Below are 288,358 nucleotides of genomic sequence, written 5' to 3'. Positions count from 1 at the left end.
CTTATGGACAATGAACTGTCAATTTCAAGTGTCATGAAATATTATTCACTATAGATTTTCAACCATTAAAAAATGTAAAACTATTCTTACGCTGGAAGCGGTACAAAAATTCTACAGGGGCTTGCCCATCCCTGACTTAAGAGAAAAATGAGATACTTAATGAGTAGTTTAAAAGCTAGTGTTTATTTTTGCAGTCTAAAGTGCAGCTTAAAGCCCTTAAGGGATTTAAAAGTCAGGATTTACAATAAGCTTAGCACAACACTGGTCTATTTCTAATAGCTCAAATGGCTGACTGAGACAAAAACATTTAGAAATCTCAATAGAAGATTCAAGGGAAACACCATCTTCCATTTCTATCCAGTCACATATTAAACCTGCAATAAGAGAATGCCAATGTCTTCTTCAGCCATCACCATATAAGTCACCTTCATGGGATTTCATCCTTCCTCGGGATTCTCCTCCCTTCTTGCTTATGGTCATTATTTAACCACCTGCAATTTAACCCCAACTTCCCTTAATTCTACCGAAAGCAGCTACTTCACTTAACCTCATTTCATCCTTAAAATGGCTTTTAAAAGTCCTCTGAACAATGGACTATAGTTAATAGTACAATTACGAAAATATTCTTTCATGATTTTAAACAAATGTACCACACTAACGTGAGGTGCTAAGATAGTACATGGGAACTCTATATTTTATGCATTTTTCTGTAAACTTAAAACTTATTTAATTAAAAAAAAAATCCTCAATCCATGATTTTACAGGTATATGGAAAAGTCCAAGCTGTATACTTTAAGATTTGCACACTTGACTACTTGCTTTGCCTTAATAAAAAAGTTGTTTTAAAAGCCATCACCCAATTTGGAACACCCAATGAAATGTTATGCCCCATTTGAAAGCTAGGAGACAGATTTATCAATATAGAAAGCTGTCTATAATACTATCTTGACTTAGCAAAGGGGAGAAAGATAGGTTTGTAAACTAGCATGCAAGCAAAGTATATTCACATGTACATAGAAAAATGTTTGGAAGGATGGTCTTGGAATTTCCAGTTTTTTTTTTTCGCATTCTTATACTTCACTTTTTTTAAATGAACATGTAATACTTTTATAATCAAGAAAAACAGTATAGGTATTTCTGTTTGAAGGAAAAGAGGTCACCACCAAAACTTACAAGAAAATTTCTTTTAAACAAGTTCAACAGTCCTTCCATATTGTGGTTGTTTAAAAAAGAAAAGAAATTTAAAATATTGAGTGGGATATAGCTGAAAAAAAATTGGCTATGATTTGATTAATTGGTTGAGTGATGAATTCATGGAAATTTATAATATTCACTCTAGTTTTATAAATTTGAAATAATAAACTGAATGAGGAAATATTCAAGTCTTTCCTTAATTGTCATCCATTCGACCTCCTAGCACTCTCTTCTTTCCCTCAATGCACAGCTCCCATAATTGTGGCCATTAGTCTTCTCCAAATGGCCCTCCTTGGAAATCTCACTTCTTGCTGTTTCAAACTTTTAATTCTTCTGTCAGTCTCTTTCCAGAGTTCTAGACCTACCCTGCTCACCTGATACCTGAAAACTGAACAGGTACAGAATCAAATGCAGTACCATCTCTACCCTGCACCAAGCTTCTCTTCTTGCCGACTCCTACTTGTCTATGAATGGCACCATCGCACAATTCTGTAAAATGCATCTTACCAGAGTTCTTGTTCTCCTTAACTTAGTTACCAACTATGTCTCAAAAATGTACCTCTCAAAATTCATCCCCTCTTTCCATTTCTGCTACAACCACCCTAACTGAAAATCATTACGCTATAGCTACATTTTACAATCACTAACTTGTGCCCCTACCTTCAGTTTCCCCTGACTCCCAATTGTTTCTTATTCATTTCTTTATCTTCAGTGCCTGGTACAATGCTTGGTATACAGTAGGTGTTCAATAAATGTTTGGGGCATGAAAACCTCATAGCACTTATTTCACCCTTGCAGATAGTTGTGAACTAGTGTACCCTCCTCACTTGCTCTTTCATGCCCTTGAGAGCAGACACAATTTTACTTGTTTGGCATTCTGTTTCAGCTAGTTATGTAAGTCTGTTTTTGATCTTGGTAATTTAAGCAGCAGATTTAAATGCGATTATGTATGTACATATAGGAGTTGTCTAAAACCAACCAACTCTAGGAATCCCTAGAGTATATAATGATAGTGGCTAAATGTACAAATTTTTAAAATGTTTTTGCATGAGGAAGAACAAAGAAATGCCATTACTGCAGGGTGTTGAAAATAGATGGTAATTAATATTTTAAAATTTTAACTTATGTGTGAGACTAAAGCAAAAAAATCTTTATTTGGTACAAAATTTATATTTTGACCAGTGCATTTCCTAATATAACTTATGCAGACAGCTTAACTGAACACTGTAAGTACATGGAACCTTGAGTAGGACATGAGATTTTGTTGGTTTATCCAAAGCAATGCCCCGATAAATTCCAGAATGATTTGAACAGTGAATAAAAAAGTATTTGCAAAGTCCCCTTCGGGCAATGGTGAGAAAGGGAGAAAATTCAACTTCCCCAAGTTGAATTCTTGATATTCTCGCAAGCAGTGGGGACAACCAAAGCTATAGGCTGAGCCCCTAATCTTGGGGTTTGTTCATATGAAACATAACCCCACAAAGGATAGGTCAAGCCTACTTAAAATTAGGCCTGAGAGTCACCCCCAAGAGAACCTTTTTTGTTGCTCAGATGTGGCCTCTCTCTCAGCCAACACAACAAGCAACTCACAAACCTCCCCCTGTCTATGTGGGACATGACTCCCAGGAGTGTGGACCTTCCTGGCAACATGGGACAGAAATCCTAGAATGAGATGAGACTCAGCATCAAGGGATTGAGAAAATCTTCTCGACCAAAAGGGGGAAGAGTGAAATGAGACAAAATAAAGTGTCAATGGCTGAGAGATTCCAAACAGAGTCGAGAGGTTATCCTGGAGGTTATGCTTACGCATTAAATAGATATCACCTTGTTAGTCAAGAGGTAATGGAGAGGCTAGGGGGAACTGCCTGAAAATGTACAGCTGTGCTCCAGTAGCCATGTTTCTTGAAGATGACTGTATAATGATATTGCTTTCACAATGTGACTGTGATTGTGAAAACCTTGTGTCTGATGCTCCTTTTATCTACCTATCAACAGACAAAACATATGGAATAAAAACAGGTAATAGGAGAAACAAATGTTAAAATAAATTTAGATTGATATGCTAGTGATCAATGAAAGGGAGGGGTAAGGGGTATGGTATGTATGAATTTTTTTCTGTTATCTTTTTACTTCTTTTTCTGAATTAATGCAAATGTTCTAAGAAATGATGATGATAAATATGCAACTAACTATGTGATGATATTGTGAATTACTGATTATATATGTAGGACGGAATGATCAAAAGTTAAGAATGTTTATGTTTGGTGTTATATATTTTTAAAAATTTAAAAATTAAAAATAAATTAAAACAAACAAACAAAAACAACCAACCCTCCTTTCCCACCCCAATGGTACAACACCAAATACGTCACCCAATAATTACCTTTTGGATAGATGGTGTTACTACACCACCTGCCATCTTCTAGGCATCAACTTAAAAGTCATTTTTATTCTCATTGTACCCATATCTATGCTCACAGAACTTCTAAAATCTGCCATGACATATTTATATATGTGATTATTCTATATAAACACAGCCTCCCACCCCACCCCCAGATTCATCAGGGCAAGACTGCTGGAGTTCTTCTCTAGGGGGAAGCCACATGAAGAGAATCTGGAGGAAAAATAGAAAGGATGAATTGAGTCGCTACACTACATCGAATAAGGGGTAAATCTCCACCCACAGAGGACTAAATCTAAGAATCATGGGTTAACAACCATCCATTAAATAAACCTATCTGGCGATTTAAGTATACTTCTAATTTTTACTTCTTAAAAAGGAAAGGGGGCAGGGGGCATTTGTGGTAAGGGATCAGTCTTTTAGAAAACATTACTGGTGTTAAAACCTTTCTGAAACTGATTTTACTAACAATTCCTTACATGGCTTTAGACATCTAAATTTCAACCTAATATTAATTCTGTTCCTGACAGTGCAATCTGAATTGGCCATACAAAGAAGTCACTCAGACCTAGAACTTAAACTTTATCTAACAGCTGTTTTCCAATATCATGGGACTTTTAAAGTAAAACGGCATTTCTGTGTTTTATTAATTCTCTCAAGAAGTGAACCCATTTACTCAGTTCTTTAATCACAACACCTCCAAGTCTACCCCAGCAAAAGCTTTGATATGCAGTGCTAATACTGCCCTGCTAGAAAAGAACAGGCAGGAAAGAGAAAGGCACTAAGATGGGAATACAGTCAGAGAAAGGCTAGCTACCACATAGCACAACCTCAAGACTTCCCAAAATGACCACTCTACCCACTTTTAAACTTTATTTCACCTGTTTTGGGAAGGTACACAATTTGATCTATTCCCACAGATAGCCAGTCCAGGATACTAGTTATATAACTCAGTCAGCCTTCAGCTAATTTACCAGCCAGAGCACCCAAATATGTTTATGTAGCTGACTTTCATGTCAGATGACTTTCAGAAAATTAAAGCAGTCTCTCACCCATAAAAAGTCAATGATCCTACAGTATTTCATTTTCTGCTTCTTCATACAAACAAATGGAACAATACCTAATTTCAGTTCAAACTCGTTTCCCTTTTATTAAGGTCCAAGTTACCATGACATGGTTTGGTTCTCAATAAAGGAAAACTTGTTTGAATAAGGTAATATGTTATCAATAATATTTCCAGGCGACAGTTTACAATCAAGTAGCAACACCAATAAATCCTTGGCAAGCCCATCTGTAAGAGAAAACATAAAGAATTAGCCAGGGAGGAATAAAGAAAAGGCAGAAATCTTACTATGAATAACCTCCTTTAGAGCTACAGTCCAGGATAGAGAAAAATCACTGCCCCTTAGCAGACTTTTTTGTTCTTACTTAATCCTTCCTACAGTCAACACACAGGGGCCTAGCTCTGTAGTTTTTTTTAAACATTTAGACTTATTAAGGTAGTCTTTACCAATCAGAAAAGCATTGGGAAACTGAAGCTGCACCCACCACCCACCACCACCATCCTTTTTAAAAAAAGAAATAGAATGTTACTGCAGCTAGAATATATCCTCTTTATCAGAGACGGTTTGGACCCCTTGGAATAATACTTGCCAGAATTAAAACTAAGCCCAAAAGTATAGATGACCTCTTAAGTGCCCATTATGTACCACAGGCAAGAGCTTCAAAAACATAACTAGGAAATTCTGCATTCTGAACACCAAGTTTTGTCCAAGTACTCACAGAAAACTTTAATAATACATGCAGAAAAAAACCTCTCCATTTATTACAAAGGTAAGGTGACTGCAGTAAGGTGATAGTGGTGGGGTGGACAAAGACAAAATGAAAAAAACTGCTCCACAGCAAGCTTTAAAAATTTAAGGCATTTTCTGCTGTTTGTCTAACACAATTAGACAATGCAGGGATTCTTTGAGTTCTGAGGTTTTTAAAAATAAATGTATAACAGACTACTGAGTCGTTGCAAGAAGGAATGAAGTTGTGAGGCATGCATCTAGGTAAATGAACTTTAAGGGCAGTATGCTGAATAAAATATCAGAAACAAAAAGACAAATATTATCATACCTTCTAACTATAATATACAAACAGAGAACTGAAGTTGAGAGCATGGGTTATCAGGTTGGGGCCTACTATAAAGTTCCTAGACTGTAAGCTCTTATAGCAGTCACATATAGTTAGGAGTTGTAACAGTTATTTCTAAATTCTGAGATACTGAGCTATTTGTATAGAACCTGGTTTTCCCTGACACTTCGGGCATTTATGTGATACCTGAAACTCAGTCAGAGCACTGAAGCTAAGAATGTCAGTATTACCCCATTCAGCAACTGTCAAAAAAGCTTGAAAAGTGATCAGACTATGTCTAGAGATATAAACGAAGATGCTCTGGATAGGACTAAGATAAATCAGAATACCGGGTAAAGGATGATATGGCCCAAATGGGCATAGCACATTTTCTGATTTAACTGGTATGGTTAGTTTATCTGAACACCATAGTTAATATAGAATCTTGAATAGGGCATGAGATCTTGTCGGTTGTACAGGTTAATGTGATGCCTGATTTATCCCAGAGTAATTTGGGCAGAGAATAATAAAGTATTTGCAAAGTCCCCTTGGGGGTCCAGGGAGATAGGAGGAAATATTTAACTTTCCTCTGGGGAACTCCTGATATTCTCACAAGCACTGAGGACAATAAATATAATACGCTGAGATCTTAATCTTGGGACTTGCCCCAATGAAGCGTATTTCTGCAAAGGAAAAGCTAAGCCTACTTATAATTATGCCTAAGAGTTACCTCCAGAGAACCTCTTTTGTTGCTTAGATGTGGCCTTTCTCTCTAAGCCAACTTGGCAGGTGAACTCACTGCCCACTCCCCTACATGGAACATGACTCCCAGGGATGTAAATCTCCTTGGCAACATGGGACCAGACTCCAGGGGACGAGCTGGGACCCTGGCATCATGGGAGTAAGAAAACCTTCTTGATCAAAAGAAATGAGACAAAGTCTCAATGGCTGAGAGATTTCAAACAGAGTCAAGAGGTTATCCTGGAGATTATTCTTATACATTATATACATGATCCCTTTTTAGTTTATAGTGTATTGGAGTGGCTAGAGGCAAGTACCTGAAACTGCTGAACTGTGTTCTAGTAGCCTGATTCTTGAAGAAGACTGTATAATTATAAAGCTTGTACAATGTGACTGCATGATTGTGATAACCCTGCGTCTGATGCTCCTTTTATCCAGGGCATGGATACATGAGTTAAGAAAAAAAAAAGATAAATAAATAAATAAATAATAGGGGGAGATACAGGGCAAAAAGTGAGTAGTTTGAAATACTGTGGATCAATGAGAGGGAGGGGTATGGGATGTATGAGTTCTTTTTTCTTCTTTTAATTTCTCTTTCAGGAGTGATGCAAATGCTCTAAAAATGATCATGGCAAAAAATACACAACTATATGATGATATTGTGAGCCACTGGTATAATATGGTTAGACTGTATGTGTGTGGATATTTCTCAATAAAAATATTTTTAATAAATAAATGTTATCAACAGGTATTCATTAATGATATCCTAACAAGGCTCATTGGTTCATCTTGTAAGGGATCTGGTATTAGGTCCTTAAATAATTTTGGACCCACTTTTCTTGAAACCTTATAGTTTAGCTCTACCTTTTCAAAAGAAAACTTTCTTTTACTCTTAAGAAATGAATCCTCTATTTAAGCCTCATTATTTTTCCTCATTAACTTTTGAAGAATAGGAGTATGACCTTAGTAAATGCATCATTAACTGCCTGCACAGGAAGCACAGCACGTGAGCAAGGGAAATGGACTCTGGTGCCAGACTGCCTGGGTTCAAATGCAAGTTCCACCACTAAGCTATAATGAACTTGAACAAATTGCCTCAGCTTCCTCATAAGTAAAGTGGGAGTAATGATAATGGTAACTACTTCACAGGACCATTGTGAGAATTAAATGAGTTAATATATAAACTATATAATTGTTTGCTGAATAAAATAAGAATATGAGCTACTGCTTATACATTTTCTGTCTTACAAAAGATTTTTTTGTATCCTACTTACTACCTGTCCTAGTCAGTAGAACTGTTTCCATTAACTAATTTATCTTTCCATAGAAAACAAGGTATCAAATAAGTTTTTATCCTCCAGTAGCAGACATTTACTGGACTATTAAAATTTTTTCTTCATGCATGTCTTTATTACTCATCTACCCATACACAGGATACTGGACTATTAAATTTTAAATTAGGCACACAAAAACAACAACATCAAATCAATATAACCTTGACGTTAAAAAAATAAGTAAGTATAAAAAGCATGCATAATGAACACCTCATATACAGTGGGGTAGGTTAACGGATTGGAAATAGGAAAAGGTATACAACTCTAGTTGAAATGAGTCATTTCTTGGGGTGGCAGGGAGAGAGAGGAACCTTAAAAAACAGGGTAAAATAATAAAATACGGGTATGGGTACATGGGTTCATTATATTATTCTCTATGCTATTCTTTTTTTATACTGTTATTTTTTAATGCTATTCTTTATAGTTGAAAAAAAGTTTTTTTTTAATTAAGGGAGCATTTATTTGTCTTTACACCAATAGGAGGACAACTACAACAACAAAATGACAATTCAAGCTCCTTAAATTTATCATCACTGGCATGTTATCTTTATACTCATGAATACCATTTCTAACAAGGATATAAAAAGGTCCTTCTCTATCTGAGAGTGCAGAAATGTCTCCCACCCACCATGCCTCGATTCCTCTCCTGCCTTATTCAGTGGCATGTCCCTGGTTCTGCTTGCTTACCCATGGGAGTTTACACTTTGTCAAGGCCCAGTTCCTCTGGAGTGGAGATTCCCAATTCATTTAAAGTTGGTCTAAGTTCCTGGATGACATAGGGGTAGATTTCCTTATGAGGTCCTGCTTTGTCCTGATGGCAAAGAGGATATTCACATTTAGCTCTCTAAAAAGCTATCTCTATTAAGAAAATGAACTTGAAAATGCTTTAATCACATATGCAGAGGCTAGAAGCATAGAATCAATACAGGTCACCTGCTGTTAACACATTGTTCAATAAAAAGGACAATTTAGGCACTAATTACAGTAGGTTTTTAAGACACCTTAAGAATAACTAAGACTATTAGACTAAATCCAGAAAAACATTTTAAAGCTTTGAATTACTGGAAAAGAAGGTGGTGATGACAGAATTTTGTGAAGGTAATTAAACATACACAGCAGGCAACAAGAATAATTAAATTAACACAGGAAAAGTTTTTTAATTTGCCTCCAATTTGAGACCCTAACTGGATTAACTAAGGTGCTGAATGGATTGACAGCCTACAGAACCCTTAATTACCTCCCATTGTAGATAATGTCACACTTTCCTCCTCACAGACTTTGAATTTATTTCCCATGCTATGGTTTTTCATGGAGAACTGCACTTAGAGAGGCTTGATGACTACCCACCATAACATATAATTATACCTGTATTGTTGCAGGGTTCCTCATGGGTAACTATTAAAAATACAAATGGATTAAGAAAGTGTAAAGCTGCTATTCTTTTGCCTTTAACAAATTCTAGGTCTTCTTAACTGTACTTCTAAAAATTAAAATTCTTATTTTGAATGTAATGTATCTATTCATTACAGAAAAATCAAGAACTACAATCAAACTAGGGGAAAGGGAAATGGTATACATACTCCTACATTTTCATATATACATACACATTTATTTTAATAAAATGGTGTGGTCATACCACAAAAAACTGTTTTATAACTTTCTTCATGAAATATACCAAGAATTTTTTTTTTAAATATAATTGAGCTTTAGTGTCAGATGGATCTTTATGAGGCTCCCTATTTTTTTTTAATAGTAATAGTTAAAAAAAATTTTTTTTTTTAAATATAAGAACAAACAAACTGAGGCTCCCTTTTTAATACATTTTTTGTTTGCTGCATGGTAGGGGTCACATTTCATTTTTTTTCTATGTGACAGTCCCATTATTACAGCACCATTTGTTGATTTCCTTTCTTTTTTTTTTAAGTGTATAGGCCCAGAACTGAATCCAGGTCTTCTGCATGGCAGGTGAGAATTCTACCAGTGAACTACCCTTGCACTACCAACCATGAATATTTTTAATATCAAATACCTTTCTACAACATTAATAGCTGTATAGTAATAAACTGTTTTGGGAAGTCCCATTTTTTTTTTTTTTTTAACATGGGCAGGCACTGGGAATCGAACTTGGGCCCTCTGGCATGGCAGGCAAGCATTCTTGCCTGCTGAGCCACCATGGCCCGGGAAGTCCCATTTTAACAAAGAACTAACATTTAATTTCTTTTATATCATAATGCCACAAAAATGAATAGCCTTGTAATTAAGCCTTTATACACCCATAATTATTTGCTTAGGATAAATTCTCAAATGGTATTGCTGAGCAGAAGGATATTATGCATAATTTTAAAGGCCTTTGATAAATCCTTCCAAACTGTCCTCCAGAAAATTTGTAATTGCAATGTACATCCCTATTCTAGTGTTTAACAAATTCAAAAGATATAGAATATGCTGATATCTAATCAACAGCCCACCCACTTTTGGAATAACTTTAATACCGTTATTTCACTGACCTTAACAACCTCTAGGATGCGTACTGCACTAGCAAAATCATTTAACCGTCTGCATGCCCGCAAAGCAGCATCAATGATTTTGGGTTCTGGAACCAGATCATAGCCCACAAGCGTGTTCATCCCTGTCAGATTAAAAAGAAGGACCATGTCAACCTGGAATATCCTCACTTAAACTACAATTTAGTTAGCTACACTTGTACTAGATCATGAACATGTGATCTTATCTTGCTTGGGTCTCTATTCCCTTATCTATAAGAGAATCTGCCTTTAGCAATAATTGTGGAAAGAACTACACAGAAGCATGCAAATGAAGAAAAAACCTGAGTTTTCTTAAATGCAAACACTATTTTCATAACAATTAACTGATTTCTTTTCATACAAGAGGATAATTTTCAATTCATGTCTTTAACTCTTAGTACAATGTATATATATACTTTGGTGCTTTAAAACAGAATCAATTAGAAAATAATCCAAAATAACCAGATAAATGGTTAAGGAGAGTCAATGAAATCCAAACGAAGACATTAAGGAAATATTACAGAGAAACAATGCAGACTCATAAACATTCAACCAGAAAATGACTGGGCATGATTACATTCAACTCTGCACAAAATGATATATAAAATTTAAGATTCTTTTAATGGGAACACAGAATTGCTGTTCTTCCCATTACTTCTACTTGAGATTATTCAATAAGAATTTCCCTGGTTGCAGCAAAACAGTCATTATATTTCCTGCAGAGAAGTTTGCAGCACATAGGTTTCTTGCCTTTACTTATTTTTAAATATTGAAACAAAGGAAAACAGTGAATACAATGCTAGGATATAGTCACAGAGACTGAATTCTTAATCTGAGATAAATTATTCTACACTTAAAATTAGCGACTAGTTACTAATGTTACTTACCTATGTTAAGTATATATCTGCAATTAAAAAAAAAGTTTACTACACGGGACACACTTATTCAAGGCAATACAAATCATAACAGAGAATTAAAATGACAAACAAAAAACTCAAATTATTACCCAGAAAGGAAGAGAACCAAATAACCACTTTTGAAAATTATCCAAAAGGTGCAAAACTGTTAACTCTTGTTCATCATGACATATCATTATAGTAGCAGTTCTCAATCAGGGATGACTCTGTCTCCTAGGGAACTTGTGGCAATGCCTGGAAACACTTTTGATTGTCTCAACTATGGGGGGTTGGGTGTTACTGGCATCTAGTGGGATCTAGCCAAGGATGCTGTTAAACATTCTACGACTGCTCAGGACAGCGCCCCCTCTCCCTGTAACAAAGAATTATCTGGCCCAAAATGTCAGTTAGTGCTGGCTTTAAAACCCTACTTCATAGGAAATATTGGGGAAGCTATAAACTTTCCTAACTGAAAGTTGCTTGACAGTAACCAGTTTACATACTGTATGTTATCAAAATAGTTGCTATCAACCAAGTAGCAAAAGACTACGTAGAAGTACCTATTTCCACACCAAAATAGACAAATATACCTATGTTCTAATTACCTTTACGCAATTCCCAGGCATCAATATCTGGCTTGTTGAAGTATGTCACCCAGCGAGCATCAAACTCCTCATCTGTCTCATGGGACCCATGGGAGTAGCAGCGAACCGACTGGACAGCTATTATGGAGAAAGGGCAACAACTTCAATGTAAAAGATAGTACTTGGCATATCTTGTCTAATGTGCTAAGTTTTTAATCAACTATATATGTTGTGGCAGGAAAATTATTCAGCAGGCTAAATGAAATAAACTTTATGAACTGATATGGAAAGATAACTTAAAAATTACACAAAGAAAAGCAAATAAAACAAATAATGTTTATGACCTTTTTCCCTAGCTGGAAATTATTAAAAATGATTCACTTTGGGAGGAGGGTCTTTAAAAAAAATTATTAGCAGTGGTTATATTTGGGGGGAAAACTTGATTTCTTTATATATTTCCCGTTTGACTTTTTACAATAAGCTGTGTATTAATTCACAATTAAAAATGTCTATTCCAGTTAAAGAAATTTATAACATATACTTTCTAATTTATATATTTTCACTTAGCATAATGTTTTTTTCAAATTATTATCATTTTAAATTAACAAAGTTGTAGATTTACAGAAAAGTCCTGTAAAAAATATAGCATTCCCATATACCCCTCTATTGTTGACACTCTGCATTAGTGTGGTACCTTAGTTACAAATCTACAAAAGTAGATTACAGCAGTACTATTAACTGTAGTCCAGTTTACCTTAGGTGTACTTTTCCTCATATACCATCCCTGTATTAGTGTCTTACACTTGCTATAGTTCATGAAAGAATATTCTTACACGTGTACTATCAACTCCAGTCCTTCATTCATAGCAGGGTTCACTGTGTTACACAGTCCCATGTTTTATCTTCCAACTTCCATTTCTAGTAACCTCCATGACCCACACGATCCATTTCAACCACCTAAGGTAAACTGGACTACAGTTAATAGTACTGCTATAATCTACTTTTGTAGATTTGTAACTAAGGTACCACACTAATGCAAAGTGTCAACAATAGAGGGGTATATGGGAATGCTATATTTTTTACAGGACTTTTCTGTAAATCTACAACTTTGTTAATTTAAAATGATAATAATTTGAAAAAAACATTATGCTAAGTGAAAATATATAAATTAGAAAGTATATGTTATAAATTTCTTTAACTGGAATAGACATTTTTAATTGTGAATTAATACACAGCTTATTGTAAAAAGTCAAATGGGAAATATATAAAGAAATCTTTGCTGTTAATTACACTCACAATAATGTGCTACCACCACCACCATTTCCAAGCTCTTACAATCAATCTAAATTCATTGTGGTTTTGATACCCATTTTACTAATGGCTAATGATGCTGAGCATCTTTTCAAGTACTTATAGGCTATTTGTACAACTTCTTCGGAGAAATGTCTATTCAAGTCATTTGTCCATTTTTTTCCATGACTGATATGTATTATTTTATTTAAATAGTTTCAGTTTTAATTCTGTACTAAATTTTTTTTTTTGCATGGGGAGGCACTGGGAATTGAACCCAGGTCTCCAGCATGGCAGCAAGAATTCTGCCTGCTGAGCCACCGTGGCCCACCCTAGATTTTTTTCAAGATTTTAAATTCTTTATTCTTTAACGCAGTACATTAATTTTTTCATTATACAGCTGTGCATTTATCATCACAATTGACTCCCCCCCACCTTTTTTGTGAAAAATAACATATATACAAAAAAGCAATAAATTTCAAAGCACAGAGCAATAATTAGTTGTAGAACAGATTTCACAATTTGGTAGAGGTTACAATTTCACAACTTTAGGTTTTACTTCTAGCTGCACTCAGATAGTGGAGACTAAAACAATATCAATATAATGATTCAGAAATCATACTCATTTGTTAAACCCTTACTTCTCTATATAACTCCACCATCACCTTTGATCTTTCTCCCATTCTTTAGGGATGTTTGGGCTATGCCCATTTCAGCTTTCTCATATTGGAAGGGGTTGTCAATAATATGGGAAAGGGGGATGGAACTAGTTAATATTCTGGAGAGGTTGGCCCCTTTGTATTTTTTATTTATTTTTAATATGTACTTTCTTGATATTAAAAAAAATATTATGCTTTTCATTATATTATATAAATATTTTAAAATTTCACATCACTAGGTAATTTTAGAAACTGTTTTTATCAAATCACAGTTCAATTCCCACAAATTCTGATAAATCCCCACATGCTCTCTGACCTACACCCACTTAAAAAGTGTTTTATAAGATTTCTAAGAAAAGAAAAGTTTAAATATAACATTATTAGGAAAGCAAGACACACAACTATTTTCATGTTTTTTTCTTATCCTTCGCATTCTGCTTCCAATCAGAATACCCTTTGTGGTACTGTTAGCCTTCATTTTTTTCTTTCTGACTCTCCACGGATGCTGAATTAGGAGCTGGGAAATCAGGATTCCTTCTAAGCAATCTCAAACAGGAAGGTGGGGCAGAAAATTTCACCTTTGGCTCTCAGGAGGCAGCAAAGCTTAATGGTCACCGATACCCCTAGACTCTTCACTTTCCCATCATTTGGTCTTGGGAAAATTATCCCAAGCTTCAGTTTCCTTAACTGTAAAATGGGGATACCACTACCGTAGCAGATTTTTTTTTTCCATGAACATAGAAAATTTTTTAATTAAAAAAAAATATTACAAGAAACAAACATTCCAGCACATACACTCAGCAATTCACAATATCATCACAGTTGCATATTCATCATCATGATCATTTCCCAGAACATTAGCATCAATTCAGAAAAAGAAATAAAAAGACAACAGAAAAATATAACAAACAGAAAAAAAAAAAATTTTACAGGCCACACCCCTTACTGATCCCTTTCATTGATCACTAGCATTTCAAACTAAATCTATTTTAACATGTTATCCCTATTATTTATTTTTATTTCATATGTTCCTCCCATCTGTTGACAAGGTAGATAAAAGGAGCATCAGACACAAGGTTTTCACAATCACACAGTCACATTGTGAAAGCTATATCATTAGACAATCATCATCAAGAAACATGGCTACTGGAACACAGCTCTACATTTTTAGGCAGTTCCCTCCAGCCTGTCCATTACATCTTGCATAACAAGGTGATATCTACTTAATGCATAAGAATAACCTCCAGGATAATTTCTCGACCCTGTTTGGAATCTCTCAGCCATTGACACTTTGTCTCATTTCACTCTTCCCCCTTTTGGTCGAGAAGGTTTTCTCAGTCCCTTGATGCTGGGTCTCAGCTCATTCTAGAGTTTTACTCAATTCCTTGATGCTGAATCTCAACTCATTCTGGGATTTCTGTCCCATGCTGCCAGGAAGATCCACACCCCTGGTAGTCATGTCCCACGTAGACAGGGGGAGGGTGGTGAGTCTGCTTGCTGTATTGGCTGGGAGAGAGAGGCCACATCTGAGCAACAAAAGAGGTTCTCTTGGGGGTGACTCTTAGGCTTAATTTTAAGTAGGCTTGACCTATCCCCTGTGGGGTTAAGTTTCATATGAACAAACCCCAAGACTGGGGGCTCAGCCTATAGCTTTGGTTGTCCACATCGCTTGTGAGAATATCAAGAATTCAACTTGGGGAAGCTGAGTTTTCCCCCATTCTCACCATTCCCTGACGGGGACTTTGCAAATACTTTTCCACTCACTGATAAATCACTCTTGGATTCATCAGGGCATCACCTGGACAAACCAACAAAATCTCATGTCCTACACAAAGTTCCATGTACTTAAGGTGTTCAATCAACTATCTACATAAGTTATATTAGGAGATGCACTAGTCAAAGTATAGATTTGTACCAAATAAACATTTTTTGCTTTAGTCTCACACATTAGTTGAAATTTTAAAATATTAAGTACCATCTATTTTCAGCACACTGCAGTAATGACATTCTTTTGTTCTTCCTCACGCAAAAACATTTTTAAAATTTGTACATTTAGTCACTATCATTATACACTCTAGGCATTCCTATATTACACCATCTCAATCTTTATCATCTATCTTTCTTTGTGATTTCATTTATGCCCCAGCCCTCCTCCCTCTATCATTCTCATATGCAGCTTCACTCAGTGTTTTAACATAATTGTATTACAGTTAGGTAATATTGTGCTGTCCATTTCTGAGTTTTTATATTCAGTCCTGTTGCACAATCTGTATCCCTTCAGCTCCAATTACCCAATATCTTACCCTATTTCTACCTCCTGATGGTCTCTGTTACCAAGGAAATATTCCAAGTTTATTCACTAATGTCAGTTCATATCAGTGAGACCATACAGTATTCGTCCTTTTGTTTCTGGCTAATCACACAGCATAATGTCCTTAAGGTCCATTCATGTTGATACATACTTCATAACTTTGTTCTGTCTTAAAGCTGCATAATATTCCATCTTATGTAAATGTCACAGTTTGTTTAGCCAACTGTCTGTTGATGGACATTGTGGCTGTTTCCAACTCTTGTAATTGTTAATAATGCTGCTATAAACATTGGTGTGTAAATGTCCATTTGTGTCCTTCGCCTCGTGTCCTTTGATTAGAGACAGCATACAGATGGGTCCTGTTTTTTAATCCATTCTGCCAGACTATGTCTTTTGATTGGAGAGTTTAATCCATTAACATTCAGTGTTATTACTGCATGGGTAGTACTTTCTTCTACTATTTTGCCTTCTGGATTTTATATGTCATATCTAATTTTCCTTCTTTTTACCTTTACTCATAGTCTTCCTTTCTACACTCTTCTCCACACCTCTCTCTTCTGTCTTTGTATCTGTCTCTAGTGTTCCCTTTAGTATTTCTTGCAGAGCTGGTCTCTTGGTCACAAATTCTCTCAGTGACTTTTTGTCTGAAAATGTTTTAATTTCTCCCTCATTTTTGAAGGACAATTTTGCTGGATATAGAATTCTAGGTTGGAAGTTTTTCTCTTTTAATAATTTAAATATATTATCCCACTGTCTTCTCGCCTCCATGGTTTCTGCTGAGAGATCTGCGCATAGTCTTATTGGGCTTCCCTTGTATGTGATGGATTGTTTTTCTCTTGCTGCTTTCAAGATCCTCTCTTTCTCTTTGACCTCTGACATTCTAACTAGTAAGTGTCTTGAAGAATGCCTATTTGGATCTATTCTCTTTTGGGTGCACTGCACTTCTTGGATCTGTAATTTTAGGTCTTTCATAAGAGTTGGGAAATTTTCAGTGATAATTTCCTCCATTAGTTTCTCTCCTCCTTTTCCCTTCTCTTCTCCTTCTGGGACACCCACAACACGTATATTCATGCGTTTCATATTGTCCTTCAATTCCCTGAGTCCCTGCTCACATTTTTCAATTTTTTCCCCTACAGTTTCTGTTTCTTGTCGGATTTCAGATGTTCTGTCCTCCAGTTCAGAAATCCTATGTTCTGTCTCTCGAAATCTACCATTGTAGGTTTCCATTGTTTTTTTCATCTCTTCTACTGTGTCTTTCATTCCCATAAGTTCTGTGATTTGTTTTTTCAGACTTTCAGTTTCCTCTTTTTGTTCTTTCCTTGCCTTCTTTATATCCTCCCTCAATTCATTGATTTGGTTTTTGATGAGGTTTTCCATGTCTGTTTGTACATTCTGAATGAATTGTTTCAGCTTCTGTATGTCATTTGAATTGTTGGTTTGTTCGTTCGACTGGGCCATATCTTCAATTTTCCTAGTGTGATTTGTTATTTTTTGCTGGCATCTAGGCATTTAATTACCTTAATTAGTTTATTCTGGAGATTGCTTTCACTTCTTTTATCTAGGGTTTTCTTGCTAGATGAATTTGTTGTCTATCTGTTCTTTGACATTCTGTTCAGCTTTATCTGGACCTTTAACTTAAGTTTTGTTTAACAGAGGAGAATTTTTCAGTTCTTGCTTTATTGTTTCTTGCCCTGCTTGTGTGGTGCCTTCCCCCCATACACACACTTAGGAGGGTCTACTTAGATATTATAGACTCCAGCCAGATTTTCCCAGACCAAACTGGCCTCCTATCAGGAGGAAAGAGTCACCTGCATCGGTTTTCCCTGAGGGTGAGACCCAGCAGGTTGAAAGACTTTCCTGTGAAGTCTCTGGGCTGTTTTTCTTATCCTGCCCTGTGTGTGGTGCTTGTCTGACTGCAGGTCCCACCAGCATAAAATGATGCAGTACCTTTAACTTTGGCAGACTCTCCCTGCTGGGGGCATGGTGGAGACAGAGGAGAGGTTGTAGGCTGGTTTTAATGGCTTCAAATTACCAAGTCCTGGTGTCTGAATTCCTTGATGGAGGGATTCCACCTGGGGGGGGGGGGCTTCACCCCTTCCCTGGGGAAGGCACAAGCTCCAGATAAGCCCCCAAAAAAGCTCACTTCTGTCTATGCCTGGGGCAGTTGCAGCCTGAAAAGTCCTGCCACTGTATCCAGAGGCAGTCAAGCCTTTGTAGATACACAGCCACAAAAACCTCTGTTTCCTTCTTTCCCCCTCCCCCCCTTTTTCGGTCAGTCCTGCCCCCTTGGTGCTGGGGCAAAAATGAGCAACCTCTGCTTTGATCAGGTTCACCTAAGCTGGGGGCCTATTTTTAATAGTCAGAATTTGTTAATTAGTTTCACAATTGGCGTTTGATTGTGCCCAGTCCCTGCTGCTGGTAAAGTCCTTTCCTTTCCCCTCTGGGAAGCGGCCTGTGGGGGAGGGGCGCTGGCCGCCGCAGCTTTGGGAACTCACGGTTCTGGGGGAGCTCACAGCCGGTCCAGCTGGTCCAGACTGGGGTATGCTGTGTGTCTGGTCACTATCGTGGCTCCGGGAGTTGTTCTGTACTGTTTCTGGTAGCTTTGTTTTGTCTTCTGTGAAAAAGAGGACCAGCAACTGCAGATCCAATTAAGGAGATCAATAATTCACCTTCAAGATCTGATTACTATTCCTCCTGGAGTTCTACATTACAAACTGGTTGTGTTTTCAAAAATCCTTTATAAAAACAAGGGGTATACTAAGCATTCATTGGGAATACACATTTTTTCCAGGAGGGAAGAAAGACTCTCCCACATGGTTTAAATTACATTCCTAACTCTAGTAATGGGAAGAGCAAGATCTATTCTCTTAGCTATGGCTATGGCCCCACAAACCAGCCCCACCTAAGTGCAGCATTTTCTATAGCAAGCTATTTTGGAAAACAATACCCAAGGCTTTTATACAGTCTGAAGATTCCAGAGTAGGAAAAGGGAAACAATTGTGAAAAACAGGAACAAGTTGGAGGAGCTGACCACTGCAAGGGCCTCAATCTAAAAAGCTATTTCTAACAGTGCTTTTTAGCATTCACTTAACTCTATTTAAAGAAAAAAACAAAAACAAAGCTAATAAACTCAGAAAAACTAAGGGTGTCAATCCATTGGTTTTAAATTTAGTTAAATCAAATGGCCTTCCATTTAATAACTAATCAGCTTAGACACAAAGAATGGATATTTGGAAGAAAGCCAATAATAATGGGGAGTGCACATTAAAACAGGTTCCAAGGCGGGGTTATTAAGGTACTTGCCTTAAGAGTAGTCTGTGGCCCATATTTTCACACTTCAACCTCTGTGCGAGACCAAAGGGAGAGATGTTTATTTGGTACAAAATTTATATTCTGGGTAACACAGTATCTAATTTAACTTGTACAGTCAGTTTATTTGAACACCATAATTACACAGAATCTTGAATAAGGAGTGAGGTCTTGTTGGTTTGTACAGGTTAGTGTGATGCCCCGATATATCCCCGATAAAAAAAATATTTGCAAGGTCACCTTGGGTTTCTGGAAAGAAAGAAGGAAATATTAAACTTTCCCATTTGGAGAATTCCTGATATTCTCAAAGCAGAGGGAATAACCAATTCAACAGGCTAAACGTTCACTCTTGGGGCCCACCCCTATGCTTATTCCTACAAAAGACAGGCTAAGCCTACTGGTAATTACTGCCCATGAGTCACCCCAGGAGAGCCTCTTTTGGTTGCTCTGGTGGTCTGCTCTGCTTTGGTGGCCTCTCTCTCTAAGCCAACTTGGTAGGTGAACTCATCACTGTCCCCACTACACAGGACATGACTCCCAGGGGTGTAAATCTTCTTGGGAACGTGGGACCTGACTCCCTGGGATGACTGGGACCCAGCATCATGAGAATGAGAAAGCCTTCTTGACCAAAAGAGGGAAGAGAGAAATGAGACAAAACAAAGTATCAGTGGCTGAGAGATTTCAAACACGACTGGGAGATTATCCTGAGGCTATTTTTAAGCATTATATAGATATCTAAAGGGAAGTACCTGAAACTGTTGAACTATGTTCCAGTAGCTCTACTTCTTGAAGAGAAGCAGAAGGACTATATAGCTTTTACAATGTGACTGTGTTGTTGTGAAAACCTTGTGGCTAATACTCCTTTTATCCAGGGTATGGACAGATGAGTAAAAGGATAATAAATAATAGGGGGAGAGAAAGGGTAAAAATTGGGTAGATTGAAATATTGTGGTCAATGAGAGGGGGGTAAAGCTATGGGCTTTATGAGTTCTTTTTTCCTCTTTTTATTTCTTTTTTCTACGTAAGGCAAATATTCTAAAAAATGATCATGGGGATGAATACACAGCTATGTGATATTGTGAGCCACTGATTATATAATATGGTTGGACTGTACGTGTATGGATATTTTTCAATAAATATAAAGAAACAAGCAAACAAAAAAAAATACCAATAGCAGCTTGTGGACTGCAGGGGACCAAATGGTAGGGAACTCAGAGATGTGAGAGTGGAGCAGAAAAGAAGATTGGGAAGTGGTAAAAAGTGCTGCCTAAATTCAGCTCTGCTCCAAGAATGGGAAAGAGAAAACTCCTCTCACCCTTCCTGCTCTTAGGATAAGGATTGTATAGGTTTTCAAGGGTTGACTAGAGAATGTAAACATTATTTAAAATATCATAATTATCTAATTCCACAGTTATTGGAAAACAACGCTATTTCAAGTTGGAGACCTCTTCATCCACCAACAGGGAATTTGGATTGCTACTTTACCCCAGGAAATTTGAGGCCTCTCAGGTCAACCCCTCCAGAGCTCTTTCAAGTACTCTCATTTGACTTTGGACAGCCTCATCCAAGAACCTTAATCCTTTTTTACTTTTAATTACGTAAAACCTCTTTGGTACCACAGTGTTAACAAACACCAACCTATAATACACAAAAATGAAATGTACTATAATAAAACAAACATGTTTTAAGCATTTTTATGTGTTGGGCAAGGTGCTAAGGATTACATTATCTCATTCAAACCTCACAACTACCAAGTACTATCCCAATTTTTGATATAAGGTAACTGAGGTTTAAGAAAGTTAAGTAGCATGCCTTAGGTCACACAGCTAGAAGGTAGCTGATACCACTTGCAACCAATACTGCCTCCTTGTGGCTAAGATTCATGTGTATGGGACTAACAGCTAAAATACAGCTTTTTGTTTAACAATGATAGCCAGAGTGGGGGAAAAAAATGCCTAGGAGATAAACCACTGCGCTCACATTTACTAAAGTCTGTCAAAAATCTGTACTGTTTTCCCAACCTGCCATGAAATGGAATAATTCTTCTGAAGAAATAAGAAACCTCCCCCAAATCTATATGTCTGAATTATTCACTACTTTAGCAATTAGAGAAGGAAAGAAACAAACAAAAAATCCGGCAAACATCAGGATGGGTCAAGCCTACATACAGCTGAGGAAAAAAATGGTTTCACCACTACTAAAGGAGTCAGTTTCACAAGGTGGGCTTCAGTTTCCCCCTCAGAAAATAAGATGGTCGCCATGATCTCTCAAGTGCACCCGACTTAAGGTTCTATGATAAATTATAGAAGATAAGGTCTGAACTGAATGAAGTGAGGCATATTCCTTAGGTTCTGAAGTGCTAGCTAAAGTACCCAAATAGCCAAGGGACAGCTACTAATTTTATTTGAATTTCTGGGTTCCTATACTTAAATTTTATAATGTAGCATATATACCAACATTAACCAAGGTCAAAGTGCAGTTACTGTAATTAAAAGTTCAGTTTTGCAAGGGATTCTTGGTTAAGTGAAGACTTCATTGAGTCACATATTTTCCCTGAGAAGTATGCATCTTTTCCAACAAAATATTGTTAGGCATTATGTTTTTGAGGAATGAATTTAAGATGAGTATGTGGAAATGTTATTTAATATCATACCATACTAGAAATCTGACGACCTCCAGCAGATTTAAAATCCCAACTTTTGTTATAACTTTTTAAAAGATTGTGAAATTACAAAAATGCACATAAATCAAGTTCTAATGTACTGTACGATGGGTAAGGCCATCCATTGTACCATTTATTTCTCTAATTCTCAGGTGTGGTTTTGGCAGTGCAGGTACTCGGTAACATTAACAAATGCAATAAAAAGTAAATATACGAAGAAGAAAAAAAGTATAGTGCTGGACACAAACTCCCGGAACACATATAAGAGGAAGGTAAAAATAAGAGATAATAATTAGCAGCACGACTCATGCTCCAACAATCAGGCAATTGGGAAAAAAATCTTAAGAAAAAAATGAAGCTTCCGCATATTTGTAGAACCCAGTATCCCTGGGTTGGTGGTTCCTGATTTTCCAAACAGCGATATTCTTAACGCCTATTAATATTCAGACTCTTTCCCCAAATCTCCCGAAACGACCACACACGTCAGACTATTTTAAACATGGTAGAATTAGAACATGGAACAGCAGTTTCATAAAATGACAGAATGGGCTGTGGAAATGACATACAAAACGCGAATCGATAAAGAAATGTCTGATTAAAACAAACAAACCCAAACGAGTATATTGTGTTCCACATGGAAGCATATTGTGTTCCCGGAAGACACTAAGGGCGACGGTGCCGGGGTCCCCGCCACCACCCTAAGCGGCGCGCCCAGCGGCTCAATGTCACCTTTGCCCGGGCTCAGCAGGCCGACGGCTGCTACTCTTAGCCAGGTGGGCGCGGGGTTAGCGGCAGGGCACGAGCCCGGCCAGGGAACAGAAGAGGTGCAGTGGGCGCAGAAGGATCGGCAGTGCGCGGCAGCACTGTGCCCCTCCTTGGAAGCAGCAGGACGTCCGCACCTGATCCACCCACGGTACCCGCTCAGGAAATGGAGCTAAGGGAGGCCCTGGGGCCGCGACCCCCAGTCTTTCACAACTCCAGGCAGCGGCGAGGAAGGCCTGAGGTCACTGGGTTCCGCCACCAACCTGAAGGGTAGGGGCTAGGCCACCGGAGGGAGCCTGCCTTTGAATGGCGGTAGGGGGCCCAGGTCACTGCAAGGACACGCGGGCGCGGGCAGTGGCAGACAAGGGCCTTACCCGCGGCGGAGCCATGAGCCGGGGATGGGTGCAGAAGGCCACGAGGGCCGGCCCGAGTAGCTGCGGCTACAGCGCAGCGGCGGAAAGCAGCGCCTAGCATGACGGCGATGGCGGCGCGCAAGGCCAAGGTTGAAGAGAAGCCGGGTATGAGCGCGCGGGCAGCTCGGGAACTCACGGGGGCCGGACTCACGCAGCGACGTACGGCGGGCGGAGCGCGCGGACCCGCCCACTGCGGCGCTCGTGCCTCTGCAGGAGGGGGCACCACGCGGCCGTGGGCGGGCTACGGCGGCGCGCTGAGGACAAACCATCTTGGTGCCCCGCCTTTCCTGTTTCTGGTCACGAGACCTGCAGCGGCCTTCGTGGAGCGAGGGTTGGAAGGAAAGGAAAGCAAGAACCAGCAGTATAGTCTATCGGTGGTTCTTGTCGGGCTCAGACGGTTACTTCATAACCCAAAATGGGAACGATAGCAACGACAGATTATAATAAGAATAACTTCCTTGCATACCTTTAGGAGAATAAATAGGAAAAGATTGTTACAGGTAAGCAGCCTTACTAGTAACTTACCTCACAAACCAGCAAGCCTTAAAAAAGGAAACCAACTACTTCACTTTACAGATAAGGAAAACAAGTTTATAAATTATTCTTCGACAGTCCAGGCTCTTTCCGCCACATCCCAGATTTCGGGGATTTCCACCTGGATGTTTTTGGCCAAACACCTGTCTCTAGTTCTCTGCAGAAGGGCTTTGGATCTACAGCAGACAGCTCTGAAATGGGGTCATCAAGTTAGAAGTTTCTTAACATCCAATCCATCCTCAATAGGATGACTTAGAGCTCTTGTGCAGGTGGTAGTAACACCTTTCTCAGGCGTGAAATATTTCCCTGCTACCCAAAAACTGACTCATTGGTTGTTTTAGTTTGCTAAAGCTGACAAAATGCAATATGCCAAAAATGGTTGGCTTTTATAATGAGGGTTTATTAACTTACAAGTTTACAGTTCTGAGGCCATGAAAATGTCCAAATCAAGGCATCAATAGGTGTTGCTTTCTCCCCAAAGACCAGACTGGTCACTGGCGGTATGGGACTCCTCTGTCACATGGCCAGTACATGACTAGCTCTGCTGGTCCTTCTCCCCTAGGTTTCCTTACTTTCAGCTTCTGGCTGTTTCTCTCTCAGTTTCTCTCTTTTAGCTCCTCTCTTTTATCCTCTTATAAAGGACTCCAGTAAGGGGTTTACCTTAAATGTGGTGGGTTATTTCTCATCTTCAAAATGATCCTACTCACAATGAGTCCACACCCATAGGAATAGATTAGCTTTAAGAATATGATCTTTTCTGGGGTCCATAAAATTTCAAACCATCACACAGGTCTTACTGGTCTTGGTATCCCTCATTCTCTCCAGACTCCCTGGGAAAAGAAAGGATGGAGGTTTAGGCCCCTTTTCTTGGGGAGTCAGCTACTGCCCTTCTGTTTTCCCTTCCTGGCGATATGGCTTTAAAAGGATTAAAAAGCTTTTCTTTTCAGAGAATCTGCCCTCACCCCTCTCTGTGCTGGTTTGAAAGTACCCCAGAAAAACCACTTATTAATCCTGATCCAATCTTGTGCGAGCAGCCGTTTTCTTTTAATCCTGATTCAATACTGTAGGTTGGAAACTTTGATTGAATTATCTCCACAGCGATGTGGCATGCCCAATTGTGGGTGTGTCCTTTTGATTAGACTGAGATGTGACCCTACCCATTCCAGGTGCATCTTGATTAGTTTACTGGAATCCTTTAAAAGAAGAAACATTTTGGAGAAAGCCGGAAAGGACGGAAGCTTCAGAGCTGGCAGAAAGAGCAGATGTAGATGCTTAGAGAGTAGTCGCTTCAGAGAACAGCGGCAAGGATATTTGGAGATGCTTGGAGCCCAGCACACATTGCCATGAGATGTTATGCAAACCAGAACCTGGAGAGAGCCAAGGGACGCCAAGAGATGAAAACCAGCCTGGGAGAAGCAAAGCGAGAAACCCCCACAGGATTAGAGTCTGAAAGCATGGAGTCCAGGAGCAAAGGGACCAGCAGATGCCAGCCACATGACTACCCAGCTGGCAGAGGTGTTCCTGAGCCATCAGCCATTCTTGAGTGAAGGTAACCTGTTGTTGGTGCCTTAATTTGAACACTTTCACTTCCTTAGAACTGTAAACTTGTAAGATATTAAATTTCCCTTTTGAAAAGCCATTCCATTTCTGCTATAACATTCTGGCAGCATTTTAGAAACTAACGCACCCTCCCACCAACCTAACCAAAGGACATCTGCAGAAACTTTGACCTTTTTGCAGTTCAATTAATATTCATCAAATCTCCAAGAGCTGGAAGCTCAGGATGAGTTCAGGGTTCCAGTAACTAAGAAAGCACTGGGGTCTATTGCAATTGAATTCCAGCTGGGATCCTTGATGGCACTGTCTCCACTTTTCTTTCTTAAAAAGCCAGTCCTTTAGATTGGCTACTGAAGTGTTTAAAAACAGATTATGAGTATCATTTAGTATGTGGCTACTGTATGCCATGAACTATTATCCCATCTAAGCTTCACAGCGACACTGAGGTAAATATTTATCCCATTTTTATGGGGGGAGGAATAAACTCGAGATACTTGCCCAAGAATCACATAGCCACTAAATAATGGGGCTTAGATGTGAACCTAAGTTTGTCTGCCTCCAGAAACTGTTTTCTTTCCCATCACCAGTGCCAACTGAAAATGTCCTTTCCTGGCCTCTCACTGAATTCTGAACCTCCTGCTACCTCAAAGGCAATTCTCAGCCCTCATCACTTGTGTTGGTTTTCTACTACCTTACCACACACTTAGCAGATTAAAACAACATCCATTTATTATCTTTCAGTTTCTGTAGGTCAGAAGGCTGGTCATGGCATAACTGGGTTCTCTGCTCAGGGTCTCAGAAGAATGAAATCAAGGTGTTGGCCAGGGTCCTCGTCCAAACTTATTCAGGTTGTTGACAGCCTTCAATTCCTTGAGGTTGTAGGAGTGATTCCCTGTTTTTTCTTGGTAGCTATCAGTTGAGGCCCACACTCAGTTTCTAGACCTCCCAGAACCTTGCCACCTGGCCCCTTCCAAAGACCCTCCAGTATCACAGTTTATTTTTTCAAGCCAGCAGGAGACACCTCACCCTCTTTTAAAGACCTCACATTTTTAGATCAGCCCACCTGGAATTATCTCCCTTTTGACTAACGCAAAATCAACTGATTAGTACCTTAATCTTGAAACGACATCCCATCAGTTTCACAGGTTCTGCCCACCACTCAAAGTGAGAGGATTATACAAGGCATGTCCACCAGGGAGTGAAGATTAGGGGCCAACTTAGAATCATTTGGGGGGGGGGGCGCGGGGGCGGGGCATATTTTTTCCCAAGTCTTCCCCCAGGTGTGCCCCCAGGTCCCAGATGATTTTGCAATTTCTAGAAGATGCTCCTTCTATGATAACTTTACACTAGACATTTTGACTCTCACTGAAGGCCATCAGGGTCTTTTGTCCCTTCCTGCCATCTCCTGGCCTGAAATTCATTGCTATCCTGGAGAAGCAGCAGCTAGATTTTTGATGCCTCAGGGATGTCATTGTTACCATAAGTTAACCAGTTTATCAGCTTTTGCTGCAGCTCAGTGCCTTTATCCTGGAACAGTTGTGATTAGGCATTTCCTCTAAATTGTGCAGAAGGGAGGAGAACCTCCAGTGATGGGAAGTTCACTACCAGACAGCCCTGAAAATGGAGATGAATAAGAGAAGGCACCGGAGAGAGAATGACATTTGTGGTGGTTTGAAGCTGTATGTGCCCTAGAAAAACATGTTTTTATGGCAGCAGAACACTGTGAATGTAATAAACAGCACTGAAATATGTATCTGGATGTCATTAAAGGGGAAACATTAGAGTGTATATATGATAAAAGTAAATTTTTTTAATTTAATCCATTCTTGTGGGAATGACCCTTTTTATAAGTAGGACCTTTTTTTAAAATATTTTTTTTTATTGTATAGTATAACATATATACAAAGAAAAGAAATAAAAAGACAGTTGTTTTCAAAGCACTCCTCAACAAGTAGTTACAGGACAGATCCCAGAGTTTGTCGTGGGCTGTCATACAATCCTCTCATATTTTCCCTTCTAGCTGCTCCAGAATATAAGAGGCTAGAGGACTTAAATATTTTTTTATCACAATCAACTTTTTCCTTCATTTATTGTGAACAATAACATATATACAAAAAAGCTATATTTTTTAAAGCACACACACACACAAATTTCAAAGCACAGTACCACAATTAGTTGTAGAACATATTTCAGACTTTGACATGGGTTATAAATTCACAATTTTAGGTTTTTACTTCTAGCTGCCCTAAAATACCAGAGAGTAAATCAGATATCAGTTTAATGATTCAGCATTCACATTGGTTTAAATCCTATCTTCTATGTATAACTCCACCATCACCTTTGATCTTTCCATACCTCTCTTTAGGGTTGTTTGGGCTATGGCAATTCTAAATTTTTGATGTTGGAAGGGTTTCTCACCAATATGGGGTAGGGAGATGGAACTATCTAATGTTCTGGAGAGGCTGAGCTAGGTTTCAGGACTTTCCTGAACCAGGCACCCATCTGGAGGTTGTAGGTTCTAAAGAGTTACTCTAGTGCATGGAACCCTTGTGGAATTGTGCCAGTTTGAATCTGTGGTGGATCCCAGAAAAGCCACATCCTTTAATCTTCATTCAATATTGCTGGGTGGGAGCATTTTGATTGTTTCCATGGAGGTGTGTCTCCACCCATTGAAGGTGGAGTTGCTTACTGGAATCCTTTAAAAGAGGAAACATTTTGGAGAGTGTCCCTTTTGGTAGAGCCATGAGAAAGCCAGTAGACGCCGCCATGTTCGCCATGTGCCCTTCCAGCTGAGAGAGAAACATTGAACGTCCTTGGCCTTCTTGAACCAAAGTATCTTTCCCTGGATGCCTTAAATTGGACATTTCTATAAACTTGTTTTAACTGGGACATTTTCTCAGCCTTGGAACAATAAACTTGTAATTTATTAAATTCCCCCTTTTAAAAGACATTTTGCTTCTGGTATATTGCATTCTGGCAGCTAGCAAACTAGAACAGGATTCTTATATATTGCCCTAGGTGTTGCTGAAATGGTCCTGGTTGAGGGTTGGCAGGTTATGATAGGTAGCAAGGTCTACCTGAAGCTTGCATAAGAGCAACCTCCAAAGTAGCCTCTTGACTCTATTTGAACCCTCTCTGCCACTGATACTTTATTAATTACACTTCTTTTCCCCCTTTTGGTCAGGACGGAATTGTTGATCCCACAGTACCAGGTCTGCATTCATCTCTGGGAATCCTCTCCCATGTCGCCAGGGAGACTTTCACCCCTGGATGTCATGTCCCACGTAGTGGGGAGGGCAATGATGTCACTTGCAGAGTTGGGCTTAGAGAGACTGAGGCCACATTTGAGCAACAACCGAGGTCCTCGAGAAGTAACTCTTAGGCATGCCTATAGGTAGTCTAAGCTTCTCTGCTACCTATGTAAGCTTCACAAGAGTAAGCCTCATGATCGAGGGTATGGCTTATTGATTTGGGTGTTCCTCAAGTTTGACACAGTATCGGGATTCCCTGATGGTAAGGTTTAATAGTTCCATATTTTTTCTCCCCTCCCTCAGGGGACTTTGCCAATACTTTTTGATTATCTGGTTAATATACTCTAGAATATTTCCAGGCATTACAAAAATCTATACAAGATTAAAGGACCTCTTGCCTTGACCACTGGAAAGGAGAGAAGAGTATAAGGAGGAGTGGTATTTCAGGAGTCCTAGTGCCAGATAACTAGAGGTGGAGGGGTGTGTATGGGGAGAATCAGCTAAGGAAGTCAGCTGATACCTGAAGAAACGGGACTGGAATACTTCTTCCAAACCCTTCCATGAGGCACCAGATGACCATGGTGAATGATCCTTGTCCTGTCAGGGCCAGAGCACCCTTTTCCTTTGCCACAGACAATTCCTTCCACAGTAGTGTGGAGTCCCAGGAGAGGCCAGGGTGAGGTCCCAGAGGAATCTGGACTTTTCTGGCCAACACCCACCTAAGGAAAAGTTTATTACTTAAATATCCTTGTTAAAAAGCAAAATATTGATCCTGTACAATATAAACTGTTTTAAAAAATCGGGCTTAAAAACAGCTCCTAGATAAGAGGGGAGGTGAAGAAGGGGTGAAGAAAACAACTACCAAAAAGAGAAGGGGTGGATTTAAAGGGCTATGAGAGAAAGTTCAGGGCAGAACTCCAAGTTAGGACAGTATCTACCAGCAAAAAAGTAATCACACCTGCTTCCTGGATTTCCATCAACAAAATGCCATTTGTAAAAGATTGAGAAAAAACTCATTGGTATTCCTTTCTCTACCTCTTACCTCTTGAAGATGGTGAAGAAGATTCTTTGAGCCTGGCCCCCAAGGACTGCCCCTATACCTGACCAGTTGTCCTGCAGGGTAGGAAGCACGCTGCCCTTTTCAGGGCAGCTCATGACTGGTAGAGGCTGGGGAGGTGGCAGGGAAAGAAGTTATCACCTCTCTTTTCTGGTCCCTGTTTGGTCTTCACCACTATGGCTCCCATCCTTCAGGCTCTCATGGCCTCAGTAAGGTCTAAACCCATTAAAGTGGGTTTGGGTACTCAGTGTAGGATAAAGCTATTATTGTCCTTTGAACAACCAGGCCAATAAGTCCTTTTTTTGTAATCTTAGGAAGGGAGAATTAAGAAATGCCTGGGTGGCCATGGTCCAAAAAAAAAGGAGGTGAAGGCAGACATTCCTCTGTACCAGCGAAGTTCACAGTGATAGGCAAATGCCTAGTGGGTGGTGAGGCTACTAAGGGAAAAGGAAGAGATAGGACAGAAAGGGGCAGTTAGAAGAAGGGAAGGAAAGGAGGAAAGACGGATCAGAGAAAAGGGACAAGGCCACAGTTATGAGGTTTTAAATAGTTGCTTTGTCTATCCGATGAGTTTATCAACATCACTAACAGGAAAATTCAAGGAAGGAATGGTAAAGAACTTGCATAAAGGAGAGGACTTCACTTACAGCAGCCCAGGACTTTGTAGTCTGCGACCAGCGGCCCATTTACATCTGTGAACCAACGGTGTAGGAAAGGTGTCAGGGAATGGGAGAAGGTTTGCTGGGTCTAGTGATGAAGACCAGATACAAGGAAAATGGCCATAGAGAGTCCCTCTTGGATTCTCACATACCGTTTTCTATAACATGAGTCCCAATAACATGCACAGCATGCAGGAGGTGGCTGCGTACCAAGTGGATGCTTTTTAAAAAATAAACCTTAATTAGTCCCTGGAACTCACTGAACTGATTTTTAGACACAAATCACCAAGTCTGATTCTAAACTTGCCGAAAATTTTTGTTTTTTTTTTTTTTTTTTTTTTGAGGTATACCAAGCTACCTTGCCTAAATCAAAACACGCTTATTCACAACATTGCTTCCAAACAGGGACCAGGGGAGCTAAATTTTAAGGCTTTCACCTCCAACAAGGAGTACTGGCTTGGGCTGGGGAGAAGAAGCCTGAGTCTTGGACCTGCTAAATTCCTGGCAATAAACCAAAGTGATTTGCAGACGGAAGCAAGAGGAGACTTGGAGGAAGCTGAGGCTTGAGTGACAAGGCAGTTTCTTGGTAGTTTGTTCTGGAACTCTTGGAGAAACCAGCATGAGGCACACTGCTGAGAAAAGTAAAGAGGTAGAAGCGTGTTTCTGAATCAGAGGAGGTGTCAAGAGGTGGTTCCTGAGCTCCCTCCCACAAATGGGAACAGCAAAGCCCATGCAGAACTCAGATGAAGCAGGGATCAGATTGGGCTGGGTTCTGGGCAAGGGTCCTGCTGTTTGTGGCAGGAAAGCCTCATAAGTCAGAAGAGAGCTAATCGTTTGGTGCAAGAAACCTTGCTGGGTACTGGGGGGCAAAAACAAGGGAGGCCACAAGAAGGTGGAATTTCTTTGACGGAGAGCAGAGAAACGCGGTGGCCCTGAGTCCATGGGGACTACAAAGGGGAGGAGAAAGGAGAGACATCATGGTTAAGAAAAAGTTTAGTATTAGAGGCAACAATGCACTCTTGGTTAGAACTAAACCAGCTGCTCAGTCAACTTTCTGAAAACTCTTCTTCCAGCAATTCCAGCTTCCTGGGAAAGGGACAGATAGGAAAGTGACAAATGAGGGGTTTACACCCTCTCTTTTGCTATTCACACCAGAGTCCCTCCTTCCAAGACTAATAATAATAGCTCATGATGTTCAGGGTTGGGGTCAGAGAATGGGGCTGTGATAGTAGGGGGCATGCCTTTCATTTCTTCTCCTTTCCAGTTCAAAAAAGGAGGGGGTCATGATGTACTTGGAGAAAAACAGAATTGCAGACCTGTGAGAAAACTGCTCCGATCTTTCCTGTTTGCTTTGGACACTGCTGAGGAAGGCAAGAACAGATGCAGTCATGGAGGATGGCAGAGACTGAAGCAGTCCAAAGTCAGGCTAAACCTCCTCTTAACTCGTCCCTCCCCTCCCCCCATTATTTACTTCTGCTGTAGCTGTGGTAGTGCTGATGGTTTCTTTTTGAACATAGCCCATAGCATGCAATAGCACCTTTAACCCCTGTGCCCTGAATTTAAACACACTTTATACAAGAATCATATCTTTGAAGTAATTCTTACAAGAACTCATTCATATTTCTAGTGCAAATCAGTGGGACACGTAGGTCTGTACAACCCCTTTCATTCTTGTTCATCTTCAATATGGTAATATTTCTAGACCCACTAGAGAATCACCTTCACTCCTGTCAATTCCCTTACACTGGAGTTCAACCTCATTGGCTAACGGTTCACCTGTCTCTAGTTTCTATCTCGAAGTCTCCTATATTCTGTATTATAAGTCTCTGATTATACCTTTATGCTGGTCATAAAAGTGATACATACAGTATCTATCCTTTTGTGTTTAACTAATTTCACTCAGCATTATGTCCTCAAGGCTCATCCATCTTGTCATGTGTTTTGGGACGTCATTTTGTCTTCCACTGTATAATATTCCATCTATGTATATACCACATTTTGTTGATCCAGTCTTCTGTTGATGGGCATTTGGTTTGTTTTCCATCTTTTGGCAATTGTGAATAATGCTGCTATGAACATTGATGTTCAAATGTCTGTTTATGTCGTTGCTTTCAGCTCTTCTGGGTATATACCAAGTAGTGCTATTGCTGAGTCATAGGGCAACTCAATATTTAGTTTCCTAAGGAACCACCAAACCGTCTTCCATAGTGGCTGCACCATTATACATTCCCACCAGCAGTGCATAAATGTCCCAGTTTCTCCACAGCCTCTCCAACATTTATAGTTTCCTGTTTAACAGCAGCTGTTCTTATAGGTGTGAGGTGGTATCTCATTGTAGTCTTGATCTGCAGTTCCCTTATAGCCAATGAGAATGAGCATATCTTCATGTGCTTTTGAGCCATCTGTATTTGCTCTTCAGAAAAATGCCTGTTCATATCTTTAGCCCATTTTATAATTGGGTTGTTTGTTTTTTTGTTGTTAAGTTGCATGATTTCTTTGTATATACAGGAAATCAAACCTTTGTCCAATATGTGATTTCCAAATGTTTTCTCCCATTGAGTTGGCGGCCTCTTCACCTTTTGACCGTCTTTTGAGGTGCAGAAGCATTTGATTTTGAGGAGTTCCCATTTATCTATTTTTTCTATTGTTGCTTGGGCTTTGGGTGTGAAGTTTAGAAAGGTACCTCTGTTATTGGGTCTTGAAGATGTTTCCCTACATTTTCTTCTAGAAGTTTTAGGGTGCTAGTTCTTATATATAGGTGTTTGATCCACTTTGAGTTCATTTTTGTGTAGGGTGTCAGATAGGGGTCCTCTTTCATTCTCTTGGCTATTGATATCCAGTTCTTGCATGCCCAATTATTGAAAAGATTATTTGTCCCAGTTCAGAGGATTTGGGGGCCTTGTCAAAAATCAGTTGACCATAGATTTGATGGTCTATTTCTGCACTCTCAATTTGATTCCATTGGTCAGTGCTTCTGTCTTTGCACCAGTTTTGACCACTATGGCTTTATAACACGTTTTAAAGTCAGGGAGTGTTAATCCTCCAACTTTGTTCTTCTTTTTTAGGATGCTTTTGGCTATTCAAGGTCTCTTTCCCTTCCAGATGTATTTGGTAGTTAGTTTTTCCAAATCTTTAAAGTAGGTTGTTGGAATTTTGATAGGTACTGTATTGAATCTATAGATCAACTTGGGGAGAATCGACATCTTAACTCTATTTAGCCTTCCTGTCCATGAACAGGGAATATCTTCCCGCTATTTACATCTCTTTTGATTTCTTTTAGCAATGTTATATAGTTTTCTGTGTATAAGCCTTTACATCCCTAGTTAAGTTTATTCCTAAGCATTTGAATCTTTTAGTTGCTATCTTGAATAGAATTTTTTCCTTAATTGACTCTTCAGCTAAGTCATTGCTTGTGTATAGAAATGCTACTGATTTTTACACATTAATTTTATATCCCGCCACCTTGCTGAATTTGCTTGTTAGCTCAAGTAATTTTGCTGTAGATTTCTCAGGATCTTCCAAGTATAGTATCATATCATCTGCAAATAATGAGAGTTTTACTTCCTTCTTTCTAATTTGGATGCCTTTTATTTCTTTGTCCTGCTCGATTGCTCTAGCTAGAACTTCTATCACAGTGTTGAGTAATAGTGGTGACAGTGGGCATCCTTGTCTTGTACCTGATCTTAGGGGGAAAGCTTTCAGTTTCTCTCCATTGAGTATGATGCTGGCTATCAGTTTTTCATTTATCTCCTTTATCATATTGAGTTAGTTACCTTTGATTCCTATCTTTTGAAGTGTTTTTTATCAGAACACTGATAAAACACTGCTGAATTTTGTTGAATGTTTTTTCAGCATCAATCGAGATGGTCATGTGGTTTTTCCCTTTCGATTTGTTAATGTGCTGTATTACGTTAATTGATTTTCTTGTGTTGAAAAATCCTTGCATTCCAGTTATGGAGCCCATAAGTAGGACCTTTTGATGAAGTTACTTCAGTTAAGGTTTGGCGCCTCTCAATCAGAATGGGTCTTAATCTTATTAACTGGTGTCCTTTATAAGCAGAATGAAATTCTGACAGAGAGAGAAAGTCATAGGGAGCAATCAGAAGCTGAACATCAGTGGAACCCAGAACAGAAGTGAGAGGCATGGAGATGCTGCCATTTGCCTTGCCATGTGACAAGTTAAGAACTAAGGATTGTTGGAAGCCAGCCCCAGAATGCCTTTGTTCAAGAAGAAAGCATCACTTTGATGACACCTTAATTTGGACTTTTTCTCAGCCTCAAACTGTGAGCTAATAAACTCCCTTTAAGTCGACCCATTTCATGGTATGTGCTTGAGCAGCCTAGGAAGCGGAAACAACACTCTTCCTGCTGCTGAATGATGGCTTTGCTTCTATTACCCAAATGCTTTGGACGAGTTACTCCAGTTTCCTGAACCATAGTTTCTTCCTCTATAAAATGGGATTAGTAACCCATACCAAACTTTAAAATTTATTGTATAACTACTTGTTAAAGTGTACTTGGAAATTTATTGACTTTTGGTATGTATGTTATTTTTCACACACATACATAAAAAAAAAATGTAAAAAATGGGGCTAGTAATGGAACACGCCTAATTGGTTGTTGGAAGATTACATGAGATAAAGCTTGTAAAGCACCATCCTAGCTGATGCAAGGACTCAATAAATAGTAACTATTGCTGTAAATTTGTAAATTTGAAGAATGTTCTGTTGTAAAATTGTAGAATGTTCTTTTCTCAGGGAAAGGCAGGTGAAATGGAGGATGTGCCAGTTTGAGAGGATTGTGTACCCTAGAAAATCCATGTTTTAATTCTGATCCATCTTGTAGCTCCCCATTCAGTACTGTAGGCTGGAAACCTGAACAGATTATCTCCATAGAGATGTGATGCACCCAATTGTGGGTATTAATCTTTGATTAGAGGGAGATGCGACTCTACCCATTCCAGGTGGGTCTTGATTACTTTACTGGAATCCTTTAAAAGAGGAAACATTTTGGAAAAAGCTTTAGAACCATGGGAATCACAGAGCCCAGGCACCCGGAGACCTTTGGAGATGAAGAAGGAAAATGTCCCTGGGGGAGTTTCCTGAAACAAGAAGCCTGGAGAGAAAGCTAGCAGACATCACTGCCTTTGCCATGTGCCTTTCCAGTCGAGAGAGAAACTGAACTTCATCGGTTTGTCTTGAGTAGAGGTAACCTCTTGTTGGTGCCTTAATTTGAAAATTTTTATAGACTTGTTTTAATCCGGACATTTTCACAGCCTCAGAACTGCAAACTTGCAATTTAATAAATTCCCCCTTTTAAAAGCCTTTCTGTTTCTGGTATATCACATTCCAGGGCAGCTGGTAAACTAGAACAGGGGACAAAGTATGGAGGTAGGTAAACACACCAAATGGATCATATGGGAATCTGGAAAATGGGTGGCAGAAGAAGGCAGCCCTCAAAAGTGATCCTGTGGGGCTCCCAACCATAGGGGTAGGAGGGCTTTAATCCCAAATGAATAAGGATGTTCATTGAAATATTGTTTGTAATAATAAAACATTTGTACCCAGCCTAAGGATGCCTAACCTGAACAATGAAACACAGATTACACTTAAAAAATGATGCAGGGTGTCCTCTCTCTCTCAGCCAACACAACAAGCAAACTCACTGCCCTCCCTCTCTCTATGTGGAATGTGACTCCCAGGGGTATGGACCTTCCTGGCAATGTGGAACAGAAATCCTAGAATGAGCTGAGACTCAGCATCAAGGGATTGAGAAAACCTTCTCAACCAAAAGGGGGGAGAGTGAAATGAGGCAAAATAAAGTGTCAATGGCTGAGAGATTCCAAACAGAGTTGAGAGGTTATCCTGGAGGTTATTCTTACGCATTAAGTAGATATCACCTTGCTATTCAAGATGTAATGGAGAGGCTGGAGGGAACTGTCTGAAAATGTAGAGCTGTGTTCCAGTAGCCATGTTTCTTGAAGATGACTGTATAATGATATAGCTTTCACAATGTGACTGTGTGATTGTGAAAACCTGTGTCTAATGCTACTTTTATCTACCTTATTGACAGACGAGTAAAACATACAGAATAAAAATAAATAATAGGGGGAACAAATGTTAAAATTAATCTAGTAGATTGAAATGCTAGTGATCAATGAAAGGGAGGGATAAGGGGTATGGTATGTATGATTTTTTTCTGTTTTCTTTTTATTTCTTTTTTTGAATTGATGCAAATGCTCTAAGAAATGATCATGATGATGAATATACAACTATGTGATGATATTGTGAATTACTGATTATAAATGTAGAATGGAATGATCATATGTTAAGAATGTTTGTGTTTGTTTGTTGTTATATATTTTAAAAAATGGTACAGGGCTGATGCATTAAGAAAGATGCCCTTAATATAGTATTAAGTGAAAAAAGCACTTTACAAAACAATACAGAGAATAAAAACAATTTTTTTTAAAGCACACTTATTTTATTTGAGCACAGAAAAAGGTCTGGAAAGATACAAATCAGGTATTATCAGTGTCTAAGGTGTTAAGGTCAAGCTACCAAGATTTTATTTATAGTTTTTTGTACTTTCTAAATTATTACTTTTATAACCAGAGAGTCACTAAAGAACACATATTTTGTCAAGATATAATTCACATACCATAAAATTCACCTATTTAAAGTGTATAACTCAGAGGTTTTAGTGTAACTACTGTGTTGTACAACTATCACCACTATCCAATTACAGAATATTTTCATCACCCGCAAAAGAAGCCCCATACTGATTCAGGTTTAATATACAATATACAAAGAATTCCAACAACTCAACAACAAAAAGACAAATAACCCAATGAAAAAGTGGGCAAAGGATTTGAACAGATATTTCCCCAAAGAAGATATTCAGATGGCCAGTAAGCTTATGAAAAGCTGGTCAAGATAACTAGCCAATAGGGAAATGTAAATCAAAACCACAATGAAGGGTGGTGCAATGGTGGCTCAGTGTCAGAATTCTCGCCTGCCCTGCTGGAGACCCAGGACCTGGAGCCTGCCCATGGAAAAGAAAAAAAAACCACAATGAAATAACACTTCATACCCACTACAATGGCTATTATTTAAAAAACAGAAAATAACAAGTGTTAGTAAGAATACCCGGAAATAGGAAACGTGATACAGTACATTGCAGGGGGGAAATATAAAATGATGTTTCTTCAGTAACCCCTCTGCTAGAGGCCTGGTTGTTTCAGCAGCTCAGTCAAACAGAGGGAACCAGAGCATCCCTAGTGGTCAAGGTGGGCATAGCAAGGACCCAAACTTGATGGTCCTTGCTAACTAATGTGGAATTAATGGGGTGGGAGTTGGAATACAGGGTGGGTCTGGCCCAGTTCTTTCCCTTCACTGGGGAATGAATACATCCTGGCAGATTCATGGTCAATGAATGACAGTTCCTGAAGTTTTTAACAATTTGAAGTCACACAGGGAACCTTCCCCTCCCCAACAGGTCTGTAGAGCAGCAGCCCTCAACTCACACACACACACAAATCTCTTTTTGCTTGGCCCTTAGGCAGCATGTTCTCTAGGATGCCAGGAGGGCATGCCAAGTCCTGGCTAGGCAAAGGCCAATATCCCTCTCCTTTCCTGGCTAAAATGGCATGAAATCCTATCTAACACGGGTTAGATCTGCCCCCATCTCCATGCCCACTGTCATTGTCTTATCCCTTACCTCCTTGTGGCCCCCAGGATCCACCTCCCATATAGCAGATGTCAGGGGGTTCGTTCACAAACCCCAGTTGGACCAGGACTCTCCTTGGCCTCCATTGGCTCCCAACTTCCTTCCAGGAGGCTTCCTGCGACCTGGCTCCTGTTTGGTACTTGAGTCCCAGCTGCCTCTTGCAATATGCACAATATCCTCCAGCCACATTTGGCTCCTCTGTGTGCTCTGCCTGGAATTCCTTTCCCAGTCCTCTCCAGCTGGCTAACTCCTAGTCTTTGAAGAATCAGCTCCATCAGCATCTCTGGGTGAGTTAAGTGCCCCTTCTCAGAGCTCCCTCCTTCTCCTGCCATGTAGAGTTGTGCTGTAATTTCTTCTTTTTTTTCTCATCACTGGTCTAGGACCTCCTTGAAGCAGAAGCCATATCTGATTATTCTGTGATCCACTGCCCATCTGGTCACAAGTTCTGATCTTGGATTATATACTCTCTCTCTCTCTTTTTTTTTCCCATGGGCAGGCACTGGGAATCGAACCCAGGTCTCCGGCATGGTAGGCGAGAACTCTGCCTGCTGATCCACCATAGCCCACCCTGGATTATATACTTTTATGTTCTCAAGAAGACTAAACTTTTGATTTTGTGACCTGATAGTTTTCTGGGTGTGAGCCTTCACCATCACCCCTAGCATGGAAGTGACCCAAAGCAGGCCCAGGCAAGCAACAGCCGGGACTAGTAGGCAAGGATGGAAGACCCAAAGCTGCAGGATAAAGGCCACTACTGGAGAGATGGGGTCTCACCAGGGGGGCTTCCCACTCGCTCTCACTGCTATCACTAGTCAGCTTCTGGAATTGGTCCTGTCTATGAGGTGCTCTCCCAACCATTCTCACCCACACCAGTATTCTTGGAGGGTGGGATATAGGGACATCTATTACTTTCCTTTGGAGCCTGCTCATAGGTGAACAGGACCAGAGGGTCAGTAAGGCCAGGTTGGGGCCCTCACGGGTTCTAGGTTCCATTGGTGAGTACACCTGTTAAAACCCCAGTACAGGTCTGCCCTTCTGGCTCTCTGTGCAGCAGCACCATGGTGACTGGCAAAACAAACACCTAAAAAGGATGTCAAGAATAAAGTAATTAATCCATATTCTAAGAAAAACTGGCATGATATGAAAGCACCAGCAATGTTAAATATAAGAAAATATTGGGAGAAGACTAGTTACAAGGACTCAAGGAAAAAAAATTGCATCTGATGGTCTAAGGGTCATGTTTTTGAAATGAGCCTTGCTGATGTGCAGAACTTTGAAGTTGTGTTGCATTTAGAAAGTTCAAGCTAATTACTGAGAATGTGGAAGGCTACCTTACCAACTTTCATGACATGACTCTTACCTGTGCTGACTGTTCCACGGTCAAAAATATTAATGTCAAAACCACTGGTGATTATTTGATTTGCCTGTTCTGTGTTGGTTTTACTAAAAAAAGTGACAGATTCAGAAGACCTCTTATGCTCAGCACCAACAGGTCTGCCAAATCCAGAAGGTCTGCCAAATCCATGGAAATCATGACCTTAGAAGTACTGACAAATGATGAGAAAGAAGTGGTCAATAAATTGAATCTGGACAATACTGGTCAAGACATAGAAAAGTGTTGCTAATCTATCTATCCTCTCTATGATGTGTTTATTAAAAAAGTAAAATTGCTGAAAAAGCCCAACTTTCAATTGGGAAAACTCATGGAGCTTCATGGTGAAGGTAGTAGTTCTGGAAAACCTTTGGAGATGAGACAGGTGCTAAAGTTGAACAAGCTGATAGATATAAGCCACCATTTCAAAAATCTGTTTCAAATTCAGGCTTCTAAAGGTGACAGAAAGTTCTATTTGAGAACAGGGTGGGGGGAAGTCTGGGATCTGAACCAGCTGGAAAGGGGAGAGGGTATAGAAAAGAAAGTTTGAAGACCTGTTTTCTGGCATGAGAGGCAGAATCTCAGCCTACCTTGGGGGTATGTTAATGCTGGGGTGCTCCCCACCCTCCTGAGTTCCTAGGTTCGAAGGAACTAGGAACTTCTCATTAGAAGTGAAAACTTCTGCATCTTGCCCTCTTTGTCAAGACTGTGGCAGTCCCTGCTTGCACACCCCTGGTGACAAAGCATTCAGTATTTCAGACCACTAGCAGTCTTGGAAAGTTGGCTGTCTTTTCCAGACACAAGGCCAGTCTCCCTTACGCTTCTACCTTGCAGGATCTCTTCCAACTTTTATCATTTACTTCAGATGTTTAGGTGCCAGGGCCAGCCCAAGGCACCTTAGTTGTCAAGATTCTTTCCACCCTGTGAATGTCAGTCAAGCATACCCAAGCCCCTTGGCCCTCTCCAAAGACTCAACACGGACAGGAAATTGGGGAGGGCAACCATGCCAGAGTTGGGATAAGAGACAGGGATGCCTGGTCCAAAGCTTAAGCAGAGACGCTGCAGAGCAGGAAGGGGGCGGCGGGGGTGGGGTGGGAATGCAACGCTTTGAAGAGCCCCTCCTGTCAGCTGCAAAACCTGCCTTTTGTCCCCAGAAGGATTTATTTCAGGGTTCTGCCAGCAAAGTCACTTACAAATACCTTCTTCCCCATCACCTCCTTTGCAGGGGTGCTACATGGGTGGGATGTGCTTATGAGACCCTGGGGATTTGTGCCCCCCTCTTCCAGCAACCCCACACCCCAATTTAGAGCTGGGCAGAGCTGCTTATGAGGCCGTTATCTCTCGTCAGCCAGCTGTGCAGGGCTGTTGGCAGCAGCTTATCAGGGAGCCTGCAGTGATTCACAGCCAAGTCCCAGCTTCTCTGTTGAATAGTAATTTCCAGCAGTGGATTTGTGCTTAGCCTCTCTCCTCCCCCAAGGGTGTGCTGTCCTTTCTCACAGAGGGCAGTGAAGAAAGCCCACCTGGGGGAATGGGGTGCTTTGCACCAGTATTCTGGGTAAAGCTCAGTCTGTTGACAGGAGATTGCAGACCTAGAAACTGCAGCTGGGGTCTACCTCCTCCCTTCCCCTCCCAGAAAAGCAATATGCTGCTCCCTTTCCCTTAGTGGTATCTCCTAGGGAGATTCAGGCTCCGTTCTAGCCACAAGCCCTTAAGGCCTGAACTATTCAGGGAAGGGTACAGGGAGGGAAAGAGGGGAAAGCCAGGGACTGGGAAGTGTGTCCCTTGCACATTTTGGAGGCTGTCCAGTCTCTGCCTGATCTGAAGACTCCAAAGGCCAAGAAGGTACCAGGCTGAAGGGACTGAGACACAAGGGGGCTGGCCAGCGCTGTCTTTGCACAAGCAGGTGGTTAGGAAAAAATATGAGGGCAGAGCCATTTTTGTGTTTATTTTATTAGAAGCAACACTCCAGCTGTAGAGGCTGGGGAAGGAGGCATGGAGAGTTCTGTCCTGGGTCTCTCCCTCTGAGCCACATGTGACAGAGCTAGAACCCATGGGGAGACACTCCTGCCACCATGATCTCAAGATTATTGGAAGCAGGGAAAGGAAAACTAGAAAGGAAATGGGGGGGGAGGGGGAGGCAGGAGGAAGGGGGTAAGGGGCAGAAAAGGGCCCCACATAATCCCACACTTCCCTACCCTCAAGCAGTCAGTTTCTTACCCCCTTCCCTCCTCTGCCAAGGGTGGAACTGACTCCAAAAACTCTCCTTGATTCCCTTCAAAAATGCCTGGTGCCTTTAAACCCTCAGGGTCCAGAGAAAAGCTGTCAAGCCCTCCCTAAAGAAGGTTCCAGGTAAGCTGAAGGTGGATTCCCAAGTGTTCAGTCAGGTAACACTGGAGTCAATCAGGAACTACCCTGGCGTCGTTGAGGATCCTCACCTGCTGCTCCTGGGGCCCCTTTCTTGTCCTTTAGGGTCCGTGCTGCCAGTTTGAGGGTCTGTGTCCAGGTTGTGGGCTCCAGAGGCGTGAAAGGCTGAAGGTGTGTCTGAAGGTGGAGATGCTGGGGTTAAGATCCATTCCGTCTAGGCAGGAGTTCGAAGTTCTCAGACCATCTGGTCCTCGTCCGCAGACGCTGACTCAGGTTGCAACCGTTTCGCGGAGCCTTCGCCCGCTGCAGGCTCCCCTAGGCTCCTCTTGGGTATCGGCGCGGCTGGCGGGGTCAAGGGGCCGGGATGAGGGGTCGGGGGCTGGTAGCCAGGTTGGCCCGGATCTAGCGCGTCCTTGGAAAGTAGGATGGCAAGGCCTGGCACGTTCTTGACTACACTGAGACTGTCGGCTGGCTCGCCTGGCGGCTGACCCGGCGTGGGCCCGGGAGGGCGGCTCTGCCACACCTCGCGCACGCTTCGGTAGCGCAGCCGCGTGACCTGGTGCAGGCCCGCCAGGCGGCGCTTGAGGATCTCCGCGCACGTGACGGTCTTGGTGGTGGCCCGGCCGCAGCCACTGAAGACGATGGCGCGAGTGGATGGCTGCGCCATGCTAGCGGTGGCGAAGGCCAGCAGGTTCCGGATCTTGCTCCCTTCTTTGACCCTCATGTGCACGGCGCCTGGTGCCAGGTCGGCGAAGGGGTCGGAGCCCGGGCCGCCCTCTTCGGCCCCGCCCCCTGCCGGCGCCTCCTCCGAGCGCACCTTGCGGAAGTTCTCCATGCGCTGTAGTCGCCGGGACCGCCGGGACCGCCGGGACGAGGGTTTCGCCATGGGGCCGTCTCAGCCCCGGGGATGCATGGCTGCGGGTAGCGCCCGGCAAGGGCAGTCAGGGATGGGGGTGTTGAGGCGGCGTAGACGCTGGCACGCGGGCTGGAACTGCGCGATTTTCAGCCTCCACCTCCCTCGGCGGGAGCTGCTCTACTCCGTACTCTCCGCGCCCAGTGCCGCGCGCCTTTAGCGACCTGGGAGGCCCCGCCCCTATCGCCGGCCCCGCCCCTTCCCCGCCCCCAAATCGGACTCCCTCCTCTGGGTCTCAGCCTCTCCAGCCTCACGGTCCGAGTCCAGGTTCTCCAGTCCAGGGGTGTGGTGGCGGCGCCAAGGGGTTGCGACTTGGTTGGCAAAGTTCTCCTATAATTACCATCAGCCCTCCCCCAAGCAACCTTCATAAACGGGCACCCTAAATAAAAGCTGCGCTTGCGATGCAAACGCTGATTCTAGCTAGGTCCCTCGCAAGCCCTTCCCGTTTCCCACCCTAATAATGCCCCTAGTCCCCTCTACCAGGGAGAGATTCCCAAGCGGCTCTACTGGGGTCTCTCCCCCTCTATTCCCTCAGTCCCCCTCCACACGCCTTGTGACATTCGCTCTCGAGAGGGTATTGTCTCAAAGACAGCCTCTGCGCTGTCAGCAGAGTGCCGGAGGTGCTGGCTCCGTCTCCATCCCGCGCCTCCGCTTGGACCGCTACGTCGCGGCGTGGTCTTCGCTGGGCGGCGGGGGTCAGAAGTCTCGTCCTCCCCACGCCTGACTGGAGGACGAGGCTCCAGGACCGCCGGAGTTTTGAGGCTCTGGGCCACGTCGTTCCCTGAGGCGAATGGGGAAGAGAAAGAGGCCCCTTCTTAAAGGGAGTTAAACTGCTCCCACTCATGCCTGAAGAAGCCACCTTAGGTTAAGCTAGGAGTTCCCTGCTGAAGTGGATCCCTCTTCCTCCCGGGAGCAATTCGTTGTCAGTCAACCTTGGCCCCCACCTTGAGATTTGTGACAGCCCTTTTTCAAAGAGGAGTCTGGCTTTGAGAGGGAGAGGGGAGGGAGGGAAGGTAGGAATTGAGGTCCTTGGGAGCATTATGAAGCTCCTGGATGCCCTTCTCCGGGGACTCTATGGGACCGGAAGAGTGTTGCCACCCCCTGCTAGGTGACACGAACCGTGGAGAGAGGTGAGGTTGGGGCTGAGTAGCTGCTGAGGAGAGGGAGGGGGTTTGAGAAGGAGCCGAACACTCTCCAGAACTGCCCTAGGGTCTTGCTCTTCATCGTTCCATCCCCTCACACAGTCAGTTCGGAGGGAGGGGGGCAGACCTGATTCGGGTCGGGGTGCAGGCTGAGCGCGGCGGATTGGACCGCGCGACAGGGTGTGGGGCGTGGGCCATGGAGAACTGGGCCGGCGGGAACCCGGGGAAGTGCTGGGGGCATGACGGCACCTGGGGGAGCTGGGCCCCCGTCTCCAGAAGACGGGCCCTCAATTCTCACTGCTGTTATCGCCGCCTCGAAATCCACTCATGTTTAGCCCCTGGTGCTTGCTGTTCAAATCTTGAGCTGACCCCCATCGCCTCCCCTTTTGGGGGTGGCTGGAGCAGCCGAACCCTCGCGCGCCCAACCAGAGCGGCTGAGCGGCTCCTGGATCCCTTGCTTGGCACGCTGGGACCAGGGGCCCTCCGGCCACGTTTCTCTCCGAACCTGGACTTCCACCAGGCTCCAGCACCCGCTGGTGCCGCGAGGAACAGCGGTTCGAACCAGAGACCAACAGCCTCGGGACTCTCTGCAGTGCGTGTGGGGCCCCGCGATGGGAGGCACGGCAGCGCGCCAGTTTCGGCTAGGCCTGAGGAAAAGCCCCCGGATGGTTGGAACATTCGGAACCGGCTAGTTGGCGAAGACGCTAGGTCTCGGTCCCCGGGGGGATGCAAGTCCTTGCCGAGCCCTCACTTGAAGGCGATGTGGGTAGTGATCTGCAATGTGGAAAAGGCCTGGGAGTTTCGGGTTGGCGCAGGGTGAGGATGGGGTGGTTCTGCGTCGGCCCAGCCTGGCTCTCTGGGGCGCCGCGGTCCCTACGCCTCTCCACGGCCGTCTGCCGTGACAGTCCCTCGTTCGCTTCGCTCCCTCGTCAGGGAGGGGAGAGCGCCGACAGAACCCGCTGCCTCTCCCGCCTCCCCTCCCCTTCTCGGCTCCCGCTGCAGCACTTAAAATGTAAATGTACATGGTGATTAGCCGCAGGGTCGCTAATTACCACTGAAGCCATTCATTACACTGTCAGCACTCCGAGTAGCCGGCCGGCTGTGCGCCCAGCCGGACCGCTGGGGGCAGAGTGACGGGGGTGGGAGGTGGGGACGGAGTGGGGGTGGGGGTGGGGGAGAAAAGATCCGGGGATGGGGCTGTGAGTAGAAGTAACGGGGGTGACTGGTGGAAGCCCGGGCGGGGGGCAAGGGGAGGGAGTGGGGGTGGGCAGGGAGAAGGGAGAAAGCCGGGGGCGGGGAGGAACCCGGGGTAGACAGCAGGGATGGGAAAGGATACGAGGAAGGGGCCAATATGAGAGGGGAAACCCAAGTGGGGGGAAGCCTGAAGGCCCGAGGAGGAGGCTAACGTGGGAGCGCCGAGAGTAGAGGACTAAATTCTGGAAAGGTGGGTAAATGACTGTGCACATTTGTGCTGCATCCAGCGCGGAGGTTAGAAACTTGTGACAGTGAAAAGAGCAGGGTGCCACTGCACATAGTAGGACCCCAAAATATTTAAAATAAAGCAAGACAACAACAAAGAAAAACCTCCAGCGATCTATTTCCTTATTAACTCCTATGCCTTGGCTTTCTCATCCATAAAATGGGTCTAGTGTTATAAACCAGCTTCACTCTTAGAACTTTGTCTGGTAGGTTCTTAGGAAATATTATTTGTCTGATTAAGTAGAAATAAATAAATAAGGGGAGATAAGAGGAAAGCAAGCTGATGAAAAAGAAAGGAAATGGTGGAAGCCATGAAAATAGCAGTTTTCCTAATTTGTTGGGGACAGGTGGTAATAAATAAGACCCCTGTTACCCTCCAAAACTGGAGGCCTGTGGGCCCAAGCCTCACTAATGTAGTGCCAGCCTCTGCTCTGCCAAGTTTCTTTTGGGAAACTGGATTCCCCCAGAGCAAGTGATCCAAGAGACAGGAAGAGTGCAGTACCTTTTATGACCCAGCCTCTGAAGTTGCATGCTATCCACTTTATTCTGTTCATGGGAAGTGAGCCCATTTCCCTTTCCAGGGGAGGGAGATTAGGCTCTACTTCTTGAAGATAGGAGTATGGAAGAATTTGTAGGTACTTTAAAACTACAAAAGAACAGGAGTGTTTGGGAAGCAAATTTAGAAAAAGAGGGGAACTGAAATCAATGCCTCAAAGCAGATATGCAGAAAGAGCACTGGCCTTGAATCAAGAGAGCAGGATTTATTTCCTGGCATACAGCGAGCACTTAATAAATGTTTGTTAAATGAATGCATGAATGTCAGATTTTCTGAGATTGTTTCCAAATCTGTGATCATGGGCATAAGAGCAGTCACCACCTTCCAGGACTCTCCTGAGGGCTAAGTAGATCATGAGTCTCAGAGCTCTTTCTATATTTAGCTCTGCTAGGCAGATGATGCCTGGGAGGCAAATGTGGCCCCAAGGAGTCCTTGCCAAGGCCAGGCACCTCTTCTGCTCTGCTGAATTCCAGATCTTGGGGTGGTGCTCAGATTCCAGTTCCCTGTCTCAGCTCTCCATCTCAGCCCTAGTCTAGCCACTTCATAATGTCTCAACTCCAATTGTTGCCTTTCCCTTTGGGCTAGGTAGAAGAGGACCCAGGAGTACCCTCCCCAGCCAAACCCCTCATTTTTAGGCTGCAACTACTCCAGTGCTGGCTCTGGTCCCACAGATAGGGAGTCAGGGGTTTATACTGCAGACCCAGTGAATAGTGTCATCTGGGGACAAGAGCCATTAATCTTGCATGAAATAAAACTGCTTTCCCAGCAGCAGGCCAAGTCAACTGAGTCCTGAAGGGAGGAGAAGGAGAGGGGATGTGTGGGGCCAACAATGAATGAGAATAATGGTCTGGGGAAGGAGGAGGTAGGGGTGCCTCCCCCATCTCCCTAAGATTCTGGTGCTACCACTTGGTCCCCCCTCCCCCCCATCTTTCTTCCAGACTTCCCAGGCAAGTGGAGTAAAAAGTGACGAAGTCAAAGTTTCCAGGAGAGTTTCTGCCTCCAAAACCTTCCCAAGAGCCTCCTGTGATGACTGAAATCTCCCATTATTGCTTCCTACCTTTGGATGAAGTTGCTTTCTGAACATAAGGTCACATTTTCGCTCACTCAACTCCAAGATGAGAACTGCTCAAAAACAAACAAGGTATTTAGGCTGTCTGAGAACCTTGGGGTGGGAGGAAGGTGTAGAGCTGGTAAGGCAAAGAAATAGTTTAGCTAGCCATTACTATGTGTCAGGCACTGTGCTAAGCACTCTACATGTATTAACTAATTTCAGGTTTACAGCAAACGCTATGAGGTTGTTCCTACCCATTTCACAAGTGAGGTAGAGCCAGATCCGAGGTCAAAAGGTTTGACTCCAGGGCTGCTGTCGTTAGCCGCGGTCTAGGTCACCTGCAGGAGGAAGGGGCGGCAAGGTAGAAAGCCATCAGTTGTCACCAAGCCCTCCACAGCTACCCATAATAAAGGCCCAGAACACCAGGGCCACCTTTCTCCTCAACCCTTGCCAGAGCTGGGCCACATGGTTTTTCCCTTTCTAGAATTTTATAATGATCCTTTAGGGGTGCACAGAGTTTTATGATTTAATCCAGAAATAGCTAGTGGAGTGGTTAAGAATATGGACCTGAATCCTAACTCTGCCACTTGCTAGCTGTGTTCTTGGTCAAGCTATGAAACCTCTCTATGCTTCCATTTCCTCCCCTGCAAAACGAAAACGATGATAATAATAGTTACCAAAGGTTATCTCTCCAAAACCTTTAACTTTCATGGATTGTCACCCCATCCCACCCCCACTCCTGCCTGCTCAGAGATAGGCTAGCTCTCTCACCCAAAGACTAAGCTAGTGCGCACTAAAGCTTGCAGGCAAACGCTGAGCCTGGGGAGGGAGGGGGAAAGTAAAAAATTAGGGAGGCTGAGTGGGAAGTGGGGATGACATCTCCCACAGGGTAGCCAGAGCTGTTTGGCCCCCGCTGTTTGTTGCCAGGCAGAAATGCAGACCCAGTGATTTTATTTTGATGTGTATGATTTAACATTTTCTGCTTCATTTCAATGGGGAGTGGCTATGTCAGCTTTTCTGAATTTTACATTCACAGAGCCCCTTTTCCATCACATCCTGTTGAGTCAGGCTTATGATAAACAATGTAAATTTGTAGAGGCTCCTAGGGTATGGAGTACTGGAAAAAAGGCAAGAAACAGTTGTTCTTACCAATTGCACCCTCTTTTCACTTACCACCCCATCCCCCATCCTATGAGAGGGAAGGGACAGAGTCCCCAAATCAAGCTGGCTGAACTGGGCTCCTTTTTGTTCAGGGACACCCTTGGTTAAATTCCCCTTTAGGGCCATGAGGGTCTCCTCTCGCCACCAGGTAATGAATTATAACTCCCCTTCTCTTGCAAAAGATGAAGCTAGCAAAGTATGCCTGCCATGTATTGTCCTGGAGGAAATCGTAAGGCACCCTTAACATACTTTCCCAGAAGATAAATTTTAGGTATTTCAACAAGTGAAAAGAACATATTTTGTTTGCAAAAATTCCTGTGAGAACCCTTTCTCTGCCCAGAAATTAGGCATATTTGCTGATTAATGAATGACCTGTCCCAGAGAGATACTAGAGTTGTGATGTATACACCAGTTCTGGTCGTGTCTGCCCCAGGAGAAGTCATGGGAAAAGACAGAGCTCCTCCGGTCTCTTAAGAAGTTCCTGTTATACCCACAGATAGTCACTGTAGATTGTCAGCAAAACTTTCAGATCCTGCCCTTAAGTCTGAGTGTGCTACATAGGTCCAGTGTTTTTTTTTAAAAAAAAGACAAAAGTTTCCGGTTTTTATCTGACACTGAGATTTGTAGATGTCATCAATGGTTTCAGTTATCTATTGTTAGGTAACAAATCACCCTAAAACTTAGTGGCTAAAAATAATGATTTTATTTCTAATGACTCTGTTGGGTATCTGGTCTCAGATGACCAGTTCTGCTCCACTAGGTTTTCAGCTGAGGTCACTTATATGGCTGCACTCAGCTGGGAGCTTGACTGGGGTTGGAATACCTAGATGGCTCACCCTCATGTCCGGTTCTCAGCTGGGGTGGCTGGAACAGCTGGAGGTCTGGCTGAGCCTCCCTACCAACATGTTCTCTTACTCTAACCATCCAGTAGTCTGGCCCAAGCTTCTTTCTCCAGTGACTTGACCTAGAGTGGTCAAGTGACTTCTGTTTCCAAAGATGAAAACAGAAGCTGCAAGGCTTTTTTATGTTTATTTTTAACTTTTTTTTTATTGTATAGTGTAACATATATGCAAAGCAAAGAAATAAAAAAGCAACTTTCAACAAGTGACAGATCCCAGAGTTTGTCATGGGCTACCATATCATCCTCTCAGATTTTCCTTCTAGCTGCTCCAGAATATAGGAATCTAGAAGGCTTAAATATTTTTTTATCACCACAATCGAATTTTTTTCTTTCTTTTTTATGAAAAGTAACATGTATACAAAAAAAGCAATAAATTTCAAAGTACAGCATCACAATTAGTTGTAGAACATATTTCAGAATTTGACATGGGTAACAATTCCACAATTTTAAGTTTTTGCTTCTAGCTGCTCTAAGATACTGGAGACTAAAAGAGATATCAGTTTAATGATTCAGCAATCATATTCATTTGTTAAACCCTATCTTCTCTGTATAACTCCACCATCATCTTTGATCTTTCCATCCCTCTCTTTAGGGGTGTTTGGGCAGTGGCCATTCTAACTTTTTCATCTTGGATGGGTCTGTCACTAATATGGGTAGAGAGATGGAACTATCTGATGTTCTGGAGAGGCTGAGCCCTCTAGGTTTCAGGACTTATCTGGACCAGAGACCCATTTGGAGGTTATAGGTGTCTGGAAAGTTACACTAGTGCATGGAACCCTTGTGGAATCTTATATTTTGACCTAGCTGTTCTTTAGGATTGGCTGGAATGGTCCTGGTTGGGGGTTGGCAGGTTATGATAGGTAGCAATGTCTAACTGAAGCTTGCATAAGAGCAACCTCCAGAGTAGCCTTTCGATTCTATTTGAACTCTCTCTGCCACTGATACTTTATTAGTTACACTTCTTTTCCCCTTTTGGTAAGGATGGAATTGTTGATCCCACGGTGCCAGATTCATCCCTGGGAATCATCTCCTTTGTTGCTAGGGAAACTTTCACCCCTGGAGGTCATGTCCCACATAAAGGGGAGGGCAATGATTTCACTTGCAGAGTTGGGCTTAGAGAGAAAGAGGCCACATCTGAGCAACAAAAGAGGTCCTCCAAAAGTAAGTCTTAGGCATACCTATAGGTAGGCTAAGCTTCTCTGCTATCTACATAAGCTTCACAAGAGTAAGCCTCAAACAAAATAAAGAGTCAATGGCTGAGAGATTCCAAAAACAGTCAGAGGTTATCCTGGAGGTTATTCTTATGCGTTATGTATATATCACCTTGTTATCCAAGATATAATGGAGAGGCTGGAGGGAACTGCCTGAAAATGTAGAGCTGTGTTCCAGTAACCATGTTTCTTGAAGATGATTGTATAATGATATAGCTTGCACAATGTGACTGTGTGATTGTGAAAACCTTGTGTCTGATACTCCTTTTATCAACAGACGAGTAAAACATATGGAATAAAAATAAATAATAGGGGGAACAAATGTTAAAATAAATTTAGATCGAAATGCTAGTGATCATTGAAAGGGAGGGGTAAGGGGTATGGTATGTAAGAAATTTTTTCTGTTGTCTTTTTATTTCTTTTTCTGAATTGATGCAAATGTTCTAAGAAATGATCATGATGATGAATATGCAACTATGTGATAATATTGTGAATTACTGATTATATATGTAGAACGGAATAATCATAAGTTAAGAATGTTTGTGTTTGTTGTTATATTTAAAAAAAAATTAAAAATTAATTAAAAAAAAAAGAGTAAGCCTCAAGATCAAAGTCATGGCCTATTTATTTGGGTGTCCGTATAGTTTGACACAGTATCGGGATTTCCTGATGGTAAAATTTAATAGCTCTGTATTTTTTCTTGCATCCCTCAAGGGACTTCACCAATACTTTTTTTTTTATTAATTAAAAAAATTAACAAAGAAAACATTTGGAAATCATTCCATTCTACATATATAATCAGTAATTCTTAATATCATCACATAGCTGCACATTCATCATTTCTTAGTACACTTGCATCGATTTAGAAAAAGAAATAAAAAGACAACGGAAAAAGAAATAAAGTGATAATAGAGAAAAAAAACTATACATACCATACCCCCCACCCCTCGCTCTCATCTACCACTATTTCAAACTGAATTTATTTTAACATTTGTTCCCCCTATTATTTATTTTTATTCCATATGTTCTACTCTTCTGTTGATATAGTAGCTAAAAGGAGTATCAGACACAAAGTTTTCACATTCACAGAGTCTCATTGTGAAAGCTATATCATTGTTCAATCATCATCAAGAAACATGGCTACTGGAACACAGCACCACATTTTCAGGCGATTCTCTCCAGCCTCTCCACTACGTCTTGAACAACAAGGTGATATCTACTCAATGTGCAAGAATAACCTCCAGGATAACCTCTCGACTCTGTTTGGAATCTCTCAGCCACTGACACTTTGTCTCATTTCACTCTTCCCCCTTTTGGTCGAGAAGGTTCTCTCAGTCTCTTGATGTTAATTCTCAGCTCATTCTAGGGTTTTTCTCAGTCCTTTGATGCTGAGTCTCAGCTCATCCCAGGATCTTTGTCCCACGTTGCCAGGAAGGTCCACACCCCTGGGAGTCATGTCCCACGCAGAGAGGGGGAGGGTTCACCAATACTTTTTGATTGTCTGCTTAATATACTCTAGGATGTATCCAGGAATTACATTAAGCTATACAGGATTAAAGGACCTCTTTCTTATTCCGGGTTCCCTGTGTTTCAATTGTTCAGATGACTGCAAGGCCTTTTAAAGGCTTGGCTTTGAGGCAGCAAGTTGGTGGCAGAGCAGCGGGACTGCGAGGACCCTGCACAGACCCCCTGGGCCGCTTCACCTGTCCCATGTGCTTGGAGGTATACGAGAAGCCGGTGCAGGTGCCCTGTGGACATGTCTTTTGTTCTACCTGCCTGCAGGAATGTCTGAAGCCGAAGGAGCCTGTCTGTGGGGTGTGTTGCAGCGCTCTGGCACCTGGCGACCAAGCCACAGAGCTCGAGTGGCAGATCAAGAGCATGGAGACTTCTTGCCATGGCTCCCATAAAAATTTCTTCCTGTTTAAAGGTGGCCTATGTGACTACCTGTTCCAAATACCAGAGTTACATCATGAAGGGTGGGAAGGCCACCACCAAGGATGTGTCCCTTCAGCCGAGGAATGTTCCAAACCATTATACCTTCCCTTGCCCTCGCTGTCCCGGGAAGAACTTTGATCAGGAAGGACTTGTGAAACACTGCAAATTATCCCATAGCACAGATACCAGATCTGTGGTTTGTCCCATATGTGCCTCATTGCCCTGGGGAGATCCCAACTACCGCAGCACTAACTTCATAGAGCATATCCAGTGCCAGCACCAGTTTTCTTAGGACACTTCTGTGGATTACGATGTGGATGAAGAGGACATGATGAATCAGGTGTTGCAGCGCTCCATCATTGATCAGTGAGCCGAGCCTCCGCTGTCCATCTTATGTTCCAGAGCTTGTTACTTGTAAAGCGTGAAACACGATTCACACACTTTAAATGTACAACATATGTGGGATTGAACTGTGCCTTTAAGGACAGAGTAATAGGGTCCCCAGCTCAGAGCCCTCTTATTTCCCTTGGGCTCTTGCCAAAGCTGTCTTCCCCTACTGTTAACTTTTCTTGTCACATGGCCTAGCCATTTTTTGTTGTTTTTGGTCCTCAGTTACTTCCTAGAGCTATTTCTGGAAGAGAATCCAGCTTCTCCACCTGTTCTTGTTTTGCACTTGTTCCTCCCATCCTGTGTTCATCTCTCAGGTCCTTCAAGCAGGCCAGGATCTTTTCTGGGTCACGAATAACACAAATGAGACATGTGCCTCCTTCCCTAGTTTCTAGGAGGTGTGAGCTCCAGCATTGGCACGTTGGTCGTGATCAAGCTCCCCGTGTGTCATGGCACATCTTGTTGGTTGGCCGTTGGCAGCACTGGGGTTATCATCCTGGGGCGCACTTAAGAAGTCCTATTGGGGTGAACGTTCTGGTTTTGCATGATCTGATGCTGGAAGTTTTGATTAGTGATATTTTCCTACTATCCCTGCATGCCCTTGACTGGTTCAGTCCTAAATGCCTGCATGCTGCCTTTTTAGGATAAGATATAACCATATGTTTTTAGTGAGAGTAGGTGTTTCTAGGTTAAGAAAGTTAAAAACTCATATAGCCATAAGTGAGGAGTAGTTTTAGCAAATGGTGGAAGGGCCATAGCTTTTTAGTTCTGATTTTCAAGCTAATGAGATAGTTTTGAAGGTCCATTATACCTCTTTATTTGGGACTTGCTTACCTTCTTGTCCTTGAAATGTGAAAAGGAGTCCTCACATGAATAAGAAGGAAGAATTGTGGAGACTCCAGTGGATACTTGCTGTGCTGGTTTGAAAAGATGTATGTCCCCCAGAAAAGCCATGTTTTAATCTAAATCCCATTTCATAAAGGCAGAATCATTCCTATTCAATACTGTATGTTTGAAACTGTAATCAGATAATCTCCCTGGAGATATGATTTAATCACGAATGACTGTTCAACTGGATTAGGTGATGACGTGTCTCCTCCCATTTGGGTGGGTCTTGATAAGTTTCTGGAGTCCTATAAAAGAGAGAACATTTTGGAGAATGAAAGAGATTCAGAGAGAGCAGAGCAGAATGACATAGCCATGAGAAGTAGAGTCCACCAGCCAGCGACCTTTGGAGATGAAGAAGGAAAATGCCTCCTGGGGAGCTTCATGAAACAGGTAGCCAGGAAAAGAAGCTAGCAGATGATACCATGCTCGCCATGTGCCTTTCCAGATGACTGAGAACTGTGACTGTGTTCGCAACATGCCCTTCCACTTGAGAGAGAAACCCTGAACTTCATCAGCCTTCTTGAATCAAGGTATCTTTCCTTGGATACCTTAGATTGGACATTTCTATAGACTTGTTTTAATTGGGACATTTTCTTGGCCTTAGAACTGTAAACTAGGAACTTATTAAATTCCCCTTTTAAAACCCATTCCAGGACTTCCGGAGAAGATGGCGGCTTAGTAAGACGCGCGGGTCTTAGTTCCTCCTCCAGAAAAGCAACTAAAGAAACAGAAACAATACAAAACAGCTCCCGGAGCCACGACAGAGACCAAAAAGACAGCGTACCCCATTCTGGAACGGCTGAACGGGCAGGGAGAATCCGCTGTGGTGAGATACCCGAGGGGCACGCGTTTTCCTGGCCGGGGCGGCTGGCGACTGGGGTCCCCTCCACGTACGTGGCTCCACGGTCTGACTGGGAACGTTGGATAGCGGGGGCCCTCCCGCCACGCTTGGCATCTCGGGCCAGCTGGGCAATTTGGACCGGCACTCCCCCAAGCTGCGGCGGCCGGCGACCCCCCCCTCCACGCACGGTTTCCCGGGCCGACTGCGAGATTCAGATTGGCAATTTAAAGGAGCCACAGCATCTTTTACTGGTGGGCCCCACAGACAGACGAGCGCCACGAGCGCCACCTACAGGGCAGGAAAAGAAAAACAGAGCCCAGAGATTTCACAGAAAAACCTTTCAACCAGCCGGGTCCCACACCCAGGGAAATCTGATCAAATGCCCAGACACCAGCAGAAAATAATGGATGACGCTCGGAAAATTGAAGATATAGCCCAGTCAAAGGAACAAACCAATAGTTCAAATGAGATACAGGAGCTGAGACAACTAATGCTGAATATACGAACAGAAATGGAAAAACTCTTCAAAAACCAAATCAATAAATTGAGGGAGGACATGAAAAAGACATGGGCTGAACAAAAAGAAGAAATAGAAAATCTGAAAAAACAAATCACAGAACTTATGGGAGTGAAGAACAAAGAAGAAAAAATGGAAAAAACAATGGATACCTACAATGGTAGATCTAAAGAGACAGAAGCTACAATTAGTGAACTGGAGGATGGAACATCTGAATTCCAAAAAGAAACAGAAACTATAGGGAAAAGAATGGAAAAACTTGAGCAGGGGATCAGGGAACTTAATGACAATATGAAGCGCACAAACATACGTGTTGTGGGTGTCCCAGAAGGAGAAGAGAAGGGAAAAGGAGGAGAAAAACTAATGGAAGAAATTATCACTGAAAATTTCCCAACTCTTATGAAAGACCTAAATTTGCAGATCCAAGAAGTGCAGCGCACCCCAAAGAGAATAGACCCAAATAGGCGTTCTCCAAGACACTTACTAGTTAGAATGTCAGAGGTCAAAGAGAAAGAGAGGATCTTGAAAGCAGCAAGAGAAAAACAATCTGTCACATACAAGGGAAACCCAATAAGACTATGTGTAGATTTCTCAGCAGAAACCATGGAAGCTAGAAGACAGTGGGATGATATATTTAAATTACTAAAAGAGAAAAACTGCCAACCAAGACTCCTATATCCAGCAAAATTGTCCTTCAAAAATGAAGGAGAAATTAAAACATTTATAGACAAAAAGTCACTGAGAGAATTTGTGACCAAGAGACCAGCTCTGCAAGAAATACTAAAGGGAGCACTAGAGTCAGATACAAAAAGACAGAAGAGAGAGGTATGGAGTAAAGTGTAGAAAGAAGGAAAATCAGATATGATATATATAATACAAAAGCCAAAATGGTAGAGGAAAATATTATCCAAACAGTAATAACACAAAAAGTTAATGGACTGAATTTCCTAATCAAAAGACATAGAATGGCAGAATGGATTACGACCCAGCAATACCCCTGCTAGGTATCTACTCAAAGGACTTAAGGGCAAAGACACAGACGGACATTTGCACACCAGTGTTTATAGCAGCATTATCTACAATTGCAAAGAGATGGAAACAGCCAAAATGTCCATCAACAGACGAGTGGCTAAACAAACTGTGGTGTATACCTACGATGGAATATTATGCAGCTTTAAGACAGACTAAACTTATGAAGCATGAAATAACATGGATGGACCTAGAGAACATTATGCTGAGTGAGTCTAGCCCAAAACTAAAGGACAGATACTGTGTGGTCCCATTGATGTGAACCGACATTCGAGAATCAGCTTGGAATATATCATTGGTAACAGAGACCAGGAGGAGTTAGAAACAGGGTAAGATAATGGGTAATTGGAGCTGAGGGGATACAGACTGTGCAACAGGACTAGATACAAGAACTCAAAAATGGACAGCACAATAATACCTAAGTGTAATGTAACTATGTTGGAACACTGAATGAAGCTGCACCTGAAATATAAAAAAAAAAAAAAAAAAAAAAACCATTCCATTTCTGTCCAGTGTTAATTAATGAAGGCAAAAGTCAGAATATTTCTGATTCTGTACTTGAGAATCATCTAACTAGCCCAAGATTGCTGTTGCATTTTTGCTTCAATTAATCTATTATCATCATTTTTTAAATTCATTTGTCATCAGTCTGTCAGTTATCACTTCTTAATGCTGTTGGTATATGTACAGGAGCATTCCTTATTTTATCTACTTATTTTTTGACAAAGCACGTAAATAAACTTACTATATGAATTCATAAATTATATGTACATACATGAATATATTTGCATAAATAATATGAAAAAAAAAAGCCATTCCATTTCTGGTGTATTGCATTCTGGCAGCTAGCAAACTAAAACACTTGTTCTTTTATTTTCTATTTGGTAACTTAGGTTAAAATTTAGTTAAACTTGTTTTCCTGTCACAAATGGTTCCCTTGAACCTGATTTCAACCTGTAAATGGGTTTGAAACCTCCTTTGTGAATGCAGAGAGAGATCATAGGAAATCTGATATCACACCCTGTTGTCTCACATGAGACAGACTATTCAAAAGGCAAAATGCCTCTCCTGATGAGCAGCTGTTAACAAAAGTGGTCTCCTGGAAACTTGTTGGACTTGAAGTGAATGATATTTCACAAATATTAATAAATATAAGGCTAAAAAACTGTTGGCCTAACTGTAGGAGCAGAAGAATCTCTATAATCAACCAGAAGGTACATGAGAATTAGGTCCATTTATTTTTTTTCACATACAGCATTGTTTAAATACAGAACTGTTTCTAGTCAGAGGCTGAGGTTGCAGATGGCCGAGTGCCTGGGGCCCCTACACTGCTGTGTGCCTCCGCATACTGGCCAGTGGACAGCTGGCAGTGCCCAGGCACAGTGCACGTGGTGCTCGTTGGGGGAAGTACGCTTTTCTGATGTGCTGTTGCTTGGGAGGACCCAGACGTTAAGGTCAACGTCTTCACTGTAATTTCTGGAAAGAGTTCGCTCAAAACTCCTTGAGTTGAGATTGTTTTTGTAGAAGTTTGGAGGGAAATTTGACAAAACCTTCATTTGAAGGAACTGGTTAGCGCGTTTCCGTCTCACTGGCAACACAAAGGACTTGACTTACCTTCTTGTGTTAAGTGCACTTCATATATTTCTATAAAATGACTTTACAGAAAGTGAATTGCGTTATGTTCTGGCTTTTAAAAGGTGAAATATAAAGACATTTCAGAATTTATAAAAAAATAAATAAATAAATAAAGGCTAGGCTTTGAAGTCCCATAGTTATCCCTTCCACTGCATCTTTGCATTGTATTGGTCAAGCCCAAATACAGGTCCAGCCCAGATTCAAAGTGCAGGGAAAAAGGTGGAAGATGTAGCATGCATGTAGAGGATGGAAGGACCTGTTGGCAGCCATCTCTGTGGCTAGACTAGCACACCAATTGTTTTAGTTTCACAGCTGCCCAAGTAAATACGAAGCAATGAGTTGGCTTAAACAATGGAAATGTATTTGCTCATAGTTTTGAGGCTAGGGAAAAGTCCAAATTAAGGCATCTTCAAGGTGGCGCTTTCTTCTGAAGGCTGGCATTCTGGGGCTAGCTGCTGCTGATCTCTGGTCCTGGGATCCTCTATCACATAGCAATGCACATGATGAAGTCTCCTGGCCTTTCCGTTGTCTTCTGAATTCTTTCTTGCCTTCTCTGTCTCTGAATTTTATTCTCCTTATAAAGGACTCCAGTAATACGATTAAGACCCAACCTGATTGGATTGGGTCACACCTTTACTGAAATAACCTCATCAAAATGTTCTCCTTACAATGGGTTCACACCACAGGAATGGTTTAAGCTTAAGAACTTTAAGAAGTTTGTGTTTTTCTGGGATAGATAGCTCCAACTAATTTTTGTTTTTAAAACACATGTCTGCAGGTCAGTTTGGCCCAAGATTACAATTTTTATTTTAAAATTTTAAGAAATTCACCTAGAAACCTTTCATGACTGGAGGTTTTTCATGACTGAGTGTAGAGGAAAGGAGTGGCAAGTGCGCTTTCTCTGGTGTTATATGGCTTCTGTTCATTTGAGGAGAAGAGTATCAGAACTAAACACTTCCCATGCCTAAGTATTTTACTACCTTCTTTTCTTTATTCCATTTTATTTATTTATTTTATTTTTAAAATCACATTTGACTTTTTTTCTTTATATGAAAAATAACATAAATACAAAAAAAACCCAATAAATTTCAAAGCTCATTGCAACAATGTTGTAGAACAGATTTCAGAGTTTGGTATGGGTTACGATTCCACATTTTAAAGTTTTTACTGCTAGCTGCTCCCAGACACTTGGAATTAAAAGGAATATCAGTATGATGATTCAGCAATCATTTGTAAAACCCTACCTTCATCATCACCATCTTTCTCCCACTCTTTATGGGTATTTGGGCTATGCCCATTCTAACTTTTTCATGTTGGAAGGGGCTGTCAGTAATATGGGATAGGGGAATGGAGCTAGTGGATGTTCTGGGAAGGCTGGCCCCTCTGCATTTCAGGACTTATCTGGTCTAGGGACAAATCTGGAGGTTGTAGGTTTCTGGATAGTTACTACAGTGCATGGAACCTTCGTAGAATCTTATATAATCCCCTAGGTATTCTTCAGGTTTGGCAGGAATGGTTTTGGCTGGGGTTTGGCAAGTTATGTTAGGTAGCAAAGTCTAACTTAAGCTTGCTTCAGATGACCTCCAGAGCAGCCTCTTAATTCTATTTGAACCCTCTCAGCCACTGATACCTTATTTGTTATACTTCTTTGCTCCCTTTTGGTCAGGATGACATTGTTGATCCTATGGTGCCAGGGACAGACTCATCCCTGGGAGTCATCTCCCACATTGCCAGGGAGACTTTCACCCGTGGATATCATGTCCCAGGTGACTTTTTTTTGTTTGTTTAACTTGAAGAATTGGCCTTAGAAAGAGAGATGCCACATCTGAGCAACAAAAGAGGTCCTCCTAATGTGACTCTTAGGCATACCTATAGGTAAGCTTCTCTGCTACATAAATAAGCTTCACAAGAGCAAGCCTTAAGATCAGGGGCTTGGATTATTGATTTGATTTGGGTGTCTCTAATGTTTCGCACAGTATCAGGGGTTTCCCAGGTGATAAAGTTTAATATTTCCATATTTTTTCTCCCATCCCTCAAGGGACTTTTATCACCTTCTTAATCATCTATTTTGGGACTGCCTCTATCCATACGCCTGAATTCCAAAGCTACCCAGTTCATTACCTCGATGGAAGTAGGCCAGGTGATTGTTGGGCTTTCTTTTAATTGCCTCAAGGACTCACCAACTTTGACTATAGCCTAAGAAATCATTGCAGGAGTTTAATCATGCTCATCTTGACTAGATTTGTACTTCGGAAAATTCACCTAAGACGCGAAGAGGCTCCTCTTCCAGTTATGAACCGCTTCATGATAACTTATCCAGAACTTAGTTGTGTAAAGCAACCATTTATTATGATCAAAGATTCTGCAGGTTAGGACTTTAGGTAGGGCACAGTGAGGATGGATGTCTTGTCTCTCTGAAGGAGAAGCTGAAGGCACCAACTTTCAGCTGGAAGACTTGAAAGTTAGGGGCTGGAATAACCCATGTGCTTGTTTACTCACATGTCTGGTCGCTGACTGTTGGCTAAGAAAACTCAGATCTCCACATGGTCCTTTCTGTGTGGTCTTTCTGCTTGGGTTAGTATGGGCTTTCTCACAGTAGGGTGGCTGGTTTCCAAGGACGAGCATCCCATGAGCATCCCTGGAGGATGCAGGCCTCCAGACACAAACCACACGTTTTATGACTTAGCATTAGGTGTCACACTATGTCCCTTCTGATGCATTCTCTTCATCAAGCCTGTCAGAAAGCCCTGCCCAGCTCAAAGGGGGAACGAAGTAGCCTCCATTGCAATAAAAAAAAAAATCAAAAGAAAAGTTCCCTGGGGTTATCAATAATTTTTAAGACGGTAACGTGGTTTTTTTTTAAACTTTTTTTTATTGTATAATGTAACATATATAAAAAGCAGTAGTTTTCAAAGCACTCTTCAACAAGTAGTGTAATGTGGTTTTGAGATCAGAAAGTTCGAAAGGATAAGAAGTAGAAAAGCTAAATTGCTCCCCACATTTCAGAATTGGGGATTTTGGAGCAGATCCCCAGCAGTTCCAGAGAGGGGTAGGGATTGGGCAGAAGCTGAGTGGCCTGGACAGGGGAGGAGTTGAGACGTGCAAAGGAACCCAGCAGCCGTGGTGGCCCGTGTACTGACAGAGGAACAAGGCCAGAACAATATTCTCTGAGTTCAGGGATGACCAAAAATGTCCCAGGCATAGCCATGTATGATGTTTATTGTTTTAAGTGGTTCAAAAATATATTACTGCGTTTTATTGGATGAATAACAATATTTTCATTTTCATGTAAATCGTCGGTGATAACAAAAGACTGAAGCAACCAGATCCTTGAAATCAAAAGTGCAAAGCATAACACTAGTGCAAATTAGCTTTAGTTTCTAAAAATAAAAGTCAAACAGGGAAATTATAATATATATACAAACTATATATATTAAAATAGTATATTTTCTTTTTAAATAAATGAAAGTCACCAAATTAAGAATTCATGAAAGGAGAGGCTGACTTAAGGCAATCTCACAAAAGACTGATGGATAAACCTATACCCGATACCCTTCCAATAAATACTTTTTCTGCTCACATTAGTCAGAGTTGGTTTCTTCACACTTACAGCCAAAAACCCTGGCTGATAAAAGAGTCTTAGGAACACAGTCTTGTTCACATACTGCCTTGGGAGTGGCTAAAATCACTCATGGATAGGACTTCAGCAGTAGCTTAAGAGGGCTGTGGATGGAAAAATGATGGCTTTATTTTTTCTATTTGTAAAGATTTCAAAGAAAAATAGAAGCAAGAGAAGGAGAAGTTGGAGGCACCAGGGAAAGAGGATAAGTGATCAATCAAAATCATTGAGAAGAAAAGGGGTAGGAATCAGGGAACAGTTAGGAGGATTGGCCTTAGTCTGCACACAAGTGGGAGAGACCTGGCTTCCTTTGAGAAAAGTAGGAAGGAGGAAAGGATACAGGTTGTTCTAGTTTGCTAGCTGCCAGAATGCAATGTACCAAAAACAGAATGGCTTTTAAAAGGGGGGATTTAATGAGTTGCTAGTTTACAGTTCTAAGGCCAAGAAAATGTCCCAATTATAATAAGTCTATAAAAATGTCCAATCTAAGGCATCCATCCAGGGAAAGATACCTTGGTTTAAGAAGGCCGATGAAGTTCAGGGTTTCTCTTTCAAGTGAGAAGGCACATGGTGAACATAGTGAGGGCTTCTCTCTCGGCTGGAAGGGCATATGGCAAACACGGCATCATCTGCTAGCTTTCTCTCCTGGCTTCTGGTTTCATGAAGCTCCCCGGGAGGTTCATCTCCAAAGGTCGCTGGCTGGTGGACTCTCTGCTTTGTGGTGCTGCAGCATTCTCTGCTCTCTCTGAATCTCCCATCCTCCAAAATGTTTCCTCTTTTATAGGACTCCAATAAACCAATCAAGACCCATCCAAATGGGTGGAGACATGTCGTTACCAAATCCAGTTTAACAATCACTCTTGACTAAATCTACATCATCCAGGATGTTTGACCTGATTAGTTTCAAACATCCAGTATTGAATAGTAATTATTCTACCTTTATGAAATGGGATTTTGATTAAAACATGGCTTTTCTAGGGGGCATACTTCCTTTCAAACCAGCACACAGGGGTATGTTAGCAAATTTATCCTCCTGAAGAGTCAAAGTTAACTTTCTGAGGGTGGGTGGAATTAGTACTTGGGAGGAATTATCCCCATCGGGCTTTTAGGTTCCAAATTCAAGAACATCAGGTGATGGGAGTTTATGGAAAGGCTATCTAGGGAAGAAAGCAACATCGTCACTAATCATACATTCATTTAAAAGTACTTATTGTGTATCTATTTCCTGAAAGGCACTGTTGTAGGTGCTGAATATATGGTAGTGAACAAAGTAAGTTCCTGCTTGCTGAAGTTCACATTCTAGAGAAATAAAAATAGTACATGTGCTCATCACCACCTCCATGACACTGAGTCATCAGATGAGCTGATGCTCTCCATTGCCTCTGCAGAATAAAACACAAAATGAGGCCCAAAGCACCCTGAATGTAGTTAGCTTGTAAGCAGGCCACTCTCTAGAGTGCTTGAGCTCACCTACTGTGGCAGACACTGCTGGAAGCCTCCTCACTATCCATTTTCCTCTTCTTCCTTACTAATGCAACCCTGATTTTATTGGCAGAGGCAATGTGCCCAGCCTTCCTTGCCAAAAAAGAGTTATCATATGGCCATTCTGACCAGTGAGAGATAATTGAGTGGAAATTGATGGGTAGGAATTTCTGAAAGGCTGATTAAATGGGGAGGCGAATTCAGCTGGCATGTCCTTTTGTCTTTGCCTTTCTTCTTTCTAGCTGCCTGGAATGCAGCAGTGGGCTGGAGTTGAGAAGCCATCTCATTATGTGAGGAAAAGGGCAAGAGAATTGCAGAGACCTCTACCCTGAATCTTAGAGTCAGTGAGCCATCTTTAGCAGTCACCTATTCTTGGACTTTTCCTTATGTGAGAAGAAGTTCTGTCTTGATGAACCACTGTTATCTGAGTGTTCTGTTACATTCAGCAAAGCTAAATCCATTCTTTTATTAAATTTTTGATTTTTTATTGTGGAACATATATATATGCAAAAACAAATTTCAAAGTACATCGCAACAATTAGGTAGAGAACAAATTTCAGAGTTTGGTATGGGTTACAGTTCCACAATTTGAGGTTTTTCCTTCTAGCTGCTCCAACACACTGGAGACTAAAAGAAATACCAATATAATGATTCATCAGTCATACTCATTTGTTAAATCCTATCTTCTCTGTTATAACTCCACCTTTTCCTTTGATCTTTCTCCCAACCTTTAGAGATATTTGTTTTATGCCCATTCTAACTTTTTCTTTTTTGGAAATAATATAAAACATTTATTTTATATATTGGACAAGAACAGAGCTAAGTAATCCAATCCTGCTGCAGCATTACAAAAATCTCCCCTTCACCACAATGTAAGGTTTAAATACAACCTGCACAAAGGTTCATGTTACATAAAATGTAGTATGATTGCTGCTGCCCCACCAAGTACTTCCAGTTCTTACTCATATCCTGGTGGTCCCAAAAATTTTATTATCTAAATCAACCATTTTTTAAAAAAATAAAGCATTTGAAAGTACAAGTCAAAATTCCTCGTAACCATATATCCAATTCCAACTTTATCTATTTAAATGAGTTATATTTGCCTCCTATGCAGCCAGAGCAATAAAAACCCATATTTAAGAATCTTCCTTACTCAACCAACTCAAAGGAAAATCAAAATGATTAGTCAAGAAAAATGCAGGAATTAATACACCCTTTTAATTTGTTTTAAATATTCTTAAGGTTTAAAAAATGTTAAAGTTTGTAATTCCTAATAGGAAGATGTTACCTGAGTGAATACCCTAATGGCAAACCTAAGTAAAATGTGTCAGCTGCATTTGGGACAAAGGGGGGATGATCGTCAAAACACCCCAGCTTTCTTGATGAGAAGGTCAGAGGTTCACTGGGTTGCAATATTGCGACATCCATTAAGTGATGTAGCTTGTTTTTCCTTCAGCAAAGGCTTTTGTTTGTCAAAAGGGCATTTGGCTGACAATTTACTGATGAGATTCATAACCTTTGGGTTGCTCTGATATTTTGATGTATTTACTGGGTTCTGGGCCACATCCTGGAAAGCCGCCATAACTTCTGGGTCCTGCATGGCTGCAGAAAACTCTGGCCTCTAAGTATTTCACTGAGCCCTGCATCCCTGCCATTCCAGGCATCCCCCAGGAAAGCCACCTGGAAAAGAGCAATGCCAAACTCCTCACTGTCCTCTGGCTTCTTCCTCTCTCTGGGCTCTCACTTCTTCCCTGAGCCTTCTTAACTCTTTCTATCCTTTCTTTGATTTCTTGCTCTTCACATTTTTGCTCCTACTTTCCCTAATGTTCTGCAATTTTCTGGGCCCTTGGTTGAACTTCTTTCAGCATCGCACTAGCATCTTCACCATAATCCAGTTTACAAGCACGGGCAAGATCATGAGCTACCTCTTCCCAGTGGCCCAGAAGTCTGCGCATTTTCCCTCGCCACTTGTGAGGCTGAGCCGAATCAGGATTTATTTCAATGGCTTTGTCATATCTCAGATGGCAGCATTTGGCTTCTGTAATTTGATGAAGACACTGGCCCTTTTGACATACAGGATGCCAAGTGAGGATTCATCTTAATGGCATTTGCGAACAGGCTGATGGCTTTCTGTAGTTCACCATCATTCGGGGCATCAGTGGCAGCCGCTTTCTTATCATTTGCCAGATCCATCATCTCATCAGTTACCTCTACAGCTTCATCTCCTCCAGATGTGCATCAAGAAATGGTTCAATAACACCTTCATTGTCAATTTCTAGATCACTTTCCTCACTTGATGGTTCTTCTGTCTGTATGTTTTCCTCTGTCTTCTGACTATGTGTTTTTTCTTCCTTGATATTTTCTTCTGCTTTAGCTTTATGAGTAGTAGGTGGTATTTTACCATCCATATTCTCCACCCACTCCCTCAGGAAGCACATTTCCTCGGTGTGCAGAACGCTCAGATCCTGCTCACACATTTTCACAAAGGCCCGAAGCTCGCTCACTTTGCTGGGATCCATGGTTCGGAGGCTGCAGGAAGTGAAGAGGCTGAGAAAGCTGTGGTTTGATTCTAGGTCGGAGTGCTAGCTCAGTGTGACCTGGTAGAAGGGGCCATTCTAACATTTTTATATTGGAAAGGGCTGTCAATAATATGAGGTAGAACTAGCTGATGCTCTGGAGAGGCTAGCACCTCTGGGTTTCAGGACTTATCAGGCCTAGGAACTCATCTGGAGGATGTAGGTTTCTGGAAAGTAATCACAGTGCATGGAACCTTTGTAGAATCTTAGAAATAGCCCTAGGTGTTCTTTAGGTTTGGCAGGGATGGTTTTGTTGGGATTTGGCAAACCATGGTAAATAGTGATAGCTAGCTGAAACTTGCATATGGGTAGCTTCTAGAATGGCCTCTCAACTCGATTTGAACTCTCTCCACCACTGTATATCTTATATTGTTACAATTCTTTCCCCTCTTTTGGTCAAGAAGGCATTGTCGAGCCCATGGTGCCAGGGCCAGGCTCATCCCTGGGAGTCACATTCCACGTTGCCAGGGAGACTTTCACCCCTGTATATCCATTCTTGATATACCAAGATTCTGGTATTTGTTACCTGTGACAGCCACGAGAATGGCTTCTCAGATTGCTGACTACAAAGAACATAACTGACCAAAGTCTTCAGCTTCTGCATTCTGCAATCTATTGCTGCATTTGTGACAAGGCCAAGTGTCCCATGGGCTGCTCTCAGCAATGACCGAGTGCAGTTGGGATGCTGAGGCAGGACCATTCTTGGGAAACAGATGGGAGATGGGTGACTTTGGCTGGAGAACTCCCAGTGGCCTCACCAAACTTTCCTTAGAACTGCACTGCAGTCTAAAATGCTTCCACCCAACTTCCTTCATCCCTTTTCTCTTTCACTCTTTTTTTGTTGTTAATATTTTATTGAGAAATCTTCACACACATTCAGTCCATCCATGGTGTATAATCAATGGCTCACAATATCATCACTTAATTGTGTATTCATCACCATGATCACTTTTAGAACATTTGCATCACTCCAGAAAAAGAAATAAAAAGAAAAAACCCATTGACTGCTAGTACTTCAGTATCAATTTTTCATACCTCTTATCCCCCACTATTGTTTATTTATTTATTTTTCCTTATTTTTTTAAACTCACCTGTCAATAAAAGGAACATCAGACACAAGTTTTTTCACAATCATACGGTCACATTGCAAAATTTCTCCTTCACTCTTTTTTTTTTTATTAATTAAAAAAAGAATTAACAAAACAATTAGAAATCATTCCATTCTACATGTGCAATCAGTAATTCTTAATAACATCGCATAGTTGCATATTCATCATTTCTTAGTACATTTGCATCGATTTAGAAAAAGAAATAAAAAATAAAAAGACAACAGAATAAGAATTAAAACATTAATAGAAAGAAAAAAAAAACAAACAAAAAACCTATACCTCACATGCAGCTTCATTCAGTGATTTAACATAATTGCATTACAATTGGGTAGTATTGTGCTGTCCATTTCTGAGTTTTTATATCCAGTCCCGTTGTACAGTCTGTATCCCTTCAGCTCCAATTATCCCTTCTCTTTTTTTTTTTTTTAATTAACGGAAAAAAAGAAATTAACCCAACATTTAGAAATCATACCATTCTACATATGCAATCAGTAATTCTTTTTTTTTATTAATTAAAAAAAGAATTAACAAAACAATTAGAAATCATTCCAATCTACATGTACAATCAGTAATTCTTAATAACATCACATGGTTGCATATTCATCATTTCTTAGTACATTTGCATCGATTTAGAAAAAAATAAAAAGACAACAGAATAAGAGTTAAAACAATAATAGAAAGAAAAAAACAAAAAACCTATACCTCACATGCAGCTTCATTCAGTGTTTTAACATAATTGCATTACAATTGGGTAGTATTGTGCTGTCCATTTCTGAGTTTTTATATCCAGTCCCGTTGTACAGTCTGTATCCCTTCAGCTCCAATTACCCGTTCTCTTTTTTTTTTTTTAATTAATGGAAAAAAAGGCAATCAGTAATTCTTAACATCATCACATAGATGCATGATCATCATTTCTTAGTACATTTGCATCGGTTTAGAAAAACTAGCAACATAACCAAAAAAGATATAGAATGTTAATATAGAGACAAAAATAAAAGTAATAATACTAAAGTCAAAACAAAACAAAACAAAACAAAACAAAAACCTATAGCTCAGATGCAGCTTCATTCAGTGTTTTAACAAGATTACTTTACAATTAGGTATTATTGTGCTGTCCATTTTTGAGTTTTTGTATCTAGTCCTGTTGCACAGTCTGTATCCCTTCAACTCCAATTGCCCATTATCTTACCCTGTTTCTACCTCCTGCTGGACTCTGTTACCAATGACATATTCCAAATTTATTCTCGAATGTCTGTTCACATCAGTGGGACCATACAGTATTTGTCCTTTAGTTTTTGGCTAGACTCACTCAGCATAATGTTCTCTAGATCCATCCATGTTATTACATGCTTCATAAGTTTATCCTGTCTTAAAGCTGCATAGTATTCCATCGTATGTATATACCACAGTTTGTTTAGCCACTCTTCTGTTGATGGAGATTTCGGCTGTTTCCATCTCTTTGCAATTGTAAATAACGCTGCTATAAACATTGGTGTGCAAATGTCCGTTTGTGTCTTTGCCCTTAATTCCTTTGAGTATATTCCCAGCAATGGTATTGCTGGGTCGTATGGCAATTCTATATTCAGCTTTTTGAGGAACCGCCAAACTGCCTTCCACAGTGGTTGCACCATTTGACATTCCCACCAACAGTGGATAAGTGTGCCTCTTTCTCCGCATCCTCTCCAGCACTTGTCATTTTGTTTTGTTGATAATGGCCATTCTGGTGGGTGTGAGATGATATCTCATTGTGGTTTTGATTTGCATTTCTCTAATGGCCGGGGACATTGAGCATCTCTTCATGTGCCTTTTGGCCATTTGTATTTCCTCTTCTGGTAGGTGTCTGTTCAAGTCTTTTTCCCATTTTGTAATTGGGTTGGCTGTCTTTTTGTTGCTGAGATGAACAATCTCTTTATAAATTCTGGATACTAGACCTTTATCTGATATATCATTTCCAAATATTGTCTCCCATTGTGTAGGCTGTCTTTCTACTTTCTTGATGAAGTTCTTTGATGCACAAAAGTGTTTAATTTTGAGGAGCTCCCATTTATTTATTTCCTTCTTCAGTGTTCTTGCTTTAGGTTTAAGGTCCATAAAACCGCCGCCAATTGTAAGTTTCGTAAGATATCTCCCTACATTTTCCTCTAACTGTTTTATGGTCTTAGACCTAATGTTTAGATCTTTGATTCACTTTGAGTTAACTTTTGTATAGGGTGTGAGAGATGGGTCTTCTTTCATTCTTTTGCATATGGATATCCAGTTCTCTAGGCACCATTTATTGAAGAGACTGTTCTGTCCCAGGTGAGTTGGCTTGACTGCCTTATCAAAGATCAAATGTCCATAGATGAGAGGGTCTATATCTGAGCACTCTATTCGATTCCATTGGTCGATATATCTATCTTTATGCCAATACCATGCTGTTTTGACCACTGTGGCTTCATAATATGCTTTAAAGTCCGGCATCGCTAGACCTCCAGCTTCGTTTTTTTTCCTCAAGATGTTTTTAGCAATTCGGGGCACCCTGCCCTTCCAGATAAATTTGCTTATTGGTTTTTCTATTTCTGAAAAATAAGTTGTTGGGATTTTGATTGGTATTGCATTGAATTTGTAAATCAATTTAGGTAGGATTGACATCTTAACTATATTTAGTCTTCCAATCCATGAACACGGTATGCCCTTCCATCTATTTAGGTCTTCTGTGATTTCTTTTAATAGTTTTTTTGTAGTTTTCTTTATATAGGTTTTTTGTCTCTTTAGTTAAATTTATTCCTAGGTATTTTATTCTTTTAGTTGCAATTGTAAATGGGATTCGTTTCTTGATTTCCCCCTCAGCTTGTTCATTACTAGTGTATAGAAATGCTACAGATTTTTGAATGTTGATCTTGTAACCTGCTACTTTGCTGTACTCATTTATTAGCTCTAGTAGTTTTGTTGTGGATTTTTCTGGGTTTTCGATGTATAGTATCATATCGCCTGCAAACAGTGATAGTTTTACTTCTTCCTTTCCAATTTTGATGCCTTGTATTTCTTTTTCTTGTCTAATTGCTCTGGCTAGAACCTCCAACACAATGTTGAATAATAGTGGTGATAGTGGACATCCTTGTCTTGTTCCTGATCTTAGGGGGAAAGTTTTCAATTTTTCCCCATTGAGGATGATATTAGCTGTGGGTTTTTCATATATTCCCTCTATCATTTTAAGGAAGTTCCCTTGTATTCCTATCTTTTGAAGTGTTTTCAACAGGAAAGGATGTTGAATCTTGTCAAATGCCTTCTCTGCATCAATTGAGATGATCATGTGATTTTTCTGCTTTGATTTGTTGATATGGTGTATTACATTAATTGATTTTCTTATGTTGAACCATCCTTGCATACCTGGGATGAATCCTACTTGGTCATGATGTATAATTCTTTTAATGTGTTGTTGGATACGATTTGCTAGAATTTTATTGAGGATTTTTGCATCTATATTCATTAGAGAGATTGGTCTGTAGTTTTCTTTTTTTGTAATATCTTTGCCTGGTTTTGGTATGAGGGTGATGTTGGTTTCATAGAATGAATTAGGTAGTTTTCCCTCCACTTCGATTTTTTTGAAGAGTTTGAGGAGAATTGGTACTAATTCTTTCTGGAACGTTTGGTAGAATTCACATGTGAAGCCATCTGGTCCTGGACTTTTCTTTTTAGGAAGCTTTTGAATGACTAATTCAATTTCTTTACTTGTGATTGGTTTGTTGAGGTCATCTATGTCTTCTTGAGTCAAAGTTGGTTGTTCATGTCTTTCCAGGAACCCGCCCATTTCATCTAAATTGTTGTATTTATTAGCGTAAAGTTGTTCATAGTATCCTGTTATTACCTCCTTTATTTCTGTGAGGTCAGTAGTTATGTCTCCTCTTCCATTTCTGATCTTATTTATTTGCATCCTCTCTCTTCTTCTTTTTGTCAATCTTGCTAAGGGCCCATCAATCTTATTGATTTTCTCATAGAACCAACTTCTGGTCTTATTGATTTTCTCTATTGTTTTCATGTTTTCAATTTCATTTATTTCTGCTCTGATCTTTGTTATTTCTTTCCTTTTGCTTGCTTTGGGATTAGTTTGCTGTTCTTTCTCCAGTTCTTCCAAGTGAACAGTTAATTCCTGCATTTTTGCCTTTTCTTCTTTTCTGATATAGGCATTTAGGGCAATAAATTTCCCTCTTAGCACTGCCTTTGCTGCATCCCATAAGTTTTGATATGTTGTGTTTTCATTTTCATTTGCCTCGAGGTATTTACTAATTTCTCTTGCAATTTCTTCTTTGACCCACTCGTTGTTTAAGAGTGTGTTGTTGAGCCTCCACGTATTTGTGAATTTTCTGGCATTCCGCCTATTATTGATTTCCACCTTCATTCCTTTATGATCCGAGAAAGTGTTGTGTATGATTTCAATCTTTTTAAATTTGTTAAGACTTGCTTTGTGACCCAGCATATGGTCTATCTTTGAGAATGATCCATGAGCACTTGAGAAAAAGGTGTATCCTGCTGTTGTGGGATTTAATGTCCTATAAATGTCTGTTAAGTCTAGCTCATTTATAGTAATATTCAGATTCTCTATTTCTTTATTGATCCTCTGTCTAGATGTTCTGTCCATTGATGAGAGTGGGGAATTGAAGTCTCCAACTATTATGGTATTTGTGTCTATTTCCTTTTTCAGTGTTTGCAGTGTATTCCTCACGTATTTTGGGGCATTCTGGTTCGGTGCGTAAATATTTATGATTGTTATGTCTTCTTGTTTAATTGTTCCTTTTATTAGTATATAGTGTCCTTCTTTGTCTCTTTTAACTGTTTTACATTTGAAGTCTAACTTGTTGGATATTAGTATAGCCACTCCTGCTATTTTCTGGTTGTTATTTGCATGAAATATCTTTTCCCAACCTTTCACTTTCAACCTATGTTTATCTTTGGGTCTAAGATGTGTTTCCTGTAGACAGCATATAGAAGGATCCTGTTTTTTAATCCATTCTGCCATTCTATGTCTTTAGATTGGGGAATTCAGTCCATTAACATTTAGTGTTATTATTGTTTGGATAATATTTTCCTCTACCATTTTGCCTTTTGTATTATATATATCATATCTGACTTTCCTTCTTTCTACACTCTTCTCCATACCTCTCTCTTCTGTCTTTTTGGTTCTGACTCTAGTGCTCCCTTTAGTATTTCTTGCAGAGCTGGTCTCTTGGTCACAAATTCTCTCAGTGACTTTTTGTCTGAGAATGTTTTAATTTCTCCCTCATTTTTGAAGGACAATTTTGCTGGATATAGGAGTCTTGGTTGGCAGTTTTTCTCTTTTAGTAATTTAAATATATCGTCCCACTGTCTTCTAGCCTCCATGGTTTCTGCTGAGAAATCTACACATAGTCTTATTGGGTTTCCCTTGTATGTGACAGATTGTTTTTCTCTTGCTGCTTTCAAGATCCTCTCTTTCTCTTTGACCTCTGACATTCTAACTAGTAAGTGTCTTGGAGAACGCCTATTTGGGTCTAATCTCTTTGGGGTGCGCTGCACTTCTTGGATCTGTAATTTTAGGTCTTTCATAAGAGTTGGGAAATTTTCAGTGAAAATTTCCTCCATTAGTTTTTCTCCTCCTTTTCCCTTCTCTTCTCCTTCTGGGACACCCACAACACGTATATTTGTGCGGTTCATATTGTCCTTGAGTTCCCTGATACCCTGTTCAAATTTTTCCATTCTTTTCCCGATAGTTTCTGTTTGTTTTTGGAATTCAGATGTTCCATCCTCCAAATCACTAATTCTATCTTCTGTCTCTTTGAATCTATCATTGTAGGTATCCATTGTTTTTTCTATCTTTTCTACTTTTTCCTTCACTTCCATAAGTTCTGTGATTTGTTTTTTCAGTTTTTCTATTTCTTCTTTATGTTCAGCCCATGTCTTCTTCATGTCCTCCCTCAATTTATCGATTTCGTTTTTGAAGAGGTTTTCCATTTCTGTTCGTATATTCAGCATTAGTTGTCTCAGCTCCTGTATCTCATTTGAACTATTGGTTTGTTCCTTTGACTGGGCCATATTTTCAATTATTTGAGCGTGATCCGTTATCTTTTGTTGGCGTCTGCGCATTTAGACAGATTTCCCTGGGTATTGGATCCAAAAGTTTGGAAGATTTTTCTGTGAAATCTCTGGGTTCTGTTTTTCTTATCCTGCCCAGTAGGTGGCGCTCGTGGCACACGTTTGTCTGCGGGTCCCACCAGTAAAAGGTGCTGTGGGACCTTTAACTTTGGAAAACTCTCGCCGTCTGGGAGGTTCGCTAGCCGAAGTGGCTTGGAAGAGTTCGAGCTGGCCCGGGGTCCGAACGCGGGGAGGGTTGCTGGCCGCCGCAGCCCGGGAAAGCGCCCGTTCGAATTTCCTAGGTCTCCCGGGCGACAAGCGTGGCGGGAGGGCACCAGCGGCAGCGGCCCGCCCGGGAGAGTGCATGTTCCCCGGGAGTCACGGGTTTGGAAGGGGCCTCCCCCACCCGTCACCATTCTCCGCGGCCTGGGGATTTCCGATCCAATTCTCTCAGTTGGTCCGGGGGGCCGTGCGTGGTGTGGGCGCCAGCTGCCGCGGTTTCAGGCGACCGCCTCTCCAATTCTCCCAGCCGGCCCGGGAAGGGGGAAGGGAGTGACTCCGGCCGCTTGCCGCCCCGCCCGGTGAAGCCCGCGCGCCTCGGCGATCTCACCCGAGCGGCTTCTCTCAGCCAGCCAGCCGTTCCAGGATGGGGTACGCTGTCTTTTTTATCTCTGTTGTGGCTTTGGGCGCTGTTCTGTATCATTTCTACTCCCCTAGTAGCTGTCCTGGAGAAGAAACTAAGATCCGTGCGTCTTACTAAGCCGCCATCTTCTCCGGAAGTTCTCTCCTTCACTCTTGGTCAAACTTAAAACCTGGTCTAATGGCTCTCCCAACCTCTCCCACCTCCCTCCCCATTTTCTCTAACAGATGTTTCCAGTAATAAATACCTTGCATATTTAAATCTTATTCTGGTGTCCCAAACCTGTTTATGCCTGTTGTACTTATTATAATTACATAATTTAATTAAATATAACTAAACCATGGAAATATGAGTACAAAAGGAAAGTGAGTTGATTTTCTATGAAACCTAAGTTGACTGCCTTGGAAAGATTCGAAAAAAGATGGACTGTTAAAATGTTGTTGTGCTTTATTTGGGGAGACCACTGTAAAAGATTAAGGGGAATTTCATAGAAACTCAAGAATCTGCGCTCAGATTGTTTTACAAGTGTCTTAAAACTCTTACCCACTTTACAGAAACTAGAACTTTAGAAAATTTGTTATGGGTATTGTTATACAAGAAAAGCAATGTGGAATTCCCATCAACAGATCCATGCTCAAAAAGCCTTGGCATTACAATGAAAGCTTGGCAAAAATATATACCTTTATATATTTTAAGTTAAAATGAAATGCCCAAATATGTATTTTTATGCATCTCCTTTTAAACTGACTTTTTTTTTGTTTAAATTGAGCTATTTTTGGTCTCTACTGCATTTTATAAGAGGGCTTTTACTGAAATGATAATATTAAATGTGGATTGTTTTATTATACAATTATTGTATACCCAGGGTGAGTGGTTTGGTTGTAGATCCAGCAGAGGATGGGCAAGGAGGAGGGTCTTCCAGGGATCAGGAGGAGACTGAGAAATAGGGACCAAATGAGGACCCAGGGAATGATGTCCCTGCAGGGCAAAGGACATGTGTGGGGGTGTTAAGAGGGCTGGAAGGAGAGGGGGCTGCATTCCAAAAGTGAGAGACCAGGATGCAGCTCCTGGGTGGTATAGTTCCTGGTGGTGACAAGGCCATGATTAGGCTGTGGAAACAGGTGAGTGGCTGCAGGGGAGACAAAGTCATCAGAGTTGAGAGGAATCACAAGTCTGAGGTGTTGGGTGAGTCATCCAATGAACTCAAATCTACACTGGCAGCAAAATTGGGCCTGGAAAGGAAGTTGGCAGCCAGGGGCTAAAGCAGTGGTGTTCTAGAAGCAGCTCATGCAGGCTCAAGAGAACCAAATGTTAAATTTTTAGCTTTGCAAGTTGATTATTAAACATAGCAGTTATTACATATCTAATTATATAAACTTGCAATTACGTACATTATATTAAAACAAAAGTAATAAATATTCAAGATCCAGCACTTCCTATTTATTTTACTACCTTTTACTATTATCTATGCTCTTGAAGTTATTTATGTTTATTGAATCTGTACAGTGGGAATGCTGTCTGATGGTGTGCCATGACACATCTCTGCCCGACTCTACATTCAATGTCGTCACCTTGGTAACTTGAAATCAGCCATGTTGGAAATATTTATAACTGTAATTAGTAAACACTACAAACACAGAGATTTATTTTTTGCTTTGTTAATTGTCTAGACTTTAAAAAGTGATGGAGAAAATGTTAATAATGCGGATTAAACTTTAAAAAGTGTTTCACGTTGTAAGTCATTACATTGTAAATAGCACAAAAAATTGAGGACTTATTCTTCCAGTATTCAAAAACTATTATCCAATTCAGAGAGAGGTCATTCATGTCATTGCAGAAATAGTGAAGTTCTGATACATGTCTTTGTTGTTTCACATTTGTCTTATTCCTTAATGTACATGAAAATATCATTCATGAAGGCACAATACTCACGCATCAAATTGCTACCATAGATTGGCTATTGTGCTGGTTCGAAAGGATGTATGTCCCCTAGAAAACTCATGTTTTAATCTAAATCCCATTTCATAAAGGCAAAATAACCCCTATTCAATACTTTATGTTTGAAACTGTAATCAGATCATCTCCCTGGAGATGTGATTTAATCATAAGTGGTTGTTAAGCTGGATTAGGTGACGACATGTCTCCACCCATTTGGGTGGGTCTTGATAAGTTTCTGGAGTCCTATAAAAGAGGAAATATTTTGGAGAATGAAAGAGATTCGGAGAGAGCAGAGAATGCTGCAGCACCATGAGGCAGAGAGTCCACAAGCCAGCAACCTTTGGAGATGAAGTAGGAAAATGCCTCCCGGGGAGCTTTGTGAAACCAAAAGCCAGGAGAGAAAGCTAGCAAATGACGCCATGTTCGCCATGTGCCCTTTCAGCTGAGAGAGAAACCCTAACCATGTTCATCATGTGCCTTCTCACTTGAGAGAGAGACCCTGAACTTCATTGGTCTTCTTGAACCAAGGTATCTTTCCCTGGATGCCTTTGTTTGGACATTTCTCTAGACTTGTTTTAATAGGGACATTTTCTCGGCCTTAGAACTGTAAACTAGCATCTGTTTAAACTCCCCCCTTTAAAAGCCATTCGTTTCTGGTATATTACATTCTGGCAGCTAGCAAACTAGAACACTAGGTAAAAGATGATAGAATAGGGTGCTGGACATGAGGATGCAAAAAGGAGGATTGAGGGTGGGCCATGGTGGCTCAGCAGGCAGGGATGCTTGCCTGCGATGCCAGAGGATCCAGGTTCGATTCCTGGTGCCTGCCCATGTAAAAGAAAAAAAAAAAAAAAAAAAGGAGGATTGATTGTGCAGATATTGAGAATCAGAATCAATAGGACTTAATTTCTAGATATCTGGCTGGGCTGAATAAGGGTCAGTGGAGTCATTTTTTAAAAATACAGGTCAGTTATTTTGTAGAATGTCCCTCAATTTGGGGTTGCCTGATGTTTTCTATGATTATATTGAGATTATGCACTTTTTGGCAAGAATACCATAGAAGTCAGTGACTAATATCAAAAGGTGCATAATGTCAGCATATTTTTTTTTTTGGTATATATTCTTTCCTTTTTTCGTTCTTTCTTTCTCTCTCTCTCTTTCTATTTATTTATTTTTATTTTTTATTTAAGAAAACAAACAATATACTCAGAACCACCAAAAATGGGTGTTTTAATTAGCTTAACCATAGGTATATTTAAATAAAGTGTCTATATAATCATTGTAAACCCTGTTTTTGTGCAGTAAGTTTCAGCAATCAATTTCAAATCAAGGCAACAAGGAAAAAAATCTACAAATTCAGATAGCAAAAGTTCTTAAATTTTAAGTATTAAACACTAACTTAGATCGCATTTGATCAGCTGTCAAAATTGTGAATGGTCTCAAAATATCAAGTAGAAAGTTCTTACAAATACCTGCATTGCTATAGTGATGACTTATGTTACTATTTTCCTAATTTTAGGAAAATATGAAGATACAAATATTTTTACAATTAACATATGAAAATCTTAACCACCTAAAATGGATATCTTAGCTTATCCATAGGCATATTTAAAAAATCTAAGTAATCATCATAAAGCCTGTTTGTACAATATATTTCATAATCAATTCAAAATTAAAGAAAAAATATATAGATACAGATATTAAACACTATCTTAAATACCATTTGATTAACTATCAAAACTGTGTGTGAAAAAAAAAGTGTGTGTGTTCTCAAAATATCAAATAAAAAGTTATTACAAATATCAGCTTTGCTATAGTAGTGAGCTGTGCTACTAAATATTTTCAAATTTTTGATTTCAGGAATTTATTTTATTTAATGTTTAATATTACTATAACTGCCTTTAATTTTTTTTTTACCTTTTTTATAGGTAAATATAACATATATATACAAAGTAAAGAAAGAAAAAAGCAATAACTTTCAAAGTACATTTCAATAAGCAGCTACAGAATAGCTCCCAGAGTTTGTTGTGGGCTACCACGCTGTCATCTCAGATTTTTCCTTCTAGCTGCTCCAAAACACTGGCAGCTTTATCAGAGTCATAATAATGAACCATACAGTATCTGTTCTTTTCTGTCAAGGTCAGCATATCTTATTACTGGTTATGATGGTTAGGTTCAGGTGTCAACTTGGCCAGGTGATGGTGGCCAGTTCTCCTTTCAGGCAAACACTGGCCTAACCATCACTGTAAGGATATTTCATGGCTGTTTGATAAACCTGAAGGCTGGTTTATTAAATCATGAGTCAGTTGATTGCCTGTATGGCTGATTATATCTAAGATCAACTAAGGGTGTGTCTTCCAGCAAATGTGAGAATCTAATCAGTTGGATTTGATTCAATCGGCTGAAGTCTTTTAAAGAAGTAGAGAGAATTTTCACTGCTTCTCCATCCAGCCATCTTCTCCTGTGGAGTTCATCAAGACTCTTCGCCAGAGTTGCAGTCTTGTGGCCTGCCCTATGGATTTTGGACTCTTGCCTCCTCATGGTTGTGTGAGACATTTGTAAATCTCTTGTTTACAAATACTGTCTGTTAGTTCTATTTCTCTAGAGAACCCTGACTAATATGCTGATGATGAGGCCATCTTTGGAGGCAGCATCACAGGGGGAAGAACAATTATAAGGAAAAGACCTGGGCTATGGTTTAAAATTGGATTTGAGTATGGAGGATAATTCAGATGAGACCTAGTTCTGGGAGGGCTGGGTACCTCAGAGGTGGTGGAGAATTTGGGAGGGGGTGAAGTTACTATGGTGAGTGGTTTGAATTCTTAAACTTAATCCTTTCCCGTGGCTTAAGTAAATAGGACCTTTTGAGGAGGTTATTTCAGTTAAGGTGTGGCCCAATTTAATCAAGATAGGTCTTAACCCTATTACCAGGGTCCTTTATAAGCAGAAAGAAATTGAGAGAGAAAGAGAAAGCCATGGGAAGCAAGAAGTTGAAAGTCAATGGGGACCTGGAAAAAAAGAAGACACCTCCATGTGTATTGCCAAGGACCAAGGATTGTCAGCAGCCAACCTCAGAACACCAGTCTTCACAAAGAAAGCATCAACTTGATGATGCCTCAATTCTGGTCTTCTAGCCTCAAAACTGTGAGCCAAATTTCTATCATTTAAGCTATTTTATTGCATGGTACTTGCTTTAGCAATGAAGAAACCAAAACAGTTCCGAGGGAAGAGGGTGTTAGGCTGAGGAGGCGGAAAGGAGACAGTGGAGGTAAAAGCAGGACTGACTTGCAATGTAGTTAAGTGGTCAGGCAGATGAAAGCTGGAAGATGAGGATGGATTTGGAATCAGGGGCCCAGTCAGTGCTGAGAGCCAGTGCCAAGCAGGGCCAGCCCCAGGCTGGACTTGTGAAGGACATTTTTTCTTTCTTGGCAGCTAGTGGGAACAGGTTTGGATGGGCACTCCTGACATCACTATTCCTGTTCTAGCTTGATGAATGAACAGTGAGCAGAGTTCTGGATTCCGTGTTCACAGCTGCTGGCTAGGCTGCAGTAGGGTGGGGGTCAAGATGAAGTGTGCTCAGGCCACACAGCGCTCAGCACTTCTGGCCACCCAGAGGGCAGCTGGTGGAGAATTAGCTTTACAAAAATGTTAGTCACTGCAGGCATGGGTGCCCTCCAGTGGTCTGTTGGAGGCACTGCTGGGAGAAGTGAGCAGTGAGGGGTGGCCATTGGTGAGGACTTCATATAAAGGCAAGGATTGGAAGTGGGGAATTATCAAGCCTCCCCAGGGACCTCCATGTCTTTTTTTCTTTTCTTTTCAATGCTAACAGCACTTTACTGAATTTTACATGCAATACAATGTAAAGATCTTAAGTTTTCAGCTCAAGGAGTTTTGACAATTTTGGCCTAAACCACACACACACAAAATGATATTTCCATCATCTTAGAAATTTTCCTCTTTTTCCAGTTAATCCACTCCCTCTCCAACCAAAAACCACTACTCTGACTTCTAACACATTAAATTTCTTGTTCTTGAAATTCATTTAAGTGGAATTATATAACATATTTACTTTTAAGGGGGGTCTGCCTTATTTTGCTCAGCATAATTTTTTTAAATAATGCCCAATTGTTTTTTTTTCCGTTCTACATATATAATCAGTAATTCACAATATCATCACAGTTGCATATTCATCATCAAGCATAATTTTTAAAACATTTTCTATTGTTAAATATAACGTATTTGCAAAGAAAAGAAAGAAAAAGCAATGATTTTCAAAGTACACTTCAAAAAGTAGTTACAGAACAGATTTCAGAGTTTGTTATGGATTACAATTACACTATTTCAGATTTTTCCTTTTAGCTACTCCAAAGCACTGGAAGCTAGAAGAAATATATTTTTTATTTTTTTCTGAAAAATAGCATATATACAAAAATCAATAAATTTCAAAGCACATAGCAACAATTAGTTGTAGAGCAGATTTCAGAGTTTGGTATGGGTTACAATTCCACAATTTTAGGTTTTTACTTCTAGCTGCTCTAAGATACTGAAGACTAAAAGAAATGCCAATATAATGATTCAGCAATCACACTCATTGGTTAAGCATTATCTTCTCTGTATAACTCCACGTCACCTTTGATCTTTCTCCCACTCTTTAGGGGTATTTAGGCTATGCCCATTCTAACTTTTTCATGTTGGAAGGGGCTGTGAGTAATATGGGAGAGGGGAATGGAACTAGTTGATGTTCTGGAGAGGCTGGCCCCTCTGCATTTCAGGACTTGTGTGGTCCAGGGACAAATCTGGAGGTTGTAGTTTTCTGGAAAGTTACCCTAGGGCATGGAATCTTTGTAGCATCTTATATAATGTCCTAGTGTTCTTTAGGATTGACAGAAATGGTTTTGGTTGGGGTTTGGCAAGTTATGGTAGGTAGCAATATTTCACTGAAGCTTACGTAAGATGACCTCCAGAGTAGCCTCTGGATTCTGTTTGAACCCTCCCAATAATACTTTATTTTTTACATTTCTTTCCTCCCTTTTTGTCAGAATGGTATTGTTGATCTCATGGTGCCAGGGCCAAACTCATCCCTGGGAGTCATCTCCCATGCCACCAGGGAGACTTTCACACCTGGGTGTCATGTCCACCTAGAGAGGAGGGCAATGGTTTCACTTGCAGAGTTGGGCTTAGAGAGAGACAGGCCACAGCTGAGCAGCAATCAAGAGGCCCTCCAGGGCGGTGCAACAGTGGTTCAGTGGCAGGATTCTCACCTGCCATGCTGGAGACCCAGGTTAAATTCCTGGTACCTGCCCGTGAGAAAAAAAGAAGAGGTCCTCTGGATGTAACTCTTAGGTACACCTATGGGTATGCTAAACTTCTCTACTACATACATAAGCTTCACAAGAGCAAGCCTCAAGATCAAGGGTTTGGCCTAGATTTGGGTGTCACTAATGTTTGACACAGTATCAGAGTTTTCCCTGGTGGTAAAGTTTAATAGTTCCATACTTTTTCTCCTATTCCTCAAGGGACTTTGCCAATACTTTTTTCTCCCCTTATTATTTAATTATATTCCATATGTTCTACTCATCTGTTCACAAGGTAGATAAAAGGAGCAATAGACACCAGGTTTTCACAATCACACAGTCACATTGTGAAAGCTATATCATTATACAATCATCATCAAGAAACATGGCTACTGGAATACAGCTCTACATTTTCAGGCAGCTCTCCCTCCAGTCTCTCCATTACATCTTTTATTATTATTATTATTTATTAATTAAAAAATTAACAACAAACAAACAAAAATATTAACATATCATTCCAGTCTACATACACAATAAGCAATTCTCAGTATCATCACATAGTTGCATATTCATCATTTCTTAGAACATTTGCATCGATTTAGGAAAAGAAATAAAAAGACAACAGAAAAAAGAAAGATTATACATACCATACCCCTTACCCCTCGCTTTAATTTATCACTAGCATTTCAAACTAAATTTATTTTAACATTTGTTCCCCCCTATTATTTATTTTTATTTCTCCATTACATCTTGAATAACAAGGTGATATCTACTTAATGCATAAGAATGACCTCCAGGATAGCCTCTCCACTCTGGAATCTCTCAGCCATTGACACTTTGACTCCTTTCACTCTTCCCCCTTTTGGTCAAGAAGGTTTTCTCAATCACTTGATGCTGAGTCTCAGCTCATTCTAGGGTTTTTCTCAATTCTTGGATGCTGAGTCTCAGCTCATTCTAGGATTTCTGTCCCACATTGCCAGGAAGGTCCACACCCCTGGGAGTCATGTCCCATGTAGACAGGGGGAGGGTGGTGAGTTTGCTTGTTGTGTTGGCTGGAGAGAGAGGCCACATCCGAGCAACAAAAGAGGCTCTCTTGGGGGTGACTCTTAGGCCTAATTTTAAGTAGGCTTAACTGTCCTTTGTGGGGTTAAGTTTCATATGAACAAACCCCAAGACTGGGGGCTCAGCCTATAGCTTTGTTGTCCACACTGCTTGTGAGAATTTCAAGAATTCAACTTGGGGAGGTTGAATTTTCTCCCATTCTCACCATTCCAAGAAGGGGACTTTGCAAATACTTTTCCATTTACTGATCAAATTACTCTGGGATTCATCAGGGCATCACTCTGGACAAACCAACAAAATCTCATGTCCTACTCAAGGTTCCATGTACTTATGTTGTTCAACCAACTATCTACATAAGTTATATTGGGAGATGCACTAGTCAAAATATAAATTTTCTATCAAATAAATATTTTTTACTTTAGTCTCACACATAAGTTGAAATTTTAAAATATTAATTACCATCAATTTTCAGCACCCTGCAGTAATGACATTCCTTTGTTCTTCTTCATGCAAAAACACTTTTTAAATTTGTACATTTAGTCACTATCATTATACACTCTAGGCATTCCTAGATTATACCATCTCAATCTTTATCATCTATTTTTCTTTGTGATTTCATTTATGCCTCCAGCCCTCCTCCCTCTATCATTCTCACATTCAGCTTCAGTGTTTTAACATAATTGTATTACATTAGGTAGTATTGTGCTGTCCATTTCTGAGTTTTTATATTCAATCCTGTTGCACAATCTGTATCCCTTCAGCTCCAATAGGTAAATATCTTACCCTATTTCTATCTCCTGATGGTCTCTGTTACAAACGAAATATTCCAAGTTTGTTCACTAATGTCAGTTCATATCAATGGGAACACATAGTATTTGTCCTTTTGTTTTTGGCTAATCTCACTCAGCACAATGTCCTTAATGTCCATTCATGTTGTTACATACTTCATAACTTTATTCTGTATTACAGCTGCATAATATTCCATTGTATGTATATGCCACAATTTGTTTAGCCACCCGTCTGTTGATGGACATTTTGGCTGTTTCCATCTCTTGGCAATTGTAAATAATGCTGCTATTAACATTGGTGTGCAAATGTCCGTTTGTGTCCTTGCCTTCATGTCCTTTGAGTAGAGACAGCATATAGATGGGTCCTGTTTTTGAATCCATTCTGCCAGTCTATGTCTTGTGATTAGGGAGCTTACTCCATTAACATGTAGTGTTATTACTGCACAGGTAGTACTTTCTTCTACTATTTTGCCTTCTGGGTTTTATATGTCATATTTAATTTTCCTTCTTTTTACCTTTACTCATAGTCTTCCTTTCTACACTCTTCTCCACACCTCTCTCTTCTGTCTTCGTATCTGTCTCTAGCATTCTCTTTAGTATTTCTTGCAGAGCTGGTCTCTTGGTCACAAATTTTCTCAGTGATTTTTTTGTCTGAAAATGTTTTAATTTCTCCTTCGTTTCTGAAGGACAATTTTGCTGGATATAGAATTCTTGGTTAGCAGTTTTTCTCTTTTAATAATTTAAATATTTCATCCCACTGTCTTCTCACCTCCATGGTTTCTACTGAGAAATCTATGCATAGTCTTATTGGGCTTCCCTTGTATCTGATGGATTGCTTTTCTCTTGCTGCTTTCAAGATTCTTTCTCTTTGACCTCTGACATTCTGATTAGTAAATGTCTTGGAGTATTTCTATTTGGATCTATTCTGTTTGGGGTACACTGCACTTCTTGGATCTCTAATTTTAAGTCTTTCATAAGAGTTGGGAAATTTTCAGTGATAATTTCCTCCATTAGTCTTTCTCTTCCTTTTCCCTTCTCTTCTCCTTCTGGGACACCCACAACATGTATATTCATGTGCTTCATATTGTCCTTCAATTCCCTGAGTCCCTGCTCATATTTTTCCATTTTTCCCCTGTATTTCTTTTTCTTGTTGGATTTCAGACGTTCCATCCTCCAGTTCACTAATCCTATGTTCTGCCTCTCGAAATCTACCATTGTTTTTTTCATCTCTTCTACTGTGTCTTTCATTCCCATAAGTTCTGTGATTTGTTTTTTCAGACTTTCAGTTTCTTATTTTTGTTCTTTCCTTGCCTTCTTTATATCCTCCCTCAATTCATTGAGTTGGTTTTTGATGAGGTTTTCCATGTCTGTTCATATATTCTGAATTAATTGTTTCAGCTCCTGTATTCGTTTGCATTGTTGGTTTGTTCCTTTGACTGGGCCATATCTTCAATTTTCCTAGTGTGACTTGTTATTTTTTGCTGGCATCTAGGCATTTAATTACCTTAGTTAGTTTATTCTGGAGATTGCTTTCACTTCTTTTACCTAGGGTTTTCTTGCTAGATGAATTTGTTGTCTTTCTGTTCTTTGACATTCTGTTCAGCTTTATCTGGACCTTTAACTTAAGTTTGTTTAACAGAGGAGAATTTTTCAATTCTTGTTTTCTTGTTTCTTGCCCTGCTTGTATGATGCCTTTTCCCTGCCACCCTTAGGAGTGTCTACTTAGATATTATAGACCCCAGCCAGATTTTCCCAGACCAAACTGGCCTCCTATCAGGAGGAAAGAGTCACCTGCATCGGTTTTCCCTGAGGGTGAGACCCAGCAGGTTGAAAGACTTTCCTATGAAGTCTCTGGACTCTGTTTTTCTTATCCTGCCCAGTATATGGTACTTGTCTGCCTACAGGTCCCACCAACATAAGGTGATGCAGTACCTTTAACTTTGGCAAATTCTCCCTGCTGGGGGTGTGGTGGAGACAGAGGAGAGGTTGTAGGCTGGTTTTAATGGCTTCAAATTACCAAGCCCTGGTGTCTGAATTTCTTGAGGGAGGGATTCCACCTGAGTTGGGCTTCACCCCTCCCCTGGGGAAGGCACAGGCTCCAGACAAGCCTTCAGAGGAGATTGTTTCTGCCCATGCCTGGGGCAGTTGCAGCCTGAGAAGCCTTGCCACTGTATCCAAAGGCAGTCAAGCATTTGTAGAAACACAGCCACAAAAACCTCTGTTTCCTTTTTTATTTTGTTCCGTCAGTCCTGCCCCCTTGGTGCTGGGACAAAAATGAGCGCCCTCCACTTTGACCAGGTTCACCTGAGCTTGGGGCCTATTTTTAGTAGTCAGAATTTGTTAATTAATTCCACAATTGGCGTTTGGTTGGGCTCAGCCCCTGCTGCTGTAAAGTCTTTTTCCTTTCCCCTCTGGGAAGCAGCCTGTGGCAGAGGGGCGCCAGCCACCGCAGCTTTGGGAACTCACGGTTCTGGGGGGGGCTCGCAGCCAGTCCAGCTGGTCCAGACTGGGGTACGCTGTGTGTCTGGTCACTGACATGGCCCCAGTAGCTGTTCTGTACTGTTTCTGGTTATTTAGTAGTTGTTCTGGAGGACAAACTAAATTGTGCACATTGTTAAGCCACCTTCTTGGCCTGGAAGTCCTCTTTTTTCCTGTCAATACTTTTTGATTATCTGCTTAATATACCCTGGGATGTATCCAGGAATTATATTTAAGCTATACAGGATTAAAGGCTCTCATTCTTATTCTGGGCTTCCTGTGTTTCGATTGTTTAAATGATCTGTCCAGATGAGTTGAATTACATTATGTGCTAAACTCAGCATAATTTTTTGAGTTTCATTCACGTTGTTGTAGCAGTTCTTCATTCATTTTTATGGTTGAATTATATTCCATTGTAAGAATACACAATGATTTTGTATTCATTCTGTTGATGGCTGTTTCCAGTTTTTAGCTACCATGAATAAAGCTATAATGAATTTACTTGTGCAAGTCTTTTTTGTGAACATATGTATATATATGTGTGTATATATCCAGGAGTGGAATTGCTGGGTCATATGGTGTTTTGGTTTGCTAAAACTGCCAAAATGCAATATACCAGAAATGGACTGGCTTTTAACATGGTGATGTGTTAGGTTACAAGTTACAATTTTAAGGTCATGAAAATGTCCAAATTAAGGCATCAACAAGACAATACCTTCTCTGAGAAAAGGCTGCAGGCATCTGGGACACCTGTGCCACATGGGAAGGCATATGGCCAATGTCTGCTTGTCCTTCTCTCCGGGTTTTGTTGCTTTCAGGTTCTGGCTTCAGTGCTCTTTCAGCTTCTGTGGGTGTTCCTCTTTTAGCATCTCCAGGGTTTTTCTCTCTATGTAATCTCCAAATTTATCTGGGCATTTCTGAGCTGTCTGGGATTTTCTGTCTTTTATCCCCATAAAGCTCTACAGTAAAAAGATCAAGATCCACCTTGAATGGGTTGAGTCACATCTCAATTGAAATAACCTAACCAAAATATCCCACCCAAATTAAGTCTGTACCCAAAGGAATGGATTGAAAGAATATGACCATTTCTAGGGGTACATAACAGCTTCAAATGAGCACATATGGTAATTCGATGTTTAACATTTTGAGAAATATGTCTACCTTTTGGCTATTGTGAATAATACTGCTATGAATATTTGTGTACAAGTTGGTATGTGGATGTATGTTTTCATTTTTCTTGGATATATACCTAAGAGTAGAATTACTTGGTCAAATGATAGGTTTATGTTTATCTTTTGGAGAAACTGTCAGACTGTTTTCCAAAGTGGCTGTACCATTTTACTTTCTCACTAGCAGCCTATAAAGGTTCTGATTTCTCTACACCCTCACCAGTCCTTTTTAAAAATTTATTTATTAATTAGAAAACAATAACAACAAACAAAAACATTAACATATGATCATTCTGTTCTATATATATAATCAGTAATTCTCAATATCATCACATAGTTGCATATTCATAATTTCTTAGAACATTTGCATCAATTCAGAAAAAGAAATAAAAAGACAACAGAAAAAGAAATAAAACGAAAACAGAAAAAAAAGAATATACATACCATACCCCTTACCCCTTGCTGTCATTGATCACTAGCATTATAAATTAAATTTATTTTAACATTTGTTCCCCCTATTATTTATTTTTATTCCATATGTTCTACTCATCTGTTGACAAGGTAGATAAAAGGAGCATCAGACACAAGGTTTTCACAATTACACGGTCACATTGTGAAAGCTATATCATTATTCAATCATCTCAGTAAACATGGCTACTGTAGCACAGCTCTACATCTTCAGGCAATTCCCTCCAGCCTCTCCATTACATCTTGAATAACAAGGTGATATCTACTTAATGCATAAGAATAACCTCCAGGATAACCTCTCCACTCTGTTTGGAATCTCTCAGCCATTGCCACTTTGTCTCATTTCACTCTTCCCCCTTTTTTCACCAGCCCTCTTTGATTATACCCATCCTAGTGAGTGTGAAGTGACATCTTATTGTGGTTGTGATTTGCATTTCCCCTGATGATTAATGATCTTGAGTACCTTTTCATGTGCGTATTGGCCACTTGTATATCTTTTTCTTTTTTTAACATCTTACAGAGCTTTTAGTGGACAATAAGATAAAGCTTATCTTCTGTTTCATTTGCTAAAGAACCGTTTAGTATTTAAACAATATGTTAAAGTAATTGGGATTAATGTATTTCAGATTTTGTTTTTAACTTTTTTTTTATTGTATAGTATAACATACATACAAAGCAAAGAAATAAAAAGACAATCATTTTCAAAGCATTTTCAATAAGTAGTTAGAGGACAGATCCCAGATTTTGTCATGGCTACCATATGATCCTCTCATATTATTCTTTCTAGCTGCTCCAGAATTTAGGAGACCGAGGGCTTAAATATTTTTTTATCATCACAATCGACTTTTATTCCTTCTTTTTTTTTTTTGTGAAAAATAACATATATACAAAAAAACTATAAATTTCCAAGCATAGCACCACAATTAGTTGTAGAACATATTTCAGAGTTTGACACGGGTTACAATTCCACAATTTTAGGTTTTTACTTCTAGCTGCTCTAAGATATTGGAGACTAAAAGAGATATCAATTTAATGATTCAGCAATCATATTCATTTGTTAAATCCTACCTTCTCTGTATAACTCCACCATCACCTTTGATCTTTCCATCCCTCTCTTTAGGGGTATTTGGGCTATGGTCATTCTAACTTTTTCATGTTGGAAGGGTCTGTCACTAATATGGGGTAGGGAGATGGAACTATCTGATGTTCTGGAGAGGCCGGGATAGGTTTCAGGACTCATCTAGACCAGGGACCCACCTGGATGTTGTAGGCTCCTGGCAAGTTATTCTAGTGCATGGAACCCTTGTGGAATCTTATATATTGCCCTAGATGTTCTTTAGGATTGGCTAGAATAGTCCTGGATGGGGCTTGGCAAGTTCTGCCTGAAGCTTGCATAAGAGCAACCTCCAGAGTAGCCTCTTGATTCTATTTGAACACTCTCTGCTGATGATACTTTATTAGTTACACTTCTTTCCCCCCTTCTGGTTAGGATGGAATTGTTGATCCCATGGTGCTAGGTCTGGATTCATCCCTGGGAGTCCTCTCCCACGTCACCAGAGAGACTTTCACCCCTAGATATCATGTCCCATGTAGGGGGGAGGGCAATGATTTCACTTGCATAGTTGGGCTTAGAGAGACTAAGACCACATCTGAGCAACAAAAGAGGTCCTCAAGAAGTAACTCTTAGGCATGCCTATAGGTAGTCTAAGCTTCTCCGCCACCTACCTAAGCTTCACAAGAGTAAGTCTCCTGATTGAGGGCATGGCCTTTTGATTGGGTGTCCCTAAAGTCTGACACAGTATCGGGGATTCCCTGATGGTAAGGTTTAATAGCTCCATATTTTTCTCCTATCCCTCAGGGAACTTCACCGATACTTTTTCATTATATAGTTAAGTATATTTAATATACTCTAGGGTGTATCCAGGCATTACAATAATCTATACAGGAATAAAGGACCTCTTTCTTATTCTGTGCTCCCTGTGCTTCAATTGTTCAAATGAGCTATACAGATAGGTTGAATTAGATTATGTATGTGCTGGTTTGAAAGGATGTATGTACCCTAGAAAAGCCATATTTTAATAAAAATCCCATTTCATAAAGGTAGAATAATCCCTGTTCAATACTGTATGTTTGAAACTGTAATCAAATCATCTCCCTGGAGATGTGATTTAATCATGAATGGTTGTTAAACTGGATTAGGTGATGACATGTCTCCACCCATGTGGGTGGGTCTTGATAAGTTTCTGGAGTCCTATAAAAGAGGAAACATTTTGGAGAATGGAGGAGATTCAGAGAGAGCAGAGAATGCTGCAGCACCATGAAGCAGAGAGTCTATCAGCCAGTGCTTTGGAGATGAAGAAGGAAGATGCCTCCCGGGGAGCTTCATGAAACAGGAAGCTAGGAGAGAAAGCTAGCAGATGACAGTGTGTTCGCCATATGTGCTTCCAGCTGAGGGAGAAACAGTGACTGTGTTCACCATTTGCCTTCTCGGATGAGAAGGAGACCCTGAACTTCATCGGTCTTCTTGAACCAAGGTATCTTTCCCTGGATACCTTTGATTGGACATTTCTATAGACTTGTTTTAATTGGGACATTTTCTCAGCCTTAGAACTGTAAACTAGCAACTCATTAAATTTCCCTTTTTAAAAGCCATTCCATTTCAGGTATATTGCATTCTGGCAGCTAGCAAACTAGAACAATGCACCACAGAAAATTTCAGTTACAGACCAAATAAACCTTTCTTTCATTCATCTCAAAGAGTACGTGTGGTTCTAAAATATAGACACTGTTTTCCTTACCGCTATGTTCTGAATTACTTTAACCCCAATCTGTTCAGCTTCATTCTTACGTCTAAAATGTCAGGTTATATATATAAAACAGCCTCTCAAAATCCAGAAATAATAACCAGCACTCCGGACCTAATGTGTCTGCTCTAAAAGCTTACAATCTAGGCCCCTGTTTTCTTATAAGCATTATTTATAGTTGACCATACCATTCTTGTGCTTTTGTTTCTGGCTTATTTTGTCTCACCAAATGTCCCACATGTTCATTCACATCATTGCATGCCTCATGACTTTGTTCCTTTTTGTAGCAGCACAACGTTCGTCATTTGTATATCTTTTTTGGAGAATTTTTTATTCAGATTCTTTGCCCATTTGTAATCAAGTTATTTGCCCTTTTATTATTGAATTGTAAGAGTTGTCTGTATATTCTAGATGCAAGTCCTTCATCAGGTTTGCAAATACTGTCTTCCATTCCATGATTGTCTTGAAGATGTTCCGGTCTGGTTGGGAATAGAAGACTCACACAGGGAATGGAGGGGAGAGGAGAGGCACTCTGTAAGGAGAGGTGTCTAGGGTGAGCGCTCCGAGCTTCAGGGTGTTCCACCTGCTTAGTAAGGAGACTGAATGTGCCATGACCCTAACAACAAGAACATGTATCACTGTGTACACAGTGTTGCGTAACCAGGCATGTGTGACAGGGATTTGGCATCTCACAAGACCAGGAGCGTAGAGGAGGATAGAAAGAGCAGGAGCCTCCTTCTTAAGAGGCTTAAGAAAGGGGACTCCATGTTGCAAGCTTCACAGGACCAATGGGTTACCCTGGAAGCAGTGTGGTGTGGTTTGAGAGATTGACTTGGTTTAGATCCTGGTTACAGTAGATGCTACTCCTTGGGGCTCTCCTTATTTCTCAATAGCTATGCTTAATGGCTTTTTTTTTTTTTAACTTTTTAAATTATATAGTATAACATATATACAAAGTAAAGAAATAAAAAAACAATAGTTTTCAAAGCACTCTTCAACCAGTAGTTACAGGACAGATCCCAGAGTTTGTCATACGATCCTCTCATATTTTTCCTTCTTCTTGATGGCTTTTTACAGCAAGGCCCTGGGATTTGCTGCCTGAGGTTCTTTCTCTGCTGAGAAGGCACACAGGGCAGGCTAGAAATAACAGGAGGAGCCCTCAATGAAATGAAGGAATCCTCAGTTGCCTCACTCTTCCATGGGACAACAGTGCAATGTTCTGCGTTGTGTCCCAGAAGTCCTCAGTAGGATGCAGCCCTGGTTGTCCATAATGTAACCTGCTTATTTTTTGTGCCCTGTATTTCTTCCCTTCATGTCATTGTTTTACTTTCCTACTCCTTTACTAGTGTTGTTTTGTGATAATCTCTGCAACAGACCATTTTGTACTAACATTCTCATCTCATTGTCTGCTTTGGGGAACACCCACGCTAAGATACTGGTTCTTCCATTTATTGAATCATTCCTGTTATGGGTTGAAATGTGTCCCCCTAAAATATGTTAAAGTGTTTAACACCCAGTGCTGTGAATGTGACCTCATTTGAAATAGGGTCTTTGAAGATGTGATAAGTTAAGATGAGGCCAAAGTGGATTAGGGTGCGCCGTAATCCAATATGACTGGTGTCCTTATAAGAAGAAGAAAATTTGGACACAGGGACAGATATGGAGGAAAAGGCCATGTGATGAGTGAGGCAGAGATTGAAGTGCTGCAGCTGCAAGCCATGAAATGCCAAGGATTGCTGGCAGACATCAGAAACTAGAAGAGATGAGGAAGAATTCTCCCCTACAGGTTTCAGAGTGAGGATGGCCCTGTTGACACCTTGATTTCAGAGTTCTAACATCCAGAACTGTGAGAAAATAAATTTTTGTTGCTTTAATCTAAAAAAATTGTGATATTTTGTTACAACAGCCTTAGGAAGCTAAGACACATCCATTCTATTTCCTTAGGCAGATCGTTTTATGTCTCTGATCCTCATTTTCCTTATCCATAAAATGGAGATAACAGCACTTACAGGCTTAGCATCTGACTCAGACACAGTAATTGTTGGTCCTCTTTTCTTTTGAGTTGCTTACTGGCCTGTAAACATAGACATTCCTCAAGAGTCCCTGGGATGGATGTGCCTAATTCAAACTTAGCCGGGCAAGAATAGACTAACAGCCAGAGCTGGCCCTGTGAGTGATTGGATTACTTTTCCACATGATTTCCCCTTGTATCCTGTAGCATACCTCACTGCCTGCTGCAAGGCTCCCACCCCCCACCCCCATGCATTAACTTTGGACTTGGCCATGTGATTTGCTTTGGTTAATGGCATGTGAACAGATCTGAGAAGAAGCTTTAAATGTCATTGAAGATTTGGCTCAGGCTCTCTTACTCCTGCTCTCCATCATGAAAAAGACATGTTGCAAATGCCTGGCACTTTGTATGAATTAGAAGTTATTAAACATTTATTGTGTGCCAGGTACTGTCCTAAATGCTCTACATATGTTAACTTATTTCATCCTCACAGGAACGCCAAGACACAAATACTATTGTTATCATTCTTATTTTCCATATGTGGAATACTGAGGCTGAGTGAGGATAAGTAGCTGGGAAGGGCAGAGGTGGGGTTTGAACTGAGTTAGCCTGCCTTCTAGGTCTATGGTCATAACAACTGCACTATGCTGCTTTGCATTGTAGGTGATCAGTAAATGCTGTTCAATAAAACATTATTTAAATTATTGTCACTCCCAAAGCATTGTTTACCTTCCAGTCATCTAAGTATGAGAGGAACAATGCACTAGTAAAGGCAGTCTTCTAACTTTGGACCTGGACACTCTCTCTGTTTCAGTTATTTGCCAAATAGGAGGTCCTGTTGATTCTCCTGACTGGGAAAATTGGTCTAGGTGATCATCAGATAGGAATCCCAATGTTTCCTTTGTAGGACTCACGTGAACCACAAGATATCTCCTGTAAATTCCATGTGCATCCTAGACATCTCCCCTGTAGACCTCAAAGTGAACCTCAGAGTACTCTCCTGAAGCCCGGTGTGAATCAATATATCTTTCCTGAGCCCACATGAACTCCCAACATTTCTCCTGTAGGGGCCATGCTTGGTAATCAGCACAGGTCTTTCCCATTTGTCATCTCATTGGCTTCTTCCCACAGCTCTGTGAATCAGCCAAGTCTTGCACTATAGTGGGGACAGAGAGCAGTGTCTGGTCCAAGAATGCATGGGTGATCCAGGGACAGAATCAACAGAAGAATCTGGTTGTCTTGTCCTCTAGTCCAGGGTTCTTCCCTCAAGGATAATTGGCTTGAGCCAGATTAGGATTCCTGCTGTGCTCTACACAGTCCTTTAGATTCCTTTCCCTCTCTTTCCTCTCCTGCACTTGTTCTTGGCTGCCTTTTTTCACCCTTCTCCCTTTTCACCCCAGTCGTGGGAGTTAGGCTTCACTTCAGGCAGGCTGAAACCACACAATAGGCTCTTATTCTGGGCAAAGAATCCTTGCAGTGTCTCCTGCTCACTGAGGCCCCCTTCCAGGCCCAGGATAGTATGTGTGTGTTCGGGGGCGGGGGCAGGGAGGCACTGTGGAAGGCAGGAGACATTGGCGGGCAGGACAGAGAGTGGCTGTGGAGATTCCACAAGTGGTATACTATGTAAACCACCACTCACAATAAAAGCTTGTCCTCCACCCCCAGCCCCATCTCCACCTCCAGCCCCATCTCTCCAAATGATTCTTTCTTAACCCTCCATAATTCTGGGTTTTTATATTTGCTCTAGCCTCTACTTTCCTTAGGTTTTTATCTCTGTATATTACTATCTCTTTCATTCTTTTCTCTGTCATTTTCTTTCTCAGGCTCTTTCTTTCTATTCCTTGGCTTAGCCCGATGATCCCTATTTCTTGTCTTTTTCTCATTTCATCATGCTCTCTCTCCTCTCTCTTTTCCTTGTCTTTTCATTTTTAACTCCCCAAGTCTTGATCTCTCCATGACTCCGCACCTCTATATTTCTATGTCTTTATGTTCGTGGCTCTCCTCTCTTGCCTTTTTTGTGCTGGTTTGAAATGATGTATGTATCCTAGAAAAGCCATATTTTAATCCTCATCCCATTTCGTAAAGGCAGCCATTTCTTCTAATCCCTATTGAGTACTGTATGTTTGAAACTGCAATTAGATCACCTCCCTGGAGATGTGACTCAATCAAGAATGCTTGTTAAGCTGGATTAGGTGGAGACGTGTCTCCACCCATTCCAGGTGGTCTTGATTAGTTTACTGAAATCCTATAAAAGAGGAAACATAGCCACAAGAAACAGAGTCCACCAGCCAGCGACATTTGGAAATGAAAAAGAAAAACACCTCCTGGGGAGCTTCCTGAAACAGGAAGCCAGGAGAGAAAGCTAGCAGATGATGCCGTGTTTGCCACGTGCCTTTCCAGAGGAGAGAGAAACCCTGAACTCCATCTGCCTTCTTAAACCAAGGTATCTTTCCCTGGATGCCTTAAATTGGACATTTCTAAATTGTTTTAGTTGGGACATTTTCTCGGCCTTAGAACTGTAAACTAGAAATTTATTAAATTTCCGTTTTTAAAAGGCATTCCGTTTCTGATATATTGCATTCCAGCAGCTAGCAAACTTGAACACCTGTCTATGTCTATCTTTTAATGATCTTTGTGTCCATGTCTCCCTGTCTCGTCTCTTCCGTATTCTGTCCTCTCTCTGTCATACTTAGCCTGTGGATTGGAAAGACCTCCATCAGTCACCACACTTTTCTGTTCACTAAGTTCTTCCTCTCTCCCCTTGTACATCCCAGAAGTCCCTGGGATCGGCATGGAAGGTTATTTTCCCAGTTTACAGATGTGGAATTGAGGTTTCGGCTATCGGTCCCAGGCTCCCATCTCAGGTCTTCCTTCCACAGTCTCGCTATGCACCTGTTTATCCCATGCCGACGGATCACCTGATTCCGCCATGGTCTGGGAACTAGAACCTCGGACAGCTCCTAGAAGGTGTGGGAACGGCGGGGCCTTCCTTCTCGCGATCTCAGCAAGGTAGCCTTAGCGGGTGGAACGGGAATCTCGCGAGAGCGGCTGCTGCAGTCAACCGGGGCGCGGGCGCGCGCGGAGCCGGCCCGAGGCGAGCGCGCGCTCGCTCCCTGCTCCCAGCCCCAGAGCCGCTCGCGGCCGGCTCCCGGCTGCATCGCTGGGTGCAGCGCATCGCAGCTCCACCGCCTTTCGGCAGCCGAGTGGCCGCGGCGGGTGAGTCCCAGGCCTGGGGAACCGTAGGGAGGTTCTGTAGGCAAGCAGGGCACGGTTCGAGAGGGGGTCTTCGGCTTCACCCTTGTATCCGACCCCCACCCCCTCGTTTCACTTTTGGATGCTGAGGGCAGGCCGAACTGCTGGAGAGGTGAGGGTTCGAGGTGACCTTTCCTACAGGGGGAAGAGCGCACGAGGCGCCAGCAGACTCCCTCCGCAGAGGGAACCCGGGGATTGGGTGACGTCAGACCTCTGGATTCAGGAGCCTGGGCCTCGGGCCCTCCATTTCCAACCCCCCCGCCCCCGCCCAAACCCCACCTGGTGTTCCCTGCATACCGGCCTCCTCCTGCTGCGGATGGCTCGACTGCTGGGGATGGGGGCGACTGGAGATGGGAGAGGGAGAGGTCTGTGGCCTCCTCCGGGTCTTTCCCCTCCAGAAGCTACTGCAGGTGGATCCAGGTTGTACCCCACCTCCATCTCCTGCGGCTGCTCTGTGCTGCCGGGACTGGGGGGGGGGGGGGGGGGGGATGGGTGCAGTGGCTTTCAGACCAGGCTCCATTAGAGTTTTGAGGCGGTGCGTTGGGGTCGCCGGCTGTAGCGCATTCCAACCCTGACAGGAGTCGGTCACGAGGATGGGGGTGAGGTGTTTGGGAACCGATCAGTTCACCTGCCTCGGGGAGCTCCTGGTCTGGGATTGGGACAGCCTGGTAGATTTTCTACTCTTCACCTCAGGCGAATCAAACTCGTAATGCGCCAGCACCTGCGTGGGGAGATCAGCGAGGGCCAGGGAGACTTTCCAGACTTTCCCACGGACTCAAGGAGAAAGGGAAGCAAAAGCCAATAAATAGGAGACTTTCTGGAGAAGGTGAGATTTGGATGTCAAGAGATGCAAGAGAGGGCATTCCAGGAGAATGGTATAGAAAAGGCATGGAGTGGGAATTAAGCACAGCTGTTGGGGAACTGGCCTTTGAGCTCAGCTATGTGCCCATGGGGTGGGAAGTCTGAAAAATGCAGGGTTATGACTGGCAGAGAGATTTTGTTTGGGACTACACAGGTCTTGGTAGTTTAGGTTTGATCTGAAGCCTGGTGAGCCTCAGGGTAAAGCTTCTGGAACTGAGAGAAGCACTGTCTCTTGTGAATGAGCCACAGAAGGAGGATTTTAGGTCTAGCAAATCCCATGGGGAGTTAGTGGGGTCCCTGGGAAGAGAGTTCTGGATTGGGGTCTTGGGTGCTGTGGCTGCTTCCTTAACCCTTTCCCTGGCTGACTGGGCACTTATGTACAAGTTGCTTCCTCTCTCAGGGCATCTCTTTGCCAGTGTCTTTCTCTGGGGATGAAATAATAGGCCTAAGTACTGACCTCCCTTGAGGAAGCTACTTGTACTAGTTTGGAGCATTTCTTCTGGTTTGGTTCTCTCTCACTTGGTTAAGCTTTCCTACCCACTCCCTCTACCTCCCTCTTCTGTTCCCACCTCCACCACAGCATTTCTGCTACAGTCTTCACTTCTTTCCTTGCACCAGGCTGGAGTCTCTGAAGGTTTCTTGGAGGAAGTATGGTACAGTGGGGTTGAAGGATGCAAGGGACTTAGCCTGATTGGGGGAGGACATCAGTTGCCACACTCCCATCCCTCAGGAGGGTATGCAAGTCTTGAGGGACTACATGAATTGCCCTGTGCTCTGTGCTATGGTGGGTCCCTCCTGGAAATCCCTAATCTTGAGGCCGTGAGGAAGAGATTGGATGAGAATGTGTAAGCACTCGTGCCCAATAACTGGTTCGGAATATAAGCTCGGGGTTGCAGAGCAGGAATGTCTGGAAAAGCTGGAGGTGGGATGTGAGAGAATGGTAGGGCTTTAGAGCTGAAAGGACTGCTGGTTTGGGGCATTGGAAAGATGTGTTGGGGGAAAATATGGCTAAACACTATCTGCATGAAGCTGGGTTGCAGAAGAAACAGGTCATCATGGTAGAGAAGCAAAGAATGGGGGTGAGGAAGGCTTGTAGCTGATTGGCACAAAGCCTTGAATGCCAGGTTCAGAAACTGTAGGGGGCTACTGAAGAGTCATGAGCAGGACTGTGATGGCATGGTCAAAAGAGTGTTGTTTTCTGAGCATTATTCATAGTTTGGATTTCAGGGTTGGGACTATATATAGATAAGGGGATTAGGGTGGGATAAGAGTATTAGAGGTAGAGCAGGAAGGAGAAACTTCCATCTTAGCAGATAGGCTCTGGGCAGGTAGAAAGAAAATAACCATTTCTTTGCTAGGTATGAAGGGCTCATGCTGGGGAGAAGGGAGGGTTTGATGAGTAGGGAGCCCTGGAACTAGCCTCTAGATCTCTGGCCTGATCTGAGACCAGGCCTGGCTCCCTGCTCTCCATCATGGGCCTTATTCTCTTCTTCTGTCCTTCCAGCTTCACAGTAAAAAATGGTATAAATTACGTTTGGAGTATGTGAGCAAAAACTAGGTGATATTTGTTATCTTATTGAGAAGAGAGCATACACAGTATGAAAGATTCTCAGTTGAGGAGCAAATTGCCACTTCTCTATTTTTGTAGTCTTAAGAAATTTGGTTTGCAGGGATGAGTGATTGCCACCTCTTCAAGACACACACACATCCCCACATTCATGTGCATTCATACATGCACACATACACATATATGTAAGAGCAGAGCCTAGAGCTTCCATTTCTGTGTCTACAGCTCCTTGCAGCCTTCCTAGGCTCTCAGTCTCTGGACTAACCTTCATACATAAATGAGACAACTGTGCTTTGTGCCCTGGCCCTGAGCTCAGACTTCTGCACTGAGTCAAATACTATGCTACATTGACATCTCTGTAACTGTGTACACACCTTTGGGAGAGCCTGTGACCAGGGACAGGGGGCAAGCTGGAGCCAGGATTAGGGAGGAACTTCCTCCTTTGAGGTGCATACAGTAGTTAGGACCCCTCTCCCCTGCTTGTCTTCCTTGTTTTCCTGGATGACTTCAGTCTCCCATTCCTTGTCTCACTGTCTCGTGGGAGGCAGTGACTCTGTCAGCCACCTTGTCTACCAGCTTCACCTGATTCTGGCCCTCGCTGGCATGTGGCCACGTCTGAAACCTTAAACTCCAGGATCCTTCTCCAGTTACTGTACAACTTCTACTTTACCTGATTTGTGACCTCAAGGAGACCTCTAGTTCTCTGACCCCTCCATTTTCTGTATCCCAGGAGTGTCACCTTTTTCCCAGGTTCCCATGGCCCAAGATTTTACCAATTCTCTGCCCCCTGCCCTCTACCTTGCCTCTTTGCCCGAGTGTCCCACCCCAGCAGCAGACCCTCTCAACCCTCAATTTTACACTCCTAACATGGACAGCTTCTGGAGATGATCACATTCCAGGGTAGTCTGGTTCTGCTTCCACACAGGGTCTCCAACCTCAGCTGTCACTCTGTCACTTCTAGATACCCTTCCTGGGTTTCCATGCAGTTCCCCATTTCATTTCATGGCAGAAATATTCCAAACCAGACCACTTTCCCAAAGCCATTTACTCACGCAGAGGGAGGTTGGTATGTGTGTGTATGTGGGGAGGTGGAGCCTCACCCAAGTTTCCTTATTTCTCTTGCGTCCTGGGAGTAGTGTTCATAGATTCATGCCTCCATTCTGTGTAGCCCTTCCTGCCTCCCAAGGGACCACTGTCCATCAGTTATCACCCCATCTGCTGTTTTTCAGCTTCTCTACCGTATTCCCTAATATACCTTCCTCCCAGTTTATAAATATTCTCGTGTGTCCCATTCTAGACAAACCTCTGTTCTCCTCTAGCTGCTGCCATTTTAAACCTATTGCTTTGTCTTATTACAAAAGTGATAAATGACCTTTGAGAAATTTTAGAAAATAAGGATAAAAAGAAGGAAAACACCACTACTAACTGTGTCTACTATGGGCCTTTTGGTGTATAGCATTTCAGTGCTGTCCCTGTTAGTCTCTGTGGGTATGTACTAAAATCTTAGCCAAGCTTTTTGAGATATTAACCTGCCAGACTTGTTCCTTCTTCCTTTCCCCACTCTTTTTCCCATATCTTGGCAGCCTGGCCTTTTTACCCCACTGCCTCCCCAAGCTATGGCCTCTTAAGTGCCCAACCATCCCTTATCTCATCTGACCATTCCATGGCCACTGACATTGCTGACATGGCTGGCCAGTCATTAAAGAGATTGAGATGTGTGTTTGCTCACATGAAAAGTGTTCGTGAGATATTATTGAGTGGAAAAAAACAGGTTATAAAACAGATGCATAGAATGTTCTCATTTTTATTGGATGTGTTTTTATGTACATTAAAAGCAAAATAAAACCCAGAAACCTAAGGTGCAGACTGCTAAAGGGGTAGTTTCTGAGGAGGTTTTTTTATTATTATTATTATTAATTAAAAATTTTTTTGAAATACCAAAAACACCAAGCGCATTCTTTTTTTAATTAGAAATTTTTTTTAAATAACAAACAAACATTCTTACCTTTTGATCATTCCATTCTACATATATAATCAGTAATTCACAGTATCACATAGTTGCATATTCATCCTCATGATCATTTCTTGGAAATTTTCATCAATTCAGAAAAAGAAATAAAAAGAAAACAGAAAAAAATTCATACATACCATACCCCTTACCCTTCCCTTTCATTGATCATTAGCATTTCAAACTACTAAATTTATTTTAACATTTGTTCCCCCTATTATTTATTTTTATTCTGTGTGTTTTACTTGTCTGTTGATAAGGTAGAAAAAAGGAGCATCAGACACAACGTTTCCACAATCACACAGTCACACTGTGCAAGCTATATCATTATACAATCATCTTCCAGAAACATGGCTACTGGAACACAGCTCTACATTTTCAGGCAGTTCCCTCCAGCCTTTCCATTACACCTTAAGTAAAAAGGTGATATCTATTTAATGTGTAAGAATAACCTCCAGGATAAGCTCTCGACTCTGGAATCTCTCAGGATTCCCATATTTTAACCTCTCTAATTTTCCTTCTGGTGACATCCATGACTCTTTTCACCCACATTTACATACAACACAGCACTGTTAATTATATTCACAAAAACATGCTACCATCTCCTCTATCCGTTTCCAGGTGTTTAAGTTGAACTTAGTTAACAATTCTGCGCATATTAAGCAACTGCTTCTCCTTCTCCAGCCTCAAGCCTATCTCCTGGTAACCTATATTCTGGATTTTATGTCTGAGTTTACATAATATAATTAGTTCATACAATATGTGAGATCATACAATATGTGTCCTTTTGTGTCTGGCTTATTTCATTCAGCATACCATACTTCCTGTGGGTCACACTTTGTACCTCACCTTTCAGGGCTGGTTGGGACTTTAGTCTAGTTATAGGTCTTGAAGTAAAAAGGGCTGGTGGGGGTGGGTTATGAAAAGAAAATAGAAGAATGTTCTCATTTTTAATGTGTATTCCACATTAAAAAATGTGGACCTCAAGTTTCATCCATGTTGTCATGTGCTTCAGGACTTCATTCCTTCTTACTGCAGAAAAATATTCCATCATATGTATATACCAAATTTTGTTTATCCATTCACCAGATGATGGACACTTGGGTTGTTTCCGTCTTTTTGGCAATTGTAAATAATGCCGCTGTGAACACTGGTGTGCAAGTGTCTGTTCGTGGATCCTTTGGGTACGTCCTGAATAGCAGGATTGCCAGATGGTAAGGCAACCATACACTTACTTTCCGAGGAACCAACAAACTGTTCTCCACAGTGGCTGTACCTTTTACATTCTCAACAGCAGTGAATGAGTATTCCTGTTTCTCCACATCCTCTATAACACTTTTAGTTTCCTGTTTGTTTAATAGCGGTCATTCTAGTAGGTGTGAAATTATGTTATGGTGGTTTGATTCCCATTTCCCTATTAGCTAGTGAAGATGAGCATCTTTTCATGTGCTTCTTAACCATCTGTATTTCCTCTTTGGAAAAATGTCTATTCCTATCTTTTGCCCACTTTTTAATGAGGTTGTTTGTCTTTGTATTGTTGAATTGTAGGATTTCTTAATATATTCTGGATACCAAACACTTATCAGATATGTGATTTCCAAATATTTCTCCCATTGAGTTGGCTGCCTTTTCACCATTTTGACAAAGTTCTTTGAAGCACAGAAGAACTCAATTTTGAAGAGGTCCCATTTATCTACTTTTTCTTTCATTGCTGTGCTTTGGGTATATATACTTGCTTTTAGATGCATAAAACATCCCTGGAGGGAAACGCGAGAAACTGATAACAGTGTTACCTTCAGGGAGGATAGCTGGCTGGAAGCACTAGTAGGGTGGAAAGGAGATTAACTCCCGAAGCCCACAGAGCAACAGGACTTACCACTCTTCTCCCCAGAGGAATCTGAGGGGAAGTCAGGCTTCCTCCTCTGCTCCTGTCTATTCTAGGATGGAGGAATTCCACCCCTTCTGTCTGCTGCTGATAACCCCTTGGCACAGGTCAGGTCCTGGTATGCATGCTGCCTCATTTAGTAGAGGCTATATATATATATATTTTTTCCCCCCCTCATTTCCTTTAGAGGCTATATTTTTTTTAAAAAAGAACAGAATCCATCAGTGGCTCCCATGGCTCTGAGGATAAAAACCAAATCTTGCTTGTTTTAGTTTGTTAAATGTGGCTGTAATGCAATATACCAGAAATGGAATAGCTTTTCAAAAGGGAATTTATTAAGTTACAAGTTTACAGTTTGGCCATAAAAATGCCCAAACTAAGGCATCCAGATAAAGATACCTTGACTCAAGGAAGGCCGATATCTGTCACATGGGAAGGCGTGTGGCTGGTGTCTGCTGGTCCTTGTTCCCGGTTCTGTTGCTTCCAGCTTCTGATGTCAGTGATTTCCTTTTTAAGTGTCTGTGGGCTTTCACTTAGCTCCTCTGGGACACAGCTCTGGGCTGTGGCTTGCTTAGCATCTCATGGGAAGACTTATGGTGATATCTGCTGGGCTCTACATCTCCAAATGTCTGTGTCGAGGCATCTGTTCTCTCTTGGCACTCCAAGCATCTCCAAATGTCTGCATCTCTGGCAGCTTTGAAGCAACTGTGTTTTCTCCAAAATATCTCCCCTTTTAAAGGACTCCAATAAACTAATCAAGACCCACTTTGAATGGGTGGGGTCACATCTCCATCTAATCAAAAGGTCTCACCCACAACTGGGTGTGTCACATCTCCACAGAAACAATCCAATCAAAGTTTCCACCCCACAATATTGAATCAAGATTAAAAGAATCATGGCTGCTGCCACAGGATTGGATCAGGAAAAAGGACATGGCTTTTCTGGGTACATAACAGCTTCAAACTAGCACACTGCCCATGGCCTTCAAGGCCAGGATGACCTGGCCCGTTCCTACTTATCAACTCTATTTTTACCTCTTTCTTTCTCTTTCTCACTTTCCCTCCCTCCACTTTAAACTTCATCCTCCCTCTGCCTCTCTCTCTGTTCCTTGAATATGCCATGCCATTTGCTCTTCTGACCTTCACACATGCTTAACTGACTCCGTCTTACCTTGGCCAACACCTGTTTTCTTTCAGGTCTCAGCTATGATAGCACCTCGTCTATACAGCCCTCTCTGGCTCCTCTAGGGAGGTGCTCCTGGATAGTCCCACAGCTTTTTGTACCTGCGATCCCAGAGTACTTCTCAGGCTGTTGTAATTGTCCACTGACTTAGCTAGATGTTCTATTCCTATCTTCTTCCTCTCAGCACTCCAACTTGTCTCCTATATTAAAGAGGAAATTGAAGCAGATACACAGGAAAGGCCTCAAATCTGCCTGCATCTGCTTGCATCCTGTTCTCCTTCCCAGCTTTTCAGATTGAGACTTGTTCTTCTTCCTTGCACTGAACTCCCTACCTCTCCCCTTTTCAGGTCCTTTTTCTACTGATAACTCTGTATGATAATTGCAACTTCACATCTCCAGTTTATTTCCATTTAAATGAATAATACCTGGCCCCCAACCCCAGTCCTCTCTGGACACCATATCCCACCCAGACAATATCTTGTCTCTATTCTCTTCCTAGCCAGGCTTCTTCAAACGACAGTCTGTACCTGCTGTCAGCTCACGTGTTCAGCGCACTCTAATTTGGCCGCTACTCCCACTCCCACCAAAACAGCTGTTGCTGGAGTCACAGATGACTCACTGTTGTTATGTGGAGGAAAGACTTTTCAGTCCAGTCCTTTAGGTGCTGGGCTCTCAGCAGCATCTTCACATTTCTCCAGTCCCTCCTTGAAAGAGTCTCTTCTCCTGGCTTTGGAGACATCATATTTTCCTGTTTTTTTGTTTGGCCTCATGAAAAGTTGCTCCTTTTCATTCTTTGCCAGTTCACCCTCTTCTGCTTGATTTTTCTTTTTTTACATTTATTTTTTGAACAGGTAACATACTTACATAATTCAGAATTCATAAAAGATGCTCAAATTTCATCAGTTCTAAGATGGACATTTTGATATTTCTGAAAACATTTTATCATCTGTGTCCTCAAATATCTGGCACCTTATAAATACAATTTGGCAATGATTTTTCTTTCTTTTGATAAATAAAATAATGGTGTATGTCAAAATTGGTGGTGTTTTAGATTAGATTTAAAATGGTATAAAGATATATAATATAAATTCTCCCTCTCCCTGCTTCATATCCATTCAGTTTCTCTGCCCCTCAGAGAGCCAAAATTATTTTTTTCTTGATAACTTGTTAGGGATTCTTTGTGCTTCTATTATCACATATATATTTATATATGTATATTCTATTACCATGTATATAGCTTCTCATCTTTTTATTCTGAAAATTTTCAGAGTTACAAAGAAGTTTAAAGAATAGTGGTATTCTTCATCTAGATTTACCACTTGTTAACCTTTTGCAGCATTGCCTTAACATCTTTCTCTGTGAATATGTGTATTATTGCAGAACCATTTAAAAGTACGTTGCAAAAAAAAAAAAAAAAGTACGTTGCAAGGGTGATGGGTAGTTCAGTGGTTAGAATGCCTGACCTTCATGCAGGAGACCCGGATTCAATTCCCAGACCATGCACCACCACCAGCAACCCCCCAAAAAGTTGCAGACATCCAGACAATGAACTCCTAAATATTGAAGCATGTATCTCTGAAGACCAAAGACACTCTCCTACATAACCACAACACTCGAGAAATTTAACAAATTTGGTTTTAACCAAACCAAACAATAACAATATCTTGTTTAACCAAAAATGGTATAATTGAACCCGGGTCTCCTGCATGAAGGTCAGGCATTCTAACCACTGAACTACCCATCACCCTTGCAACGTACTTTTTTTTTTTTTTTGCAACGTACTTTTAAATGGTTCTGCAATAATACACATATTCACAGAGAAAGATGTTAAGGCAATGCTGCAAAAGGTTAACAAGTGGTAAATCTAGATGAAGAATACCACTATTCTTTAAACTTCTTTGTAACTCTGAAAATTTTCAGAATAAAAAGATGAGAAGCTATATACATGGTAATAGAATATACATATATAAATATATATGTGATAATAGAAGCACAAAGAATCCTTAACAAGTTATCAAGAAAAAAATAATTTTGGCTCTCTGAGGGGCAGAGAAACTGAATGGATATGAAGCAGGGAGAGGGAGAATTTATATTACATATCTTTATACCATTTTTGGAACAAGATAATATCATTTACTATGCGGCCTATATTCAAATTTCTCCAGTTGTCCAAAATATGTCCTTTATAGTGGTGACTTTAAAATCCAGGATCTACTAAAGGATCACCCCCTACCTATGGCTGTATTTCTCTTTAGGCTCCTTTAATTTAGATGAGCCTCACTACCTATTTTTATCTTTCATGACATTGACATTTGTCTTATAGAACGTCCCAATATTGGGGTTTGTCAGTTATTTTTTCATAATTATTTTCAGATTGAACATTTTGGCAACAATATTATATTAGATGGTCTTGTGCCTTTCTGTGTACATCACATTGGAAGGCGTATAATGCCCATTTGTTCCATTACTGGAAATGCTAAGTTTAGTCACTTTGCTAGGAAGATGTCCGTAAGTTTCTTTCTTAATGGAAGTACCTTTTCTCTGTTGTGATAAACAGATAATTGGTGTGTGTGTGTGTGTGTTGTGTGTGTGTGAGCATGCCACTCAGGCTGTTTCGTTCTCCTCTCCCCAGACAGCCTTGCAGCCAATGAAGATCCTTGCCTTACATAGGGGTTGCATATGGTGATTTAAAAAAACATCTATCAGTTCTTCTACATTTATTACAACTTTTCCTCCCCCTGCCTTTCTTTTGGATTTTATTGTGGACTTAGGCGTCCTTTTAATTCAGTATGTTATAATCCCTTATTGTCTATTCTTATTTTTCTCCAACTTTTTATTTTGGAAAATTTCACACCTATATTGAAGTTGAAAGACTAGTATAGTAGACACCCACATACCTTCACCTCAGGTCACCAATTGTTAACATTTTGCCACATTTGCTTTGTTTTTATCTGTATCTATCCCTCTTTCTTTTATTTTTTCTGAAGCATTTGAAATAAGTTTTAGACATAATACACTTTATTCCGAAGTACTTGAGCCCATATTTCTTAAGAATAAGGACATTCTCCTACATAACCTCAATACCATTATCACATCCAAGAAATGTAAATATTATCTAGGCTAGAGTCCCTATTCAGGTTTTTCCACTTATCTCAGTGATAGCCCTTATAGCTTTTCCCTCTGAATAAGGATCCAATGAAGGTTTATAAGTAGCTTTTCATTGCCAGGTATCTTTGTTCTCCATTAATTTAGAGCAGTCCCCTGTGTTTTTTTGGTTGTTGTCTTTTAGGATTTTGGCATTTTTTTTGGATTTTGGCTTTTTTTTTTTTGCAGGGGGAAAAACATTTTATTTCTAAATATTTCCAAAAATATCACAAGCTTCCTTATTACATTATTGCTCTTTTTTCTTTATTAATTAAAAGAAAATTAACTAACACAACATTTAGAAATCATTCCATTCTACATATGCAATCAGTAATTCTTAATATCACATAGATGTATGATCATCATTTCTTAGTACATTTGCATCGATTTAGAAAAAGAAATAGCAAGACAACAGAAAAAGAAATAAAATGATAATATAGAGAAAAAATAAAAATAAAAAATACAAAAAATATATAAAAAAAACAAACCAACAACAACAAAAAACTATAGCTCAGATGCAGCTTCATTCAGTGTTTTAACATAATTACATTACAATTAGGTAGTATTGTGCTATCCATTTTTGAGTTTTTGTATCTAGTCCTGTTGCACATTCTGTATCCCTTCAGCTCCAATTACCCATTATCTTACCCTGTTTCTGACTCCTTATGGTCTCTGTTACCAATGACATATTCCAAGTTTATTCTCTAATGTCAGTTCACATCAGTGGGACCATACAATATTTGTCCTTTAGTTTTTGGCTAGTCTCACTCAGCATAATGTTCTCTAGGTCCATCCATGTTATTACATGATTCATAAGTTTATTCTGTCTTAAAGCTGCATAATATTCCATCGTATGTATATACCACAGTTTGTTTAGCCACTCGTCTGTTGATGAACATTTTGGCTGTTTCCATCTCTTTGCAATTGTAAATAATGCTGCTATAAACATTGGTGTGCAAATGTCCGTTTGTGTCTTTGCCCTTAAGTCCTTTGAGTAGATACCTAGCAATGGTATTGCTGGGTTGTATGGCAATTCTATATTCAGTTTTTTGAGGAACCGCCAAACTGCCTTCCACAGTGGTTGCACCATTTGACATTCCCACCAACAGTGGATAAGTGTGCCTCTTTCTCCGCATCCTCTCCAGCACTTGTCATTTTCTGTTTTGTTGATAATGGCCATTCTGGTGCGTGTGAGATGATATCTCATTGTGGTTTTGATTTGCATGTCTAATGGCCAGGGACATTGAGCATCTCTTCATGTGCCTTTTGGCCATTTGTATTTCCTCTTCTGGTAGGTGTCTGTTCAAGTTTTTTTCCCATTTTGTAATTGGGTTGGCTGTCTTTTTGTTGTTGAGTTGAACAATCTCTTTATAAATTCTGGATACTAGACCTTTATCTGATATGTCGTTTCCAAATATCGTCTCCCATTGTGTAGGCTGTCTTTCTACTTTCTTGATGAAGTTCTTTGATGCACTAAAGTGTTTAATTTTGAAGCGCTCCCATTTATTTATTTCTTTCTTCAATGTTCTTGCTTTAGGTTAAAGGTCCATAAAACCGCCTCCAGTTGTAAGATCCATAAGATATCTCCCTACATTTTCCTCTAACTGTTTTATGGTCTTAGACCTAATGTTTAGATCTTTGATCCATTTTGAGTTAACTTTTGTATAGGGCGTGAGATACGGGTCCTCTATCATTCTTTTGCATATGGATATCCAGTTCTCTAGGCACCATTTATTGAAGAGACTGTTTTGTCCCAGGTGAATTGGCTTGACTGCCTTATCAAAGATCAAATGTCCATAGATGAGAGGGTCTATATCTGAGCACTCTATTCGATTCCATTGATCGATATATCTATCTTTTTGCCAATACCATGCTGTTTTGACCACTGTGGCTTTATAATATGCCTTAAAGTCTGGCAGCTTGAGACCTCCAGCTTCGTTTTTTTCCCTCAAGATGTTTTTAGCAATTCGGGGCACCCTGCCCTTCCAGATAAATTTGCTTATTGGTTTTTCTATTTCCGAAAAATAAGTTGTTGGGATTTTGATTGGTATTGCATTGTATCTGTAAATCAATTTAGGTAGGATTGACATCTTAACTATATTTAGTCTTCCAATCCATGAACATGGTATGCCCTTCCATCTATTTAGGTCTTCTGTGATTTCTTTTAACAGTTTTTTGTAGTTTTCTTTGTATAGGTCTTTTGTCTCTTTAGTTAAATTTATTCCTAAGTACTTTATTCTTTTAGTTGCAATTGTAAATGGAATTTGTTTCTTGATTTCCCCTTCAACTTGTTCATTGCTAGTGTATGGAAACGCTACAGATTTTTGAATGTTGATCTTGTAACCTGCTACTTTGCTGTACACATTTATTAGCTCTAGTAGTTTTGTTGTGGATTTTTCCAGGTTTTCGACATATAGTATCATATAGTCTGCAAACAGTGATAGTTTTACTTCTTCCTTTCCAATTTTGATGCCTTGTACTTCTTTTTCTTGTTTAATTGCTCTGGCTAGAACCTCCAACATGATGTTGAATAATAGTGGTGATAATGGACATCCTTGTCTTGTTCTTGATCTTAGGGGGAAAGTTTTCAATTTTCCCCCATTGAGGATGATATTAGCTGTGGGTTTTTCATATATTCCCTCTATCATTTTAAGGAAGTTCCCTTGTATTCCTATCCTTTGAAGTGTTTTCAACAGGAAAGGATGTTGAATCTTGTCGAATGCCTTCTCTGCATCAATTGAGATGATCATGTGATTTTTCTGCTTTGATTTGTTGATATGGTGTATTACATTAATTGATTTTCTTATGTTGAAACATCCTTGCATACCTGGGATGAATCCTACTTGGTCATGATGTATAATTCTTTTAATGTGTTTCTGGATTCGATTTGCTAGAATTTTGTTGAGGATTTTTGCATCTAAATTCATTAGAGAGATTGGTCTGTAGTTTTCTTTTTTTGTAATATCTTTGCCTGGTTTTGGTATGAGGGTGATGTTGGCTTCATAGAATGAATTAGGTAGCTTTCCCTCCACTTTAATTTTTTTGAAGAGTTTGAGCAGAGTTGGTACTAATTCTTTCTGGAATGTTTGGTAGAATTCACATGTGAAGCCATCTGGTCCTGGACTTTTCTTCTTGGGAAGCTTTTGAATGACTGATTCAATTTCTTTACTTGTGATTGGTTTGTTGAGGTTATCTATTTATTCTTGAGTCAGAGTTGGTTGTTCATGCCTTTCTAGGAACTTGTCCATTTCATCTACATTGTTGTATTTATTAGCGTAAAGTTGTTCATAGTATCCTGTTATTACCTCCTTTATTTCTGTGAGGTCAGTGGTTATGTCTCCTCTTCCATTTCTGATCTTATTTATTTGCGTCTTCTCTCTTCTTCTTTTTGTCAATCTTACTAAGGGCCCATCAATCTTATTGATTTTCTCATAGAACCAACTTCTGGTCTTACTGATTTTCTCTATTGTTTTCATGTTCTCAATTTCATTTATTTCTGCTCTAATCTTTGTTATTTCTTTCCTTTTGCTTGCTTTGGGGTCAGTTTGCTGTTTTTTCTCCAGTTCTTCCAAGTGGACAGTTAATTGCTGAATTTTTGCCTTTTCTTCTTTTCTGATATAGGCATTTAGGGCAATAAATTTTCCTCTTAGCACTGCCTTTGCTGCGTCCCATAGGTTTTGATATGTTGTGTTTTCATTTTCATTCGCCTCGAGATATTTACTAATTTCTCTTGTAATTTCTTCCTTGACCCACTCGTTGTTTAAGAGTGTGTTGTTGAGCCTCCACGTATTTGTGGATTTTCTGGCATTCTGCCTATTATTGATTTCCAACTTCATTCCTTTATGATTTCAATCTTTTTAAATTTGTTGAGACTTGCTTTGTGACCCAGCATATGGTCTATCTTTGAGAATGATCCATGAGCACTTGAGAAAAAGGTGTATCCTGCTGTTGTGGGGTGTAATGCCCTATAAATGTCTGTTAAGTCTAGCTCATTTATTGAAATATTGCAAGTTCTCTGTTTCTTTATTGATCCTCTGTCTAGATGTTCTGTCCATTGATGAGAGTGGCGAATTTAAGTCCCCAACTATTATGGTAGATGTGTCTATTTCCCTTTTCAGTGATTGCAGTGTATTCCTCACGTATTTTGGGGCATTTTGATTCGGTGCATAAATATTTATGATTGTTATGTCTTCTTGTTTAATTGTTCCTTTTATTAGTAGATAGTATCCTTCTTTGTCTCTTTTAACTGTTTTACATTTGAAGTCTAATTTTTTGAATATTAGTATAGCTACTCCTGCTCTTTTCTGGTTGTTATTTGCATGAAATATCTTTTCTCAACCTTTCACTTTCAACCTATGTTTATCTTTGGGTCTAAGATGTGTTTCCTGTAGACAGCATATAGAAGGATCCTGTTTTTTAATCCATTCTGCCAGTCTATGTCTTTTGATTGGGGAGTTCAGTCCATTAACATTTAGTGTTATTACTGTTTGGGTAATACTTTCCTCTACCATTTTGCCTTTTGTATTATATATATCATATCTGATTTCCCTTCTTTCTACACACTTCTCCATACCTCTCTCTTCTGTCTTTTCATATCTGACTCTAGTGCTCCCTTTAGTATTTCTCGCAGAGCTGGTCTCTTGGTCACAAATTCTCTCAGTGACTTTTTGTCTGAAAATGTTTTAATTTCTCCTTCATTTTTGAAGGACAATTTTGCTGGATATAGAAGTCTTGGTTGGCAGTTTTTCTCTTTTAATAATTTAAATATATCATCCCACTGTCTTCTAGCTTCCATGGTTTCTGTTGAGAAATATACACATAGTCTTATTGGGTTTCCCTTGTATATGATGGATTGTTTTTCTCTTGCTGCTTTCAAGATCCTCTCTTTCTCTTTGACCTCTGACATTCTGATTAGTAAGTGTCTTGGAGAACGCCTATTTGGGTCTAATCTCTTTGGGGTGCGCTACACTTCTTGGATCTGTAATTTTAGGTCTTTCATAAGAGTTGGGAAATTTTCAGTGATAATTTCTTCCATTAGTTTTTCTCCTCCTTTTCCCTTCTCTTCTCCTTCTGGGACACCCTCAACACGTATATTTGTACGCTTCACATTATCATTCAATTCCCTGAGCCCTTGCTCAAATTTTTCCATTCTTTTCCCTATAATTTCTGTTTCTTTTTGGATTTCAGATGTTCCATCCTCCAGTTCACTAATTCTATCCTCTGTCTCTTTAAATCTACCATTGTAGATTTCCATTGTTTTTTTCATCTCTTCTACTGTGTTTTTCAACCCCATAAGTTCTGTGATTTGTTTTTTCAGACTTTCCATTTCTTCTTTTTGTTGATCCCATGCCTTCTCCATGTCCTCCCTCAATTTATCGATTTGGTTTTTGAAGAGGTTTTCCATTTCTGTTCGTAAATTCAGAATTAGTTGTCTCAGCTCCTGTATCTCATTTGAGCTATTGGTTTGTTCCTTTGACTGGGCCATATCTTCAATTTTCCTGGTGTGATTTGTTATTTTTTGCTGGCGTCTGGGTATTTAATCAGATTTCCCTGAGTGTGGGACCCAGCAGGTTGAAAGACTTTCCTGTGAAGTCTCTGGGCTCTGTTTTTCTTATCCTGCCCAGTATGTTGTGCTTGTCTGTCTGCGGGTCCCACCAGCAAAAGCTGTTGTGGCTCCTTTAACTTTGGAAGACTCTCGCTGCTGGGTGTGTGGTGGAGACAGAGGAAAGGTTGTAGGTTGGTTTTAATGGCTTCAAATTCTGAAGTCCTGGGATCTGAATTCCTTGCGAGAGGTATTCCACCTGAGTTGCGTTTCACCCCTCCCGCGGGGAAGGTTCAGGTGGTAGAGAGCCCTAAAAGCAGCCTGTTTCTGCGTTTGGGGCAGTTGTAACCTATGTAATCCCAGCGCTGAGCCCAGAGGCAACAAAGCCTCCATAGAAACAGCCACAGAAGGCTCTGTTTCGCCCTCTTTCCTCTTTTTCAGTTAGCCCATTCGGCGACTTCTGCCTTGATCAGTTTCGCCTGAGCTGAGGGCCTATTTTTAGTAGTCAGACGTTGTTCCTTAATGCCACTATTGGTGTTAGGTTGGACTCAGTCCCTACTACTGTTAGAGACTCTTTCCTTTCCCTCCAGGAAGTCACTTGTGGGGGAGGGTCCCAGCCGCCGCGGCTTGGGGAACCGCTGTTCCGATGCTCCCAGCCGGCCCGGCAAGCTGCGTGTGTGGAAGGGACTGCAGTCGCCAGCCACCGCGGCTTGGGGGACCGCTGTTCCGAGGCTACCAGCCGGCCCGGGAAGCCGCGCGTCGGGAAGGGTCGCCGGCCGCCGCGGCTTTGGGAACTGCTCTTCCTATGCTTCCAGCCAGCCCGGGAAGCCGCATGTGTGGAAGGGGCCGTGGTCGCCGGCCACCGCGGCTTGGGAGACCGCTGTTCCGAGGCTACCAGCCGGCCTGGGAAGCCGCGCGTCGGGGAGGGTCGCCAGCCGCCGCGGCTTGGGGAACCGCTGCTCCAAAGCTCCCAGCCGGCCTGGGAAGCTGCGTGTGGGAGGGCCGCTGCAGCTTGGGGAACCGTCGATCCAATGTTCCCAGCCGGCCCGGGAAGCCGCATGTGTGGAAGGGGCTCCGGTCGCCGCGGCTTTGGGGAACCTGATCCAAAGCTCCCAGCCGGCCCGGGGAGGAGGGAGGGAGGGGCTCCGGCCGCCAGCTGCCTCGGCCCGGGGAAGTGCGCACCTCTCGGGGACCTCACCGCAGTGGAGTCTCTTAGCCGGTCCAGCTGTTCCGGAATGGGGTACGCTGTGTGTCTGGTCTCTGTCATGGCTCCGGGAGCTGTTCTGTACTGTTTCTAGTTCTTTAGTAGTTGTTCTCAGATTTTGGCATATTTTTTTAACAGTCCAAGATATTTTTGTTTTTCACATGCCCCACATGTGAATTTGTCAGATTGTTTCTCATGATTAGATTCAGGTTAAACATTTTTTGGCAGGAATACTATGTAGGTGATGTTGTTCCTTTCTTGGTTCATCACAGTGGGAGACCCATGTCAGTTTGTCCCATTATTGATGAGGTTAAGTTTGAGCACTTGATTAAGGAGGAATCTGCCAGCTTTCTCCCCAGTGAAAGTACCTTTTTCCTTTTGTGATTAGTAAGTCATCTTTGAGATTCTGTGACCCTCCTCTTCCTCACCAATCTTTCACTGCATGGTTTTAGCAGCCGTTGATGATCCTTTCCCGAATCAGCTATTGCATTAGTGATTGCAAAGTTGGAGATTTTCTCATTCTGTCTTCTACATCTACAACTGGCATTCTTCTGTAAAGAAGAGCTTTTCCCTTCTTCTTTTCTATCTTTTAAAAATTTGATTATTTTCTTCTATTTTCTTTTCATGACCCACCCCTACCAGCCCTCTTTACTTCAACACTTATAACTAAAGTCCCAACCAGCCCTGAAGGGTGAGGTACAAAGTGTGACCCACAAGGAAGTATGCTACACTCCAAAAGAACTGCATTGAATTTTCCAATCTATATAGACAGAAATCAGGGAAACGTGTGGGAATTAATATTAAGGATGTGAGATTGTTATAGTCCCTTACTATTATTATTTAACTTTTTATTTTGAAATATTTTCAAACGTACAGGACAGTTACAAAAATGACACTAACTCCATACACAGAACATTTTGACACCTTTGCTATATCATTCTATCTATGTATCAGTTTATTTTCTGAACACTGACATATAGGTTGTATACATTGGCTTATTGAACACTTACTGCTGTCATATACAGTTCCTAAGAACAAGGATATTCACTTATGTAGCCTTGTTAAGTGTGTTTATCAAGTTCAAGAAATTTAACATTGATATAAAGCTTATAGTCTATGTCATGGTTAGGGACAGATGTCAACTTGGCCAAGTTGTGGTACCTGTTCATCTGATTGGGCAAGCGCTGGCCTGTCTGTTGCAATGAGGACATTTCATAGGATTAGGTCATGATCATGTCAGCTACATCCACAGCTGATTCCATTTGTAATCAGCCAAAGGGGAGTGTCTTCTGCAATTAGTGATGCTAAATCCAATCATGGGAAGCCTTTTAAGGAGGACTCAGAGGAGACAGGTTCCATTCCTGCTTTGGCTGGTGAGCCTCTCCTGTGGAGTTCATCCAGGCCACCCATTGGAGTCATCAGCTTCGCAGCCTGCCCTGTGGATTTTGGACTCTGCATTCCTACGGTCACGTGAGACACTTTCATAAATTTTATATTTGCAAGTGTTCCCTGTTGATTCTGTTTCTCTAGAGAACCCTAACTAATATATCTTGGTACCAGGAGTGGTTCTTAAGGAACAGAATCTTAAAAATGGGTTTTTATGAGTGGTTTTCTACTCTGACTGGGCTCAGAGACACTAAGGACTCTGATTCCCGTAATCAGAATGACACTCCCAATCCATGGACTGAGTTGGCAAAGGAGATAGTCAAAATATCATCATTCGATTCTCCTAATGCTTCGCTTGTACGAAGCCAGACTCTGGGGGATAATGTTTTTGACACCTTTACAGAGTTTTGTGGAAATAAGAGTTATAGAGATGTTGGTTGGTTGTTGTTAGATACACTGTCTACATTAAAGGGTGAAAGGGATGGGCTTAAGGCTTCAAACAAGAAGCTTAAGTGCCGTCTGAAAGATGTAGAGGTTTCTATGAGTATCCTGAAGGAAAATTTTATTTCCTGTAGCCGTAGACTTGAGATCTCTGAAAATCAGACTCAGAATCTTATTGTTAGAGTAGCAACTTTACAACGTAAACTGAAATCTCAGTCTTGCATGCTGTCTGCCGTTAAAGTGAGGGCATTGATTGGAAAGGAGTGGGACCCTGAAAAATGGGATGGTGACATATGGATTGATAATGATGTTGGGGGTGAGGTTGAAACCCTAGACCATGCTGAGCCTTCTTTAGATAACCCTGTAATAGTCTGCCCTGAGGACATAGCCGCCCCACCTCCAGCCTGCCTTGAGGAATTGGCCACCCAACCTCCTCCTGAAGGGATTAGCCCTAGAGTTATTAATCCTGTTTCACCAGATGAAACTGCAAATGAAAGCCCTGAAGCAAATGGCTTGGAAGATATTTCTAATTCTTTTCATGACCCACCCCCACCACCCCTCATTTCTTCTAGACCTATAACTAGACTAAAGTCCCAACAGGCCCCTAAAGGTGAGGTACAAAGTATCACACATGAGGAGGTACGTTATACTCCAAAAGAACTGTGTGAGTTTTCCAATTTATATAGACAGAAATCAGGGGAATATGTGTGGCAATGGATTTTAAGAGTGTGGGATAATGGTGGGAGGAATATAAGGCTGGATCAGGCTGAATTTATTGATATGGGCCCACTAAGCAGAGATTCTGCATTCAATGTTATAGCTAGAGCAGTTAGAAAAGGTGTTAACAGCTTGTTTGGGTGGTTGGTTGAAACATGGATCAAAAGGTGGCCGACATTACCTGAGGTTGAAATGCCAGAACTGCCCTGGTATAATGTAGATGAGGGGATCCAGAGGCTTAGAGAGATTGGGATGTTAGAGTGGATTTATCATGCAAAGCCTGCTCTTACACCCCAGGAATGTCCAGAAGATGCACCTTTTACCAGAACAGTGAGAAATAAGTTTGTGAGACTAGCACCATCATCCCTCAAGAGCTCTGTGGTTGCACTTCTCTGTAGGTCAGATATTACTGTAGGAACTGCTGTCACTGAGCTGGAATCCTTAAACACAATGGGGATGACAGGATTCCGAGTTGGCAGAAGCCAGGTGGCAGCACTTAATCACCAAAGACAGGGTAGACGCGGGTATTATAATAGACAACAAACTCAAAGGAGGCATCAAAATTATATGACACGCAGAGATTTGTGGCATTGGCTAGTAAATCATGGGGTGCCTAGAAATACAATAGAAGGGCAGTCTACTAAATTCTTGTTGGAGCTGTATAAACAAAAGAGTTCTAGGTCAAGGGAACAGAAGTCTAACCTGAATTACAAAAACACAGAGTCACGGCCCCTTAGTCAATTTCCAGACTTGAAACAGTTTACAGACCCTGAGCCCCTTGAATGAAGGGGAGGCCAGGTCCCTATGGGGGAGAAACCTGTTACACTGCCACAAATTTATACTGTTAACCTTCCTCTAAGTCTTCCCCAAGGAGACCGACGGCCTTTTACCAGGGTAACTGTGCATTGGGGAAAAGGAAATGATCAGATATTTCGGGGATTATTAGACACTGGTTCAGAAGTGACATTAATTCCAGGGGACCCAAAACGTCACTCTGGACCACCAGTCAGAGTGGGGGCTTATGGAGGCCAGGTGATCAATGGAGTTTTAGCTCAGGTCCGTCTCACAGTGGGTCCAGTGGGCCCCCGGACCCATCCTGTAGTTATTTCCCCAGTTCCGGAATGTATAATTGGCATAGACATACTGAGCAACTGGCAGAATCCCCACGTTTGTTCTCTAACTCGTGCAGTGAGGGCTATTATGGTGGGAAAGGCCAAGTGGAAGCTACTAGAACTGCCCCTACCAAGCAAAATAGTAAATCAAAAGCAATACCGTATTCCTGGAGGGATTGCAGAGATTACTGCCACTCTTAAGGACTTGAAAGATGCAGGGGTGGTGATTCCCACCACATCCCCATTCAACTCTCCTATTTGGCCTGTGCAGAAAACAGATGGGTCTTGGAGAATGACAGTGGATTATCGTAAACTCAACCAGGTGGTAACTCCAATTGCAGCTGCTGTTCCAGATGTAGTATCATTGCTTGAGCAAATCAGTACATCCCCTGGTACCTGGTATGCAGCTATTGATCTGGCAAATGCTTTTTTCTCAATAGCTATTAGTAAGGACCACCAGAAACAGTTTGCTTTCAGCTGGCAAGGTCAGCAATATACTTTCACTGTCCTACCTCAGGGGTATATCAACTCTCCAGACCTATGTCATAATCTTGTTCGCAGAGACCTTGATCGTTTCTCCCTCCCACAAGACATCACACTGGTCCATTATATTGATGATATCATGTTGATTGGACCTAGTGAGCAAGAAGTAGCAACTACTCTAGATTTACTGGTAAGGCATTTGCGTGTCAGAGGATGGGAGATAAATCCAACAAAAATACAGGGGCCTTCCTCCTCAGTAAAATTTTTAGGTGTCCAGTGGTGTGGGGCATGTCGAGATATCCCTTCTAAGGTGAAGGATAAATTGCTGCATCTGGCCCCTCCCACATCCAAAAAAGAGGCACAACACCTAGTTGGTCTTTTTGGATTTTGGCAACAACATATTCCTCATTTGGGTATGCTACTCCGGCCCATTTATCGAGTGACCAGAAAAGCTGCTAATTTTGAGTGGGGACCTGAACAAGAGGAGGCTCTGCGACAGGTCCAGGCTGCTGTGCAAGCTGCTCTGCCACTTGGGCCATATGATCCAGCAGATCCAATGGTGCTGGAAGTGTCAGTGGCAAATAGAGATGCTGCCTGGAGCCTTTGGCAGGCCCCTATGGGAGAATCACAACACAGACCCTTAGGATTTTGGAGCAAAGCCTTACCATCTGCTGCAGATAACTACTCTCCTTTTGAGAAACAGCTTTTGGCCTGCTACTGGGCCTTAGTAGAGACTGAACGCTTAACCATGGGCCACCAAGTTACCATGAGACCTGAGTTGCCTATCATGAGTTGGGTGTTGTCTGACCCACCAAGCCATAAAGTTGGGCGTGCACAGCAGCACTCTATTGTAAAGTGGAAATGGTATATACGAGATAGAGCCAGAGCAGGTCCTGAAGGCACAAGTAAGTTACATGAAGAAGTGGCACAAATGCCCATGGTTTCCACTCCTGCTGCCACATTACCTTCTCTTCCCCAGACCAGAGCTATGGCCTCTTGGGGTGTTCCTTACAGTGAATTGACTGAGGAAGAGAAAACTCGAGCCTGGTTTACAGATACAGATGGTTCAGCACGATATGCAGGTACCACCCGAAAGTGGACAGCTGCAGCATTACAACCCCTTTCTGGGGTGTCCTTGAAGGACAGTGGTGAGGGGAAATCCTCCCAGTGGGCAGAACTTCGAGCAGTGCACCTGGTTGTTCATTTTGCTTGGAAGGAAAACTGGCCAGAGGTGCGTTTGTATACTGACTCATGGGCTGTTGCTAATGGTTTGGCTGGATGGTCAGGGACTTGGAAAGACCATAATTGGAAAATTGGTGACAAAGAGGTCTGGGGAAGAAGTATGTGGATAGACCTTTCTGAGTGGGCTAAAAACATGAAGATATTTGTGTCCCATGTGAATGCACACCAGAGGGTGACTTCAGCAGAGGAAGATTTTAATAATCAAGTGGATAAGATGACCCGTTCTATGGATACCAGTCAGCCTCTTTCCCCAGCAACTCCTGTTATTGCCCAATGGGCTCATGAACAAAGTGGTCATGGTGGTAGGATGGAGGTTATGCATGGGCTCAGCAACATGGACTTCCACTCCCCAAGGCTGACCTGGCTACAGCCACTGCTGAGTGCCCAATCTGCCAGCAGCAGAGACCCACACTCAGCCCCTGATATGGCACCATTCCCCGAGGTGACCAGCCAGCTACATGGTGGCAGGTTGATTACATTGGACCACTCCCTTCATGGAAGGGGCAGCGATTTGTTCTAACTGGAATAGACACATACTCTGGATATGGGTTTGCTTTCCCTGCACACAATGCTTCTGCCAAAACTACTATCCGTGGTCTTACAGAATGCCTTATCCATCTTCATGGTATTCCACATAGCATTGCTTCGGATCAGGGAACACACTTCACAGCAAATGAAGTGCGGGAATGGGCACATGCTCATGGAATTCTCTGGTCTTACCATGTTCCCCATCATCCAGAAGCTGCTGGATTGATAGAACGGTGGAATGGCCTTTTGAAAACTCAATTACGGTGCCAACTAGGTGGCAAAAACTTGAAAGGCTGGGGTAATGTTCTCCAGGAAGCTGTGTATGCTCTGAATCAGCGTCCGCTATATGGTGCTGTTTCTCCCAAAGCCAGGATCCATGGATCCGGGAACCAAGGGGTGGAAATGGGTGTGGTGCCACTCACTATTACTCCTAGTGATCCACTAGGAAAATTTTTGCTTCCTGTCCCTGCTACCCTGAGTTCTGCTGGTCTACAGGTTTTAGTTCCAAAATGGGGTGTGCTTTCTCCAGGAGAAACAACAGTGATACCACTGAACTGGAAGTTAAGATTGCCACCTGGCCACTTTGGGCTACTTATGCCTCTGGATCAACACACCAAGAAGGGGATTACATTATTGTCTGGGGTAATTGACCCTGACTATCAGAAGGAAGTAGGACTGCAACTACATAATGGAGGTAAAGAAGAGTTTTCTTGGAATATAGGAGATCCCCTGGCGCATCTATTAGTACTACCATGCCCTGTGATTAAAATCAATGGAAAACTGCAACAACACAATCCAGGCAGGACCACTAATGGCTCTGAGACTTCAGGAATGAAGGTTTGGGTCACCCCACCAGGCAAAGAACCACGGCCAGCTGAAGTGCTTGCTGAGGGGAAAGGGAACATGGAATGGGTAGTGGAAGAAGGTAGTGATAAATATGAACTTCGACCACGTGATCAGTTACAGAAACGAGGACTGTAATGCTGTTTTGTTTGTGTTATACTATTTAAGTTGTAAGATATTAAGTTTAAGAATGAATGTTGCCCAAGGATTTGCACGCTATTCTGGAGAGATTTAATGTGTTTCCAGTTATATGCAGGACAGTTGAGTATTGTCAGGTAAAAGAAAAAATGTGTGCTTATTTGTTTTCATTTGGAAATTAAGTATGGTCTAAGGTGATATATATATATATATATGTGCCAAGTTGACAAGGGGTGGACTGTCATGGTTAGGGACAGATGTCAACTTGGCCAAGTTGTGGTACCTGTTCATCTGATTGGGCAAGCGCCGGCCTGTCTGTTGCAATGAGGACATTTCATAGGATTAGGTCATGATCACGTCAGCTACATCCACAGCTGATTCCATTTGTAATCAGCCAAAGGGGAGTGTCTTCTGCAATTAGTGATGCTAAATCCAATCATGGGAAGCCTTTTAAGGAGGACTCAGAGGAGACAGGTTCCATTCCTGCTTTGGCTGGTGAGCCTCTCCTGTGGAGTTCATCCAGGCCATCCATTGGAGTCATCGGCTTCGCAGCCTGCCCTGTGGATTTTGGACTCTGCATTCCTACGGTCACGTGAGACACTTTCATAAATTTTATATTTGCAAGTGTTCCCTGTTGATTCTGTTTCTCTAGAGAACCCTAACTAATACAGTCTATATTCCATTTTTCTTATATGTCCCAGTACTGTCTCTTTGAGCCTTTTCTTTTCCTTTGTTAGATATTACGCAGGATCTAATTGCATTTAATTGTCATTGTCTCTTTAGTTGCTCTTTCTTTTTCTTCTTAATTTTAGGAACATATGTAACATAAATTTTCCTATCTCCACCGTTCCCAGGTATACCATTCAATGGGATTAATTGCATTCACAATATTGCAGTACCTTTACCACCTTCCATTACTAAGATTTTCAAATCTCCCCAAACAGTGTTAACCTCCCCCCTCCCCACCCCCCGGACCCATTCAAGTACTGTGGTCTGTAAACTGTCTCAAGTTTGGATACTGATTAAGGGCCCGTGACTCTCTGTTTTTGGAATTCAAATTAGACTTCTATTCATTTGACCTAGAATTCTTCTTCTTATACAGCTCAAACAAGAATTTAGTAGATGCCCATCTATTTTACTTCTAGGTACCCCACGATCCACTAGCCAATACCACAAATCTCTGCGAGTCAGATTATTCTGACAGCTGCTTTGAGTCTGCTGTCCATTATGGTGGCCACGCCCACCTTGTCTGTGTGATTAACTGTCACCACTTGACTTCTGCCAGCTCGATATTCGGTCACCCCTTTTGTGTTGAAGGATTCCAGCTCAGTGACAGCAGTTCCCACAGTAATATCTGACTTACAGAGAAGGGTGACTACAGAGCTCTTTAGGGATGATGGAGCTAGTCTCATGAATTTATTTCTCAAGGTTCTGGTGAAAGATGTGTCCTCTGGACATTCCTGGGTGGTGAGCAGGTCTTCCATGGTAAATCCACCCTAACATTCCAGTCTCTCTAAGCCTCTGGATCCCCTCATCTACATTATACCAGATCAGTTGTGGCATTTATCTCAGTTAATGTTGGCTACCTTTGGATCCATGTTTCAGCCAACCATCCAAACCAACTGTTAATGCCCTTTCTAACCCCTTGAGCTACAACATTAATTGCAGAATCTTTGCTTAGTGATCCCATATCAATAAATTCAGCTTAATCCAACTTTTTATTCCTTCCACCATTATCTCACATCCTTAATATTAATTCTCACACTTATTCCCCTGATTTCTGTCTATATAGATTGGAAAATTCATGCAGTTCTTTTGGAGTGTAGCATACTTCCTTGTGGGTCACACTTTGTACCTCACATTTCAGGGCTGGTTGGGATTTTAGTCTAGTTATAGGTCTTGAAGTAAAGAGGGCTGGTGGGAGTGGGTCATGAAAAGAAATAGAAGTGTCTTTCAAGCCACTTACCTCAGGATATTCTATTGCAGTTTCACCTGGTGAGACAGGATTAGTTGTGCCTGGCAGAGGAGTGAGGGCTGTGGTGACAGGGTTAGTAGCAATTGAGAGGTTAATCTCATTAGGTGAAGGTTGGATGGCAGACTCCTCTGGACAGACTGGAGGCCTGGAAACTTTCTTCAAGGCAGGCTGGGGGTCAGGAAGTCCTCAGGGCAGTCCATTACAGGTCTATCTAGCAAAGCCTCAGCAGATTCCAGGGATCCCGTCTCCAATCACCATCATTATCAAGCCATGTATCACCATCTCACGTTTCAGGGTCCCATTATTTTCCAACCAAAGCCCTTACTTTAACAGCAGACACCCTGCAAGGTTGAGATTTTAGTTATGTTGTAAATCTGCTACTCGTAGGCTCTGTGTCTGGTTTTCAGAGATCTCAAGTCTGTGACCACAAGAAACAAGATATTCTTTCAGGACAAACATGGGAACTTTTACATCGTTCATAGGGCACTTAAGTTGCAAATTTGAAGCCTTCAGCTTATCCTTTTCTTCATTGCTGTATCCAGCATATCTAACAACAGCCAGCCAACATCATTATACCTCTTAATTCCACAAAACTCCATAGGAGGGGGAGGGGCCATCAGTCAGTGCAGGATCTGCTCCTGCTGAGGAGAGGAGCATCCACAGCAGCACCACGGATCTGTTCTCTTGGAATCTGAACCCTGGAATGATGGACATATGTTCTTTACAAAGCAGTTCAACAGAAGAACCTTGAAGGCTATGTGGGGTTTGCTAATCTCCCAAATCAAGTATGTAGAAAATCCGTGAAAAGAGGGTTTCGGTTTACCCTCTGGTAGTAGTTGAATCTGGATTGGGAAAGTCAATATTATGATCTTCCCTTTGTTCTCACAGATTTGTATATTCCAGAGTATTGGGTTATTTTTTTACAGATTTGTATACTTCAGGGTATCTGGTCCTTCCCATAGAATAAAAAAGACTGTACAGGTGGCACCATCCAAAGGTTTAATCAAAGAAGGAGGTGTGCAATTGTTGCTAACAATAGTTGATATCCAGGCTTCGGAAATATGGTGGGTACTAGTAATCGTTGGCAGCCTGTCATCAATTACGTTGATAGTAAATTTGAAGGCTACCTAAGTACAGAATCCTGAGTGGACAGATGACAGATGCCTGACAACAGGGTGCAGGGCTGGCTCCTTCAGGACATGGACAATATCCATTGGATATTGAGTTTATGAAACACTTACATGAAAAAGTGAATATCATCCCACTTATTATCAAAGCAGACATTCTCACACCAGAGGGTGCCAACAGTTTAAAGCACAGATAAAGAAATCCAAGAACATAAAATTAAAATATATGAATTTCCAGAAACATGATGAAGAAGAAAATAAGCTTGTTAAAAAGATAAAGCACCATTTACCTCTCGCTGTGGGAGGCAGTAATACTATCATTGAAGTATTACTTGGCAAAGGGGCCAGAGGAAGGCAGTATCCTTGGGGCGTCGCTGATGTTGAAAATGGCAAACATTGTGATTTTACAGCTCTAAGAAGTATGTTGATAAGGATACACATGCAGGGCTTGAAAGATGTCACTAATAATGTACACTATGAGAACCACAGAAGCAGAAAACTGGCAGCTGTGACTTATAATGGAGTTGATAGCAACAAGAATAAAGGGCAGCTTACTGAGAGCCCTCTGGCGCAGATGGGGGAAGAAAGAAGTAAGCATGTAGCCAAGATGAAGAAGATGGAGATGGAGCAGGTGTCTGAGATGAAGGTCAAAGGAAAAGTTCAGAAATTGAAGGATTCTGAAGCTGAAAGAGCTCCATGAGCAGATGAAGAAGAATTTGAAAGTACAACCCAAAGAATTAGAGGAAAAACATTGTCCATCTGAGGATGAGAAAGCGAACTGGGAAGCTCACCAACTTATGTTAGAACAACAGAACTCTTCGGAAACCTTGGAAAGGGACAAGAAGAAACAAAAGATCTTTTAAACTCCCTATTGACCACCAGTTATGTTTTAGTTGCCAATATCCCAGCTTAGACATCAGTGTTTGTTGGATCCGTTTGATCAGTTTGCACCAGTTTTATCCATAATGATGGATTTAACAGCATGACAAAACTTATTATTTTGCTGTATTGTTCTTGATGGAGATTAAGATGCCTTGCATTGTCTAAGGTTGTGTACTTAGTAACAGTCCAAGGTTGATGTGTACTTAGTAACAGCTCTAAGTACCTTTCCTACTTTTTTTCTTTTTTTTTAAAACAGATGACTTCAATTTAATACAAGAGAACATTTTACTGTTGTACAATCATGTTCTAGTTGTTTGATTGAAATGAAAGGACTCTGGAAGATTTCCATTGAGGATAAATTGCCATAATATGATGCAAACTATTCTTCTCTGTGATAATTGTAATACAGAAGTTCCATTCAATGCAGTATATACAATAATATAATTAAATCTAACACATTTGACCTATTTTTGACATGACCATTGTTTAAAAATACACATGGAAGAAAACCGATACGCTTATAGTGTGCCCCTAGAGCTTTTTTATACAACTTTTTTGTTTGTTTTGGATTATTTAATTATATGCTATTCTCATTAGTGCCCTCTTTAGCCAGATTCTTGTTGCTGCTTTTTTTTCTTTCTTTTTTTTTTTTAAACACCTTGTGTATGAACTAAGACAATGACAGAGTAAATGTTTAACATATTTAATAAGATAGACAACATTCGGCTTTAACTTTAATTTGCGTTTATTTGAAGACGAATTTATTCCTGAGCCATAAGTTTTTGTTTCTTCAGTTTCTTCTGGCATATCTTTTTCTTCTGTGCAGCCTTCTCTTCTGGTTTGGGAACAGTTTGTTCCTTTTTGGTCAGGATCATCTCAGTGTTGCAAGGGGAGCTCACGTATGGGTTAGTCTGGCGTGCGCTCATCTGAGGAGCTTTGTTCACCTGGATGTGCTCAATGACCAGTGAATCTACATCTAAACCCTTAAGTTTGGCATTACCCTCTGCATTTTTAAGCATGTGCAACAGAAATTCAGCCCTCTTTTTTTGGGCCACCGACCCTGTGTCCAGCCCCACTGTTTGGCCTGGGCACACCTACCAACACCACCTTTGCAAAACGGAATGGGACACATTGCTTCCGTAAAGTGACATCTTTCAGATACTTGATGGCTTTTCAAATACGCATACCCTTGATGGCCTAAGCAATTTCTCAGGTGTTCTTAAAGTGAACACAAAAATTTGAACCTCTTGATTTGCATGATTTTGTAGGGTTTTCTGGGTCAAGTGAATAGTGAACCATTTTCAGAGATCACCTTGGGCTGCTTAAGGGAAGCGACTGCTTCATTTTTGCAATAATATTTAATTTAGATATTTTCCATACATATTGGCCCTGTTAAAATAGAGTATAGCATCTTCCATATGGTAGGAACCAACAAGGAAACTTTCCCTTAACTTCCTTTTTACACTTTATAAGTAGCAGGGAGGAAGTGCATTTATAGATCATTTCCAGGCAAAATTGTAAAGCTAATGACCAATCTGTTTCTACCTGTGTGCAGTCTCTATATTTTACTAGAAGTGGGAGTAATGGCCTCTTGAAAAGACAAAAAAGTTGCCATCTGCATTTAGCTAATTTGTATAGTGCATTTCTGTATATATTTTTGTTTGCATTGTAAAAATTCACATAATAAGCAAAAGTTGTGATATGAAAAACAAAAACCTCTTTAAAGGTGTCAAAAACACTCTCACCCAGAGCATAGCCTCATATAAGTGTACAATTAGGAAAATCTACTGGTGATATTTTGAGTATGAGTCTTGCCAACTCACCCCATGGACTGTCAGTGCCATCTTGCTTATTGGAATTAGAGTCATTAGTGCCTTGTAGCCTAATCAGAGTAGAAAACCAATCGTAAAAACCCATTTTTAAGATTCTGTTTCTCAAGAACACTCCCAGTACCAAGCTGTAATAGTTAGGATTCTCTAGAGAAACAGAACCAGCAGGGGCTATCCTTAAATATGAGGTTTATAAAGGTGTCTCAAGCAACTATGGGAATGGAAGAGTCCAGAATCCACAGGGCAGGCTGTGAAGCTGGCAGCTCTGATGAAGGGGCTGGATAAACTCCACAGGAGAGGCTCTCTGTCTGAAGAAACAGCAAAAAAAGACTCTCCTTAAAAGTTGTCAATTTGATCGGATTATCTCATTGGAGGCACACCTTAGTTGATTGCAGATGTACTCGGCCACAGATGCGGTCAACTGACTGATGACTTAATATATCAGCCTTCCAATTCATCAACCAGCTATGAAATATCCTTGCAGCAACGGTTAGGCCAGTCCTTGCCTGACCAGAAACTGGGCATCATTACTTGGCCAAGTTGACACCAGAACCTAACTATCACACTAGATCAAAAGGAAATTTTTTTATTGTCCTTTCCTCCCTTCTTTGTTTAAATATGAAAGGTAGCATATCATACAGCCTGTTCTTCATCTTTCTTATTTCAGCTACTAGTAATTGTGAAGTTATTTCCATAGTAGTACCTGGAGAACTTCTTCTTTTTTTCCCTTAATAGCTTCAGAGCATTTATTTTTTAAGAATAGCTGCAGAGTAGTCCATTGTATGATTGTACTATTTATTTAATCAGTCCCCTATTGATGGACATGTAGATTGTTTCCCATCTTTTATTACAAATTGTATTACAACAAGTGGAACTGTGTACGGGTATAATTTCATGTGTGGCTCAATCATGACTGTATTTTTTCTTTTGTAGGAGATGTTGCTGGGTTTTTATATCTGGATTTGATTCCATATCGTATAGGAGTAAACATATTATAATTGCCTGAACTTTTAATTTGTTCCAGAGGAATGTGACTAGAACCCTAGAAGGGTTTTTTGTTTTGTATTGTTCCCCCCCCCCTTTTTTTTTTAAGTAAACCTTTTGTTGAAGTATAACATAGAAAGGTACACACATCATAACCTTTTTTTTTTACTATTCAAAGTAATTTCCTTTTATGAACACTCCCTCCCCCCCATTATTCATCTTTATTCTATATGTTTTACTCGTCTGTTGATAAGGTAGATAGAAGGAGCATCAGACACAAGGTTTTCACAATCACACAGTCACATTGTGAAAGCTATATCATTATACAATCATCTTCAAGAAACATGGCTACTGGACCACAGCTCTGCATTTTCAGGCAGTTCCCTCCAGTCTCTTCACTACATCTTGACTAACAAGGTGATGTTGCTTCCCACAGACCAGAGCTCGAAGGATATTAAGGAATGACGAGAGAGGAAGAGAGTGAGAGAGAGAGAGATGGGATCAGGGGTTCTGAAGATTAGTGACAGCAGACATCTTTATTCTTAACCAGATCCTGCTTATATAATGCAGGGTGACAAAGGGCATGCATGCATTTCATGAGGGAACAAAGCGTTTATCTTTCAATGCTCTCTTCCTTTAAACTTAAGATAACCATTTGAGGTTAACAAACATTCTCTTCCTCCCAGACGAACACTCCCTTTTTTTTTTTTTTATTAATTAAAAAAAGAATTAACAAAACAATTAGAAATCATTCCAATCTACATGTACAATCAGTAATTCTTAATAACATCACATAGTTGCATATTCATCATTTCTTAGTACATTTGCATCGATTTAGAAAAAGAAATAAAAAGACAACAGAATAAGAATTAAAACAATAATAGAAAGAAAAAAAACAAAAAAAACAAAAACAAAAAACCTATACCTCACATGCAGCTTCATTCAGTGTTTTAACATAATTGCATTACAATTGGGTAGTATTGTGCTGTCCATTTCTGAGTTTTTATATCCAGTCCCGTTGTACAGTCTGTATCCCTTCATCTCCAATTATCCCTTCTCTTTTTTTTTTAATTAACGGAAAAAAAGAAATTAACCCAACATTTAGAGATCATACCATTCTACACATGCAATCATTAATTCTTAACATCATCACATAGATGCATGATCATCATTTCTTAGTACATTTGCATTGGTTTAGAAGAACTAGCAACATAACCGAAAAAGATATAGAATGTTAATATAGAGAAAAAATTAAAAGTAATAATAGTAAAATCAAAACAAAACAACACAAAACAAAACAAAAACCTATAGCTCAGATGCAGCTTCATTCAGTGTTTTAACATGATTACTTTACAATTAGGTATTATTGTGCTGTCCATTTTTGAGTTTTTGTATCTAGTCCTGTTGCACAGTCTGTATCCCTTCAGCTTCAATTACCCATTGTCTTACCCTGTTTCTAACTCCTGCTGAACTCTGTTACCAATGACATATTTCAAGTTTATTCTCGAATGTCCGTTCACATCAGTGGGACCATACGGTATTTGTCCTTTAGTTTTTGGCTGGATTCACTCAGCATAATATTCTCTAGGTCCATCCATGTTATTACATGGTTCATAAGTTTATCTTGTCTTAAGGCTGCATAATATTCCATCGTATGTATATACCACAGTTTGTTTAGCCACTCTTCTGTTGATGGAGATTTTGGCTGTTTCCATCTCTTTGCAATTGTAAATAATGCTGCTATAAACATTGGTGTGCAAATGTCCGTTTGTGTCTTTGCCCTTAAGTCCTTTGAGTAGATACCTAGCAATGGTATTGCTGGGTCGTATGGCAATTCTATATTCAGCTTTTTGAGGAACCGCCAAACTGCCTTCCACAGTGGTTGCACCCTTTGACATTCCCACCAACAGTGGATAAGTGTGCCTCTTTCTCCTCATCCTCTCCAGCACTTGTCATTTTCTGTTTTGTTGATAATGGCCATTCTGGTGGGTGTGAGATGATATCTCATTGTGGTTTTGATTTGCATTTCTCTAATGGCCAGGGACATTGAGCATCTCTTCATGTGCCTCTTGGCCATCCGTATTTCCTCTTCTGAGAGGTGTCTGTTCAAGTCTTTTTCCCATTTTGTAATTGGGTTGGCTGTCTTTTTGTTGTTGAGATGAACAATCTCTTTATAAATCCTGGATACTAGACCTTTATCTGATATATCATTTCCAAATATTGTCTCCCATTGTGAAGGCTGTCTTTCTACTTTCTTGATGAAGTTCTTTGATGCACAAAAGTGTTTAATTTTGAGGAGTTCCCATTTATTTATTTCCTTCTTCAGTGCTCTTGCTTTAGGTTTAAGGTCCATAAAACCGCCTCCAGTTGTAAGATCCATAAGATATCTCCCAACATTTTCCTCTAACTGTTTTATGGTCTTAGACCTAATGTTTAGATCTTTGATCCATTTTGAGTTAACTTTTGTATAGGGTGTGAGAGATGGGTCTTCTTTCATTCTTTTGCATATGGATATCCAGTTCTCTAGGCACCATTTATTGAAGAGACTGCTCTGTCCCAGGTGAGTTGGCTTGACTGCCTTATCAAAGATCAAATGTCCATAGATGAGAGGGTCTATATCTGAGCACTCTATTCGATTCCATTGGTCGATATATCTATCTTTATGCCAATACCATGCTGTTTTGACCACTGTGGCTTCATAATATGCCTTAAAGTCAGGCAGCGCGAGACCTCCAGCTTCGTTTTTTTTCCTCAAGATGTTTTTAGCTATTCGGGGCACCCTGCCCTTCCAGATAAATTTGCTTATTGGTTTTTCTATTTCTGAAAAATAAGTTGTTGGGATTTTGATTGGTATTGCATTGAATCTGTAAATCAATTTAGGTAGGATTGACATCTTAACTATATTTAGTCTTCCAATCCATGAACACGGTATGCCCTTCCATCTATTTAGGTCTTCTGTGATTTCTTTTAGCAGTTTTTTGTAGTTTTCTTTATATAGGTTTTTTGTCTCTTTAGTTAAATTTATTCCTAGGTATTTTATTCTTTTAGTTGCAATTGTAAATGGGATTCGTTTCTTGATTTCCCCCTCAGCTTGTTCATTACTAGTGTATAGAAATGCTACAGATTTTTGAATGTTGATCTTGTAACCTGCTACTTTGCTGTACTCATTTATTAGCTCTAGTAGTTTTGTTGTGGATTTTTCTGGGTTTTCGACGTATAGTATCATATCGTCTGCAAACAGTGATAGTTTTACTTCTTCCTTTCCAATTTTGATGCCTTGTATTTCTTTTTCTTGTCTAATTGCTCTGGCTAGAACCTCCAACACAATGTTGAATAATAGTGGTGATAGTGGACATCCTTGTCTTGTTCCTGATCTTAGGGGGAAAGTTTTCAATTTTTCCCCATTGAGGATGATATTAGCTGTGGGTTTTTCATATATTCCCTCTATCATTTTAAGGAAGTTCCCTTGTATTCCTATCTTTTGAAGTGTTTTCAGCAGGAAAGGATGTTGAATCTTGTCGAATGCCTTCTCTGCATCAAATGAGATGATCATGTGATTTTTCTGCTTTGATTTGTTGATATGGTGTATTACATTAATTGATTTTCTTATGTTGAACCAGCCTTGCATACCTGGGATGAATCCTACTTGGTCATGATGTATAATTCTTTTAATGTGCTGTTGGATACGATTTGCTAGAATTTTATTGAGGATTTTTGCATCTGTATTCATTAGGGAGATTGGTCTGTAGTTTTCTTTTTTTGTAATATCTTTGCCTGGTTTTGGTATGAGGGTGATGTTGGCTTCATAGAATGAATTAGGTAGTTTTCCCTCCACTTCGATTTTTTTGAAGAGTTTGAAGAGAATTGGTACTAATTCTTTCTGGAACGTTTGGTAGAATTCACATGTGAAGCCATCTCGTCCTGGACTTTTCTTTTTAGGAAGCTTTTGAATGACTAATTCAATTTCTTTACTTGTGATTGGTTTGTTGAGGTCATCTATGTCTTCTTGAGTCAAAGTTGGTTGTTCATGTCTTTCCAGGAACCCGTCCATTTCCTCTAAATTGTTGTATTTATTAGCATAAAGTTGTTCATAGTATCCTGTTATTACCTCCTTTATTTCTGTGAGGTCAGTAGTTATGTCTCCTCTTCCATTTCTGATCTTATTTATTTGCATCCTCTCTCTTCTTCTTTTTGTCAATCTTGCTAAGGGCCCATCAATCTTATTGATTTTCTCATAGAACCAACTTCTGGCCTTATTGATATACTCTATTGTTTTCATGTTTTCAATTTCATTTATTTGTGCTCTAATCTTTGTTATTTCTTTCCTTTTGCTTGCTTTGGGGTTAGCTTGCTGTTCTTTCTCCAGTTCTTCCAAATGGATAGTTAATTCCTGAATTTTTGCCTTTTCTTCTTTTCTGATATAGGCATTTAGAGCAATAAATTTCCCTCTTAGCACTGCCTTTGCTGCGTCCCATAAGTTTTGATATGTTGTGTTTTCATTTTCATTCGCCTCGAGGTATTTGCTAATTTCCCTTGCAATTTCTTCTTTGACCCAGTCGTTGTTTAGGAGTGTGTTGTTGAGCCTCCACGTATTTGTGAATTTTCTGGCACTCTGCCTATTATTGATTTCCAACATCATTCCTTTATGGTCCGAGAAAGTGTTGTGTAAGATTTCAATCTTTTTAAATTTGTTAAGACTTGCTTTGTGACCCAGCATATGGTCTATCTTTGAGAATGATCCATGAGCACTTGAGAAAAAGGTGTATCCTGCTGTTGTGGGATGTAATGTCCTATAAATGTCTATTAAGTCTAGTTCATTTATAGTAATATTCAGATTCTCTATTTCTTTGTTGATCCTCTGTCTAGATGTTCTGTCCCTTGATGAGAGTGGTGAGTTGAAGTCTCCAACTATTATGGTATATGAGTCTATTTCCCTTTTCAATGTTTGCAGTATATTCCTCACGTATTTTGGGGCATTCTGATTCGGTGCGTAAATATTTATGATTGTTATGTCTTCTTGTTTAATTGTTCCTTTTATTAGTATATAGTGTCCTTCTTTGTCTCTTTTAACTGTTTTACATTTGAAGTCTAATTTGTTGGATATTAGTATAGCCACTCCTGCTCTTTTCTGGTTGTTATTTGCATGAAATATCTTTTCCCAACCTTTCACTTTCAACCTATGTTTATCTTTGGGTCTAAGATGTGTTTCCTGTAGACAGCATATAGAAGGATCCTGTTTTTTAATCCATTCTGCCATTCTATGTCTTTTGATTGGGGAATTCAGTCCATTGACATTTAGTGTTATTACTGTTTGGATAATATTTTCCTCTAACATTTTGCCTTTTGTATTATATATATCATATCTGATTTTCCTTCTTTCTACACTCTTTTCCATATCTCTCTCTTCTGTCTTTTTGTATCTGACTCTAGTGCTCCCTTTAGTATTTCTTGCAGAGCTGGTCTCTTGGTCACAAATTCTTTCAGTGACTTTTTGTCTGAGAATGTTTTAATTTCTCCCTCATTTTTGAAGGATAATTTTGCTGGATATAGGAGTCTTGGTTGGCAGTTTTTCTCTTTTAGTATTTTAAATATATCATCCCACTGTCTTCTAGCTTCCATGGTTTCTGCTGAGAAATCTACACAAAATCTTATTGGGTTTCCCTTGTATGTAATGGATTGTTTTTCTCTTGCTGCTTTCAAGATCTTCTCTTTCTCTTTGACCTCTGACATTCTAACTAGTAAGTGTCTTGGAGAACGCCTATTTGGGTCTAATCTCTTTGGGGTGCGCTGCACTTCTTGGATCTGTAATTTTAGGTCTTTCATAAGAGTTGGGAAATTTTCAGTGATAATTTCTTCCATTAGTTTTTCTCCTCCTTTTCCCTTCTCTTCTCCTTCTGGGACACCCACAACACGTATATTTGTGCGGTTCATATTGTCCTTGAGTTCCCTGATACCCTGTTCAAATTTTTCCATTCTTTTCCCTATAGTTTCTGTTTCTTTTTGGAATTCAGATGTTCCATCCTCCAAATCACTAATTCTATCTTCTGTCTCTTTAAATCTATCATTGTAGCTATCCATTATTTTTTCTATGTTTGCTACTTTATCCTTCACTTCCATAAGTTCTGCGATTTGTTTTTTCAGTTTTTCTATTTCTTCTTTATGTTCAGCCCATGTCCTCTTCATGTCCTCCCTCAATTTATCGATTTCATTTTTGAAGAGGTTTTCCATTTCTGTTCGTATATTCAGCATTAGTTGTCTCAGCTCTTGTGTCTCATTTGAGCTATTGGTTTGTTCCTTTGACTGAGCCATATTCTCAATCTTTTGTGCGTGGACAGTTATCTTCTGCTGCTGGCGTCTGGGCATTTATTCAGATTTCTCTTGGTGTTGGACCCAGCAAGGTTGTAATATTTTTCTGTGAAATCTCTGGGTTCTGTTTTTCTTATCCTGCCCAGTAGGTGGCGCTCGTGGCACCCGTTTGTCTGCGGGTCCCACCAGTAAAAGGTGCTGTGGGACCTTAAACTTTGGAAAACTCTCGCCGTCCTGGGGGTTCGCTAGCCGAAACGGCTTGAGCCGGCCCGGGGTCCGAACGCAGGGAGGGTTGCTGGTCGCCGCAGCCAGGGAAAGAGCCTGTCCGAATTTCCTAGTCGGCCCTGGGCAACAAGCGTGGCGGGAGGGCGCCAGCGGCAGCGGCCCGCCCGAGAGAGTGCACGTTCCCCGGGAGTCACGGGTTTGGAAGGGGCCTCCCCCACCCGTCACCGTTCTCCGCGGCCTGGGGGTTTCCGATCCAATTCTCTCAGCTGGTCCGGGGGCTGCGCGTGGTGTGGGCGCCAGCCGTCTTTGTTTCAGGGGACCGCCTCTCCAATTCTCCCAGCCGGCCCGGGAAGGGGGAAGGGAGTAACTCCGGCCGCTTGCCACCCCGCCCGGTAAGGCCCGCGCGCCTCGGCGATCTCACCCGAGCTGCTTCTCTCAGCCAGCCAGCCGTTCCAGGATGGGGTACGCTGTCTTTTTTATCTCTGTTGTGGCTTTGGGAGCTGTTCTGTATCGTTTCTACTCCCCTAGTAGGTGTCCTGGAGAAGAAACTAAGATCCACGCGTCTTACTAAGCCGCCATCTTCCAGGAACCTCGAACACTCCCTTTTTAATAAATCAAATGCTTAAAAGCAGAATGGAGGAAACTTAAAACTACTTTGTTAGAACATCAACCTCTGGACAGAAAGAATAAAAAAGACATGTAAAATTTTGTTATTTCCAGTCTGTATATGAAAAATAGGTCATCAAAAGGAGAAAAATAACTGTGATTAATTAGTGCTAAACAAAAAAATAGGTTTTCTAAATATATTAACCCATTCTCTTGACATAAGTCTCACCTTTTTTTTCCCTAAAGGGCCAATTAGGAGATGTATTTATTTAAATTTGAATTCAATATATATTCTTTGAATCACTAATGCATTTATATAGCTCAGCGTTCAAAAGCATATGCAATGAAAAGTCTTCCTATATCTTTGCCTCTTGCCACTTTATGTTCTTCCCCAGTGGCAACAATCTTAGCCTTTTTTTTGTAGGTATTACCAGATGTTTTATACATATATATACAATTATATGTGTGTGTGCTGTCCTTCCCCCTTCCTTTTTTTTTTCCTAATTGGAAGAGACTTTAGTCATCATTTAATCACACATTGATTTCTTTTTTAATCAGGTAGCTGTGCATTTATCATCACAATTGACTTTTCTGTAAAAAAATAACATATACACACCGGAGGGAGGGGCCAAGATGGCGGCTTAGTAATGTTCGCGTTTTAGTTCATCCTCCAGAACAACTACTAAATAACCAGAAACAGTACAGAACAGCTCCCGGAGCCACGATAGTGACCAAACACACAGCATACCCCAGTCTGGACCAGCTGGACCAGCTGTGAGTCTCCGGAAAAGTGAGTTCCCCAAGCCACGGCAGTTCCCCAAGCCGCAGAGGCCGGCGCCCCTCCCCCACAGGCGGCTTCCTGGAGGGAAAGGAAAGAGACTCTAACAGTAGCAGGGACTGAGTCCAACCAAACACCAATTGTGGCATTAATAAACAAATTCTGACTACTAAAAATAGGCCCCCAGCTCAGGCAAAACTGGTCAAGGCGGAGGTCGCCTATTGGGCTAACCGAAAAAGAGGAAAGGGGACGAAACGGAGGCTTTTGTGGCTGTTTCTATGGAGGCTTGGCTGCCTCTGGATTTAGCGGCGGGATTACACAGGCTGCAACTGCCCCAGGCATACGCAGAAACAGGCTGCTTTCAGGGCTGTCTCCCGCCTGAGCCTTCCCAAGGGAAGGGGTGAAATGCAACTCAGGTGGAATCCCTCTCTCAAGGAATTCAGACCCCAGGGCTTGGCAATTTGAAGCCATTAAAACCAGCCTACAACCTCTCCTCTGTTTCCACCATGCCCCCAGCAGGGAGAGCCTTCCAAAGTTAAAGGAGCCACAACATCTTTTGCTGGCGGGACCTGCAGACAGACAAGTGCCACATACTGGGCAGGATAAGAAAAACAGAGCCCAGAGACTTCACAGGAAAGTCTTTCAACCTGCTGGGACTCACCCTCAGGGAAAACTGACGTAGGTGACTCCTTCCCCCAAAAGGAGGCCAGTTTAGTCTGGGAAAACCCGGCTGGAGTCTTTAATACCTATGTAGACCCTCCTAAGGGTGGGGAGAGAAAAAGGCACCTTACAAGCAGGACAAGAAACAAGAAAACAAGAACTGAAAAATTACCCTCTGTTAAACAAAACTTAAGCTAGAGGCCCAGAAAAAGCTGAACTGAAGGTCAAAGAACAGATAGACAACAAACTCATCTAGCAAGAAAACCCTAGTTAAGATAAGTGAAAGCAATCTCCAGAATCTTAATTAGTTTTAATTAAGGTAATTAAATGTCCAGACACCAGCAAAAAATAACAAATTTGAAGATATTTCTTCACGAATATCTTGTGACAAAATTCACAAGACGCCACGAAAATTGAAGATATGGCCCAGTCAAAGGAACAAACCAATAGTTCAAATGAGATACAGGAGCTGAAACAACTAATTCTGAATATATGAACAGAAATGGAGAACCTCATCAAAAACCAAATCAATGAATTGAGGGAGGACATGAAGAAGGCAAGGAATGAACAAAAAGAAGAAATGGAAAGTCTGAAAAAACAAATCACAGAACTTATGGGAATAAAAGACACAGTAGAAGAGATGAAAAAAACAATGGAAACCTACAATGGTAGATTTCAAGAGACAAAGGTTAGAATTAGTGAACTGGAGGATAGAACATCTGAAATCCAAAAAGAAACAGGAACTATAGGGAAAAGAATGGAAAAATATGAGCAGGGGCTCAGGGAATTGAATGATAATATGAAGCGTACAAATATACGTGTTGTGGGTGTCCCAGAAGGAGAAGAGAAGGGAAAAGGAGGAGAAAAACTAATGGAAGAAATTATCACTGAAAATTTCCCAACTCTTATGAAAGACCTAAAATTACAGATCCAAGAAGTGCAGCGCGCCCCAAAGAGATTAGACCCAAATAGGCGTTCTCCAAGACACTTACTAGTCAGAATGTTAGAGGTCAAAGAGAAAGAGAGGATCTTGAAAGCAGCAAGAGAAAAACAATCCATCATATACAAGGGAAACCCAATAAGACTATGTGTATATTTCTCAACAGAAACCATGGAAGCTAGAAGACAGTGGGATGATATATTTAAATTACTAAAAGAGAAAAACTGCCAACCAAGACTTCTATATCCAGCAAAATTGTCCTTCAAAAATGAGGGAGAAATTAAAACATTTTCAGACAAAAAGTCACTGAGAGAATTTGTGACCAAGAGACCAGCTCTGCGAGAAATACTAAAGGGAGCACTAGAGTCAGATACGAAAAGACAGAAGAGAGAGGTATGGAGAAGTGTGTAGAAAGAAGGGAAATCAGATATGATATATATAATACAAAAGGCAAAATGGTAGAGGAAAGTATTACCCAAACAGTAATAACACTAAATGTTAATGGACTGAACTCCCCAATCAAAAGACATAGACTGGCAGAATGGATTAAAAAACAGGATCCTTCTATATGCTGTCTACAGGAAACACATCTTAGACCCAAAGATAAACATAGGTTGAAAGTGAAAGGTTGAGAAAAGATATTTAATGCAAATAACAACCAGAAAAGAGCAGGAGTAGCTATACTAATATTCAAAAAATTAGACTTCAAATGTAAAACAGTTAAAAGAGACAAAGAAGGATACTATCTACTAATGAAAGGAACAATTAAACAAGAAGACATAACAATCATAAATATTTATGCACCGAATCAAAATGCCCCAAAATACGTGAGGAATACACTGCAATCACTGAAAAGGGAAATAGACACATCTACCATAATATTTGGAGACTTAAATTCGCCACTCTCATCAATGGACAGAACATCTAGACAGAGGATCAATAAAGAAACAGAGAACTTGAATATTACAATAAATGAGCTAGACTTAACAGACATTTATAGGACATTACACCCCACAACAGCAGGATACACCTTTTTCTCAAGTGCTCATGGATCATTCTCAAAGATAGACCATATGCTGGGTCACAAAGCAAGTCTCAACAAATTTAAAAAGATTGAAATCATACACAACACTTTCTCAGATCATAAAGGAATGAAGTTGGAAATCAATAATAGGCAGAGTGCCAGAAAATTCACAAATACATGGAGGCTCAACAACACACTCTTAAACAACGAGTGGGTCAAGGAAGAAATTACAAGAGAGATCAGTAAATATCTCAAGGTGAATGAAAATGAAAACACAACATATCAAAACTTATGGGATGCAGCAAAGGCAGTGCTAAGGGGGAAATTTATTGCCCTAAATGTCTATATCAAAAAAGAAGAAAAGGCAAAAATGCAGGAATTAACTGTCCACTTGGAAGAGCTGGAGAAAGAACAGCAAACTGACCCCAAAGCAAGCAAAAAGAGAGAAATAACAAAGATTAGAGCAGAAATAAATGAAATTGAGAACATGAAAACAATAGAGAAAATCAATAAGACCAGAAGTTGGTTCTATGAGAAAATCAATAAGATTGATGGGCCCTTAGCAAGATTGACAAAAAGAAGAGAGAAGACGCAAATAAATAAGATCAGAAATGGAAGAGGAGACATAACCATTGACCTCACAGAAATAAAGGAGGTAATAACAGGATACTATGAACAACTTTATGCTAATAAATACAACAATGTAGATGAAATGGACAAGTTCCTAGAAAGGCATGAGCAACCAGCTTTGACTCAAGAAGAAATAGATGACCTCAACAAACCAATCGCAAGTAAAGAAATTGAATTCGTCATTAAAAAGCTTCTCAAAAAGAAAAGTTCAGGACCAGACAGCTTCACATGTGAATTCTACCAAACATTCCAGAAAGAATTAGTACCAACCCTGCTCAAACTCTTCAAAAAAAAATTGAAGTGGAGGGAAAGCTACCTAATTCATTCTATGAAGCCAACATCACCCTCATACCAAAACCAGGCAAAGATATTACAAAAAAAGAAAACTACAGAGCAATCTCTCTAATGAATATAGATGCAAAAATCCTCAACAAAATTCTAGCAAATTGAATCCAGCAACACATTAAAAGAATTACACATCATGACCAAGTAGGATTCATCCCAGGTATGCAAGGATGTTTCAACATAAGAAAATCAATTAATGTAATACACCATATCAACAAATCAAAGCAGAAAAATCACATGATCATCTCATTTGATGCAGAGAAGGCATTCGACAAGATTCAACATCCTTTCCTGTTGAAAACACTTCAAAGGATAGGAATACAAGGGAACTTCCTTAAAATGATAAAGGGAATATATGAAAAACCCACAGCTAATATCATCCTCAATGGGGAAAAATTGAAAACTTTCCCCCTAAGATCAGGAACAAGACAAGGATGTCCACTGTCACCACTGTTGTTCAACATCATGTTGGAAGTTCTAGCCAGAGCAATTAGACAAGAAAAAGAAATACAAGGCATCAAAATTGGAAAGGAAGAAGTAAAACTATCACTGTTTGCAGATGATATGATACTATACATTGAAAACCCTGAAAAATCCACAGCAAAACTACTAGAGCTAGTAAACGAGTACAGCAAAGTGGCAGGTTACAAGATCAACGTTCAAAGATCTGTAGTGTTTCTATACACTAGCAATAAACGAGTTGAGGGGGAAATCAAGAAACGAATTCCATTTACAATTGCAACTAAAAGAATAAAATACTTAGGAACAAATTTAACTAAAGAGACAAAAGACCTATACAAAGAAAACTACAAGAAACTGTTAAAAGAAATCACAGAAGACCTAAATAGATGGAAGGACATACCGTGTTCATGGATTGGATGACTAAATATAGTTAAGATGTCAATTCTACCTAAATTGATTTACAGATTCAACGCAATACCAATCAAAATCCCAACAACTTACTTTTCAGAAATAGAAAAACCAATAAGCAAATTTATCTGAAAGGGCAGGGTGCCCCGAATTGCTAAAAGTCATTACTGCAGGGTGCTGAAAATAGATGATAATTAATACTTTAAAATGTCACCTTATGTGTGAGACTAAAGCAAAAAAATGTTTATTTGTTATAAAATTTAGATTTTGACTAGAGCATTTCCTAATATAACTCATGTAGATAGTTTGATTGAATGTCATAAGTACTTGGATTCTCAGGTAGCACATGAGATTTTGTTGGTTTGTTGCTAAAAGTATCTACAGAAGAGTAGAACATATGGAATAAAAATAAATAATAGGGGAAACAAATGTTAAAATAAATTCAGTTTGAAATAGTGGTAAATGAAAGCGAGGGGTAAGGGGTATGGTACGTATAGTTTTTTTTTCTCTATTATCATTTTATTTCTTTTTCTGTTGTCTTTTTATTTCTTTTTCTAAATCGATGCAAATGTACTAAGAAATGATGAATATGCAACTATATGATGATATTAAGAATTACTGATTGTATACGTAGAATGGAATGATATCTAAACGTTTTGTTTGTTAATTTTTTTTTTAATTTATAAAAAAAGTTAAAAAAAAAAATCAAGACCCAAGAACGGGGAAAAAAAAATAATAACATATACAAAAAAGCAATAAATTTCAAAGCATATTGCAACAATTAGTTATAGAACAGACTTCAGAGTTTGGTATGGGTTACAATTCCACAATTTTAGTTTTTTACTTCTAGCCGCTCTGAGATATTGGAGACCAAAAGAAATATCAGTATAATGATTCAGCAATCATACTATTTGTTAAACCCTACCTTCTCTGTATAACTCCACCATTACCTTTGATCTTTCTTCTACTCATTAGGGGTATTTGGGCTATGCCCATTCTAACTTTTTCATGTTAAAAGGGGCTTTCTATAATATGGGATAAGGGGATGGAACTAGTTGAAGTTCTGGAAAGGCTGGCCCCTCTGCATTTCAGGACTTATCTAGTTCAGGGACTCTCACCTTTCATTTTAAAGGTTTCTGCAGAATTTAGTTATTTTATCTTTCAGCCATATGCTTTTTTCTCTCTTGCCAATGTGCATAAAAAGGGAAACCAATTGCAAGTGCAAATGATGTGGTATTCTTCTGTAATTCAAATCTTGAAATATTCTGTAGTGTTAAAGTCACTTCTTTCTTTTTTTTTAGCATTTTTTATTTAAAAAAATTAACAAAACGTTAAGATATCATTCCATTCTACATATACAATCAGTAATTCTTAATATCATCACATAGTTGCATATTCATCATTTCTTAGAACATTTGCATCGATTTAGAAAAAGAAATAAAAAGACAACAGAAAAAGAAATTAAACGGTAACAGAGAAAAAAAGATTATACATACCATACCCCTTACCCCTCGCTTTCATTTACCAGAGGCATTTCAAACTAAATTTATTTTAACATTTGTTCCCCCTATTATTTATTTTTATTCCATATGTTCTACCTTCTGTTGATATAGTAGATAAAAGGAGCATCAGACACAAGGTTTTCACATTCACAGAGTCTCATTATGAAAGCTATATCATTGTTCAATCATCAAGAAACATGGCTATTGGAACACAGCTCTACATTTTCAGGCAGTTCCCTCCAGGCTCTCCACTACATCTTGAACAACAAGGTGATATCTACTTAATGCGTAAGAATAACCTCCAGGATAACCTCTCAACTCTGTTTGGAATCGCTCAGCCATTGACACTTAGTCTCATTTCACTCTTCCCCCTTTGGTTGAGAAGGTTCACTCAATCCCTTGATGTTAATTCTCAGCTCATTCTAGGGTTTTTCTCAGTCCCTTGATGCTGAGTCTCAGCTCATTCCAGGATCTCTGTCCCACGTTGCCAGGAAGATCCACACCCCTGGGAGTCATGTCCCACGCAGAGAGGGGGAGGGTGTTGAGACCGCTCATTGTGTTGGCTGGAGAGAGAGGCCACATCTGAGCAACAAAAGAGGCCACATCTGAGCAACAAAATTAGGCACTCTTAGGCCTAAATTTTAAGTAGACTTGTCCTATCCTTTGTGGGGTTAAGTTTCATATGAACAAACCCCAAGACTGGGGGCTCAACCTATAGCTTTGGTTGTCCACACTGCTTGTGAGACTATCAAGAATTCAACTTGGGGAAGTTGAATTTCTCCCCGCTCTCACCATTCCTTGAAGGGGGATTGCAAATACTTTTCCATTTACTGATCAAATCATTCTGGGATTCATCAGGGCATCACTCTGGACAAACCAACAAAATTTCATGTCCTACCTGAGATTCCAAATGAAGTCACTTCTTTCTTGATACTATATAAACTTCTGAAAGAAAATCAGTTGTTCACAGATGTGAGAGTCTATTTCTGAATTTGCATTTCAGTTCTATTGGTCCATAAGTTTCTACTTGTGCTAGTACCGTGGTGTTTGACCACTGTAAGTTTGTAGTAAGTTTTCAGATCAGTAACTGTGAGGTTTCCAACTTCATAGAGTGAGTAAATGAGTGTTTCCCTCCGCTTTAATTTTTTTGGAGAATTTGAGCAGAATTGGTACTAATTCATCTTGGAAAATATGACAGAATTCACCAGTGAGGCCATTTAGCCCTGGTCTTTTTAATGGGAAGTTCTTCATTACTGATTCAAACTTTTTGCTTGTTATTGGTCTGTTGAGATCTTGTATGTCTTCTTGAGTCAGTGGAGGTAGTTCAGGTGTTTCTAGGAATTTGTTTATTTCATCTAGGTTATCTGATTTGTTGCCATACAATAAATATGTAAACATATTATAATTGCCCAAACTTTTAATTTGTTCCAGGGGAATATGTCTAGAACCCTAGAAGGGTTTTTTGTTTTGTGTTGTTTTGCTTTGTTTTTTTTTTATATACCCAATTTATTTTAACATTTATTCCCCTTATTTATTTACATATTTATTTTTAATCCATATTTTTTACTCATCTGTCCATACCATAGATAAAAGGAGCATCAGAACAAGGTTTTCACAATCACACAGTCACTAAGATATCCATTTTTGAAGGTTAAGATTTTCAAATATTAATTGTCAGAACATTTGTATCTTTATATTTTCCTGAAATTCAAAAGTTCATAGTATCCTCTCATGATACTCTTTATTTCTGTGGTGTCAGGAGCAATGTCTTCCTTTTTTTCTGATTTTAGCTATTGGTGTTCTCTATTTCCTATTAGTCTATAGCTAAAGCTTTGTCAATTTTATTGCTCTTTACAAAGAACCAACTTTTTAATTATTTTTAAAATTTCTGTTTCATTTATCTCAACTCTAATCTTTGTTATTTCTTTCTTCTGCTCACATTGGATATAGTTTGCTCTTCTTTTTCTAGATCCTCCAGGTGGAAGGTTAGGTCTGATTTGACATAGTTTTTCTGTTTTAGGGTAAGTCTTTAAAGCTACAAATTTCTTTGCTGCATTTCGTTAGTTTTGGTTTGTTGTGTTTTATTTTTCATTCACCTCGGGATTTTTCCTTATTTCAGTTTTAATTTCTTCTTTGACCCATTGGTTTTTCTTTCTTTTTTTTTTTTTTTGCATGCTGTATGGTGGGGTCACATTTCCATGTGAGTATCCCGTTATTGCAGCACCATGTGTTGAATTTTTGTTTGTTTATTTTGCTTGTTTGTTTTGTTTTGGGGGAAGTGCATGGACCGGGAATTGAACCCAAGTCTCCCACATGGCAGGTGAGAATTCTACCACTGAACTACCCTTGCACCCTGGACCCATTGGTTTTTTTAAAAGAGTGTGTTGTTTAATTTCCACAAGTTTGCGAATTTTCTAGTTCTCCTTCTGTTATTAATTACTAGCTTCACTCCCTTGTGGTCAGAGAGATACATTATATGATTTCACTATTTTAAAATTTATTGGACTTGTTTTGTGACCTTATATATGGTCTATCCTGAAGAATGATCCATATGCACTAGAGAATAATGTGTATTCTCCTGCTGTTGGTTTAAGAGTACTATTTATGTCTCTTAGGTCTAGTTGGTTTATAGTATCATTTGTATCCTCTATTTCCTAATTGATCTTCTGTCTAGATATTCCATCCATTATGGAAATTGTGTATTAAGTCTCCTGATATTAATGTAGAACCATTTATTTCTCCCTTCAAAACTATAAGCATTTCCTTAATATATTTTGGGTCTCTGCCATAAGGTGCATATATTTTTTGGTTTTATTTAGTTTTATACAGTAAGTTTCATAAACCAATTTGAAATTAAGGTGAATAAGGAAAAAATCTACAGATACAGATACTAGAGTTTCTTGAATTATAAATATTAAATGCTAACTTAAACACCATTTGATTAGCTTTCAAAACTGTATACAATCTCAAAATACCAAGTAGTAAGTTATTACAAATATCAACTTGCCATAGTAATGACCTGTGTCATTGAACATCTTCAAGTTTTGAATTTCAGGAAAATATAAAGATACAAATGTTTTGACAATTAATATTTGAAAATCTTAACCTTCAAAAATGGATATCTTAGTGACTGTGATTGTGAAACCTTGTTCTGATGCTTCTTTTATCTATGGTATGGACAGATGAGTAAAAAATATAAATTAAAAATATATACGTAAATAATAGGGGGAATAAATATTAAAGTAAATTGGGTAGAGGGAAATACTAGTGGTCAATAAGAGGGAGGGGTAAGGGGTATGGTATGTATGCGTTTTTTCTTTTTATTTCCTTTTCTGGAGTGATGCAAATGTTCTAAAAAATTATCACGGTGATAAATATACAACCATGTGATGGTATTGTGAGCCATTGATTGCACACCAAGTATGGAATGTTCATATATTAAGAATGTTCATGTTTGTATGTTACTTGGTTTTATCAATAAAAATTTTTTTTAAAATGGATACCTTGGTTAGCTTATCCATAGGCATATTAAATAAAATACAATCTTTATAAAGCTTGTGTTTGTACAGTAAGTTTCATAAATCAATTTAAAATTAAGGCAAACCAGGAGAAAATCCAGCGATACAGCTATGAGGGTTTCTTAAATTCTAAAAATTAAACCCTAACTTAAATACTATTTGATTAGCTATCAAAATGTACACAATCTCAAAATATCAAGTAAAAAGTTATTAAAAATATCAACTTTGCTGTAGTAATGACCTATGTTAGTGAATATTTTCAAGTTTTTGATTTCAGGAACATAAAGATAAAAATGATTTTACAATTAACATAAAAATCTTATCGCCCGTGATATCATAATATTTAAAATCTCTCTTATCCAATTATTATAGCTACTTGTGCTTTCTTTTATTTCCAGTTTGCTTAAGACAACTATCTTTTTGTTTTACTAATTTTTAAATTAAAAAAAAATGACGAGAAAGAAACAAACATTCTTAACATATGATCATTCCGTTCTACATATATAATCAGTAATTTAAGACAACTATTTCCATCCTTTTACTTTCAATCTGTTTGTATCCTTGGGTCTAGGATAAGTCTCTTATGAGCACTTTATTATTATTTAGATCATATTATTTAATCCGTTCTGTCAGTGTTTTTTTAATTAATGAGTTTATTCCATTAACGTTCAAAATTACTGCTGTAAAAGCAATTCTTGAGTCTAACATCTTATTCTATAGGTTTTTTTTTAGGTATAAGTAGTAAACTTATTAAAAGAGAAGTTTATCAAAAAGAGAGAGTACAGGTTAATGCTGGTGTGCCCAAGGGAGGGACGCGCACTTCCGCCAGCTTGTTTTATAGGAAAGTTTTACCAGTGGCAGGTTTCCATAGTAACTTTGAATACTAGGTGTCTTCTTTGTTCTAGGAGATAGCTAGCAGAATTCATGGTTTGTTGTCACATACCTGAAATTTGTCTTTGGGCAAATGGTTAACAATCTTTATGACCCTGTGCTTCCTACTATTAGCTAAGAGTGTGCTTTGGGCCCAGAATTTTACAAGCCTTTCTGGTTTGGGGAGGTTTGGGGGCTTTAGGGAAACTTTTTCCCAGAAACTTTGCTGCTCTGTTTTAGTTCCTTTGGAGCTAGATAAGAAACAAGGGACTTGGAGTTGTCTGTTAACACTTTCAGAGCCGAAAAGGAAACTAGGGACTTACAGGTGTCTATTTTATCCTGCTTTAGTCTCCCTTAGAAAGAGTTCAATCCCTTTAATCTTTTTTTTTTAAACATTTAAAATTGTATAGTATAACATATATACAAAGCAAAGAAATGAAAAAAAGCAGTAGTTTTCAAAGCACTCTTCAAAATGGGGTTGCAGGACATATCTCAGAGTTTGTCAGTGGGCCACCATAGTTTTCCTTCTAGCTTCTCAGGTTTCTCCTTCTACCTGCTCCAGAATATAGGAGGCTAGAGGGCTTAAATACTTTTTTATCATTACAATGGACTTTTTTTTCCCCTTCTTTTTTGTGAACAATAACATATATACAAAACAGCTATAAATTTCCAAGTATGCACCACAATTAGTTGTAAAACATATTTCAGACTTTGACATGGGTTAGAATCTCACAATTTTAGGTTTTTATGTCTAGCTGCTCTAAAATATTGGAGACTAAAAGAGATATCAATTTAATGATTCAGCATTCATATTCACTTAAGTCCTATCTTCTATGTATAATTCCACTATCATCCTTAATCTTTCCATACCTCTCATTGGGGTTGTTTGGGCTATGGCAATTCTAAATTTTTGATAATGGCAATTCTAAATTTTTGATATTGGAAGGGTCTGTCACTAATGTAGGGCAGGGAGATGGAACTATGTAATGCTCTGGAGAGGCTGGGCTAGGTTTCAGGACTTATCTGGACCAGAGACCCATCTGGAAGTTGTAGGTTTCTTGCAAGTTACTCTAGTGCGTGGAACCCTTGTGGAATCTTATAAATTGCCCTACGTGTTCTTTAGGATTGGCTAGAATGGTCCTGGTTGGGGGTTGGCAGGTTATGATAGGTGGCAAGGTCTAACTGAAGCTTACGTAAGAGCAACCTCCAGAGTAGCCTCTCGACTCTATTTGAACTCTCTCTGCCACTGATAGTTTATTAATTACGCTTCTTTCCCCCCATTTGATCAGGATGTAATTGTTGTTCCCACGGTACCAGATCTGGATTCATCCCTGGGAGTCCTCTCCCACATCACCAGGGAGACTTTCACCCCTGCAATCCCTTTAATCTTAAAGGGAGGTCAAGGGATAAATTTTGATGCTTTCACAGAGTTGAGGGAGTACATGTAGGAATATGCATAATTGCTGACAGTGTTGGAAGGGTTGGGAGATGTTGGAAAATGCAAAAATATTATGTTATAATACACCCCATCCCACCACTCTTACAATCTTTCTGCCACCTCTTCTGCATAAGTCTGAGCGTGGAAACGGGAGGGTACGGGTTTGCAGCTTGCAATGTTAAGAAATGAGAAATTGACATATGATGATGTGCCAGTCATACTTGAATGTGGACGGCCATCCTGTGTGCTGGTGTGCAGTTGAATTAGGAATTCTGGTGCTCAGGATGCCACCTTTAGTTTAGTAATTATCCAGATTGAGCTGTTTCAAACATGTCACAGATGGGCATTTCCTGTTTAGATATACTCTGATAATAGGGATAACATATAGAACAGAGAGGGAATAATTATTGAGAGTATTAGAATTAGGTAGTTGCCACTTGAGAGACATGGGTGATTAGCAGTAATATTCCATGGGAGGCTAGAGTTATTTACATTAGTATATTTTTCATAGCCTCCACTAGTCTCCCCTGTCTGCCTTAATCCTTGCTGTTCCCCATACAGCTTGTTTGCATGTCCTTGGGCTTTTACCCAAATCCTTTATTTCTGCTCCAAGTACAACAGTAGGAGAGAATGACTTGAATGTCTGTGCGATAACTCATAGGTGAGGACCAGGTTTTTAAATTCCTCCTGAAACTTGGAGGGGCCTTCAAAATTTTCCCAATTGCTTCTTATGTTCTGCTAAATCAGTCATAGAAAAAGGAACGTGGACGCTATAGTTCCCATCTCCCCATTGGCTACTTCCAGTAGAGGATACAGCCTATTTCCTTCAGAGCTTCTTTTTCCTTTCTTCATGGGGGTGGTAAGGGGCTCCACTGTGAGTGTGTCCCACCGGACTTGAATAAGGAGAGAATTTAGTGGGCTTGGAAGCTTTTCCTTTAAGTCTTTTTGAGGTTTTAACTTTAGAGGTCTAGTTAACAATGGGTCATTTAAAATATCTGCTTCCTTCTCTTCTGAGACAGAAAGGATTCATCTCTTAATCCCCCCTTAAGATAACACACTTTATAAGCTCCCCTCATGTTTGATCCTGATATTGAGCCATAAAAAGCTGGACATAGGGAATTCTAGACCGTTTCCCTTCTCTTTTACAAAAAAGATCTAATTGGAGAATGGCATTAAGAGTGCCATTTTCCAGCCATTCTTCTCCACTTCCCAATTTATATTGAAGCCAAGCAATGTTATAATAAGAAATCAACCTTTTCTTTTTCAATTCGGTCATTGGCAGATTATTCCAGTTTTTCAGAATGCAGCCCATGGGGCTATCAATTGGATGCTGAATGCACTGCCCATTATTAGGTCTTGAGGGCCAGTGTCTTATGTGGAAGATGGTGCTCTCCTGGGATCTTTAGAAATCACTCCTGCCAGGCTCACCAGAATATGTAACCGGTATCCTGCTGCCAATGGTGCCAGCTGAGCCCTGATCCAGGTTCGATAGTCTCAAAACTAAAAGAGTCTGAGACAAGAGGGTCAGTAGGCATAAATAGTAAAGTTTATTAAAAGAGAAGTTTATCAGAAGGACAGAGTACACAATAGAGAGGTTAACATGGGTGTGCCCAGGGGAGCGACATGCTCCTATAGTTTTTATTTATTAGATCTATATATTATTTTCCTTCTCATGCTTTTTATCCTTTAAGTTATCCTTACTAATACCCTTCAATCTTGTACCCTCCTCCAGACCTCCCTCTTCACTCTTCTTTTCAGTCTATAGATCTCCCTTTAATATTTCTTGTAAGCAGACCTCTTGTTGACAAATTCTAGCACCCGTTGTTTGCTTTGAAGGTTTTAATCTCTCCCTCAGTTTTGCAGGACAACTTCACAGTATAAAGAATTCTTGGCTGGAAGTCTTTCTCATTCAAAATCTTAAATGTATCATACAACTTCTTCTTGCCTCCATGGTGCCTGTTGAGTATGCTAAGCTCAGTCTTATATAGCTTCCCTTATACGGTAAAAAGTCTCTTTTCTCTTGCTGCTTTCATGACTCTTTGTACACTTCATGCTGTCTATCATCTCCTAGAAATCAAGTTGCATTTTTTCCATCTTTCTTTCCTTTTTTTTTGAGCATTCAAGTTCATTTGTCCCATCTTGCTTATTCTTTCTTCTGTCTTATTGAAATCTACTGTTGTGAGTCTCTAATATGTTTTTAATTTGCCCTACAGTATCTTTCATCTCTGTAGATGTCTGATATTTTTCTATTTATTCTTTCAAATTCTTCTTTACGCTCCTCTAGCGACTTCCTGGGTTCCTTTATATTGTTATGAACAACCTTAATTAGTTGTTCTAAATTCTAAATCCCCTTGAATGATTAAATTTGGTCATGTGACTGAGCCATATCTACCTCTTCTTTATGCTCCCCCAGTGTCTTCTTGATGTCTTTTACTTCATTTAGAACAAGCTTAAGCAGCCATTCCAAATTTTGTGTCCCCTTGGGTGATTTAATTTGGTCATTTGGCTGAGCCATATCTGCTTGGTCCTTCACATGCTTTATAATTTTTACTTGTGAATGGGGCATTTTAATGTCTTAATAAAGTTATTTTGCGGATTTATTTCCTTCCTACATCCAAGATTTAGAATCGGGACTCCAGCCAGGGCTGCCGACCCTGACACATGCTGAAATCCACCCACTCTGGGCCTGGAGGAGGAGCAGCATGCATCCCATCAAAGACTTCTCCTGTGTGGCCGATCATCTGGTGGCCCCCAGACTCCTCCCCAGGGTGATGCTGGGCTGCGGGACTGGGTAGTTCAGCTTCACCTGCCACAGCCATTCTGGACATGTCTGCAGGCCAGTTACAGCTCTCAGCTCAGCCGGCTTCCTCAGTCACCTTTCTATCGGCACACGCCTGTGGTCTTCAGGCCTCTGTGGGGGTAGGGGAGTGGCACGGGGACCCAACAGTTTTCTTTCACAGGATGGATGTTGGACCAGCATACTCCACGTCTCCCCACACCCTCCCCAGGGAAGGGTCCCCAAGTCTTTGCCAAAAAACAACAACAACAAAAAAAACAGCAACAAAAAAAACAGGTGTCCACAGCAGTACATCATGAGGGTGGGAAGTAGGCACTTTACCTTTGTTACCAGACAAAGGCCTTGGGTTCTTTTGCCCATGATTTGGCCACGGGTTCTTTTGCTCAATAATGAATTCCTGAGACACCGGGGTTTCACAGAGAGGAACTATGCATGTTCCTCTCTTTACTTACACTATGCATGTAAGTCTGTCTCTCTGAGTTTGAGGGGGTTCAGGGTTTTTAAGGATTTTAGCAGGGGGAGACAAGGTCATTTCAGATAGTAAGTTCAAAGCAGAAAAGGCAACAGTGTTATAAGTTGAATGGAAGGGAAGCAGAACTATCATTTCAGTACACAGGTGTGAGCCAAAGGGAAGGGAGACAAGTTGTCTTTCAATAGCAGAGCCTAGGGGGTATTATGTACAAATGTAAGGGGCTGAGGCTAGTTAATGACTGACCTCATCAGTTTTAGGGCCTTTGCCCTACAGGAAAATGACAACATAAAGAGACTAACAGCTCTTACAGTCACAAAAGCCAAGACAAGGGCTTTTGTAATCATTTCAGATATCCAGACAGCTTAATTATCATTTAGGGTTTTCAGGTATTCCTCTCTGTCTACTCCAATATCCCAAAAAGCAAAAGGAGCATCTATATAATGACGTGGTAATCAAAATCATCCCTTAAACCCTGCTTTCTTGGTTACACTTGACTAGATGGAGTCTGTGCACAGAAAAATCAGCTGTCATCTTCCAAGTTTGCCAGGGGCACTCCTAGCTACAAAGCTGAAGGGAAAACCATCCCAAGCCAGCTGTGGGGGTAGGCAGACTCATAACCAAGCACATATGCCCCGTTCTCTCCATCCAAATTTCTCGTTTTGTTTTTTGCCCAGGGCCTCCCTATGCAGGGTAAAAGACCCTCCATGATCACTCACATCCCAGATCCACCATCCTGGTCATTTTCCATGGTGTCTCTCATTGCTGCACAGAGATGGGGTGGCATCAGGCTCTCCACTCCACCATCTTACTGGAAGTTCCCACAAATCGTAATTTTATGCTTGGTGAATTTTCAGAAAATCAACACATCTGTGGAAATGTAGCGCGAAAACCAGGAACGAGGCCGTAGACCTCCAGGAACGTTCCGCGAAGTTAGAACAGGCTGAGACTAAGGATCCATAGTTTCGGGAAGCAGGTTTTATTAGCTCGTGTGCGCAGGAGGGCCCAGCTGAGTCACCTCAAAAGTCTGAGCCCCAGACAAAAGGCAACTTTAGCTTTTATAGACTCTTTGACATGTTAAAGACAAGGTAAACAATTGGCTGATTTAAGTTGAGAATGGCCCAGAGCTGAACCATTGAGGGGCCCCCATCCCAGGAATGTCTTCTCTTGCCTAAGTCCATCTTCACCAGTTCCTGAAGGCTAGGAGAGGGGGTTTCTATCCCAGGAAATGTGCCTTATCTCGCTTGCCTGCAAGGAGAGGAGGTTTGGGGATTTTCCACAGAGAGCACAGCTGAACTAGAAAGAGGGGAAGGCCTGCCTGCTACATTTCCCCCCTTTGATGCTTACCCCGACTTTTAGGGAGGGGTTTTAGCATCACTTATATTTCATTTTTATTTATTTGCTGCAGGTGTTGGTATGTTCTGATCTGAGCTGGGCATGGGAAACAATGTAGCCATGCAGGGTTTAGGCCCCTGTGAAGTTGGGGGTGGGGGGGTAAAGGTCTGTGTTTCTCAGTTTTGCCATCCTAGAGTAACGAAAACAACATTATTGAAGCTGGTGAGGTGGGATTATATTATACTGGGTCATATTTTCAACCAAGTATAAAATTATTTACTAGCAAGAAAGATGATAAAGGTTGTTTGCATGCAAAAGCTATACAATGCAAAAACAAGTTCCAGGAAGTAAATACTTCTAAGGCTAGGATGTTAATTTCCCTTAAGCAAGTTTCTTCCACACCTCACTGTGCTTTATCTGCATATCTCAGCTTCTATTGTAGTTCCAGATCCTGAAAGCTGAAGTCTGCATTTCCTCATAGACTTGTGTCTGCAAGCTTTGGGTTAAATATCAAGCTTTTAACTCTTACAAACAGTGACTTATTTTCTACCCTAAAAACTTTTTAATAATATTAGTGCAGACACACACACTGAGCAGCAGCTAGGAAGGGGGAAGTTATCCAGATAAGAGGGATTCCATCAACTTAGAGTAAAGTTGGTATTCAGGAAGAAATCCAGGAGACCTATTTTCAGGAGGGCTGAAACTGCTAAACGACAGACAAATACAAAGAACAAGAGAAGACAGTCCACAGACTGGTCGGGATGTCCATGTGTTGATTTTTACATTTTTGGCCCTGCGTAGATCAGTCAGCTTCCGGGGTGACTGAGGCAGGGCTCGGAGGTCTCCTCAGGCTTCGGCCGTGCATTGACTAGCTGCTTCCGGTGAGCTAGAGCAGGGCAATGAGGGTCATTCTGGCCTCAGTCACGGGCTGGTCAGCTCATCTCAGCTGCGATGGAGAAGGGCACAGTAGCTCCGGAGGACGGTGCATCTCAGGTGTTCAGGATCAAGGGTGCACTCCCAGGGGTGGTGTGCAGTGGCCCTTTTGACCTGAGAGTGGTGAATTTATAGGATGCTCCTCACGGCTTTGACAGCTGTTGGAATTACTAAAACAACATGGTAAGGACCTTTCTATTAAGACTGGAGGGAGCCTCTTTTAAAAATTTTTTTCCTCTTCAGCTTTTTACCCTTACCAGTTTCCTGGTTTGACCTCAGGTAAGGGAGGGTAAATGCTAAAGAGTTCGGATACTGTTTTTAATACTTCTCCTTTTAGTTTCATTTAAAACTTTTCTTAACTTTGACCATAATTTCCCCTCTACAAACCTTTGATAACTTATATTCATTCAGGCATTGTCCCACATTTTTCATTCTGCAATGGCCAATTATTTCATGTTAGGACAAAATTACTGTTTTCTTCTCAACAAAAAAAAAAGTCCTTTATATCTTTCAAACTTAAGTCACCACTTCAAGCAAACATTTCATTATATACAGTTATTATGAAAATTAAATTTGTTAGAATAATGTTCAATACCCAAAACACTCCAGTTAATGCACAACCGAAATTCCAACATATAAAAATTTTTGTTATTTGTTCATTTTGGCTTTTCCTTTCCCTGTATTCCAGTCTCCCATGTTTCCCAGCTTTGCCATTTTATGAAGTATACCAAAGTTGATTGTTTTGTAGCTACAGTGTCAGCAGGGCATTGCTTATTACACCTTTGCGCAACCAATGCCAGAAAAATAGAACTTTTTCCAGTTTGCTGATTAAATTTTTTAAAAGCAGTCTATATGATGGGGTTGGTGCCAATTTTTATAAATTTTATACAGTTTGCATAGTTCAACACCATTCCTTCAGCCCCTGCATCAGCAATTTTGACCATCTAGATAGTTAATAAATTTTTTTCCTTTCATGATAAACCTTTTTTATTTAAAAATATTTCTGTTATCTGCTTTATTCTATACATTAATATCCTAATCACAGTGGCAGTGGCTAATACCATATGTACTTTTCCTTTGTCAAGTTTACCTTATCTTTCTTACATTTATATTGGGCTATATGGACTGTGGCCCTCTCAGCTATTGATTGATAATTAAAACAATTTTTTTCAAAACCAAAATTTTGATCCTGCAGTATTTACAGTTTTTCCTGTAATTCTACCAATTCCTTTTCATAGGCTTTTCCTGTTTTATTTTATTTTATTAATTTTTACAGGGTCCTGTGCATTTTGCTCATTCCTTTGCAAGTGAGGAATAAGGTAAATTATCCCATCCTGGGATTTCTTGTTTTTTTATTTTGAGCTTAGAGGATATTTTTCCCTAAAAAAATGACAGTATTTCCTAATTTATGTTAAAAGCCCGTGGCTTACTGTTAATTCACTTTAAGTAAACTTTGAAGAGGGCCTACTGACATAAAAATTCCCAAATGTCTTAAAGCACCAGAAAGTATAACCCAGGGAGACAAAATATTTAAATTTAAAATAATTCTGCATATAAAAAGACAAGAAAACAGCAACTTTCAATTTATCAAGTTTGGTCCTAATAAAGCATCACAATATTTAGAAGAACATATTCCACAGTTTCTGCATAAATTTTTAAAGCTTGTCTCATTGATCTTTATTATTATGAAGCCATGCTGAAATGTGAATCCTGCTCCCAGTGCCAATTTTGTGCATAAAAGACGTGATATTTGGGGCCATTTAATTTATAGGTTTGGATTCGCAGACAACACTGGCTTCAGTTTCATAAAAATAGATTTTGTTAGGAAAGTAAGTAAAGAAAATAATTAAAAGATAGCAACTAAAAGTCTTCAAAAATAGAGCATAGTTACATCACCAGGTAATTACCACCTGAAGAGAAATACTGGAGAATTTCAGAAGAAGCATTATAACTTTCAGTAAAAATCCATAGCAATTTTGGGGACAGCATTCAGAGTCTCTTTAGTTAAGATACATAGCAAAGCATAAGATTTTGATGAGGTACTGTCCCTTTCTCATACGATTTTTCTCTTTCCTCTTTTTATGATAATTTCACATAGTAGTGGCCAAATTCCAATTAGCTTGTTTGACTAGGCCCAGTTTGGTCCTCTGGGAACTGGCTAGGGACCAAGAGGAGCTTCCTGGGACCTAGTTATTTTTATTAAAGTACACCTCCTTCTGAGAGGATAGCCAGTCCTCCCAGCTAGAGTGCACATTTTAACTGTTTTGTTTGTTTTACCAAGGTTACACAATGGCAACATTAATTGTACATACAGAACAGATTTTTTTCATGAAATCAATTTTAAAACCCTTACATAGATGTTTTCCTTTTACCCTGAAATGTGTAAGATTTACTTTATAAGACAGAGTAATGATAAGCTGTAATATAAGAACACTTCTTTTTATTCTTCCTGAAAGTGGTCCACTTTAATTCATACAGTTTCCTAAGTCAGTCAGGGGTCAGCTTGATTCCCCAGTCATTAGTGAAAGCCTTTTTTTTTTTTTTTAACTAAAGCCTTTATTCTGTACAACTGTGAAATACAGCTTTTTATCCTTTTGGCATTACAAACTGTCAAATTCTCTGGAAACTGCATTACTTACTGGTTTGACTGGAAGAAAAAAAAAAGAAGTAGAACCATGCTGGGGGTCAGATCTACGAAAGGAAGGGAGTGCAGACATCCCTCGAGACTCAGCACAGAGGGCAAAATTACCCAACAGAACCCATTCCTCTAGTTCAAGGGCCCCTCCTGCAAACACACTGAGGGCTGATAAATGAATTATAATTTTTTTTCTTTTTTTGCCATTAATTCAGAACTATTGCTAAAAAAATGTGTACCAAAAGGCAACTGTTGTATCCAACAGATACATAGAAAGGACTTAAAAAAAAAAGCCGGAGTGCTGTCTGCCAAAGGGCAAAAAATCATTTCAGCTCATTGGAAATGTGGCCACAATGACTTCAAAGTGCAGGAGGCATTGACATGTCCACTTTCCAAAGAAAACTGACCAATAGTAAGGGAACCTGTCTGCAGTTGTGTGGATCAGAATGAGTGAAAGCCTTTTTTTTAAAATTAGAAATCATGCATTTCAACTGTGTCTTACTGACTTCACCTCTCACATCTGCGGCACCAATGATTAGTGGGAGGGCTTGCAGACAAACAGCAAAGGGTTTTGAATAAACTGTTACTTCCTTCAGTCTGGCTGCTCCCCCATGGGGACATTGGGAATCTAACCCCCCAGCCAGCCAGCCCCCCCCCCCTTCAGGGTTGCTCACCCTGAGCCATAAGAGGTTTGCCACAAACTTGCAGAATCCGAACTCACTCATGGCCTGGTGCACAGCCCAGGACTTCCTTTCATTCACACAATTCCACACACACACACACATTCCAACACTCCCCCACTGCACCGCCCTTTCCGGAACCGAACCTGAAGACTTCCGTTTCCCTTGGTCCTCCAGATGGAGACCAGTACTCGGAGAGTCTTGGGTTGATCAGGCCCCCCTTCCACTCAGGCCCCTGGCCTTCTATGAGTGGGCTGCTAACCTGATGCACTCGAGTGCTTACCAGACAGACGGGCGGTGCTCCCAGAAACCTGGTTCCAGAAACGGTCCCGGATCCATTGCCACTCTGGCGGTGACAGGCGCCCCATCCAGGGAGTTCAGGAATCCGAGAGATGGGGAAATGCCCCGCTGCCGGCACTGGATTCCATCGGGTCTCAAGTCAGGGCGCCGCCACCGCCATGGGCGAGGGAGGTGACAGTACACATGCCTCATATCCCGGACGAGCCCCCAGAAATGTAGCGCGAAAACCAGGAATGAGGCCGCGGGCCTCCAGGAACGTTCTGCAAAGTTAGAACAGGCTGAGACTAAGGATCCGCAGTTTCGGGAAGCAGGTTTTATTTGCTCATGCGCACGAGGGCCCAGCTGGGTCACCTCAAAAGTCTGAGCCCCGAACAAAAGGCAACCTTAGCTTTTTGAAAGAGCTGAACCATTGAGGGGCCCCCATCCCAGGAATGTCTTCTTTTGCCTACGTGCATTTTTACCAGTTCCTGAAGGCTAGGGGAGGGGGTTTCTATCCCAGGAAATGTGCCTTATCTCGCTTGCCTGCAAGGAGAGGGGGTTTGGGGATTTTCCACAGAGAGCACAGCTGAACTAGAAAGAGGGGAAGGCCTGCCTGCTACACAACCAGCACCCAGATCAAGAAACAGACTTTTACCAGAACCTCAGGGGCTTGCCCTTTTCCAGTTATGTCCCCTCAAGGATAATACTGTCCTAACTTCTAACACTGTAGTTTAGTTTCCCCTATTTTTAAACTTTATATAAATCATTGTCCAACTTTTTCTTTTTTGTTTTTTTTGCAGGGAGGAAATTTACTGAGAGGTCTGGGGGTCTGAAGTCTAAACTCCAGCCTGCTTTATACATGGAGAGGGCTGCGTATATAAAAAACAAAGGGGTGGAGATTTTGGGCGAGAAAGGAGGGTTAGGTGGTTGACAGGTCTGTTGGGCATTGGTAGAGGAGACTGGGTGATGGACAAGTCCGGTGGGGATTGGAAAAAGTGAGGTTTGGGTGGCTGTGGGAAATTGTTGGGTTTTCATTGGTTGGGTTAGAAGTGAGGAGCTAAGGGGGAAGTTGGTAGCTCTTCAATGGTGACTGCCAACTTTTAAATATTGCATTACCTTAGCATTTGGTCATGGACCATTTTCTGATTTTAATTCTCAATGTTTCCGTTCTTCCAAGTGGTTGCTCCATTGCTTCCTCGACCTTAACTCTCCGATGTTAGGCACAGGGCGTTGAAAGAATTCCACATAAGACAGCGAGTTAAAGCTTAATAGTTTATTGCTAGAGAGAAAGAAACAGACAGAAAGAAAGTAAGGGGAGAGCAGGCAGGTGGGAGCCAGCAAAACCTGCTAGCAAAAGAGAAATGGCTCCAACTGTCTTTTTGACAGCTTGTGGTTTTAAAGGAAAAAAACCATGCCAAGAGGTGTGGGGGTGACGTGTGGCTGCAGGCATCACCGGGAGATATTAGGCTGGTGCAGATCATGACTTCATGCTCATGGTTACCTGGTCTGGCTGCTGGCGAGTGGGGTGTCCGTGCGTTCATGCCCACTATCTTGCTGTCACATCATCTCCTGTCAGAGAATTTGCTGAGGGAAAGAAACAGAAGGGACCCCCATGTCACAGAATCCATTTTTTTTTAACATGGGCAGGCACCGGGAATCGAACCCGGGACCTCTGGCATGGCAGACAAGCGTCCTTGCCTGCTGAGCCACCGTGGCCTGCCCACAGAATCCATTTTTATGTCAAGTTTTATTTTCTGATACCTGATACCCAATATACCCAATAATTATTTAATTAATGTACATCTCAGTTCAGGTCTCCCACTAAGCTCCTGACCTGTAGAATCTGCATGTCATGCATGATCCCTGTGTTGAGTGGGGCTTTCAGGCTCCTGAGTCTTGGCATGTCTGTAACAGCAGCATCTCGTCTTTCCCTGGACCCTGCATCTCATCTCAGTAAATGGCCTCACCATCCACTCAATGGTTTAAGCTGGCAGGAAATCTTCCTCGCTGCCTCCCTCCCCCCAACTCCGCAAATCCAATTCATATAGGCCTCTTCAAATTGCTTCCTAAGGGTCTCAAGAATCATACCCTGCCCACCTAGCCTCTCCAGTCTCATTTTCTCTTGCTCTTCCATTTGTGCTCTTCACTTTAGCCATGGTGACTTCCTTACCCTTAAAGGTGTGAAGTTCTTTCCTGATGTCAAGGTTGGTGTGATGCTTTCCCCTATGCCCAGAAGGCTGCTCTGACCTCATAACTCCTCTTCCTTCTTATTTATTTACTTATCTATTATTAGAGTGGTTATAGGTTTACAGAAAAATCATGTAGAAAACACAGAGCTATTATATTCTACCCTCCTCCCCATGTTCCCTATTACCAACACTTTGCACTAGTGTGGTACCTTTGTTGTAACTGATGAAACACTATTATTACAGTTACTCTACTGACTATAGTCCATGGTTTACATTAGGGCTTTTGGTTTATATTGTACATTTACTTACTTTTAATTTCCCTGACTCCCAAGATGAGGCTAGATCACCTTGTTATATGCAGCTTTACTTCCATTTTATTTTATTCACTGCAGAGGATATTTATTGGTTCATGCAGAGGACAGGGACCATGTCTGTCTTGCTCATGCTGTCTCCCCAGAGCCTGGCACATTATAAGCCCTCAGGAAGTCAATGAATGACTGAAGGCAGGAGGGAGGAGATGCCAGCCTGTGACTGAGACCAGCTCAGCCTGTATTTGGAGTCAGGGAATAGAATTTCCTATTTCTGAGGTCTCTGGTCCCTCAGGCCTTCTCTGTCACTTGGCTTTCCCTATGTTCTAGTTTGCTAGCTGCCGGAATGCAACACACCAGGGACGGACTGGTTTTTATATAAAAGGGGATTAATTTTGTTAGTTCTTCAGAGGAAAGGCAGCTAACTTCCCACTGAGGTTCTTTCTTACATGGGAAGGCACAGGGTGGTCTCTGCTGGCCTTCTCTCCAGGCCTCTGGGTTCCAACAACCTTCCTCAGGGTGATTTCTTTCTGCATCTCCAAAGGCCTGGGCTGAGCTGCAAGTGCTGAGATGAGGTATGCCAAGCTGCTTGGGCTATGCTACATTACACTCTCTTGTTTAAGCACCAGCCAATTAAGTCAAACGTCATTCATTGCAGCAGGCATGCCTCCTAGCTGACTGTAGATGTAATTAGCAACAGATGAGGTTCACATACCATTGGCTCGTATCTGCAGCAATAGAACTAGGCACATTCACCTGGCCAAGTTAACAACTGAATCTAACTACTGCACCCTACATAGGGTTCCTTCCCAGGTTCCTGTCCCCCTGTTGCATGGGGTATTTTCTGAGGATAGATTTTGTGCTTCCAGGTTGTACCTGGAAGGATGTGGCTGGTGGAAGGGTGCCCTGGGAAGAGGGGAGCTGCCTGTAGTGGAGTCATCCCACTGGGGGAACCAGTGAAATGGGAGCTTGCCCCAGGGAGTATCCAACCCAGCTGGGCATGAGAAAGGGACTGGAATGGGCGGGCACAGACCCTTATCCTTCTCTGGCTTCTTTTCTAGGTCAGGACAAAGAGACGTGGGCAGGCCGCTGGGCTGGCTAGTGCCATCATGGCAGGTAAGGAACGGGCTTGGGCAGGACATGAAGTGAACAAGTGGGGTGGCCTTCTTCCCTTACCTTCATCTACCTCATCTTTGAGAGGCCAGGTTTTTCCTGTATGCTTACCCCATGTTTTCCTTAATTTGCCTGTTAAGGCTGTCTATCAGAAAACTCAACATGATATTGTCTAGCCCACCACCAGATCTCTGACTCTGGAGATCAGGGATTGAGCATCCTGAGGTCATTGTCTTTTTGACTGTCTGTTTGACTGTTTAGCTTGGCACGGGTGGTTTGGTCCCTGTCCCCTCTGTCACCATTGCTCTCCAATACTCTGAGGACTTTTCCTTCTGTTTTCTGAGTCTCTTTCGTTTTCCAAAGCTTCAGAGGCACAGAATTCCATGCTGGAGACACCTGCAGGGACCATCTGGCCAATCTCCACCTCAGTGGGGGCCTGACAAGGGGTGGTGCCTTGCTGAAGAGCATGAATATTGGAGTGGAAGCCAGAACCTAGGTCTCCAGACTCTCTCCCATCCCACCTCTTCTCCCTGGAACTGGCTCCCCACTGAGGAGGGTGGTATACTTCTGATGGACAGCATTTGCTATTTTTTAATTTTTTGAGAGACAGTGACACTGTATCAGGGCCTTTGGCTACTTTGGGAGCCCCTGAACATGGCTGCAAATCACAGATTGTCCGGCAGGGATACCAAAATGGGCAGTAGCCACAGGGTTTGAGGAGGCAGCCCAGGCTGGGGAAAGAGTTATGGTAACACGATCATGGATTGTTGAGGAGGGGAAGTTTCAAGGTCATGATATGCAATATGCTTCCCTCACAGAGAAAGTGAACAACTTCCCACCATTGCCCAAATTCATCCCCCTGAAGCCATGTTTCTACCAAGACTTCGAGGCAGACATCCCTCCCCAGCATCTCAGCATGACTAAGCGCCTCTACTACCTCTGGATGTGTGAGTGCTGTGGAGATGGGAGTGGGCCAGGCGGGCTGACAGGGGAAGATGGGTGGGTGCCGAGCACTGGGGTCAGATGCCCACAGACCCACTGCCTTCACCCCCACATGCAGCATCTGCATGAGCCACGAAGTTTTTCCCCGGCTGACTCCCAGCAAGCTCCTATCGTAGACTGGCTCCCGAGCTAGGCCTTAGTTTCCCTCAACACCCCATCTAGGCCTCACCTCTCCCCATCTCCCATTCATAGAATATTTGGTCGGGATTTTTTTTTTTTCAGTGTAATCCCCTCTTCTTTTTCCCCCCTTCCCCTTCCTACTGGGCCAGTTTTCTCTAGAACCTCTGGTGACCATTAGGGCCTCAGGATTCCAGATTCAGAGAGGAATCCCTTCCTCAAAGCCTCATTTTTCTTGCTTTCTCTGGAAAATTGTTCAAAGAGAAGGCATTCAACTGAGAGTTGAGAGATATGGGATCAAGTTTGACTGGTCCCACCACTCTCCAAATGGCAGGTTCCTCATTTGTAGAAAGTAGACATTGGCTCAGTGATCACTGTGGTCCCATGTAACTCTGTTTTGTGGGCCATGCTTTAAGAGTCTAGAGTTCTAATATTCAAAAGTTTAAGGGCAAGAGTTTAAAAGCCTCAGGTTCTGATGAATGGTGGCAGGTTGGTGTGGAAAGTCTTGTCTTGGGAGGAGGGAATTTGGCTGTCCAGGCTGTCCAGAACTTAACTCACAGGCATGGCTGGCTGTCCAGTGCTGGGTACCAGGGTGTCTAGACAGCCTCAGTATGACCACAGCCATGTGTGTTACTGCCTTGAGTTAGACCTGTAGTTAGTTGCTTACTTAGGGAAATGATTGTGCCAAGAAGGCGGTAAAGAATGTTGTCTTTGAGGATCCTTCATGATATTGAAGGATATCAATCCTTCATGTATTGGTATAAATGGACTTAGGGGACAGACAGACTGTGTTTCAAGTCCTGGCTTGGCCTTTTGTAGAGGAAGGATCTGTCCACATGGTAAAGAAAGAAGGGAATGTACAGGTGTGGGTAGATTTTGAGATGTTGGGAATAAAATGAGATTACCTTTGACAGTTTCCATTTTTCTCCATCACACAATGATGGAGAAATGGAGGTGGGAGGTTTGAGGAGTGTGGGATTAGGGTGAGAGTATGTTTGTTGACAGAGGGTGAGGATAATCTGGGCCATGCTCAGGGTCCAGGTCAGGTTGGCTACCATGAATTTATAGCCCTACCAGGCTTCCCTATTCTGTCACTTTTTTTTCTCACAGCACTCAGCTAAGGTATGGATGGAGTTGTTCATCCAGGGAGAGTGTGACCAGAAGACAGGATAGGGGAGGGAACAGAAAAATAATTGTAATGAATTATGGAATCTAAGTTGTACAAAGAGAAATGTAAAGATAAAAAAAATAAAGCTGATGGATAGAGAATGAGTGGCCAAGAAAATGGATGTCTGTTCTAAAGAGGTAGTAGAATTGCAAAAGGAACACTAGAGCAAGTGAGCTGGAGGGAGTTCTATACCAATATAATTAAGGGTTAATGCCTCTTCTATGTAAAGAGCAAATAAAAGTAGTAAGAACATGAAGGCTTTAGGAAATTTTGGGGCAATTAACAGGGATGGATGAGACATGGAGGAGGCAATACAGCTGTAACACAGGGGAAGACATATCCACCCTCATTATGAGGGTCCTGAGGTGAGTGTACCTGCACAGGTGATAAGATTGTCAGGCCAGGCCAGACTTGGGGAGCACTCTGTCTGACCCTGGGCTTTGGTAACTCTGCCTCTGGAAACAGAAGCTCTCATCCAGAAGCTGGATTTAAGGACTATAAATATCTCCCTAAGTCTTCCCCAGGCCCTTGTCAGATGCTTTTCTCCCAAGGAAATATTTAAAACCCTGATGCTTAAAGGTTTCATGCAGGATTCAGAACATAGAGCCTGGCTATATGAAAACAAGATTGAGCCCACCTTCCTTTATTTATTATTTATTCAGTAGGTCTTTGTGGATCCTTAAAAGGACTCAGCACGTTTGAGGAACGGAATGCTTTGATGTCAGAAGATTTGGATGTGTGATAGTGTCAGCATCAGTTTCTTATCTCTAAAACAAGGGGTCTTCGAAGTCCCTGTTGACTGTGACTCAGTGATACTGTGATTCTAGGTTCAGCTAGTTTATATGGGGACCTAAGAGGGAGAGCCTGGATCCTGCTCTCAGGAAGCTTCTAGGCTGGTTAATGGGCTGGGATTTGTACTCAGGGAACCATAGTTGTTGCTCAGGTCTACAGGTCAGAGGGATGGGAGATGAATAAGGCTGCAGTAGAGAAAGAAGGCTTCTTGGAGGAGGTGGTGTGATAGCTGTCTAAGAAATGGATTTGATAAGGACTGAGATCCCAGGCACCACTGCCTGCCCAACTTAAATGCAGGGCAGATGGTATGATGACTTGAAGAAGTATTTACATGAGGTTTCTTATATTTCTTCTCATGTTTTTTTGCATCTTGGGCTTGGTGGTATTATGGGTTTGGGAGGGCTAGGGGCTAAGGCTGTTCTTATTAGATGATTTCTACCATCCTGAGGCTTTGAGGACCACAGAAGGGACTTGCTGGGCTGAAGCTCTGGGTTCCTGCCCTTGGAGATTCTGTGTTCTCCGAATTCCTCTGGCATCCCCTCAGGAGTGGGTTTTGGGAGGGGGGTTGGTCTGAGTTCCCAGCTTTCTTTCTTACAGTCTCTACTTCCTTTGTGTGTGTTTGTGTGTGTGTGTCTTATGTCTGTCTCATATTTCTGTGTATGTTCTGCATGGGGCTGTGCATGTATTCATTGATATGGGTTTGTGGGTTTTCTTCTGGGTTCAACTCTGTGAATATGTGGTTTGCGGGTGTTTGTGTCTGTGTCTGTGTATTTATGTTCGTCTACATTTCTGCACTTGTTTGTGTCTATTTGCATGTGATTGATTGTGGGTCTGTGTTGAGTTATGGGTCTGTGTATGTCCACATTTGGGTGCTCATGTATCTCGATATGGTTCTGAGTGTCTGTGTGTGTGTCTGGTGTCTGTCTCTGTGTATGCATGGGCTCCTGGGTCTGCAGTGAACAGCGTCACGCTGGCCGTGAACCTGGTGGGCTGTCTCGCGTGGCTGATCGGAGGCGGGGGAGCCACCAACTTTGGCCTCGCCTTTCTTTGGCTCATCCTCTTCACACCCTGTTCCTACGTCTGCTGGTTTCGGCCCATTTACAAGGCCTTCAAGTAAGTGGTTGGTGCTGACCCCAGCTCCTAGCCTGTGTCTTTGCTCATCTCTCCTGTCTCTTCATAAATCTTTTCTCACCTCCTTTTTGTCAGCCCCCAAATTCACTTTCCCTTTTCACCCTTGGCTCAGACTGGTAGGAAGGGCTTGGGCTTCCTGGGGGCTCCAGGCTGGGGTGAAAGGGCAGGGAGTCAGAGCCTTGACCTTAGTGTTGTCCCTCCTCTCTCTACCCTTGGGTTGGCAACATGGAGAATAAGCCTACTTTTGCCTTCTGCCATCACCTTCCCCAGGCAGCTGCATACTGAGTTGTGCCAAAGGGGCCACCTATACTGGTGCAGTAGCCCTTGCATGTATCAGTGGGACTAGCTGATTTGGAGTCGAGGTCCATCTATGTGCCAGTAGAACCAGCCAGCAATGTACCACTAACCACTATTCATGTGCTAATGAGGTCATCCTAATGAGGTTATTCTATGCCAAAGGGACTACCCATCCATGTATCAGTGGGGCTAGCTGTCTTGGTGCTAGTGGGCGTCCATTTGAGTGCCAAATGGTGTTTTTAATATTTGTGCCAAAACTACTATTCATTCATGTACCAACAAGGCTATCTGTCTTGGTGCCAATAAAATATCCATTTCAGTGCCAATGAAGCCTTAAATCTCTTTGCCACGTAGACCATCCATCTTTATCCCACTTAGGCTACTATCTTGGTGTCAGCAGAATGTCTATGCTAGTGCCAGTGGGTTTCTCTGAGCTGATGGATCCATCCATCCATGTACCAGTGGAGATAGCTGTCTTGGTGTTAGTGGGGTTGTCCATAGCTTTGACAATGGGGTCATTTATTCCTGCCACAATGGAACCATCTATTTCTGTGCCAATGTGGCCATCGAGCCATGTACCAGTGGGAGGTCCATTCATGAGAAGATCTCTCCCATGTAATGTTGTATGCAGTGCCTAATCCATGGAAACTTGTGAGGATCCCTCAATGTAAGCTGTCTCATCCTGGCTCCTCATTTAAGACTTTTAAGTGGCTTCTGTCCATTATGCATTCACTTTCACTTACAATGGCTCGGAAGCCTTGAAGGCAGAGAAGCCTTGGCCCTCTGCCCAGTGACGGGAGCCATCTCCTCTGCTGCAGGACTGACAGCTCCTTCAGCTTCATGGCATTCTTCTTCACCTTCATGGCCCAGCTGGTCATCAGCATCATCCAGGCTGTGGGCATCCCAGGCTGGGGCGTCTGGTAAGAGGCAAGGGACTAGCCTGGGGCTGGAAAGGGTGGCCCCTTGAATGTATCCTTTTCCCACCTCTGTGTGCTAAGCTGTCTTGCCAGTGGGTGACTGTGAGGATTCGGGATAGTGCAGCAGACACAGCATTCGCATCAGAGGGGAAGGAGAATCTGAAAGTGGTTGCAGGGGAGAGAGAGGTTGTGGAAGAACTTGTGGAAGGTACCTGGGGAAAGGAAGCTTTGTGTCTGAGGAGCTTCCTACTCCTCAGCCACTTGAAAGAGTTCTTTCTGAACCACTGACACAGGCCTTTTGAGTATCAGCAAGATGGTTCCCTGCAGCCAATGCCATGTTCCCTCCCTGTGGCAATGGGGTGGTCCCTCACTGTCCCAGTGGGATGGATTCTGGGTATGCCTCACCGTGCACAGGCACACCCACAGCTGGTCTCTTCCTGCAGTGGCTGGATTGCCACCATCTCCTTCTTCGGAACGAACGTTGGCTCAGCGGTGGTGATGCTCATTCCTACCGTCATGTTCACGGTCGTGGCTGTCTTCTCCTTCATTGCCCTCAGCATGGTATGTAGTCACTTCAAGGGTAAGAGGGTAGCTTTGGGAAGGGGCTGTGACCTGTGACAACCCCTCCTCCAAGTTACAGGGGGATGCAAAGGTCTTCCAAGGGACTCACTCTGGAAATGCCTGGTGGACTTTACTGCTAGTGCACAGGCCATAGGTGGGGAGGGATGGCTGTTTTTTTATGATGACCTGTCCCTGGGTTCCATCTATTCCCTGGAGGGCTGCCTCTTCACTTTGATTAGCCCTTGCTTATGCTTTTCTTCCTCCAGGTTCATAAATTCTACCGTGGCAGTGGAGGAAGCTTCAGCAAAGCCCAGGAGGAGTGGACCACAGGGGCATGGAAGAACCCTCACGTGCAGCAGGCGGCCCAAAATGCAGCCATGGGGGCCGCACAGGGTGCCATGAATCAGCCGCAAACCCAGTATTCTACCACCCCCAACTACACATACTCCAATGAGATGTGAGCCAGCCAGCCTACCAGAGGGCGGCTGGGGCCAGTGGGACAGGGAGCTCAAGCCACATCGTCTGTTGTGGTGACCAAGCAGGGTTCCCCCTTTCCTTTTCTCCTCCCCATACTTTGTAAAAAGAATCAGAGTTATATATATATATTATATATATGTATAATATATATATATAATATATGTATATATATATGTCTGTGTGTGTATGTATGTGTGTGTATATGTCTGTCCCCTCCTCCCATCCTTTGGATTCTGCTCTTGGCACTCTGAGAGCAGTGGGCTGCATATGGAGCTGTCCATGAGGTGGTAGCTGTGTCCATGTCCCCTTGTGAAATAGTGTGCAGTGGAGGTTTCTGTTGTGGTGCTAGATGTGTGTTTAGAACTAAACCAGCCCCCCACCCTCTACCAGGATGCCCCCTATCAAACTGGCCCGTGTACCCCTTATGGGGAAGGCTTTGAGTTGAAAACTGTTTCCATTTTTGCTCTTTCTGGGAAGCAATAGTATTCAGCATTCATGGTGGTATGTAGTGGTGGTATATGGGAGGGTGGGGACAGATAGGGTATCTTCTCTAGCTCTTTCTGGATCCATCTGGATATCTTTCCCCCCTCAGCCTTCTCCTCTCCTCCCATCCCTTCTTTCTTGCTCTCAGATTCCCTGTGATATCTCCCCTTGCCCAGGGTCTTTCCCATGAGGCTTTTCTTTGTCTTTTTCAAGGCTGAGTGCCCCAGATGTATCTGCTTCTAAGACTGAGTCCATTCCCCAGACGAAGGAAGCTAATAGGGGTGCTGAGACTTAGCCCCAGTGTGGAAGGGGCACAGAGCTGGGGATGCAGAGACCATTTGGGATACCTGACTCCCAGGGAGTGGAAATCCAGGGGCAGGCTCCTTGATTCCTAGAACTTGGCCATCAGGTTCTTGGAATCTGTTTCTGACTTCTCCTTCTCTCCCCATAGCCCCTTGGAGTCCCTCTGCCTATGCTCCTCCCAGCCCCCATTCCCCCAAGCCAGTTGCCCCTCCTACCCTGACCCCACTACATGCGAGGTACATTCATATGGACAGATTCCACTGTTTTCCCCAGGGAGTTGGGTGGCATCTAGACAGTTGTCAGATATAAAGATACAGTTGGATCAGAGGTATGTAATAATTATTGATCCCTGGGTGAGGTTTGGATGGCCCAAGCCCTCTGGGCAGGTTCTAGGTATCTCTGAGTAACCACTGGGTTCCTGGGAGGAGTAGCTGTCCTGCTTGGGTAGAAGGGCCAGGGCTCAGGGCAAGGCCTGGAGGGAAGGTCAGTGGAGAAGGCAGGTAGGGCCAGTGAGGAGGAGCATGCCTTTCCTATCCCAGCTTGCTCTTGGTCACAGGGCAGTTCTGGGTACCTGAACTCAAGACCCAGGAAGAAGCACAGGCCTAATCCTAGCCACAAGCACAATGGCCTGAATGAGATTTCATGATAGGTAGGGTGGTGGGAGGCTAGGAGGTAGGTGGGTTGCTCTTGTTTTTGAAAATTAAGATAACTTGCTCCCCTCTGCTCTCTGGACTTGGTTCTTGGCCCTTTCTCGCCCTGTCAGAGCCTGCTACCCCTTCCAGGAAAACCATTTCAGGTTCATGGGGCTGTTCTGTTCCAAGCAGTGTGAGAATATCGCTGTTAGAGGCCCCAATTCAGTCTGAGGCCTGGAGGGAAATGGGGCTCCTACTCCCTTACCTTCAGTTTTCCCCTTTCCCTTTTCCCAACAGAAACCCACCACATTATTTTGCCTAGAAAAACAAAATAAATCCTGCTTGGCCATTCTGGGCTGGCTTCAGCTTGGAACCTAACACCTGGGCTTTCAGGTGTCACCCTGAGATCTGAATTCCAGGTTCTTCAGTTCCCTTTAACGGGAGCTCAGAAAGTTCTCTGCCTAATGGTCTCTTTGACTTGGGCCACCAGATGTGTGATTGATTCTCTCCCCTGCCACTTTCTCCAAAAAGCTTTTGTCTCATCCTGTGGTACCTGAAAAGGGATGCTAAGTCCAGGTCCTCCTGTCCCTTTCCTTTCCCCCACCCCAGACTTTTGACTGCTTTTTCCTTAGTTTCTTTGGTGGCTCCTGAAGGTTTGCAGTCCAACTGCTTACCCAGCATCTATGACCTGTTGGTGCCACCTCCAATCAATTTCCTGCCCTACCTGCCTTTTTGGTTCAGACTTGTATGGCCATGCCCTGGCTCCACCCTTGTGAAGCCTGTAACCTGTATGTGGCCCAGTTTGCCCAGGCCCTGGGATGCTGCATCTCCAGGCAACTATGCACTTTCCCGGGGAGGGGACCAGTATGAAGATGGAGGGTGGACACAGATTCATCTCTGCTGAAGGGCCTGTGTTGTGATTGGGATAGGAGAGAGCCCAGGTCAGTTCTGGGGACCCTCAGGTCTTTGGCCAGCCAGTGACCCGCTTTTGCATTCTCCTGGTGCCCACTGCCCCTCCTTATTTCTGGGAGACACAGACCATTCCCCAGCTGGCAGCTGACTTGCCTGAGCCAGCGTCTGTTCGTGGTAACTGAGTGAACCATAATAAAGGGGAACATTTGGCCCTGTGTCTCCTGCTGTGTCATGTTTCTTCATCTGGGCCTGCGTGGTAGCAGCTGAAGCTTCACCATGGGCTGCAGGGCATGGAAGTATGGTGGGGTCAGGGTTGGATGGGTCTGTGGCCTGTCATTCCCTGGAGCCAAAAGCCATGCTCCTATGTGGTCCTTTCTCCCAAAAAGCCTCAAGTAGGCCTTGAAATTGCCACGGAGGAATCCTGCCTGTTAGGAGAAGGAAGTTCTGTGTTCTCCGAGAGTCGGCTGAGGAGAAAGTAGGACTCAGCTGGATGGATCAGTGGGTTCAGGGGCTGCATGGTCTAGATGGTTCACTGAGGGCAGATGTAGAGCACACAGAGCCTACCTCACCTCTCACTCCGGGTGAAAGGCAGCAGACTGAGCAGCCTCAATAACTGAAGAGCTTCTGGGGCCTTTGAATGCTGGAGACGGAAGGAGGCAAGGAAAATATACACCACGTGCTTTCTCCTGCTGCTTTCCCCATTGCCAGTGCTTGTTCTCCACTTGGATTGTTGTCTGGCCCTCTTTTTATGAAAATTCCAAGTGACTCCTTATTTGAGAGGACTTTCCTGCCTCTGGTTGTTGCTTCTGCAGGACTCTGCCTTCCCCACTGCGGATTTACACTGCAATTTTCTAAGTCCCCAGTTTATCTCAAGAGCCGGGTCTGATCTTTTCTAAAAACTGTGCACCTAGAACATACAAGAGGCTCAGTAAATACTGTGTGAAGTGACGAATGAGGAGCAGTGTATACGTGTCGGATGGGGGTGGGAAGGCGGGCAGGACGGACCATTAAGCTAGGCTCTGGCGTCAGTACAAGAAATACTGGAGCGGTAGGGTTAGCGTCTGGAGTCCTCGCCCCCGAATTGACTACAACTCCCAGAAGGCCGCGCGATCACGCAGCTGGCCAGAGCTCTCGTGATGCTGCGCGCTAGTTAGAATCAGCAAGAAGGGCAGCCAAGACGCCGCGAGACTTGAGGTTTGTCCCGAGACGCGCCTGCCGCGGAAGAGGGGCTGACTGGGTGGGCCCTCTCCTCCGCAGGCGGGAAATCGGAGCTGTTTTGCTCGCGATTGTAGGTTTGCGGCTGTGTGTGTGTGTGTGTGTGTGTGTGTGTGTGTGTGTGTGTGTGTGTGTGTGTGTGTGTGTGTGTGTGTGTGTGTGTGTGTGTGTGTGTGTGTGTGTGTGGCGTTGGGGATGGGGCTGCGGGGCGTTCGCGGCTGTGTGTGTGTTTATAGGGGCTGTGGAGCTTCTGGTCCTTCACCTTCCCTTCTGTGCTCTGGGACTACCAGGATCTGTAAGGGACCGTCTCGGACCACGAAACCCGTGGTGGAGGATTTGTATGTGTGCCCTCCCCTTATGTACAACTTTGTGTTGCTCCGCAATTGTTTGTTCAGTGTTCTCCCCTTCCCCCTTACCTAGTTTCAGAGGTAGCCATCTCAATTGGCTCGCCATTTCCCTTTTTTTTTTTTTAAATCAGGAACTTACTTCCAAAACAGCAACAGGAGCTACCTACAGTACAAACTATATTTAAAATTTTGGTAAAACTGAAAAGCCATGGGATGTTGGAATAATCCCATAGTCTTGCCTTAGAGTGCTAAATGGCCTTTCAGAATTATAGTGAGGCAAAATTTCTTAAGAAAAGAAGTTCCTGCTGTCTTTTGAAATATTTGGAGACCCGTGCCCCGATAGTGAGCAGGAGAGATTCTCAAGTTGGGAAGATGGTGGGTTTTCTGGAGCAGTGGTTTTCCACATCTCTCAATGGTTGGGAGGTGGCAGTACCCTACCTATCTAGTAGCAAACACATACATACACACATAGTATGTACATAAAATATATACACGCGTTGGGGATATAAAGATATATATATATATATATATATCCCTAACTTGTGGTTTAAGCCGGATTCCATTCCTAACTTGTGGTTTAAGCCGGATTCCAGCAGCAACAGAGTCAAGCATGTCTGCCTTTGGTTTAAGAAAAGAGCAGTCTGTTAGCAGAATGCCAAAGCCTTGAGCTGGGGTTGGGGCAGAGGATTTAAAATACCCTTGTGGTCACTTGGCTCTTTTAATGTATCTTTGGGATTTGGGGCAGGGTGACACTATGGGGAGCTGCAAGTTGTTCATAATAACTGGGACAGAGTAGAATGTGTTGAGGAGTGATGGAAGCTGAGGCTGAAGCAGATGCCTGGGTAGTAGTGAATGGTTTTGATGTTAGGCTAAAGGATTCAGGCTCTGTCATGTGGAATGAGAATGGATCCTAGATCCCTGGCATCTGCCATTACTTTGCCCCAACACGCCCCACACCATACCATATCACACATCCCACCCCCATTTGATTGTTTTGTCCTGCACCCTGAAGCCCTTATTGTTCTGTTTTAGTTAGGGCTTACACCCTGTCTGGCCTTGCTCCCTTTTTATCCTTGCTCTGCCCTATCTACACACTTTGTTCATCTTATCACTGGCGGGTATCCCTGAAACCTTTACTTAAACTCTGTCCTTAATTAAACTCGTCAGAGAAGACTTACTTATCACAAGACTGCCACAAGCTGAAGTTCCTTACTCTTGTTGGGCCAGTCTTTTTTTTTTGTATGCTATATGGGAGGGTCACATTTCATTATTTTTTCCATGTTAGTATCCCATTATTGCAGCAGCATTTGTTGAATTTTTGTTCATTTTGTTTGTTTTTTGGGAAGTGCACAAACTGGGAATCAAACCCGGGTCCCCCACGTGGAAGGCAAGAATTCTACCACTGAACTACCTACCCTTTCACCCCGACCCAGTCTTTTTAAAGGATAGAAAAGCTGCCATCTTTCTGACTGAGTGTCCTATCAGCATGGCTGGCACCCTAGGAACTTGAGGTTCAATAAACACATCCTTGAGCCTGCTAGCTCACCTGCCTACCTGCCTGCTAACTCTTTCTGCTGCTCAAGAGTTCTTTTGAGTCCAGCAGAGTCCATTCTGGCAGTACAAATAGATGGCTCCAACAGGATCTGGATAGAGTAACAGTCTTTCTGGTTTGAGTCTTGATCCTCTGAGAGCAAATACAAAGAACTCCTACCAGCTCTCACCCTTCCTGTGATTTGACCTTGCCTTCAAATGTTGGTTAAATTATCCAATTTCTATTCCTTAAGTACATACCTCCCTTTCTACCCCTGCTACCCTCTTTTCTAGAAGGGTAGGTGGACTTTGGTTCTTGGTGAAGCTTTCTGAGGAGTCAGTAGTATATCTTGGACTTTACTACCTGCTCTAGGGAGACGTTTGAAGTCACCAATGTGGATTCCTGCCCCAAGTTTAGCTGATTATTTTCAGTAATCTGTTCATTAAGAATGAAATCAGCTTGGTGTGGAGAAAGTTGATGTGGAGGAAGCCCCCTCATCAGGGGCTGCAGAGATGTAATTCAGCTTCTTGTTTTGCAAGAATCCCCCTGCCCTAGCACCAGCTGCCTGGTGTGGGTCAGGGTCAGGGTTTGAGATCTGGCAGTTAGGATTCCCTGGAGAATCAAAAATGTGCCTCCATCACCAACCGTAGGTCAGCATGCTGATTAGTTCTGGGTCTTGTCAAATGTTAACAGGGCACCCTGGGCCCTAGGGTAGACTCAGTTCTCTAACTTCCGGCAAGCATGACCCTGGCTGAGTCTCTGAAGCTGAGCAGAGATTGAGATTGCTGGCAAATGGAATTTTTCTGGGAATCTGCTTGTGCTTAACCTCTGCTGAGAAGGGTCTGGGCCTCTGGGAGGCCCTTTCGGGTAGGAGGGAGACAATGGAACCTAAACATGATCCTTATCTTCTGTGGGTGTGGGCTGAATGCTGAAGGCAAATACTGGGCAGAGAGGCCCTAGGGGGCCAAGGGACCTGTGATATGAAGAGGTGGCTCCCATGGAAGCCCAGCTAGAGAGGTAGCCATTGAGTAACTCACCAGCACATCTTTCTTGGGACCTGCCTTGGTGTTCCCTCCCCCTGCTGATTCTGCCTTTTTTGTACAGAGAGACCTTTACTGTTATCTTTCAGTATTGAATCAGAAGGTTTCTGCTGGAAGGATCTTCAAGGGTCACTTGATGCTATTGCTCCAATTTCAGATGAAGAGACAGGGAAGGAACAGTGAAAGTCAGGAGCATGGCCATGACCCAGGGTCACACAACAAGATAGGTGTCCAGGGCTCTTGATTCACAGACCAGGTTTCTGTCCTTGGCCCTGCGCCACATTACCTCAGAGGGTACCATTTATTAGTCATTTAGTAAATGATGTTGAGGACCCATTAAATGTCTGATTTTGGGCTTGGGAATTGACTGTTAGACCTGGTCCCAAGTTCACTGGTGGAGGTGGTGGGAAGGTGGAGGGGGAGAAGTAAGGAAACTGATGTACAGATTGAGTTAATGATCACCAAAAATGTGTACCCCAGAAAAGGACCCGTAACGCATGGTTTCAGTTGTGACTCCTGAAGGCAGTGACTGTGTCTTCTACAATTCCTTTGCCCAGTGCTAGACATATTCGGTCCTCCGTGATTGTTTCCCATGGAGGAAGTGCATTTTGCTGACCCAGTCTGCCAGAGTGTAGGTTTTGGGGTAACCACCAGCCATATTGTCATGAGCGCTCACTTCAGCAACATCTGAGAGCCAGAGAAAGAAAGTGACCTGCTGGTCTTGTGGGGCAGCCTTCATCCCCTTTATGCTTGTCTCTTCCTGGGTTTTGATTTGTATGGTGGAGCCTGGCCTGATATACCCTTGGACAGGGAGGCCAATCTCTCAGGTCCCTGAAGCACGCAAACCCAATTTGTTGCCAAGGGTTCCACTTCAGAAGCAACCCTGGAATCCGTCCCCTCTTGCCACTCTCTCTGGTCTATCAGCCTGGTCCACCACAGTAGCGCCTCATTCCCCATCCCTACCACAGTCTCCCCCCACCAGTAAAACACTGTACCCTGTCCTCACTGCCCTTGACCTGGTTTTTCATCCTTACCTCTGGCTATGCCTCTCCTTACATCACCCTTCAAGCCTCACTACTAAGCTACTCCCTGTTCCCCACACCTGCCACGCTTTTTCATGCCTTTGCAAGGTTGAAGTTGCTCTTCTTTAGAAATCATTTTCTTCTTTTTCTAGAAACCCTTCAGGGCTTACGCCAAATGGTACCTTTTCTAGGAATCAGACTCTGACTTTCTCAGCCGGCTACTCACTGGCCAGCCACAGCACCTTGTGTAGACCTTCCTTATACAAGACTTGCCACATTACCTTGTAACTGATCTGTGGGGGTGAGGATGTCTGACTTTCTCATCACAATTTTTCCAAAGCCTGGGGCTGATGATCCCTTTGGGAACCCAGTGTCTGGCCTAGGCACATATGGTCCTTGAATGTGTGAGTGAAGGGGTCACCCCTTGTTCTGCTTTTAGTTCCTAAATCCTGACAGAGCCTTACAGAGACTCAGGATTGGCAGGCCTCCTGGGACTCGAAGCTGCTGGACCCCACATGGAGCCAAGAGCCTCTTGTCAAGATGCTGCTCCCTTGGTGAAGAGAAAATTCCACGTTCTTGTGGGTGTCACTGGGAGTGTTGCAGCTCTGAAGTTGCCTCTCCTGGTGTCAAGCCTTTTGGAGATTCCTGGGGTGAGTATCCTCAGGAGACAGCATGGAAACCTGTAGAATTGAGAGCTTCTGCTCCCTGAGGTCAGCCCACTTCTGTACAATGGATGGGGTTTTCTTTTTCTTAATCCTGGTGAGTGTTTATGAAGGTCCCCTGTGTGTCCTGGTATGTGGAGGACATATGAGGCAAAGACCAAGATGAAGATATAACCATGAGCTAGATTAGATTGTGTGTCAGAGCATGGGAGGTGGGAAAGGACAAATTGGTGAAGGGAGGATTTGGTTCCCATACACTGACTGACCCTGAGGTTCCCTGGAGCCCTGGTTTGGGAGGAGGGCTGGCTGTCTTGGACTGTCCTGGCCCTGCTCTTACTCCATCTTGAACGCATTCTGGTTCCCCCCCTTATTAGACACCATAGTTGTCTTGTCACTCAAATACACTGAAACCTCAGTGGCTGTCTGTTGCCTGCAGCCCTGCTTTCAAGCGTTGCTCCTTCAGGTTTTTAGAGATGCCCAGGGGCCACCCTAGCACATCAGGGGTTAGGAGAAGGCTCTAGTCCCCTGCCCTTAGCCAGATGACCTCAACTTTTTTATGTTGGAGTTCTGGGATAGATTCTTTTGAGAGAGAGGCTCCATGGCTTTAAGCCGTGTGAAAGCCAACAGCTTACTTCCTAGTCAGCATCCAAGGCCCTTCCTTGGTCCTGCTGCTTCCACTTTCCACCCTAATGACCTTTGCTTAGAGGCCAGCTCCTGCCAAGGGCTTTGAAAGATTTCCAAATTCTGTGCAAATCCTTCACTCAAAAGCCTTCCCTGCCTGCTCCAGTCCATGTGGCTTTGCTCCACTTCTTTTAAACTCTTATTTGACTTTGAACCATAGGTTGCCTTTGACACTGGTGGCGTTTTTGGGCACTAGTTTTTGTGGGGCTCAGGTAGTGCTTTGTCCTTGCTAGTAATTTAATACAGTGGCACAGGCAGCTGTATCTTGTGTGTCCATCAGGGGGCAGTGCTCACTAACAGATGCTCATGCGGGAAGACACCGCAGAAGCTGGGAAATTGTTTCACTTTTTTTTTTACACAAAGTTCTATCCCCTAACTCCTCCCCCTAGGGTGGAATTAGCAGAGAAACAGCTTCCCAGGGATGTTAACTAGGCCAGCAGGCGGGAGGGCAGAGAGTCCCATGACCTCTCTAAGGCTGGGTACTGTGCTGCTGGGGCAGTATGGCCTGGGGCCTGCCACCTCCTCTTGTGCCCAGAACTATTGGTAGGAGCTGGCCAGCTAGAGTCTTGAGGGGCCCGAGGCCTGGAAGGGGTTGCAGTGGCAAGAGCCTCAGCCCTTGCCCCCTGGGGAGCGAGGGAGGGAGCCATGCAGTTCCCTTTTCCCATAGCCCCAGAGTGAGTGAGTTTCCGGACTGGGGGTGGGGCGGGCTGAGGGTGAGGAGGCCTATCCCAGGAAACAGATGGGCAGCCTCAGAGCGGAGGAAATGGCAACTCCACCGCTTCCTCCCATCCCACGCAGCCAGTTTATGGGGGTGTGAGAAAGGGTTGCCTGGAGAGGGAGTTCTCCAGCCCAACCTAGTCTTCTAGCCCCGGCCCCCTTAGTTATGAGGCCAAGTTGAAGCCAAAAGCCAGGCAGCTGGAAGGGCACTGAAGTAGGAGGGAGCCTCTGGGAGCCGTCTTTTGCATTTAAAAATGGGGACGATTACCATGCTTACTGCTGCCATCCCCCCTGGCTTTTGTCAGGTGCAGAAGCCATTTACTGTATATAGCAGGGGCTGGCAGACAGGCTTACAGGTCAGATCACTTAGCTGAGAGCTATGGATGGTTTTTACATTTTAAAATGTTTTTTTTTAAGAATCAAAAGAATAATATTTCATGACACATAAAAATTATATGAAATTGAAATTTCAGTGTCCATAATGTTTTATTAGGAAATAGCCACATTCATTTGTTTACATAGTGTCTTTGTCTGAATTCATGCCACTACAGAGTTGAATAATTGCTACAAAGTCTAAAATATTTACTGTCTGACCCTTCATAGAAAGCATTTGTCAACCCCTGCTGCATAGTATGACTCCTTTTGTATAATATCTATGTATTCACATACCTACATTACTGCCTGCAATTGTTTTTCTTGTTTCTTTTATTATTATTATTAGAATAGTTGTAGTTTTGCAGAAAATACAGAGTTCCCATAAACTCCCCCTATTATTCACACCTTGCATTAGTGTGATACATTTATTACAGTTGATGAAAGAACATTTTTATAATTGCATTATTGACTACAGTCCTTGGTTTACTTTAGGATTCCCTGTATCGCACAGTCCTATGGATTTCTTAAAAATTTTATGGTAGTAACATATACAACCTAAAATTTACCCTTTTAACCACATTCAAATATCTATTTCACTGTTGTTAATTAGATTCACAGTGTTGTGCAACCATTGCCACCCTCTATTACCAAAACTTTTCCATCATCCCAAAGAGAAATTCTGTACAACTTAAGTGTTAACCCCGTATTCTTTACCCTAGCCCCTGGTAAGTTATATTCTAATTTCTGACTCTGTGAATTTGCTTATTCTAATTATTTCATATCAGTGAGATTATATAATATTTGTCCTTTTGTGTCTGGCTTATTTCAGTCAACATGATGTCTTCAGGTTTCATCCATGTTGTTGTATGTATCACAAATTCATTCATTTTTATGGCTAAATAATATTCCCTTGTATGTATAGTCCACATTTTGTTTACCTGTCTATCAGTTGATGGACATTTGGGTTGCTTCCATCTTCTGACAATTGTGAATAATGCCAAACAGTGTGAAAAATATCTGTTCTAGTCTCTACTTTCAATTCTTTGAGATGTATACCTAAAATTGGGATTGCTGGGTCATATGGTAATTCTATGCTTAATATTTTGAGGAACTGTCAAACTATTTTCTAAAGTGGCAGCACCATTTTACATTCCCACCAGCACAGAATGAGAGTTCCTATTTCTCCACATCTTCTCCATCAGCCTTTCTTCAGTGACCATATCCTTTTGTTGATGCCTTACTTTGGACATTTTTATGGCCTTAGAACTATAAATTTGTAACCTAATAAATCCCCTTTGAAAAGCCAACCCATTTCTAGGAGATTGCATTCTGGCAGCTTTAACAAATTAAAATATCACCCAAGGTTTCCCGGTGAGTCAATTGACAGGACTGTTGATTGAGAGTAAGTTTTCTGACTCATAGAGTGATTCCTGATTCATAGAGTGAACTGGAGCAGGGGAATTCTCACTTCAAGCTAACTGTTGCCACGATGATAAGAATCCCCAGGTAATTGTGGACTCTTGCTTTGATCCACTTGCTTTATAGTCAGGGGTTATATGCACCTCACTCTCCTGTAGACTGAGCCGTTATTGGAGGCAGAGCTCGTATCTTACCAGCTCTGTCCTCCATGCATGGAGGAAGCTCGGTAATTGTGTGCTGAGTTGAGGAGCTGGAGAGTGAGCTCAGCCTAGTAGGCATCAGCTCTATCAGTCATGCCTATGTAATGAGACCCCATATGAACTTGGGATGCTCAAAGCCATGATGAGCTTCTGTGACAGAGAAAATACATCTCTGTACTAGGAGGGTGACACATTATGATTCCAGGTGGAGAGAACATAGAAGCTTGTATGTGAGACCCTCCCATATTTCGACCTTTGTATCTCTCCTTTTGGCTTCTTCTTATTTGTCCTTTTATTATCTGTTTTGGTTTGCTAAAGCTGAAAATGGATTGGCTTTTACAAAGGGGATTTATTAAGTTTATAGTTCTAAGGCCGTGAAAATGTCTGAATTAAGACATCCAGATAAAGATACCTTGACTATGAAGAAAGGCTCTCAGTGTCAACTCTGAGCGCTTTTAAGGACTCCAGTATACTAATTAAGACACACTTGAATGGGTGGGGTCACAACTCCATGAAAGTAGCCTAATCAAGAGGTCTCACCCAACAGTAGGTCTGCCCCCACCAGACTGGATTAGAAGAACATGGCTTTTCTGGGGTACATTATAGTTTCAAACCAGCATATTATCCTTTCACTATTTTCCTCTTATTTGTATCCTCTTACTTAAAGTATAGTTTCAAATAAAATTGTAATCGTAAGTATAGCACTTTAATGAATTCTGTAAGCCGAGTCATTCTAGCAAATTATTGAACCCAAGGGAGTGGGAACCCCCATATTTGTAGCCAGGTGGTCACAAGTATGGTTGACCTGGGTCTCTAAATTTGCAACTGGTACCTGAAGGGCAGTTTTGTAGAGAATTGTCCTGAATCTTTGGGGTTTGGCCTAACTCTTGTTAGAATCACAACTGAATTGATTGAGTTACTGCAAGTTGCTGCAATATTTCGTTTGGTGTCAGAAGCTGTTGTAGAAGTTGCTGATAGAAACTTTTGATAATCTTTACATTAATTAAAATTAAATAAAACAAAAATTCAGTTCCTCATTCACAACAGCTGCATTTCAGGTGCTCAATAGCCCCATATAGCCAGTAGCTACTGTACAGACAGCTGAGAGAGAGACAATTTTTATAACTGCAGAAAATTTGGATGATGCTGTAGAGCAGTGGTTTTCAAATGGGGTCAGTTTTGCCTTCTAGGGGACATTTGACAATATCTGAAGACATCTGTGGTTGTCGTGACTTGGGGTGAGGGTGCTGCTGGTGTTGAATGGTAAAGGCCAGTGATGCTCCTAAATGTCTTACATTGCACGGAGCAGCAGGACAGCCAACCACAACAAAGAATTATCTATCCCAAAATACCGATAGTGCCAAGGTTGAGAGACCCTGCTGTTGAGTGTTCTAGCCTGTAAATTTTTTTTCTCTTTTTTTTTCTTTTTAGCCTGTAAATTTTTACTCACAGTTCCTTGGCATCCTTTGAGTCTCTAAGAGAGGATGGGAAGACTGCTGCATGCAGGGGTTGAAGATAGCAACTCAGGATATGGGATTTGTCTCATCCTGTGACCACGAAGCGCTTCTCTATAAGTTCCTTTGATAATCCATCCTAGAAGCAGCCTGGGCCAGATAAGGGGTCTAAAAGTAGAAGGGGAATTATCACCCCAAATTCTGTTTCCATTTCCTCTCCCTGACTCTCTAGAAGCCCGTGCTAGATGAGGATTGCTGATATCTTTTCAGCAGAGAAAAAGAAACCTTACTTCCTGACTGGTTTCAGGGAGGAATCTCTGTAAATGCAGACAGAATGCAGGCAGCTTATTAATATATATATTATGGGGCCTGGGCCAGCGTTGCTCATATCACACAACGAGGGTTAGGTTAAAAATATTAGATATAAACACTGTTGGCAGGGGCCTGGGCAGGGAACCAAGCACAGAGCTGCCTTTCAGAAATCCTGTAGTTTGTGGGAGGCACTGTTTTAATGCTCAGCCCCCATTCTGCCAGGACCCAAATGGGTGTCAGAGAAACCCAAGGAGAGTAACCCAAGGAGGTAACACAGTATTGTTTTTTTAAAAAATCTGTATGGACCCAGTGCCCAGCCCTTGGCTCCCAGGACCATTTGACAGAGTGAATGAAAATGAAAGAACAAAGGCCATAGGGCTGATGGAATCAGATCAAGTGACATCCCTCTAAAACCTGAAAAACTGGCCTGGGCCAGCGGGACAGCACTGGGGTCACAGTCACTCCCAAGGACAGGTGGCTGCTTTCCTGGGGGTCAGAGGGGGGTAACAGAAAGGACCTGCCCATCACATACTCTGCATCACTCCTTAGGTGGAGACATTGAACCCTAGGTGGTTCTTTAACAGTGTGACTGTGTAATCTGAACAGGTAGCCAGACAGCAGGATGAGTGTGACATTGGGGGAAGAACTTAGAGGGAAGATCTTAGCCTGGGGCTCTTGCCTAGGGTGGGAGGCCTAACAGGGTCTACTGGCTGGAGTTTTCTAGGGGGCCAGTGGGGTAGGAGACCATGTGAAGGCTCTGGGACCTTGGGAGGTGGGGAGTGGGGGATGAGATAGTAGAGGGAAAAGGGAGGGTAGAGCTGAGAGAGGAGGGAGGCCCTGAACTTGGGCATTATTAAATTGAGAATGTTTCTGAAGACTAATGGTGGGCAGTCCTCTTTGAGAACTGACAGGGGACTTGGGAGTGTAGGTGAGTGGGGGAACTAGTCTTTGGGAAGCAGCTTCCTAAATTTCAGAATAAAGAGGGGATGAACTGGGATGTTTGTAAATGGGGGAAATGGTTCAGGATTGTTGGAAAGCTCTTAGAAATGTCAGAAAATGCTCCCCGTGAGGAAAAGAAAGCAGTGGCAGGCCAGAGACTGATATGGCTACTTAGGAAGCCCTCTGTAGGAGGAAGGTTGGAAAGCAATTAAATGGAAAGAAGGACCCGTAAGAAAAGGTGAAGGTAAAAGTGTGGTCCAAAGGTCATCAGATTGAGCCAGAGCTTGTGGTAAAATTCATGATGACCAAGAGGGCTGTAACATGTATTTGGTAAAAGAATAACAAGATAATGCCTGGTGCTGGAGGCCAGTGGTATAACATTAGCAAGGGGCAGAAAGGGATGGGAGAGAACTCCTTGAGTCTCATTTTGTTTCCATCTTCTCCTTTGAGCTTGAAAAAGTAGGACAAACAGTGGAAGGAGGGACTTGAACCCTGGTTGAGTGATTCATCTCCTGACCTGGGCAAGGTTTGTCCTGGGATGCTGAGGTCACCAAGTTGTGGTTGGTGATTTTATTTACAGGATGTGTGGAGAACAGGAGAAGAACTGTGGGAGATGGCTAAATGTTGGCCCATTATTGAAAAAGGGGAAGGAAGTAGACTTCACAAATTACCAAAGTCTAGGCTTTTAAGCACTTGGAAAAGAAAACAGTTGTGACCAGTTCTAGACTGGGTTCATTTGCAACAGCCTATGCCAATTTTGTTTATTTTTTAGATATTAGACAATAGATTTGGACTCAGGTGAAGTCTTTGATAGAATCAGCTGATAATGTCAGCATGTTTACGACAAGGGAATGATTGTATTGCAAAGGGTTCATCCTTCCCTCCCTCTTCCCCTCCCTTGGCAACTATGTGGAAGGTCTCTGCCCTTGACCTTGCCCCATACGTGATTTGAATTAGTGTCTCTGGGGGCTACTGTTGGGGGTGCTGCCTCAGAGAAGACCAGGAGGAGACACACAAACTGAGCAAACGATGGGTCACACTGGTAACATGGGGTTTACTAGGGAGATGTGAGGGAACACATTTGGAACTAGAAAAATAACTACTCAGGTACAGTCTGAAGTTTATGGCTCACCAGCAGGATTGGTAGAAAGAGCTCTTGAGTTTTTGTCGATTACAGGCCCCATGCACATAAGCAGGGGTACGAGGCCACCAAAAGAGCTGCTGTGGGCTCAAGCTCCATTGAGAGACACTCAACGTCAGGGACCTGATACTTTCTTGAGTCAAACGGTGGGGACGCCATCTCAGACCCCATAGGCAGAATCCATAGCTCCTTTCTCTGGGTCTTTCAGTTCTGGGAAATGCAATTTTATTTCTTTCATGATTTTTCTCCCCTTTGTACTGTTCTCTCTTTCTGGAACTCATGTTAGTCAGATTTTGGACCTCCTGGGTTCTTATCTATCTTTTCTAATATTATTTGTCTCTTGATCTTTTTATTCTTCTTTCTGGAAAGAAATAAGAATACTTTCTGGAAGATTTCTTCTAAACTTGTATTGAGTTAAGTTTAAAATTTTGCTATTTATAATTTTAATTTCCAGGAGTTCTTTTGTGTTCCCTGGTTATTTATTTTTAATAAATAGTGTTAGGTTCTTATTTCTGGCATGCAGTCTCTTATCTTTCTTAGGATATTAATTGCAGAGTTTGTGTTTCTAAGTTTTCTTCTCCCTACATTGTCTTTGAAATTACATTTTCGTTTATTTGTTTAATCTCTTTTCCCTGCTAGAAGGCTTTCTTCAAATATCTGATAATCCATAGCTCTTCTTATTTGGGCACCGAGAGCTTTGTCTGTGAATAAGGCCCATCAACCAGGGACTTCTCTGCTGGATACTCAGCTTGGGGGAGGATGTTTTTGGGGGGTTCCTCAAGATTTAATACCTGAGGATTTCTTTTCCTACCACCACAACCATTACCATTACCACCACTCCTGTCCCTACCCTCAGGGTCATTTGTTTTTTCCAGAAAAGACTAGCAATCTCCTGCCTTGTAGACCCTGTGTTCTTTTTTTTTTTTTTAACTTTTTTTTTTTTACATGGGCAGGCACCGGGAATCGAACCCGGGTCCTCTGGCATGGCAGGCAAGCATTCTTGCCTGCTGAGCCACCGTGGCCTGCCCGACCCTGTGTTCTTAAGAGTCAAATGTGGGGAGAGGTTTGAGGGTCTTTGTTTGGTCTGTAGATTTTCATTTCAGTTCTAGGGGCTCTTTGCTCTCTCTTGTGCCTGGTGTTACCAAGTTTGGCGGCTCAAACTCCTGTTGGGATGGGGGAAGGATGATATATCTGGCTGCCTGAGGTTGGGGAGGAAATATGGGGAACTTTATTCCTTCTCCAGACATTGAATTACTCCTGTATTCAGCTTGTGTCTCATGCCCCCCTTATGAGCCAGTGAAGTACTCAGAGCTGCCAACTCCTGAGTCTTTCCTGGCGTAGGTGTCCCTAGTAGGCTTGTGTCTCATCTACTTTCAGGTTCTTGGTATTCAGCTAATTTATCTAATCTAATCTAATCTGCTAATGCCTCCTTCTGTATATCAAAAATGTGTTGATGTATCTCATTGCTGTTTTCTTTCCTCTTCTCTTTGTTCTTGGGATTTTTACTTAACATTCTTTTACTTTTATTTGGTGGACTTTTGAGAGGGAGCAGAGCTTAGTCTACCATCTGGAGGTTGTAGGTTTCTGGAAAGTAATCTTCGTACATGAAACTTTTGTAGAATCTCAGAGTCCTAGGTATTCTTTTGGGTTAACAGGGATGGTTTTGGTTGGGATTTGGCAAGCCATGGTAATTAGCAATATTTAGCTGAAGCTTGCATTAAGAATAGGCTCCAGGATATCCTCTCGACTCTATTTGAACTCTCTTAGCCACTGATACCTTATTTTATTACATTTCTTTTCTCCCTTTTGGTCAGGAAGGCGTTGTTGATCCTACAGTGCCAGGATCAGGCTCATCCCTGGGAGCCATTTCCATTATGTCGGAGTGACTTTCACCTCTGGATGTCATGCCCCACCTAGTGGGGAGGGGAATGATTTTACTTGAAAAGTTAGGCTTAGAGAGGAGAGGCCAATCTGAGCAACTAAAGAGATTTTCTGGAAATAACTCTTAGGCATAACTATAGGTGGGCTTAGCTTCTCCACTACAGAAATAAGCTTCACAAGAGCAATCTCAAGAATAAGGGCTTGGCCTATTGACTTGGGGAATGCCTAATATTTGAGACAGTATCAGGAGTTTCCCTGGTGGTAAAGCTTTAAAGTTTCATATTTTTTCCTCCCATCCCTAAAGGGGCTTTTGATCAACATACTATGGGATATTGATGGGTATTACATTAAGTTATACAGAATTACAAGCCCTCATTCCAATTCTGGGCTCCATGTGTTTGGGTTGTTTAAATGAACTATCCAGACAGGTTGAGTTAGATTATGTACTACAGAAAATTCAGGTTTGGGACAAAATAAATATCTCTTCCTTTGGTCTTATACAGTAGGTGAAGTTCTACAATACGGACAATGTTATCCTTACCCCTTGTGGTAGTTAGGTTCAGGTGTCAACTTGGCCAGGTGAAGGTGCCTAGTTCTGTTGCTGTGGACATGAGCCAATGGCATATGAACCTCATCTGTTGCTGATTACATCTACAGTCGGCTAGGAGGCGTGCCTGCTGCGATGAATGATGTTTGATTTAACTGGCTAGGATGCTTAAATGAGAGAGCTCAGCATAGCAAAGACCAAGCATCTCAGCATACCTCATTTCAACACTTGCAGCTCAGTCCAGAACTTTGGAGATGCAGAAAGAAATCACCCCAGGGAAAGTTGTTGGAACGCAGAGGCCAGGAGAGAAGGCCAGCAGAGATTGCTCTGTGCCTTCCTATGTAAGAAAGAACCTCAGTTGAAAGTTAGCTGCCTTTCCTCTGAAGAACTATTTTTTAACTAAATAAATCCCCTTTTATTAGCAGCCAATCCATCTGTGGTTTGTTGCATTCAGGCAGCTTTGGCAGACTAAAATACCCCTAATCTGATTTACCTTAGCCCCGACCTGATCAGCTTCATCCTTATCTCTAATTGAAACTTGATCTCTTTTTCATTTCTTTAACAGTTGTTGTAAGTAGCAATGCTGACTTTTAGAGTTGCAGAACTCTGAGTCCTAGGTAGCCAAAGTTCCAGGGAGATACCAGGTTATACATATATAGTACGGTGTCTCAACATCTAGAAATAACATTTACAGCTTCACACAAAATGTGACTGTTATGAGACAATACAATATTTTCTAAAAGAAACTGTAGAATATTTGGTTTTTTGTTTCTGGCTTATTTTGTACCACATAATGTCCCCAAGATTCATTCACCTCATTGCATGCCTCACAACTTTGTTTCTTTCTGTAGCTGCACAATATTCCGTCATATGTATATACTACAGTTCACCGTTCTACTTCTCAGTCAGTGTGTCCTTCAGCCACCTCCATCCATTGGACATCATGTATAATGTCCAAGGTCAACAGTCTAGGTCTCACATTATTCTCACTTAATGTGCAATTATCAGCACTCTCAATTTTACGCAATTTTCATTACTCCAAAGAGAAAAATAACTGATAAACATACCCTTGCCAAATAGAAAATCCAAACCTCCACTTAACTCGTGCCCTTCCCTGCCTCCTCCCCACCTCCAGTTAGTTACCCTTGGTATTGCTGTGGTACTGTTGATGTCTTCCTGTTAAATACAGACCATAGCATGCAATGACAGTTTCCCCCCATACCCCTCTACTATTGACTCTGTACAAGATTCATATCTTTGAAGTAGGTTGTGCAAGAACTTATATTTGTAGTGTTAATTGGTGGGATACATGGCTCTATACAATTCCTTTCAGTCATGTTCACTTTCAATATGTCATTATTACTTATAAACTCACTAATGAACTGCCTTCACTTCTATCCATTCCGTTACATTTAAGTTCACCCTCATTACCTAACCGTTCACCAATCTCTAGCTTCACTGTATCTCTAGGTCCCCTATATTCTATATTATAAGCCTCTGAGTTTACCTTTACCAAGGTTTTAATAGAGAAATCATACAGTATTTTTTTATGGCTGGCTTATTTCACTCAGCATTATGTCCTCAAGGTTCATCTATGTTGTCATATGCTTCAGGACTTCATTTAGTCTTACTGCTGCATAATATTCCATCATACATATATACCACGTTTTGTTTATCCACTCATCTGTTGATGGGTACTTGGATTATTTCAGTCTTTTGGCAATTGTGAATAATGCTGCTGTGAACATCGGTGTGCAAATACCTGTTACTGCTTTCAGCTTTTCTGCCTATACAGCAAGTAGTGGTTGTAGGGCAACTCAATATTTAGTTTTCTATTGAACCACCAAACTGTCTTCCATAGTGGCTGTACCATTATACATTATCACCAGCAGTGCATAAGTGTTCCAGTTTCTCCACATCCTCTCCAACATTTGTAGTTTCCTGTTTAATAGCAGCCCTTCTAATAGCTATGAGGTGATGTCTCATTGTAGTCTCGACAGCATTTCCCTTATAGCTAAAGAAAATAAGAATCTCTTCATGCATTTCTTATCCATCTGTATTTACTCTTCAGAAAAATGTCTATTCATATCTTTGGCTCATTTTATAATTAGATTATTTGTTCTTTTGTTCAGTTGTATGATTTCTTTATTTATACAGAATATCAAACCTTTATCTGAGGTTTCATATTTAGGTCTTTGACCCACTTTGAGTTAATTTTTGTATAGCGTGTAAGATAAGGGTTCTCTTTCATTCTTTTGGCTATTGATATCCAGTTCTCCCATGCCCATTTATTGAAAAGCCTATTCTGTCCTAGTTCAGTGGACTTGGGGACTTTGTCTGAGATTAATTGACCATAGATTTGGTCTATTTCTGCACTCTTGATTCTATTCCATTGGTCCTTACTTCTATGTGCCTATACCATGCTGTTTTGACCACTATGGCTTTATAATAAACTTTAAAATCAGGGAGTGTTTATAATAAACTTTAAAATCAGAAAGTGTTAGTCCTCCCACTTTAGTCTTCTTTTTAAGGATATTTTAAGCTCTTCAAGATCTCTTTCCCTTCCAAATGAATTTGATAACTAACTTCAAAGTCTTCAAAGTAGGTTGTTAGAATTTTGATTGGTATTGCATTGACTCTGTAGATCAATTTGGGTATATTGACCTGTTAGCTACATTTAACCTTCCTATCCATGAGCAGGAAATGTTTTTCCACCTATTTAGATCTTCTTTGATTTCTTTTAGCAATGTTTTCTAGTTTTCTGTATAAAGGTCCTTTATGTCCCTGGTTAAGTTTATTCTTAGATAATTGATTCTTTTAGTTGCTGTTTTGAATGGAATTTTTTCCTTAGTTATCTTCTCAGTTAGGTCATTGGTTGTGTATAGAAACATTACTAATTTTTCCTGCCACTTTACTGCATTTGCCTATTAGCTTAAGAAGCTTTGTCGTAGATTTCTCAGAATTTTCTAAGTATGACATCATGTCATCTACAAATAATGACAGGTTTTACTTCTTCCTTTCTGATTTGGATGCCTTTTATTTCTTTTTCCTGTCCAATTGCAGGAATTCACTAGAACTTATAGTACAATGTTGGATAATAGTGGTGACAGAGGGCATCCTTTTCTTATTCCCAATCTTAGGGGGAAGGCTTTCAGTCTTTCCCATTTGAGTACTATGCTGACTATGGGGTTTTCATATATGCCCTTTATCATATTGAGGAAGTTTCCTTCAATTCCTATCTTTTGACCTGTTTATAGCAGAGCAGGATGCTGAGTTTTATTGAATGCTTTTACATCATCAATTGAGGTGATCATGTGACTTTCCCCTTTCAAATTGTTAATGTGCTATATTGCATTGATTGGTTTTCTTGTGTTGAACCACTCTTGCATTCCTGGTATAAACTCTACTTGGTTGTGATGTATAATTCTTTTAATGTGTCATTGGATTCAATTTGCTACTATTTTGTTGAGAAGTTTTGCTTCTCAACATCATATTCATTGGTGAGATTGACCTGTATTTTCCTTTTTTGTAGCATCTTTACCCGGTTTTGGTATTAGAGTGATGTTAGGTTCATAAAATGAATTAGGTAATGTTCCTTTTTCTTCAGTTTTTTGGAAGAGTTTGAGCAGGAATGTGATAGCTGTTTTTGGAATGTTTTATTAAATTCCCTTGTGAAGCCATCTGGCCTTGGGTTTTTCTATGTAGGTAGATTTTTTATGACTGATTGAATCTCTTTACCTGTGATTGGTTTGTTCAGATCTTCTATTTCTTCTTAAGTCAGTGTAGGTTGGTTTGCATATTTCTAGGACTTAGTCCATTTCACCTAACATGGCTAGTTTGTTAGTATATAGTTATTCATAGAATCCTCCTATGATTTTAAAAAAAATTTCTTCAGGGTCTGTGGTAACGATCCCTCTCTCATTTCTGACTTTATTTGCATCCTCTCCCTTTTTTTCTTTATCAGCCTAGGTAGGGGGTCCATTGATTTTATTGATTTTTCTCAAAGAACCAGCTTTTGATTTTATTGATTTTTAAAATTTTTGTTATTATTGTTCTCCAATTCATTTATTTCTGCTTTGATCTTTTTTATTTCTCTTCTTTTATTTCTTTGGGGTTAGTTTGTAGTTCTTTCTTTAGTTCCTTCATGTGAGCAGTTAAGTCCTAGATTTTTGCCCTTTCTTTTTATATATATATATATATATATATAGGCATTTAGGATAGCAAATTTCCCTCTCAGCACTGCCTTTGCCACATCCCATAAGTTCTGATATGTTATATTCTCATTTTCATTTGTCTCCAGATATTTATTAATTTCTTTAGCAATTTCTTCTTTGACCTACTGATTGTTCAAAAATGCATTATTTCATCTCCATGTATTTGTGAAAGTTCTAGTTCTTTTGTGGTTATTGATTTCCAGCTTTATTCTACTGTGATCAGAGAAAGTACTTTGAATAGTTTCAGACTTTTAAAATTTATAAAGACCTGTTTTGTGCCCCAGAATATGATCTGTCCTGTAGAATGTTCCATGAGCACTAGAGAAGAATGAATATCTATATATTTGTTATGACTAATTCATTTATCATATTGTTTATGTTCTCTATTTCTTTGTTGATCCTCTGTCTGATTGTTCTATCTACAGGAGATTATTGTATTGAAGTTTCCCACAATTATTGTTGAAATATCTATTGTTCCCTTCAGTTTTGCCAATTTTTGCCTCATGTACTTTGGTGCTCCTTGACTGGGAGCATATATATTTATGATTGTTATTTTTTCTTGTTGAATTGTCCTTTTTTAAAAAATCTGTAGTGTCCTTCTTTGCCTCTAATGACGTCTTTGCATTTAAAGTCTATTTTGTCTGATATTAGTATAGCTACTCCTACTTTCTTTTGATTTTAGCTTGCATGGAACATCCTTTTCCACCCTTTCACTTTCAAACTATTTGTATCCTTGGATCTAAGATAAGTCTCTTGGAAGCAGTATATAGATGGATCATATTTCTTAATCCATTCTGTCAATCTGTGTCTTTTAATTGGTGAGTTTAGTCCATTAACATTTAAAATTATTACTGTAAAGGCATTTCTTGAATCTACCATCTTATCCTTTGGTTTTTATTTGTCAGCTCTATATATTCTTTTTCCTCTTTCTCTTTTTATCCTTTAAGGTACCTTACTGGTACTTTTCAATTCTGTGCCCTCCCCCAAACCTCCCTTTCCTGTCTTTTTTTTTTTCAGCTGACAGAAGTCCCTTTAATATTTCTTATAGAGCTGGTCTCTTGTTGACAAATTCTCTCAATCTTTGTCTGGTGAAAATTTAATCTATCCCTCAGTTTTGCAGGGCAGCTTGGCTGGATAAAGAATTCTTGGCTGGAAGTCTTTCTCTTTCAAGATCTTAAATATATCATACCATTACCTTTTTGCCTCAGTGCTGCCCATTGAGCAGTCCAAACTCAGTATTATGTGGTTTCCCTTGTATGTGGTGAGTTGCTTTTCTCTTACCATTTCAGGACTTTCTGTTTCTCCTCAATATCTGAGAGACTAACTATTGTGTGTCTTGGAGTAGTCCTTTTGGATTTATTCTGTTTGGGGTTTGTTGGGCTTCTTTGACATATTCATGTCTTTTATAAAGGTTGGGAAGTTTTCCCCCATTATCTCCTCAATCAGTCTTCCTAACCCTTTATTCTTTTCTTCTCCTTCTGGGTTTATATTTGTATGCTTCATGTTGTCTATCATTTCCCTGAGATCCAATTCAAATTTTTCCATCTTTTTTGACATTTGCTCTTTTGTGCATTTGGAATCAATTGTCCTGTCCTCTATTTTGCTTGTGTCTTTCTTTTGTCTCTTCAAATCTGTTGTGATGTGTTTCTAGTATATTTTAAATTTTGTCTACAGTATCTTTCATCTCTGTGATCTCTGCTGTTTTTCTACTTATTCTTTCAAATTCTTATTTATGCTCTGCTAGTGTTTTCTTGATATCCTTTATGTCATTAGCCAACCCACTGAATTTGTTTTGGAGATTTGTATGAACATCTTTGATTAGTTCCAAAGTCTGTGTCTCCCCTGGTGTTTTAATTTGGTCATTTGGACCGTATCTGCCTGCATCTTCATAAGCTTTGTGATTTTCTGTTGGCTTTGAGGCATTTGATTATCTTCATAGGGTTATTTTGAAAGTTGATTTCCCTCAGTTGTCTAAGGTTTTGTACTTCCTTGGGTTGCATTGAAGGTCTCTGTGCTGGTTTGAAACTGCTGTGTACCCTAGAGAAGCTATATTCTTTAATCCTCATTCAGTATTACTGAGTAGGGTCTTTTCTGTTGTTTCCATGGAGATGTGACCCACCCAATTGTAGGGGATACCTTTTTTTTTTTCCAAGCAGAGAAGAGTTTATTACTAGGCACATAGTAGGAGAGCAGATGGCCTAACAACCCCGAATCTGTCTTCCTGAACTCCAGTAATTCTGATAGTTTTATTGGAGAAAAAGATGGACAGGGTTTAGGATAATGAGCACAGTGGCCCCAGATGATATAATTAGAGGTGATTTAATTATTGAGCACTCACAGATTGATTACATGCTTAGTCACAGAACATGTGTAAAAAAATGGCAGAAAAGAATAGGGGACTTGTAGGTTAAAGCCTAAGCTACTGCGCATGTCAGGCAGACCCACTTTGGTTAGATCCAGTCTTGGTTATCAAAATAGCTTTAGATTTGGAGTGGGTTAGTTCTGGGCTGATCTAAGACCCTTCATTGATAAACATTAGAGGCTGTCTTTAGTGATTACAAGACTCTAACATTGAAAAACTGGATAACTGGGTACAAATGAAGGTTAGTAACAAAGTTTTTACAATCATAGGGGTAGTAGATAAGGGATATACAGTCATTATCAGAGATCCAGGCAGCTAGATTACAATTTAGAGATTTCAGGAATTTCCCTCTGACTACTCCAGTGTACCAGAAAGCAAAAAGTAATATCTATATAATGATTTCAGTAATCAGAAACATCCCTTAAATCCTGATTTCTCGGTTACAGTTCCTCCCTCTCATTTGATAATTATCTCTCAATCTTGAGGCATATCTGGATGATGACTCTCTAACTGCTTCAAGACTGCAAAGGGGCATTGTTATTAAGGGCCAAAGGGATGAAACAATGAAACCAGTTGTTCTTAGAGAGTCTAGTGTCTCTGGGTTTCAGAGCTATTCTGGCATTGAAACAATCTGGAGACTACAAATCTCTGAAAAACAAACTTAATAAGTAAAATTTTATAGAGCACAAGTATCTTTCAGAGTTTCTGAGAACATTGTTGGTTGGGGTTTGCCATATTGTGGCAGTTTGCAGTATCTGGCTGAAACTTACTTAAGAGTAATCTCCAGAATGACCCCTTGACTTAATCTGAAATCTCTTAGCCATCGAAACTCTATTTCTTTACCCTCTTTTGGTCAACTAATCCATGATGCCAGGGCCAGGCTCATCCTGCAAATTTATGTAGGGGGATACCTTTTGGTTAAGTGATTTCCATGGAGATGTGTCACCACCTGTTCAAGGGGGTTACTTACTGGAGTCCTTTAAGAGGGAACAATTTTGGAAAAAGCTTTAGTGCTGACAGAGCCCACACAGCCAGAGATCCTTGGGGCAGCTGTTTAAAGAAGCTGGTAGAGAAAGCTAGCAGATATTGTTATGTGCCTTCCCAGCTGACAGAGGTGTCTAGAAGCCAAAGACCCCAGCAGATGCCATGTGCCTTCCTAGATGACAGAAGTGTTCCAAATGGCATCAGCCTTTCTTGAGTGAAGGTAACCTCTTGTTACCTTAATTTGATTTAAATGCCTTTCTGGACATTTTCACAACCTTAGAACTGCAGACTTTCAAATTAATAAATTCCCCTTTTAAAAGCCATTCCATTTCTGATATATTGCATTCCAGCAATTTAATAAACTAAAAAAGTCTCCTTTTGCACTTGGTTCATCATTAATGCCCTGCCAAACCGAGGCCTGGACTTCATGAGGGGATGCACCTCTACTTGAGGATCTGTTTGAAGCTAGACAGATAGGCAGTTTGCCAGACTGCACTTCTTGTTCCTTCCCAAAAGATGGCGCTTTTGGGCCTCCTTTTCCCCTCAAGCCTACCTCTCCCTGACTGTGGGAGCCAGGTGAGCTAACTGGAGACCTGGTGCAATTCCAGCCAGGTCCACTGGTCCAGTGCACACTGAAAGCTGACAATCCCAGGGCTGGGAGTTGGAAAGTGTGCACCTCAGTGAAGAGTCTGTTTTTGACAGACTCTTCAGGCTCCCATTTGGAATAACTTTGGGCTGTGGTACTGGGTCTGTCAGCTACCTGTGTTCACAGCCAATCTGGAAATACATGCTGGCTAGGCATGGCACAGGGTATGGGGCTGGACGTGGCATCTGGATGCCAGGTGGGGTGAGGTATGGGGACACGGTGTGCAGGCAGAGGCATGGGGTGGGACACAAGGGGCAGTGGGCATAGCATGGCTTGCTTCCTCATCCCTGCCTCCCTGTCTGTGCACTCCTGAGGGCTCCAGGCCTCCATATGGAAAGGGGAGCAGTAGGCTCTGTGCACTAGCTGTTTGCGATTTCTCTAAACAGGCAAAGTAAGTTTACTGGCTTCTGGGTCCCCAGGGGAGCTCCAGGCTGTGGAACAGAAGGGCTGCTATTGCAAGTAAGCTGTGGGGAGGGCACTTTTCTGGGCATGGCCTCTTGTCCCCCATGGAGTCTCAACAGAGCCCTCAGCTCTTTCATTCTCTGTGACCCTCAGCTTTTTCGTCCAGTGTCTCCTTTGTAGTGTTAGAAGACCCTCTCAGGTCACTTGCACCCTGGAACTACTGTCCTGGTCATTTTTCTTTCACTTCTCTAGTTGCTCCTTGGAGCAAGAATGAACTTAGTCTATCCTATTTTGCCATCTTCCCATATGTCCTCATTGAGCTGTTTTAAGGAATCTGGTAAACTAATTAAGACCTACCTTGAATGGGTGGGGTCACATCTCCACAGAACTAATCTAATCAGAAGGTCCCATCCATTATAAGTTTGCTCCCACAAGATTGGATTAAAAGAGTGTGGCTTTTCTGGGGTACATAATAGTTTCAAACTGGTACATTCTACCTCTGGACCCAAAAAAGACGTGTTCTTTCCATGTGTAAAATACATTCATTTCTGAAAGAGAAGGGAGAGACAAGCAGATGCTACCATGGTTCTTGCCATGTGGCAGAGGAGCCAAGGAATCAGGAAGAAAGCATCACCTGAAAGATGCCTTGCCTTGGACATTTTTCTCAGCGTCAAAATTGTAAGCTTATAAATTAATAAATTCCCATTGTTAAAGCCAAAAAAAAAAACAAAAACAAACACATTGATTCCATCACAGTATCACAAAAACCTTAAAACATTTCAGTAACAATCCAAATATAATACCAAATCAAAAGCAGTATAATATCTCATCAAACTTAGTTACAGGCATAGTATATCCTAAGGCAAAATGCTCCTCTGGCTGTGGACCTGTGAAACTTAGAACAAGTTATCTACTGTCAATAAACAAAGGAGGGACAGTCATGGGATAAACATTCTCATTGCCATAGGGAGAAATTGAAAGGAAAACAGGGGTCAAAGGTCTCAAACAGTTCCCAAAACCTGCATTAGATTTAAAAGTCTGAGAGTCCCATTTGTCCTCAGGGCTTGAGAGAGCAGCAGTCCCACCCTTTCCAAGTGCTTACACAGTAGCCCTGTTCTCTTTAAACACTGAGGTGAGGCTTGCAATGTATCCAAGTATTGAGAAGACACCACCTTGTTCTTGGCCCTACCCTCCTAAAGCATCTAGGTTGCACCTGGAGTCTCTGCCATCTCCAGGGCACATACTCAACCCCTTCAGAACAGTGGGGTGGTGGCCAGGCTCTCCCCTTTCCCCAGGGAATCAACATTCTTCCCGAGTAATTAAGTGCTTCTAGGGCAATTCACCCTCTCCACATGTGTGAATGGATCCACTCTTCTGGCCTGAGATTTCATGGCTCCAGACCTTAGCTTCCATGGTTCTGCCTTTGAAGTCCTTTTCGCTTCTGTCTGTCCCTTTTCTGTCCCTTTCTATCCACACTGGCAGTAGTTCTGTTCATGCAGATCTTGCAACAAACTTGTCAGTTTTCCATGCAGCACACAGGGATCACAGCCATCAGACAGCTGGGCTTTCCACAGATCCTTTCTGGATAACTCCATCTCCAATCCTGGCTTTTTCTGAAATGGCTGACTGGTTCCATGTTTGGTTTAATCCTCATGTGGGGCAATATTCTTTGGGTCTCATTTTCCAAAAGCTCAGGATTTTCCAAACTTTCAGTTTATTTTTTCTTTGTACCCAAGAGTTCAGTTCTTAGTTTATTCCTTTTCTGTCACATTTTACTACAAACTGCAAGAAGAAGCCAGGCTGCATTTTCCATATTTAGTTTGGAAATTTCCTCAGCTAGATATCCCAGCTCATTGCTTTCAAATTCTACCTTCTATCCAACAACAGATCTCAATTTTGCCAAGTTCTCTGCCACTTTAAAACAAGTGTCCCCTTTCTTCCAGTTTGCAACAACACATTCATTGTTTCTGTCTAAGGTCTTAGTCCATAGTCCTACCAATAGTCTCTTCAGAGCAATCTAGGCCTTTCCTAACCTGCTCACAGTTCTTCCAGAATCTTTCCCTTATCCATGAAAAAGCTGTTCCAGCATGTTTGGTATTTGCAAATTGCAGCACCCCACTTCTCTGGTACCGAAATCTGCTTGGTTTGCTAAAGCTGCCAGAATGCAATATGCCAGAAATGGATTGGCTTTTATAGATGGGATTTATTACATTATAAGTTTACAGTCTAAGGTCATAAAAATGTCCAAACTAAGGCATCCAGAGAAAGATACCTTGACTCTGAAGAAAGGCCTATAGTGTCTAGGATTTCTCTGTCATATGGCAAGGCATGTAGTGATATCTGCTGTCCTTCTCTCCTAGCTTCTCATTTCAAATGTCTCTTTCAGCTCCTGTGGATCTTTCTGGCTCCCCTGGGGGTGTTCTCCTTCTGCATCTTCAGATATCTGTTTCTAGGTGTCTGCTCTCTGTATCAGCTCTGGGCTCTTTCTCCATGAGCTCTTTTTCTAAAAAAAATTTTTATTAATAAAACCAATCAAAATACAATATGAGCATTCTTTTTTATCACATAGTTGTATATTCATCATCATGATCATTTCTTAGAATATTTGCATCAATTCAGAAATAGAAATAAAAAGAAAACAGAGAAAAAAATTCATACGTATCATACCCCTTACCCCTCCCTTTCATTGATCACTAGCATTTCAATCTACTAGATTTATTTTAACATTTGTTTCTCCTATTATTTATTTATTTTTAATCCATATATTTTACTCATCTGTCCATGAGGTAGATAAAAGAAGCATCAGATGCAAGGTTTTCACAATCACACAGTTACATTGCAAAACTGTATCATTATACAATTACCTTCAAGAAACATGGCTACTGGAGAGACTTCCGGAGAAGATGGCGGCTTAGTAAGACACACGGGTCTTAGTTCCTCCTCCAGAAAAGCAACTAAAGAAAGAGAAACAATACGAAACAGCTCCCGGAGTCACGACAGAGACCAAAAAGACAGCGTACCCCATTCTGGAACGGCTGAACGGGCAGGGAGAATCCACTGCGGTGAGATACCCGAGGGGCGCACGTTTTCCTGGCCGGGGCGGCTGGCAACTGGGGTCCCCTCCACGCACATGGCTCCCCGGTCTGACTGGGAACGTTGGATAGCGGGGCCCTCCCATCACGCTTGGCATCTCGGGCCAGCTGGGCAATTTGGACCGGCACTCCCCCAAGCCGCGGCGGCCAGCGACCCCCGCCTCCACGCGCAGTTTTCCGGGCCGACTGCCCCGCAGACAGACGACCGCCACGAGCGCCACCTACTGGGCAGGAAAAGAAAAACAGAGCCCAGAGATTCCACAGAAAAAACCTTTCAACCAGCTGGGTCCCACACCCAGGGAAATCTGATCAAATGCCCAGACACCAGCAGAAAATAATGGATGACGCTCGGAAAATTGAAGATATGGCCCAGTCAAAGGAACAAACCAATAGTTCAAATGAGATACAGGAGCTGAGACAACTAATGCTGAATATACGAACAGAAATGGAAAAACTCTTCAAAAACCAAATCAATAAATTGAGGGAGGACATGAAGAAGACATGGGCTGAACAAAAAGAAGAAACAGAAAATCTGAAAAAACAAATCACAGAACTTATGGGAGTGAAGGACAAAGAAGAAAAAATGGAAAAAACAATGGATACCTACAATGGTAGATCTAAAGAGACAGAAGCTACAATTAGTGAACTGGAGGATGGAACATCTGAATTCCAAAAAGAAACAGAAACTATAGGGAAAAGAATGGAAAAACTTGAGCAGGGAATCAGGGAACTGAATGACAATATGAAGCACACAAATATACATGTTGTGGGTGTCCCAGAAGGAGAAGAGAAGGGAAAAGGAGGAGAAAAACTAATGGAAGAAATTATCACTGAAAATTTCCCAACTCTTATGAAAGACCTAAAATTACAGATCCAAGAAGTGCAGCACACCCCAAAGAGAATAGACCCAAATAGGCATTCTCCAAGACATTTACTAGAATGTCAGAGGTCAAAGAGAAAGAGAGGATCTTGAAAGCAGCAAGAGAAAAACAATCTGTCACATACAAGGGAAACCCAATAAGACTATGTGTAGATTTCTCAGCAGAAACCATGGAAGCTAGAAGACAGTGGGATGATATATTTAAATTACTAAAAGAGAAAAACTGCCAACCAAGACTCCTATATCCAGCAAAATTGTCCTTCAAAAATGAAGGAGAGGCGGGCCGCGGTGGCTCAGCGGGCAAAGTGCTTGCCTGCTATGCCGGAGGACCTCGGTTCGATTCCCGGCCCCAGCCCATGTAACAAAAAAACGGAGAAACAAAATACAATAAAAACAAGAAAATGTTTAAAAAGATGTTTCCCTTTCTTCCTCCCTCCCTTCCTTCTATCCTTCCTTCCTTCTCTCTGTCTTTCCTTTAAAAAAAAAAAAAAAAAAAAAAAAATGAAGGAGAAATTAAAACATTTATAGACAAAAAGTCACTGAGAGAATTTGTGACCAAGAGACCAGCTCTGCAAGAAATACTAAAGGGAGCACTAGAGTCAGATACGAAAAGACAGAAGAGAGAGGTATGGAGTAAAGTGTAGAAAGAAGGAAAATCAGATATGATATATATAATACAAAAGCCAAAATGGTAGAGGAAAATATTATCCTAACAGTAATAACACTAAAAGTTAATGGACTGAATTTCCCAGTCAAAAGACATAGAATGGCAGAATGGGTTACGACCCAGCAATACCACTGCTAGGTATCTACTCAAAGGACTTAAGGGCAAAGACACAGACGGACATTTGCACACCAGTGTTTATAGCAGCATTATCTACAATTGCAAAGAGATGGAAACAGCCAAAATGTCCATCAACAGACGAGTGGCTAAACAAACTGTGGTGTATACCTACGATGGAATATTATGCAGCTTTAAGACAGACTAAACTTATGAAGCATGTAACAACATGGATGGACCTAGAGAACATTATGCTGAGTGAGTCTAGCCCAAAACTAAAGGACAAATACTGTATGGTCCCACTGATGTGAACAGACATTCGAGAATCAGCTTGGAATATATCATTGGTAACAGAGACCAGCAGGAGTAAGAAACAGGGTAAGATAATGGGTAATTGGAGCTGAAGGGATACAGACTGTGCAACAGGACTAGATACAAAAACTCAAAAATGGACAGCACAATAGTACCTAAGTGTAATGTAACTAGGTTGGAACACTGAATGAAGCTGCACCTGAAATATGGTTTTTTGTTTGTTTGTGTGTTTGTATCTTTTGTTTTTATTTTTTTTCTTTTTCCTTTTTATATATATATTTTTTTATTAGTATTATTATTTTAATTCTCTTCTCTGTATTAACATTCTATATCTTTTTCTGCTGTTTTGCTAGTTCTTTTCCTAAATCGATGCAAATGTACTAAGAAATGATGAGCATACATCTATGTGATGATACTAAGAATTACTGAGTGCATGTGTAGAATGGAATGATTTCTAAATGTTGTGTTAATTTCTTTTCTTTTTTTGATTAATTAAAAAAATTAAAAAAAAATCTACAAGTATTTGAACAAAACTCTTTAAAACTTTGAAATATTGAAATAAATGATGCAAAATGTGAGATTATGCACAACATTTAAAAATTAAGTGAAATGATGATGGAAACAACTACTACCAAGGACAGTTTAAAAATCAAGAACAATTGCATACCTTAAGTATTGTAAGCAGTTGTTAATATGTGTTTTCTTATTTGGCAAAAGTTAATTTTGACAACTGAACTCTGCTATTTGATGATTTATTTTATGATAGAACTAAGAATTGAACCACAGCCCATAGAAGCATAAACAAAAATGGATTTCTCCCCAATAGAGTCATGAATATTTAATGTTTATTTACCACTGGCTTCACGAATTAACATTCATTTCTGATTTAATAAGTGTACAAGTAAAAGCTGGATAAAAAATAGCACTGAATCACTTTGTTGAGCTAAATGGAATAAAATCTTAACTATAAAAAAAAAAAAAAAGAAAGAAACATGGCTACTGGAACATGGCTCTACATTTTCAGGCAGTTTCCTTCAGTCTGTCTGTTACACCTTAACTAAGAAGGTGATACCTATTTAATGTGGAAGAATAACCTCCAGGCTAACCTCTCGACTCTGTTTGGAATCTCAGCCATTGATACTTTATTTTGTCTTGTTTCTCTCTTCCCCCTTTTGGTCAAGAAGGTTTACTCAATCCCTTGGTGCTGAGTCCCAGCTCATTCTAGGATTTCTGTCCCACATTACCACGAAGTGGGACACATCCCTGGGAGTCATGTCCCACATAGAGAGGGGGAGGACAGTGAGTTTGCTTGTCATGCTGGCTGAGAGAGAGAGGCCACATCTGAGCAATAAAAGAGGTTCTCTTGGGGGTGACTCTTAGGCCTAATTTTAAGTAGGCTTAGCCTATCCTCTGCGGGGTTAAGTTTCATATGAACGAACCCCAAGATTGGGGGCTCAGTCTATTGCTTTGGGTGTCCCCACTGCTTGTGAAAATATCAAGAATTCTCCACTTGGGGAAGTTGAATTTTCCCCCTTTCTCAGCATACCCCCAAGGGGACTTTGCAAATACTTTTTAATTCACTGTTCAAACCCCTTTGAAATTTATCAAGGCATCACTCTGGACAAACCTACAAAATCTTATGCCTTACTCAAGGTTCCATGTACTTATGATGTTCAATTAAGCTGTCCACATAAGTTATATTAGGAAATGTACGGGCCAAAATATAAATTTTGCTCGTACCAAATAAACATTTTTTTGCTTTAGTCTCACACATAAGTTAAAGTTTTAAAATATTAATTGCCATCGATTTTCAACACCCTGTATTAATGACATTCCTTTGTTCTTCTCATGCAAAACATTTTAAAATTTGTACATTTGGTCACTATCATTATACACATAGGCATTCCAAGATTGTACCATCTCGGTCTTTATCGTATATCTTTCCTTCTGATTCATTTGTGCCCCCAGGCCTCCTCCCTCTATCATTCTCACATCCAGCTTCATTCAGTGTTCAAACATTATTGTATTACAGTTAGGTAGTATTGTGCTATCCGTTTCTGAATTTTTACAATCAGTCCCATTGCACAATCTGTATCCCTTCAGTTCTATTTACCCAATCTCTACCCTATTTTTATCTCCTGATGATCTCAGTTCTTAACTGAAATTATCCAAGTATATTCATCAGTGTTAGTTCATATCACTGAGACCATACAGTATTTGCCCTTTTGTTTCTGGCTAATCTCACTCAGCATAATGCCCTTAGGGTCCATCCATGTTGTTACATACTTCATAATTTTATTCTGTTTTACAGTTGCATAACAATTCTATCATGTGTATATACCACAGCTTGTTTAGCCACTCGTCTGTTGATGGGCATTTGGGCTGTTTCCATGTCTAGGCAATTATAAATAATGCTGCTATAAACATTGGTGTGCAAATGTGCATCTGTGTCCTTGCCCTCATGTCCTTTGAGTAAACACCTAGCAATGGTATTGCTGGATCATATGGCAATTCTATACTTAGCTTCCTGAGGAACCGCCAAACTGCCTTCCACAGCAGTTGTACCATTTGACATTCCCACCAACAGTGGATAAGTGTGCTCCTTCTCCACATCCTCTCTAGCACTGGTCATTTCCGGTTTTGTTTTGTTCTTTTTTTCATGGGCAGGCACCGGAAATCGAACCCCATTTCCTGTTTTACTGATAATGGCTGTTCTGGTGGGTGTGAGATGATATCTCATTGTGGTTTTGATTTGCATTTCTGTAATAGCCAGTGAAGTTGAGCATCTTTTCCTGTGCCTTTTGTCCATTTGTTTTTCTTCTTCTGAGAAGTATCTGTTCATGTCTTTTGCTCATTTTATAATTGGGTTATTTGTCTTTTTGTTGTTGAGTTGAACAATTTCTTAATATATTCTGGATACAAGACCCTTACCTGATAGATCGTTTCCAAATATTGTCTCCCATTGTGTAGGCTGTCTTTTTACTTTCTTGACAAAGTTTTTCGATGCACAAAACTGTTTAATTTTGAGGAGTTCCCATTTATTTATTTATTTCATCAATGCTCGTGCTTTGGGTGTAAGGTCTAGCAAACATCCTCCTATTATAAGATTTATAAGATATTTCTTTACATTTTCTTGTAACAGTTTTATGGTCTTAGATCTAATGTTTAGGTCTTTGATCCATTTTGAGTTAATTTTTGTATAGGGTGTGAGATATGGATCCTCTTTCATTCTTTTGCATGTGGATATCCAGTTCTCTAGGCACCATTTATTGTTCTGTCCCAGGTGAGTTGGCTTGACTGTCTTATCAAAGATCAATTGTTCATAGATGAGGGGGACTATATCTGAGCACTTTATTTGCTTCCATTGGTCAGTATATCTATCTTTATACCAGTACCATGCTCTTTTGACCACTGTAGCTTTGTAATACACCTTAAAGTCAGGTAGTGTGAGACCTCTGACTTCATTTTTCTTTCTCAGGATACTTTTAGCTATTTGGGGAACCCTGCCCTTTCAGATAAATTTGGTTATTGGTTTTTCTATTTCTGAAAAGTAAGTTTTTGGGTTTCAATTGGTATTGCATTGAATCTGTAAATCAATTTAGGTAGAATTGACATCTTAACTATATTTAGTCTTCTAATCCATGAACACATATGCCCTTCCATTTATTTAGGTCTTCTGTGACTTCTTATAACAATTTCTTACAGTTTTCTCAGTATAGCTCTTTTGTCTTTCTAGTTAAATTTATTCCTAAATATTTTATTCTTTTGGTTGCAGTTGTAAATGGAATTTTTTTCATGATTTCCCCCTCAGATTGTTCATTACTATTGTATAGAAACACTACAGATTTTTGAGTGTTGATCTTGTAACCTGCCACTTTGCTGTACTCATTTATTAGCTCTAGTAGTTTAGCTGTGGATTTTTAGGGGTTTTCGACATATAGTATCATATCATCTGCAAACAATGAGAGCTTTACTTCTTCCTTTCCAGTTTGGTGCCTTGTATTTCTTTTTCTTGCCTAATTGCACTGGTTAGAATTTCCAACACAATGATGAATAAGAATGGTGATAGTGGATGTCCTTGTCTTGTTCCTGATCTTAGGGGAAAGTTTTCAGGTTTTCCCCACTAAGGATGATGTTAGCTGTAGGTTTTTCATATATTCCCTTTATCATGTTGAGGAAGTTCCATTCTATTCCTATCCTTTGAAGTGTTTTCAGCAGGAAAGGATGTTGAATTTTGTCAAATGCCTTTTCTGCATCAATCGAGATGATCATGTGGTTTTTCTGCTTTGATTTGTTGATAGGGTGTATTACATTAATTGATTTTGTTGTTGAACCATACTTGTATACCTGGGATGAATCCTACTTGGTCATGGTGTATAATTCTTTTAATGTGCTGCTGGATTTGATTTGCAAGAATTTTGTTGAGGATTTTTGCATCTATATTCTTTAGAGAGATTGGTCTGTAGTTTTCTCTTTTTGTAATTTCTTTATCTGGCTTTGGTATGAGCTATAGAATGAGCTAGGTAGCCTTCCCTCCTCTTCATTAAAAAAAAATTTTATTAATTAAAAAAATTACAAGAAAGAAGCACAAACATTCTTAATATATGCTCATTCCATTCTACATATATAATCAGTAATTCACAGTATCATCACATAGGTGCATATTCATCATCATGATCATTTCTTAGAACATTTGCATCAATTCAGAAAAAGAAATAAAAAGACAGCAGCAAAATAAAATGAAAACAGAAGAAAAAAACTTACATACCATACCCCTTACCCCTCCCTTTCATTGATCACTAACATTTGAAACTAAATTTATTTTAACATTTGTTCCCCTTATTTATTTATTTTTAAAATTTTAACATTTGTCCCCCCTATTATTTATTTTTATTCCATATGTTCTACTCATCTGTAGACAAGGTAGGTAAAAGCAGCATCAGGCACAAGGTTTTCACAATCACACAGTCACATTGTGAAAGCTGTATCATTATACAATCATCATCAAGAAACACGGCTCCTGGAACACAGCTCTACATTTTCAGGCAGTTCCCTCCGGCCTCTCTATTACATCTTGGATAACAAGGTGATATCTACTTAATGCATAAGAATAACCTCCAGGATAACCTCTTGACTCTGTTTGGAATCTCAGCCATTGACACTTTGTCTCATTTCACTCTAGCTCCTTTTCGTCAAGAAGGTTTTCTCAATCCCTTGATGCTGGGTCTCATCTTATTCTAGAGTTTTTCTCAATCCCTTGATGCTGAATCTCAACTCTTTCTGGGATTTCTGTCACATGTTGCCAGGAAGGTCCACACCTCTGGGAGTCATGTCCCATATAGACAGGGGGAGAGTGGTGAGTTTGCTTGCTGTGTTGGCTGGAGAGAGAGGCCACATCTGAGCAACAAAAGAGGTTCTCTTGGGGGTGACTCTTAGGCCTAATTTTAAGTAGTCTTGACCTATCCTTTGTGGGGTTAAGTTTCATATGAACAAACCCCAAGACTCGGGGCTCAGCCTATAGCTTTGGTTGCCACACTGCTTGTTAGAATATCAAGAATTCAACTTGGGGAGGTTGAATTTTTCCCTGTTCTCACTATTCCCCAAAGGGAACTTTGCAAATTCTTTTCCACTCACTGATCAAATCACACTGGGATTCATTGTCCCTTGGACAAACCAACAAAATCTCATTTCCTACCCAAGGGTTCCATGTACTTATGGTATTCAACCAACTATCTACATAAGTTATATTAGGAGATGCATTAATCAAAACACAGATTTTGTACCAAATAAACATTTTTTGCTTTAGTCTCACACATAAGTTGAAATTTAAAAATATTAATTACCATCTATTTTCAGCACCCTGCAGTAATGACATTCCTTTGTTCTTCCTCATGCAAAAACATTTTTAAAATTTGTACGTTTAGTCAGTATCATTATACACTAGGCATTCCTAGATTATGCCAACTCAATCTTTATTGTCTATCTTTCTTTCTGATTTCATTTATGCCCCCAGCTCTCCTCCCTCTATCATTCTCACATTCAGCTTCATTCAGTGTTTTAACATAATTGTATTACAGTTAGGTAGTATTGTGCTGTCCATTTCTGAGTTTTTATATTCATTCCTGTTGCACAATCTGTATCCCTTTAGCTCCAATTACCCAATATCTTACCATATCTCTATCTCCTGATGGTCTCTGTTACCAAGGAAATATTCCAAGTTTATTCACTAATGTCAGTTCATATCAGTGAGACCATACAGTATTTGTCCTTTTGTTTTTGGCTAATCACACTCAGCATAATGTCCTTAAGGTCCATCCATGTTGTTATATACTTCATGACTTTATTCTGTCTTACAGCTGCATAATATTCCATCTTATGTATATGCCACAGTTTGTTTAGACACCCATCTGTTGATGGACATTTTGGCTGTTTCCTTCTCTTGGTAATTGTAAATAAGCCTGCTATAAACATTGGTGTGCAAATGTCCATTTGTGTCCTTGCCCTCATGTCCTTTGAGAAGAGACAGCATATAGATGGGTCCTGTTTTTGAATCTATTCTGCCAGTCTATGTCTTTTGATTGGGGAGTTTAATCCATTAACATTTAGTATTATTACTGTACGGGTAGTACTTTCTTCTACTATTTTGCCTTCTGGATTTTGTGTGTCATATCTAATTTTCCTTCTTTTTACCTTTACTCATGGTCTTCCTTTCTACACTCTTCTCCACACCTCTCTCTTCTGTCTTTTTGTATCTGTCTGTAGTGCTCCCTTTAGTATTTCTTGCAGAGCTGGTCTCTTGGTCACAAATTCTCTCAGTGATTTTTTGTCTGAAAATGTTTTAATTTCTCCCTCGTTTTTGACGGACAATTTTGCTGGATATGGAATTCTTGGTTGGCAGTTTTTCTCTTTTAATAACGTAAATATATCATCCCACTGTCTTCTCGCCTCCATGGTTTCTGCTGAGAGATCTATGCATAGTCTTATTAGATTTCCCTTGTACATGATAGATTGCTTTTCTCTTGCTGCTTTCAAGATTCTCTCCTTCTCTTTGACCTCTGACATTCTGATTAGTAAATGTCTTGGAGTATCATCTGTTTGGATCTGTTCTCTTTGGGGTATGCTGCACTTCTTGGATCTGTAATTTTAAGTCTTTCATAAGAGCTGGGAAATTTTCAGTGATAATTTCCTCCATTGGTTTTTCTCCTCCTTTTCCCTTCTCTTCTCCTTCTGGGATACCCATAACACACATATTTGTGCGCTTCATGTTGTCATTCAATTCCCTGAGTCCCTGCTCATATTTTCCCATTATTTTCCCTATATTTTCTTTTGCTTCTCAGATTTCAGATGTCCCATCCTCTCAGTTTACTAATCCTATCTTCTGCCTCTTGAAATCTGACATTGTAGATTTCCATTGTTTTCTTCATCTCTTCTACTGTGCCTTTCATTCCCATAAGTTATGTGACTTTTTTTTTCAGACTTTCGATTTCTTCCATTTATTCATCCCTTGCCTTCTTTATATCTTCCCTCAATTCATGGATTTGATTTTTGATGAGATTTTCCATGTCTGTTTGAACATTCTGAATTAATTTTTTCATCTTCTGTATCTCATCTGAATTGTTGGTTTGTTCAATATCTGGGCCATATCTTCAATTTTCCTAGTATGATTTGTTATTTTTTGCTGGTGTCTAGGCACTTAATTACCTAAATTAGTTTATTCTGGAGGTTGTTTTCACTTTTTTTACCTAGGATTTTCTTGCTGGATGACTTTGTTGTCTATCTGTTCTTTGACATTCTGTTCAGCTTATTCTGGATCTCTAGCTTAGGTTTTGTTTAACTGATCAGAATTTTCAGTTCTTGTTTTCTTATTTCTTGCCCTGCCTGTATGGTGCTTTTTTTCCCCTCTTAGGAGGGTTTACTTAGGTATTATAGACCCCATCCAGATTTTCCTAGACCAAACTGGCCTCCTGTCAGGAGGAGTCACCTGCATCAGTTTTCCCTGAGGAAACCAGGCAGTTTGAAAGACTTTCCTATGAAGCCTCTGGGCTCTCCATTTTTCTATCCTGTCCAGTATGTGGTGCTAGTCTGCCTGCAGGTCCCACCAGCATAAGGTGATTCAGTATCTTTAACTTCAGCAGACTCTCCCTGCTGGGGGCGTGGTGGAGACAGAGGAGAGGGTGTAGTCTGGTTTTAATTGTTTCAGTTTTCCAGACCCTGGGGTTTGAACTCTTTGAGGGAGGGATTCCACCTGAGCTGGGCCCCACCCCTTTCCTGGGGAAAGCACAGGCTCCAGACAAACACTCAGACTAGCTTAATTCTGCCTATGTCTGGGGCAGTGGAGCCTGAGAAACCTTTCAGCTTTATCCAAAGAGCAGTCAAGCTGTAGAAATGCAGCCACCAAAACGAAAGAGAAAAATCCTTTTCAGAGAAGGACCTCTGTTCCTCAGGTTTGCCAATCAAGAGCTTAAGTTGGTATGTTGCTCTGTGTATCTCCAGGTCCTATGTGTCCCCTTCTTTCCTTCAGGGCCCAGACCTTTTCAGATCCAAAAAACCTCTGTAATTTTTTGTTTTTTTGTTTTTCTTTCTCCATCAGCTCTGCCCCCTCTGCACCGGGGCAAAAACCAGCACCTCTGCTTTTACTCAAGGTTCAGTTGAGCTGGGGGCCTATTTTTAGTAGTCAGAGTTTGTTAATTAATTCCACAATTGGAGTTTGGTTGCGCTCAGCCCCTACTGCTGGTACAGTCCCTTTCCTTTCCCCTCTGGGAAGCAGCCTGTTGGGGAGGGGCGCCAGCCGCCATGGCTTGTGGAACTCATGGTTCTAGGTGGGCTCACAGCCGGTCCAGCGGGTCCAGACTGGTGTACGCTGTGTGTCCCGTCACTGACGTGGCCCCAGCAGTTGTTCTGTACTGTTCCTGTCTATTTATTAGCTGCTCTGGAGGACGAACTAAATCCCACACTTTGCTAAGCTGCCATCTTGGCCATGAGCTCTTTTTTCAAAATGCAATTAGATTGAGAGATATTATATATTCACATACCATATAATCCCCCAAGAGTACAATCAGTGGTTCGCAATATCATTGTGTAATGCATTGATCATCACAATAGATTTTTGAATGTTTTCATTACTCCGAAAAAAAAGAGTAAAAGTAAAAGTAAAAAAGTACATCCAAAACATCCCATCTTCCCATTCCCGCTATTATTTTTTTAATTTTTTTAAACTTTTTTTATTGTATAGTATAACATATATACAAAGCAAAGAAATAAAAAAGCAATAGTTTTCAAAGCTTTATTCAAAAAGTGGTTACAGGATAGATCCCAGAGTTTGTCATGGGCTATCATACAATCCTCTCATATTTTTCCTTCTAGCTGCTCCAGGATATAGGAGGCTATAGGGCTTAAATACTTTTTTTATCATCACAATCAACTTTTTCCCCCCTTATTTTTGTGAACAATAACATATATACAAAACAGCTATAAATTTCCAAGTGCAGCCCCACAATTAGTTTTAGAACATATTTCAGACTTTGACATGGGTTACAATTTCACAATTTTAGGTTTTTACTTCTGGCCGCTCTAAAATACTGAAGATTAAAAGAGATATCAATTTAATGATTCAGAATTCATATTCATTTAAGTCCTAGCTTCTATTTATAATTCCACCATCACCTTTGATCTTTCCATACCTGTCATTGGGGTTGTTTGGGCCATGGCAATTCTAAATTTTTGATATTGAAAGGGTCTGTCTCTAATACGGGGGTAGGGAGATGGAACTATCTGATGTTCTGGAGAGGCTGGGCTAGATTTCAGGACTTATCTGGACCAGAGACCCATCTGGAAGTTGTAGGTTTGTTTCAGGTTACTCTAATGCATGGAACACTTGTGGAATCTTACAAATTGCCCTAGGTGTTCTTTAGGATTGGTTGAAATGGTCCTGGTTGGGGGTTGGCAGGTTATGATAGGTAGCAAGGTCTACCTGAAGCTTGCATAAGAGCAACCTCCAGAGTAGCCTCTCGACTCTATTTGAACTCTCTCTGCCACTGATACTTTATTAGTTACACTTCTTTTCTCCCATTTGGTCAGGATGTAATTGTTGACCCTGTGGTACCAGGTCTGGATTTGTCCCTGGGAATCCTCTCCCACATTGCTAGGGAAACTTTCACCCCTGGATGTAATGTACCACGATGGGGGAAGGGCAATGATTTCACTTGCAGAGTTGGGCTTAGAGAGACTGAGGCCACATCTGAGTAACAACAAGAGGCCCTCCAGAAGTAACTGTTAGGCATGCCTATAGGTAGTCTAAGCTTCTATGCTACCTACATAAGCTTCATAAGAGTAAGCCTCATGATCAAGGGCATGACCTATTGATTTGTGTATCCCTAAAGTTTTACACAGTATCAGGGGATTCCCTGATGGTAAGATTTAGTAGTTCCATAGTCTTTCACCCCTCCCTCAGGGGACTTTGCCAATTCTTTTTGATTATCTGGTTAATATACTCTAGGGTGTTTCCAGCATTACAATAATCTATACAGGATTGAAGTACCTCTTTCTCATTCTGTGTTTCAATTGTTCGAATGAGCTATACAGATAGATTGAATTAGATTATGCAGTACAGAAAATTTCAGTTCCAGATCAAATAAACCTTTCTTCCATTGGTCTCAAAAAGTATGTGTGGTTCTAAAATATAGACGCTGTCTTCCTTACCCCCATATTCTGAATTACTTTAACCCCAATCTGTTCAGCTTCATTCTTCTCTCTAAATGTCAGATTATATATAAAATAGCCTCTCAAAATACAGAAATAATAATCACCACTCTGAACTTAATATGTCTGCTCTAAAAGTTTACAATCTAGGCCCCTGATTTCTTATAAAACATTTTCTAAAGGTGACTATACCATTGTTGTTTTTTTGTTTCTGGCTTATTTTGTCTCCCCAAATGTCCCACATGTTCATTCACATTGTTGCATGCCTCACAACGTTGTTCCTTTTTGTAGCAGCACAGCCTTCGTTCAAGTATACACCACCGTTCGCCATTCTACTTTTATGTCAGTGCATCCTTCAGCCACCTGCCTTCATTGGGCATTGTGTAGATGCCCCTATTATTTATTTTTTGTCTGTTTTTTCTTACTCATCTGTCCATACACTGGATAAAGTGAGTGTTGGTCACAAAGTTTTCAGTCACATGGTCACACCTTAAAAGTCAAGCCCCAAGATTGAGGGCCTGGCCTGTCAAACTGGCAGTTCCCAATGCTTGTGGAATGTCAGGTCTTCCCCAGGTGGGGAAGTTTAATATTTCCACCTCTGAAAACTTCTCAAATACTTTTTTATCTTCTGCCCTGATTATTCTGGGATGTATTAGGGCATCACACCAACTTGTACAAACCAACAAGATCTCACTCCCTATTCAAGATTCCATGTAATTATAGTGTTCGAGTAAACTGACCAGACAGGTTAAGTTAGATAGTGTACTACCGAAAATATAAATTTTGCACCAAATAAATATCTCTTCCTTTGGTTTCACACAGACGCTGAAGTTTTAAAATACAATTTATATCATCTTTTACCCTTTAGTCTGTTTTACCTTACCCAGATCAGCTTCATTTATATCTCTAATTGAAGTCTAAGCACTTTTTCAGTGAGCAGTTGCTGTATGGGGTAATGCTGAATTTCATGGCTGCAGAATGCAAGCTCTGAGTCTCAGGTGTCACACAAATACTCTCAGTTCCAGGGAATGGCCAGGTAATACACAAAGACTTCAGCATCTCAGAATTTAGAAATAGCAGTTGCAAGTCCAGAATAGATGTGACTGCTGTAAGAGCTTACAATCTAGGAACCTTTACAATAGGCTTTTACCTGATGACCTATGTTCTTGAATTCAATTCTCAGCGTTTGCACATTGTAGTTAGCCAATATTAATGAGGCATTATACCTTTGTCTTTTCACTTCTGGCTTATTTCACTCAACATAGGTTAATTCGCCTAATGCATGCTCTCCATGAGTTCTTTTAAGGACTCCAGTAAACTAATTAAGACCCACCTTGAATGGGCTGGATCACAGCTCCATGGAAATAATCTAATCAAAAGGTCCCACCCACAATAAGTCTTTACCCACAAGATTGGATTAAAAGAGCATGACTTTTTGGAGGTACATTAACAATTTTAAACAAGCACAGTTAGGACTGACTTCTGCCATTTTTATTTAATGCTTTTGCTTATGTGTTTTCTTTGTTTCTTTTTCTCCTACTTACCCATTGCTGTGTAAGTCAAATTTTTTTCTGCTGGTTTCAAAGGTGGACATTTTTTTTTTGACTACCTCTAACTTATTTTGCTGTATACTTTGCCTTATCGTGTTTTCCTCATGAAGGATATAAGGATCTCAGATCCATCCCACCTCCTATGGTCATCCCCCCTAAGGTGCAGTGGTATTTTAAGAGTTGAATTTGGTGTAGGGAGGCAGCAGCCCTGCTCGTTTGCTGTCTCATTCAGAACTGGTTGTCTATGGCAGGGCTGTCCTAGAGGGGATGCTAGGGCTTAGTGGGGATTTTATTTACAGGAGCTTTAAAGCATCTCTTCCGTCCTTGAGGTTGTGTTCAAGTTCTGGGGATGGTGGATTCTAACAGGGTGTGAAAGGGAGGATGCACAAGTCAGAAAGATCTCCAGTAGAGCTGGGAATCTCAGAGCTTCTGAAGTTTTTCCCGTAAGACTCATAATTAATGAAAAATTCATCCTCAGTCTGCTTCTCTGAGACATCTACTCCCTGATCCCTGCTTTGCTTTTTTTTTTTTAATTTTTTTATTTTTTTTATTTTTTTATTAATGGAAAGAAAAAAAAAGAAATTAACACAACATTTAGAAATCATACCGTTCTACATATGCACTCAGTAATTCTTAACATCATCACATAGATGCATGATCATTGTTTCTTAGTACATTTGCATCGGTTTAGAGGAACTAGCAACACAACAGAAAAAGATATAAAATGTTAATATAAAGAAAAGAAATAAAAGTAGTAATAATAGTAAAAAACAACAACAACAAACAAATCAACAAGCAAACAAAAACAAAAAAAAACCCTATAGCTCAGATGCAGCTTCATTCAGTGTTTTAACATGATTACTTTACAATTAGGTATTATTGTGCTGTCCATTTTTGAGTTTTTGTATCTAGTACTGTTGCACAGTCTGTATCCCTTCAGCTTCAATTACCAATTGTCTTACCCTGTTTCTAACTCCTGCTGAACTCTGTTACCAATGACATATTTCAAGTTTATTCTCGAATGTCCGTTCACATCAGTGGGACCATACAGTATTTGTCCTTTAGTTTTTGGCTGGATTCACTCAGCATAATATTCTCTAGGTCCATCCATGTTATTACATGGTTCATAAGTTTATCTTGTCTTAAAGCTGCATAATATTCCATCGTATGTATATACCACAGTTTGTTTAGCCACTCTTCTGTTGATGGAGATTTTGGCTGTTTCCATCTCTTTGCAATTGTAAATAACGCTGCTATAAATATTGGTGTGCAAATGTCCGTTTGTGTCTTTGCCCTTAAGTCCTTTGAGTAGATACCTAGCAATGGTATTGCTGGGTCGTATGGCAATTCTATATTCAGCTTTTTGAGGAAGCGCCAAACTGCCTTCCACAGTGGTTGCACCCTTTGACATTCCCACCAACAGTGGATAAGTGTGCCTCTTTCTCCGCATCCTCTCCAGCACTTGTCATTTTCTGTTTTGTTGATAATGGCCATTCTGGTGGGTGTGAGATGATATCTCATTGTGGTTTTGATTTGCATTTCTCTAATGGCCAGGGACATTGAGCATCTCTTCATGTGCCTCTTGGCCATCCGTATTTCTTCTTCTGGTAGGTGTCTGTTCAAGTCTTTTTCCCATTTTGTAATTGGGTTGGTTGTCTTTTTGTTGTTGAGTTGAACAATCTCTTTATAAATTCTGGATACTAGACCTTTATCTGATATGTCGTTTCCAAATATTGTCTCCCATTGTGTAGGCTGTCTTTCTACTTTCTTGATGAAGTTCTTTGATGCACAAAAGTGTTTAATTTTGAGGAGCTCCCATTTATTTATTTCTTTCTTCAGTGCTCTTGCTTTAGGTTTAAGGTCCATAAAACCGCCTCCAGTTGTAAGATTCGTAAGATATCTCCCTACATTTTCCTCTAACTGTTTTATGGTCTTAGACCTAATGTTTAGATCTTTGATCCATTTTGAGTTAATTTTTGTATAAGGTGTGAGATACGGGTCTTCTTTCATTCTTTTACTTATGGATATCCAGTTCTCTAGGCACCATTTATTGAAGAGACTGTTCTATCCCAGGTGAGTTGGCTTGACTGCCTTATCAAAGATCAAATGTCCATAGATGAGAGGGTCTATATCTGAGCACTCTATTCAATTCCATTGGTTGATATATCTATCTTTATGCCAATACCATGCTGTTTTGACCACTGTGGCTTCATAATATGCCTTAAAGTCCGGCATCGCTAGACCTCCAGCTTCGTTTTTTTTCCTCAAGATGTTTTTAGCAATTCGGGGCAACCTGCCCTTCCAGATAAATTTGCTTATTGGTTTTTCTAATTCTGAAAAATAAGTTGTTGGGATTTTGATTGGTATTGCATTGAATCTGTAGATGAGTTTAGGTAGGATTGACATCTTAATTATATTTAGTCTTCTAATCCATGAACACGGTATGCCCTTCCATCTATTTAGGTCTTCTGTGATTTCTTTTAGCAGTTTTTTGTAGTTTTCTTTATATAGGTTTTTTGTCTCTTTGGTTAAATTTATTCCTAGGTATTTTATTCTTTTAGTTGCGATTGTAAATGGGATTCGTTTCTTGATTTCCGCCTCAGCTTGTTTATTACTAGTGTATAGAAAAGCTACAGATTTTTGAATGTTGATCTTGTAGCCTGCTACTTTGCTGTACTCATTTATTAGCTCTAGTAATTTTGTTGTGGATTTTTCTGGGTTTTCTACGTATAGTATCATATCGTCTGCAAACAGTGATAGTTTTACTTCTTCCTTTCCAATTTTGATGCCTTGTATTTCTTTTTCTTGCCTAATTGCTCTGGCTAGAACTTCCAACACAATGTTGAATAATAGTGGTGATAGTGGACATCCTTGTCTTGTTCCTGATCTTAGGGGGAAAGTTTTCAATTTTTCCCCATTGAGGATGATATTAGCTGTGGGTTTTTCATATATTCCCTCTATCATTTTAAGGAAGTTCCCTTGTATTCCTATCTTTTGAAGTGTTTTCAGCAGGAAAGGATGTTGAATCTTGTCAAATGCCTTCTCTGCATCAATTGAGATGATCATGTGATTTTTCTGCTTTGATTTGTTGATATGGTGTATTACATTAATTGATTTTCTTATGTTGAACCATCCTTGCATACCTGGGATGAATCCTACTTGGTCATGATGTATAATTCTTTTAATGTGTTGTTGGATACGATTTGCTAGAATTTTATTGAGGATTTTTGCATCTGTATTCATTAGAGAGATTGGTCTGTAGTTTTCTTTTTTTGTAATATCTTTGCCTGGTTTTGGTATGAGGGTGATGTTGGCTTCATAGAATGAATTAGGTAGTTTTCCCTCCACTTCGATTATGTTGAAGAGTTTGAGGAGAGTTGGTACTAATTCTTTCTGGAATGTTTGATAGAATTCACATGTGAAGCCGTCTGGTCCTGGACTTTTCTTTTTAGGGAGCTTTTGAATAACTAATTCAATCTCTTTACTTGTGATTGGTTTGTTGAGGTCGTCTATTTCTTCTTGAGTCAAAGTTGGTTGTTCATGTCTTTCCAGGAACCTGTCCATTTCATCTAAATTGTTGTATTTATTAGCGTAAAGTTGTTCATAGTATCCTGTTATTACCTTCTTTATTTCTGTGAGGTCAGTAGTTATGTCTCCTCTTCCATTTCTAATCTTATTTATTTGCATCCTCTCTCTTCTTCTTTTTGTCAATCTTGCTAAGGGCCCATCAATCTTGTTGATTTTCTCATAGAACCACCTTCTGGTCTTATTGATTTTCTCTATTGTTTTCATGTTTTCAATTTCATTTATTTCTGCTCTAATCTTTGTTATTTCTTTCCTTTTGCTTGCTTTGGGATTAGTTTGCTGTTCTTTCTCCAGTTCTTCCAAGTGGACAGTTAATTCCTGCATTTTTGCCTTTTCTTCTTTTCTGATAAAGGCATTTAGGGCAATAAATTTCCCTCTTAGCACTGCCTTTGCTGCGTCCCATAAGTTTTGATATGTTGTGTTTTCATTTTCATTTGCCTCGAGGTATTTACTAATTTCTCTTGCAATTTCTTCTTTGACCCACTTGTTGTTTAAGAGTGTGTTGTTGAGCCTCCATGTATTTATGAATTTTCTGGCACTCCGCCTATTATTGATTTCCAACTTCATTCCTTTATGATCCGAGAAAGTGTTGTGTATGATTTCAATCTTTTTAAATTTGTTAAGACTTGCTTTGTGACCCAGCATATGGTCTATCTTTGAGAATGATCCATGAGCACTTGATAAAAAGGTGTATCCTGCTGTTGTGGGATGTAATGTCCTATAAATGTCTGTTAAGTCAAGCTCATTTATAGTAATATTCAGGTTCTCTATTTCTTTATTGATCCTCTGTCTAGATGTTCTGTCCATTGATGAGAGTGGTGAATTGAAGTCTCCAACTATTATGGTATATGTGTCTATTTCCCTTTTCAGTGTTTGCAGTGTATTCCTCACGTATTTTGGGGCATTCTGGTTCGGTGCGTAAATATTTATGATTGTTATGTCTTCTTGCTTAATTGTTCCTTTTAATAGTATATAGTGTCCTTCTTTGTCTCTTTTAACTGTTTTACATTTGAAGTCTAATTTGTTGGATATTAGTATAGCCATTCCTGCTCTTTTCTGGTTGTTATTTGCATGAAATATCTTTTCCCAACCTTTCACTTTCAACCTATATTTATCTTTGGGTCTAAGATGTGTTTCCTGTAGACAGCATATAGAAGGATCCTGTTTTTTAATCCATTCTGCCAGTCTATGTCTTTTGATTGGGGAATTCAGTCCATTAACATTTAGAGTTATTACTGTTTGGATAATATTTTCCTCTACCATTTTGCCTTTTGTATTATATATATCATATCTGACTTTCCTTCTTTCTACACTTTTCTCCATGCCTCTCTCTTCTGTTTTTTTTGTATCTGACTCTAGTGCTTCCTTTAGTATTTCTTGCAGAGCTGGTCTCTTGGTCACAAATTCTCTCAGTGACTTTTTGTCTGAGAATGTTTTAATTTCTCCCTCATTTTTGAAGGACAATTTTGCTGGATGTAGGAGTCTTGGCTGGCAGTTTTTCTCTTTTAGTAACTTAAATATATCATCCCACTGTCTTCTAGCTTCCATGGTTTCTGCTGAGAAATCTACACATAGTCTTATTGGGTTTCCCTTGTATGTGACAGATTGTTTTTCTCTCGCTGCTTTCAAGATCCTCTCTTTCTCTTTGACCTCTGACATTCTAACTAGTAAGTGTCTTGGGGAACGCCTATTTGTGTCTAATCTCTTTGGGGTGCGCTGCACTTCTTGGATCTGTAATTTTAGGTCTTTCATAAGAGTTGGGAAATTTTCAGTGATAATTTCTTCCATTAGTTTTTCTCCTCCTTTTCCCTTCTCTTCTCCTTCTCGGACACCCACTACACGTATATTTGTACGGTTCACATTGTCCTTGAGTTCCCTAATACCTTGTTCAAATTTTTCCATTCTTTTCCGGATAGTTTCTGTTTCTTTTTGGAATTCAGATGTTTCATCCTCCAAATCACTAATTCTATCTTCTGTCTCTTTAAATCTGTCATTGTAGGTATCCATTGTTTTTTCCATCTTTTCTACTTTATCTTTCACTTCCATAAGTTCTGTGATTTGTTTTTTCAGTTTTTCTATTTCTTCTTTATGTTCAGCCCATGTCTTCTTCATGTCCTCCCTCAATTTATCGATTTCGTTTTTGAAGAGGTTTTCCATTTCTGTTCGTATATTCAGCATTAGTTGTTTCAGCTCCTGTATCTCATTTGAACTATTGGTTTCTTCGTTTGACTGGGCCATATGTTCAATTTTCTGAGCGTGATCCGTTATCTTCTGCTGGCGTCTGGGCATTTAGTCAGATTTCCCTGGGTGTTCGACCCCACAGGTTGAAAGATTTTTCTGTGCAATCTCTGGGTTCTGTTTTTCCTATCCTGCCCAGTAGGTGGCGCTCGTGGCACACGTTTGTGTGCGGGTTCCACCAGTGAAAGTTGCTGTGGGTCCTTTAACTCTGGAAAATTCTCGCCGTAGGGGAGGTTCGGCAGCCGAAGCGTCTTGGAAGAATGCCAGCCGGCCTGGGGTTCCGAATGCGGGGAGGGTCGCCGGCCGCCGCAGCATGGGAGAGCGTCCAGCCGAATTAGCTAGTCGGCCCGGGGCGCCAAGCGTGGCGGGAGGGCGCCAGCTGTCGCAGCCAGGGAGAGTGCACTGTTCCCAGCCGGACAGGGGAGTCATGTGTTTGGAAGGGATCCCCCGGTCACTGTTCTCCGCAGTCTGGGGATTTCCGACCCAACTATCTCAGTTGGACCGGGGGGCCTCGTGTGGTGGGGGCACCAGCCGCCGCGGCCTAAGGGGACCGCCTGTCCAATTCTACCAGCTGGCCTGGGAAGGTGGAAGGGAGGGACTCCAGTCGCTTGCCGTCCCACCCAGGAAAGCCCGTGCCCCTTGGTGATCTCACCAGAGCTGGTTCTCCCAGATAGTCAGCCGTTCCAGGATGGGGTACGCCGTCCCTTTGATCTCCCTCGTGGCTCCGGGAGCTGCTCTGTATTATCTCCACTCCCCCAGTAGCTGTTCTGGAGGAGGAAAGGTGAGGGCGGCAAGGCTGTCGAGGCTGGTGGCGGAGGAGCCGGTGAAGGCGGGGGAAGAGGGCACCGTGGTGATTGGAGAGCCGCCGGAGCAGGAGGGGAAAGAGGGGGGAGAAGGAGGGCGGGCGGTCGGCTGCTGCGGGGCGTGGGCGCTGGGCGGGCGGGTCGGCTGCTGCGGGGCGTGGGCCGGCGGAGAAAGCCCTGCTTTGCTTTTAAGTGCTGTCCATTATCTCACAATAGGCAGGAAAACAAAAGAGGAGAAGGGGCCTTGGGAATATAATAAGGAATGGTGGGGACTGGGTTGAGCTGCCATCGAACAGGGCAGCTGCTACTCAGCGCCAGCAGGTTCCTAGCATTGCCAGAGCTTTCAGGTTTCAATTGAAGCCAGGAAACTGGATTTTTTAAATGTGCAATCTCTCAGTTTGTATATGTTGGCTCAAAAATGTTTATGATTCCATGCAGGTCAAGCAAAACATGCCTGCAGGCTGGCTCTGATCCATATGTTGCCACCCATGACCTCTACTGTGGTCATTCAGTGATTCTGCCTTTTTCTCCCTGGACTCATCTTCTCCTGGATAAATGTTCCCCCGACTCAGTAGTTTCCCTCCCCAAAACGTGATTTCCTACACCCTTCCTCTCCTGCTGCCTTCCTCTGGGCCTTTTTGGTTAGCTAATGTGTTAGCTTGGTTTATGTATGATGGCAACTGGTTCAGTGCCCTTCACGCTACCGTGTGCTGTTTCTCACAGTCATTTGTTCTGTTAAGCAGTTTAAGTGCCCCCCTTGTTTGCATTATTAATTTACTCAGTGAATCCTTTCATGGGTAGTGGGAAGGTAAGCTTCTTTCTTGCCACGTATATGTCGGGTGCACTGGTGTGGTTTTCCTGGAACCTGTCTGCAGTCTAAGCCCATGAGCCCTGTTCCTAGAAGTACATGAAAGGGCTCTGTCTGCTTTCTCACTGGGGCATGGGGCACAGGTGCAGATATCACGTGACAGCCCCAGCTCTAGGGTCTTGGCATGCAGAGGACAGAGCTCTGGTGTGGCTCAGAGGGCCTGTGAGCCTCCTCAGGGAGGGCAGAGTCTCCCTCTACCTTACCTTGCCTTCCATGGCCCTTCCAGTCATCTGCCTGCCTCTGCCTCTCGGCCAAACATGCAGCTTTATATACCCCAGGCAATAGGTGACTCATTCCTCAGCAGACCCTCTTGGGGAAGTGAAACTGGCACCTGATGGGGCCTGACCTTTGAATGACAGGGGAAGTAGCTATGTAAACAGGCTCATTGCCAAGGAGTGGGGCGGGGTGCCCTCTCCACAGGAAGCTTATGAAGAAAACCCTCTCTCACCTGGCCCTCGGGCAGCCTCCAGGTCTCTGGCTCTGGTAACGGTCTCTCCTTTTTCCTCCCCCTGCCTCCATTTCTCTTGATGACAGCTGGAAGTAGCAGTGATTACAACTGAGAGAGCCAAACATTTCTACAGCCCTCAAGACATTCCTGTCACCCTCTACAGTGATGCTGATGAATGGGAGGTCAGTGCTGGGAGCCCCAGGGCTGAGTTCCATCACATTTCTACCAACAGGGCAGGACTGCACTCCCTGCAGCCTGGGGTCCTGGTGACCGGAACAGACAGGATGGGCTCAAGTCAGCGGTCAGGGCCCTGTGGGCAGAGGCGATGAGGAAAACATCTGTCTAGCTTTTGGCCTGTGGGAGGCCCACAGTCTCCTCCCATCCCAGGCAAAGCTCGGCTTTGGCCCCGTGCCTGAGGTTGACTGTCCTTGTACTTATCTGGGCTGATGAAACCACAGAGGCGCTCTGTTCCCACCACCCTGGTCCACGTGGCTCCCAGTGTCAGAGCTGTCAGGAGGGCCTCACTTCCCACGGCCGCTGGGCTCGGCTTCTGCTCTCCCGCAGAGGGGTGGGCACTAGCCAATTCACCAGACGTCGAGTGTGGGCCTCACAGGGGTGTCCTGCCAGGCATTTTAAAACATTCTCAGCCCTAAAACATTTCTGGCTGTCCTGTCTTCCCCACCCCCCTCTACTTCGCACTGCCCGAGTTCTTCCATTGGCTTGGACAACCCAAGCATCCGCCTCAAGCAGACAATCCAGGACTTCCTTGCCAGATGTCAGCTCTCTTGGAAACCGAACCATAAAGGGAATAGCTCGGAGAGACAAGGGGCATTTGTTTCCTCAGGCCTGGTTTCTTTCAGGCTGTTGGCTTCATTACTAGAGCTGCCAGCTTTGTTGTGATAGGGAATGGCAGTGGACTTGGGCAATGCTAGGTCAGGGGTTTCCCTCCAACTCTTGACTTATTGTACCTAGTTTGCATTAACCAACCCCATCCTCCACCCCCTGTACATACAGTCCTCCACGCAGAAAAAGTGGCAGGCTCTTGACCCTGTTTCCTTCCCTCTGGCAGATGTGGAAGCACCGCTCTGACCCAGTTCTCCACATTGACCTGCGGAGGTGGGCAGACCTCATGCTAGTGGCTCCTCTGGATGCCAACACCTTGGGGAAGGTGGCCAGTGGTATCTGTGACAACTTGCTTGTGAGTGACTCCCTGGTGCCCTCATCCTGTGTGGGGCCTCCCTCCCAGTTTTCTGAGTTGTAGAATTCCTTGTACAAGGTTTTCACCTTGGAGACCTGTTAATGTGGGGCCCAGGTTTGCATTTTTCTTCTTCACTCCCTGAAACTTGGGGAGAATGCCAGTCTCCATTGATCCCTCCTCCCCCCAGACCTTGTCTCACCTGCTCTCCAGCAAGTGGGCCAGCGGACCTCCTTGATTCTGATGCTTGACTTGATTTGCTGGTGCTTTCTGGGGAGTACCCACCTCTCACCTGACCCTCAGCACTCAACCAGGTGCCTACCTGGGCCCTTTGCCTCTTTCCCTTGGGCTTTCATTCATGGGCTGCTCCCTGCCCAGCCCTATCACTTCCCCCCTTCAGCTCTGTCTTCTTACTGAGGGTCTGAATATATATGTGGGCCATCTGATAAGAGCTTTTATCTCCTAATGGTTTTCTGTCATGCACACTTATCTCTCTCAGAGCTTTAGCCACATAGTTGAGATGCAATTTTCCTATATATAAGGGAAAGCTTCTTGGGAAAGAAAGGAGAAAGAAAGGCTGAGAGATAGTAGAAGAAAGAAACAGAAGTCCAGCTGTACAAAGTGGGGATTGTTTGGGGCCTGTGGGACCTCCAGAAAGCTGTTGCCCTTAAAGAGGAACCGCCTTTGTTTACATGTCCCTTCCGGGGTGATTTGGATTTGATTTTTCCCCTCTTTCTTCCCAGTGCTTTGTTCCCCTCCCGACACCCCTACCCCACGCCCATTTATTGGGCTCTTACCTACTATGTGCTTGGTAAGAGACACACAGGACCCAGGGAACTCAGAAGAGGATGTGGGTCACTCATGGTGGTGGAAACTATCCATGGATGGGAAGGAGCTCTGGGGTGTAGTACAGTCTTAATGCGCACAGTGGTCCCTTTCACTTCTTTGACAGTGGAGCTAGATCCTTATACAGTGCTGGGTATTTCTTATACATATGAGGACATAAGTAATTTTATTTCTGAAAGCACCTAGGAGTTTTTAAAAGTTTAATATGATGAAGGGAATAATGATACTGGGTCAGGATTTTGGAGGGATCATATATGAGACTGAGACTAGTCTCCTTCTATATGACTGATCTCCTGTGTGATATACTTGTTAATGGACACTTAAGGGTCCTCTCGAAGAATCTGCTAGTGGTGTAGGATCATTTGAGTAGGAGCACAGGGTGACAAGAAGAGCCATTCACTGATTGTGTGACCTGGAGCAGAGGTAGAGGAGTGTAGAGAAAGATTTCCCAGTGGGGCTAAGGCTGGGGCCGGGCCTGACAGGGAACTGGAACAGAGGAGGTTCCTGGCTACTTCATCTAAGTGGGTCAGAGTCATGTGTGACCACCACCATCTCATCAAGCCACAGACTAGTCAGTAGCCAACTGAGATGGTGGAGCACGTGGCCCTCTGGGAGTTAAGCCCAGCCTGGGCCAGCTCTCCAAGGGGTTCTTTGTTTCTTCTTTCCAAAAGCTCTGCTTTCCATTTTTCTTCTTCACTCCCTGAAACCTTGGTGTTCCCTCCTCCTAGTGTTCACTGGCTGAGCAGAGGGACATGTTCCTAAGTCAAGTCCTAGATCATTTATCTTTAAGGGTTTCTCATAAGGCACGAATGTTTCAATGAATCTCAAATCTTTTGAGTTTGTGCTGTGGTCCTCCTTGGTCTGTAGCTCTGTCTTCTCTCAGTAGATGTTTTCTCCTTGTTTCCCTGAAAGAACACTCACCCTGCTTCTTATCTTTTTTTTCCAGTGCTCCGAACTTGGGGTGCTGTTGGAGCAGTGTGCTAAGTGGGAACCTGTGCTCCTGGCCTCTAGGCACTTGGCCTGAGTGACACCCATCTCAGTGTGCCCTCTACCCCACTCCAGCCCTAAATAGGCTAGATTGCTAAATAGGCAGTCAGGTCCAAAAAGAGGAGGTGACTTCCCTGGGTCCCTAGTCAGGCTGGGAGCCAGGTCCAAGTCTTCCTTGCTCAGGCAATTTCCCAGGGGCAGTGTCTGAACACATGAACATGCACATTGACCAAACAGAACTGACCGTGGGAACCGATGCCTTCCTTTCCTCCCTCCTGCTGCCAGTCAGTTTGGAGAAGCTGTGAGAGAAGCTGTGGTTAGTCCAGAAAGCTCTGCGCTCCAAGATGAGGTGGAAAGCTAGATAGACCTGTGATGCGACAGTATTGGGGTTTCTTCTCCGGTTGATATGCTTTGCTTTGAGGGTACTTAGATGGTCCCCCCATCCCCCCCGCTCAGACAAGTGGCTCTTCTAGGTATGCTCATAACTTCTACAAAAGCACAGGTGGCATGGGGCCAAGAGGAAGTGGGACTGAAACTATGCATTCAAAGCCCAGTTGCAGGAGAGAGGATTTGGTGGGGAACAGATGGTGATGTCTTGGGTGATGCAAGCAGCCAGATCTCGAAGCTGTTTGCTGTCCTGCTCCTGCTCCTGCCCTGTCCCCAGGAGAGGGCAGGGACACTGAGAGTGGCAGGCCTGGCCCGTTTGTGGCATTGTCCTCTGGACTCTTGTCTTCTCTTTGCCCAGATGAGCTCCACCTCAGGGGAGGGGGTGCCAGCCCCTGTCTCTGTGAGGGACCCACAGCCTGGGAGGATGCACCTAGAGCTGTCAGAGCATGGGGACTCCTTAGTCCTACAGCCCCAGAGTCTATTTCTCCCCCAGGCAGTAACCCCTCCAACCCAGGGAGTCTCTGCCTATAGTCATAATAAGAACTACTCTTTCTTGAACCTGTACTTTCTGCTAGGTCCAAAAAGTCAGAGCTTTCTAGGCATTTTCATCCTAAGGCCTCACAACCATCCAGGGAGTTGGGTCTCCTGCACTGAGGAACAGAGTCTTCTGGCATTAAATAATTTGTCCAAGTTCTCACAGTGAGTAATAAAGAGCATAGCTAGGACTGGGGCCCAGGTCTGTGTGAGTTCAAAGCCCAGGTTCTTTTTTTTTTTTTTTTTCAAATATTTTTATTGAGAAATATCCACACTTGTATAGTCCAACCATATCATACACTCAATGACTTACAATATCATCACACGGTTGTATATTCTCCACCAAGAACTCCTACATCCCATACCCCTTACCCCTCCCTCTTATTGACCCACAGAATTTTAATCTACTCAAATTTTACCCTTTATCTCCCCCTATTATTTATTTATTTTATTTTTTTATCCTTATTATTTTTTTTTACTCATCTGTCCATAACCCTGTATAAAGGAAGCATCAGACACAAGGTTTTCAACATCACACAGTCACATTGTAAAAGCTATATAGTTTTATAGTCTTCTTTGATAATTAAGGCTGCTGGAATACAATTCAACAGTTTCAGGTACTTTCCTCTAGCCATTCTAATTCACCATAAACTAAAAAGGGATAGCTATATAATATATAAGAATAACCTCCAAGATAACCTCTTGACTCTGAAATCTCTCAGCCACTGAGACTTTATTTTGTTGTCTCTTCCCCTGTTTGGTCAATGAAGCTTTCTCATTCCCATGATGCCAGGTCCCAGTTCAGGAGTCAGGTCCCATACTGCCAGGGAGATTTATACCCCTGAAAGTCACGTCCCACATAGTGGGAAGGGCAGTGAGATTGCCTGCCAAATTGAAAGCCCAGATTCTTAACCGCAGCACTAAGGGCTCTGTGGGACAGTTGGTCCTTTCTACAACCTGTCTGGTTTGTGACCAGGTTGTGGCCTTTCATGGCCTGAAAGATGGAAGTACAAGATGGTGGCAGGCCAGTCTCACGCCACAGTTTATCTGTGTATGCGCTTCAGTTTTCCCTGTCAGTGGTGGGGCATGCAGTGAGGGCTCCTGAGATCATATATAGGAGAGCTTTTGTCGTATGTTGAATGCTGTTTTCACAGGCTTTTTTTGTCCTAGAAGTAGAACTGGTGTTTGGGTGAAGGGGCTCCACCCCCGCAATGAGCAGCCTGGTTCTTAGGTAGCCTTTTCTTGGACCAAGAAAGGCCAGCCTTCTGCTTCTACCCAAGGGGTGTGAGCCTGCTATGGAGAAGGCTTGGGCTTGGGTGCAGGGAGGCCTTTCAGTGAGGAGGGAAGATCTATGGGAAGGGGGCTGGGCCTTGCGTTGTGGTGAGGTGGAGAGGAGCAAGGAGGCACAGCCACCCTCCCACACACCCCACACACATGCTCCTTGCATCTGGCAGCCTCCAGGCAATCTGAGTCCTCTGCAGTGGGTGGGATCTGGAAGGGCGGGGGGGGGGGGGGCAGCAGGACACTTGTCCCGTTCTTTCTTCACAGACCTGTGTCATTCGGGCCTGGGACCGCAGCAAGCCCCTGATCTTCTGCCCAGCAATGAACACCGCCATGTGGGAGCACCCCATCACCGCGCAGCAGGTAGCCCAGCTCAAGGCCTTTGGCTACGTCGAGATCCCCTGTGTGGCTAAGAAGTTGGTTTGCGGAGACCAAGGTGAGGTCTTATCAGGTTCACAGCCCACGGCCCTGGAAGGGACTTAGCCTTGGGGTCAGATCTGGGTTTATATCTCAGCCTGGCATGATCTCAGACAAAACCATTCTCCTTTGAGCTCAGTTTTTTCATCTGGAAAATGGAAATCATAACCCCTTACTCACAGAGCTATTAAGATTAAGATAAATATGCAGAGTGTCTGATGTAGTCCTAGCACACAGCCCATGCAGTTAAGGGTGGCTACTTGAACTATTCTGGGGACCAGACCTCAGAAGGGGTCAAGGGGTCTGCCTCAGGCAGAGATGGTCCTGCCTTCTCCAGCATGAGCTCTGGGTGGAATGCTCTGGGGTGGTGCTTTGCCTGAGCATGTGGGACTACAGAACTGTTGGCTCATCTGGTGGGCCCTCTGACACAACAGAGCTTTGCTCCCCAGGTCTGGGGGCCATGGCAGAAGTTGGGACCATTGTGAACAAAGTGAAAGAAATCCTTTCCCAGCATGACAGCCTCCAGCAGAGTTGAACCCTAGATTTCTGTCTGCGTGTCCCTTTGCAAGGCATGATTTCAGCCAAGTCAGCAAGGAAGGTGGACATTGGTGTGAAAAGGTGAAGACTCCTGCACCTGCTGAGTAGGGTTTTGGCCTGCTCTCAAGCCTCCCTAGACGCCTGCCCTGCCCCAGGTTAAACTGGACCCAAGCCCAGGTTCCATCTTCTTTCAGCAGGAGACTTTCACTCTCCTGAGCCTCTCCACACCTTCTCCTGGGATAGATATTGCAAGTCAGGATGGTGGCAAGGTATTGGAATGCCTGACCTTGTCACTGGCTCCGGGGAGGAGGACTAAGTGACTGAGAAACCTTGATTCTATGTCTCATCCAGGAACTGCTTTTAGAAACAGCCATAGCTAGAGAACTCCAGCATGGTAGGCCCCTGGTCAGGCCTTGGGAAGGTTAATAAAATAAAATATCAGAATTGGTGTGCCAGTTTGAATCTGTCGTATACCCCAGAAAAGCCAAGTTATTTAATCCTCATTCAGTGTTGCGGGGTGGGAGCTTTTTTATTGTGTCCATAGAGATGTGGCCCACCCAATTGTGGATGATAACTTTGGATTAGATGGTTTCCATGGAAATGTGTCTCCAGCCATTCAAGGTGAGGTTGTTTACTGGAGCTCTTTAAAAGGGAATCATTTTGGAAAAAGCTTTAGAGCCCATGCAGCCAGAGACCTTTGGAGATGTAGAAGGAAAATGCCCTGGGGGAGCTTCATGAAACCAGAAGCCTGGAAAGAAATCTAGCAGATGTCACCATGTTCCCCGAGTGCCTTTCCAGTTGAGAGAGGAACCCTGAACATCACTGGCCTTCTTGAACCAAGATATCTTTCCCTGGATGCCTTAGATTGGACATTTCTATAGCCTTTCTTTAATTTGGACATTTTTAACAGCCTTAGAACTGTAAACTCGCAACTTATCAAATTCCCCCTTGTAAAGGCTTTTCCGTTTCTGGTATATCACATTCTGGCAGCCTTCAAACTAGAACAATTGGCTTTGTCAGAAGGGACCCCTTTTCTGAGAAGGAATTCTCCAAGAAAACAAAACAACCTCCAGGGGCTTTCCAAGAATATGGAACAATGTAACACACCCTGCAGAACTGCAGATAATCAACACCTGGTGATAAACCAGTTTCAGCCCAGTACAAACTGGTTATCAGATGGGACATATCACGCTAACCAGTAAGTATCTGTTCCTCACTCTGTGAGACCCCGTTTGTAAAATGGAAACTTAATATCAGCCAATCAGAACCTTCCCTCATTTCCATGTTCACCCTATATAAGTTTCCCCTTTCCGCTCCCCCAGCAGTAGAAAGTAGATCCTTTCTACTTCCTGGATGTGATGCTGCCTGATTGATGAATCACTCAATAAAGCTATGAGATCCTAAATTGTGTGAAAAGTTTTTCTCTTAACAGGAGCTTCACCTCTTTGATGGGGAGCCCAGGTGCCATGTAGTCAGGAACACCTGCAAGTTGGCAGGACCCTTTTCCCACAGATCACACTGTAGAGAGGAATCTCTGGGAAATAAAGAAAATAAAGACCTTTTGGGAGACTTTGTCCTTCCTTTAGAGCCCAACTGTGGCCTCAGACATCAGGGGTGTTGCTGGGTATGGCAGAGAAAGAGTCTGAGCTGATGACTGGCCAACTCCTTCATCCCCACACAATGTGGTGGTTAAAGGACAAAGGGTTCTGAAGCCAGACAGCCCTAAATTCAAATCCCACCTCTCCACTAGCAGGGTGACCTTCCACTCGAGGCTTAGCTTTTCTGACCTTTAGTCTCCTTAACTGTATTATAAACTTTCCCTTCTTAAGTTATTGAGAGGATTAAATACAATAGTGTGTGACACATACCCACCCTACACAGTGCCTCACGCATAGTAAATATTAGATGAATGGAAGTTGTGCTGGTTTGAAAGGATTATGTACCCTAGGAAAGCAATATTTTAATCCTGATCTCATCATGTTAGGGTCCCGCCAACCCTATGAACAGTGGAAGTGGGCTCCAGAGAAGCGAAGCTTGCCAGCCTAGAAACTCTCCAGCCATCCTGCCTTTGACCTAATTACCTTTTGGTGAGGCCACTATGAGGAGGGGCTTGTTTGCCAGTTTTGGAGCTGAGCTGGGCTAGCTTCCTATCCTCCTGCCCTCTAGGCCAGAGGACACTGAGATCACTGAGAGGAGAGGTGCCCCCAGGGGGTCCCAGGATGCCCTCAGAGCAGAACCAAGGTCTCCAGCCATCCTTCAAGAGCTTTTACCCGTCAGCACTTGATTTAACTAATTGATTTTTTGGGATATAAATGCCTTAAGGCACTAAAGAAAATGTAAGTAAAATGGTAGCATCTAGAACCAACCTCTTTAGCTGGTTAGGGAGTTGGGAAAATGGGGAGAGTCTGGACAGTTGAAACGCAGAATTAACCCCAAAGGTCCCTTTAAGCTGTTTTAGATTTGTCTTCTCCCCGCATCAGCTTTCCTTTTCCTCAATAATCCACTGAAGAATGGCAAAGCTTTTCAGTCTTAATAGAAACTGCTGCCATTAACTGAGTGCTTACTGCATGCCATGCTCTGTGCCAAGCACTTTAGTCTGCACCAAGTACCTTAGGTCTGCAGTTGTCCAGGATCAGCCACAAAATACCCATTTTAAAAGACCTTAACACATACTTACCTGGCAATGGAGATACCATGATCACAAAGATGGCTTTCCCAGGGTGAGTCTCATCCATTGCCCTCTGGGTATGCTGATCTCTGCAATTTCCCTAAATGCGGGAAACTCGTCTGCATAATTTGTGGCAGTAGGGGGCTCCATTTGTGCTTTCCCCTTTGGGGGAAAAAAAAAAAGAAAAGACCTCACCAGGCCATGGGAGCAGAGAAGTTTGCCTAATATTTCAGAAAAGAGCTGTGACAGCTCCAAGTGGGACTGAGCCTTTTTGGCTAGAAGGAAAGAGATATCCCCACGGACATGGGCCAGCTAATGGTTCCACCCCCTGGCACTCTCCCTCTCTGTCTCCCACTCATGGCGGCCCTCCATCCCTGGTGTCCATTTTGGATGTGTGTGGCTGTGGGGAGGTGCGCGCGTATGGGCTGAGGCTGAGGAGCTCAGTTGTTTTCTGAGCCACCAGACTGGAGCTGAGAGAAGAGACTGGTTGGTGTCCAGGCTGCATCTACCTCACTTCATCTGCCAGAGGGGTGGATGTTGAGGTAGAAGTAATAACTTCAGCTATACTTATGTCAAAGTTCTTAAAGTTGTCATCATCTTGGGTAGAAATGCTAGCTTCTCTGAAATTTTTCATGGAATTTCAAAAGTTTGACATAATAGAACATTTGAACTTGAAATCTTTAATTACTCTCACTTAGCAGCCCAAAGCCTCTCTAGTCTGCTGCTGCTTGCCCCAACCCAGCCTCTGTACTGGACCATCTCCTCTAACTCTTCCTCTGCACAGCTGACTGCCCCCCTCTGCTGCCTCCCACAGCCTCCAGAAAAGGTCTGACTCCTGGGCAGTGTACTGCATATGGTGGCGAAAGACTGGAAAACCCTGGCTATCTAACAACAGGAGATTGATTACTTAAATTATGGTTCATTCATATACTAGAGCACTACACAGATGACATGAGAAAACCCTCTTGGTGCTGATATGGGACAATTTCTGAGATACAGTGCTCAACAAACATGCATGCAGAACAATGTGTATTGTATGCTGGCTTGCATATAAAAAAGTGGGGGGTTGGTGGTACAAAAAGGAGAATATATTCATTTTGGCTTGGATATGCATCAAATACCTATTGAAAAATGAACAAGAACCAGTCCATCATTTGCCTCTCAGCTGGGAACTGGGTGGTTAAGGAACAAGGTGGAAGGAAGACTTTTCTGTATTTAGTGTTTGAACCAGATGAATATATCATCTACCACAAAAAAAAATACATTTTTAAAAGAGTTCCTTCTGCCCTTTATTCAGAAGTTAAAGATGGCTTAGCAGGGGCATCTGGAGGTTTCCATCAAAGGCTCTGGAGTAAAGATGGGTCTGTTTCTCTTGTTATTAACAATAAAGAAAGATCATTTAAAAAAAAAATTTTTTAACATTTTTATTATGAAGTATAACATATATACAAAAAAGCAATAAATTTCAAAGTGCATTTTAACAAGTAGTTATAGAACAGATTTCAAAGTTTGGTATGGGTTAACAGTTCCACAATTTCAGTTTTTCCTTCTAGCCACCCCAAGATGCTGGAGACTAAAAGAATATCAATATAATGATTCAGTAGTCAGACTTATTTGTTAAATTCTATCTTCTCTGTTATAACTCCTCCTTCTCTTTTCATCCTTCTCCCAGTCTTTAGCAGTATTTAGGCTATGCCCATTCTAACTACTGCATGATGGCAAAGGATGTGGATAATACGGATGGGGGATGAAACTAGTTGATGTTCTTGGAGAGGCTGGCGCCTCTGGGTTTCAGGACTTATCTGGCCTAAGAACCGTCTGTAGGTTATAGATTTCTGGAAAGTAATCTTAGTGCATGAAACTTTTGTGGAATCTCAGATAGAGCCCTAGTGTTCTTTGGGATAAACAGGAATGATTTTGGTTGGGGTTTGGCAAATCATGGTAATTAGCAATATCTAGCTGAAACTTCTTTATAGGGTAGCCATAGAAGAAGGTCACTTTTGAATCTCTGCCTTAGGGGTCTTATGCTCTCATGAGAAGGAGGCTTCAGGCTATAATACAATTCAAATAATCAAATGACAGCAAAAATTAAAAGTGAGACAGTGCTATTCTATAGAAATGAGAAGCAGCTTTGTGGAGGGAGCAGAACTCAAGCCAGTGCTTATTGGGGGACCAATGTAGTTAAAACTGAATATGAAGAGTGAAGACCTACTTCTATATGCCTGTGGGATACTCCCGATGGGGACTTGGACTCCATGTGCAGGAAAAGTTGGGAGCTATTGAACGTTCTTCAGCAGAGGAGACATATGGTGAATATGGTATGTGGTAAAGATCATCTGAATGGTGTATGTGGGATAGACTGGGGAATTGAGAGGCTGGAGCCAGGAATAAAGTCAGGATGCTGAGATGGAGAATCCAGGCTGAGTGCTAATGCTTTGGGCACACCGGTGGTTTTGGGAAGGGACACAGAGTGCCAAAATGAGTGCCAATGTGAAGGGAAATCAGCATGATTAGAAACTGTAAAAACCACTTCCCTTGTGGGTGGCGAGGGTAGGGAACTTAATGACAATTGTGTACATATCAGTACAAGATTTATTAACAAATGAGTGTTACTCTCCTTTACCGTTTCCTATACCCACCCACTTAAAAGAATTTTGCTTTTATTTTATTTTATTTTTTGCATGGTCAGGCATACCGGGTCTCTAGTATGGCAGGCGAGAACTCTGCCTGCTAAGCTACCATGGCCCACCAGAATTTTGCTTTTCTTACCACAATTTTTTTCTCTCTCCTGGACTGACAGGTGCGTTCAGTCTGCCCCCATGGTTCCTGGGCATTTTGGATTTGGAATTAGAAAAATGGGAAGATGGGAAGAAAGGGAAAGGAGTGTTACTTTTTGAGTTGGTACCAGGGTTTCCTTTGTTGTGGCAAATTCTGATCATCAGTGAAGTGGGAAAGAAACTAAGGCAGAGACTAAAGAGGGTCAGTTAACTATATAATAAAGAGCTAAAGAGGGGCCTGAGCGGAGAGTTTGGCAACAAAGCCATGCAGGCCAGCTGGGTGTTGGAGTAAGGTTTGGGGGTTGCCTTAGTACTGAGTCTCCAGGAGAGTTAAGGGGTATAGGAAGATGGGGGGTGGGGTGGAGAGGGTAGGATAAAAGGACTTCTGAGGAAAGGACTAAGGGTTGTTAGTTGGACACACTTCAGTGTTTTTCCAGAGTCCCAGGGAAAGGTTGGAGTTCCCTTTAAATTCCTTTTGTTCACCAGTACATGCTTCTGAGTGTGACTCTGTGCAGGATTGGGCCATATGAAGCCCCAGGTTATATTCGGGTTATTTGTTTGCGTAGTGTTCTTTATATTGCTCAAGTTTTGATTTTCTTGATCTCATTTCACCCTCCTTACACAAAAGCTTTGTGATAGTCAACTAGTAATATTCAATTCCATTTTATAGATGAGGATCTATAAATTGAGGGTCACACAGCCAGTGCAGAATATCAGGATTTTCTCTTTCTGCCCTACAGCTACCTCCAAAAAGGCTACTGCCTCCAAAGAATTGGGGCCCCACCCCATAAACATTAACCTCCCTGGGATCAGTGAAATAAAATACCCATGGAAGGAAAATGATAATGAAGCAATTACTAAATTGAGACTGAAAAGGCAGGTCTCTGGTGGTGGTCGTGGTGTGGTGCATCGGGTATTTCATTTCATTTGGCCCCACCTGGGGCAAAACAGTGGGATGGATCAGGCCAGGAGAACTGCCAGTTGTCTAATAAAGGAATGTCCTGGAGTAGGTAGGAATGAGGACAAGGGGCAGATGGGAGAACTGAGCTTCAGGTCTTTGGATGATATAGCCATGACCCGGGTATACCATATACACATGGTGAATGTGGTATGTGGTAAAGATCATCTGAATGGTGTATGTGGGATGGACTGGGGAATTGAGAGGCTGGAGCCAGGAATAAAGCCAGGATGCTGAGATGGGGAATCCAGGCTGAGTGCTAATGCGTTGGGCACACCGGTGGTTTTGGGAAGGGACACAGAGTGCCAAAATGAGTGCCAATGTGAAGGGAAATCAGCATGATTAGAAATTGTAAAAACCACTTCCCTTGTGCAAGATTCTTGTTGCAAAGGGCTGGTCTCTTGGTGGCTTTAACTTAGAGATTACATGATTATCCTTCATCTACTGGCCTGGATAGCAGGTCACTGAGGATTGGAGGCCCAGGAGACTCCTTTCAGGCTTCTGGATTCTGAGAAAAGCAAGGAAAGTTCCAAGGTACCTTTTGTCTGTGTGGGCAAAATAGGTGAGGGCTGAGGGTTTCCAGCTCTAGCAATAGACTTGGAAATAGCCAACATGGGCACATGGATGCCCACAGGGAAGGAGAGGCTGAGACACCCTATGGCCTGCAGTGGTGGCGTGGGTGGTAGGGGTAAAGTCATTTCTGGATCTTGGGAAAGATTACCGCCTACTTCTGGCTAGGGAGCTCAATATCACCTGGAACTCCCCTGTGTCCCAGCAGCTTCTGAATATCCCTCTCAGTAAAGTAAGAGAGAGGTTGAGCTCTGGAGCACCATTCCTGGGGCTTATCTGGGAAAATGGCTATGATGGGAACAAGCGAGAGAAGGCCATGGCAGGGAACACATATTGATCCCATGCCTGGCTTGTACCAGACACTGCTTTGCATACCTGGTCTCATCTAACCCTCCTAACCATCCTTTAGGATAGGTATTACTACTCTCATTTTAGAAATATGATCCTGAGGCTCAGAGAGAAGGGTATAAAAATTCCTTTAATCACAAACCAAGTCATAGTCTCTCTTAGAGAGGAGAGTAGAAATGGGTGGTGCTGCTCACTCAGGCTGGACCTGAAGTGAAAATAAAAAGAGGCACAGGAAACTCTTTTTTTTTCCCTCAAGTTTTATTGTCCAAACTAGGCGCTTCTGAGAGTGAAAAGAATCAACTGTTCACAATAAGCAGTCAATCAGGACTGCCCTGGGCAAACCAGGATGCATGTTTATCCCACACGTGGGCACCAGAGGAAAGTACTGCTTAGAAGCCATACCCTGTGAAATAATAACCAGCATCTATAACATAATAATCCTCATAGCAACCCTAAGGTGGCTATTACTATCCCCAATGGATAGATGAGGAAACTAAGACTCAAAGAGGTTACTCAAGGTCTCATAGCTAATAAGTCGGGAAGCTATGGCTGGCTCGAAGCCCTTGCTCTTTCTGCAAATCATGCTACCTGCTAGGGCCCATGATCTTTGGAAAAAGACTAGGGCAAAAGGCCAACGGAGAAAATGAGGCTAGAGGGCTTGCATGTGACAAGCCATTTACCAGGTTTTTCCTGCAGTCTTTGCATGGCCTTTCCAAGGCTCCATGTGAGCAGGGGCTGGGGAGGCAAATGAATGTGTGGTGGAGGCCCCAAACGTTTCTGCAGCCTTCCCTGATCTTTCTGGTTCTCCAGGGGGCATGCCTGAGTCAGAGACTTGATTGGGATTTTTCTAGAAAGAAAAAATTATGAAATGAGTTGCTCCATTTCTAAGATTGGTAAACAGAGACACAGAGATTGGATGGCACTGTCCTGGGGCCAAGACCATGCTGGTCTGCACGTCCTGCTGTGACCCCAGCTTGATTCCTCTAGAGCTCCCAGAGAGGACCGTGGGGGTCTGGTATGCAAGCATGCTCTAGGTTAAGGGGCGGTGGTGCAGGAGTGTGCCTGTGTGGAAGGTTTGTAAGCCATGGAGGATGTAATTAGTTGATGTTTACTGGCCAGCCTGACCTTCCAGGAGTGATTTGGTGGCCATAGCAGACAGTGGAGGACCCAGTCCAAAGCTCAGGTGGCCTTTGAAGTCCTCTTGAATTACTGCATCATAGGTGGGAGTGGGGTGGGGTAGAAAATTGGCCACTGGTCAGCCAAGTAGGTGGACTACACTACCTGCATGCACCCAACCCTGGGCAGGTACAGGATGGCAAGGCTGGTAAGGAAAGGAAGTCCCTCGGGGGCAACCAGTTTGCCTGGGGTACCTCACACAAGCACAATAGCCTGAGGCCTCTGCAAGCCTGTGCTTCATAATCAAGGGATAATCATGTTTCTTTCTTTATTTGTTTATTCATTCATTTTCAAACTCTTTCTTCCAGACACTGACCTGGTGTAAGGCCCAGCCCTGCCCTCAAGGTGCTTCCTGCCCTCAAAGTGCTTCCAGTTCAGTGAAGTAGATGGATGAGCATATAGACAAACCCAGGAAGAGGGTACAACATTAGAGATTGGTAAATCCAGGGTGCCCAGAGCTCAGCAGGGTACCTTTCCTGCCTGGAAGGAAAGTCATGAGGTGTTCCTGGAGGAGGTTCTACCTGGGCTGAGTTCAAAAGGAGATGTAGGTGTTAGCAAAGAGGGCAGTGAGAGCTGAGTTAGAAGATGCAGTGTGTGTAAAGGTCAGGGCCTTTACACTTCAGGAGTCTGGGTGACTCTGGGAAGAGTGGTCCAAGTCACCTGCCCTTCCTGTACCTTGGTCAGCTCACTTAGAAAGGGATTCCTTTTTCTCGTGCTTCTCTTTCCTGGAACCATCTCCAGGGATGAGTAAATGGAGGAAACCCTTACACAATCTGAGAAGCCCTTCTAGGCTTACTGAGGGAACTGAAAGGAGAGTCATTAGTGGGGCAGAGTGTAGTAGGTGAAGGGGAAGGTGGATGGCAGTCACCATCCACCTGAGAAGCCAACAAACACCTCCCCTACTCTCCCATCAACTGCATATACAGTGGGACCTTGCAGTGAAAGCCTCAGTCTTCTCTGGCTGTTCACCAGAGAGAGGGCTTCCATAGCTCTTATAGTGCTCTCACTCTCTCTCACTCTCACTCTTGATCTCCTCCTCTCTGCCTTTCTGTTATGCTCTGTGAGTCCCCAGGCCCTCTCCTTCCTTCTTGATAGTGACTCCAACCCATGCCCCTGCCTCTTTCCTACTGCCACTTCTAGGCCTCCAGATCTGGCTTCTCCAATGGTCCTGCCACATGCTTTGTGCACTCCACTTGGCCTGTTTTCTCTGAGTTCTGGAGTTGGGACCAGTGACATCTTTTCTTTCTTATTTAATTGAAGTATATGTATATGTAGTAAAGTACACACATCTTAAATGTCCAGCTTCACGAATTTTTACCTATGTATATTCCTGTATAACCATAACCCAGATCAACATAGAGAACATTTTTATGTCCATTCTTTTAAAATAGCTCCATTCTCTAGACTCCAGCAGCTATGGTATTAGACATTTAGCAGCTGTTGCCTTTCATTCTAACTAGCTAGAGAGTAGGGACCCATCCTATTTGCTTGTTTTGTCTTGTCCCATCTGACCTAGCACAGTACAGTGCCCATAGGAGTTGCTCTTTGAGGCACATTAAATGGAGGGATGCCACTCATGTCCTAAAATACGTGTCCAGTCAGCTCTCAAAAATGTGGGAAAAGTAACCGAGACATAGGATTAGGTCACCCCAAGTGGAGGAGGAGCCCAGAGCACCTCGTGTGCTGGTTCTGCTCAGGTGACTGCCACCCCCTAGAATGATGCATGCAGGCCTAGAGGCAAACATTTTCAGTATATGGCTTAGGCATGTGGAGCTCCATGTATGGACATCTTGCCCAGAGGGCACTGGCTGCTGTATGAGACTGGGAATGCTCCTATTGTGGGTCCAGGGACACATGGCTTGAGTGCCCACCATAGCAGGTTCAGAGAGCCGAAAGAATAAGGGTCAAGTTGGGTTCAGGGGAGCCTCTGAAGTCAGGGGCTTGGTGCAGAATGCTCTGACAGACAAAAATGCACAGACTCTTACTTGGAGGCCTAGACCTTCCCTGCTGGCTACCCCTGCCTGGGAGAGCCTGTCTCTTCCTTCTCCATGGTTCATGGCCCAGCTGAAAGAAGGTTCACCCAAGGGAACAGAGCCTTGGCTGGACTTAAGCAGTAAGATGGGAATGGGAGGAAAGAGTTAGAGGGAGGTCTCAGGAGACAGGGTCATAGGAGTGTGTGATAAATAAAGTCCAAGAACTGTTTTGGAAAACCATGTCTATGGGCTGTTGGAGGACTTGAAAACTCTGTCTTTGCTCTAGGACACACCTCCAGCTCTTTGAGAAACAGAGAGTCACCTTTTTATGGGGTCTAGATGCCATTTGTCACTGGGGGTCTTCCGCTTGGGTGGGCTCTGGGTGCCTCAGACTATATTATTCCTGTTTCTTCTCATTTCTTGGTGTAAGTAGGGGCCTCACACCAAGCTTGAGGCCACTGAGTGAAACTTTGCTTTTTATCAATCTTTTATCTCAGAGTTCAGTGCAGGGCTTGGAGCCCAGATTCACCCAACACCAAAATTCCACTTAAGGCACCATAGCATCAAGGTCTTATTGTCAGTGATGGTCTTTCCCTCAGTGATCAGTAGAGTTACGATCATAAGTGCATGAGGTCAAATCGAGAAAGAAAGGGAGAAGATGACACATCAAGAATGGTCAGTGCACAACAGAAGGAAAGATAGAGGATGAAGACTGAGATGGTATAACTTAGGAATGCCTAGAGTGGGCAATGATGGTGATTAAGTGTACAAATATAAGAATGTTTTTGCATGAAGGTGAACAAATGAATGTCAGCATTTCAAGGTACTGAAAATGTGACAGTATACACTAAAAAATACAATCAGTGCAAGCTAAGAGCTACAGATAACAGTAACATTGTGCTATGCTTCCATTGAATGTGATGAAGACAATATGCCAAAATTAAATATCAATAAGTGGAGGACATGGGGGAGGGGTATGAGATTCTCTGCAGAAGAAAAGAAAATGTCCTCATATAGGTTGTGTTGGTGAAGTCATGGCTATGCGATTATACAAGGAATCACTGATTTTTTACTTAGGTTGGTAATTCAGTGTTCCCTAGAGAAACAGAAACAACAGGAGAGATCTATAAATATGAGATTTATAAATGTGTCTCACACAACCATGGGATAGGAAGAGTCCAAAATCCACAGGGCAGACTGTGAAGCTGGCGGCTCAGATGAAAGGTCCTTCCAAGTGAAATGACCAACCAGGTGCACTGCTCAAAAAGTTCTGCCCACTTGGAAGATTTCTCCTCACCACTGTCCATTAAGGACATCTCAGAATAAGGTTGTAGTGCTGCAGCTGTCCATTTCTGGGTGGTACGTACATATCATGCAGACCTATCTGTAAACCAGGCCTGAGTTTTCTGTTCCTCAGTCAACTGACTGTAAGGAACTCCCCAAAAGTCCACAGCTCTGGTTTGGGAAAGAGGAGGTAATATGGGAAAAGTGGGGGCATGGGCATTTTGGGCCACTTCTTTAAGTGACCTACTTGTGCCTTTAGGTAACTTGGTGGCCTAAGGTTAAGCATTCTGTCTCTACTAAGGCCCAGTAGCAGGCTAAAAGCTGTTTCTCAAAAGGAGAGTTGATATCTTCAGCAGATGATAAGACTTTGCTCCAAAATCCTAAGGGTCTGTGTTGTGTTACTCCTATAGGAGACTGCCAAAGGCTCCAAACAGCATACCTATTTGCCACTGACACTTCCAGCATGTTGGATCTGCTGGCTCATATGGTTCAAATGGCAGAGCAGCTTGCACATCAGCCTGGACATATCACAGAGCCTCCTCTTGTTCCAGTCCCCACTCAAAACAAGCAGCTTTCTTGGTCACTTGGTAAATGGGCCAGAGTAGCACACCCAAATGAGGAACACATTATCTCCAAAATCCAAAGAGGCCAACTAGGCATTTTGCCTCTCTTTTGGTTGTAGGAGGGACCATATGCAACAGTTTATCCTTCACCTTAGAAGAGATATCTCAACATGCCTCACACCACTGGATATCTAGAAATTTCACTGAGGTGGAAGGCCCCTGTATTTCTGTTGAATTTATCTCCCATCCCCTGACCTGCAAATGCATTACTGATATATCTAGAGGAGTTGCTACTTCTTGCTCACTAGGTCCAATCAGCATGACATCATCAGTATAATGGACCAATGTGATGTCTTGTGGGAGGGAGAAACAAACAAGTTCCCTGCAGATGAGATTGTGACATAGGACTGGAGAGTTGATATACCCCTGAGGCAGGACAGTGAAGGTATACTGCTGGCCTTGCCAGCTGAATGCATACTGTTTCTGGTGGTCCTTTTTGACAGCTGTTGAAAAAAAAAGCATTTGCCAGATGAATAGCTGCATACCAAGTATCAGGCAATGTGTGGATTTGCTCAAGCAATGATATCACATCTGGAACAGCAGCTGCAATTGGAGTCACCACTTGGTTAAGTTTATGATAATCCACTGTCATCCTTCAAGACTTGTCTGTTTTCTGCACAGGCTGAATAGGAGAGTTGAATGAGGATGTGGTGGGTATCACCACTCCTGCATCCTTCAAGTCCTTAAGAGTGGTATTACTCTCTGCAACCCCTCCAGGAATCCAGTATTGCTTCTGATTCACTATTTTGCTAGGTAGGGGCAGTTCTAGTGGCTTCCACTTGGCCTTTCCTAACATAATAGCCCTCACTTCACAAGTCAGAGAGCCAATGTGGGGATTCTGTCAGTGGCTGAGTATGTTGATTCCTATTATGCATTCTGGAACCAGGGAAATGACCACAAAATGGGTTTCAGTGGACCCAGCATGAGATGGACCTGAGCTAAAACTCCACAGTCAATGGACCTTCTGCATGGTGGACCAGTGATGTTTTGGGTCTCCTGGAGTTAGTGTCACTTCTGAGCCAGTATCTAGTAATCCTCAAAATATCTGATCATTTCCTTTTCCCCAGTGCACAGTCACCCGGTAAAAGGCTGTAAGTCTCCTTAGGGAAGGTTGGGAGGAAATTAACAGTGTAAATTTTGGGCAGTGTTAAAAGGGTCCTTCTCCAAGGGTACCTGGCCCTCCCCTCATTCAAGGGGCTCTGGGTCTGTAAACTGTCTCAAGTCTGGGAATTGACTAAGGGACCATGACCCTCTGTTTTTATCATTCAAGTTAGACTTCTGTTCACTTGACCTAAAATTCTTCTGCTTATACAGCTCAAACAAGAATTTAGTAGATTGCCTTTCTTGTTTGCAAGCTGCTGGAATGCAATATACCAGAAATGGAATGTCTTTTAAAAAGGGAAATTTATTAAGTCGCAAGTTCTAAGGCCATGAAAATGTCCAGATTAAAGCAAGACTATAAATAAGTCAAAGGCATTCAGGGAAAAATACCTTGGATCAAGAAAGTTGAAGATGTTCTGGGTTTCTCTCTTAACTGAAAAGGCACATGGGAACATGGTGACATCTGCTAGCTTTCTCTCCAGGCTTCTTGTTTCATAAAGCTCTGGGGTATATTCCTTCTTCATCTCCAAAGGTCTCTGGCTGTGTGGACCCTGGGTCTTTCCAAAATGTTTCTTCTTTAAAAGGATTCCAGTAAACTAATCAAGACCCACCTGGAATGGGTGGAGTCACATCTCCCTCTAATCAAAGATTAATACCCCCCAACTGGGTGCATCATATCTCTGTGGAGATAATCTAAATCAAGTTTCCGACCTATAGTGCTGAAAAGGGATTAAAAGAATGGCTGACTCCACAAAATCAATCAAGATTAAAGCATGGCTTTATCGAGGGTACATAATCCTTTCAAACCAGCACACTGCCCATCTATTTTACTTCTAGGTACCCCATGATCTATCCGCCAATGCCACAAATCTCTGCGAGTCAGATTATTTTGACTGCTGCTTTGAGTCTTGTTCTAGTTTGCTAGCTGCCAGAATGCAACATACCAGAAACGGAATGGCTCTTAAAAAGGGGGATTTAATAAGTTGCTAGTTTACAGCTCTAAGGCTGAGAAAATTTCCCAATTAAAACAAGTCTATAGAAATGTCCAATCTAAGGCATCCAGGGAAAGATACCTTGGTTCAAGAAGGCCAATGAAGTTCAGGGTTTCTCTCTCAAGTAGCGAGCACAGTCAGAGTTTCTCTCTCACCTGGAAAGGCACATGATGAACACATTCAGGGTTTCTCTCTCATCTGGAAAGACACATGGTGAGCACAGCATCATCTGCTAGCATCTTCTCTCCTAGCTTCTGGTTTCATGAAGCTCCCCAGGAGGCGTTTTCCTTCTTCATCTCCAAAGGTCTCTGGCTCGTGGACTCTCTTCTTCGTAGTCCTGCAGCATTCTCTGCTCTCTCCGAAATCACCCATTCTCCAAAACGTTTCCTCTTTTATAGGACTCCAATAAACCAATCAAGACCCACCCGAATGGGTGGAGACATGTCGTCACCTAACCCAGTTTAACAACCACTCTTGACTAAATCACATCATCCGGGGAGATGATCTGATTACAGTTTCAAACATACATTATTGAATAGGGATTATTCTACCTTTATGAAATGGGATTTTTATTAAAACATGGCTTTTTTAGGGGGCATACATCCTTTCAAACCAGCGCAAGTCTGCTGTCCATTATGGTGGCCACGCCCATCTTGTCTGTGGTGGTTAACTGTTGCCATCCCCATTCTGTTTAAGGATTCCAGCTCAGTGACAGCAGTTCTCAGAGTAATATCTGACCTACAGAGAAGGGTGACTACAGAGCTCTTCAGGAATTATGGAGTTAGTCTCATGAATTTATTTCTCAGTGTTCTGGTGAAAGATGTGTCCTCTGGACATTCCTGCGGGTATGTGAGCAGATCCTCCATAATAAATCCACTCTTACATTCCCATCTCTCTAAGCCTCTGGATCCCCTCATCTACATTATATCAGGGCAGTTCTGGCATTTCGACCTCAGGGAATGTCAGCCACCTTTGGATCCGTGTTTCAGCCAACTAGCCAAATAGATTGTTATTGCCCTTTCTAACCCCTCGAACTACAACATTGAATGCAGAATCTCTACTTAATGGGTCCATAGCAATAAATTCAGCTTGATTCAACTTTTTATTCCTTCCATCATTATCCCACACCCTTAATATCCATTCCCACACATATTCCACTGATTTCTGTGTACATAGATTGGAAAATTCATGCAGTTCTTTTGGAGTATAGCGTACCCTCTCATAGGTCACACTTTGTACTTCACCTTTTGGAGCCTGTTGGGGCTTTAGTCTAGTTATAGGTCTAGAAGAAAAGAGAGGTGGTGGGGCAGGTCATGAAAAGGAATAGACGTGTCTTTCAGCAGACACACTGCAAGGTTGAGATTTTAGTTTACATTGTAAATCTGCTACTCACACAATGAGGCTTTGTGTCTCGTTTTCAGCGATCTCAAGTCTGTGACCACAGGAACTAAGATTTTCTTTCAGGGCATACATGGTGTTCTGGTTTGCTAGCTGCTGGAATGCAACACACCAGAGATGGATTAGCTTTTAATAAAAGGGGATTTATTTTGTTAGTTCTTCAGAGGAAAGGCAGCTAACTTTCCACTGAGGCTCTTTTCTTACGTGGAAGGCACAGGATGGTCTCTGCTGGTCTTCTCTCCAGGCCCCTGGGTTCCAACAACTTTCCCCAGGGTGACTTCTTTCTGCATCTCCAAAGGCCTGGGCTGAGCTGCAAGTGCTGAGATGAGGAATGCCGAGCTGCTTAGGCTGTGCTACGTTGCGTTCTCTCATTTAAGCACCAGCCAATTAAGTCAAACATCACTCATTGCAGCAGACACGCCTCCTAGCCGACTGCAGATGTAATTGGCAACAGATGAGGTTCACGTACCATTGGCTTATGTCCGCAGCAACAAGACTAGGCATGCTCACCTGGCCAAGTTGACAACTGAATCTAACTAACACACATGGAAACTTTCACATCATTCGTAGGGCGCTGGAGTTTCAAATTTGAAGCCTCCAGCTCATCCCTTTCCCTCATCACTATATCCAGTGTATCTAACAACAACCAGCCAACATCATTATGCTTCTAAATTCCACAGAACTCCATAAAGTTGTCAAAAAGCATTATCACCCAATGCCTTGCCTCATATAAATGTACAATTAGCAGAATCTAATGGTGATATTTTGAATATCTTTTTCCAACTCACCCCATGGACTGTCAATGCAATCTTGTTTGTTGGGAACAGAGTCATTAGTGCCTCTGAGTCTACTCAGAGTAGAAAACCAATTGTAAAAACCCACTTTTAAGATTCTGTTTCTCAAGAACTACTCCTGGAACCAAGCTGTGTTAGGGTTCTCTAGAGAAAGAGAACCAACAGGAGAGATCTGTAAATATGAGATTTATGTCTCATGCAACCGTGAGATTGGAAGAGTCCAAAATCCACAGGGCAGCCTGTGAAGCTGGCAACTCTGGTAAAGGGTCTGAACGAATTCCACAGGAGAGGCTCACTGGCTGAAGAAGCAGTGAAAGAATCTCTGTTCTTCTTCAAAAGCCTTCAACTGTTTGGATTATCTTGTTTGGGGAGGCACACCTTAACTGATCTCAGATGTAATCAGCCACAGTTGAAGTCAACTGACTGATGACATAATACACCAGCCTTCTAATTTATCAAATAATTGTGAAATATCCTTGAAGCAATGGACTAGCCAGTGCCTGACTGACCAGACAACTGGGTGTAATCATTTGGCCAAGTTGACACCAGAACCTAACCATCACAGTTGGATTGAATGATGTGTGAATAAAGCTGTTTAAAAATGAAAAGAGAGATACAAGTGCTGGAGAAAATGTGGAGAACGAGATGTACCAATTCGCTGTTGATAGGAAGACAGAGTGGTGCAGCCCCTCTGGAGGGCAGTGGGGTGGTTCCGCAGAAGGCTAGATATAAACTTGGAGTAACTGAGAGTGGGGATATGAATGGATATTTGCACGCTGGTGACAGTGTTTATGATCTACAATGGATGGACGTGACTTAAGGGTACATTGACTGAGGAGTGGAAGAGGGATCTGTGGTGTATACATACTCTGGACTTCTGAGCAACTGCAAGAAGGAATGAACTTGTGAGGCATGCAACTAGGTCAATGAACCTGGAGGACAATATGTTGAATGAAATGTCAAAAACAAGAAGACAAATATTATCAGGCCACACTCATATGGTCTAACTGTAATATAGAAACTTGGAGAATTGAAGTCGACAGCATGGGTTATCAGGTTGGGGTCTGTTGTAAAGGGTTCTAGATTGTAAGCTCTTACAGCAGTCACATCTATTCTGGAGTTGTAACTGTTTTTTCTAAATTCTGAGGTGCTGAGCTATTTGTTTATAACCTGGTTGTTCCCTGGAACTTCGGATATTTATGTGACATCTGAGACTCAGAATTAGAGCTCTGAAGCTATGAAAGTCAACATTACCCCATAGAGCAACTCTTAAAAAAGTTGAAAAGGTGATCAGACTTCGAATAGAGATATGAATGAAGCTGATGTGGATAGGACTAAGGTAAATCAGAATACAGGGTAAAGGATGATATGGTCTATATTTCAAAACTTCAACTTCTGTGTGATACCAAAGGAAGTGATGCTTATTTGATTCAAAATTTATATTTTGTGTAGCATATTGTTTAATTTAAGTTGTATGGTCTGTTTATTTGAACACAATAATTACATGAAATCTTGAATAGGGTGTAGATCTTCTTGGTTTATACAGGTTAGTGTGATGCCCCAGGACATCCTAGAGTAACTTGGGTAGAGGATAAAAAAGTATTTGCAAAGTCCCCTTGGGAGACTGGGGAGAAAGGAGGAAATATTAAACTTTCCCATCTGTGGAACAACCAATTCAATAGGATGAGCCCTTGATCTTGGGGCTTGCCCCTTTGAAACTTATTCCTGCATAGGAGAATCTAAACCTACTTATACTTATGCTTAAGAGTCACCTCCAGAGAACCTCTTTTGTTGCTCAGAGGTGGCCTCTCTCTCTAAGCTAACTCGGCAGGTAAACTCACTGCCCTCCCCACTACATAGGACATGACTCCCAGGGGTGTAAATCTCCCTGTCGATGTGGGGCATGACTTCTGGGTAGAGCTGGGACCTGGCATCTTGGGATTGAGAAAATCTTGACCAAAAGGGGAAAAGAGAAATGAGACAAAGTTTTAGTGGCTGAGAGATTTCAAACAGAGCTGAGAGGTTATCCTGGAGGTTATTCTTATGCATTTTATAGATGTCCCTTTTTAGTCTTAGTTCCTATGGTATATAGGAGTGGCTGAAGGGAAGTATCTAAAACTGTTGAACTATATTCCAGTAGCCTTGATTCTTGAACATGATTGCATAACCATACAGCTTTTACAATGTGACCGTGTAATTGTGAAACTTTGTGGCTGAATTTTCCTTTATCCAGGGTATAGATAGATGAGTAGGAAAAAAAATTATGGAGGTGGATAAGGGTAAAAAAAAAAAGGATAGATTGTAGTACTAGTGGTCAATGAGAGGGAGGGGTAAGGGGTATGGGATATATGGTTTTTCTTTTTTCTTTATTTCTTGTACTGGAGTAATACAAATGTTGTAAAAATGATCATGATGATGAATACACAACTGTGTGATGATACTGTGAGCCATTGATTATATACTTTAGATGGATTGTATGCATGTGAAGAGATCTCAATTTTTTTTTATTTTTATTTTTTATTTTTTTTGCATGGGCAGGCACGGGGAATAGAACCTGGGTCTCCTGTATGGCAGGCAAGAACTCTACCTGCTGAGCCACTGTTGCCTGCTCTCAATGACTTTTTTTTAAAGAATGATCACTGTGGACTTTGGGCCTTCTACATGATGCTTGGTAAATGCAGGTGGCTGAAGGATGCACTGACAGAGAATGATGGTGTATATTTATGAATGAAGGTTGTACTGCTACAAAAAGGAGCAAAGTCATGAGGCATACAATGATGTGAATGAACATGTGGGACATTTGGCGAGACAAAATAAAACAGAAACAAGAATGGTATGGTCACTTTTAGAACATGCTTATAAGAAAACAGGGGCCTAGATTGTAAGCTTTTAGAGTAGACAAATTAAGTCCGGAGTGGTGATTATTATTTCTGGATTTTGAGAGGCTATTTTATATATATAATGTGATACTTGGAGATAAGAATGAAGCAGAACAGGTTGGGGATAAAGTAATTCAGAACATAGGGGTAAGGAAGACAATGTCTATATTTTAGAACCACACATACTTTTTGAAACCAGTGGAAGAAAGGTTTATTTGTTCTGGAACTGAAATTTTCTGTAGTGCATAATCTAATTCAACCTATTTGCATAGATCATTTGAACAACTGAAACACAGAGAGCACAGAATAAGAAAGAAGTCCTTTAATCCTGTATAGATTATTGTAATGCCTAGATACATCCTAGAGTATATTAAGCAGGTAATCAAAAAGTATTGGTGGGTGAGCCACAATGGCTCAGCAGGCAGAGTTCTCACCTGCCATGCCAGAGATCCAGGTTCAATTCCCAGTGCCTGCCCATGCAAAAAAATAAAAAGTATTGGCAAAGTCCCCTGAGGGATGGGAGAAAAATATGAAACTATTAAATCTTGCCATCAGAGAATCCCCTGATACTGTGTCAGACTTTAGGGACACCCAAATCAATAGGCTATGCCCTGGATCAGGAGGTTTACTCTTGTGAAGCTTAAGTAAGTAGCAGAGAATCTTAGACTACCTATAGGCCTGCCTAAGAGTTACTTCTGGAGGACCTCTTTTGTTGCTCAGATGTGGCCTCAATCTCTCTAAGCCCAACTCTGCAAGTGAAATCATTGCCTTTTCCCTCTAGTGGGACATGACATCCAGGGGAGAAAAGTCTCTCTGGCAACGTGGGAGATGACTCCCAGGAATGAATCCAGACCTGGCACCATGAGATCAACAATTCCATCTTGACCAAAAGGGGGCAAAGAAGTGTAATTAATAAAGTTTCAGTGATGGAGAGAGTTCAAATAGAGTCAAGAATCTACTCTGGGGGTTGCTCTTATGCACGTTTCAGGTAGACCTTGCTACCTATCATAACCTGCCAACTCCCAACCAGGACCATTCCAGCCAATCGTAAAGAACACCCAGGGCAATATATAAGATATATAAAGTTCCACAAGGGTTCCATGCACTAGAGTAACTTTCCAGAAACATACAACCCCCAGATGGGTCCCTAGTCCAGATAAGTCCTGAAACCTAGACCAGCCTCTCCAGAACATCAGATAGTTCCATCTCCCTAACCCATATTAGTGACAGACCCTTACAATATAAAAAATTTAGAATCACCATAGCCCAAACACCCCTAAAGAGAGAGATGGAAAGATCAAAGGTGATGGTGGAGTTATGCGTAGAAAATAGGATTTAAAAAATGAATATGAATGCTGAATCATTAAATTGATATTTCTTTTAATCTCCAGTATTTTAGAGCAGCTAGAAGTAAAAACTTAAAATTGTGAAATTGTAACCCATGTCAAACTCTGAAATATTTTCTACAACTGTGCTTTGTAATTTATAGGTTTTTTTGTATTTATGTTATTTTTCATTAAAAAAAAGAAGGAAAAAAAAAAGTCGATTGTGATGATAAAAAAAAAATTTAAGCTGTCTAGCCTCCTATATTCTGGAGCAGCTAGAAGAAAAAATGTGAGAGCATTGTATAGTAGCCCATGACAAACTCTGGGATCTGTCCTGTAACTACTTGTTGATGAGTGCTTTGAAAACTATTGCTTTTTTATTTCTTTGCTTTGTATATATGTTATACTATACAATAAAAAAATAAAAATAAAAGAATGATCAATGTATAGGATAAGGATCAACTGAGGTAAAGATAAACTTCTGGAAGAGGAAGGCAGAGGTTTTATAATTTCCTGAGTGTCTCCTCTGTGCCAAGCACTTGTCCATTTGTAAGGTTATATTATCCTCATTTTACTGAGAAGAAAACTTACATTCAAGGCATTTACCCAATCAAAGTCACAAAATAGGAAGATGTGGATCTGGGTTTGAACCAGGTATGTCCAACTCTAAGGCTGGCATTTTTTTTTTTTATCATGGGAAGTGCTTCCTGCTTGCCATGAGGATGCCTTCAGGATGAGGCACCCTGTCCCACACTAAAGAGCGCACTCCAGACATTGGAGGGAAGCCTCCAACATGAAAGAGAGAAGACAGGAAAAAAGGAACTCAGAGGAAACAAAGATGATTCCAGAAGCAGAAGACAACTTTAAAGAAACTATAATTAATAATCTCAGAGAGATATTACATCCATGAAACAAGAATGGGATGCCATGAAAAGAGGAACAGTCAAAGAGCAAGTAAGAGTACTTAAAATGATAAATGTGATAATAAAATGGTAGAAAGATAAAGTCAAGGAAACCTTCTGTACTTAAATTCTGTTAACTTCTGGAAAGTTAAAGAGAGAGACAACAATAGATGATAGGATAAAAAGAGATTAAAAAATTAGATCAGCTTGAGTCTTAACATCTGACTGATCCAATTTCCCAAAAGAAAGGACAAAGGTAAGGGGGTGAGTGAGTAGTTACTAAGATAACACAATGAAAATATTCAGAACCAGAAGACAGAAGGGTCTATGATATCACCTAATTCATCCAAATAGCTCACTGAACTCCAAGTGGGATAAACACAAGAGATCCGCATCAGATACATTGCAGTAAAAAGATTGGAGGCCAAAGACAAAAAGAAAACCTTGAAAACGACAAAAGAAAAATGGCTTTTCATAGCTAAGGAACTCAGGATTAACAGCTACCTTCTTATCAGAAATAATGGAAGCCACGAAGCAGTAGGTGATATATTCAAATTGCTAAAAGAAAAAAACAGTCAACCAAGAATCTTATGTCAAAAAAAAACTAGCTTTCAAAAATGAAAGCAAAACAAAGACATTTCTAGATAAACAAAAACGAGAGAATTTGCTGGTTAGCAGACCTACCATATAAGAAATATTAAAAGAAGTTTTTAGGGTGAAGGCAGGTGTCTCTAGACAGTAATTGGAATCCACATGAAAAAGCACTATAAATCAACTGGACCTAACAGATATCTGTAGAACCCTCCACCCAAACAGCAGAATGCATTTTTCTTCTCAAGTGCACATAGAACATTCTCCAGGACAGACTACTTCTAGGTCATGTAACAAGCCTCAATAAATTCAAAAGGATCAAAATCATCAAATTATGTACCCCAGCCATAATGGAATGAAATTAGAAAGCAATAACAGAAAGAAGTTTGGGAAATTCATAAATATTTGGAATATAGGAGCACACTCCTAAATAATGAATGAGCCAACGAAGAAATGACCAAATAAATAAGAAAAAAATTTTGAGATGAATGAAAATTAAGATGCAACATACCAAAATTTAATGGGATGCTGCTAAAGCAATGCTTAGAGGGAAATTTATAGCTGTGAACACCTAAATTAAAAAAGAAGAAAGATCACAAACAATAACCTTCCATTTTTAGACACTGGAAAAAAAAGAGCAACCTGAATATGAAACAAGCAGAAGGGAGGGAATAATAAAGATTAAAGTGGAAATAAATGAAATAGTGAATAAAACAATAGAAAGAATCAATGAAATCAAAGACAAAGGTGCCAAGACAATTCAATGGGGAAAATAATAATCTTTCAACAAATGGTGCTGGGAAAACTGGATATACACATGCAAAAGATGAAGTTGGATCCTTACCTCACATCATATACAAAAATTAACTCAAAATTTATCATATGCCTGAATCTATAAAACTCTTAAAAGATATTATTTTAGTTCCCTGGATGCCAAATAAAACCATGCAATGGGTTGGCATAAATAATAGGAATTTATTGGCTCACAGTTTGGAAACTGGGAGAAGTCCAAAATCAAGGTGTCATCAGGATGATGCTTTCTCCCAGAAGACAGTGGCACTCTGGGGCTGGCTGCCAGCAGTCTTTGGTTCTTGACTTTTCTGTCACATGGCAATGCACATGGCAGCATCTCCTGGCTTCTTTTTTCTCTTTGGTTTCTGTTGACTTTTAGCTTCTGACTGATCCCTCCTGCTTTCTTTCTTTCTGTGACCTTACCTATAATGCCTTCAGTATTAGGATTAAGACTCATCTTGGTCAGCTGGGCCGTATCTTAACTGAAGTAACTCCATCAAAAGGTCCTATTTACAAGAATTCACCCCCACAGGAATGGATTATGTTTAAGAACATGTAATTCTGGTCTACATAGCTCCAAATCACCAGAAATATGTAGGAGTAAATCTTTGTGATCTTGGAGTACCTTCATAGATAATGACACCAAAAAAAACACTGGCAACCAAAGAAAAAATAGATAAATTGGACTTCATCAAAATTAAAAACTTTTTTTTTTTTTGCTTCAAAGGACACTGTCAAGAAAGTAAAAAAGAGAACCCACAGAATGAGAGAAAATATTTGCAAATCATACATATATCTGGTAAGGGACTTTATATCCAGAAAATATAAAGAACTCTTATAACTCAAACCCACAGGGTCTTCTCTCCTCATTTAAAAAAAGTTTTATTGAGATGTCTAAAAGATTCCAGAGAAAGACATCAGATCTTATATATAGAATCAGGCATCAGAGCAGCATGAGACCTGTCAAAAGCATTATTAAAAGCTAGAAGTCCATTGAGCAAATGCCTTAAAGATACTGAGGAAAAATTATTTTCAACTGAGAATTCTATACCAAGCCAAAGTATCAATATTTATAAAGGTAGAAATTGGCATTTTCAGATGTGCAAGACTTCAAAAAAAATCTATCTACCATGCATACTTTTTCAGGAAGCTACTGGAAGATGTGCTTCACCCCCAAGAAAAGACGAAACCAAGAAAGACGAAATGGAATCCAGGAAAACCAGAGCTCCATTAGGAGGAAAGAGAAGAAAAGGGAAATCCCAGGAATGCAGCCATGCAACTGATCTAGAGAGCTACAGTCTAGATGGGAGCAGAAGGACCAAGAATATCAGGAGGGGTTCTCAGAGGAAAAAAAGTTTTTTAAGGAACTGGAACTGATAGTGAAAATGTGTTTTGAGAATCATTTTACAGGGCTTTTGGAGGATATTGAAAGTCTTAACTATGGTTTAAAGAAAATAAGCAAATGAAAAAATGAGCCAATGCTTAACTCTAAAAGAAAAACAAAATTAAACTAGAAAGAAAATGTAGTCATAGCTTATTAGTTGGTTCATCAATGAGTACTATTTACTGACTGTGGATTTAACCAAGAAATGTGGTCTTATGGCATTGAAAAGCCAGGGAAAGGGTGTGTAAATGATCCTCATCTGCTATGAGACAAGTGTCTACCATGAGTCAAGAGTATCTAAATTGGAACTTTCTAGAAATAGCAATAACTGCTTTATTTATGAAGTAGAAACCAGAAGAAATAACTAAATGAGTTGAAGTGGCTGCTTTTGGAGAGCAGTATGGGGTGGGGCAGGAGAGTGCTATTTAGCATAATCTGATGCTGTAAACACTGTGCATGCACTACTTCAGGAAAATAGAAATTAATTTAAAAAACGTATCAGGAGATAATGGGTAATTGGAGCTGAAGGGATACAGACTGTGCAACAGGACTAGATACAAAAACTCAAAAATGGACAGCACAATAATACCTAATTGTAAAGTAATCATGTTAAAACACTGAATGAAGCTGCATCTGAGCTATAGGTTTTTTTTTTGTTTGTCTGTTTGTTTGTTTGTTTGTGTCTTTTTTTTTACTATTATTATTATTTTTATTTTTTCTCTATATTAACATTCTATATCTTTTCCTGTTGTTTTGCTAGTTCTTTTCTTAAATCGATGCAAATGTACTAAGAAATGATGATCATGCATCTATGTGATGATGTTAAGAATTACTGATTGCATATGTAGAATGGAATGATTTCTAAATGTTGTGTTAATTTCTTTTTTTTCTTTAATTAATAATAATAAAAAAAAGACATATCAGGAGAAACCACCATCGCAATAAGATGATTCCCTTTTGAGATTTTCCTCTCCTCTGGACCAATTCCCCTTTAAGACTGAACACAGTAATCCCAACGAGCCTGTTCTTTTTTTTTTCTTTTCAGTTGTCTCATAAAGTACATTCCCAACCTTACAAGCAACCCTGGGAGGCAGGTGTTGATAAGGGTTCTCGTGAGTGTCAAAAGAGATGAACCTTTCTCAAATACAGAGTTGTATTTGGGACTATGGCTGTTATCAGGCCAGAGTGAAAGAAATATCCCCATTTTACAGACAAGGAAACAGAGACCCATAAAGGGAGGTAACTCCCCATCCCCACCTTCCAGTCCCACAGCCTGTCAGTGGTAGAGCTGGAGTTCTGACTCCCAATCCTGTTTTCACCCAACTGGCCTTAGGCTCAGGTATCTCCTAGCACCCATCTCCCTTTTCCCCAGCCACCCTACTTTGCTTTCAGATACTTTCTACAACCTGCTTGGCTCTAAGCCCCACCTAGAGTGTGATCCCTAATGTGAGCCATAGACTGAGCCTTCAGTCTCATTGCAGACCAGCTCTCCTTTATGGTCACACACAGAGCCCTGACCCTGGTCACAGACTGAGCCCCAACCTGCCACCAACTTCCTTAATAATCTATACAACTGAACACAAGTTGGGCCTAGCCCAGAGGATGTGGGTAGCTGAGTGCAACCTCTCCACAGTGCTGCAGAAATCCTGACTTGGGCAAAGTTGGTGCACCTGCTGCCTGGCTTTATTATCTGACATGATTTCCCACCATCCTGGACCAGACTCAAAGCAACAGCCATGCCCTGTCCATTTCTGTCTCCTCCCACTCTCCTTGCTTGTGAGGGTGGGAATTGTGGGGCTCATAGTAGTGGACACTTTGAGTAGATATTATCTATGAGTCATCCTTGCTCAGAACAGAGAAGTCTGACCATGAACAGCATTTTTTCTGACTTTACTACTGCAATGAGTAAATTCACAAATCCAAATATTCAAGCAAAACCTTGAACTGGCTGTTTCCCACCCTAGACCCTTTGCTCCCACCCCTTGAGGAGTTGCCAGAGCACTGGCTTATTACAGCTGCTGCCCTACTGTTAGTGACCCACATCTCCAGGCAGTCCTCTCAGATTAAGTGGGAAGCAAGGCCTCAGTAGAGGTGGAAAGTGAGAGAAGTGGCAGTGGATGACATAGGGCTGGGCAATTTAGAGGGAAGTGAGCAGTAGAGAGGGCACAGGATCATAGTTTTGATATGCTATTGAGTCATAAAAATGTCAGAGCACACAGGAAACTGAAAGACCAGCCTCCACTCCTCTAACCCCCATATTAGATTGATGGGGAACTGAGGCCCCTAGCAGAGAACCTTTTCTGAGATCCCATACTGACTTAAGAGCAGAGTGGGTGCCTGTGTGTGTATTCCTGGTGTAATGAGCACTCTTTGGCAGAAGGAGCAGACTCCAAGACCCTGGCGACCAGAAGAGGACTTCGGGAGAAGAGCCAAGGAGACAGAGGTAAGGTCACAAAAGAACAGAGACCTTCCTAACTATCTGAGTTGTCTAGCCCCTGGACCTCTGGAGTGAGGTCCATGAGTTCCTCATTCTCAGAGGCATAGCAAGCACAGGCTGGACCATAGTATGTGTATGCTTTCCAGTCCTACTGTGGGTTGAACCTGGTTGCCCTCTTGGCCATTTTTGCCTTTGTGGGTTTGGTACCCAGTTGTGGGCTCCCCACAATCCCAGGGTTCCTCTGCTTGATCTAAGGATCTTCTCTCCTTCCTGAGTCTTCTGAATGCAGAACACCTTTCTTGGTGCCCTGGGGCTTTGCAGCTGCTTTTGACTGACTATGGGGCACTGGGTTATAGGAGGCATCTGGATCCACAATAAGAGACTGTATTTGGGAAGAGAGGCTAGAAGAGGGTCCAGACTTGTGGGGGCTGCTTATGGGAAGAGGCTGGGACTGAGAAAATCATAGTAAACAGGTGGGAATCCTGCCCTTACTCCAAGACACAGGGCATGGGCTGTGGTTTTAGGGTGGAAAGAGGCAGTTGGATTTTAGCCTGGAGTCCTCTCCGCAGTACTGAGCTCTAGGACCCATCCACCCCACAAGACCCAAAGCCTCCTGATCCTCCATGTCTATGCTCCAGGGCCTGCTTTCTGCTTATCACCCCAGACCCCTTCTCCCCTCCCTTTTTTTGTTGTTGACATGTCTCTCTGCCACTAGGCTGGCACCTCTTTGAAAGTCAAATGTCTCAGGATGTGTTCTCCAGAAAGCAGGCTGGCTTGGAGTTTAGTGTTTAGGATGCTTATTAATTAGAGAGAAACTTTTGAGATCAATCCTGTAAAAGGAAGGGGAAGGAAGTAGCACTGGGCAGAGGGAGAAGTGGCGCTGCCACGCAGGTCTAACCTGAGAGCTGTGGTGTGGGAATGACTCATCATAGTCCTACACTGGGCTGAAATAACTTGCCTTTGTACCCCTGATTGAATTAGCTCTTGGATATAGGCCCTGCAGGAGAAGGGCTGTGCAGGAGGAGAGGGGGCAGCAAGAGATTGCTGAGACAATTTCTGGAGGGCCTGACAGCCAAAGGCTGTGTGCTACAGCATTTCCACAGCTGGCGTAACGAGTCTTTCCTTGAAGGGGGATCTGGACAGTGTATGTCCATGTCTACTCTACAGAAGTTTAGTGGACTTTTGAGGAATTCTTGTTTAATGGGTAAATGAATGAAGCACTAGTTTACTTTGAAAGAGGCCCCTAAAACATTTTGGCTTCGATTCTCCCCATCTGTTGAATTGGGATAACATCTTCTACACTCATGCTGTAAAAGTCGTAAACATCAGGTTTTATGGTTGTATGAATCCTCCCTAGTTCTCTTCCAGTTGACTCCCTGAGGTTGGAATTAGGGCACTGGGTGGTAAAGTGGGGAGTGGAGAGTAGGTGGGATGAGCTTGGCAGTTATGGTTGCTGCTTCAGGGGAAACCACAGCCACCCTTTTTTCAGGCAATCAGTGAGGCTCAGCAGAGGGGAGGATCGCCTGCAGGCTGTTGTGAACGCTGAATCACCACCCAGAGGAAAACCACAGCTTTGGGAGCCCCACTGCCCAAGGGAGGGTCACAGGTGGGTTGTGCTGAGAGATAGCACTCAGGAGCAGGGTTTAGGTACCTCCTCAGGGTCCAATCCTGCCCCATCCTATAGGGACAGTGCCTACTGTATATCCCCTGCAAGGCTGGCCCCGTCACAAATCTCTGCACAACAGGACAGAGCAAGAGCCAGATAAACCCTGGGCAAAGAGCCATCCCACTGTGGCTCTCCTCCCCTCATCCCGGTAAAATGGGGACAGTTCTCGAGTTTGAGAAAATTAATCTATCATATATATCATCATCTGAAGACTCTTAGTCTGTGACTTTGATTATACAATCAAGCTCCCCATATCATCAGAGTCTGGAGTGCAATCGTCTGTATCGTTGCATTTATCTATTGATTCCTCCAATAATTGTGACATGTCTTCCTCAGTCAGTTTTCTTCTCTTTGCCACTATGGTAGGAAAATGAAGAATTCAGGATTCCTAACTGTGTGCAATCAAAAAAAAAAAAGATTACAAAGAATCTCCAGACTTCTTTTTTACCTTCTTGAAAATACCTGAATGCTTTGGACAAAACAATAGAAAACTGACGGTTGTAACAGCAATAATTCATGTCACTATTGCATCATCCTTCTAGGCAATTCCATCATTCTGTTTTCTTATTGTTTTGGTCTTTTTTTCATGATTGGGAATAATTTACGAATAGTGATGAAATAGTTTCAAGGATGATGAAATAGCAAAATGTTTCAAAATATAAAAGAAATAAGATCCCTGTGGTTTTATAATGTATTTTAGATTTATAAAAGGGTCCAATGGGTCCACATGATAATTGCAAGATAAAGTTAATTTCATTCTGTTTTTTAAAAAAATAAGTAAATATTCTCTGGTTTTAGAAAGAGCTCTCCATGAAAGAATAAAAGTCATAAAATATTTATCCTTACAAATACTTAAACTGCCCCCAAATAAACTATGAATTTAAAATAAGATCTAATGGACTTTGATGATATACTGAGAATTAAAATGAAACTTCCCCAAGGAGGATTTAGCTGAAGATCCACCTCCCCGCTACCCAAATAGTGAGGAATAAGTAGAGACTGTGAATTTGACAAAAAAAATGGGACCCCATGCAAATGACAGATGGCATGCAGAAAGATGTATGATGCTCCTGATAGACATGGGATACTGGCCCCCTCTAGGTGAAGGATGGTTCTATGAGAGCTGCCCTGTCCTCTTCCCAGAGTCTTCCCCATAGGCCCTTGGGCTTGAAGACCCCTCACCCAGGCCCAAGACTGTTCTTGTCTCCTTTTCTGGCCATCTAGAGGCCCCAGTTGCCCAATGGAGACCTCAGGCTTGGCACTCCAGGCCCCCACCTCTGCCCAGCTCTCCCTGCTGCAGTTAAGAGGCTTTCTGGCTGACTGCTCACCATGCCTTTGTGGAACTATCCCAGGGTGATGGCAATGCCAGGCCCTGTGCTACTGGGCACCTAGGGCCCCCGGAGTTGTTGCCCACATAGGTTTCTCAGCAACTTACAACCATTCTTTAAGTATCTGGGGGAAACTGAGGCTCAGAAAGGGACACTGACTTGCCTGAGGTTTCCTAACATGTCAGCCACCGAGCAGGCCTCCTGCTCTCCCCCTCTCCTTTGACCAAGCCAAGGGCAGCACATGCCTTTGAAGGATGAAAAAGGCATAGGCTGCTAGAGCTCAGTCAGTCTCTGGGAGTTGTAAGTCTAGAAGGTATTCCTCCAGCGGAAGGGGTTGGCACTGTACTTGTTTATAGAAGGCTGGAGGGCCTGGTGGTAAAGAGTCCAGGCTCAAGAGTTTAAATTGCCTGAGTGCTTATTCTTGCTCTCTTACTTATTTGCTGTGTGGCCCTCAGAAAGTAACCTAATCTCTCTGTGCCTTGGTTTCTTCACTTTTTGGGGTGATGGGAGTTTAATCTTTACCAGGCCATTTGGATGCTTGAGCAAAAGCTCCCTCAGGCTCACAAAGAGCTGAAGTTGGGGAGGTGCATAAGATGTATGGCCAGTAAGAGGTACAGATTCTCTTAGGACTTTAAGAGGGCGATATGGGCCTTACCCAAGCATGGACCCTGGTACTGTAGTGTGGCTCTGGGTATAGGACACTCTAAGGTCAAGACAACAAGGCCTAAAAGATGGTCCTATGGCACTTCCTGATCCCCTCAGGGTCTGTCCCCTTCTCTCACCACCACCTCCCATTTGTTCAGCTTTTCTCTTTCTTACACTTTCCACAAACTCGTTATTTCCACTCTCTCATCTTTTAGCTTGCTGGGAAAGACCTCAGAGTCCAGACATAGCTTCATGGCCTCACTGATCTGCATCCCTTCAACTTACACAGCCTCAACCTCTCAAATCCCAAAAGGAGGAACTCTGACTCCAGCCATGACAGAGTCTTTGGTTTTGGACTTGCCCTTCCATGGTAAACAATCATAAATGTTGGACAAAATATATACAACAGTTGTGTGCAGGCATTGAGCAGCAACCAATACAGGCCTATGACCCTTGAGAGAAGGGATGAACAAAGGTGAACCCCACATTTATCCCAGTTTTCTCCCTGAGGCCATTTTCCAAACTGAGGTGCAAGGAGGTGGATCAAGTAGGGAGTGAGTGACAGTCTCACTGGGCCCAGGAATTAGATATCTGCAATTGGATTTGGAGTGCAGAGTGCAAAAATCTGTGTAAAATTCCCCTTAGCATCTTGGTCAACGTTTTTTGTTTTTTTTTTTAATTTTTTATTGTCAAACCTTAAACAAACATACGAACATTCTTTTTTATTCTTATTTTTTATTTTATTTATTAAACATACCAACATATAAACACAAACATTCTTACCATATGATCATTCCCTTCTACATATGTAATAAGCATACAAACATTCTTGACCTACAAGCATTCTATGTCTGGTATACAATCTGTGGCTCACAATATCATTATATAGTTGCATATTCATCGCCGTAGTCATTTTTTTGAACATTTGTATCTCTCCAGCAAAAGAAAGAAAAAGAAAAAAGAAAAAACTCATATATACCATATCCCTTACCCCTCCCTCTCACTGACCACTAGTATTTCAATCTACTCAATTGATTTTAACCTTTGTTCCCCCATTATCTGTTTATTTTTTATCCAAATTGTTTTTTACTCATCTGTCCATACCCTAGATAAAAGGAACATAGACACAAGGTTTTCACAATCACACAGTCACACTGTGAAAGCTATGTCATTATACATTCGTCTTCAAGAAGCAAGGCTACGGGACATAGCTCCACAGTTTCAGGTACTTCCCTCTAGCCACTCCAATACACTATAAACTAAAAAGGGGACATCTATATAAAGCTTAAGAATAACCTCCGGAATAACCTCTCAACTCTGTTTGAAATCTCTCAGCCACTGAAAGTTTATTTTTTTCTCATTTCTCTCTTCCCCCTTTTGGTTGAGAAGTTTTTCTCAGTCCTTTGATGCTGAGTCCCAGGATTTCTCTCCCACGTTGCCAGGGAGGTTTACACCCCTGGGAGTCATGTCCCACAAAGAGGGGGAGGGCAGTGAGTTCGCTTTATCATGTTGGCTTAGCGAGAGAAGCCACATCTGAGCAACAGAAGAGGTTCTCTAAGGGTGACTGTTAGGCCTAATTTTAAGTAGGCTTAGCCTATCCTTTGCAAGGATAAGTTTCACAGGGGCAAACCCCAAGATTGAGGGCTTGGCCTATTGATTTAGTTGTCCTCACTGCTTGCGAGAACATCAGAAATTCTCCAAATAGGCGAAGTTGAATATTTCCCCCTTTCTCCCTATGCCCCTAAGGGGACTTTGCAAATATTTCTTTATTTGCTGTAGGACCTTGGTCAACTCTTAAGCTGCACAGGTTCAGAGTGAAACTCCTAGCGGCCTGGCAGAGAACAGCTACTGAGAAGCTGGAGCACTGGGCAGAGAGACTTCAGAGGCTACTCAGTGCTAAGTAGACTGAAATTCGGGCTGTCACAGTGGAAAAACCTTGGTGAACACCTCAGGCTTTCAGTTAGAATTCCATAAAGGCCACACCTTTGGAGTAAATGCAGTGCCCTAGGAGATAGGGCAAAACTGAAATGACCTACCCTAACAAACTGTAAAACCAAGCCTGTATATATGAAAGAGATCCACTGGTAATTTAACTGCTTACCAGAACAAAACCTAACATTCTTTAAAGGAAGATAACATGATTCAGAGCCTTTACAATTTATCACCTACAATCAATTACAATTGGGAAAGAGTACTAAACAATCAAAATATAAAGAGGTAATATATGCAGATCCAAAGATGATCCAGATGTTGGATTTAGCAGCCAAGGCTCTTAAAATAATATTAATATGTTAAAGAGAATAGAGCAAAAGATGGACAAAATGGGTGAAGATTGAGTATTTAAACAGAAATTTAGGCTCTATAAGAATGAATAAAATTAATATCCTAGAATCTGCAAAATATGATATCTAAAAATAAGAACTCATTGAATGAGTTTAATATCAGATGAGACAGCAGAAATGAAACAAAAAATAAGTCAATAAAAACCACCCAAATTGAAGCACAGAGCAAAAAAGAATAGGGGAACTGAGCAGGAGACATGAGGGGCATGTTCCAAAGGTCTAACATATGTGCTTAGAATACTACAAGGAGAAAGAGAGAGACCAGGACAGAAGCTGTATTTGAAGAAATAATGGCTGAGGATTTTCCAAAATGATGAAAGGTATGAAGTCACAGATTTAAGAATATCTATGAGCTCTCGCAGGGTAAGTACAAGGAAAGCTATACCTAGCCTTATCACAGTTAAATTCCTGAAAATGAAAGACAAAAGTAGAAAATCTTAAAAAGCAACCATATTCAAAAAAACAGAAAAAAGGGAGGACAATTAATATAATTGGTAGCTGACTATGCAAGCCGTCTTTGGAATGAAAGAAATGACATCTTTAAAGTGTTAAAAGAAAATAAAAAGCTGATCTACGATTCTATGCCAAGCAAAAAAAAACCTTTGAAAGTAAGCCATAATAAACATGTTTTCAGATAAACAAAAGTTAAAAGAATTGTATTTGTCATTAATAGATCTACACTACAAGAAATACTTAAGAAAAATGATCTCTGATGGAACTATAGGAAGAGATAAAGAGCATAGGAAAGGGAAATATATGTATAATTATAAATGAATACTTAACTATTTAAAACAACAATAATATCTCACAGGATTTCTAACATTTATAAAAGCAAAATATATGACAACAGTAGCACCAAACATGAGAGGGAATCAAATGAAGTTAAACTGCTAAGGCTCTTGCATTGTTTAAGTCCTAATTGTAAACATACTAATTTAAACTAGATTGAACTAAACCAGGGATGCCTATTGTAATTCTCTGGGGCAACCACTAACATAATAATAAAAGAAGATACAATTTAAAAGCTAATAGTAGAGAAAATAATAATAATAATAATAAAAACACTTGACTAACCCAAAGGAAAACAAGAAAGGAATAAAGGAACAGAGAATAAGTGGGACAAATAGAAAACAAATAGCAAGATAGTAGATTTAAATCCACTATATCAGATAGATTGAAATATTAGTATTTCAATATACTAGCATTTAAATGAGAGGGAGGGGTAAGGGGTATGGGGTGTATGAGTTTTTTCTTTTTTCTTTTTATTTCTTCTCCTGGAGTGATGCACAAGCTCTAAAAATGATCATGGTGACAAATACATAAATATGGGATGACATTGTGAGCCATTGATTGTATACTATGGATGGACTGTATGTGTGTGAAGATTTCTCAATAAAACTATTTTTTAAAAATCTACTATATCAGAAATTAGTATAAATATGCCAATTAAAGGACAAAGATTGTTAGGCTAGATACAAAAACAAAACCAAAGTGTAAACTGTGCTGTTTACAAAACGCACAATTTAAATGACAAAGAAAAGTGAAAGTAGAAGGTTAGAAAATTATATTTCATGTAAACATTAACCAAAAGAAAGCTGATGTGGAGATATTAATATTAGAAAAAGTACTATGTATTATGAGAGAAAAAAAGGAATGTTTCATAAGGAAATTCCTAAAAGACAATATGTTTGGCACAACTCCATTCAGTTAGGCCAGGTTATAGCTTGCTAAAAATTTAAAACATAGAAAAACCCAAACACTTAAAAATACAAATATAGTCTCTGTACTTAGAATAACTATAACATAATTGAGCACCTTAGAAAATAGTATCTACCATCTGTAGATTAAACATTTTCCATGTGCCAGACATTGTGCTAAGCATTTCACATCAGCATCTTAATTCATTTCTCATAACACACTTGAGAGATAGATATTAACCTATTTTATACATGAGGCGTTCAGGTTCAAAGACATTAAGTCATTTGTGCAGAATCACAGATTAGTATGTGGCAAAAATTGGATTTGAGCCTAGTCTGTCTTCAGAAACTTCAACTCCACTGCATCCTGAATGAGGTTGAAACCAATTACTATCATTCATTTTAATCATCACATGTCATATATCTGCCTCAGCTGTTGAAGTTTGATAGAGAATACTATATTCCAACATGACAGGTAATGTCTCTGCAGAGAATCTTATGGGCAAGGCAAATACAAGTGGTGGCTGTACCCAAACTAGCTCAGGTTATGACCTGGAGTAGGTCAGCATCTACCCAGTTGAGCAGGGCCTGGGAGTGGCTGAAGCGTCTCAAACCATGTGGGTAGGGCCTTGAAGGGCAGAGTGGAAAGGGAAGCCAGAGATGGTGAACCATGAAAAAAGTCTGCCTACTGTTTCAGAATGAAGAATCCCAGAAGTGAGGCAGGAACAGCATGAGCTGGAGGGATGGAATGGCATCTGAAGGAGGTAACTAATAGAAATCAGAACTAGCAATTGAGGCAAGAGTCAGAACCTAAGGACACAGAGACCCAGACATGGTGTGGCCTGCCCTATTCCACTGCTTTCTCTATTTCATAGAAGAGGGAGGTCACAGAAGTGGAGTGATGATGCACTAAGGTACACTGGCCACAAATCGTGCCCCTATTGAGGAGCTGTAGGTCCTGCCCTACATGGGATGCAAAGAGCTTCCTGTCCAATGGAATGAGAGAAGAGGCCAAGTCATCAGTTAGGAGACCACATGGCAAGAATTGTGGCTAAAGCCAACAGGATAAGATTTTCCAGGGAGGGCTGTCCATGACAGTAGAGCCCAGGATGGAAATCAGGCATGGACTGCAGCACAAAGTCAACCTTGGAGTGTTTGTGCACCCCAGATTCAGATTGAGGCCCCAGGAGCCAAGAGCCTGCCCAGGATGAGAGAGCATGGTCAGACACACCTGGGCACCCTTTTGGACACCACACACTAGGACGGACAGGTACAAACTAGACAACCAGGGTGGCAAGGGACCCACTCCTTCCCCTTCAGAGCTGAAGAAAGGGCAGCTCTCCTAGACATAGTGCGTCCTGGTATGGACAATGGCAGCCAGTTCACGGGTGGTAGCAGATTCTAGAACATATCATAAATAATGAAATTGGCATCTGTATGCCTACCACCCAATTTAAAAAATGAAGCATTCCCGGTTCCTTTGACATCTTCTGTATCTCCTCATAAATCATAACTCTAAATTACATCTCCTTCCTCCATTTCAGAAGTTACTCCTATCCTGAACTTTGGATTAATCATTTCTTGCCTTTTCTTTGTAGTTTTACCATCTAGGCTAGTAGAATTAAACAACATATAGCTTGGTTTTGTCTGTTTTGAAACTATATATCAATGGAACCACATTCTATGTATTCTATGATTTGCTTTTTTTCCCCATCTCAATCCTATGCTTTAAATACCCATTGTTCCAGGGGTAGAAAGCAATAATTTAATATGCTCACAAACCCTGTGGTCAGAAATTCACAGAAGGCTCATGTGGGATGGCTTGTCTCTACCTCACAATGTTTGGGGCCCTCAGCTGGAAAGACTCAAAGCCTGGGGGCTGGTATCATTTGGAGGCTATTGGGAGAAGCAGTCTACCTTGGATCCTGAATGTTCTTGCTGGTTAAACCAAGAATGCAAGGCCTTGACTGCTCTTTATCCAATCCATTTCTCAATATTGTATTTGTAATGTGTAACCTGAAGGGATGAGGTAACTTTTACCACAAGACAAAGAGAAGGCTTGCTTTCACTTTCTATAAAAAACAGTAAATGCCCCAAGCTTGGTAATCCTTTCTTGTAGTTCAACCCACTGAATGTGAAGACATTTATCATGGCCCTTTGTATTGCCCTATTGGGACTTGGGGGTGGGGGTGGGGGAGAAGAACCTGATGCAAACATGAAGTTATAGCTTCATCTTTTGCCATGAAAGCCCTTTGTTTTTGTCCTAGCAGCCTCGTGGCTTCTGCCAGGATCCATGAAACAGTAGCAGTTTAGCTTGTTAGCTTGTAAGTAGGGTAAAATCCCAGGCCCTCTGCTGTTCTTGACAGAGGCATATTCGCTCTTATGCCTTGTGATTGACACTGACTGTTACCTGGAACTCAACTAGGGCAGCTGGCTAAAACATCTACGTATGACCTTCATTGCTTGGGCTTCCTCATAGCATAGTGGTTGAGTTCCAAGAGTGAGCGTCCCAAGGAGCAGAAAATGGTAGAGACAGATTTCTTAAAGCCTGGATCCAGAAAATGGCATAATGTTACTTTCATTGGTTCTATTTGTCAAGCAATCACAGAGTTCAGATTCAAGGGGAGGAGATATATATCCCACCTCTCAAAGGAAGGAGTATCAGTGTTACGTATGGGATAGTGATATATTGATACAGCCATCTTTGGAAAATATAATCAGCCACTGCCTCCCATCCAGCCACAGAAAGTTTTATCTCTTGCATGTAAAAGCCCTTCTCCCCACAAGACCTCCAAGTCACGTCTCTCTTCAACATAAGCTTTAGGTCTTGGGTCTCAGCATATAAATCAGGTACAGGTATGGATGAGGTTCCTCAGGTGATGGTCCTTGAGCACAGCTCCTTGAGTATCATTCCTCTCAATCTGAAGACTTGTGAACCAAAGAGACAAGCTCTCTTCTCCCTACAACCCAACATGCAATGCTGAGACATACTTAGCATAATTGCTATATATACTCCCATTTAAAGAAAGAGGAAACAGGAGACATACAGGAGTCACTGGTCAAGAGCAATTATGAAGTCCAAGCTGGCATACGTTGATTGAACCTTGTTTAATTCTCAGTCTTACTAACTGGAAGTTGTTCACCATAGCTTCTTGCTCTGCCTTCTGGGTTCTTGGTTCAGATCTTTGAATCACCTTTCTTTTTCCGTGGAAAGTAACCCAATAGTAATGAAGCCACTCCCATACAGTGGTGTAAATGGAGGCCACGGGAATAGAAGTATGAAGGTGCTCCTACCACTTCCAGCCAGGAAAGTATCAGTGAAGGCCTAGTAAGGAGCCAGAACTCCAGCCCCACCCAGCAGTAATGAGTGCCCACCCCTACCCCCATCTCTGCATCAACAGTCAATGAGGTTGAGTGGGGAACCTGGACTTCTATCCCCACCTGGAATTAGCAAAGTAGTGCATCCCTTCCTCTGCCAGGACAGTGTCAGAGGAAGGCAACTGAAACAAGGTTTCAATAAGATTCAGAGTCTCTTAATATAATATCCTGTCTAGTAAGAGTTCTCTAGAGAAACAGAACCAACAGGAGATAACTGTAAATATGAGATTTATAATAGTGTCTCACACACCCAGGGGGATGCAAGAGTCCAAAATCTGTAGGGCAGGCCACAAAGCTGAGACTCCAATGAAGGGTCTCGATGAACTCCACAGGAGAGGCTAGTTGACTGAAGAAGTGAAAATTCTGTCTTCTCTCTTAAAAGTCTTCAACAGATTGGATCAAATCCTACTAATTGGATCCTCTCATTGCAGAAGACACACCCTTAGTTGATCATAAATGTAATCAGTCACAGAGGCAATCAACTGACTAATGATTTAATAAACCAGCCTTCTGGTTTATTAAATATCCTTGAAATCTTAATGAAATATCCTTGCATTGACGATTAGGCCAGTGCTTGCCTGATGAGACAACTGGGCGCCATCACCTGGCCAAGTTGACACCTGAACCCAACCATCACATACCCCAAATGTCCAGGTTTCATCAGAAAATCACTTAAAATACCAAGAACCAGGAGGATCTCAAACAGAAAGAAAAACGGCAATGAATAGATAGTTGCCAACACCAAGGAATTATTTGATGAAGATTTTAAAGCAACCATCATAAAATGCTTCATTGAACAATTGTGATGATGCTTGACGTAAATGAGAAGATAAAAAGCTCCAGCAAAGAAATAGACATATATAATTTTTTTTTCTTTCTTTCTTTTTTTTTTTTTTTTTTTGCGTGAGCAGGCACTGGTAATCAAACCCAGGTCTCCAGCATGGCAGGCAAGAACTCTGCCTGCTGAGCCTCTGTGGCCTGGCCAGACATATATATTTTAAAAATGGGAATTTTAGAACTGAAAGTATGATAACTGAAAATTTAAAATTCAGTTTTTTATTGAGTTGAGTAGATGGGGCTAACCAGCAGAATGGAGTGAGCAAGGAAAGAATCTGTGAACTAGAAATAGAACAAAAGAAATTACCCAATCTGAACAACACAGAGAAAATAGACTGAAAAATAAACACAGCCTGAGGACCTGTGGGACTATAACAAAAGATCTAATACTCATATGATTGGAGTCATGGAAGGACAGATGAGCATGTGGGAAGGGATATATTGTGACAGCCATCTCTGGAAAATATAATCTGTCACATGTACTTGATGCATGGAGCTGTAGTTCATTCTATTTTATCACAACAGAGTATTCCATTGTGTGATTAAATCATTATATATTCATTGTACTATAGTTGATGTTTCCATAGTTTCCATTCTTTGTTGTTATAAACAGTAATGCTGTGAGTATTCTGTTCGTGTATCCAGGAGTGGAGTTGCTGGGTCACAGGTTATGTGAACTTTCACCTTTACAAAATAGTGCAAAATTGTTCTCCAAAGTTACTGTACTAATATCTAATCCCAGAGCAGTGTTTGATCGCTGTTCTTCACCAGCACTTTGTTTTCTCAGTCTTTAAGTATTTTTCTAATCTACATGTTATTAAATGGTAGTGTGATTTTATTTGCATTTCTCTTTTTACTAATAAGTTTGAGTATGTTTTCATATACTTAACAGACCATTTGTATTTCCTCTTCTATAAAATACCTGTCCATGCAGTTTATGTTTGTGGAAATTTTTCTATTGGATTGTTTGTTTCTCTAGTTGATTTAGAGTATCTGGGTGCTTTTTTTTATGGTTATATGTGTGAAAAATTCTATTGGGGTTTACTGAAATAGTAATAAAGCTATAGATCAATTGGGGAGAATTAACTATTTTATTGAGCCTTTTTATCCATGAACATAATGTTCTCCACATACTTGGGTCTTCTTATTGCCTTTAAGTAAGGAACTATAATTTTCTACATAAAGGTTTTGCACATCTTTTGTTGAATTTATTCCCAACTACTTAATATTTTTCATTACTGCTGTAAATTTTAAGCAGCATTTTCTTTTTTAAAAAATATTTTTATTATAAAAAACGAACAAACATACAAACATTCTTGACATACACCATTCTTACATGGTTACAATCAATGGCTCAGAATATCAACAACATAGTTGTGTATTCAACACCATGATCACCTTTTTTTTAACATTTGCATCTCTCCAGCAAAAGAAAGTGTTCTACTTTGCTAGCTGCTGGAATGCAATATACCAGAAATGGAATGGCTTTTAAAAGGGGGAATTTAATGAGTTGCTACTTTACAGTTCTAAGGCCGAGAAAATGTGCCAATTAAAACAAGTCTATAGAAATGTCCAATCAAAGGCATCCAGGAAAAGATACCTTGGTTCAAGAAGGCCAATGAAGTTCATGGTTTCTTTCTCATTTGGAAAGGCACATGTGAGCACAGTCAGGGTTCCTCTCTCAGCTGGAAGGGCACATGGCGAACACGGCATCATCTGCTAGCTTTCTCTCCCGGCTTCTGGTTTCATGAAGCTACCTGGGAGGCATTTTCCTTCTTCATCTTCAAAAGTTGCTGGCTCATGGACTCTCTGCTTTGTGGTGCTGCTCTTTCTGAATCGCTCATTCTCCAAAATGTTTCCTCTTTATAGGACTCCACTAAACCAATCAAGACCCACCCAAATGGGTGGAGACATGTCATCCCCTAATCTGGTTTAACAACCACTCTTGACTAAATCACACCATCCCAGGAAATGATCTGATTACAGTTTCAAACATACAGTATTGAATAAGGATTATTTTACCTTTATGAAATGGGATTTTGATTTAAAACATGGTTTTTCTAGGGGGCATGCATCCTTTTAAACCAACACAGAAAGGAAAAAGAAAAAACTCATATATGCCATACCGCTTACTCCTCCCTCTCATTGACCACTAGTATTTCAATCTATTCAAATTATTTTAGTCTTTGTTTCCCCTATTATTTGTCTATTTCTCATCCACATTTTTTACTCTTCTGTCCTTATTAAGGTTGCATTTTCTAACTTTATTTCTGGTGTTTATGAATTCATTTGATTTTTATTTATTGGATATTGAATTTTTGTCCAGTAACTTTGTTAAACTGTCTTTTAAATTTTAATAATTTTCTGGTAGATTGGCCTTACAGGCATTTTTTGGGTGAATGACAAATAGCACTTTATTGAGGTATAATTTACACACAGAAAATACACAAATATTGAGTGTACAGCTTGATGAATTTTATTTTTGTGTATGTGTAACCAATACTCAGCTTAAGACAAAGATCATTACATCCCACCAGAAAATTCCCTTCTGCTCCTGTTCAGTCAATATTCACTCAGGAGCTAGCTACTATTCTGACTTCTATTACCATTGGTTAGTTTTGCCTCTTCTTGCATGTCATAAAAAAGTCATTACGCATTATGAACTTTGTGCCTGGCTTCTTTCACTCAACATACAGGCATACCTTGTTTTATTGTGCTTTGCAGATATTGTTTTTCACAAATTGAAGGTTTGTGGCAACCCTGAATGGAGGAAGCACAATTTTTCCAATAGCACGTTCTCACTTCATGTCTCTGTGTCATATTTTTGTAATTCTTGCAAATTTCAAACTTTTCCAATATAATTATAGCTGTTATGATGATCTATTGTCTATTAACCTCTTTTATTTATTAGTTTTTTAATTGATATATATTATATATTCACATACCATGTAATCATCCAAAGTGTACAATTAGTGGTTCACAACATCATCACATAGCTGTGCATTCATCACCACAATCGACACTTTTTTCTTTTTTGTGAAAGATAACATATATATACAAAAAAGCAATAAATTTCAAAACACATCAGAACAATTAGTTGTAGAACAGATTTCAAAGTTTGGTGTGGGTTACAATTCCACAATTTTAGATTTTTATTTCTAGCTGCTCTAAGATACTGGAGACTAATATAAATACCAATATAATGATTCTGCAATCATACTCATTTGTTAAACCCTACCTTCTCTGTATTACTCTACCATCATTTTTTATCTTTCTCCCACTCTTTAGGGATATTTCAGCTATGCCTCTTGTAACTTTTTCATGTTAGAAGGGGCTGTTGATGATAATAGAGGAAACGGGGTTGGAACTAGTTGGTGTTCTGGAGAGGCTGACCCCTCTGCATTTCAGGACTTATCTGGTCCAGGGACCATCTGTAGTTTTCTGGAAAGTTACCCTAGTGCACGGAATCTTTGTAGAATCTTATATAATATCCTCTGTCTTCTTTAGGATTGGCAGAAATGGTTTTGGTTGGGGTTTGGCAAGTTATGGTAGGTAGCAATATTTAACTGAAACTTGCGTAAGATGACCTCCAGAGTAGCCTCTCAATTCTATTTGAACTCTCTCTCCCACCGATACCTTATTTTTTACTTCTTTTCCCCCTTACGGCATTGTTGATTCCACAGTGCCAAGGTCAGGCTCATTCCTGCCATGGAAGCTTTCACCCCTGGATGTCATGTCCCTCATAGTGGGAAGGGCAATGATTTCACTTGCAGAGTTGGGCTTAGAGAGAGAGTCCACATCTGAACAACTAAAGAGGTCCTCCAGAAGTAACTCTTAGGCATACCTATAGGTGGGCTAAGCTTCTCTGCTACCTACATAAGCTTCACAAGAGCAAGCCTCAAGATCAAGGGCTTGGCCTATTGATCTGGGTGTCTTGAATGTTTGACACAGTATCAGCGTTTCCCTGGTGGTAAAGTTTAATAATTCTGTATTTTTTCTCCCATCCCTCAAGGGAATTTACCAATACTTTTTGATTCTCTGTTGAATATACTCTAGGATATATCCAGGCTAAACAGAATTAAAAGTCATCATTCTTAGCAATACCAATCAAAATCCCAACAACTGGGGTGGGCCGCGGTGGCTCAGCGGGCAAAGTGCTTGCCTGCTATGCCGGAGGACCTCGGTTCGATTCCCGGCCCCAGCCCATGTAACAAAAACGGAAAAACAAAATACAATAAAGCAAGAAAATGTTTGGAAATGTTTCCCTTTCTTCCTTCCTTCCTTCCTTCTATCCTTCCTTCCTTCTCTCTGTCTTTCCTTTAAAAAAAAAAAAAAAAAAAAAAAAAAAAAAATCCCAACAACTTATTTTTCAGAAATAGAAAAACCAATAAGCAAATTTATCTGGAAGGGCAGTGTGCCCCGAATTGCTAAAAACATCTTGAGGAAAAAAAAAGAAACTGGAGGTCTCGCGCTGCCTGACTTTAAGGCATATTATGAAGCCACAGTGGTCAAAACAGCATGGTATTGGCATAAACATAGATATATCGACCAATGGAATCGAATAGAGTGCTCAGATTTAGACCCTCTCATCTATAGACATTTGATCTTTGATAAGGCAGTCAAGCCAACTCACCTGGGACAGAGCAGTCTCTTCAATAAATGGTGCCTAGAGAACTGGATATCCATATGCAAAAGAATGAAAGAAGACCCGTATCTCACACCCTATACAAAAGTTAACTCAAAATGGATCAAAGATCTAAACATTAGGTCTAAGACCATAAAACAGTTAGAGGAAAATGTAGGGAGATATCTTATGAATCTTACAATTGGAGGCGGTTTTATGGACCTTAAACCTAAAGCAAGAGCACTGAAGAAAGAAATAAATAAATGGGAGCTCCTCAAAATTAAACACCTTTGTGCATCAAAGAACTTCATCAAGAAAGTAGAAAAACAGCCTACACAATGGGAGACAATATTTGGAAATGACATATCAGATAAAGGTCTAGTATCCAGAATTTATAAAGAGATTGTCCAACTCAACAACAAAAAGACAGCCAACCCAATTACAAAATGGGAAAAAGACTTGAACAGACACCTCTCAGAAGAGGAAATACAAATGGCCAAAAGGCACATGAAGAGATGCTCAATGTCCCTGGCCATTAGAGAAATGCAAATCAAAACCACAATGAGATATCATCTCACACCCACCAGAATGGCCATTATCAACAAAACAGAAAATGACAAGTGCTGGAGAGGATGCGGAGAAAGAGGCACACTTATCCACTGTTGGTGGGAACGTCAAATGGTGCAACCACTGTGGAAGGCAGTTTGGCGGTTCCTCAAAAAGCTGAATATAGAATTGCCATACGGTATCTACTCAAAGGACTTAAGGGCAAAGACACAAACGGACATTTGCACACCAATGTTTATAGCAGCGTTATTTACAATTGCAAAGAGATGGAAACAGCCAAAATGTCCATCAACAGAAGAGTGGCTAAACAAACTGTGGTATATACATACGATGGAATATTATGCAGCTTTAAGACAGGATAAACTTATGAAGCATGTAATAACATGAATGGACCTAGAGAACATTATGCTGAGTGAGTCTAGCCAAAAACTAAAGGACAAATACTGTATGGTCCCACTGATGTGAACCGACATTCGAGAATAAACTTGGAATATGTCATTGGTAACAGAGTCCAGCAGGAGTTAGAAACAGGGTAAGATAATAGGTAATTGGAGCTGAAGGGATACAGACTGTGCAACAGGACTAGATACAAAAACTCAAAAATGGACAGCACAATAATACCTAATTGTAAAGTAATCATGTTAAAACACTGAATGAAGCTGCATCTAAGCTATAGGTTTTTTTTTGTCTGTCTGTTTGTTTGTTTGTCTTTTTTTTTTTACTATTATTATTATTTTCATTTTTTTCTCTATATTAACATTCTATATCTTTTTCTGTTGTTTTGCTAGTTCTTCTAAATCGATGCAAATGTACTAAGAAATGATGATCATGCATCTATGTGATGATGTTAAGAATTACCGATTGCATATGTAGAATGGAATGATTTCTAAATGTTGGGTTAATTTCTTTTTTTTTCCTTTAATTAATAAAAAAAAAAAGTCATCATTCTTATACTGGGCTCCCTGTGTTTGGATTATTTAAATGATCTGTCCAGACAGGTTGAGTGAGATTATATGCTACAGAAAATTTAGGTCCTGGACAAAATAAACTTTTCTTCCTTTGGTCTCAAAGACTAGATGAAGTTATAAAATATAGGCAATGTCTTCCTTATCCCTGTATTACGAATTAACTTAATCCCAACCTACTTGGCTTCATTCTTATCTCTAAATACCAGGTTACACATATATAAAACAGCTTTCAAAATCCAGAAATAACAATTACCACTCCAGACTAAACGTGACTGCTATAAGAGCTTTTTTCTCATAAGTATTTTCTAAATGAGACCATACAATATTTGCTCTTTTGTTTCTAGCTTATTTTCCCTCACCAAATGTCCTGCAAGTTCATTCACAATGTTGCATGCCTCACCACTTTGCTCCTTTTTGTAGCAGCACAATATTCGATCATATGTATACACCATTATTCGCCAATTTACTTCTTGGTCAGTGCATCCTTTAGCCACCTGCATTCATTGGGCATCACGTATAATGTCCAAAGTCAACAGTCCATCAACACTCTCAATTTTAGATAATTTCATTCTTCCTGAGAGATAGATAACGAACAAATACACCCTCATGAAAAAGAAAATCTAAACCTCCCCTTAACTCTTGGCCCTCCACCAATTATTTACCCCTGGTGTTGTTAGGGTACTGTTGATGTTTTCCTGTTAAATAATAGCCGAAAGCATGCAATAGCAGTTTTCTCCCTATACCTCAAACACATACACTCTTGGGTGACCACGGTGGCTCAGCAGGTTAGAGTGCTTGCCTGCCATGCCTGAGAACCCCGGTTTGATTCCCGGTGCCTGCCCATGTTAAAAAAAAAAAAAACAAAACAAAACATATACACTCTCTATACCTCTGCAGTAGTTCATGCAAGAACTTATTTATATTTGTAGTGTTAATCAGTGGGACACATGGGTCTATACAACCCCTTTCAATCATGTTCACCTTCAATATGGTAATATTATTTATAGTGAGCTGCCTTCACTTCTATCTATTCCCTTACAGTTAAGTTCAACCTCATTATCTAACCATTCACCCCTCTCTAGCTTTTGTGTATCTCTAGGTCCCCTATATTCTGTATTATAAGCCTCTGAGTTTACTGTTACTATTATAAAAGTGGAATCATACAGTATCTATCCTTTTGTGTCTGGCTTATTTCACCCAGCATTCTGTCCTCAGTGCTCATCCATCTTGTCCTGTGCTTCAGGATGTCATTTTGTCTTCCTGCTGCATAATATTCCGTTGTATGTATATACCAATCTTGTTAATCCACTCGTCTATTGATGGGCACTTGTGCTGTTTCCATCTTTTGGCGATTGTGAATAATGCTGCTATGAGCATCAGTGAAAATGTGAAAATGTCTATTTGTGTCACAGCTTTCAGCTCTTCTGTGTATATACTGAGTAGGGGTATTGCCAGGTCATAGGGCAACTTGATATTTAGTTTCCTAAGGAACTGTTAAACTGTCTTCCATAGCATCCTGTGTGTGGTCTATTATCTTTGATGTTACTATTGTCATTGTTTTGGGGTGCCATGAACTGTGCCCATAGAAGACTACAAACTTAATTGAAAAACATTCTTTGGGTTCTGAGTGCTCCACTGACCATCCATTCCCCATCTGTCTCCCACTCTTTGGGCCTCCCTAGTCCCTGAAATGCAATCGTATTGAAATTAGGCCAATTAGTAACCCTACATTGGCCTCCAAGTGAAAGGAAGTCACACATAGCTCACTTTAAATAAAAATCTAGATATGATGAAGCTCAGCAAGGAAGGCATGTAGAAAGCCAAGAAAGGCTGAAAGCTAGGCTTCTTGCACCAAACAGGTAGCCAAGTTGTGAATGCAAAGGAAAAGTTCTTGAAGGAAATTAAAAGTGCTTCTCCCAGTGAACACAAAAATAATAAGAAAGAGAAACAGCCTTACTGCTGATATGGAGAAGGTTTTAGTGGTCTGGACAGAAAATCAAGCCAGCCACAATTTTCCCTTAAGCCAAGGCCTAATCCAAAGCAGGCTGTAACTCTTTTCAATTCTATGAAAACTGAGAGAGATGAGGAAGTTGCAGAAGAAAAGTTTGAAACTAACAGAGGTTGGCTTATGAGACTTAAGGAAAAAATCCATCTCCATAACATAAAAATGCAAGGTGAGATAACAAGTGCTAATGTAGAAGCTGCAGCAAATTATCCAGAGGATTTAGCTAAGATCATTGATGCAGATGGCTACACTGAGCAGATTTTCAATGTAGATGATAGGTTTTTCAGAGCTAGAGAGGAGAAGTCAATGCCTGGCTTCAAAGATCAGAAGGTGACTGTCTTCATTAGGGGCTGTTCTAGTTTGCTAGTTGCCAGAATGCAATATACCAGAAACAGAATGGCTTTTTAAAAAGGGGAATTTAATAAATTGCTAGTTTACAGCTCGAAGGCCGAGAAAACATCCCAATTAAAACAAGTCTATAGAAATGTACAACACAAGCCATCCAGGAAAAGATATCTTGGTTCAAGAAGGTCAATGAAGTTCAGGGTTTCTCTCCCAAGTGGAAAGCCACATGGCAAACATGGTCAGAGTTTCTCTCTCATCTGGGAAGGCATACTGCAAGCACAGTCAGGGTTTCTCTCTCATCTGGAAAGGCACATGGCAAACACAGCATCATCCAGCTCCCCAGAAGACATTTTCCTTCTTCATCTCCAAAAGCCGCTGGCTGGTGGACTCTGCTTCGTGGTGCCGTGGCATTCTCTGCTCTCTCAGATTCTCCCACTTTCTCCAAAAATTTTCCTCTTTTATAGGATTCCAGTAAAGTAATCAAGACCCACCTGGAATGGTGTCTCCACCTAATCCAGTTTAACAACCCCTCTTGATTGAGTCACATCTCCAGGGAGATGATCTAATTAAAGTTTCCAACATACAGTACTAAATAGGGATTGGAAGAAATGGCTGCCTTTACAAAATGGGATTAGGATTAAACCATGGCTTTTTCTAGGGTACATAAATGTTTTCAACCCAGCACAGGAGCTACTGTAGCTGGTGACTTTAAATTTAAGCCTTTGCTCATTTTCAATTCTGAAAATCTTAGGGCCCTTAAGAGTTACGCTAAATCTACTCTGCCTATTCCTGATGTTGTCCTATAGCTCTCTGATGCTCTGCTTTTTTTCTTTCTAGTCTTTTTTTCTCTCTGGATTTTATTTTTGCATACTTTCTTTTCAAATTCACTAATCTTTTTTTTCAGTGTTTAGTCTGCTCTTAATCCCATCCAGTGTATTTTTAATCTCACATATTTAGTTTTTCTTATCTAGTAGTTCAATTTGGATTAAAAAAATAGATTCCATGTCTCTTTGTGCTCTGGCTTTTCTCTAAACTTTGAACACATAGATTATTCTGTCTCAATTTATCTTTCCTTCATTATGGGTCATATTTTCCTACTTTTTCATATGCATGGTAATTTTAGAGTGGATGCCAGTACACTTCACTCCAGGGCTCATTTGGTAATTCCCTTCTGAGGCCTCTGTCTGATACCTGGTTTGTCAGAAGGTCCCACTCTGCTGTTGGGAACATGAATTATTTCTAGCTCTGTGAGTGCTGGTGATTGTTCAGCCTGTCCTTTCTAGTGCTTCTTTCTGCCACCTTGGAAACTGCCTCACGGTTGTGTGCTGATCAGTACACAGCTGAAGACTGCAGTTCCCTACAGCTCTCTTTCTGTTTGCAGCTCTCTCTTCACCGTCTAACTCTCTCCTCTTTAGTATTTGGTCTTGCAAATTTTAGCCACCATGGCCTCCCCCCAAATTCTCAATTCTTCCTCATCAACTCTGATATAAAAATAATGTACAGGTTTTTGCATGGGTATATGTTTTCATTTCTCTTGATAAATATCTAGGAGTTGTCAGATTGCTTGGTCATATGGTGTTTGTTAACTTTATAATAAACTGCCAAATGGTCTTCCAAAGTGACTGTACCATTGTACAATTCCACCCAGTAACATATGAGAATTCCAGATGCTGTTCATTTTCCCCATTTTTCTTTTAGCCACTCCCATAAGTGTGTAATATTATCTTGTGGTTTTAATTTGCATTTCACTAATGACTTACGAAAGCAAACATCTTTTGATATGCTACTTTGCCATCTGCTTATCTTCTCTGGTGAAGTTTCTTTTAAAATCTTTTCCCCATTTTTTAAGATGGGTGTATGCTGGTTTGAAATGGTTATGTACCCCAGAGAAACCACGATCTTTTGCGGGGGGGGCTGCATTATCTGGGAATCAAACCTGGGTCTCCTGCATAAGCCATGTTCTTTTAATCCAATCTTGTGGGGGCAGACCAGTTATTTAGTGTGGGACCTTTTGATTGGATTGTTTCCATGGAGCTGTGACACCACCCATTCAAGGTGAGTCTTAATCCATTTACTGGAGTCCTTGAAGAGAGCTCACTCGTGGCCAGGAGGAGCCAGACAGAAATACCCCATGTGCTAAGCAAGGACTTACAGAAAAAGCCAATGAAATCCAGTTTGTCCCAGAGAAGCTAAGTGAGGGCCCACAGATGCCTGAGAGAGAGCCACTGGAATCAGAAATTAGAAACAAAAAACCAGGAGCAAGGGCATGAGACGCAGCCATGTGCCTTCCCAGCTGACACAGGTGTCCTGGATGCCAGTCTCTTTTCATCAGAGAAGGTATCCTCTTGTTGGTGCCTTAATTTGGACATTTTCACAGGCTTAGAATTGTAACTCATAACTTAATAAATTCCCTTTGTAAAAGCCAATCCATTTCTTATGTATTATGTTCTGGCAGCTTTCGCAAACTGAAACAGTGTTTTTGTTGTTGTTGTTTGTTTGTTTGTTTGCTTTTCCCTTATGAGTGAGGATTTTTAAAAGCAGGTATAATTTACATCCCATTAGTTCACCCAGTTTAATTGTAAGTTGTATAAGTAGTACCACGACATAGTTTTAGAAAACCTAAAAGTCCCTCTTGTGCCCATATGAAGTTGATCCTTGCTCCCACTCAAGGCTGTAACTCCTGATCTGCTTTATATATTTACAGTTACATTTTCTAGAATTTTATATAAATGGAATTATACAAAATTCAGTATTTTGATTCTGTTTTCTTTAATCTAGCGTAATGCTTTTTTAAAAATATTTTTATTGTAAACAACTAACAAACACAAACATTCTTGACATATAAACATTCTTGACATGGTTACAATCAATGGCTCACAATATCATAAGTTATGTATTCATCACCATGATAATTTTTTTTGAACATTTGCATCTCTCTAGCAAAAGAAACAAAAAAGAAAAAAGAAAAAACTCACACATGCCATGCCCCTTACCCCTCCTTTTTGTTGACCACTTGTATTTCAATCTACTCAATTTATTTTAACCTTTGTTCCCCCATTATTTGTTCATTTTAATCCATATTTTTACTTATCTGTCCATGCCTATGCCAGTTTGAAAGAATGCATGTAACCTAGAAAACCCATGTTTTCATCTTATTCACATTTTGTAAAGGCAGCCATTTCTTCTAATCCCTATTCAGTACTGTATGTTGGAAACTCTAATTAGCTTATCTCCATGGAGATGTGACTCAGTCAGTGTGGCTGTCAAATCTGATTAGGTGGAGACTTGTCTCCACCCATTCCAGCTGGGTCTTGACTGGTTTTACTGGAATCCTTTAAAAGAAGAAGCTCTTTGGAAAAAAGCTAGAGAACGACAAGAGAGAAAACTATGAGATTCTGAGAGAGCAGAGAATGACATAGCCATGAGAAGCAGAGTCCACCAGCCAGCGACCTTTGGAAATGAAGAAGGAAAACACCTCCTGGGGAGCTTCATGAAAGGAAGCCAGGAGAGAAAGCTAATAGATGATGCCATGTTCGTCACATGCCTTTCCAGACGAGAGAGAAACCGTGACCATGTTGGCCATGTGCCTTCTCACTTGAGAGAGAAACCCTGAACTTCCTTAGCCTTCTTGAATCATGGTATCTTTCCCTGGATGCCTTAGATTGGACATTTCTATAGACTTGTTTTAATTGAGACATTTTCTTGGCCTTAGAACTGTAAACTTGCAACTTATTAACTTGCCCTTTTTAAAAGCCTTTCTGTTTCTAGTATGTTGCATTCTGGCAACTAGCAAACTAAAACAATACCCTAGATAAAAGAAGCACCAGACACAAGGTTTTCTCAATCACATAGTCACATTGTTAAAGCTTTATCATTATACAGTTATCTTCAGGAAACATGGCTACTGGCACACAGCTCTACAGTTTCAGGTACTTCCCTCTAGCCACTCTAATACACTATAAACTAAAAAGGGGTTATCTATATAATGTGTAAGAATAACCTCCAGGATAACCTCTCAACTCTATTTTGAAATCTCTCAGCCACTGACACTTTATTTTGTTTCATTTCTCTCTTTCCCTCTTTTGATCAAGAAGCTTTTCTCAATCCTTGATGCTAAGTCCCAGCTCATCTCAGAATTTCTGTCCCATGTTGCCAGGGAGATTTACACCCTGGGAGTCATGCCCCACATAAAGCAGGGAAGGCAGTGAGTTCACTTGCCATGTCAGCTGAGAAAGATAGAGGTCACATCTGAGCAACAAAAGAGGTTCTGTGGGGGTGACTCTTAGGCCTAATTTTAAGTAGGCTTTGTCTGTCCTTTGCAGGGATAAGTTTCATAAGAGCAACCCCCAAGATTACTGACTCAGCCTTTTGATTTGGTTGGCCCCGCTGCTTGCAAGAATATCAGGAATTCTCCTAATGGGGAACTTGAATTTCCCCCCTTTCTCCCCAATCCCCCAAGGGAACTTTGCAAATACTTCTTCATTCACTGTTCAAATCACTCTGGGATTTATTGGGGCATCACACTAAACTGGACAAACCAACAAAATCTCATAGCATAATACTTTTGAGATTCATGGATATTATAGTTTTACTAATAGTTTGTTTCTCTTTTATTGCTTACTTGTTTTCCATTATAAGAATATACTTCATTGCATTTGTCCATTCACAAGATGATAGACATTTGGATTTTAACTGGGTTTAGGCTATTATTAATAATGACACTATGAATATTCACATACACATCTTTGTGTGAATGTATGTTTTAATTTCTCTTGAGTAGACATGTAGGAGTGGAATTGCTAGGTGGTGTGATAAGTATATGTTTAACTTTTAAAGCATTATTCTTTGGTGAAATATCTATTCAACCTTTTATCCACTTTTAAATTGGATCATTTGTCTTTCTATTGTTGAGTTGTAAGTTCTTTATATCCTCTAGATGCAAGTTCCTTACAGATGCATGATTTGCAAATATTTTACCCCAGTCTATGACTTGTATTTTCATTTTCTTAATGGTATCTTCTGAGGAGCAAAATATTTTCAATTTAAACAAGTCCAGTTGATGAGTTTTCTTTTTTAAGAAACATGTTTACACTGTCATGTCTAAGAAATATTGGTTGCAATGATTTTCTCCCTAAGTTATTCTATATGCTTTACTGTTGTAGGTATTAAATTTAGATCTATTACTCATTTCGGGTTTTGTTTTTGGTGTGAAACATTAATCTAAGTTTGTGGGAGTTTTTTCTTTTTTTTTTTTATGTCAATGAGCAATTATTCCAGTAGTTTTTGTTGAAAAGACTTCTCCCAAATTGAGTTGCCTTGACAGCTTTGATGCCAATAAATTCACTATAATGTAAGAGTTTATTTCTGAACATAATCTGTATGTGTATGTGTATGTGTGCACTAATGCCACATTGTTTCGATTATTGGAGCTTTATAGGAAATTTTAAAAATAATTTACTTATATTTAATTGCAGTAAAATTACTTAACATAAAAATCATTTTAATCATTTTAAGTTGACAGTTTGTTGTCATTAAGCACATTGACAGTACTATACAACTTTCACCACCATCTAATCCTAGATGATTTTCATCATCTCAAACCAATACTCATACTCATAGAGCAATAACTCCCCATATAGCAATAAACTCCCTCCTTCACCTCTGATAACCACTATTCTGCCTTCTGTCTCTATGAATTTGTTTTTTTTAAGTATTTCATGTTAGAGAAATCATACAATATTTTTCCATTTGTGTCTGGCTTATTTCACTCAGCATGTTATCTTCAAGGTCCAAACAAGCTATAGCATGTACCAGCACTTCACTTATTTTTATGGCTGAATAATAGTTCATTGTATGGATACAACACATTTTGTTTATCTAGTCATCTGTTGATGGATACTTGTGTTCTTTCCACCTTTTGTCTACTGAGAATAACATGGCAAGGAACATGGGTATATAAATATGTTTGAGTACCTGCTTTCAATTCTGTTGGGTATATACCTAAGAGTTGCCAGGTCATGTGGTAACTCTGTGTTTAACTTTCTGAGGAACCACCAAGCTGTTTTCCACAGTGCTGCATCATTTTACAATCCCAGTAACATGTATCAGGGTTCCTATTTATCTATATCCTCACTAACACTTGTTATTTTCAGTTTAAATAACAGCCATCTGTGCCGGTTTAAAACTATTATGTACTCCCAGAGAATGTTTTATTCCTGATCCAATCTTGTGGGGCCTAAACTATTATTTAGGATGGGAAACTTTGATTGGATTGTTTCCATAGAGATGTTACATACCTAGTTGTGGGTGTGGCCTTTTGATTAGGTGGAGATGTGACTCCACCCATTCAAGGTGGGTCTTGATTAGTTTACTAGAGTCATTTAAAAGGGGAAATTTTTTTGAGAAACCTCGGATGTAGATGCTTAGAGAACAGTTGCTTCAGAGCTAACAGAGACATTTGGAAATGCAAAACCCAGTAGATGTTGCCATGTGCCTTTCCATGAGATGCTCAGCAACCCAGTATCTGGAGAGAGCCCAGGGAAGCCAAGAGGTAAAACCCAGCCCCAGAGAAGTCAAATGAGCAACCTCCATAGGAAACAGGCCAAAAGCAACAGAGTCCAGGAGCAAGGGAAAAGCAGATGACAGCCGCTTGCCTTCCCAGATGACAGAGGTGTTCTGGACGGCATCAACCTTTCTTGAATGTAGGTAACTTCTTATTGGTGCTTCAATTTAGATATTTTCATGCCCTCAGAACTTTAAACTTGTAACTTAATAAATACCCTTTATAGAAGCCATTCCATTTCTGGTATATTGTATTCTGGCAGCTTTAGCAAACCAAAAACATCATCCTAATGGGTGTGAATTGGTATCTCATTGTAATTTTAATTTGCATTTATTTAATGGGTAATGATGTTGAGCATCTTTTCATATACTTATTGGCCATGAATATCTTCTTTGGAGAAATGTCTTCAAATCTTTTGCCTATTTTAAAATTGAATTGTTTATCTTCTTGTTGTTGAGTTGTAGGAGTTATTTATATATTCTAGATAGTAAACTTATCAGATATATAATTTCCAAGTATTTTACACTATTCTGTAGGTTGTCTTCACTTTCTTTTTGTTGTTGATGTTTTTTGTCTTCACTTTCTTGATAATGCCCTTTGATGCACGAAAGATTTTAATATTGATGAAGTCAATTTTATTTATTTTTCTTTTCTGCTTGTACTTTTTTGTATAAATTTTTAAAATACATTGTCTACCACAAGGTTCTGAAGATATTTTCCTTTGTTTTCTTCTAAGAGTTTTATAGTGTTAGCTCTTATATTTAAGTTATTGATCCATTTTGAATTAATCATTGTATATGGTGAGAGATAGGAGTCCAAATTCATTATTTTGCATGTGTATTTCCAGATGTCCCAGTACCATTTTTTGAAGAAACTATTCTTTTCCCATTGAATAGACTTGATACCCTTGTTGAAAATCAGTCAGCCATACATGTGTGGATTTATCTTTGGACTTTCAATTCTAATCCATTGGTTTATACATCTGTCCTTATGCCAGTACCATGATGCATTTTCTTTCTTCAATATTTTTACTGACTAATCTTCACACACATACAGTCCATACATGGTGTATGGACACTATAATTTGATGGATGAATATGACTGCTGCATCATTTTATTGATGTTTCTTTGGTCTTTAGTGTTTTGGAGGAACAGTCATAGGATAAATGTTCCCATTTCCATAAGGAGAAATTGTAATGAATACCGGGGTCACTGGACCCAAGCAGTTTTGAAAACCTGCAGAGCAAATTCCATTATATATCAAAGCCTGAATTCATTTATCCTCAGGGCTTGAGAATGTGGTAGTCCCATGCTTTCCAAGGGCCTACACAGTGGTCCTCCTCTCTCCAAACACTGGGGTGAGGATTGCAACCTTGGAGACATTGGGAAGACCACCTTTTTCTTGGCTCCACCCTCTCCAAGCATTGGGGCAGCACCCGGGCTTTCTTTCATCTGCAGACCACATGCTGAACCCTCTCAGAAAAATCCAGTGGCAGCAAAGCTCTCCCCAATCCCTAAAGAATGTGCTCCACCCTCTCCAAAGCCTGGGGTACCAAAACTCTTCCTGAACATTGAGGTGGAAGGCCTGCCCGCTGCTCTCAGGGCAAACTCACCCTCTCCAAGTACATGGGTGGGCTCATTCTCCTGGCCCAAGTTTTCTTGGCTTCAGATCTTAGTTTCCATCATTTTACCCTAGAAGTTATTTTTCATTCAGTTTGTTCCTTTTCTGTTCCTTTTAGTCCAGACTGGCAGCGATGCCATTTACAGAGATCCCACAATACTCTTGCTCATTTTCTATGTTGCTTTTCTACGCAGTATACTGGGATCATACCCATCAGATAATATGATCATCCATAAATCCTTTCTGGATAACTCCATTTCCAGTTCAGGCTTGTTCTGTAATTGCTGACTGGTTCCATGTTCGGTTAAATCCTCATGTGGAGCTCTATTCTCTGGGGTCTCCTTTCCTGGAAACCCCGAGTTTTCCAGACCATCAATTTCTGGTTTCTTTGTACCCAAGAATTCAGTTCTAAACTTATCTCTTTCCTGTCACATTTTACTATTAGCTGCAGGGAGCAGCCAGGTTGCATTTTCCACATTTAGTTTGGAAATCTCTTCAGGTAAGTACCACAGCTTACCACTTTAAAATTCTACTTGCCATGCAAAATAAGGACATAATTTGGCCAGATTCTCTGCCACTTTAAAACAAGAATCACCTTTCTTCCAGTTTACAATACATTCATCATTTCTGTCTAAAACCTCATCAGAGGTATTTTTAGAGTCCACATTTCTACCAACAGTCTCTTTAAAGTATCTTAGGCCTTCTCTATCAAGCTCCTCACAACTTTCAAGAATCTTCCCATTACCCATTAAAAAACCATTCCAACATGTTTGGGTATTTGCAAACCACAGTACCCCACTTCTCTGGTACCAAAATCTGTTGGGGTTTGTTAATGCTGCCAGAAAAGCAATATACCAGAAGTGGGCTGGCTTTTATAAAGGGAATTTATTAAGTTACAAGTTTACAGTTCTAAGACCATAAAAATGTCCAAACTAGGGCATCCAGAAAAAGATTACTTAACTCAAGTTATCTGGGATAACTTGATCTGGGAAGACAAGTGGCTTGCCTCTGCTGGTCTTTTCGCTTGTGATTTCAAAATCATTTCCCCAGGGACATTTCCTTTCTGCATGTACAGAGGTTTCTGTGTCAGCTCTGAAGCTTTTTTCCAAAATGGTTTCCTCTTAAAGGACTCCAGTAAGCAACCCCATCTTGAAGGGGTGGAGATACATCTCCATGGAAACCACCTAATTTAAAGGTCCTACTCACAATTGTGTGAGTCACATCTCCATGGAAACAGCTTAATCAAAAAGATCCCACCAAGCAAAATTGAAGCAAGATTAAAGAACACGGCTTTTCTGGGATACACAACAGTTTCAAATTGGCACATGATTTTTGTGTGTTTATTTTATACCCTACAACTTTGTTGAATTCATTTATTAGTTCACTCAATCAGTGCAGAGAAAGCATTTGTCAAATTCCAACACCCTTCCATGATAAAAGCACTCAGCAAACTAGGAGGAAGAGGGAATTTTCTCAACATGATAAAGGGCATCTATAAGAAACTCACTTTTAACATCATACTTAATATAATTATCAATATGATTCAATTTATGTCAACCCATTTTGCTATTTTTCCTCTACATCTCATGTCATTTTTGTCCCTCTTTTCTCCTTTACTGGTTTTGTGTGGGTTAACTATTTTTAGTGTTCTATTTTAATTTCTCTGTTGATTTGTGTTCTAATTATTTCTTTAAGTTATTTTCTTAGTAGTTCTTGAAGATTGAAATCCTAATACATCAGTGTCTACTTTTATATTGTTTTAACTCTCCTAAAATAAAGCAACTTTGCTCCAATATTTCTCCATTTTCTCTTTTTCTGTTATTATTATATAATTACATATTTTATAAATCTAACAATATATTATAATTATTTGTTTAATATTTTGAAAAAGAAGATAAGAAAAGAGAAAAATATAACTAGTCTTTTATATTTGCCTAAATACTGATTATTTCCAATCCTATTCATTTCTTCTTTTGGATTTGTTACCTTCTGTTGTCATTTTCTTTCTCCTGGAAGGACCTACTTTATGATTTCTAATTGTGTGGGGCTCATTGTAACAAATTCTCTTGATGTTTATCTAAGAATGTCTTTATTTTCACTTCATTTTTAAAGAATAATTATTTTGGTAGTAGAATTGTTGATTGATGTGTTTTTCCCGTTAGCACTTGTAACATGTTCTCTCACTGCCCTCTGACCTCCATTGTTTCTGAGAAGTCAGCCATTATTTGTATTGTTTCCTTATACGTGATGAATCATTTTCTCTTCCTGCTTTCAAGATTTTCTGCCTCCATCAGTTTAACTATGACGTGCTTTGTTGTAGATCCCAGTATATTTACCCTACTTTGGATTCACTGAGTTTCGTGGTTCTGTACATTAAGGTGTTTCATCAAATTTGGGATGTTTTCAGCCATTATTTCTTTAAAAACTTTTTCTTACCCCCTTCTCTCACAAATCTCCTTCTGAGACTTTGAGTACATATATGTTGATATTCTTATTGTTGTACCACAGGTCTCTAAAACTGTGTTCATTTTTATTTGGTCTTTTTTTCTCTATGTACTTCAGATTGGATAATTTCTATCAATCTTTTTTCAAGTTCACCATTTCTTCTACTTCAAATCGCTGTTAAGCCTTTACAAGGGTTTTTAAATTTCCATTATTGTAGTACTCGGCTCTAGAGTTTCCATTCCATTTTTTTCTTATTTTAACATACAAGTTTTTATATTTTATTCAGTATTTTTAGGCATTTCCTACCAGGAGGGATTTCTTTATTCAAGTAGTCTGTATATTGCCAGAAACAGAAGTAAATTGTTATTTTCAAGATACTTATATTTGTACTCATTATTCCTTTCAAAATTTGCTGAGTATTGAAATCAAGCACCCCATTCTGGAGTTCCCAGGATCCAACTTTGTGTTCTGTTTTGAAAAACAGGCCAGTCAATAATAATAATAATAATAATAATAATAATAATAACAACAACAACAACTAAGCTACTATTTTTTTTTAACACTTCCAGTATGTCAGGCACTGTGCTGAGACCTTTATAGACATTATCTCAATGCACCTTCACAGCCTCTTAAGGATTGTCACTCTGGTTCCTGTTTTACAGATGTGGAAACTAAGGCTGAGGGAGGTCACAGAAGATCACACAGTGTTTAGCAAGCCAGGATTTAGTACAAAGTTCCCCCATTTTCATGAACAGTATACCTCTCTGTGGATAAGCATCTCCTTTCTGCAGACCTCCCAAAACACACGCTCAACTTAAAGGAGAGTTTAAGCCCCAAAAGCTCCATTGTCTCTTGGCAGCTGACTGGGAGTGGGCTAGCTGAGCTCAAGGCAGCCTGTAGGTACATAGAATGTTCCTCTCTAGCCAGGAAACCTGCATGTACCCCTGATAAGCCTTTGAAGGTCAATTCTAGCAAATTTTAATTCCACAGGCAAATCCTGGACCTATCAACCTTGAAGACTGGTTTCTGTCTATGCTGGACCTCTGGAGAAGTGGATGGGGTATACAGACCCAGGAAGGGGGATATAGAGGAAAAGCCAGCCGCCCTTCCAACCAAGCTTGAGGGTCCATACTGGTGAGCATTTCACTCTTCTTAGTTTGATATAGTTGAGTTAAAAAAGCAAAGTTCAGCCTATAGGCTGGAAAATCAGAGTATAGGGCTCCGGGCTGAAAGATGTATGTAGGGAGGGGGGAAGGGGAGGTGTAAATCACTTGGAGGCTGGGGGAATTACAGCATGGCTGGGATAATCCTCTGGCTTTCGGGTTTAGGAAGAGATTTTCAGAGTTCCTATGAATATGTGAATATATTTAAAACCATAGAACCTTACTCTCCACATGGGCAAAGACCTTGGAGAAGGTCAACATCTCATTTTACAGGTAACTAAACTGAGGTCCAGAAACCAGTGGCCTAGTGAAGGAGCCCAGACTCCAATGCAGGTCATCTCATTGTCAGGGCAGTATCGATTCTCCTCATCTGCACTGCCTCTGTATGTTCCTGTACGGATGTGGCTGCAAGCCACCATGTGTGTGAATATGTATATTAATTCGCGTGCATATGCTTTGTGTTCCAGGAATGAAAGCAGAAGTATTGGGGAGGAAGGGTTATAGTACCAGGCTAAGCAGACCGCAACAAGAAGACAGTCATCCTCTTTGGGTCCAACTCATATTTGGAGAAGCCAGGAACTTTTGCATGCACAAGCACTAAGGGAGAAAAGTGACCCTGGGTTTACTGACCCACATTATGCTATCTACCATGTGGAAGCTTGAGACTGGCTGAAGACTTGGGAGCACCATTTATTCTCAGCCTCCGCATAGCCACCTGCAATGACAACATACATCCCTTCCTGTGTGCTGGGGCTGCACTGCTAAAGTCCCCAAAGCCCTGTAGGATGGCCAGAGATGTCTGTCCTCCCTCCAAGTCTTCTCTGACCACTCTTTTCTTCTGGATCCCATGCCCTTGTCATTTCAGGAGGAGGCTTGTCTTTCACGTGGGCCTTAAGCCTACAGAGGCAAAATTCACTTTTTTTCTTTTGGCTCCTACAGACCTGACATTTATGGAGGATGTATTGATAAATGTGTAATGAAATCAGAATGATTGATAAATATGCACTGTAATGGAATGAAAAGATAGCAAGTAGAGCTGCAAGGTCACAGACGTGCCTCTTCTTCAAGTATCTCAGCCTCAATGTCTAATCCTTAATCTGCTCTTTCTTCTCTTTGAGGAAGTGGCATCTCTATCCATGTAGCTCTGCAAGTCATAAAACTGGAAGTACATACTTTTTGCCACCTCTGACAGTCAGTCAATCACTGTGGTAAGTTCAATTATGTATCCAAGAAAAAAGACACAAGTTCTTAAGCTTAATTCTTTCTGATGAATATGAACCTATTATACATTTAACCTCCTAAAAGTGTTATTTGTGGCCTAACTGAATGAGTTTGGGCCTTAATCCTGTTACTAAGGGCTTTATGAAGAAAGAGCCACATGAAGGAGTAGAAGCTGAGGTTAATGGAAACCAGAAAAGAAGGGGGAGGAGGACATCTCCATGTGATGGGAAAGACAAGGCACCCCAAGGATTGCAAGCCAGCTAGAAGATCCCAACTCTAAGAGAAAGCAAACCTTCTAGCCTCCGAAACTGTGAGCCAATAAATTCCTATTTACACCAACCCATTGTATGGCATTTGTCTTAGCAGGCAGAAAATAAGACAAATAATAATCATCTTAGCAGGCAGCAAAAGAAGGCAATCACTAAACACTGCTGATATAAAAATGCCTCTGAAAAGGTGGAAAACTCAAGTGTGGGATAAGAAATAAAACAGATGAGTCCTAAAACATCCCTGTCAAGTTCTATAACTCAACAACAAAGAGACAAACAATCTGTGATGGTTTGGAGGTTTTATGGACCCCAGAAAAGATCATGTACTTAAAGCTAATCCATTCCTATGGATGTAGACCTATTGTAAGTGGAACTTTTTGATTAGGTTTTTCAGTTGAGGCATGCTTTGGGTGGGTCTAAATCCTCTTATGGAGTCTTTTATAAAAGATGAAATTCAGAGATGCACACTGAGAAGTTGATACAGAAAAAGCCATAGAAACACAGAGAGAGAAGCTGAGAGAGAACATGTGGAAAACAAAGAGAAACTACCAAAAACAGAGGAAGCACTGAAGCCAGAAGTTGGCAACAACATAACCTGGGAGAGAAGAAAGAGACCAGCAGATATCGTCATATGCCTAGCCATATGACAGAGGAGCTCATAGCCATCTTTTGGGAAGAAAGCATCACCTGTTGATGCCTTGATCTGGATATTTTCACAGTCTCAGAACTTGTAATTTAATAAATTCCTGTGGTAAAAGCCAACCCATTTCTGGTATACTGCATTTCATCAGCTTTACCAAACCAAAACACAAGCCAAGTTAAAAATGGGTAAAAGACTTGAATAGACATTTCTCCAAAGAAGATATAGAAATGGCCAAAAGCACATGAAAAGGTGTGCAATGCCATTAGCCTTTAGGGAAATGCAAATCAAAATTACAATGTTTCATTCACATTTCACACCCACTAGAATGGCTACTACTAAAAAAGAGCAAAATTACAAGTATTGGAGAAGATGTGGAGAGATACGAACACTCATTCATTGCTGGTGCACTATAAAATAGTGCAGATGCTGTGGAAAACAGTTTGGCAGTTCCTCAGAGTTGAGTATAGAATTACCATATGACTTGGCAATCCTGCTATTAGGTATATGCCCAGAAGAATTGAAAGCAGGAATTTGAACAGATATTTGCATACCAATGTTCATAACAGCATTATTTACAATTCTGGGAAAGATATAGTTAAAGTATTTGTAAGCTTGCTCTGTGTTTGCACATCGTCAAACAGTGGAAAACCACTGTGCTTGTCTGCTCCTTTGTCTGCTTGTAGACTTGATGCTGAAAATAGCATGAGAGCTGAAAACAGCTCAAGATGTTTATTTGCTTTGCTTATCTGTGCCATTTGCATATCTGTCTGCTTTGCTTATCTGTGACATTTGCTTATCTGGGACATCTCCTCCTATGCATGGGAAAATTCCTGCTTTGTTCGTAAGTTAAAGATACCACCTCAAGTTTATCACTGAACAGAACTTAATACTGTTGATATTTGGGTGTCTAATTGTCCAACTTTTTCTGCATACTGATGTTTTTTTAACTTTTTTTTTAATACCAAAAGTGAAGTTATCCTGTACCCATTTCTTTGTAATATCCAGCATATTTTGTAACTTGTTTATTTTCCCATGTCATTAAATAATTGCATCAATTTGCTTAAAAAAAAAAAGATACCACCTCAAGGCAATGGGGAACCTCTCCTGCTGATTGAAGGATAGCTTAACTCCTAATGGCCCCTTTACCCCATAAATAGTGAATAAAAAATAAACTCAAGACTCTGCCTGGAGACAGAGTCTTCCTTGCTGTCTGCCTTTCTGTCAAAGGTTTTTCCTTCCCGGGCCAATTCTTTGCAGGACAAAGAATAACTGCCACAAATGGTGCCCTGTGTGAGAAAACACACGGAGCGAAATTCAACTATGGACACGATATCAAGTGTGGAAGATCAGTACATGTAGTAGAGGAGAACCACAGCTGTGGCTAAGAAAATGAAACTATTCATCCCAAGGTAAGGGACAGCAGCATTCACTGGAGATAGCTATTCATGTACTTAGTGCAAGCAAGGAATTTCCTTTCCACATCCTCTTCTTAGCAAGATGGGGATGGGGCTTTCCAGGGAACAAACTATATATATTAAAACACTTCAAAAGTTGTTAAAAGCAGCAGAATGCTAAGTAAAGAAGTGTCAGCTTCTATCATTGTTACAAATAATTCGAATTCACTGCCCCTGGTTCCCTGACAGGGGAACTTTAGATTTGGAAATCTGGGAGCAGGTAGGGAAAAATCTTAAAAGAAAGATTTGAGCAAGGACAGAAGGTACCGACCTCAGCTCTGATAATTTGGGGACTGATAAAAACAGCTTTATGTCCTTTACATACAAACTCCTCTAATATTCTGCCTACCAGAGGAGACTCTACCTCCTCCTCCACCTCCTCCAACTTCTCCGTTAAACTCGGAGTCAATGTCCAATAAGTCTGAATTTGTACTCCCACCCCTTTTATGGAAAATGGTGAGACTGCTATGGAAAGATGCTTAAAGGAGGCTAAAGAATGTGGAGAGGGGTTATCATTCACAGTCATAGTAGAAAATGGCAGGGGCATGCCATGAGCACTTAACCATTCCAATTATATAAACAATTAAGGAGAAGCATTAATGAGAACAGACTACAAAGTTCATTTACTAAAGGAATAATCAAGTCAAGCTATTGTATATGCCCATGGGACTGGAAAACTTTAGTATGAATGATTGTCATTCCGGCCCAATACAATGTTTGGATATTAGACTATCAAGAAAGTTCAACTCGAGGACTTCCTGGAAGATGGCGGCTTAGTAAGACGCGCGGATCTTAGTTTCTTCTCCAGGACACCTACTAGGGGAGTAGAAACGATACAGAAAGCGCCCAAAGCCACAACAGAGATAAAAAAGACAGCGTACCCCATCCTGGAACGGCTGGCTGGCTGAGAGAAGCAGCTCGGGTGAGATCGCCGAGGCGCGCGGGCCTTACCGGGCGGGGTGGCAAGCGGCCGGAGTTACTCCCTTCCCCCTTCCCGGGCCGGCTGGGAGAATTGGAGAGGTGGTCCCCTGAAACCAAGGCGACTGGCGCCCACACCACACACAGCCCCCGGACCAACTGAGAGAATTGGATCGGAAACCCCCAGGCCGCGGAGAACGGTGACGGGTGGGGGAGGCCCCTTCCAAACCCGTGATTCCCGGGGAACGTGCACTCTCTCGGGCGGGCCGCTGCCGCTGGCGCCCTCCCGCCACGCTTGTTGCCCAGGGCCAACTAGGAAATTCGGACGGGCTCTTTCCCTGGCTGCGGCGACCAGCAACCCTCCCTGCGTTCGGACACCCTCCCTGCGTTCGGACACCCTCCCTGCGTTCGGACCCCGGGCCGGCTCAAGTCGCTTCGGCTAGCAAACCCCCAGGACGGTGAGAGTTTTCCAAAGTTTAAGGTCCCACAGCACCTTTTACTGGTGGGACCCGCAGACAAACGTGTGCCACGAGCGCCACCTACTGGGCAGGATAAGAAAAACAGAACCCAGAGATTTCACAGAAAAATATTACAACCTTGCTGGGTCCAACACCCAGAGAAATCTGAATAAATGCCCAGACGCCAGCAGCAGAAGATAACTGTCCACGCTCAAAAGATTGAGAATATGGCTCAGTCAAAGGAACAAACCAATAGCTCAAATGAGACACAAGAGCTGAGACAACTAATGCTGAATATACGAACAGAAATGGAAAACCTCTTCAAAAATGAAATCGATAAATTGAGGGAGGACATGAAGAGGACATGGGCTGAACATAAAGAAGAAATAGAAAAACTGAAAAAACAAATCGCAGAACTTATGGAAGTGAAGGATAAAGTAGCAAACATAGAAAAAATAATGGATAGTTACAATGATAGATTTAAAGAGACAGAAGATAGAATTAGTGATTTGGAGGATGGAACATCTGAATTCCAAAAACAAACAGAAACTATAGGGAAAAGAATGGAAAAATTTGAACAGGGTATCAGGGAACTCAAGGACAATATGAACCGCACAAATATACGTGTTGTGGGTGTCCCAGAAGGAGAAGAGAAGGGAAAAGGAGGAGAAAAACTAATGGAAGAAATTATCACTGAAAATTTCCCAACTCTTATGAAAGACTTAAAATTACAGATCCAAGAAGTGCAGCGCACCCCAAAGAGATTAGACCCAAATAGGCGTTCTCCAAGACACTTACTAGTTAGAATGTCAGAGGTCAAAGAGAAAGAGAAGATCTTGAAAGCAGCAAGAGAAAAACAATCCATTACATACAAGGGAAACCCAATGAGACTTTGTGTAGATTTCTCAGCAGAAACCATGGAAGCTAGAAGACAGTGGGATGATATATTTAAAATACTAAAAGAGAAAAACTGCCAACCAAGACTCCTATATCCAGCAAAATTATCCTTCAAAAATGAGGGAGAAATTAAAACATTCTCAGACAAAAAGTCACTGAAAGAATTTGTGACCAAGAGACCAGCTCTGCAAGAAATACTAAAGGGAGCACTAGAGTCAGATACAAAAAGACAGAAGAGAGAGATATGGAAAAGAGTGTAGAAAGAAGGAAAATCAGATATGATATATATAATACAAAAGGCAAAATGTTGGAGGAAAATATTATCCAAACAGTAATAACACTAAATGTCAATGGACTGAATTCCCCAATCAAAAGACATAGATTGGCAGAATGGATTAAAAAACAGGATCCTTCGATATGCTGTCTACAGGAAACACATCTTAGACCCAAAGATAAACATAGGTTGAAAGTGAAAGGTTGGGAAAAGATATTTCATGCAAATAACAACCAGAAAAGAGCAGGAGTGGCTATACTAATATCCAACAAATTAGACTTCAAATGTAAAACAGTTAAAAGAGACAAAGAAGGACACTATATACTAATAAAAGGAACAATTAAACAAGAAGACATAACAATCATAAATATTTACGCACCGAATCAGAATGCCCCAAAATACATGAGGAATATACTGCAAACACTGAAAAGGGAAATAGACTCATATACCATAATAGTTGGAGACTTCAACTCACCACTCTCATCAAGGGACAGAACATCTAGACAGAGGATCAACAAAGAAATAGAGAATCTGAATATTACTATAAATGAACTAGACTTAATAGACATTTATAGGACATTACATCCCACAACAGCAGGATACACCTTTTTCTCAAGTGCTCATGGATCATTCTCAAAGATAGACCATATGCTGGGTCACAAAGCAAGTCTTAACAAATTTAAAAAGATTGAAATCTTACACAACACTTTCTCGGACCATAAAGGAATGATGTTGGAAATCAATAATAGGCAGAGTGCCAGAAAATTCACAAATACGTGGAGGCTCAACAACACACTCCTAAACAACGACTGGGTCAAAGAAGAAATTGCAAGAGAAATTAGCAAATACCTCGAGGCGAATGAAAATGAAAACACAACATATCAAAACTTATGGGACGCAGCAAAAGCAGTGCTAAGAGGGAAATTTATTGCTCTAAATGCCTATATCAGAAAAGAAGAAAAGGCAAAAATTCAGGAATTAACTATCCATTTGGAAGAACTGGAGAAAGAACAGCAAGCTAACCCCAAAGCAAGCAAAAGGAAAGAAATAACAAAGATTAGAG

General features: G+C 41.3%; 4 protein-coding genes, 1 long non-coding RNA gene, 1 other non-coding gene and 3 pseudogenes across 14 annotated transcripts; 6 read left to right on the top strand and 3 right to left on the bottom strand.

The window, feature by feature from the left end:
* Positions 1-4,719: 4,719 nt before the first annotated feature.
* Positions 4,720-23,350, bottom strand: COX5A (cytochrome c oxidase subunit 5A). The gene is made up of 5 exons (XM_077123777.1): positions 23,161-23,350; positions 11,815-11,931; positions 10,296-10,417; positions 8,476-8,599; positions 4,720-4,886 (listed from the first exon to the last, which is right to left on the bottom strand). The coding sequence occupies exons 1-4, from the start codon at positions 23,258-23,260 to the stop codon at positions 8,486-8,488; spliced, it is 453 nt and encodes a 150-aa protein (XP_076979892.1). The 5' UTR covers positions 23,261-23,350; the 3' UTR covers positions 4,720-4,886; positions 8,476-8,485.
* Positions 23,351-41,289: 17,939 nt separating this feature from the next.
* RPP25 (ribonuclease P/MRP subunit p25) lies at positions 41,290-42,772 on the bottom strand. Its single transcript, XM_077122355.1, has one exon. The coding sequence runs from the start codon at positions 42,605-42,607 to the stop codon at positions 41,957-41,959; it is 651 nt and encodes a 216-aa protein (XP_076978470.1). The 5' UTR covers positions 42,608-42,772; the 3' UTR covers positions 41,290-41,956.
* An 8,965-nt stretch (positions 42,773-51,737) lies between these two features.
* Positions 51,738-52,440, top strand: LOC143652689 (E3 ubiquitin-protein ligase RNF114 pseudogene; annotated as a pseudogene).
* An 11,427-nt stretch (positions 52,441-63,867) lies between these two features.
* LOC143651439 (hsc70-interacting protein pseudogene) lies at positions 63,868-64,987 on the bottom strand (annotated as a pseudogene).
* A 29,027-nt stretch (positions 64,988-94,014) lies between these two features.
* SCAMP5 (secretory carrier membrane protein 5) lies at positions 94,015-166,673 on the top strand. 3 transcript variants are annotated; one of them, XM_077123757.1, is made up of 8 exons: positions 94,015-94,108; positions 94,838-94,970; positions 157,623-157,677; positions 158,493-158,621; positions 161,710-161,866; positions 163,000-163,101; positions 163,542-163,659; positions 163,926-166,673. In XM_077123757.1, exons 3-8 carry the CDS (start codon positions 157,671-157,673, stop codon positions 164,118-164,120), a joined length of 708 nt encoding a protein of 235 aa, XP_076979872.1. In that variant the 5' UTR covers positions 94,015-94,108; positions 94,838-94,970; positions 157,623-157,670; the 3' UTR covers positions 164,121-166,673. The 3 variants fall into 3 exon arrangements, with proteins under 3 accessions (XP_076979872.1, XP_076979873.1, XP_076979874.1); XM_077123759.1 differs by lacking the exon at positions 94,015-94,108 and adding an exon at positions 94,130-94,256; XM_077123758.1 differs by lacking the exon at positions 94,838-94,970 and having other exon boundaries at positions 94,058-94,108.
* LOC143651438 (septin-7-like) lies at positions 120,518-122,507 on the top strand (annotated as a pseudogene).
* Positions 166,674-167,596: 923 nt separating the features above from the next.
* PPCDC (phosphopantothenoylcysteine decarboxylase) lies at positions 167,597-247,209 on the top strand. Of its 7 annotated transcripts, none has more exons than XM_077123751.1 (6): positions 167,626-167,660; positions 172,061-172,271; positions 215,899-215,994; positions 216,882-217,010; positions 221,310-221,478; positions 221,909-222,440. In XM_077123751.1, exons 2-6 carry the CDS (start codon positions 172,137-172,139, stop codon positions 221,992-221,994), a joined length of 615 nt encoding a protein of 204 aa, XP_076979866.1. In that variant the 5' UTR covers positions 167,626-167,660; positions 172,061-172,136; the 3' UTR covers positions 221,995-222,440. The 7 variants fall into 7 exon arrangements, with proteins under 7 accessions (XP_076979870.1, XP_076979866.1, XP_076979867.1 ...); XM_077123752.1 differs by lacking the exon at positions 221,909-222,440 and adding an exon at positions 241,197-247,209 and having other exon boundaries at positions 167,653-167,754; XM_077123749.1 differs by having other exon boundaries at positions 167,653-167,754.
* LOC143652909 (U1 spliceosomal RNA) lies at positions 224,666-224,829 on the top strand. Its single transcript, XR_013160956.1, has one exon. It is a non-coding gene; the product is annotated as a U1 spliceosomal RNA (small nuclear RNA).
* Positions 247,210-248,054: 845 nt separating the features above from the next.
* Positions 248,055-283,159, top strand: LOC143651574 (uncharacterized). The gene is made up of 3 exons (XR_013160049.1): positions 248,055-248,974; positions 280,989-281,132; positions 281,629-283,159. It is a non-coding gene; the product is annotated as an uncharacterized LOC143651574 (long non-coding RNA).
* The last annotated feature ends 5,199 nt before the right edge of the window (positions 283,160-288,358 follow it).

Source organism: Tamandua tetradactyla, chromosome 12, assembly GCF_023851605.1.
Source record: "Tamandua tetradactyla isolate mTamTet1 chromosome 12, mTamTet1.pri, whole genome shotgun sequence".
In the NCBI taxonomy this organism is placed as follows: Eukaryota; Metazoa; Chordata; class Mammalia; order Pilosa; family Myrmecophagidae; genus Tamandua; species Tamandua tetradactyla.
The sequence above is the reverse complement of the archived record's forward strand: the minus strand, read 5'-3'. Positions and strand labels throughout refer to the sequence as shown.

Bases quoted from the DNA above. Each gene is read 5' to 3' on its own strand.
- COX5A (XM_077123777.1), bottom strand. From the start codon at position 23,260: ATGCTAGGCGCTGCTTTCCGCCGCTGCGCTGTAGCCGCAGCTACTCGG. The intron at 11,932-23,160 runs GTAAGGCCCTTG...TCTCCATAATAG, and splicing joins GGCTCATGGCTCCGCCGCGG to CTGTCCAGTCGGTTCGCTGC. The intron at 10,418-11,814 runs GTAATTAGAACA...TTAATCTGACAG, and splicing joins TGCCTGGGAATTGCGTAAAG to GGATGAACACGCTTGTGGGC.
- RPP25 (XM_077122355.1), bottom strand. From the start codon at position 42,607: ATGGCGAAACCCTCGTCCCGGCGGTCCCGGCGGTCCCGGCGACTACAG.
- SCAMP5 (XM_077123757.1), top strand. The intron at 158,622-161,709 runs GTGAGTGCTGTG...CTGGGTCTGCAG, and splicing joins CCTCTACTACCTCTGGATGT to TGAACAGCGTCACGCTGGCC. The intron at 161,867-162,999 runs GTAAGTGGTTGG...CCTCTGCTGCAG, and splicing joins CCCATTTACAAGGCCTTCAA to GACTGACAGCTCCTTCAGCT.
- PPCDC (XM_077123751.1), top strand. From the start codon at position 172,137: ATGGAGCCAAGAGCCTCTTGTCAAGATGCTGCTCCCTTGGTGAAGAGA. The intron at 172,272-215,898 runs GTGAGTATCCTC...TCTTGATGACAG, and splicing joins GCCTTTTGGAGATTCCTGGG to CTGGAAGTAGCAGTGATTAC. The intron at 221,479-221,908 runs GTGAGGTCTTAT...TTTGCTCCCCAG, and splicing joins GTTGGTTTGCGGAGACCAAG to GTCTGGGGGCCATGGCAGAA.